The 288,358-nt window shown below is 37.5% G+C and overlaps 8 protein-coding genes and 3 long non-coding RNA genes across 25 annotated transcripts in view; 8 read left to right on the top strand and 3 right to left on the bottom strand.

Moving 5' to 3' along the window:
- Positions 1-9,508, top strand: part of LOC123864125 (ATP-binding cassette sub-family F member 1) — a 12,905-nt gene extending 3,397 nt beyond the window's left edge. The window contains exons 6-17 of the mRNA XM_045904381.1: positions 800-906; positions 1,347-1,521; positions 2,128-2,415; positions 2,930-3,006; positions 3,366-3,514; positions 3,814-3,897; positions 4,730-4,967; positions 5,859-6,039; positions 6,445-6,623; positions 7,367-7,600; positions 8,040-8,198; positions 8,837-9,508. Of these exons, the coding sequence (XP_045760337.1) occupies positions 800-906; positions 1,347-1,521; positions 2,128-2,415; positions 2,930-3,006; positions 3,366-3,514; positions 3,814-3,897; positions 4,730-4,967; positions 5,859-6,039; positions 6,445-6,623; positions 7,367-7,600; positions 8,040-8,198; positions 8,837-8,938 (1,973 nt within the window). The 3' untranslated portion in view covers positions 8,939-9,508. The remainder of the gene's footprint in view (positions 1-799; positions 907-1,346; positions 1,522-2,127; positions 2,416-2,929; positions 3,007-3,365; positions 3,515-3,813; positions 3,898-4,729; positions 4,968-5,858; positions 6,040-6,444; positions 6,624-7,366; positions 7,601-8,039; positions 8,199-8,836) is intronic.
- A 34,955-nt stretch (positions 9,509-44,463) lies between these two features.
- LOC123864171 (dynein axonemal light chain 1-like) lies at positions 44,464-46,622 on the bottom strand. The gene is made up of 4 exons (XM_045904458.1): positions 46,348-46,622; positions 45,918-46,029; positions 45,549-45,695; positions 44,464-44,626 (listed from the first exon to the last, which is right to left on the bottom strand). Exons 1-4 carry the CDS (start codon positions 46,500-46,502, stop codon positions 44,477-44,479), a joined length of 564 nt encoding a protein of 187 aa, XP_045760414.1. The 5' UTR covers positions 46,503-46,622; the 3' UTR covers positions 44,464-44,476.
- A 2,727-nt stretch (positions 46,623-49,349) lies between these two features.
- LOC123864123 (probable ATP-dependent RNA helicase CG8611) lies at positions 49,350-57,512 on the top strand. The gene is made up of 13 exons (XM_045904368.1): positions 49,350-49,475; positions 49,550-50,091; positions 50,637-50,805; positions 50,958-51,115; positions 51,198-51,483; positions 51,795-52,023; positions 52,187-52,719; positions 53,389-53,565; positions 54,560-54,648; positions 55,299-55,400; positions 55,707-55,858; positions 56,361-56,580; positions 57,337-57,512. The coding sequence occupies exons 1-13, from the start codon at positions 49,437-49,439 to the stop codon at positions 57,470-57,472; spliced, it is 2,832 nt and encodes a 943-aa protein (XP_045760324.1). The 5' UTR covers positions 49,350-49,436; the 3' UTR covers positions 57,473-57,512.
- A 2,681-nt stretch (positions 57,513-60,193) lies between these two features.
- On the top strand, positions 60,194-66,741 carry LOC123864194. The gene is made up of 3 exons (XR_006795724.1): positions 60,194-60,206; positions 65,551-65,555; positions 66,623-66,741. It is a non-coding gene; the product is annotated as an uncharacterized LOC123864194 (long non-coding RNA).
- Positions 66,742-115,604: 48,863 nt separating this feature from the next.
- Positions 115,605-117,017, top strand: LOC123864746. Its single transcript, XM_045905372.1, has 2 exons — positions 115,605-116,947; positions 117,012-117,017. The coding sequence occupies exons 1-2, from the start codon at positions 115,676-115,678 to the stop codon at positions 117,015-117,017; spliced, it is 1,278 nt and encodes a 425-aa protein (XP_045761328.1). The 5' UTR covers positions 115,605-115,675.
- A 14,465-nt stretch (positions 117,018-131,482) lies between these two features.
- Positions 131,483-175,753, bottom strand: LOC123864157 (homeobox protein B-H1-like). The gene is made up of 4 exons (XM_045904433.1): positions 175,469-175,753; positions 149,765-149,993; positions 133,833-134,054; positions 131,483-133,358 (listed from the first exon to the last, which is right to left on the bottom strand). Exons 1-4 carry the CDS (start codon positions 175,605-175,607, stop codon positions 133,112-133,114), a joined length of 837 nt encoding a protein of 278 aa, XP_045760389.1. The 5' UTR covers positions 175,608-175,753; the 3' UTR covers positions 131,483-133,111.
- A 41,606-nt stretch (positions 175,754-217,359) lies between these two features.
- LOC123864169 lies at positions 217,360-220,001 on the top strand. 2 transcript variants are annotated; one of them, XM_045904456.1, is made up of 5 exons: positions 217,360-217,457; positions 217,979-218,172; positions 218,880-219,060; positions 219,412-219,687; positions 219,877-220,001. In XM_045904456.1, exons 1-4 carry the CDS (start codon positions 217,418-217,420, stop codon positions 219,597-219,599), a joined length of 603 nt encoding a protein of 200 aa, XP_045760412.1. In that variant the 5' UTR covers positions 217,360-217,417; the 3' UTR covers positions 219,600-219,687; positions 219,877-220,001. The 2 variants fall into 2 exon arrangements, with proteins under 2 accessions (XP_045760412.1, XP_045760411.1); XM_045904455.1 differs by having other exon boundaries at positions 219,412-219,690.
- A 9,763-nt stretch (positions 220,002-229,764) lies between these two features.
- Positions 229,765-230,931, top strand: LOC123864179. Its single transcript, XR_006795710.1, has 2 exons — positions 229,765-230,657; positions 230,726-230,931. It is a non-coding gene; the product is annotated as an uncharacterized LOC123864179 (long non-coding RNA).
- LOC123864124 (dynamin) lies at positions 230,731-268,472 on the bottom strand. 11 transcript variants are annotated; one of them, XM_045904370.1, is made up of 19 exons: positions 268,245-268,472; positions 265,451-265,524; positions 263,479-263,628; positions 256,162-256,365; positions 254,973-255,165; positions 254,317-254,526; positions 253,709-253,916; positions 253,137-253,274; positions 252,442-252,599; positions 251,581-251,652; positions 251,292-251,398; positions 250,387-250,574; positions 249,103-249,222; positions 247,692-247,730; positions 245,402-245,611; positions 245,087-245,321; positions 243,544-243,697; positions 238,156-238,299; positions 230,731-231,002 (listed from the first exon to the last, which is right to left on the bottom strand). In XM_045904370.1, exons 1-19 carry the CDS (start codon positions 268,406-268,408, stop codon positions 230,939-230,941), a joined length of 2,832 nt encoding a protein of 943 aa, XP_045760326.1. In that variant the 5' UTR covers positions 268,409-268,472; the 3' UTR covers positions 230,731-230,938. The 11 variants fall into 11 exon arrangements, with proteins under 11 accessions (XP_045760326.1, XP_045760327.1, XP_045760325.1 ...); XM_045904371.1 differs by lacking the exons at positions 247,692-247,730; positions 268,245-268,472 and adding exons at positions 248,844-248,858; positions 267,217-267,510; XM_045904369.1 differs by lacking the exon at positions 268,245-268,472 and adding an exon at positions 267,217-267,510.
- On the top strand, positions 231,738-241,508 carry LOC123864181. Its single transcript, XR_006795712.1, has 2 exons — positions 231,738-234,913; positions 239,382-241,508. It is a non-coding gene; the product is annotated as an uncharacterized LOC123864181 (long non-coding RNA).
- Positions 268,473-270,523: 2,051 nt separating the features above from the next.
- On the top strand, positions 270,524-287,663 carry LOC123864116 (protein PRRC2C-like). Of its 4 annotated transcripts, none has more exons than XM_045904338.1 (15): positions 270,524-270,706; positions 271,179-271,340; positions 272,549-272,694; positions 275,855-275,915; positions 276,321-276,495; positions 277,345-277,475; positions 277,607-277,869; positions 278,271-278,623; positions 278,837-279,224; positions 279,642-282,915; positions 283,290-283,437; positions 284,055-284,350; positions 284,432-284,746; positions 284,924-285,137; positions 285,905-287,663. In XM_045904338.1, exons 2-15 carry the CDS (start codon positions 271,227-271,229, stop codon positions 286,024-286,026), a joined length of 6,000 nt encoding a protein of 1,999 aa, XP_045760294.1. In that variant the 5' UTR covers positions 270,524-270,706; positions 271,179-271,226; the 3' UTR covers positions 286,027-287,663. The 4 variants fall into 4 exon arrangements, with proteins under 4 accessions (XP_045760294.1, XP_045760293.1, XP_045760291.1 ...); XM_045904337.1 differs by having other exon boundaries at positions 278,271-278,872; positions 278,906-279,224; XM_045904335.1 differs by having other exon boundaries at positions 278,271-279,224.
- Positions 287,664-288,358: the final 695 nt, after the last annotated feature.

The following is a 288,358-nucleotide window of genomic DNA, read 5'->3' as shown; positions in this document are numbered from 1 at the left end:
AACAAATTCCTGAAATGCAGGTGCACATGCAAACTGTAGAATAAACTTACATCGGTCATGTTCCCACGCGCATGCCTGAGAGTTCTCCATAATGTAACCCAAGTTGTGTGAAGTGTGCCAACCTGCCAGTGAGGGAACTCTTGAATATATGATCTGTCAAATATTAGGCTATGGGTAATGTGTAATCAAAGAAAAATAGTCGTTTCATAGCCTACTAGCGTCAAATGTAGGTAACATTTGACGCCCGCCAGTGACGTCGAAGCGACGTTTTGTTGCAAGTTTCCTAACTGTCGTGAACTGTGCCAGCGCAGTGAGATTTAGCCTAAACTTTTCTCATTCTGAGAGGAGATCCGTGCTCAGTAGTGTGTCGGCAATGGGTTGATCATGATGATGATGAACAGATCATAGCTGGGTTCGCGTATTTAATGCTTAGTCTATGACCTGTGCAAAACTTCAGATTTAACTACTTGTTTTGCAGGCTATATAACAATTGGAAATGTAAGACAATTTGTAATATGTAGGTTGCTTACGCGTTGAATTAGAACAAAAGGTGATGCAAAATTATGTAGGTTAAATTAAGAAATATCTTTAAGACAATAACTTATAAGATTTGATTATAATTACTGTTAGTTCGTAAGAGGAGTCGATGATAAGCCTGCACCAAATAAAGATGTCTACTACACCGCCGTCGTCCATCATTAAATACCAACCAACAAGTTTAATATTTCATTTCATATGATTATTGTGTTCTAAGAATGTAATAAGTATTTACTCGAAGTATTATGTGCATTGCTTGCAGTGAAACAGAGAAAGAAAAACAATATAGATAACATTGAAGAAGAATTAAAAAAATTTGAAATAAAGGAAGAAGAACCAGAACCGGAGGAAGAACAAGAAGAAACAAAGGTGAGAAAAATTTAATTATTAAAAAAAATCGGCCAGTGCGAGTCAGACTCGCGCATCAAGGGTTCTGTACTCAGGTATTTTTTCCCCATTTCGCATGATAAATCAAAAACTATTATGCATAAAAATAAATAAAACCTGTTTTAGAATGTACAGGTAAATACCTTTCATTATGATACACACTTGGTGTAGTTATCTTACTATGAAAATTGAAAATACTAATTACACATTTTAATTTTATTTGGTGATGTTACCACAAATTCACGGTTTTCGGATTTTTTCCTTTACTTGTGCTATAAGACCTACCTACCTGCCAAATTTCATGATTCTAGGTAACGGGATGTACCCTATAAGTTTTCTTGACAGACGGACAGACAGACAAACAGAATATAAATGAGTAATTTCCGTAATATACTGTAATCGAGCCCCTGAATATTATTCAGGCATCAGAAGAGAAATCAGAGCCGGCAGAAAAGAAAATGAGCCATAAAGAGAAGAAGAAACTAAAGAAACAGCAAGAGTATGAGAAGCAAGTGGAGCTCCTCACTAAGAAGGGAGGGCAGGGCCACAGTGACCTGGACGCCAACTTCACAGTCAGCCAAGCACAGAAATCTGCAGGTGAGTTCCCAGAGATAAGGCCTTGAGAAAAATTAGGTCACACCATCAGATACGTCTTATTATTTGACTAACTTATACCTGCGACTTCGTCCGCGTGGACCTCAGAAAATATCAACTCCCTATTTGACCCCTTAGGTGTAGAATTTTCAAAAAATCTTTTTAACCCCCGACCCAAAAAGAGGGGTGCTATATGTTTGACGTGTGTATCTGTCAATTATGATTCGCGAACATTTTTTCTTATATTACGCGTCATTTCGTATATCGTATATTTTGACACGACTATCGGCAAAGTCAAAGGGAAGGGTTATGATTGTAGCAGTCTATGTATGTATATTCAACAGTAGCGCCTAGTCTACCGAGCCAATTTTGATGAATGTGGTGTCAATCGAGTCGTTATTGTGGTCCAGGTAACATATTATGCTACGTTAATGAACAAAATCAGATACACAGATACACGCATCAAACTTATAACACCCCTCTTTTGGGTTGGCGGTTAAAAATTATTTTTTCTATATTTCACTATTTATAGGAGTAGTCTGGTTTTAGTTTTGAACTTTATCTTTAGTTGTAAAGGGTACAAATTTAATTTTCTTACTATGTTTTAAGGTCAGATGGCGGCACTCGAGAACGCGGTCGATATAAAAGTGGAAAACTTCTCGATAAGTGCCAAGGGCAAAGATTTGTTCGTCAACGCGAATTTGCTCATTGCGAGCGGTCGTAGATACGGCTTGGTCGGGCCGAACGGCCACGGCAAGACGACGCTGCTGAGGCATTTGGCGCAGCGTGCCTTCCCGCTCCCGTCGCATATAGACATCCTGTTGTGCGAGCAGGAGGTCACTGCCAACGACACGAGCGCTGTGGAAACTATCCTGGAAGCAGATGTTAAGAGGACGGGTAAGTTTCTGTATGCGTAAAACCTGTGTTCGTGTGTACGTATTAGTGTGCGTGCATGTGCTTAAAATCTGTGTTTATGCATACGTATAAGTGTGCGTGGATGTACACGTGCGTACGTGCATACGTACGTAGGCGGGTACAGTAAACGAGTGTGCGTTCGTGCGTACATATGTGTGTTCATGCATGTTAATTTTTAGGTTTCCATACCCGAAGAGTGCCAACAAGACCCTATTACTAAGCCTTCGCCGTCTGTCCGTCTGTCTGTTTGTTGTCTGTCAGCGCCGGCTGTATCTCATGAACCATAATTTCAACTAGAGAGTTGAAATTTTGAGAGTTCTCAAAACTTCAGAGTGTATATTTCTATTGCCGCTATAACAACAAAAAATAAAAAATTCAAAATGGCCCCCCATTCAAATTAAAAATTACATAATCGTGTGTAAGTTTGCACCCTGACTGGTTTTTTATTTTGTTGGAAATGAGGGTGCTTTAAATGCAGAATTCGTTTCTTTTTCAGAGCTACTAAAAGAATGCAAGGAGTTAGAAGCTGAAATCGAAAAGGGGGCACTTAAAAAGCAAGATCGATTAAACGAGGTAAGCAATTTCTTATGCAATCCCTAGTTATTTTTATTTTTCAATAGGTGTCATTAAAAATCATCCTAAGGGCGATTATGCACTGCATCCGATCCGAATCCGAGAAAATACGTTCCGAAGTCAAAGTCAAAATCATTTATTCAAAGTAGGTACAATTGTACTCCTTTTGATGGTCAAAATTGTTAAACTTGTACGATATAGTGGTGATAATTAATTACGTTACTTAAAACTTAAGCTACGAGGGTTCCAAACGCGCCCAAGTCTGAGAAGAGCCCACAACAAACTCAGCCGGAAGGTAGTCATAAAACTATTTTTATGGTAGTAACTTACTATGGTATTACTTAGCAAGTCGTTTTCAGGTGTATTCCGAGCTAAAAGCAATAGGCGCGGACTCTGCGGAACCCCGCGCTCGACGTATTCTCGCCGGTTTAGGGTTCAGCCGTGAAATGCAGAATCGAGCCACTAAGAATTTCTCTGGAGGATGGCGTATGAGAGTTTCTTTAGCCAGGTATCTATTGCAATATTTTACTTTAAATTTTTAGGGTTCCGTACCCGGAGCGTGCCAACGGGACCCTCTTCCTAAGCTTCCGCTGTCCGTCCATGTCTGTATCTCATGAACCGTAATAGATAAAAATTTGAAATTTTCATAGAGTATGTTTCTATTGCTGCTTTATCAACAAATAAAATAAGGACATATTCTCGTACAGTGGTACGGAACCCCTTCGTGTGCGACTCCGACTCGCACTTGACCGGTTTATATCTTGTAATGATTATATGAAACTATTATATTATGTATATTATTTTCAGAGCCCTGTACATAGAACCTACGCTATTACTACTTGATGAGCCTACGAATCATTTAGATCTGAACGCTGTGATTTGGTTAGATAAGTGAGTATTTAATATTTCAATCACTATATTTTAATTTTTCAGTCACTCTGAGTGACTCTGAGTGAGTGAGTGAAGTTTTCATTCGTATGAAAGCTTAGAGTCACACTCCTGTTAGATAGATGTCGAATTTTGTATTATTTAACAGATCTCAACTATGAATAAAAATATCTTTAAAGTTGTATAAAAGTAGGCGTTACTTTGCGGTAGACCATGATATATGCAATATGCATTGCTGTGTGGTAGTGATGCGTATTGCTTGCTTGGTGGCTGACTTTTCCTGCATATTTAGCAGTGGAAGGGCGGGTGGTGCATATCGCATGCTGCATATTGCACCATACAGATTTGTCTAGTTTAGCGGATTATAGCACATTAAGCTTTTGGCTCCTTGTATCTATAGTCTTGTATGTATAGTTGTTGTTTCTATCTTTATAGCATCAATAAATCTATACATATAATAAAATTGTAGAAAAGTGGTGTCTGTACAATGGAAATATATAAAAAAAAAGTAGCAGGGGTTGTTATTATATCGATGCCGAACCCGAAATTGTAATTAATTTTTTTTTTGTCTGTTTGTCTGTGTGTTTGTGCACGCTAATCTCAGAAACGGCTTATTCGATTTAGATACGGTTTTCACTAATATATTGTAGTAAGCTTCACTTAGGATTTAGTGTTTATTTCATGTCAATCGGTTCATAAATAAAAAAGTTATGTCAATTTAAAGAATCACGGCGCCTCGCGCCTGAGCGTCCGTGGCTATATAAAGCGCGAAAAGTCACTATTCCACGCGAACGAAGTCGCGGGCACAGCTAGTTAAAACTTAATTTATTTTCAGCTATTTACAAGGTTGGAAAAAGACTCTACTAGTCGTATCTCACGACCAATCGTTCTTGGACAACGTGTGCAACGAGATCATTCACTTGGACCAGCAGAAGCTGTTCTACTATAAGGGAAATTATTCGATGTTCAAGAAAATGTACGCACAAAAGCGAAAAGAGCAGATAAAGGAGTATGAGAAGCAGGAGAAACGTTTGAAGGAGATGAAGGCGCACGGACAATCTAAGAAGGCTGCAGTGAGTATTACGACTACTAGTGATCCCTTTAAGGAACTTGTAACAAAACTATTGTTTTTAGAATTGAGTAAAAAATATGCACTGGTAACTTTAGGTCATTGATTTACTTAATTAATATTACGATTTACAATCAACTTGATATGCCAACCGAGATCACACCAGAGAGAGACATCTGTCATAGACACAGTACTATGTAAGTAAGTGAGTATGGGTAACATCAGGGGCTTCAAATTTAAATTTTACTTCTAACAAAAACGTTCAAGCTTCGCCTACACTGGCAGGCATCAAATGCTACATATGTGGGAAACGTGCGTCGAGTGGTTTTGGGATTTGTGTGGCGCTCCTTGGTGGCCGGCTTTTCCTGCGTGTTTAGCAGTGGGCGATCGGGCGGTTCATATCGCATGCTGCATTTTTCACCATACAGATTTGACTGGTTTAGTGGATTATAGCAAATTAAGCTTTTGGCTCCTTGTATAGCTTTAAATTATAAAGTATACACCTGTAATTGACAACCATACTGAAGTTATTTTTGTAAATTTTTTTGTCTTATTTGTATGGAAGTTGTTGGTGTAATAATAAAAAAATAAAAAATAAAAAATATTATCATTAGTATGAATATGTCTGCGGTATTTTGGGATTGTGGGTTTGTGATCCCGGATTTTAGTTAAATGCTTGGTTTTTTATGTATTTGTCCATAGCCAAGCCAAGGTAGGTATCTTTAAAATATAGGTAACTCAAAATCACAATATACACACTTAGTGAACCAAACAACAAGAAACCTTGGTGCCACTTTAGAAATGAATATATCCATACTGTCTCTTTCTCATATAGTTCTATTGTTACCTCTTGAACGGAAGCTCAAAAAATTGTTTGTCTTTTTCTTATAAACAGGAAAAGAAACAGAAAGAAGTATTAACCCGCAAGCAAGAGAAGAACCGAAGCAAATCTCAGCGCGAAGAGGCGGAGGACGGCGGTGCGCTGACCACTCTGTTACAGCGACCGAAGGAGTACCTCGTCAAGTTCTCCTTCCCGGACCCGCCGCCTTTACAGCCGCCTATACTGGGCTTGCACAGTAAGTGTATGAGAAAGAGACGGTGATAGGTTAACGAATAAGTAAGTAAAGGATAGAAGCAAATAGCGCGAAGAGGCGGAGGATGGTGGTGCGCTGACCACTCTGCTACAGCGACTGAAGGAGTACCTCGTCAAGTTCTCCTTCCCGGACCCGCCGCCTTTACAGCCGCCCATACTGGGCTTGCACAGTAAGTATATGAGAAAGAGACGGTGATAGGTTAACGAATAAGTAAGTGAAGAATAGAAGCAAATCTCAGCGCGAAGAGGCGGAGGACGGCGGTGCGCTGTCTACTACAACGACCGAAGGAGTACCTCGTCAAGTTCTCCTTCCCGGACCCGCCGCCTCGACAGCCGTCCATATTTATGCGTGCCTTTAGCCCTATTTGACCGTCTAACTTTGTTGTAGATGTGGACTTCAACTTCCCTGGGCAGAAGCCTCTGTTCAAGCAAGTGGACTTCGGCATCGACCTCAACACTCGGATAGCCATCGTCGGCCCCAACGGCGTGGGCAAGTCGACCTTCCTCAAGCTTCTAGTGGGGGAGCTGAGTCCCATTCGTGGGGAGTTGATTAGGAACCATCGGTTGGTGAGTTTAACACGAGGTCTCACAGTTCCACCAATCAGATGACTGTGTCACGTCAATTTACAACGATCTGATTGGTGGAACCTACACTATGCGGTCGAGCGCACTGTGAGACCTCATAGTAATGATTGTGAATACGGCCGTAAGAAAGGGGCTTCTTTAAAGCTAGCCTGCATAGAGAATAAAAGCTGGTCAAGAGGACTCGCATACGAAGGTTTCCGTACCATCGCACAAAGATATTTTTATATGCAACACAGCAAGTTAATGACAACAGCGCCATCTCTATGTGATTTAGTAAATTAATTTTTTCGTGAACACATTTTTGTTGGCGCGAGCCCGTCGCCCACAGTACGGGGGCCCTGGATCCGACACACAACAGAGACTTCGAGGCCCCAAGCCAAGAATGCAGGCCTTAGACGACAACGGCTTAAAGAACACCCCACGCGCCACACCCCGGCAAGGAGGCCATGCCTCAAAGCCCGTACCCCGTCTTGACCAAGGTCAAACGGAGAAGTCCCCGCTGCATTATTTTTGTGGTGTAACCACAAATTCTCTGTGTTCGGATTTATTCCTTTACTTGCGCTATACCTACCTACCAAATTTCGTGATTCAAGGTCAACGCGAAGTACCTTATAGGTTTTCTTGACATACAGACAGACAACGAAGTGATCCTATAAGGGTTCCCTTTTTCCTTTTGAGGTACGGAATCCTAAAAAGTATTTAATCATACAAATGTTTGAAAACAGAGGATCGGTCGCTTCGACCAGCACTCGGGTGAGCACCTGACCGCGGAGGAGTCCCCGGTGGAATACCTCCAGCGCCTCTTCGGCTTGCAATACGAGAAGGCGAGGAAAGCGCTCGGCACGTTCGGCCTCGCGAGTCACGCGCATACCATCAAGATGAAGGATCTGAGCGGAGGGCAAAAGGCGAGAGTGGCGTTGGCTGAACTTACGCTTATGGCTCCCGATGTTGTCATTCTGGTGAGTTTCCGTTTCATTTCTATGAAATTCGAGGATCGGTATATACAAGTTACAAGATAACGGTCAGACTAGGTCGTATATAACAACAGTTCGGACGATCTTTCTATTGTTACAGTTGAACAAAATCGAACATAAGAATCTTCTAACGAAGAAGAAGTATGACCATTTTATTAACCCCCGACCCAAAAAGAGGGGTGTTATAAGTTTGACGTGTATGTCTGTGGCATCGTAGCTCCTAAACTAATGAACCGATTTTAATTGAGTTTTTTTTTTGTTTGAAAGGTGGCTTGATCGAGAGTGTTCTTAGCGTGGATAATAATCCAAGAAAATCGGTTCAGCCATTTTAAAGTTATCAGCTCTTTTCCAGTTACTGTACCTTCACTTGTCGGGGATGTTATAAATTTTTAATTTACACTTGTTTATTTGACTATATGTGCAGGATGAACCGACAAACAACTTGGACATCGAGAGCATCGACGCGCTGGCGGAGGCCATCAACCAGTACAAGGGCGGCGTGGTCATCGTGTCTCACGACGAGCGCCTCATCCGCGAGACGGACTGCGCGCTCTACGTCATTGAAGACCAGACCATTAACGAGGTACGACACGCAATATCTATCAATTTTAGTGTAGAATCAGTACCACTGATTGAACTAAACAGTCTTTTTAGCCGACTTCGAAAAAAGGACGAGTTCTCAATTCGGCGGTTTTTTTTTTTTTAATGTATGTTCCCCGATTACTCTAAGACGCCTGGACCGATTTGGAGATATATTTTTTTTGTTTGAAAGCGTATACTTTGCAGGTGGTCCCATATTTTGGTGAAAATCTGATGAATATCTTTGGAGATGGAGAAATTAAAGAGTAAATTGCTCGCGATCAGTGTAATATCTTAGTAAACAGTAGGGTTTTAACTAGGCATAGCATATTATAGTACAGTGGGGGCCACTGAAAATTGTGAAATAAAAATTTTTCAAAAGAAAAATAAAACCAACTTGAAAAACCACAAACACTAAAAAGTAAAAAATAATTTTGTTTCTACACGGGTAATGTATGTATAAAGTCGGGCGAGCTTCACACTTGGATTTCTAGTTTCTTTAATTATTATGCTCGCTCGCCTTCTTACATACATTACACGTGTAGAAACAAAAAATATTTTATACTTTTTAGTGTTTGTGGTTTTTGGAGTCGGTTTTATTTTTCTTTTGAATTTTTTCTTAACCATTGTTCTTTTTACCAGGTCGATGGAGACTTCGACGATTACCGCAAAGAGCTTCTGGAGAGTCTCGGAGAGACCATCAACTCGCCTTCCATCATCGCCAATGCGGCTGTGCAGCAGTGAATCAATACTTAATGGATGCGCTGGCGCAGAAAACGGTGGAATCACACTTATGATTAAAATGATGTTTCTTTCATCCGAACCTTTTTGGCCCACTGAATACGATTTTTTTTCAATTCCATAACAAGTTAGCCCTTGAATGCCATCCACCTGGTGGTAAGCGATAGTGCAGTCTAAGATAAAAAACGTCATTGTTACCCATTTTCTTCAGAACTTATTGTATTTGTCTTACTGAATAAATTCATTAATTATTATAAAAATCAGTCTTATGGATCGTGGATCTAAATTAAACCAAATTTAGCACAATATCTCACTCTCACTTTGATGAGAGAGATACGTTAGAAATATTATCAAAATTTGTTGACGTCTAACGTTTAAATAACAACTTGCAAATCAACTTTTTAGTATGTATGTACATAGCTACTATACTATTATTGTACTACTAATACATACTTGTAACATGTCTGGACTTGCGATTCCAGACATGTTTTTGAAGGAACGTGATTTTCATAATTTAAAAAAAATGTAAGGGTTGGGTTCCGTTTTTCCTTTTGAGGTACGGAACTGTAAAAACTAAAAAATTATGAAAATCGCGATTACGACTATCACAATTTCGATCGAAACTGGCACAAAAAATATTTTTTGTATAATGCCTAAAAAATGACTTTTCACGCGCTATTTTAACTTTATGTGTCAAATATCATAACAAAAGTACGATTTTAGTCCTTATATTAAAGGTGAAACCATGTGAAACGTACGATTGACATGACAGTCGACCCATAGAGTCAAAATGGCGCGTGAGAAGTCATTTTGTACGGAGTATATGGCACACTTTTTCTAACGTACCAATTTCAGTAAGATACCTATTTAGTTTGATTTAGTTCTTTTGACCGCTAAGAAGTGACCTGCTAGAGCGGGTCTTCGCAGGTACAGTAGGCCCATACAGTGACAGAAAAAATGTCAGTGACCATAAATATGCGACGAGACTTGCGTCTAACTTCTCAGCTGCCAATAAGTTTGAATCCTACTTACTGTACTCGATTTAAAGACTTTAAATACCACTTAATACAAGTGTAAATTAAAAAATAACACCCCCGACAAGTGAAGGTTACAGTAACTAGAAGAGCCGATAACTTTCAAACGGCTGAACCGATTTTCTTGGATTATAGCTAAGAACACTCTCGATCAAGCTACCTTTCAAACAAAAAAAACTAATTTAAAATCGGTCCATTAGTTTAGGCGCTACGGTGCCACAGACAGATACACAGATACACACGTCAAACTTATAACACCCCTCTTTTTCGGTCGGGGGTTAATAAATGCAAAGATGCTCTTCAATTTTTTTCAATTTGTATAAATGTACATAAAAATATGTAAAAAAATATAACATATTTTCTTTTTAAAAGTCTACGAATTTAAAAATAGACGCTCAGATCAATAGGGCGAAAGATCTGTGTTCAGTTTCATTATATATCTTAGTAGTTTTATAGCAATCCAAAACTTTTAACATTAATTCAAGCGTACATTTCGACTGATGCGGACGTTTTTCAAAAAGCTAGTAAGTATAATTTTTGCTTATTTCGTTGGTCAAAAAATACATGGCAACTGGCAACCAAATTCCACTGGCAACCAGATTGTATGTATTCTGTATTGTATTAAATTATCACGATATTTAAATAAATAATATTTTTTACATAAAGCAAACTGTTGTTTTACTTAACTTTAAAAATGTTGGGCACGTTTTCCGAACCTTAAGAGAGGTCACTCCGTCACTCGCTCCATAGAAACGTAGTTCATCTCTCATTGGAATACTAATCAATCATACTCAATGGAATGTTGTAGAAACGTTCCGGGAACTAATATCTATGCCTGAGGTTTACCAGATTTTGGAAGAGAGATAATTGCATATTTTTGGTGTTTAGACCGTAAACTGGATAATTAGATGTTGTGATAGCAAACACGCTCTAATGAAATTATTTATTTTGCCAAGTTTTTAGGGTTCCGTACCTCAAAAGCAAAAACGGAACCCTTATAGGATCACTTTGTTGTCTGTCTGTCTGTATGTACGTCGTGTCTGTCAACAAACCTATAGGGTACTTCCCGTTGACCTAGAATCATGAAAGGTAGGTAGGTAGGTCTTATAGCACAAGGTGAGGAATAAATCTGAAAACCGCGAATTTGTAGTTACATCATTAAAAAAAATTAAATGTGTTTCAATTTTCAAAGTAAGATAACTATACCAAGTGGGGTATCATATGTAAGGGTGTAGTCCCATTGGCCCCATTAGCCGTGTCCTTGTCCTATTAATGGGGCCAGGGGCTTTCTTTACTTGTACATTCTGAAACAGATTTTTATTTATTTTTATACATAATAGTTTCTGATTTATCATGCAAAATGTCGAAAAAATACCCGAGTACGGAACCCTCGGTGCACGAGTCCAACTCGCCCTTGGCCGGTATTTTTAGATTGAACTCTCGGGTAACCTCTACGCGTTGAACCTGTGTTTTCGCGTAAGTTTTGGGAGAACATTCCAATAATTCGATAAATATATTTAAAATAATACCTGCTTTTCTGAGCTTATCTGACCCACTTAGCTTAACTTACCCAAGTTTATCATTGTGACTAATATTCCCCTTTTTTCTCCAATTAAGCTTAAAGCTTGTGCTAGATAGTAAATACCCACCTACATATTTAGATAAATTGCGGAAGGCAAAAAGTGTCCTTAATAATAATTTGTACAAATAGGTAAGTAGGTAGGTAACAATTTTCTTAGCGGAAACCGAGCATTACTTTGAACGTTTTTTTTCCTCAATTTGTTCTCAGCCTTTCGCCCCTCCATTTCAAACTTCTCAGCTTCATTAGAGGATTTAAAACGCAAATTTCCTTTTCGATTGTAACTTTTTTCCACTCCTTGAAAGGAAGCTTCTTTGAGACTTGAAAGAAAATTAGTATCCTCCCCTTTGAAAGCGGAAACATCTTTTTTAAGAAATCCATTTGAATTCTTGTTTAACAAAATCTGCTAGAATAATTAGATTTCCGCCTTTTTACACGGTAATTAAGTTGCTACGTTTTCTAATGGATACAGATTGGTACGAGTTGGTAGGTACCTACTCGAGTACCTAAGTACTTACGGTACTTATCTGTAAAAAACCGGTCAAGTGCGAGTCGGGTCTCGGTCTCTTAGGGTTTCGTACATAATTAACTAAGTATGAACATCAAATTGGTACAAGAAACATTTCTTTTCTGAGCTAGGACATCGCAATTAAATCAAAAGAAAAATCCAAAAATTGTTTGTTTTGTTTTGGTCACAGCTTAGAAATTATTTTAATAATCGTTTTTTTCAGTATTTGTCATTGTTCATATTCCTGACAAGATTCCTGACTAACTAGTTTAGTTTTTGAGATAGCCTCCGTCACAAAAATGGTTTAAAACTGACAACTTTGATAGCCCACCATTTCTGTATTTTATAAGATAAAAAAAATATATATTTTCGTATTTTACCCAATGAGCTCTAAACAATGATACCCCACATGCTAGGATAAAAATAAAATTATTTTTTTGACGGCTCCTTTTTCATGTATGGGAGAGCCTCCTGAAAAATAATTTTATTGAATTTTTAATTCAATATTTGGTTTTGGGTCAACGTTCTACACCGAATACCAAAATTTCAGGTTTGTAAACCATTTCGTCTACGAGCTAGAGACCTGTGACAGACGGATAGACAGCAGAGGCTATTAATAGGGCTCCGTTTTTACCCCTTGGGTACGGAACCCTAAAAGGGGTATCTAAGAATTGAATTGTGGGGTAGTGTACCTATCATACCTAGATTTAAATATTACACCTAAGAACTCTACCTACTAAGGTAGGTACCTACCTCTTATAATAATGATTCTATCTATGTATAGCTTATCTACCAACGGATCTCCAGAACCAGAATTGTCTGGTTTGATCACGTTAGAAACTCTCTGAATGAGATCTATAGACTATAGACTTTGCTTACACTTTTTATTCTAATATTTTTAAGGGGCTTTTTTATAGGTGTCCTATATCAGAGTTAAAAGGAGATGTTACATAACTCTCACATAAATCTGTCTCGTTTTAACTTACTCTTTAGTCAAAGCCCACAGTGACCCTGGGCTTTCTTATATAGGGGCAATCTATTGAGAGAATTCGACGACGAAAATCGAAATGTTATTTTGATATTATTCGTTTTTTCGTTGTGAAGCTGTAATAGCCATGGGCGAGGTAAGTAGGTGCATATTACGAAGAATACGAAGTGACAAGATGCCACCTTACAAAAATTGCAATTATGGTTTTAAATTAAGATTTATTTACTAACCCATGTGTAAACCCATATGTATATCGGTTCAGCGTTCCAAATGAATAGCGTGTTGTTTAGCAGTAGGTAGCGCCATCTGGTTTACGATATTGCAAAGAGTGAAGCTAATGCGTTGCGAAGCCAGGCGTGGGTCCAGAGCCAGAATAAATTAATTTTTTCATGAACATATTTTTAGGGTTCCGTACCTTAAAAGGAAAAACGGAACCCTTATAGGATCACTTTGATGTCTGTCTATCTATCCGTCCGTCCGCCGTCGTGTCTGTCAAGAAAACCTATAGGGTACTTCCCGTTGACCTAGAATGAACATGAAATTTAGCAGGTAAATTTTTTTTCTAATATTTTTAAGGGGCTTTTTTATAGGTGTCCTATATCAGAGTTAAAAGGAGACAGATGTTACACAACTCTCACATAAATCTGTCTCGTTTTAACTTACTCTTTAGTCAAAGCCCACAGTGACTCTGGGCTTTCTTATATAGGGGCAATCTATGTGAGAGAATTTGACGACGAAAATCGAAACGTTATTTTAATTTTCTTTGTTTTTTCGCTGTGAATACATACATATTACGAAGAAAACGTTCAGAAGATAGAGTTAAAACGTGACAGATGTTATATACTCTCACATAAATCTGTCTCGTTTTAACTCAATCTTAACTCAAAGCCTACAGTGGCTCTGGGCTTTCTTATATAGGGGTAATCTATGTGAGAGAATTTGACGACGAAAATCGATCGAAATGTTATTTAGATTTTCTTTGTTTTTTCGTTTTGAAGCTGGCCATGGGACATGGGTGAGGTAAGTACTAAGCAGGCGCATAATACGAAGAAAACGAAGTGGCAAGATGCCACCTTACAAAAATTGCAATTTATGGTTTCAGATTTATTGACTAAACCATGACTAAACCCATATATATATACGGTTCAGCGTTCTAAATGAATAGCGTGTTGTTTAGCGGTAGGTAGCGCCATCTGGTTTACGATATTACAAAGAGTGAAGCTAACGTGAGTTGAGCTCTGACATTGCTGCACGGGATGCGTTGCGAAGCCATCCAGAGCTAGAATAAATTAATTTTTTCATGAACATATTTTTGGGGTTCCGTACCTTAAAAGGAAAAACGGAACCCTTATAGGATCACTTTGTTGTCTGTCTATCTATCCGTCCGTACGCCGTCGTGTCTGTCAAGAAAACCTGTAGGGTACTTCCCGTTGACCTAGAATGTTGAAATTTGGCAGGTAGGTAGTCTTATAGCACAAGTAAAGGAATAAATCCAAAAACTGTGATTTTGTGGTTACACGATAAAAAAATAATTAAAATGGGTTTCAATTTTCAAAGTAAGATGACTATACCAAGTGGGGTATCATATGAAAAGACTTTACCTGTATATTCTAAAACAGATTTTTATTTGTTTTTATGCATAATAGTTTTTGATTTATCGTGCGTAATGTTGGAAAAATTACCTGAGTACGGAACCCTCGGTGTGCTAGGCTGACTCGCACTTGGCCGATTTTTTTATTGTTATGTTCCACAAATTCATGATTTCGGATTTTTTCCTTTACTTATACTTTTAAGCTATTTACCTGCTAAATTTCATGTTCATTCTAGGTCAACGGGAAGTATCCTATAGGTTTTCTTGACCGACACGACAGACAGACAACAATTAGTGATCCTTTAAGGGTTCCTTTTAAGGTACCTGCTTTAAATTTTAATTAAAAAAAAGTAATTATAAGATTAATGATTATATGGATGATAAAAACGCATGGAAAATATTATAGCCCTGCACAAGCTATTCAACGAGCTAGGTTGAAAATTATGTACCTACTTGTGTACTTGTAATATTTGTTTGGTTTACTATTGTTACATGTTGATATTATTATTTAGATCCTATAACATATTTTGTCATTGCATTGTACTGATCTGACTTTCGAAGTCTAAATCGAAGAATAAATAAATAGTTACAAATACAAAGTACTGCGGACCCCTAAAAATCGTACCAAAATCAATAACTTTACTTAAAGATCTTCCCAGTTCTTCCACATTACGTAGCTACTAGCTACATAACAAATTACAAAATACATGCGACATTTCTGATTCTGGCTATCCGTGGAGGTAACCATAACATAGTCAACGGGTGGGCTAGGCAGTAGGCACTAGGCTAAACCAAGACAAATATATAATTTGAAGAGTGCTTTCTAGTTTCTTAAGGTGGCACGAATGCCACCTTCCAAAAATTCAATTAATAGTTTTTGATTTATCAACAGTACCCCTGTAATAAATAGTTATATATATCGATTCGCTATTCTAAACGAATACGTGTCGTAAATCAGTACTAGCGCCATCTGGTTCACGATAATGCAAAAAAATGAAGCTGTGATATTCTGTAATGAACTAGTGGAACTATCTGACGTCTGACTCCTAATCCAAGGTCGGGGGTTCGATCCCGGGCACGCACCTCTAACTTTTTGGAGTTATGTGCTTTTTAAATAATTAAATATCACTTGGTACTAACGGTGTAGGAAAACATCGTGAGGAAACCTGCATGCCTGAGAGTTCTGCATAATGTTCTCTAAGGTGTTTGAAGTCTGCCATTCCGCACTTAGCCAGCGTGGTGACTATGGCCATTTCTCATTCTGAGAGGATACCCGTGCTCTATAGTGAGTCGGCGATGGGTTGAGCATGATAAATGCAATCAAATGCCGATGGGTTCCGTACCATCAAATTCAAATTCAAATTATTTTTATTCAATTAAACTTTTACAAGTGCTTTCGAATTGTCAAAATAATCTACCACTGGTTTGGAATGCCGTTCCTACCGAGAAGAACCAGCAAGAAACTCGGCGGTTGCTCTTTTCAAATGTACAATTTACAATAATATGCCATATTGTATACAAGTAGTAGTCATCGTAGAGGATAATATACAGACCTAGTACTTTTATGTAAGTACAACTAAGTTTATTTGAGGACTACGCCATCTGTATGTGATTCAATAAATTAATTTTTTCATGAACACGTTTTAACTTTTTTTATTGTTATGTTCCACAAATTCATGACATCGATTTTTTCCTTTATACTTGTGCTATAAAACCTACCTACCTGCCAATATGATTCTAGGTCAACAGGAAGTACCATATAGGTTTTCTTGACAGACACGACAGACACACAGACAGACAGACAACAAAGTGATCCTATAAGGGTTCTATTTTTCCTTTTGAGGTACGAAACCCTTATTGTAAATTCCCAAACTACCTTGAAACCAGGACCTCCTACTTATCAGACCACAGTTACCACCGCACAACGGAGGACGTCAAAACTACACTTAAATACATTACACTGAATTATCCACTAACAAGCCAACAATAAGAGGTATGCCTATCACCCCGAGAGCCTATTACCGTCTGAAGAACAACCCCGCCCCTACTTAAGTTATTCCAACCCCAATACAACCTTTCCACAGTCACTACTATCATAAAATAATAGAACGAATCCAACCAACTTCTACTACGACAGAGTTCTAAATCTCAACAGTGCCATAATTTCATACAATGTGTACACAATAGACCCGATTACTCTCCCTCGCGACATGATTTTATTTGTGCTGCTATTACGTTGTCGAGAAGATATTTAAATTTCATTAGGTTTGTTTTACACTTAATTTGTGAGGGGTGCGTGGCATTGCAGGGGTGGGGCGCGTTATTGCTTTGAGCTCCCAACTTATTCCATATTAACCCCCTCGAGCATTGTATTGGTGATTTGAATTTGAGTAGATACACATCAAACAACCACCCGGTCGCCGGTCGTGGTGCTAAGTATCTAATCTACTGATTATCTTGAAATTGATGCTAAAAACGCTTTATGTTGGTAATCGAGATTATATATAGCTTTGTGCTGGCAAATAAGTGAGTAAGGTATTTAATTGGTCTTTATAATTATGTCTTTTGTCTTTATAACTATATATGTATGTATTTCATTGGTCTTAGTGCAATATGAATATGGGGGGTAGACACTAGATAGGTGTAGTTATTTATTTACTGGAAGGTCATATTTTTTTTTGGGAAATATGAGAAATGAGCATAAAACTATTTCAACTAGGGTAAGCAACACCCACCAAAAACATTTCATGTAAAAAGTTAGCCAAGACTCACAAGTTCATAATGTTTTCACTGTTAAAAAGTTATGAGATCTCTAGTAGAGCCAAGCCCCTAGCTGATCTTAGATTTGTGCTGGCCATGGGACCTATCCCAAGTCCAAAGTAATATAGCTCTTAAATGTTCTTGACTATATCACATTTATAACAATAAATAACAAATCACTCTACTTACAAGCTCTGATTCTACAAACCCTATATCTTGGTAAAAAAAGTACGGTTTGGCCGTTTAATAACTTTTAACGTTTAATATGTTATGTCATGTAATAGTTTTACGAACATTAAACGGCCAAGCCGTACTTTTTTTACCAAGATATAGGGTTTGTAGAATCAGAGCTTGTAAGTAGAGTGATTTGTTATTTATTGTTATAAATGTGATATAGTCAAGAACATTTAAGAGCTATATTACTTTGGACTTGGGATAGGTCCCATGGCCAGCACAAATCTAAGATCAGCTAGGGGCTTGGCTCTACTAGAGATCTCATAACTTTTTAACAGTGAAAACATTATGAACTTGTGAGTCTTGGCTAACTTTTTACATGAAATGTTTTTGGTGGGATTTCATTTCTTTTTGGCAGGTGCCCTAAATTTTTTTTGGATCTATTTCTTGTAGGTACATCATTTTCATGGCCCACTCTCTATCGTTACCTCTTTTTTTAAAAGCTTTTATTCAACTTGCAATGTACTCGTATGTAAGTATATTTGTTCGGGTGGAATCTTGCAACTCAATTTTGAAGCAGATATACCAAATTTCAGTCTTTTAGGACTTCAGGAAACACAGATACTTGGTACGTTTGATAAATCTGCCACGGACATCTTATCATGTAAACTTTAGTATTCGAGCAACAGATTTTACAGATATGCATCTCATATACGAGGGGATGAAGGGGGGCCCGATTTCTTAATTTATCTGTTGTTCATAATTCTTGAAATTTATACTTAATGCCAAATTTCAGTCTTCTAGGACTTCGGGAAGTACCCTAGAATTACAGACTAGAAGTTTTGACTGACAATAAATCTGAAACTATAAAAGTTAGAGAATTGATACTCAATGCGTTTAATCAATTTGCCAAGGACATCTTATCCTGAAAATATCAGCATTCTAGCGACAGAATTTACAGATTTGCTTTTCTCATAAGAGGCGTAGAGGGGGGAAAATTCCAATTTCTCAATTTTTCTGTAGTTTGTATGCAATTTCTAGTCTACACACCAAATTTCAGCCTTCTAGGACTTCGGGAATTACCCTAGAATTACAGACTAGAAGTTTTGACTGTCAATAAATCTGAAACTATAAAAGCTAGACAATTGATACTCAATGCGTTTAATCAATCTGCCAAAGACATCTTCTCCTGAAAATATCAGCATTCTAGCGACAGAATTTACAGATTTGCTTTACTCATAAGAGGCGTAGAGGGGGGGCATTGCCAATTTCTTAATTTTCCTGTAGTTTGTATGCAATTTCTAGTCTACACACCAAATTTCAGCCTTCTAGGACTTCGGGAAGTACCCTAGAATTACAGACTAGAAGTTTTGACTGTCAATAAATCTGAAACTATAAAAGCTAGACAATTGATACTCAATGCGTTTAATCAATTTGCCAAGGACATCTTATCCTGAAAATATCAGCATTCTACCGACAGAATTTACAGATTTTCTTTTCCCATAAGAGTCGTAGAGGGGGGGCATTGCCAATTTCTTAATTTTCCTGTAGTTTGTATGCAATTTCTAGTCTACATACCAAATTTCAGCCTTCTAGGACTTCGGGAAGTACCCTAGAATTACAGACTAGAAGTTTTGACTGTCAATAAATCTGAAACTATAAAAGCTAGACAATTGATACTCAATGAGTTTAATCAATTTGCCAAGGACATCTTATCCTGAAAATATCAGCATTCTAGCGACAGAATTTACAGATTTGCTTTACTCATAAGAGTCGTAGAGGGGGGGCATTGCCAATTTCTTAATTTTCCTGTAGTTTGTATGCAATTTCTAGTCTACATACCAACTTTCAGCCTTCTAGGACTTCGGGAAGTACCCTAGAATTACAGACTAGAAGTTTTGACTGTCAATAAATCTGAAACTATAAAAGCTAGACAATTGATACTCAATGAGTTTAATCAATTTGCCAAGGACATCTTATCCTGAAAATATCAGAATTCTAGCGACAGAATTTACAGATTTGCTTTACTCATAAGAGGCGTAGAGGGGGGGCATTGCCAATTTCTTAATTTTCCTGTAGTTTGTATGCAATTTCTAGTCTACATACCAAATTTCAGCCTTCTAGGACTTCTGGAAGTACCCTAGAATTACAGACTATGAATTGTGATGATCATCAGTGAGGGACGAAAACGACGTATTTTAGGTATCAATAAATCTATAACCATAAAAGCTAGATATTTGATACTTAGTATATTTGGTAAATTTGCTGAGGACACCTTATACTGAAAATTTCAGCTTTCTAGCGTCATCCAGACCGAAGTTATGACGGGTCGAAAATACGGCGAAACACTTCGAGAAAAAGGTACTACGTAGCGCCCCGGCCGCCGTTTGGCTCGTCTTGGCGGGGGCACTGCCGTGCCCCCTGATATTTGATGCCTCTATGATCTGCATGCCACTGCTAATAATGAATGAATGAATGAATAAATAAAACTTTTACTGTGCAGGACAAAATTAATACCAAAAACACATACAAAAGAATAATGTAAGTACCTAGGTCAATGATGTTTGACCTAGGTATTATCTACGAGAAAGGGCCTAGCTATTAGTGCCCGATGTGGCCAAAATAGGCATCTTTATTCTTATTGTGTAGTAGATACTGAGGGCTGTTGGGGCAGACGTGTTCTGGAGTGGAGACCGCGTACCGGTAAGCGCAGTGTGAGACGACCTCCTGCCCGCTGGACCGATGACCTGAAGAAGGTAGCGGGGAGCGGGTGGATGAGGAAGGCGGAGGACCGTGTTTGGTGGCGCGCTCTTGGAAAGGCCTATGTCCAGCAGTGGACGCATACAGGCTGATGGAATGGAATGGAAAAAGATACCGAGTAGCTATACCTACCTTCTTATACCCACGCGTATATCCTCATTCAATGTACTATGCACCATGTACCAACACTGAAGGTCTTTTTAGGGATCCGTACCTCAAAAGTAAAAACGGAACCCTTAAAGGTTCACTTCGTTGACTGTCTCTCTGTCTGTCTGTCTGTCAAGAAACCTACAGGGTACTTCCCGTTGACCTAGAATCATGAAATTTGGCAGGTAGGTAGGTCTAATAGTACAAATACAGGAATAAATCTGAAAACCGCGAATTTGTGGTTACATCATTAAAAAAAAATTAAAACGTGTTTCAATTTTCAAAGTAAGATAACTATACCAATTGGGGTATCATATGAAAGGGCTTTACCTGTACATTCTAAAACAGATTTTTATTTATATTTATGTACAATAGTTTTTGATTAAAAGTATGCTCCTGAAAAAAGCTTATTATACAATCGAAGATTATGTAAATGACAAAAAATCTTGGATTTGATTCGCTCCAGCAATACACGGCGCTGCAATTGCTTGTATACAGTATGGCATATTATTGTAAATTGTACATTTGAAAAGAGCATCCGCCGAGTTTCTTGCTGGTTCTTCTCGGTAGGAACAGCATTCCGAACCAGTGGTAGATTATTTTGACGATTCAAATGCACTTGTAAAAGTTTAATTGAATAAAAATAATTTGAATTTGAATTTGATTTATCGTGCAAAATGTGGGAAAAATACCCGAGTACAGAACCCTCAGTGCGCGAGTCTGACTCGCACTTGGCCGTTTTTTTCTCTTTAAATGAGGTCCATTGTAATTGGGCCGGGCTCCGTGTTATAAGTGGCAACATTTCGCAGACGTAGACTCCATTAGCGCAGTTCGCCGGACTGTCACAATCATTTTTCTTTCCCGCCGCCGCTAATTCTCGGCTGCGCTTCAGTGAACGTGTACCGCGGTACAGAGTTTCTGATCCTTATTATTTTTTCATCACACTAATATAATTATAAAGCCGATGTGTGTGTGTATGTTTGTTACTCCTTCACGCAAAAACTACTGGACGGATTTGGCTGTTGGAATGGAAGTAGATAGATAGATACTATCCTGGATTAGTACATAGGCTACTTTTTATCCCGGAAAATCAAAGAGTTCCCGCAGAATTTCGGAAAACCTAAATCCACGCGGCCGAAGTTGCGGGCGTCAGCTAGTACTACAATAAGTCCACTTTTTCTTTCTTTCCTGTCCGCTTCTTTCTTTTTCTCTTTATTGTTACAACTTTCTGGTACAAATAAAATAAACTAATAAATAAACTGATTCCGAGGTAAGCGGTGATAACTTAGGTACCTCTCTTCGGAGTAAGGTATTGTGCATTTGCAATTAAAAATCACTTGCTTTAACAGTCAAAGAAAACTTCCTAAGGAAATCTGCTTGCCTAAAAGTACTTTAAAAAAAAATCAGATACAAGTTAGCCCTAGACTAACTGACTAGGCAATCTAACCTGGTGGTAAGTGATGACACAGTTTAAGATAAGCCGGCTAACCTAGAAGGGGTATGGCAGGTTTTATGAAACCCTTTGGTTTCTACACGGCATCGTACCGGGATGCTGAATCGCTTGGCGGCACAGCTTTGTCGGTAGGGTGGTAACTAGCCACGGCCGAAGCCTCTCACCAGGTCACACCAGAGATTAAGAAATTATGAAATTCCAAATCCCTGTCGGGAATCGAATCTGGGACCTCTCGCTAATAAGACCACAGCACTTACCAATGCGCCAGGGAGGCCGTGTGTTGTCTGTCTGTAACTTTTTGACTTGTACCCTTTTTACCTAATAAATAAATAAAAATATAAAGTATCAAGATGTTTCACGCAGTGGTCAGAGTGCGGAGGTTGATATCGACTTTTATTACTCTGGAGGGGTTGGTCATTAGCGAGATAAAGCGCCTGCCACCTGATAAAGTGCGTTTTGTTGCTCGCTTATTTCTCTATGTTCTAGCATATTGCTACATTTTTACATAGATTTTTGACGTGACAACGTCTTATAATTCGATAGAGCCGACTGCACGCACGAAAAAACATGACTCATGCGGCGTTACCTCGCTCTGAGGCGTTCCATGTAAGGCTTGAAGTGCAAGCGAGAGCGCGGAACGAGCGACAAAGAAGCACAATCGGCCTTTGTTGTCACGTTCAACTATCGTCAGTAAACCGACTTTACAGACAACCAATTTTTTTTTAATAATATGGGTACCTACCTTATACCGGATAAAAGTCCTATGTTACTCTCCAGGTCTTTTATTATTTACCTATATATGGATGCGTAGGATAAATACCTGGTTTTAGGGTTAGGTAAGTAGAAAAAATCATGTCAAGTTGTTGATTTGCATGTTCCTTTCATATTTGTAAATATTATAAGTCGGATATGATATATTATTATTTAAATGACTACCTACCCTCGACCTAGTAACTCCAAAAAAAGCATAATTATTGGTCCTTCGAACCGGGTTTTCATTTACATGTATTTAAAGTCCATACTTACGGGTCGTTATAAGTTAAAATTAAATTAAGTAAGTACTTATTAACGTTCAGTAATATTAGGTAGGTACATAATTCCGATATGTAATATATTTAGGTGACTAAATGGACCTCGTGATTTGACATCTCTGTAAACAAGTGTAAGTTAAAAATTTATAAAACCCCCGACAAGTGAAGGTTACAGTAACTAGAAAAGAGCTGATAACTTTCAAACGGCTGAACCGATTTTCTTGGATTATACCTAAGAACACTCTCGATCAAGCCACCTTTCAACCAAAAAAAAACTAAATTAAAATCGGTTCATTAGTTTAAGAGCTACGATGCCACAGACAGATACACAGATATATAGATACACAGACATACACGTCAAAGTTATAATATCCCTCTTTTTGGGTTGGGGATTGGGGCCGGGGGTTAAAAATCATTGTTTCTTTCCTGGCTATCATAAACAAGTAGTTTATAATACGGATCAAATTCAAACACCGAATACGGCAGCGCGAGGTAATGTGTATAAAGAACAATTAAATAGTGGTGGTAGCGATTAACACTTTACGCGCGCAGTGATGATTGATGAGTTATACGCTCACAATGACTAATAGAGTGCCACGAGCATGTGATATTCGTTACGGGGAACCGTTACACTACCTACCTCTCATCTTGTTTCTGCGAATTACGTCTATTACCGTCTTGGAAATTGAATTTTGTAATTTCCAATTAGAACTACCTATCTATTAGCTTTTTTTGTCTAGCTTAGGTCTGTTAAATGTTAACTATAGGTACTTGATAGGTACTTGGTTTTCGACAGTAATCATAAAATAACCAAATTTTTTGCAAATTAATTCACTGCCTGTTAAATATCACTTGATGCTTTTTTTTGTACCAGAAAGTTCTTTGGTACCTACTTAGCGATCATTTTTAGTTTTGAAGTAGTTTCTTTGTATTTTTTCCTTTGTTTGTGTCTGATAAAGTTTTCTATCTATCTATCTATGTTTGATGAAAATCTGTTCAACCGTTTGAGAAGTAGGTATCAGCTGTTTTATCAGCCGGTTTAGAATCTCATTGTTACATTGACATTAGCTGTGTGTCTTGCATTTATCTTAATAACTCGATCCCGACTACAATGTAATAATTAGGTATCTGTAGGGTATGATTTAAATTTTTGATTTACACGAATTGTACCTATTAGGTCTGTAGAGATGATCATAGTGAAGAAAACAATCCATGTTACGCAAATAAAGTTGATTTCACGTTACAATAATATCAGGAAGAGTAGGTAGGTACATGTGACGTGGAAACGGTTCACCCCCTGTGCTTCGGGGCGAAAAATCCTGGGTCGGGGCAATAAACGCGATTAGACAAACATTTCCTGACGCGAGCCACTTTTTCGAAAACTTGGCGAATAAATCAGATCGGTGGTGCGTCGCAGTTTTCGCGTCGTCTTGCCAAATTTATGTGCCGATCGTCCCTTTCGTATGGAGATGTAGCCTCCTATTTACATATAAATACCTCGATTATTTGAATTATTCAATCGAGAGGGGGCGGCGCTGACAAATCACTTCCTCAGGAGATGGCACAAGTCAGTAGGCTCGAGTTCGTTTGACGTGTGCTGGCTGGTGGCTACATCGCGATAGAGAAGTTTTTACGACCCTTTATCGCACTGGGGGTGGTTATGCTCGTAAAAGCGAATAATAAAAATTAGTTGCTCTATTCTAGTAAAATGTTAATATTTTTTGGATTTCCTAAGTAATAACTTTTAGATAATAATAATATGAGAGTTCTATCTTAATTAGTATGATTACATGATATTTTACAAAAGAGAAAATTATTAAATTTGGAGTAAAGAGAAGAAAAGATAATGAGCCATTGCTAACCAAGTAATTAATGGCCTTCTCAGACCTCAGACACAAGATCAACGAGCTGCTAGGTACCTATATATTATGACGTTGCTTTAGCGCGGACGAGCAACCACATCAATGTAAATACATTAGGTATACATACCTATTTCAGAACTCCTCTAGCGTATTTTAACTCAAAAAAACCATTTTGTGAAATGGAAGCGTAGGTATATTAGACACTTCAAATCCTAGTGAATACACACACACACACGAACTTTCGCCTTTATAATATTAGTGTGATTAAACTCAAGATCTTAGAATAACAGCTATACGTAGAATTCTAGGCACTTAGTAGGGTATTCCGGCTTCGAAAAGAATTTTGTTCATTTGCCTACAAAATGAAAGAAAGCCGAAAGGTTAGCAAAATAACGGCTCGAGTAAAAAGCCGGTCAAGTGGGATATCTGGTCTATACGTATAATTTATGAAGTGGGAGTTGGACTCGCACACGAAGGGTTCCGTACCACCGCACAAGATTATGTGCTTTTTTATATGGCGGCCATTTTGAAAGTTGCTATAGCGGCAACAGAAATACACATTCTGTGGAAATTTCAACTTTCTACATAGGTAGAGAGTTGAAATTAATGAATTGTAATAGTACGGTTCATGAAATACAGCTGACAGACAGACGGACGGACAGGCGGGCAGCAGAGGCTCAGTAATAAGAAACCCTCGTAGCTTTAGTTTTAAGTTTACGTAATTATCACCACTACATCATTGTATTGCAAAGCAGAAAGAGGCGAGCACAAAAGTACTCAATTTGTATAAATGACTAGCCGATGCCCGCGACTTCACCCGCGTGGATTGAGGTTTTTCGAAATCCCGTGGGAACTCTTTGATTTTCCGGGATAAAAGTAGCCTATGTGCTAATGCAGGATATTATCTATCTCCGTTCAAAATTTCAGCTAAATCCGTCTAGTAGTTTTTGCGTGAAGGAGTAACAAACATACAGACACACACACACACACACATACACACAAACTTTCGCCTTTATGATATTAGAGCTCATTTAGATTACCTGCAGACAAAAATCACATCATTGACTGGAGCGTTGCGTAAATCTGCACGCTGTATACCGCATAAAGTCCGAAGAATCATTTATAACTCATTAGCCAAGCCTTTACTGGAATACTTAATAGAGATTTGGGGATGTGCATATAAAACTAATTTAAAGGATCTTCAAATATCTCAAAACAAATTGTTAAAAGTTCTGTTTCATCTAGACTATCGCTTCCCGACTAAAGAATTATATAAGAAAACTGATGAACTATCTATAAGTCAATTATACAAATACAAAATATGTTTACTAGTTAGAAAAATACTTTTGGACTCCGTACATACACAAATCACTTTTAAAACAAAATCTCATAAATATGGTACACGTAACAAGCACAAGCTACAATTAACTAAAGCTAGGACTAATTATGGTACCAAAACTATACAGTTTGAGGGAGCGCTACTATATAATGACTTGCCAAAACACATATTGGAGGAAAAATCTTTTCCAAAATTTAAAGCTGAGTTAAAAAAGTATTGTCAGACATAATAGATAGATAGATAGATATATATTATAGTTTGTTAACTTCGAATGTAGCATGTTTTAAAATATTATTATTGTATAAAGTCACCGTACCTTTAAAAATTTATGTTTTATCTATATTTATATTTATTATTCTCATATAAGTGAACATTGTTCTTCTGAGAAATAAACTCTTTAAACCTAATGTGATTGATGTGATTTGACTTTTGACTTTTGGTCCGATAGCCCTTCGCCGACCCAACCTGCTGGAATGACCTTATGAAGGTAGCGGGAAGGAAATGGGTAGATGAGGAAGGCAGAGGACCGTGTATGATGGCGCGCTCTTGGGAAGGTCTTTTTCCAGCAGTGGATGCAAATAGCTGATCGATTGATTAGAACCCGGATTATTACGGAACCCTAAACTTATCCGGTTTGCATAGGTACTGATTCGATAAAGGGATAACATAAAAGTAAATAGTTGCTGTAACATCCAGTAGCGGAGCTTTGTGTAGTTTTCCCCGCAGTTTTATGTCCTCTCACGTGCCATTTAGTTCGGGAAATAGAAGTTTTTGTATGGAAATCGGATGCACTAAACCTCCGAGCCTCTGGCGCTCTCTCTGCCTATTGTTGCTACGTAACAGCCCCATAAAACTTTATCATTGGCTAGTAGCTTGTCTATTTTTTGTATGTGAGCAAATTTTTAGGAAGCCATTACGGAATATTAAGTCATGTTATGAAATAATGTGCTTATAATAATGTCTATAGGTTTTTTAAATATAAAACCTTGCTGAGTTACGCTTCAATTCTAGATAATTTATACTTCGTTTAAGTTTTTAATGTCAATATTTATAAAATATCCTATCTAAGTGATAGAGGTGGAGTGGAGAAGGTGAAGGAAAACATCGCGAGGAAACCTGCATGCCTAAGAGTTCTCCATAATTTTCTCAAAAGTGTGTGAAGTCTGCCAATCCGCACTTTGCCAGCATGGTGGACTATTGCTTAAACCCTTCTCGTTCTGAGAAAGACCCGTGTTAGTTTTGGCTTGACCCTTACAACCAGATAATTAGAAATTTATATAAGCTATACACACCTACTTAATCTATTTTAATTACTATCATGTATTAATTGGGCGCTCTAAGATGTAATTTTGTGTAAGTACCAACCTAGTTTTTATAACATAGCCTGTAAGTTCCATTTAAGTGGAAATTTCTTTATGGAACAATTTATACATGTCTTTTAAACCAGAATATTGTAGTTAGGTAAGTATCGTGTCAAACTTCGAAACATTAACTCGATGTGGTATCGATACATCGCCGCTGATAAGCATCGATGTTTCGTCAAGCCCCAGGACTCCGGTTACTGAGTTTCGCTAATCGCCTTTACTGCTCATTGTCTGGACTCTCGAGCTTGGCTGGCCGGCTGGGTGTTCGTGGCCGTAAGCCGTTACATCAGATAAGCATCTGATATGGTAATGTTGGTAATGGTGGCAAATGTTCGTGTAATGAGCGTGCTTTATATTGCTTATAGTAAGTAGCTCGTTAGTCTAGTGGTAAGCATGTTCTGTGGATGACGAGGTCCTGGGTTCGATTCCCGGGCCGGGCCAAAAATAGGCATTGGGATATTCTGTTACGAAATTCTCGGCGACTAGTATAAGGTAATAGCCCGGAGTCAGGAACATGCCGTAGGTAAAGCCGCCGATCCTGCGCCTGGTCTTTCTCCGGTCGTGGCGGATTTCCGTCCCTTCGGGCTATGAGAGTGAAGGAATAGAGAGTGCACCTGTGTTTGCGCACACACATGTGCACTATACTACATCCTACTGTATACTAACTACATACTATTGTATCTCCCGCGCGGTTGGCTATAATCTCTTACGGAAAATGGCCGAGATAAGTAAGTAGCTACTTACAACTCAAGAGTATGAACGTGGTATGAACAATTAGCCAAAGAATTTCCGCTGTAGACTTGATTGTGTTTTGTAAAAAGTAGCTCTACAAATTAAATCGTAGATCGCTACGAAGCTCTACGCCCACTGTGTTTTTAACCCCCGACCCAAAAAGAGGCGTGTTATAAGTTTGACGTGTGTATCTGTGTATCTGTGTGTCTGTGTATCTGTGTATCTGTCTGTGGCACCGTAGCGCCTAAACTAATGAACCGATTGTAATTTAGTTTTTTTCGTTTAAAAGGTGGCTTGATCGAGAGTGTTCTTAGCTATAATCCAAGAAAATCGGTTCAGCCGTTTGAAAGTTATCAGCTCTTTTCTAGATACTGTAACCTTTACTTTTCGGGGGTGTTTTAAATTTTAATTTACACTTGTTAGACCTAACATCGTTGTTGAGAGCATATTGTTATTAAAGTTATTATTATCATGTAGGTAAGTATATTGTCGACTTCTACTTGGTAGAATTGGCCGTTTGAACTGGTAGTAGAGTTTCATAGGCATGCCTAATTACTTATATTATAATAAGTTTTTAATAAAGTTCCTAGGCCCTTTTTGTCTGTCTGTAAAAACCTCACTACTCTAGAGACTTTTGTTCAGCATTTTCAACCCCTCATTTTACCCCCTTAGAGATAGAATTTTCAAAAATCCTTTAGCGAATGTCTACGTTATAATGGCTATCTGTATGTCAAATTTCAGCCCGATCCGTCCTAGCTTCCGTTCGTTCCGTCCGTTTTAGATGTGCGTTGATGGATCAATCAGTCAGCTTTCCTTTCTAACCCCCGACCCAAAAAGAGGGGTGTTATAAGTTTGACGTGTGTATCTGTGTATCGGTGTATCTGTGTATCTGTCTGTGGCACCGTAGCTCCTAAACTAATGAACCGATTTTAATTTAGTTTTTTCTGTCTGACAGGTGGCTTGATCGAGAGTGTTCTTAGCTATAATCCAAGAAAATCGGTTCAGCCGTTTGAAAGTTATCAGCTCTTTTCTAGTTACTGTAACCTTCGCTCTTGTCAGGGGTGTTATAAATTTTTAATTTACACTTGTTATTATTTAAGTAGTTTAAGGTTTAGTGTGAATTAACCAAATTATGATGATCGAAAATCTAATTACATCAGAGCTTTTTTACTAGCATAAACTACAACTTTTTACTTTGTAACCGAAAATCAAAACAGTGGATGCTAAAACCCGTGCGAAGCCGTGGCAGATCGCTAGTATGGAATATTTACTTAAAATAAGTTAACACTTGGTGTACAAATCATCCCCCATTACACGAGTCGGATTAGATGTTATCGGCATTGCAACGCGCGTCGCTCGCGCTTTTGATCATTCAGTCCGCTAATGTGTCCTAATACCACCATTGTTCTCGCATTTCCTACACCGCTCGATTGCTAACACTGTTTAGCGATAAGCGTAGAAAAGTATGTTTAATGTTCATTCACTATGGTGCAGTATAGTAGCATTAGTAGCAATTGTACCGGACTTCGTCTGTGTTGGTGTTAGCTGGCGGGCGTGCTCTGCCTTTTTGGAGTGTATTTTTTTTGGTAAAACTGTCTGGAAAGCGCTCTAAGGGGGTGCCGTTCGTATGTCGGCGAGCGCCGGCACAGACGGGGTCCATACTTGTATAGTTTAACTAACTTATTACAAATAACTACAAACTTGACATTGGCTAATCTTTGTAAAGCCAGACGAGAGAAAAAAAAAGCAATTGTGCCTACTACGCAGGGGCAGCTCATAGAGGTATAAAAGTACTGCCTACCCTCGTTTGCTAATCCAGGATAATACTCATATCTACCTCCATTCCAAATTTCAGCCAAATCCGTCCAGTAGTTTTTGCGTGAAGGAGTAACAAACATACACACACACATATACACACAAACTTTGCCTTTATAATAATATTAGTGTGAAGTGTGATTAGTGTGATTTTCCATTAAGTTCCAGAAAATAGGTTCATACCTTAATGCTTACCCTGGCTTTAAATCCTGTACACGCCACTGCTACTATGGTACACCTCCTCCCTGACAGCCTCCCTGGCGTACCTAGTGGTAAGCGCTGTGGTCTTATTAGTGCGAGGTCCCGTTTTCGATTCCCAGCAGGGGTTTGGAATTTTATAATTTCTAATGTGGTCTGGAGGGAGGCTTCGGCCGTGGCTAGTTACCGCCCTACTGGCGAAACCGTGCCGCCCAGCGATTTAGCGTTACGATAAGATGCCGTGTATAAACCAAAGTAGTATGGGTTTAATGAAAACTGCCATATCCCTTCCAGGTTAGCCCGTTTCCGTCTTAAACTGCATCATCACTTACCACCAGGTGAGATAGAAGTCAAGGGCTAAGTTGTATCTAAATAAATAAAAAAGTTAAGTAGGTTAGTGGATTTCATTAAAGATTCTATGTTAGGTCTTTGGTATTATCTTCAAATTCGTTGTTCTTTTAAATTTAGAAATTCAAAAAGATAAATTAATAGCTATATCTATATTGATCTTACCTATTAGGTACAGTTAAAATTTCTTTAAATTTTGTTTCCTCTTCGCTCGTGCAGATAGATACAAGTAAATGTAAGAGGTAAGCGATATCAAAGTGCAGCTTTAAATTCGATTGAACCGCTTCGACTATCCATCGATCGCGACCGAATCTCTCCGGCTACTTTTCCACCCCCTCTGCAAAGTAAATCGCATTTACAACGTTTCAACCTAGCTAACATGTTAAAACAGAACTAATGGACATTCGCTTCAGTCTCAGCCCGCAGGAGACGAATAATACAAGTAAAATGGTCCCATCTCCACGCTTCATTAATTTTATTGCCCCGCGAGGCGCTCCGCTCGACTCCAAGAGTCCATCCGAAATTTTGAGGAGGTGCTTGATAAAAACCGGCCAAGTGCGAGTCAGACTCGCGCATTGAGGGTTCCGTACTCGCGTATTTTCTCCAACATTTTGCACGATAAATCAAAAACTATTATGAATAAAAATAAATAAAAATCTGTTTTAGAATGTACAGGTAAAGCCCTTTCATTTGATACCCCACTTGGTATAGTTATCTTACTTTGAAAATTGAAACATATTTTAATTTTTTTTTAAATGATGTGACCACAAATTCACGGTTTTCAGATTTATTCATGTATTTGTGCTAAGACCTACCTGCCTGCCCATGATTCTAGGTTAACGGGAAGTACCCTATAGGTTTCTTGACAGACACGACAGACAGACAGACAGACAGACAGACAGACAACAAAGTGATCCTATAAGGGTTCCGTTTTTCCTTTTTATCAAGCAACTCCTCAAATTTTCCAATGGGCTCTCAGACCAAAGTCGGAACGCCGCGCCGTCGGCGAAAACACGACATTATTGTGTTGCCAGTGACTTAAATTAAATAAACACAGCTATTATGCGTTCTCCGGAATACTCACGCGTCCTTTGTCTCTTCGACAACTGTCAACATGTGACGCGTAATCCTTTACACCCAGGAAGAGTGGCGGGACACAACAATGCGTGGTACGCTAATGTAATGGATATATTAACGCAGCCGTGGCGAATAATTCTGATATGGTTTCTTTTTGTCTGCGCGTCACACAATGGGATTATTCTCCATTGATCATTGCTTATTATATAAGTAGCTGCGGAGGGTGGGTTACATGAAAACTAAATTTGGTTTATCGGCTATTATGGAAAGTAGGTGTTAATGTTAAAACAGTAGTAATTTATGATAGGAGCGTGACTTCCCCGTTTTCGGTGAACTTTTACGGTTTAACTGGAACAGGGTTGTTTTAGGCTAACGTTGTTAATTTCTTTCTCTATTCTGTATTCAAAATGTACTTACCTAGGTTTATTCAATACTAGCCGATGCCCGCGACTTCGCCCGCGTGGATTTAGGTTTTTTTGAAATCCCGCGGGAACTCTTTGCTTTTCCGGGATAAAAAGTAGCCTATGTGCTAATCCAGGATATTATAATATTATCTATCTCCATTCTCAATTTCATCCAAATCCGTCTAGTAGTTTTTGCGTGAAGGAGTAACAAACATACACACACACACACACACACACACATACAAACTTTCGCCTTTATAATATTAGTGTGATGTAGGTAGGTAGGTTCTAGGTATCGCACTTTTTCATGAATTTCGTTCTTATGATTCAAGATTTTATTCTCCCTTAAGCCTATTCTTATTTCAGTACCTACTTAACGGAATTTAGCGTGGTTATTTTGCGTGTGGACTACACTTTCCAACTCCTATTTTAAATCCTTTCCTAAATATAGCTATCTGTATGCCAAATCAGACCAATCCGTCCAGTAGTTTGAGCTGTGTATTGATAGATCTGTCAGTCAGTCAGTCAGTCAGTCATGGTCACCTTTTCCATATATTTAGACTACTTTATGCCCGCGATTTCGTCCACGTAGACTACACAAGTTTCCAATACCAATTTTTTTCCCGTAAGGGTTAATCCTATCTTAGCGGATGTCTATGTCATCACACTAATATTATAAAGGCGAAAGTTTGTATGTGTGTGTGTGTGTGTGTGTGTATGTTTGTTACTCCTTCACGCAAAAACTACTGGCCGGATTTGGTTGAAATTTGGAATGAAGACAGATAATATCCTGGATTAGCACATAGGCTACTTTTTATCCCGGAAAATCAAAGAGTTCCCAGGGGATTTCGAAAAACCTTAATCCACGCGGGCGAAGTCGCGGGCATCGGCTAGTAATACTTAATTATCTGCATGCCTTTTAGTCCGCTCCGTCCAGTAGTTTGAGCTGTGCATTGATAGATCTATCTGTAAGTCAGTCAGTAAGTCGGCTTTTCCTTTCTAACCCCCGACCCAAAAAGAGGGGTGTTATAAGTTTGACGTGTGTATCTATCTGTGGCATCGTAGCTCCTAAACTAATGAACTGATTTTTATTTAGTTTTTTTGTTTGAAAGCTGGCTTGATCGAGAGAGTTCTTAGCTATAATTCAAGAAAATCGGTTCAGCCGTTTGAAAGTTATCAGCTCTTTTCTAGTTACTGTAACCTTCACTTGTCAGGGGTTTATAAATTTTTAATTTACACTTGTAGGTAGGTATACTTATAGAATATTAAGGCTCAAATCTACTTATAGAGCGCACTCTGACTTTGCTTTGCTTAGACTTTGAAAAGATAGAGATAAATCGAGATAGATGTATATCTCTCACATAAATCTGTCTCGTTTTAACTCAATCTTAAGTCTGAGCAAAGTCAAAGCGCACTCTATAGAATATCTCAGCCTTAGATTAAGCTCTTATTAAGTAAATAAATTTTGTAGAGCAAAGAGTTTCCACAAAGACAAAAATATATCACAACAAACAAAAGGTAAGGGCAAGTGGAAGTTATCTGGCCGTAACCTCTTAAGCCGCGCCCCACAAAGGCCCCAACTACTAATGTTTACCGAAGTCGCGGCGACAAAGGGCCGGAACTATTGTTTGTTGGAAAAGCTTTATTTCGCGACCCTCGCCTCCACAATAGGTTGCCCAACTTAAAAATATATTATCTCACTTGATGTCGGCAAAGTGCGACATTCTACTGTTTTTTTTTTTTTGTATTTTATGGGAATACACAGTACAATAATTAAAAATCAGGCAATATACATATAAAAAACACTCAAACCATAACTGTTTCGAATGAAACATTTACACCCATTGAACAACTTATGTCCAAAACTAAATAATCGGGTGTATAGCACGCGTAGAAACTAGAAAAAAAAAATGATACGAAGGTAAAACAAACCAAAACCAAAACAGACTAGGTGAATAGCTAAGTATACTCTGTTTTTGATAGGATATCCTTAATTGCTAATTTATATTTAACTAGCCGATGCCCGCGACTTCGCCCGCGTGGATTTAGATTTTTCGAAATCCCGTGGGAATCCTTTAATTTTCCGGGATAAAAAGTAGCCTATGTGCTAATCCAGGATACTATCTATCTCCATTCCAAATTTCAGCCAAATCCGTCCAGTAGTTTTTGCATGAAGGAGTAACAAACATACACACACACACACACACACACACACACACACACACACACACACACACACATACAAACTTTCGCCTTTATAATATTAGTGTGAAGTGTGATTAAAATAGTCGACTTTAATGTTGTCAGTTTCAAGTTTGTATGGTGGGAAGCATTCGGTCGTGGCTAGTTACCACCTTACCGGCTAAGCCGTGCAGCCAAGCGACTTATCGTTCCGATACGATGACGAATAGAAACCGATCAGGGATGTGGATTTAACGAAACTGCCATACCCCTTCCAAGTTAGCCCGCTTCCATCTTAGACAGCATCATCACTTGCCACCAGCTTAAACCACATCATCATGGCATGCCTTCTTCGAAACGAAGTTTGGCGATCATCATCCGAACAGTCAAGTTTTTATCCCGATACAAGTTTTTTTTTCAGTAAAACTTACAGCTAGACCACGCTGGATTATTATAGTCAAATGCTAACTTGTACTTATTAGAATAAAAAAAGTGTAAGTACGGTTATTTATTAGGAAAATGAAATAAGTAGTTAAGTATTTTGCTCAAAAAATAAAAAGTATATAACACTACAGCGAATAGATGAAAATATTGTTTGATTTTCATTCGCCGCATCCACGTTATGCCAACATTTGGGCGGGCGGGGGAGCTCGGGAGTTGAAAATTATCCTTTTCACGAACGAGCTTAAGCATAATAGAGAAAGCACTTAAGCCATTTTCTCCGCCTTTAAGTGGCGTAAGCGCGGACGTTCGCTGCGGCTTCGTGAGCTAGAAAATCAGGCATAAAGCTACTGACACACATATGCTTATTAGCATACTTACATAAAACTGGCATGCTCTTCATCATGATCAAGCTATCCCATCGCCGGCTTATTACAGAGCACGGGTCTCCTCTTAGAGTGAAAAGGGCTTTGGCAATAGTCTACCACGCTGGCCAAATGTGGATTGGGAGACTTCAGCATCTCACAGCCACAGACACTCACGTACACACACACACATACACACACACACACACACACACACACACATACACACACACAACATTTGTATTTGTTTATAATTAATTTTAAGTAATTACAACCACTTTGTATGGGAAGGGTGGCCCCTGACCTTGATATACGGGATCTCCCAGTTTAGGGGCCAGGATTCCATGTAAGCTTATGTTATCAACTAGCTGATGAATAATATATCTCCATTCTAAAGTTAGAGGTGCATGCCCGGGATCGAACCCCAACCGACAGACGTTCACTGCTGGACATACAGGTCTCATACAGGGAGTTCCACACGTCACGATCTTGCGCCGCCTGAATCCAGCGGACCCCGGCGACTCATTTGATGTTGTCTATCCACTAGTGGGCGTTCTTCCAACGCTGCACTTTCGGGTCCAAGGTCGCCAATCTAGAACCTTGGGACATCAACGTCTATCGTTTTTTCGAACTATATGTGCCTTCCAATTGCCAGATTCGCAACCTAGCAGTTCAGGGAGCATGCTCGAAAATCAAACGACTGTTGATTTTTGAACATACTTCAATACATGCTCATTACTATACTCTATCCGCGGAATATAGTATAGCGCTCTCCCTTTTTGGCTTTACGCAACAGAGTGAGAGCACTATATACTAACTTATTATAATAACTTATCTGCGCTCTCTCTGCGTTTTTATGGGATTACATAAATAGAGAGTAATAAAGTACCAATTGCTCAAAAATCGAATGCTTCAATGCTACTAATGAGCGGTATATCAGTAGTTTGCGAGTCCAGAAGGCTAATTCAAGAGTTTGGCAGCTTCTGCAAGCGGCGAGGGCGGGCGCGTGGGGTGTATTTCAGGCTAATGTGGCCATTGGGCGGCGCTAACCGCAATTATACTACATGCGAGCAAATGGATTGTGCATTACCGACGACATGGATTGATTTATTGGCCTCAGTGAAACATTCATTTAAATCGGCGATCAGCTGCGATATAGCCATTACAGAAATGGACACCGATAGGGTTTTATTATTTAATGCGTTCCGAGCGACCTGAAGTCTATTACCTGCCGTCATGGCGTACTTTAAAACTGTGCGAAATTATTTATGACCTTTCAAAATGGGTAATATTTTATGAACCTTCCAACATACATATTTTAAAGGAATAGATAAAATACCTTTATCTAATGTCAGTTTTTTATTAGTTAGGTATTTATTCTGTTTCAAACTTAATATGTAACTTAATATGTAGTAGATTAGGTATATTTTTTTAAGAATATTAGCCATGCTAATCATGACTAACACTCTCCTTTCCCCTCCAATTAAGCGTAAAGCTTATACTAGAAGTAGGTACGACAATAGTGCAACGGATAGAGTTTGATCCACCGACCTTTCGGAATTCAGTCCGCTCCTCAACCTTTGAACTAGCGAGGCTCTAAACTCCCGACTAATTACCCGACTAATAACAAAACAGTAGCGTTCTACGACTAGGGTATAAGTAGGTATACCTAAACAAATCAAATCGCTTTTCTTTGCGTACATCGATATGATATTGATAACATCTTTTTATATTCTTCACGTAAAAGATAACATCTGTTAGTGGCCGGGCGTGTATGTCTCTATGAATAATAAATGTGCCGGGCTGGCCGATTGGGGAAATTGAATTTTATAGTTGGTAACACATTCGAGGACAGATGTCACAAAATGGCCGCGCCCGGGGCTATAATATATCTACCCGCGCGCAATACGTAATCCAAATGTCAAATAGAAATCAAAATTAGGTCGATTGTAGTGTTAATAATTAAATAATGAACGGGAATCGGACGTTATGTTATTCCTACGGCAGGGTAAGTGTTAGAGCTTTGTACATATTCCGATCAGATATCGGTGAAGTTGAGTTCACATTCGTAATATCAGTGTATCTGGTAGATAGGTATCGTATGGAGGTACACTAATTTTAGGAATGTGAATGTCGTAGAGACCCGAAATGTGTCTTGCTGATGCATCATTAGATATTCATCATTCCGGCATTGAAAGCCTTATATTATAAATGCGAAAGTGTGTCTGTTCATCTGCCAGGGTTCACGGCCCATCCGTTTAACAGATTTTGACAAACTTTGGTACAGCATTAGCTTGCATCCTAGACAAGGATACAGGGCTTATCTCCAAAAATCGAAGAATTCCCACGGGATTTAAAAAAAACGTAACTCGTGAGGGTGAAGTTGCAATATCATCTAGATTCTAGTTTATGTAGACCTAGTCAAAAAGACAATCTTAGGTGCCTTTCCCATGTAATGCGGAAGAACATTCCATACATTTTTTAGAAAAGTAACCTACATATTGAAGGTACGTTTACGGTATTTGGTATTATTATACTCGTAGCATCCGATACCGTTATCCGATCGTATCGATATCCGATACCGATATCGAATCGGGAATACCGAAACGGCCGAAACCCGTCTCGTGATTAACAGAGTTAGTTCTATTTGGACGGACAATTATCGGTCCATTACGGAGAGCACACAATAACTAACCCACGCTGTACATTAATTATTGAACACCATTCAAATGTCATCGACGAACTAATATTTGTTATTGGTTCTCAGCCACGCGATACGTTTTATCGTTACACTTAAAATCAATTAGTTTTTAATGAAATCGATATTTCAGTGCTTTGCGTTATTGAAACTAAATTAAGTAAACGGAACTTTTTTTGTAATCCATAGTCATCATCATCATCGCAGTCACGCACTACTGAGCGCGGGTCTCCTTTCAGAATGAGAAAGGTTTAGGCTTTTGAGACTTTTCTAGTGTTTTACTGTAGTGTTTAGTAGTGTTTTGTGTAGTGTGTAGTGTGTGTGTGTGTTCGAATGTTCTACCTTTCATTGAATTTCATAGAAAAACAAAACACTAAAGGTGAACGCACACTTATCCGAGCCGAACGCGTCGAAAGAGTCGAACGAAACGAATTTTAGAATTCTCTATATGAAATCTACTTCCAATTCGGACGATTCGACGCGGGGCGCGTTCGACGCGTGCGAGGTTTCATGAGATCACACTTAATATTATAAAGGCGAAAGTTTGTATGTGTGTGTGTGTGTGTGTGTATGTTTGTTACTCCTTCCCGCAAAAACTACTGGACGGATTTGGCTGAAATTTGGAATGAAGATAGATAATATCCTGAATTAGCACATAGGCTACTTTTTATCCCGGAAAATCAAAGAGTTCCCACGGGATTTCGAAAAACCTAAATCCACGCGGGAGAAGTCGCGGGCATCGGCTAGTTTCATAATATACAGGATTCTAAAATTCGTTTCGTTCGGCTCGTTCGACGCGTTCGGCTCGGATAAGTGTGCGTTCACCTTAAGTATCTTCCAACTTATCCAATTGAAATCTTTCAAAGCTGGCGTTCTACAATATCTCGTTACAACAATAATTCAATCTGCGATGGATATATTGTCGCTAATTGATTTCCCCTCAGCGGCCATCTCCCTGGGCGCTACTAAGTTAGATAAATTCACGCTATCCGTTTACATCATTAAATTTTATTAGCAATACAATGATGCCATTGGCGAACTACGGGAGGGACTTTTCCTCTGTTAATATGCGACCCTCAACAATTCCAATTTCCTTTACCCTGATTTAGGGTGCGGTTCCACTGTGGCAGAGACGAATGAAGACGATGCGTGAAAAAAGACAAATCACATTATTTTAAATTCACATCTTGTCTTCGCTCCTTTTCTATACCTACCTAGTACCTACTTTATTGCACACATAAAAAAATATAGATTCGTAAGAGTTCCTTTAGCTTGATTAAGAGTTAGTATACATAAATGGCAAAATGTGAAGGACTAAGGACCTGTCAATATACTTACCATCATTGTTACTCACATTTCGCAAAATAAATAAATCATTTCATTTCATTTCATTTCATTGTAGCGAGCGAAGAGAAATGATGAGACGAAATGCGCAAATAGACAAATAACATTATTTTAAATGCACACTTTGTCTCCGTTCTTTTTTTTTATATGTATTTGAATGAGCATTATATAGGAAGATATAGCTTAAATAAATAATCATTCAAACTTGCGCGACCAAAGCAACTAGCAAGTATGGACGTGGTTCAATTCAAAATATAGCAAGCAAAGGGGTCTTGTTGGTTTAAATAATCTCTCACAGACAACTTTTTGAGAGCTTAAAACAGAAATGGAGAGAGTGCTTGTTAGCGGAGAAGAGAAGAAATGTTTTACGGAATACAACGGTTTATTTCAGTTCTGCTTTCGTCCGCTTAAGTGGAAACCCCAGCTTGCTTCAACAGGCAACTATATCTAGTGAAAATGCACCTTAAGCAGACTACTAAGCCGGCTTTAAGGCGTATGACGAATTATACGCCGGACATGGATACGGATTATATGTAGCGATACAAGTACCCTAAGATTTAGGTGATTAGGGATGAAATATTATTGTATGTGGCTCCTGAGTCCTGACCTCATATTATCGTCTAGTATCTACTGAAATACTTAATCCCACCAAAAACATTTCATGTAAAAAGGTAGCCAAGACTCACAAGTTCATAATGTTTTCACTGTTAAAAAGTTATGAGATCTCTAGTAGAGCCAAGCCCCTAGCTGAGCTTAGATTTGTGCTGGCCATGGGACCTATCCCAAGTCCAAAGTAATATAGCTCTTAAATGTTCTTGACTGTATCAAATTTATAACAATAAATAACAAATCACTCTACTTACAAGCTCTGATTCTACAAACCCTACATCTTGGTAAAAAAAGGACGGCTTGGCCGTTTAATGTTCGTAAAACTATTACATGACATAACATATTTTAAGGCCTTAAGGAATAGTTTGTTCGACAATTACTAATTTGTATTGTACTTCGTGATGGTCGCAGAAGCAATTCCGGGCTTAGATGTCATTTCAGATAAAAAATCCACGAACTGTAAACGGCCAAGCCGTACTTTTTTTACCAAGATATAGGGTTTGTAGAATCAGAGCTTGTAAGTAGAGTGATTTGTTATTTATTGTTATAAATTTGATACAGTCAAGAACATTTAAGAGCTATATTACTTTGGACTTGGGATAGGTCCCATGGCCAGCACAAATCTAAGCTCAGCTAGGGGCTTGGCTCTACTAGAGATCTCATAACTTTTTAACAGTGAAAACATTATGAACTTGTGAGTCTTGGCTACCTTTTTACATGAAATGTTTTTGGTGGGATTTCAGTTCTTTTTGGCAGGTGCCCTAGATTTTTTTGGATCTATTTTTTGTAGGTACATCATTTTCATGGCCCACTCTCTATCGTTACCTCTTTTTTTAAAAGCTTTTATTCAACTTGCAATGTACTCGTATGTAAATATGTTTGTTCGGGTGGAATCTTGCAACTCAATTTTGAAGCAGATATACCAAATTTCAGTCTTTTAGGACTTCAGGAAACACAGATACTTGGTACGTTTGATAAATCTGCCACGGACATCTTATCCTGAAAACTTTAGAATTCGAGCAACAGATTTTACAGATATGCATCTCATATACGAGGGGATGAAGGGGGACCCGATTTCTTAATTTATCTGTTGTTCATAATTGTTGAAATTCCTACTTAATGCCAAATTTCAGTCTTCTAGAACTTCAGAAAGTACCCTAGAATTTGTGACTAGAGGTTTTGAATGTCGATAAATCTTAAACTATAAAAGCTAGACAATTGATACTCAGTGCGTTTAATGAATCTGCCAAAGACATCTTATCCTGAAAATATCAGCATTCTAGCGATATAATTTATAGATTTGCTTTTCTCATAAGAGGCGTAGAGGGGGGGAATTTCCAAAGTCTTAATTTTCCTGTAGTTTGTATGCAATTTCTAGTCTACATACCAAATTTCAGTCTTCTAGGACTTCGGGAAGTGCCCTAGAATTACAGACTAGAAGTTTGACTGTCAATAAATCTGAAACTATAAAAGCTAGACAATTGATACTCAGTGCGTTTAATAAGTCTGCCAACGACATCTTATCCTGAAAATATCAGCATTCTAGCGATAGAATTTACAAATTTGCTTTTCTCATAAGAGGCGTAGAGGGGGGGAAATTCCAAAGTCTTAATTTTCCTGTAGGTTGTAAGCAATTTATAGTCTACATACCAAATTTCAGTCTTCTAGGACTTTGGGAAGTGCCCTAGAATTACAGACTAGAAGTTTGACTGTCAATAAATCTGAAACTATAAAAGCTAGACAATTGATACTCAGTGCGTTTAATAAGTCTGCCAAGGACATCTTATCCTGAAAATATCAGCATTCTAGCGACAGAATTTATAGATTTGCTTTTCTCATAAGAGGCGTAGAGGGGGGGGAATTTCAAAGTCTTAATTTTCCTGTAGTTTGTATGCAATTTCTAGTCTACATACCAAATTTCAGTCTTCTAGGACTTCGGGAAGTGCCCTAGAATTACAGACTAGAAGTTTGACTGTCAATAAATCTGAAACTATAAAAGCTAGACAATTGATACTCAGTGCGTTTAATAAGTCTGCCAACGACATCTTATCCTGAAAATATCAACATTCTAGCAACAGAATTTACAGATTTGCTTTTCTCATAAGAGGCGTAGAGGGGGGGGAAATTCCAATTTCTCAATTTTCCTGTAGTTTGTATGCAATTTCTAGTCTACATACCAAATTTCAGCCTTCTAGGACTTCGGGAAGTACCCTAGAATTACAGACTTTGAATAGTGATGATCATCAGTGAGGGACGAAAACGGCGTATTTTAGGTATCAATAAATCTGTAACCATAAAAGCTAGATATTTGATACTTGGTATATTTGGTAAATTTGCTGAGGACACCTTATACTGAAAATTTCAGCTTTCTAGCGTCATCCAGACCGAAGTAATGACGGGTCGAAAATACGGCGAAACACTTCGAGAAAAAGGTACGTAGCGCCCCGGCCGCCGTTTGGCTCGTCTTGGCGGGGGCACTGCCGTGCCCCCTGATTTATGTAACGAATGGTATATAATGAAATCGATTCCATAATAATTATGAAAAGAATCAATTTCAGAATCTATATTCTCAACAATTACTCGATTAAGTTCAATCTTAACCGTAACACATAAATTGCTCCGCCTAATAGACAAATGGCGTGCGCGACGGTTATTAGTCGTGGAGTTATATAATCTGTCATAAATGTCAAGTAGAGGCGATGCGACGACGCTATTCTATTATTTTAGGCCCAGATACGGTGGCAGGATTTACTGGGGACCAAATTCATACACATTAGATGCTATAACATACAGGTATTTAGTGTCTGACCTCGTCCGACCGATCACCGAACCTTCAGCTTCGGCTTTGGCCACCTTGGAACAAAAATCCATCTTCGATCAAACCTTTGAATTCGGGTCTGAAGGTGCCTCACCTCGTAGTTTTAGTTTTCATCATCATCATCATCACCAGCCTGTGGATGTCCACTGTTGGACATAGGCCTTCCCTAAAGAGCGCCACCACACCCGATCCTCAGCCTTCCTCAACCAGCCACTTCCCGCCAGCCGCTTTATATCGTCGGTCCATCGTGCTGGTGGGCGTCCCACACTACGCTTGCTTATACGCGGTTCCACTCAAGGAGTTTCCGGCTCCAACGGCCATCGCCTCTACGACAGGCATGGCCTGCCCACTGCTACTTCAGCTTGCTAATAGTTTGGGCTGTTAGTGACTTTGGTTTTCGTGCGCTTTAGTTTTAAGTTTACGTAATTAATTATCACCATCATGAGTCGTGACCTAGCTGCATGTCCGTTTTGCACTTTATTTAAAATCCTTAATCGAGTGACACTATCTTCTTACTGAATAATAATTGAAATTCGTTCAGCAGTTTTTGAAATAAGATAGCTTCTTACTTATTTGATACGTAATATAATCATGACTAACATTTCCCTTTCCCCTCCAACTAAGCGTAAAGCTTGTGCTAGAAGGTACTACAATAGTGCAACGGGTGGGGTTTGAACCGCCGACCATTCGGATTTCAGTCCACTCCTATAACCGTTGAGCTATTGAGGCATTTTCAACAGGGGTTTGTGTTTTAGAGCCTCACGAAATCCTTCGACCGTCTCTTGTCCTACCTACTATTGTCATTCCACATTCTATCCTAAATAAGTGCTCAGTATTAGTTGTTGTTGAAGCGGTCACGCAATCACAGCTCTTTTCGTATAATAAATTCCATGAGGCCGCGATGCACAACTGTTCTTTAATTGACTTATTAGACACCTACCAATTAGATATAGCTATATGTAGTAATCTAAACTAGACTTGCAACGAATAGTATATTCGGCAGTATACCGAATACCGAATATTCGGCGAGGCCCCTGACCGAATAGCCGAATATTAGGCAAAAGTATTCGGCTGGTTTTTTTTTATTAAATTGGATTTAATTATGTACCTGTTTTATGTACCAATGACTACTTAATAAATGATTATAAAAGAAATGAGAACCTTACTTACCCTTCTAAATTTTGATAACCACAATAATTCAAATACATAGAATCCTCCATTTTTCCAATTCAGAAGATGATTATGTACCTGTGTTATGCACCAATGACTACTTAAATGATTATAACAGAAATGAAAATATGCATATATACCTAATCAATCGATTTTAATTTTAATTTTTCATTTTACCAATTATTTCTCTATGACAAAATATATTATTTAAGTATTCGGTATTCGGCCGAATAGTATGTAGATATTCGGTATCCGGCCGAATATAATAAAAGCAGCCGGATAGGCCGAATACCGAATAGTAACCGAATATTCGTTGCAAGTCTAATCTAAACTGATGTGAGGTCTAGTAACATCAATAATATTTTAATCGGTCATAGACCACAGCACGACAAAATGATCGAACAACCACCAAGTTGGAAAATTGCGCAAGTAAGGTACCTAGTAAATAAAGTAGGGTTCGATCTGAAAAACTCACCTTGTAAGTCATTAATTAGCTATTGTCGTCATGTACCTAGGTATAGCTTTATATGTATAGGTAAGTAGGTGAGATCTGAAATTGTCTCCATGTTAGAAACATATTCAGATAGAACAAACAAAAAAAAACTAAATTAAAATCGGTTCATTCGTTTATAAGCTATGATGCCACAGACAGATACACAGATACCTACACAGGTTAAACCTATATAACACCACTCTTTTTGGGTCGGGGGTTAAAAAAGTACGTAGTTTTGCCAGATTTGGATGTAAAAATTTATTCAGTGTCTCTAACTATAGGAATGCCATCCAGTTTCGTAATTTGTGACAGCCGGTTCGCCGCCTGATTACGCCATGTTTCGACATCCGGCTGGTTTTCGCAGATTGGATTTCCAATGAAAACTAGATCCCTCAGTGCCGGGCATTCCTAAAAATGCGGTTAACTTTTTACATTCAGGCGAAGGGGGCAAGTGACGCGAGTGTAACTGAAACTCGTTAGACCTCGACCACACGAAATTAACATTGCACGTTTTTTTATGGTTCCGTACCTCAAAAGGAAAAACTGAACCCGATATAGTATCACTTTGTTGTCTGTCTGTCTGTCCGTCGTCGTGTCTGTCAAGAAAACCTATAGGGTACTTCCCGTTGACTTAGAATCATGAAATTTGGCAGGTAGATAGGTCTTATAGCACAAATAATGGAATAAATCCGAAAACTGTGAATTTGTGGTTACATCACAGAAAAAAAATTAAATTTGTTTCAATTTTCAAATGAAGATAACTATGCCAAGTGGTGTATCATATGAAAGGGCTTTACCTGTACATTCTAAGACAGATTTTTATTTATTTTTATGCATAATAGTTTTTGATTTATCGTGCAAAATGTTGGAAAAAATACCCGAGTACGGAACCCTCAGTGCGCGAGTCTGACTCGCACTTGGCCGGTTTTTTTAATTCATATAGTTACAAGTTAGCCCTTGACTGCAATGTCACCTAATGGTAAGCTATAATACAGTCTAAGAATATGGGAGTGGGCTAACCTGGAAGGCATACCCCTTTGGTTTCTACACGGCATTGTACCGGAGCGCTAAATCGCTTGTCAGCACGTCTTTGCCGGTAGGGTGGTAACTAGCCACGACCAAAGCCTCGCACCAGACCAGACCAGAAATTTAGAAATTATAAAATTGTGAACCCCTGCCGGGAATGTGGATCTTCTCCTTTCAAATTTGATCACGTAGAGAAACTCCGAGCATTCTCTTTCTAGCTCTTATTATACTAAGTATACCAAGTATAAACCACCTAGAAATATTATATACCTACCAGCTGAGAAACTGAAAATACAGTACATACTTGAAGTCTGTTAAATTCGACCCATTCCTTGATCAAATTATTGGACATGTAGAGCACACGTAAGTTCTTCATTACTCCTATGCCTTTCATCTTATCAATTTGGTTGTAGCTTATCCACAACTCTTCCAGTGTTTCAGCGACTGTTTCCTACGAAATGTTAGACATACCTACGTAAAATTTAGGTAGATATGTATGAACTTGTAAAGTCAAAATTGGAACTAGAATGAAAATGAAAGTGAAAATGAAAATTAAAATAATACTTAATGAAAATGAAAAGGAGAAGGAAAATTAAAATGAAAATGAAAATGAAATAAAAATGGAATGAACATGATTTCACTATGCAACAATCTTAACAATTCATAAACTTACTAAGCCAGCAAAAGATTTAATGTAATTTCTTCCCAATGACAAAATCTTCAAGTTTCTCATGCCAGCAATACCTACCACTTTGTCGATCATATTTGAAGATAGGCTGAGCTTCCTTAAAACAAATTATAATTTTAGCGAGATTTTAAGAATAAAGGTCGCAACAGACCATCGATGTCAACAGACGTACCTAACGTGTGCCGGACGGGAAAAACAAATATTAAATTAAAAACTAAAATAAATTAAATTAAATATAAAACCTCATCAAGACCACCGCAGCGAGGCATTGTACTCAAGATGCTGGCAGCATTACCCCTTTCGATGGCTGAAACTGCAACTCGACCATCTTAGCATTCGCAGCGGTCTCCCTTTTCTCCTTTACCCACCAAACTATGGCCTCCTTGCACGTTGTTAGTTTAATACTTACACTTACTCGCAACTAACAAGCGTGGAGAGTGCACCGTCCATCTTCTCTATCGGCGGCCATTGGAACTGCAGCTCGACTACCTTAGCATCCGCAGCGGTCTCCCCCTTCTCCTTTTCCCACCGCGCAATGGCCTCCTTGCACGTGGTTGGTTTTAAAGCCATGTTTGATTATAGAGAAACCAGGGACCTAGAAATCTGTATTAGTATTTTAATACAATCCTTTTCTATCCCAATTTATTTATTCACAAAACTAGGAACTTAGCAAAGCAAATTTGACAGAAATTGACGGTTAGTCTGATCTGATGGTTCGTTGACAACATGACAAAGTTACATAATTTATGGTTTACAGAAGGTTACTCTCTGTTACTACAGTTTATCAGTATAATATTTTTTTTATTAGCAATGATTGTACATGGTTGGTACATGGACTGCCGCTGAAAACATAGATATGTAAAAAATATATCTTCTCAATTTATAATTTGACTTTTTTGGGTCCCCTAAATAATTAAGCTAAGCGAAATAATTTGCTCCCATTTTGATCTAATTTTCGTATACCTACCTAATCTATCAAGCCCCTTTTAAAACTAAGTAATTGTGAATTGTGATTATATCCAATCTGATATATTCACTATATTCTATTCACTTATTAATTATCTCAATTCTCAATCGCGCAATCATTTCAGAAAAACTCCCAAACGTGAATAATTGAGTCCCAAATAGAGTAGATATAGGATTTATTATGATATCTATAGAAAGAAGCGCAGAATCCCTGCACTTGAAATTCCTTGTGCAAACATTGGAGGGAGCGGGAGGGCCTGGAGGTGTGAGGGCGCGACGTGATTACCGCCGGCCAACCGGGACGACCCGACCCGCTCCCGATTGTAGGTAAAGCGCCCGAGCGACACGATTTAAAGGGCTATAATGTTCCTTAATAAAGCAAACACTTTATTACGAAAAGGTATGAAACGGAATTTGTAACTTTTACAGAGCTTTCCATGAAATTCTAAAATTTCATGCATTCTTTGAAACAAGAAATTATGTAGGCAAGTAGGTACCTAAGTAGGTAGGTACCTAACTAAATGATAGATAATCGCGATTTCTTCTGCGTGGATTTAGTTTTATTTAAATTCCTTCCTTTCCTGTCCTTGTAGCCTCTCAATATATTTACTCGTACAATAACATAATTTTTGTAAGACAAAATATTCTTAGTCACAAGAAAATTGGCGATCTACAATAACAGGCTAACAGCTAGACACCGTAACAAGCTTGCGACTCCTACGCTCTGTCTCAGGAAGGTCCAAAAGTCATTTGTGGGAATGGGTATAATCTTTTATAACAACATTCCGCAATCAATTTAGAACTTGCCTTTCCACAAATTAAAAAAAAATTGTTAAAACTATGCTCCTGAGAAAAGCATATAATATTATACAATCAAAGATTATTATGTAAATGATAAAGAGCGTGGATATGACTTGCAGCTCGCACCAGCAACGCGCGGGACTTCAATTACTTTTTTACATGGCATAATAATTATTATGCATATCAAATCTTTGAAAAGAGCAACCGCAGAGTTTCTTGCTGGTTCGTCTCGGTAGGAAAGGCATTCCGAACTAGTAGTAGATGCTTCTGACGATTCAAAAGTACTTGTAATAGTTTGGTTGAATAAAAATATTTTGAATTTCGAATGTGCACTACCCCTTATCTGAAGGTCAGCTCTATTTTTTTTACTGAGGATTTGAGACATATTGGAATACTGAGTAGGTACGTACTTTTAATGTTATTTTATAGAAAAACGAATTAAGGGTAGAAGAGAACACTTTACGGATGAGAGTCCACGTGGCGGCACGTGCCCTCAAAGTATTGCTTTATGACTCCTATGGGGTGGAATAAATATTTGTAATCCGAAAAGCTATGTTTATATTATAAGTGCCCCTGTTATGTATGAATAGGATCATTTAAGAACCATAGACGTAATTGATCAACGTAATGGAACCGGAAAATATTAGTAGTTAGGTGCGATCAATTTTCTTTTGAAGTTTTTATGGGATAGTTTTATTTTTGTACCTACTTTAACAGATTTTTGTGATTTCGCTCGCTAGAATGCTATTGAAATCTTTCTTATACTTACATAATATTATGTTAAAAAAACCGGTCAAGTGCGAGTCAGATTCCCACACAAAGGGTTCTGTACCTTCGTACAAGATGTAAACAACACTATGTAATTTTTTCTTAAATTTACAATTTTGAAGTCTATTATATTTTGTTGTTATAGCGGCAATACTGTGTAATAAAACCTAACACACAGAAAATTTCAACTGTATACCTATTACGGTTCATGAATAGACAGCTAGCTGACACACAGACAGAGGAACAGACGGACGGGCGGACGGACAGCGGGAGCTTACGTGGGTCCCGTTGCTACCCTCCGGGTACGGAACCTCAAAAATAATGTTTGTGTGTCTCTCTCTCTCTGTTTCTATGCATTCACGCATCGCTCGTCCGATTGAGTTGTAACTTTGTACAGCAGCTGTTGTTGATACTTTCCAGAGAGTTTCTGACATAGTTTCCTTATTTTTATTTCTATTCTATCAAATTAGGTTATTTTAGGTCTACCATAAAATTTAAAAAGAATCTTGCAGAAAAAGCAGTTATTTTTTTTCAAAAGTTTATGTACCATACCTATTTATAATGTTCTATTAGGTATACAAAGTCATCCAAAATTATATGAAAACATTGTCGTAATATAAAAGCCCGATTTGAATAACATTTACGGCTTTTATCGTTTCTTTCGTATTGTGAACCTAATTTCACAAAATATGTCATTTAAAAATAGATTGATAGCATTAGCACAGCATAATGTTTTTATCATTTTCAATGGCATCCTGAAACTCCTGCTACTATACCAATGTTACCCGTTTCTACTGTATGACGTTCCTGCATTTTAACGGAACAGCTGCATAAATGTCTGTTTTAGAACGCATGTGTGAACTGTCACAACAACATGAAATGTCATAACATGTCAATTCTCATTTCTCAACGTGTGTGATTAAATAAATAACCTCAAAGTTAATGTGTTTGGAATAAAATTAATTTAAAATGGATGATTTACAAATGAATATATCAGTTCTGAAGAAGGTAAATGTTAGTGTTTTAGCGTATTATGGATTAAAAATTCCAAGTTTTGCTTCATGTATTAATTGTTATTTTAGAAACCTAAGAGGAATAACAAACCAGAATCTTTGCCAAACAACGCTTCAGATTACAAGTTTAAGCCTAAACCCGACTTTAGCGGTAAAATAATTGCTAGAAAAAGAGCCCAAAATACAGGTCCAAGGAAATTTCTAGTAAAAAATTCAGACGAACCGCAAAACAAGGTACCCAAACTGTCACAGTCTACTTCCTCAAAGGAACATAATTTAGCATCAACTTTGCGGGATCTCAGTGAAAATACAGGCAAATTTCATGGCAAAAATTATCAGGAGATTAACGATGAAATACAGATTAAACAGAAACCTCGTAGCGGGCCCTGGATATCATCTTTATTCAAAAATAATCCTGAAGTTCCTAAAATGGGACAGAAAGCTGTCAAACCATTAGTTGAAAAAGTTTTTGCTGGCAAGACATTTTCAGATTTAAATATTCACCCTCACAGCATTGCTAATTTGAAACAAAATCTTAATTTGACTGAGTTGATGACAGTACAACAAAATGCTGTTCCCATTATTTTAGAGGGTAGAGATGTTTTAATCAGGTATGCCATTCAAGGACAATTTTTTTCATATTTTATCTCATTTTTGGTTCATCGTGATCAACCCATTGGCGGCTCACTACTGAGCACAGGTCTCCTCCCATAATGTGAAGGGTTTGACCATAGTCTACCACGCTGGCCTAGTGCAGATTGCCAGACTTCACACACCTTTGAGAACATTATGGAGCTCTTAGGCATGCAGGATTCTTCACAGTGTTTTTCCTTCACCATTAAAGCAAGTGATATTTAATTGCTTATAACACAGATAACTGAAGAGTTAGAGTTGGGTGTGGGATAAGGTAGCAGATAGACACACTTTCACATTTATAATATTAGTATAGTATGGTGTTCTGTTAATAATCATAACTTATTAGTATTTGTAATAAAATTGAATAAGGTTGTCTGGCAAGAACGGCTATTTAGCAACAAGAATAATCATACAAATAATTGATATTTTTATGTATTATTCATTTAGTTTAATGAATCCGTTAAATACTCTGTTCACTCCTGTGGTTCAAAGCATATTAAAGAAGATGTTTTATTATCAGATCACAAACAGGATCAGGGAAGACTCTGGCATATGCTTTGCCTCTCGTTGAAGGACTACAGGCAATAAGGCCAAAAATAAACAGGCATGATGGTGTTAGGGTTATTGTTGTGGTGCCTACCAGAGAGCTAGCTGTGCAAACATACGAGTTGTTTGTTAAACTTGTTAAGGTAAATTCTTTAAAAATACATGTAAATAAATAATTTTAGTAAGTAACCTTTCTAGTAAAACTTAGGTATCATAAAAGTAGATATGTTTTATCTAAAGTGAAATAATTCAGTTCCAAACTGTTTATTTATTATATTAATATGGTTTTTCATAGCCCTTTATCTGGATAGTGCCTGGTTTACTGAGCGGTGGTCAAAAGAGAACAGCAGAGAAAGCCAGGTTACGAAAGGGCTTCAGTATATTAGTTGGAACTCCTGGCCGTATTAATGATCACTTAAGGCATACACATTCATTAAATTTTGCTAAAACTGGGTGAGTTAATTATAATGATTATTATTATTTAGTATTTATTTATTAATGATTATTATTTTAAACTATTTTTTTGACATCTTAGGTGTCTTGTACTAGATGAAGCAGATAGATTATTGGACATGGGTTATGAAAAAGATGTAGCTGCTATTGTGAAAGCCATTGAAGACCACAAAAAAGCAGCCACTTATGACCCTCTCGCACTTATAAAACAAACCATTAGTAAGAAAACTGATGATAATGATGATAATCAAGATGAGAAAGTTGAAAATTGTGAAGACAAAATAGAACCAGACATTAAACATCCTTTAACCAAAGTTTTTTTGTCTAAAGAAAGGCAAACTATACTCCTCTCTGCAACACTTACAAAGGTATGTGACATTTTTAAAACTTTCAGTAATTGCCTATTTTAATAATATATCGCCGTTTAAAACATGGTAAACTAGCTCATACCCGCGACTTCGTTGGCGTGGATTTAGGTTATGCAAATTTCCGTAGACACACATTCACACACACATACACATATACACACAAAAACACACACACAAATGCAAACAAACAAACTTTCGTCCAATATTAGTGTGATGTGATATTTTCATAATGTAGATAGTTGGATACACTATAAGATGTGACTTTAGGATTAGATAAAGAAACTGTAATAACATGACTTTGTTATCTTTAGGCTGTCGAAAATTTAGCGGGAATAACAATGCAGGATCCTGTATTTGTAGATACATCTGACGGTAAAACTCTTGTCGCTGATTCGTTGAAACTAACCAAACCAATTACTGAAAATGTAAAATTAGATCACCAATCTCTGGATGATAAAAAACAGAATGTTGTTATTGAAACAGAGAAAACGGTTAGTCCTATAAAAGAAGTGAATGATGACAAAGAAAAAAGTCGATCAGGTAGTTATTATTCCTTATCAAATCGATTTTAATAATATATTTAATATATTTTTTAATATAATTAAAATAATATAAATTTTAATTTCGAATTTAATATAATTAAAATTATAATAATATGATCAATTTAAGTAAATATTTTCTAATGTTTATTTAAATGTTTTAGGTCTAAAAGCTTTCAATGGATCTAAGCACCCTGAATTATTTGGTACCATCAGTAATAATGAAGTTTTAGTTAAAAACACAAAATTAACTGATGTTAAACACGACACGGAAAGTGATAGTGATTCAGATTATGAATATTTTAAAGTTCAAAAAGAGATAGAAAATAAAAAAGAAAGTTCAAAATCAGAAGAAGAAAACGTGGAAGAAAAAGATATTCCCGAAACTAAAAATACCTTTGTGCAAGCCATTAAAACAGCTATTGTCGAAGATGAACTTATATTGCCAGCGTCAGTTAATCAGACATTCCTCGTTATACCAATGAAGCTTAGATTGGTAACATTATGCTCCCTTATAGTTGAACACTGTGTACTAAATAAAAAGGGAGGTAAAATGATAGTTTTTATGGCAACTCTAGAAATGGTTGACTATCACACAGAGTTAATAGAGACAGTTTTAACTGGTAAGGATTTAAAAAAGAAAAATAATACAAAAGCTAAGAAAAGAAAGGCTAACAAAGAACAGGCAAGTGATGAGGTAATTACTAATTAAGTTTCTGTTTTACAATACTTTGATAATATTCAATGACCATCATAGAATTTAAATAAATCTGGGAATTGATAGATAAGTCATTACCATTTGCTTTATGATTCTGATCTGAATATCATAGAACCATTTTGTAAGTTTTATAATTTGATGTTCTCAGTATGAAATTCGACGTAGTAGTAAACGTAAATAAATAATTATAATCCAAACAAATTAGAAGTTAAAGCAGCCTCCTTGCAAAAAGTCTTTTGGCCAACAAATATTAATATCAAGTGCGTAATAATTGTAGCAGAGTGTCTATCAATCAGAAGTGATAGCAATCATCAAAATACAACTATCAAACTTCTGTCCTAGATCCCCTTTTTTTGCTGGAAGGAAGGGTGGAGGGGGGGGGGGGGGGGGGGGGGGGGGGGGGAATCTGAGAGCTTGGATTAGCATCCAAGGGGATGTATTCCCTTTGCCTCATACACCATGCAAATAAGCCCCACAGCTTATGCCACATCAAGCTGCCAGGATCCCAGGTGAAAGCCACACTCCATGACCCTGAAGTCCCAGCGCCTGGGACTATTCCATCAGGGCGTTGATCAGCGCCATCCTAGAGATCCCCTAGAGTTTAAATATCACAGTTTTCTGAAAGAGAATTATTCTAAAATTTCCTAGGACGATTCAGCATCAGACGGATCAGACTTTGAGATAGATTACGAGGCGCCGGGCGAGGGGGGCCTAGTGCCCCTCGATCTGGATGTGTTCAGCTTACACGGCTCAATGCCGCACGAGCGGCGGATAGAAGTATTCAAGCAGTTCCGTGCGGCAAAGAGGGGACTACTTATTTGTACAGTAAGTATCAAACTACTTAGTACTTACGTATATCTAATCGAGAGAAAAAATTGTATATTAATTCTCCTTTAATGGCTTTAAAAATCTGTCGTATGCTCCAAAATAAGATCGTCTTGGCTTTCTTGAAATCCATAAAATTATAAAACCAACTATTTTATGAATGCCAAGAAAGCCTACTTGCGTACATACGGGTAATATTGTGCATATTAAATACATTACCTTCTTTTTCAGACGCCATTTCCTTTTAAACTTTTTAGACTAAGTAATAAAAGGAGCTTTCAGAATAATTAGAGTTATTATTAATAAAGATTTCTAAGTAAATTGAACGTGAATAAGATCCAAGTTCCAGCCCACATAGAGTTAGTTTTAGATATTCAACTTAGGGCCAACTGGCCTAACAAAGACATTTTGATAGATTTCCAATACAAAAACTGTCATAACGTCAAAATGCGCTAGTTAAAGGTAAAGAAACAGGACCTTAAAGCTCAGATGTTAAAGTTCCTAATTCTGTGCAATCGTTTTGGTTGTTTTCGCGTCGATTTATGATTCCTATCATTAAATATCCAATGCTGGTTTATTGACAAGTGTAAATTAAAAATTTTCAACACCCCCGACAAATCATTTTCAAATAAATAATTATGTATATCTAGGCAACGTCCATCTTGACAGCTTGACATTTGTCAATTGACACTTGAATATTATGAACCTAAGGGTTATCTAACCTTATTTTCTACAAGAAAACTGGAAAATAGCTGATAACTTTTAAACGGCTGAACCAATTTTTTTGGATTATAGCTAAGAACACTCTCGATCAAGGCACCTTTCAAACAAAAGAAGTAAATTAAAATCGGTTCATTCGTTTAGGCGCTACGATGCCACAGACAGATACACAGATACACAGACACACAGATACACAGATACACACGTCAAACTTATAACACCCCTCTTTTTGGGTCGGGGGTTAAAAAAGAATGTAGGTTTATTGTGTGTATAGGACGTAGCAGCAAGAGGACTGGATCTACCTAAAGTGGACTTAGTGCTGCAATACTGCGCTCCGGCTTCCGCTACGGACTACGTTCACAGGTATTGTAAAAATCTGTACCATGGCACAAGAAATAACACTTTTGTTTATTTTTATTTTCAAGGCGACCATTTTAATTTTTTTATTATTTGCTGCTATAGCGGCAATAGAAATATGTATTACGTGAAAATTTAAACTCTACCTTGGATGAATTATCCAAGCTCTCTTCCTCTTACCTCATTACGTTCCCCGGGTTACAGCCCGCTGACAGACAGACGGACGGACTTAAATGAGTCCGCGCTAAAGCACACATACCTATTTGTAGAGGATAGACTTTCTTCTTCATCGTAACACTCTTGGTAGAGTGGTCGTGGTCATCACGAAGTGACGTTTTTGGGGGCAGATGTTATACGCTTCACGAGCATTCGCCACTTCTCCCTGCTGGGCGATAGTCTGGTACACTTGTGCATGGCACCGACCACTGCGGACTTAATTTGGTAGCTCCATCGCGTAGGCGACCTTCCTCGCCCTCTGGTTCCCTCCACCTTGCCTTGCACTACAAGACGCTCAATGGAGTCACTCATGCCGGGAGATATGCCCGAAGTTTAGTATGCGACTCTGTACTAACACCGTCAGACGTTGTTTAATGCCGAGTTCTTAGAGTACAGAGACGTTGGTGGGATAAATTTTACTTTATTTTAAACATTCATAGGGTAGGGCGGACGGGACGCGCGGCGCAAGTGGGTGCGGCCGTGTTGTTCCTTCTACCCAGCGAGGCAGAATTCGTGAGGCATCTAGAACAAAAGCGTGTAAGGTGAGTTGACATATTAATTTCTCGTTAAAAAATCATTTGGGATATGAAAAAATAACTATATTTCTTAAATTTTAAACTGAGGGTGACTCCCAATAATAATCGAATCGGCAAGATTCAGTGTCGACTTTTCAGTTTTCAATCGGCTTATAATGAAACCTGAAAATTCCTGAAAGGCCGGTAACGCATCGGCGGTACCTCCGGTGCTGCAAATGTTCATGGACAGCGGTAATCACTTAACATCAGGTGTCCTGCCTGCTCGTTTGCTCGCTATTTTTATATATAAAAAACCAGTAATATTATACGTAGGTTGCGGCAATCGGACGAGTCGCGGGCATTAGACGCGTTGCAGTCCGTAGTACCCTCGGCGCCGACGCGCCAACGCGCGGCCATCGCGGTGCAAACTAAACTCGAGTACACCGCACACAGCTCCAAGGAGTGGCTGGCGAGAGCTAGCAGAGGTATGTATACAGGGTGTAACCAGATTGTACTAAAGATTACTGATAAGATACCATAAAAAAATACCAAAAAAAGTCCTGTCTTTATGTATCAACTGTCATGTCAAGAGTACGATTTTAGCCCTTTTTTTTCTCTCTCGTCTGGCTTTACAAAGATCCAAAGTCAAGTTTGTAGTTATTTACAAGTTAGGGAAACTATATAAGTATGGACTTCGTCTGTGCCAGCGCAGTGTGCCGACACACGCGCGGCACCCCTTTAGAGCGCTTCCCAGTCAGTTCCACCTCCAAAAACACCAGTAAAACACTAAACCCGACCACTTATTAAAAAAAAATACTCCAAAAAGGCAGAGCACGCGCGCCAGCAAACGCCAAGACAGACGAAGTCCGATTTTAGCCCATTAAGAATAAACCGGATGTTGTTTCTTACCTCTACTTTTCCTTACCTAATTCTAATCTTACCTATTCTAATTTACCTTGATACTTACCTCTATTTTTCTGGTCCAAGCGTTCACATCATGGGTGCGTTTCTACTCCGGCTACCCGCGCGAGGTGCGCATGTGGCTGGACGCTCGACTTCTGCACTTAGGCCACGCGGCTAAAGCCTTCGCACTGAGAGAAACTCCCGGGGCACTGGCCAGGCGCGCTCGATCTGACCCGAAGATGGAGAAAGAGAGGCCCACTAACCGATTGACAATACATGATGAGGAAGATAAGAAACGACCTGGGTAAGTCTTTTTCTAAAACCGATGACCTGAAGAAGGTGGCGGGGAGCGGGTGGATGAGGAAGGCGGAGGACCGTGTTTGGTGGCGCGTTCTTGGAAAGGCCTATGTCCAGCAGTGGACGCATACAGGCTGATGGATGGATGGATGGATGGAAGTCTTTTTCTAAATACATATACAACTGACTGATTTATAACGCATAGCTCAAACTACTGGACGGATTGGGTTGAAATTCTTATGGTGATAGCTGTAGTCTTTTAAACGGGAGGTCTTTGGTTTGATTCCTGTTTGGTTTGGAATTTTTTAATTTCTAAATTGCATCATCACTTACCAGCAGGTGAAATCAAAGTCGAGGGTTAATTTATAACAATTGAATTTAAAAAATAAATACAAACAGAGAGTTAACTTCAGCGCTAACCTTGAATGGTATCAGCATTTCTTCGATGCGATCGATTGCTAGACGTCATACGCGTTTTCAGTATAGAATTATCAGTTTTTTAGCCCCCGACTCAAAAAGAGGGGTGTTATAAGTTTGACGTGTGTATCTGTCTGTGGCATCGTAGCTCCTAAACTAATGAAGCAATTTTAATTTAGTTTTTTTGTTTGAAAGGTGGCTTGATCGAGAGTGTCTATAATCCAAGAAAATCGGTTCAGCCGTTTGAAAGTTATCAGCTCTTTTCTAGTTACTGTAACCTTCACTTGTCGGGGGTGTTATAAACTTTTAACTTCTAAAAACTAACTAAAATGTCGTTTTTCTACAGGTTCCCGAAAATGAAAGTGGGTGTGTTCGCACACAAAATGGTCAACAAACAGAGCTCTATGCATACGGCTAGTGAATTTGATAGTGGGTTGCCACCAGTCGACAGTTATACGAAAAAAATCAAAAAGAATATGTAGATATCTAGTTAAATCTTTATGCCATTGTAAATAAAGTTTTACATACAATATTCTGGTTGTTATTAATTCTCTACGTTTTTTATAGACGGCTTTTGGCTGAAACCTATACTTACAGCGTAGATACTTTGCTCATACAGGCGCAGACTTAGTTTCGGTTAAAATGTGACAGATTTATGCCTGCAGGGGTATAATAGAATAGAATAGTAATATTATTCCTCTTAAAATATAGAACAAGCATTTCGTAATTAAATGAAATAATCACCTTGGGTAGCCTTCATATAAAAATATGTTAGAAATTCAATCCAAAGATGCTAATCCAAATAGGGACAGTATGAAAATGAAAATTCAGTGATTTTAACTAACATTAAATTATTTCATGTTGTTGCAAATATCAAAAACAGGAAATCTGTTTCATAATTTTTCAACGTACACTAAATTCATTACTAAAATAAATGTCTAAATACCTATTTATTTATATTGCGCATTGTAAGGACACCTCCAAAACAGCAATGTGCCATTTAAAGTAAAAATGCTCTCGCACTAAAGTTCGATATTCTAACCACAATTTTTTGAGAAGGTATTTTTTTTTAAATCACCTGATGTTTTTAAGCAAATAAAAATCTGAATCTAAAATTCTGTACCCGAGTTCTCGAGTTAATAACGGATACAAACGCGGTTAACTTTATATTCAACAAACAATTTTGTATGGTGGTTTAAGAGCTGTTTTATGAGCAGTAGCCAATGGAACATGGACCTCGTCCAAAAATTCGACCGCAGGCCGACTTGAGATTAATGGCAGGGCGGCCGATGGCTACCGTTTTCATTTCTGACTCACAAGTGACTCGAATGAAAAATGATTTTAAACCATTACCGTGCCTCGTCCGGCCTTTTGATATTTAAATTTTTTTTCAAGCGGCCATCATTATGTCGGGATGAGTTGCGAATTTCGCCCCAGCCCGCGGTTTTTGTTAGTCCCGAGGACTTTTTTATCGTGCTCATTTACGATGTTTTTATTGCTGCATAATGGAAAATTAAAAGAGTATTGTGGGGCGCTTTCATGCTGTAATCATTCTTTTCAAGGTTGAGCTTTTCTCCTTGGTGACAATATTTTAAATGACTTAATCGTGACGATGATAAATTCGTTGATTGTTACTTTCACCATCGAGTCTTGGCTGCATTTTATTTATACCTATAAATATTGCGATGAGTTGTGAAGTTGAAGACCAAGATCAATCTCAGATCTGCGTGATGATTCAGTGATCAACACTGAGTGATAGCCACCGAGCTTATTTGACATTTGTTTTTAATCCACTGAAGTTTTCTTTGAAAAATTATTTGAATACTAGCGACCCGCCCCGGCTTCGCACGGGTGGACATTTATTTTTTCTATTTTCCGGGATAAAACATAGCCTATACGGATTCGGAAGAATCCCTCTAAGTAATGGTAAAAGAAATTTTGAAATCGGTCCAGTAGTTTTTGAGTCTATTCAATACAAACATACAAAAAATACAAAAATACAAAGGTTTCCTCTTTATAATATTAGTATAGATCACTCAGTGAACCAGGAAATTAGAATCAACCAATGTCAAGTTAGTTTGATGGCTATCATGGAGACGAGTTGATCACTGAGTTAGTGTGGAACCCTCATAGTTAGTTATTATTATTATCGGCATTGTACCAGTCTTTCAATAATTCAACAATTAACAATCAATAATAGCGTAGGTGTAATAAATACACCCATAATAAATGCTTTGAGTTTGAGCAGTTTTTATTTGTTGAAGTGGCAATAGGTAGGTAGGTATTAGGTAAGTACTTAACATTATTATTTGGAGAATCGATGGAGTTTGGTGTCCAAACTCATCTAAGTCGCGGGAATTGCCACCTCACTACCAAACCCCTGCCAAGGAAAACTTGGACGATGGGTGTACGTGAGTGAACACAAAACATGCCCAACAGTGGAAGACCTTTGGTTTAGACGGTGACGACTGGGCGCCATCATAGATTAGAAGTACCTAAGTAGTTCCTTGTTTATCCATAATAATATTATAAACGCGAAAGTGTGTCTGTCTGTCTGTCTGCTACCTTTTCACGTCCCAATAGTTTAACCGATTCTGACGAAATTAAGTACAGGATTAGCTTATATCCCGCTGACGGACATAGGCTACTTTTTATCCCGGAAAATCAAAGAGTTTCCACGGGATTCCCAAAAACCCATCCACTTAACCGATTTGTATGTTTGGTACCGAAGTAGTTTGCGTCCCTGTAATCGAAATAGGCAAATTTTTATTCCGAAAATTCAAACAGTTTCCACGGGATCTATAAAAATCTAAACCCACGCGGACAAAGTCGCGGGCATCCTCTAGTTAATAATAATTTCCCTAAGTTATTTAATTGCTACTTCGACGATAAGGAGAAATTCTTTCTCTGTTCTGTTATATTAGTTTATTCATGATATCCAAACAAAAAGTATGTTTTAGCATTTTCACATTTCCATCAGTTCGTCATCCGTGGAAGTATAGTTGTGTGGCCCGGCTTCGCGCATCATTAAACAGCTCATTTGCATGCCGGCCGGCGCCAAAGCTCGTGAAAAGGCCTTTTCATTAGCATCAGCTCTACTGAAAAATTGTTTTGCCAGATATCGCTTATGTAAAACGGGACCTATTTTATTTGATTTAAATTATTACTCGCAACTATGACTCAATTTGCTTTGAGTTTATTTTCGTTTTTACACGCGTGTTTGTGTGTGTGTTTTGATTAATGATATCTAAGTTGTTATATCAACATTCCACATTAGTTCCAATATAATATGATTTCGTTCTGAGTCATAATAATCTAAATTACCTATGTAAAATGAAAAGCTGACTGATTGATCTATCAACGCACAGCTCAAACTACTGGACGGATGGCTGGGCATGCAGTGCAGATACTTAGCTAAGTATTTTACCGTTTAAAGTTTAAACTGTCGTGAGTAATTTCCATTATACTATTATATATAGCTCGATTACCACTCACTGACTGACTCATTGACTTCGAACCCTTCCAGGGTCGTTTTTCAAAGGGACTCAGCTTGCTGCGTCTTCTACGCCACTCTTATTACTGATAATTCCTATGAACATCTACCTATGTTCCTAATACATGCAGTAGCAGAGTAGGGAGAACGACACTGTATAATAATACCTAACAGAAAATTGTGACCTATTAGCTTCATATTGTTATTAACGTTTTTAACAGGCACAATGGTATTACACGAAAAGATTACCATGATCCATACATGTAACTATTCTATTCACGTGCTCGAACAGTTGGTCTGTGCGTTGAGCGGTAGACGCAGGGTTGGATTTCGTAGTATAATTATACCATTTTTACCATTATTTCATAGTGTGTAGCATGTAGTATGGTGATGCCACTATATTACGCGAAAATATCATAATTTTGTCTGCAGGGTCGACCGACTTATATTTTGGCGAGTTTACTTTTTAAAATCCCGATATGGTACGATAAATATATAGTACAATATCGGAAATTTCGACACATACGGCAACACCAAATCAGACAACGACAAGACAGACGGTGATTTCCCACGTGCTGTTTTAAAATCCTGTTCGTCGTTCTGACAGAGAAGGATTATGTATTTCACCAAGAGCAAGATAATACGAAACCGTAGACGCACAATGCCCAAAAACCTGGTTCATAGACAAAAAAAAACATGAAAAACGTCAAAGGTGGTATAATTTTTGGCAAATAGTATAATTTTAAATTTTATGGTCTGAATCCAACCCTGGGTAGACGGTATAGTAGGTATAGTAAGTACAAACGCGCCGCGTCATAGCCTACCGAATGAGCACAAAGCGGCGTTGATACCGAATATTCCATATAAATATTGAGCTAATCGCCCTTTCAATAAAGCGGCCCGCTTTTTATTAATAATTGATCGAAGAGCGGCTAGTCATGCGCCGTATTGTGAGGAACATATTTTTTGCTGTACCTCAACTCATTAATGAGTGCCTAGCTCCGCATATGACGCGGGGGCGTGTTTCAGTGAAACTTGTCCGAAACTAATTTTCGACGAGTATGGGATGCATTTTAAATGCTGTGGAACCAATTTTGTTTACTTTCCCAAACGCTTATTAATATTTTTTTAGCTTGCTACTGTTCGTGTTTTTAGGATTCTCTACCTCAAAAGTAAAAACGGAACCCTTTAGGATCACTTTGTTGTCCGTCCGTCCGTCTGTCGTGTCTGTCAAGAAAACCTATAGGGCTCTTTCCGATTACCTAGGTTCATGAAATTTGGCAGGTAGGTCATATAGCACAAGTAAAGGAAAAAATCCGAAAACCGTGAATTTGTATTTCGGTATCATATGAAAGGGTTTTTTTTTTACCTTTACATTCTAAAACCGATTTTTATTTATTTTTATGCATAATAGTTTTGGATTTACCGTGCGAAATGTCGAAGAAATACGGCTGTAAAGCCGATTCACACCAAGCATGTACACGTGTCACGCGCGTAGTGACGCGCGTGAATCCGTAGACATAACTGCACGCATTACGCCTACGCGAACGTTTACGCTACGCAAGCGGTATGACATGTCTCATACAGTTCCATACATTACAACGCAATGGTACGCGTTACGTTTACGCTTATGTGACTCATACGTGGCCGGCGCTTTAGTACGGAACCCTCGGTGCGCGAGTCAGACTCGCACTTGCCGGTTTTTGTTTAGGTACTTAGCCAATATGTAATCGAAATTGAAGTGTTGATTGCTTATTTAACTGAGTGAATAATGTAGCGTGTTTCCAAACAGTCTGGTAATTAGCGGTATTCGGCTCTTCATCATAGGCATATCGAGTTCAGGCATATTTTAATGAGTTACGCTTACGCCTATTCATGATTTTTTTGCAGGCATATAGACACAAAATATGTGTTTATTAGAACTTAGAAGCCAATTATTTAGTTACTCAACTACTACTACTACTACTAGCTACTCTACGTATAATTAGGCCATGTCCTTTCACATTTTTCAGTTGTTTTCTTCTATCTTCATTTTTATTTAAAGCTATTTGTACACGACTGCCCAAAAAAGTGGTATGTAATGTTTTCAGGGTTCGCGTAGATGTATGTATGTACTCTATGCGAATTTCTTTGTTCCACCATAACTTCCAAAGTAGATAGAGCATCTAAACATTTTGAAGAGCAAAATTATAATAGAGAGTCTATTATAATTTTGCTCTTCAAAATGTTAACCCTAGCCTCAATATTTATAGAATTCGTCATTAATATTAATGTTCCCTTCGTTAGCAAATTATTTTTTTATCTAAGGCGGTCTTAATAAATGCATTATAAAATCAATTGTTACCAACGAGGAGTCCATACTAAGTAGATAAATGTCAATGAATAAATAATAGGGTTAGGTACCTTACTTGATAACAATTCTTGAATTGTAATAAATCTGTACTTATGTAAATTTTTGAGCAATTAAATATCACTCGCTAGTGTCCCGGCCATATTAACAGCCAACAACGCGACGTTAACAGGGCTCTCTCCGTCACTTACTCCATACAATCGTAGTCCCAATTTCATTTGAATATTATGCAACCAAAGTCCATGTTTTGCAGACATATTCTAGAAACTATATCTGTGCCTGTGGTGTTTTAGATTTTTCTAAAAATATGTAGTTTTAAAATTACAGGGGCTCAAAGATTTTTATGTGAAGTTTCAAGACCGCAACCGTAACTCTGAAACCGAATATTTTAACGGAAATCTGGAAAACCACAGGCATAGATATTAGTTCCCGGAACGTTTCCACAAAATTCCATTGAGTATGATTGGTTAGTATTCCAATGAGAGACGAACTACGTTTGTATGGAGCGAGTGACGGAGAGACCCCTCTTAACCGTTCAAGTGTGGCCACTCAGTTTAACGCGTTGATTATCGCGATAATTATGGCGTTGTTTGTAGCAATTATGGCAACATCACGGGGAAATTGTGGCGAACTTGTATAGAGCGCACTTTGCTCAGACTTAAGTCACTGTTAAAACGAGACAGCGTTATACCGCTGGCATAAATCTGTCTCATTTTAACTGAAACTTAAGTCTAAGCAAAGTCAAAGAGCACTCTAAAGATTTCAACCAGAGAGCTCTCCATAATCTTTTCAAAGGTGCGTGGAATGGATGGACTACCTATGACCTAAACCCTTCTATTCTGAGGGGAGTTCCGTGCTCAGTAGTGTGTCGGCGATGGGTTGAGATGATTGATATTGACGATAGGGTACCTAGCTGTTATACCTACCTAAAGTAATTAAAACATTTCTACGCAAATCAAATAAAAGGCTAGTGAGGGCGCGATGTTTTATGTTGATTTATTGGAAGCACGTTCCATCATCAGAAGCATTATCACTGACCTCTACTAATACAAGAACGCTGGACTGGCGATTGCCGATCTATTTATGAAAGAATTTGATTTTTGCCAATTTGGCGCCTACGCCTATAGCACAGTAAGCGTCATACTTCAAACTTATGCTGAAATCTATAGAGCGCACTTTGTGTTTGCTCAGACTAAAGACACTGTTAAAACGAGACAGCGATATATCGCTGGCATAAACTGTCATAAGTCTGAGAAAAGTCAAAGTGGGCTTTTAAAGATTTCAGCCTAAATGTTAGTGATGAAACATAGTGTCGACAAGAAGACTATTTGACAGTGTACGCTTCGAATCGCCACAAAAAATAACTGTCATTTTGTATGGTACATCAGCTTTTCTAGCGTACTTGTATTATGTCAATTTCAGTGGGCATTATTGTCTACAACGATAAGTGAAGTGCAATTATTTTTTCACTCGCCTGTTTATTGTTCCCGTGAAGTTTAATGTTCGTTTGTATGTTAGCTCACCGTTACCTCATGAATAATAACAAGCAGACGTTCAGACCTTAATAGCGAGTGTTTTAGGGTTCCGTATGTACCTCAGGAGAAAAAAGGAACCCTTATGGGATCACTTTCTTGTCCGTCTATCTGTTTGTCACAGGACAAGGGGAATCAAAATCTATAAGTAGACTACTTCCCGTTAACCTAAAATCATGAAACTTAGCAGGTAAACAGGTAGGCAATGTCTTTTAAAGCATAAGTAAAGGAACATATCCGAAAACCGTTAATTTATGGTGACATCACAATAAAAAACGTGTTACGACGAAATAATATGCTCACTAAATCACATCATAGATCATGCTGTCCGTCACTAACATCGTAATTCATATTCTAGATTGGGCTTCTTTACAGAACACTTCAGATGACATGTGTCATCCACAACCTGTATACATTTCAAAAATGTTGGATATGACACATTTTCTTTGAATCGTCCTCTAAAGTCCCCTAACTTGATTACAAATTCCAGTGTTCATGTATTTTATGACTTACGATCCCTGAAGTGCTCGGTGTGGAAACCAATAGGGTTTCTAGTACGATGGTACGGAACCCTTCGTGTGCGAGTCCCACTCGTACTTAACTGGTTTTTTTCCTCAACACTATGATTATTTCTTGCTATAACTTACAGTTTTACAAAGTGAGCGCTCAGTAATAAAGTTTTATCATAGTTAAACATCAAATCGGCTTTCCACATCATTAGGTACCATACCAGTCGGTTTATTAACCCGCTGTGCGGTTGTATTGAAAAAATCGGCCATGTTTGCTTATTCTGAGCTTATATTTACAACGGTCTGGTTGGGTTTCTCATTGGATTCATAATTTTATTGTTATAGGCATATTGACACAGTATTCAATGGAGTCTCTTCTTCTGGTATGCGGGGCAGAGGGCATACCAGGCTGGGGCCGCGTACGTCAGGCGGGAACGGACGTAGGCTCCGTAGACTCTTAGTTTGGTTTTAGTGGTAAGCTTCGAACTGAATAGTGAGTGAAGCATCGACCGGGCCGCCGCTGCCTGGCATACGACGTGATCAACTGTGGGGGCCATGTGCAGTTTTCGGTCGATGTGGCATCCTAAGTAGCGCACTGAGGTCTTCCACTCTATGTCTACGAAAAAAAAAAGTGTTACGAGTTACGAAATAATAAGTTTATTAAATCACACCATAGATGGCGTTGTCCATCATTACATCTATTTTATGATCTGTGGTCGCTGAAGCACGGTTATTTCTTGTAGGATGGTACGGAACCCTTGGTGTGCTAGTCCGACTCAGACTTGACCAGTTTTTTTCCTCAACACTATGATTATTTCTTGCTATAACTTACAGTTTTACAAAGTGAGCGCTCAGTAATAAAGTTTTTTCATAGTTAAACATCAAATCGGCTTTCCACATCATTAGGTACCATACCAGTCGGTTTATTAACCCGCTGTGCGGTTGTATTGAAAAAATCGGCCATGTTTGCTTATTCTGAGCTTATATTTACAACGGTCTGGTTGGGTTTCTCATTGAATTCATAATTTTATTGTTATAGGCATATTGACACAGTATTCAATGTTCATTGATATATGTTTAGGTACCTAGCTACCTACTTAGGTACTTAGAAACATGAAATAGTAGGTAAGTACATTACATGAAGGAGCGGATTTTCCACACTAATATTATAAAGAGTTGACGATTTCCCTGGCGTAGTGGTAAGCGTATGATCTTATTAGTCGGAAGTCTCAGATTCTATTTCCAGCAGGGGTTTGGAATTTTATAATTTCTGGGTCTGGTCTGGTGGGAAGCTTCGGCCGTGGCTGGTTACCGCCCTACCGGCAAAACCGTGCCGCTAAGCGATTTAGCGTTCCGGTACGATGTCGTGTAGAAGTCTAAGCAGTAATAAGTTTAATGGAAACTGCCATACCCCTGGCAAGTTAGCTGGGTAGGGTACGGAACCCTAAAAACTGCAGTAAACTCTTCGGGAACTCTCTCCTCTTCTCTCAGGAAGTCTCTTTAAGAGACTTATGACCAGCAGTTGATGGCCAGTAGAGACGATGACGACTATGTTATTCAACAGTTATTAAAAAAGTGGGTTTCCCTTCAATTACGCAATTAAACCTACGAGTACGCTATATAATAAAATTTATCTCCATTAGGAAGTCATAAAGCTAATTAGTTAGAAAGAATTAACACAATTTCAATGTTTTGCTAAAACTGTACAATGTCCCATCCATGACTCCGTTAGGGTGTGTTTACACGAGCCACCGTACGGCACGATTTGCGGTCAAGATACGTGACACACGACACACTGCACACGACGTGACGTTTGTACGATTTTCCACGAGTGATGATTCCGCAACCACACGGCAGTTGCAGCTTGTCGTCTCCACATTTGCCCATTCATTAAATTGGGTTTCGAATTCAATCGGCGCCAATTTCCTACAATTTTGCATTACTGATGAAGAAAAAGTTGCAAACAAATAGGTATATTTGATTTATCCACTTCTAAGAGAAAGAAATACATTGGTGTCGTGAGTCGTCATTCATTCATTTTTTTTTATTTTAAGTCTAGGATCAATATAAATGGTCGAAATGGATATACTGATTAAGGCGGTTCAGTTCGCCAGGCTCTAAAACCACTAGAAATTTAATCGTCACCGCATTTTATCGTGCCGTGCGGTGGTTCGTGTAAAAACGCCTTTATGATGATTATAATTGATAGCGTTTCTCATTCACTCAATTATATTAAATGGAGTGAACGTTGGCTGTTTCCCGCTTTGGAACAATAACGATAATCAGATGGCAGCGTCTCGTGAACAATGACACCGCGGTTTGCTGGGGTAACCATTAACGCTGGATTAAAAAGATACATTTTATGTAATAACCCATAGCACTTTCGAACAAGGGAGATTTTCAGATAACATCGTCGGAGAGTGACAATTGGGAATTGTGATTGGCAGTGCTGAGCAAGTCATACAGGCATAAAAACACTACTTACCCTAGTTGTAAAGTGTAATAACTCAATGCTCAGTATCCGACTGCACACCATGATCCAAACTTCATAGTCGCTGATCGTGACCTTCCTGTGTTGGAGACAATACGCACAATTTCAGCTTTTATGAAATAACGAAGGTCTGCAAACGCTGGCTCAATCCATAACGTACGTGACCTCCAACGTCATTTTTTTTTTCTTTTTTAGGTTCCATACCTCAAAAGGAAAAACGGAACCCTTATAGGATCACTTAGTTGTTTGTCTGTCTGTCAAGAAACCTATAGGTACTTCCCGATGACCTAGAATCATGAAATTTAGCAGGTAGGTAGGTCTTATAGCACAAGTACAGGAATAAATCTAAAAATCCCGAATTTGTGGTTACATCATTAAAAAAAATGTGTTTTAATTTTCAAAGTAAGATAACTATACCAAGTGAGGTATCATATGAAAGGGCTTTACCTGTACATTCCAAAACAGGTTTTTATTTATTTTTATGCATAATAGTGTTTGATTTATCGTGCAAAATGTTGGAAAAATACCCGAGTACCTACGGAACCCTCAGTGCGCGAGTCTGAGTCGCACTTGGCCGGTTTTTTTTGTGGTATCGACCTTATCAGTAATCACCTGTCTTCGTTTATGCTAGCGTTCGGGTTAACTACACTTTGTACAGTAGGTAATGAAAGTAGAGTCTACGAAATTGTCTCAAAACCATGGTCTACGGCGGCTCTACGTAGGCTTTTAACCGACTTCTCACGAAGCTGTTATACTGTTAACCTAACTACCTGTAAGCGGTGCATGCATAACATTTAAAAATTAAAAGTTATTGTTTCATAAATTACGTGAGAATGTTTAATTAGATAAGTGGGATAAACGGAAATGAGTTTTTTTTTTATGAAAGTGACATTAATATGAAGCACATAATTTTAATCTAATAAATACAGGAGTCTAGGCTCCGAATATGATTTTGTCCCATTCGGTGTCGAGACCCTTGGTCCGGTGGGTCCTAGCGCTATAAGGCTTTTTAGGGAAATTTCAAAAAGGTTAGTCGACATCACAGGAGACCGAAGAGCTGGCAGCTACCTCGGACAAAGAATTTATTAGTCTAGCCATCCAAAGGGGGAACGCTGCCAGTATCTTCGGAACCTTGCCTAAAGGGACTTCTTTTAATAATTTAATTTAGTTAGGTATTATATTATATTTTTTAAGGTTTTTAGTTTTAGGTTCTTTGTTTTAATAATTTAGATTTTAGATGTTTAGAATAAATTAATACCTATGAAGTAAAACGTAATTTTAACTTTTTTGTTAGGTCTGCTTTAGCAATCTAGGTTGCAGCCCCTAACTTCAATTCCAGTTGGAATTTATGCCAAGTATCCTCTAGCAATAAAACTTGCAGAAGTCACCTGTTATTGTCACTTCAATGTCAATTTCTGCAAGCATTAGTATACATACGAGGGAGAAATCTTCTCAAGATACCCAATCTCTTTGAGGAGAGATCGGGTTATGTGGGATTTTCTTTAGATAGATTTTTTTTATAATTAGAACTTTCAGTTTCCTTGTTGTGACTGTTTATACACAGTGCAACTTGCAAGTGACTTGCCAGAGATAATTTCTTCAAGTTTTATTGCTATTGTACACATAGGGCCAATTGCACAAGGAGACTTGAACTGACCGTGCACACAAATTTTACTCTCAAGAGTTGCAACGTCAGTCAGATTACCTAGAAGGTAGTTAGGTGAGTGAATGGAATTCTACTTATTGCTGATTCTTTCACATGGGAACAAAAAAGTAGCAAATGGATACTTTAAACAATTTTTATCGCTGTCACAAGTGATTAAAGAGGACAGTATCGCGTATCGATGTCGAAGTGTGAGGTGAGGTAGCGCGGGCTCGGCTTACGGACACTGATACGTTAACCAATAGTTTAACGAGCACATATCGTTTTACGATTGCCCACTTAATGTAGTTTCATTTTCTGATATTACAAAATATAGATAAATAGGTACCTACGAACATATGAATGCAAGACATTCGCTGTCAGACCACAGCTGGACATAGGTCTCTTGTAGGGATCTCCACACGCCACGGTCTTGCGCCGCTTGATTCCAGCGGCTCTCTGCAACTCATCTGCCCACCTGTGGGCTGTGTGGGGCCTTCGGATGCAAGCTCGCCATTCAAGTGCCTTGGGATCCCAAGGTTTATCGGTTTTTTTAATTATGGACCCTGCCATTGCAGCTTAACAACCCGCTGAGCTACGTCGGTTACTCTGCTTCTCCTACGGACCTCAATTTTGATTTGATCACGTAGAGAAACTCCAAGAATACCTTTCTCCATCGTCCGTCGAGTGACTTTGCTTGTATGAGGACCATGTCTCGGATCCATATACTTATCATCACTGGCAACTCGGATTGAGGAATTACATGACCATTGTATTTGAAAAATTATGAAACTTTACGATATATGACCAAAAATCGGACCTCAATCGTAATAGGCAGTACGACCAGTAGACTAGTCACGCGGTTCACCCGATGAGCAGTGGTTAGTCGAGATTACCGTCGTTTAGCAGCGGGCTGCGTTGATATGATGGTTGAAACTTTACGATGTTTTGACCAAGAGTCGAACCTCAATCATAATAGGCAATATGACCAGTAGACTAGTCGCGCGGTTCACCCGATGAGCAGTAGTTAGTCGAGATTACCGTCGTTTATCAGCAGCCTACGCTGATATCATGGTTGAAACTTTGCGATAGTTTGACCAAGAATCGAAAATCAATCATAATAGCAGTATTTAGTCGAGATTACCGTCATTCACCAACGCTGCGCTGATATCATGGCTGACACTTTACGATGGTTTGACCAAGAATCGAATATCAATCGTAAAAGATATACGACCAGTAGACTAGTCGCGCGGTTCACCCGTTGAGCAGTGGTTAGTCGAGATTACCGTCGTTTACAAGCGGACTGCGCTGACCGCAACACACACATGCAGGCTATGTAAAACCAATAAGTGGAAGTTCACTCGGCATTGTATTACACGCATAGTTCATACTTACGTAGGGACTATAATATAGGATGGTTTAGTGGTTGAAGTCTTACGAAAGAAACGCTGGTTTGAATCTGATAGACAATCCAATTTAGTTAGAAAAAGCGGTGATAGACCATAGTCTGGTGGTTAAGAATTAGGACGTTGGTCACCTATTACAGGGGTCCTGAATTCGATCCCAGACACGCACCTTTAACTTTTCGGTGGGTGCTATATGAGTTTTAGTTTATTTAAATATGTTATTATGTTTTACATAATGTTTTCGAAGGCGTATGAAGTCTGTCAATTAGCATTTGACCGGCGTGGTGGACTATGGCCAATGGTCAAAACCCTACTCATTCTGAAAGGAGATCCGTGCTGATTTTGATGGACAAACCCCTAAAGTACCTACATACTGGTCTCGTCTGAGCAGACCACAGTAAGGTTGATTCCGGAAAACCTGCATCAATCATTATTACAATCGCAATTGTGGTTGGCTGAATTTATGGTATTCTTGTTGCAACGATGCATTGTAGCCAATAGTGAGCGAGCGTCAACCAATCAGAGGTGATTGCGATCGTCACACTGTAGCTGTCATTTTACCGCACTCGAGCACCTGACTTAATTTCTAACGACAAACCTGATCCCGAATGGAAAACAAATGAATTATAATCTGTGGTTGGCATTCCATCTGTATGTTTATCTGTGTCTAATAGGGTATGTGAACACGTCTCCCGATGCAGTAAGCAGGAGTTTTCGACCCATTGAGCTGACGGCGCAGTGGAGATGGGCGGACTTGATGGGAACGCGAAGGGACGTGCAGTCGTTCTGCGGTCGACATCCACTGAAGTAGCTAGTTTCAATTTATTTTAAACTTAATTGGAACTTGATACTTAGGAATTCATTATCATGCTCGTGTCAACTGAGTGGCGTTCACCGCTGGACATTGGTTACTTGCTAGGATTTCCCTTGATGTTCGGCCGTACCTTGATGTTCCTTGAGTCGGCCGTGGCTAGTAACCACCCTACCAGGAAAGCTGTGCCGCCAAGCGATTTAGCGTTCCGGTATGATGCTGTGAGGAACCCAAAGAAGTATATGGGTTTAATGAAAACTGCTAAGTATACCTCTTCCAGGTTAGTCCGCTTCTATCTTAGACTGTATCATCACTTAGCACCGCTCTTGGAAGGGCTTATGTCCAGCAGTGGATGTATACCTACAGGTTGATGGAATGGAATATAAATAAATCTGTTTCAAAACCAGGCGAGGTTATAAAAACATCAAGTGATATTTTTCAGTGTTGCAGGTTTCTAAAAATTCACTGTCAATTTTTGGACAGACTTCATTCAAGACTGGAGCCCTCAATTGACGATCAAATTGTCCGCTCGTTGCTTTACAGTTTATATTACTTGAAATCGAAATCGATCAGCCGCAACGCGACCGCAAAGTTTCTAAATTTTAGCTCGTGATTTTCTCACAACATTGCCTACTATTAGAGATAGTTTGCATAGCCGGTAACCCGATCAGCTGAGAGCGTCGCGCGGCGGCGCGGGCGCAGCCAAGCGGACGACACCGTCTTCCTACTTATCAGTTTACGTGCACTCGATGGATGCTGACCAAATCAGAGAGCTAGATAACTTGAGCACTAGTCACACACCTTTTTTTGTTTACGGGGGAAATCTTCTGAAGATACCCGACATCCTGGGAAAAACATCAGCCACCCGATTGTATAAGAAAAACGTATTCATAGCTGTTATACTTATCGTCAAGAAATTCTGCCCTTTGATTGGCTGTGAAGAAAGGTGAACAGTGAATGAACCAGTCAAAGGGCAGCATTTCTTGACGATAACGATAACCATGAATACGTTTTTCTTATACAATCGGGAGGCAGGTTATGTAGGCTTTCTACCTATTAAGAATCGAACTTGGACCACTTGTTTGCTAAACCAATCACTAAACACCTAAAAAACCATAGGTTAGGCCTACTCCAAAGACTGTGAAAATTGACCTAAGTAGATATGGCATATTAGGACTTTTGGATACTTTTTTAATTGCCTCAAGTAAACCTATTAGTTTTTCTTCAAGTATGAGGTGTAAAAACAAAGTGTGCTAATAGTATGCTATATGAAACACCTATCTAATCTTTATGCATAGCTTAATGCATAGTAATAGCAACGGTTGGTTAATACATAGATACAATTGTGTTTACTGTTTAGTGTTCGTGCAACACCTATTTTGACTTATACCTAAGTGATAGGTATAGGGTTCCCAGAGACTAACTAGTCTAGCCCTAAAGCTAGTCTAGACCCCAGTCAGACGAATGATGGCAATCTGTTCTATCCTATCTGATCCTGACTGTTATAACACAACTTCATCAATGTTTTTGGGTTCTGTGGGTTCCTTCATGGCAGATAATAATATGAGGTACTTATCTGCTGAAACGCAAATTATGGGTTATCTGGAAGAGATCACTTTAGTGGCAAGGTCGCCATTTGATTTTTAAAGGTATTCTGTATTCTTACACTGTTATTTTGTGAACAAAAAAGATGTCTTAATAAATAAAATAAAAGTAAGAATTTACACGCGGCTGAAGCCTTCTCGTAAAAAAACGAATCCTAATAAGTCTTAGGTAAAAGAACTTCAGAGCTCTGAAAAAATGAGGTTTTCATTTAACATACTTTATTTAAATTGATAGCGCAAAAGAAATGGATAATTATAAGTACCTATGTGTCAATAAACAGTTAAAACTGTTAGCTAGGTTGTATGTAGCTCTTACTTAATTATATATTTTAAAAGCCGTAGTAATAAATGGATTCGTTTGAAATGGACGTTCAATTTTAAACATGCCAAAGTCAATAAAGCGAACGCTTTTATTTACATGATTTGTAACAACATAAAAGGGTAAATTTACATTCTGATACTCGCAAGTGCTACGGGGACTAAAGCGGCATTCGCTCCCTAAAATTTTAAAACATCCATTTGCATATGCTTTGAGTAAATAAACGACACTTCTGGAGCACTTTGGACTGGAGGGGGTAAAGTGGGGGGGGGCTATTAAAATCTGTTAAGTTGTTATCTCTTCACACCACTCTACGTATTCCTGTAGCGTTTATGTTTTTGGAGATGTAAGAGTGAGTGCACACAGACAAAATGTAAAGAAGAATGAAACATTACTTGATTGAGGTGTCTTTATGTCTAAGATTCATACCGCTGAAGTTTTTTGAAAGAATTTAAATAAGTATCACTTGCTTTAACGGTGAAGGAGGACTTCATGAGGAAACCTGCATGCCTGAGCGTTCTCCATTATGTTCTCAAAAATGTGTGAAGTCTGTCAATCTGCACGTGGCCAGCTCTCATTCTGAGAGGAGTGACGTGCTCATTAGTGAACCAGCAATGGGTTAGTGATTTCAAAGTTTGAAATTGGAATTAGGGTGATAATACGAATAATTTGAAATAGGTACACAAACATATTTAGTACAAAACTCAGGTTCTATAAGACCCATTTTGACCAAAGTTTGAGAAGTATTTACCTATGTGTGTATTAAAGTATAGTTAATTATACCTTTGAACTGCGAAAGTTTCCTCTCAATCGATCCCGTGATTGTATCTTTGTTGATATTTTTAAAAATTAGACAAACTACTTAAATACAAATTTTTTAATAGTGGATTTATGATTCGGTGACAAATTGTCGTAGGTACACACAGAACGAATAGTATCTGATTCTTACTGAGTTAAACGTGTCAAACCTTTATCTATTCACATTTATTTATTTTATTTTTATTTTTTATGGAGACAAACAGTATTAAAAATAAACAAAAGGTAGCACAAATACAAAGCACACACACCACAACAGTCTCCAACGAAAAGTTATCACAAAATTAAAACACACAATAGCCGGGTATAAGAAGGTACATAGGGAAAAAACAGAAAATAGGTAAATTACATAAATAATAAAGCAAAAAAAAAAACAAAAACGAAACAAAACTGACTAGTGAAGCTAGTCAGTTTTGGATATAATGTCCCTAATTGCAGATTTATATTTATGAGGAGAGAGATGAAAAATATCTTAATTTGAAAATTGCTGATTGAACTGGTTGCAACTTCTTCTAATAAATGTGTTGGTAGCATGCGGTAAAAATATAAGTATGTACCACGACACGTATAGGTAACACGACTTTGCAGTGTAAACGGGCCTTAAATCCCAAAGCTCTCACTACAAAAAAAGCTTAAAGCTATACAAACGTAGGCGGTAATCAGTTCATTGATAAATTTGCTTCACTAAAACTCTAAAAGGCTGATTTGCATACGTTTACGTCTCTTAGTAGGTACGACCCGAGCGAGGGGGTAAGGTTGGGGCGGGAAGGGGGGTAATCAGCGTAATACCAATCATGCAAATGCCGAGATCCGACTGAAAGCCTCAACCGGCTTGTTTCAGGAGTTAAAATGGAGATCCACTTAGCGGGGTACGCAACTCACATACGCAATTGATGGCGGCCTCATAGAATAAAACAACTTTATAGATGCTCATGTATGTCTGCGTTTCGTTTATTTTTATGTTAACTTTTCAAACATGTTTTTATTTATTTCTAATTTAATAAGTGTTTTAGAAACTTTATAGGTAATTTTTTTAAATAAATATCTAAACTTACGGAACTGCCAATTTTCGAAAAGTATGTTTTTTAAATACGTTTTTATAAATTAAAATTTCAACTACAAAAGCGAAATCTTCAGTTCCATGAGACCAAACTGATGGGATACGCAAGCTAGCTTCTGGCCGATTGCGGGAAAGCTGTATCAACCATTGCTGCAATCTCAATAGTTGTGATTGGCTGAATTTATGGTAAGTATGGTTTCTATGATAATGCATTTCAGCCAATGCTTAGAGAGTTTCGACCAATCAGAGTCACGACTGTCACATCAATCGTCAAACGGTAGCTGTCAAACTACGCCGGCATGCCCCCTGCATTTCTTATTCTCGATTGCGAAGTTCTGGGTTTCGACATATTTTAACTACATAATAGGTTAGGTACATTCCAATTTCTCAATCAATCAAACATAAACATGCCTGAACTCTGTACTAAACTACTAACAGCTGTTACGACAGTGAATATGAGTGACTACCCAGAATTTTGGAAAATATATTTGATTTGATGAGACTTCAAGTAAAATCAATTTAAGTCATGTTCTGTAGTTACTAGGTATACATTCATTAAAAGTGTAAATTAAAAATTTATAACACCCCCGACAAAGTATTTGAGTTTTCCAAAACATCATTTTCAAATAAATAATTATGTATCTAGGCAAACGTCCATCTTGATAGCTTGACATTTGTCAATTGACTTAATATTATGAACCTAACGGTTATCTAACCTTCTTTTCTACAAGAAAACTAGAAAAGAGCTGATAACTCTTAAACGGCTGAACCAATATTTTTGGATTATAGCTAAGAACACTCTCGATCAAGCCACCTTTCAAACAAAAAAAGTAAATTAAAATCGGTTCATTCGTTTAGGCGCTACAATGCCACAGACAGATACACAGATACACAGATTCACAGATACACACGTCAAACTTATAACTCCCCTCTTTTTGGGTCGGGGGTTAAAAATTGTAGGTAGTGCCAGAGTACATTTAGCTCTTTTCGCTTCTACATGGCACGTCTGTTCCTAACACATTCATTGCCACAACCGCGAACGAATACAACATTAGTCGCTCCTAACGAATTTAAACGCCGGCATAAACTGAGCTGTATGCTGCTAATTGGGGATTTGTAACACGAACTCGTTGGCTTTGCTTTGAGCGAACTTGTTAGCTACTTTCAAGAAAGCGTAAAGTGTAATAAATATTTTATCACGACGATTTTTAATGATTTTTTCATAGCTTAGCGCATGAGAAGAGCCCCTCCCTATACCTCCTAAAGAATCTAATGTCATAACAAATACATGGGGACTTCGTCTGTGTTGGCGTTTGCTGGCGCGCGTTCTGTGCCTTTTTAGAGTGTTTTTTTTGTTGGAAGTGACCGGTTTTTGTGTTATTGCTGGCGGAACTGACTGGGAGGCGCTCTGGAGGAGCGCTGCGCGTGTGTCGGCGGGCGCCGGCACGGACAAAGTCTATACTAATACATATAGTTTCCCTAACTTGTAAATGACTACAAACTTGACATTGGTTAATCAGTGTAAAGCCAGAAGAGAGAGAGAAAAAAAAACAAACACATGTTTGGTACATTTAATTCCATATACATACATAAGTAAACTGACTTCTATACCACGATGAGATTATAGATACAGAACTATTTTCTAAATCTAATTAGAAAAATATAGGCACTATTATTCCTATTGGAAAATTTTATATTAATTCAGGTATCTCCTATTGATAGATCCTACTTTAAACGATAGGTAGATACTTAGTATTTTTCTGAAAATATTTACTAGTAAGCTCTGTAGGTAAAGGGCATATAGGTAGCTTTTAAAGAAAGGACTTCTAGCATAGTCTGAAATAAGTCGATGTTAAATCTATGGCGTGGCATTAGGCATACCATATTCCACAGTTTGTTTGTTTGTTACATAAGAAGGTAGGTATAGTTTACACGTCTCAAATTGTTAAATTTTCTCGACAAAAGTTGGCTCTGCTAGGTTGCATGATGTACCCGAGACATTCATAGGAAATACTTTTATTCCGGAAAAACAAAAAGATGCCACAAGATTTAAAAAAAAAATCTTCAAAGTCGTGAGCAAAAGCTATTCTAATACCTATAGGGTGTTCTCTTTATAGTCGTAATTCTTCATTGCTGAGAGTCGTGAATCCTTTCCATAAATCACACATTATAGCAGGAGTTCTCTTGGGATAATAATGCGGTGGGTCCCCAGATCCTTCCTCATACAACTCGACTAGAAAATGAAATTTTCTATTCTTAGCTTGTACAATCTATAGTAGTGTTACTTGCTACAAAAAAAAATATGATTTATATACCTAAAGTTTTGTAAAGCCAATTTGCCACTTACATTAATTGATATGGGTAAAAATAATCTCGTAGATCGATAAAGATCAACAAACGTCTACCAAAAGTAATTACTAATTAGATACAAAATGAACAAAAGCTTTCGAAGTTTCAGCTGTTGTTAATTCCACTGCAGGGCAGTGGCTGGGTGGCTGTTTTAATATTAATAAAGGTAAGCATTAGTACAATTTATATTAATGTTAACGCTGCAACCTCTGTTATTTTATAATACTTACTTTCCATTAAAAGGGCGCTAAAAGCAATATGGCTGGCGTTTCGCTTCCCGTTTTGATTTCGTATTCAAAACACGAAAACGGAGAAGAGCTGGCTTGTGTTAATGTTGCCACTTTTAAATATTAAAATTAGATTATTGTATCGCGACAGAAGTGGCATAAATTGCTCTTAACTACAGTGTGAGCGTCACTTTATAAATACATAGTTTCATAGCAATTGTGAGACCAACAGTTTTTAGGGTTCCGTAATCCGTACCCACAGGTTGCCACCGGGATCCTATTACTAAGCATCCGCTGTCTGTCCATCCGTTCGTCCATCTGTTTGTCAGCAGGCCGTATCTCGTAAACCATAACAGGCAGAGTTGAAATTTTCACAGAATGTGTATTTCTCACACTTGGCGGATTTTTTGAACTTGTTGATTTTTTTTCAATTTTTATTTATTCGATGTACCTACTATAAGTTAGCTTTTAACTGCGATCTCACCTGATGGTAAGTGATGATGCAGTCTATGACGCAAGAGGGCTAATTTTGAACGACTATTGGCAATTTCATTAAACCTATCCCCTAATCGGTTTCTACACCGCATAGTACCGGAACGCAAGTGTTTGACGGGATAGTGTTAAAAAGTTTATAACGGATTTGATTCAAGATTTTATCAATAGGTAAAGTGTCTCTCTGTATATTGGTATCTATTTTCTTTCTTCTTTCTTTTTCTGGTTTCATTTTCTCGAAGATGTCTATCCAAGCTCACACCAGAAGCTTACAGGATCCGTAGGTTACCTTTAGTAGATATACCTATTTTATTTTAAAACAAAATCAGTGCATTACCTTCTTATGGCATAGGTTAGAGTTATTAATGTGTGGGTGAAATGCGCACAAAGGAAAGCTTATAGAGGGATTAAAAAGAAATAACGCAAATTAACATATCAAACGCCCCTTCGTTATTTTCCCTTTGCGACATCCACGTCGATGCTGTTATTGTCATCTTATAACTAACCTAACATTATCTAACTACTTTTAAATATATAAAAAGAAAAGAACTGACTAACTGACTGATCTATCAACGCATAACTCTAACAACTCGTGCTTAGTTACTGGACGGATCGGGCTGTTTGACAGGTTATTAATAACGAAGACATCCGCTAAGAAAGGATGATGATAAGAAATTCAACTCCTAAAATAACCGGATAAGCTTAAAATTTGTGTAGTTCATCCGCGCGGATGAAGCTATTTTTAAAAATTATATTAAAGCAGATTATGGACTTCGTCTGTGGTGGCGTTTGCTGGCGCGCGTGTTGTGACTTTTTGGAGTGTTTTTTGTGAGAAGTGGCCGGTTTTTGTGTTCTGCTGGTGTTTATTGGTGGTGGAACTGACTGGGAAGCGCTCTAAAGGGGCGCCGCGCGTATGTCGGCGGGCGCCGGCACAGACGAAGTCCATACTTATACATATAGTTTCCCTAACTTGTAAATAACTATAAACTTGACATTGGCTAATCAGTGTAAAGCCAGACGAGAGAAAAAAAAAGCAGATTATTATTATCTCTAGCTCGGCTGTAGGTAGGTACATAGGTATACCTAAGTTTTCCTTTACAAACTTTAAGATATAAGGAAGGAAGATTTTTTTAAATAACCAAGGAAAATATTATGTGGATTTAAACGCAGTCTTCGCCCTCGTGGGTGTGTCCTTCAAGCCACCTCCAGGCTTTAGTTAAACGGTCGCTAAACGTTTGGGCGGCCCGCCCTAACTACTTTAAGGCGACATAGACGCTTCGAGGCATTTTGTTGAAATAAAATAGTCTCTAATATCATTAATTTAAGGTAGATATTGAGTGATGTGTGCTCTTGATATGGAACTGTTTCATCGTGAATTACTTGTAATGTCTCTACGTATAGTTTAAACGGTTTGATTATATTTAAGGGCGTTACTGTTTTCCTTGTACTCTCTTCTGTTACCTTACTGGTTGTAGGTATACCTACTCTAGAATGAAACTACTTGGACTACGATTACCTACCTCAGAGAGGCAAAGGCTACATAGGTTTCAGTAGGTACCTATAATGTATATACCTAGTCAGTATGGTAATCTGACCGTATTTACATCTACACTTGACTGAAATTGAGCTAAATAGGCGTCTATGTGTGTGTCTGAGAATAATAAATTAATCTGGCAGGAGAAAGTTCGATTTCAAAATTTGAGTCTAAAAGTCTTCCCAAACGAATCTCCTTTCTAAACAGGCGGTAGTCTGACTCCTGAGTTTGACCTGACAATGCTTTAAAAAAGTTTTATTACATTGCATTTTTTTTAACTAGCTTGCGCTTGATTGTAAACATACCAAACAGTAGAAGGTGATAATGAAGTCTTAGGTGGAGCGCGTCTGCCTAGAAGCTTCTTATTAATTCAAATTCAAAATATTTTTATTCAATAAGACTTTTACAAGTACTTTTGATTCGTCAAGAGCATCTACAACTGATTCGGAATGCCTTTCCTGCCGAGATCAACCAGCAAGTAACTCGGCGGTTGCCTTGCATGCTTCTTTTTATGGTACCAATAAGTATTATAGTGAGCGGGGAAAACTGAAGCCAGAAGGGCATTTCATATTCTAGCATGAGTAAGTACGTAGTAGAATCGAGGAAGCGAATCGCTCGTACAACTCCCTGGAAGTTCGACTATGTAGGGGTGACTGCAGGCCTTTGCGTTGCCTCGCAGTTAGAAAATAAAATGGCGAGAGGGAACTATGTCAAATTGTTCCTTAGCACACTCTCCGAAGTATATAATTAACTATATCCTGCAGAATAAAACAAATGAAATAAAAAAATGTTTGAGAAAAAGTTCCACAACTAGACCTTTAAAAGATCGTCAAAGTTAGTGTCAAGTCCTAAGATTATGAAAAGGTCAAGTCAGATAAGTAAGTACTTACGAGTAAATAAGCCAAAAAAGTGGGCACTTAAGGCGATTCCCGGAGAATGACAATCGATTTGACCGGTCCATTCAGACGGGGAGGGGAGTGTCGTCCATTCTCCCCGGGAAGCGGGAGAAAAAGTTCCACAACTAGACCTTTAAAGGACCGTCAAAGTTAGTGTCAAGTCCTAAGATTATGAAAAGGTCAAGTCAGATAAGTAAGTACTTACGAGTAAATAAGCCAAAAAAGTGGGCACTTAAGGCGATTCCCGGAGAATGACAATCGATTTGACCGGTCCATTCAGACGGGGAGGGGAGTGTCGTCCATTCTCCCCGGGAAGCGTTTAATAACCTCTCCGCTGAAGCTGCGTACAGGGTTGGACTCGAAAAGATAGAATAAGTAATAATATTGCTACGTTTTCTATTTACCATAATCTCGTTCGGTTTAGCATGTCTCCGGTTTCTAACCATTTTTGTGAGCTCAACGGTTGAGGAGCGGACTGAATTCCGAAAGGTCGACGGTTCAAACCCCACCCGTTGCACTATTGTCGTACCAACTCCTAGCATAAGCTTTACGCTTCATTGGAGAGGAAAGGGTAGTACTAGTCATGCATGGCTAATATTCTTTTAAAAAAAATCAGGGTTAAATCTGTACCTAAAGTCTGTAGGTACTTACCTAGTGTTTCGAGGGTCGAATTCCTTTAAAATTGGTGATATGTTAAATACTTTACCTTCTACTTACTACTATACTTAATCACACTAGAGTTTATTGGTTCCGGAAGGAGTCCTCAGCTGCAGGCGCCACTGGCTAGGTTGTGCGAAGGTCTGGTAGCCCAGTCACTATAGGCGATGCGTGGATCAGCGTGAGGCTTAATCTGTAACCTCCGGGCGCGAAGGCATTCATGAGGATTTCGCCACAAATAAGGGTGGTTTTTGGCACAGAAAATATATTGGAACGTATGGTCAAATGTCAATCGAATAATGTTAATTTGTGTTACCTACAAAAAGGAGCAAGAACTTTGAATGTAGTATAGAAGTAAGAGGGTTAAATATAATAGCGCTTAAATGACTATCTAATCCATATTTAGTCACTATAAAGTTCTACGTATCTTTTGATGAAAGTTTTCCCGAAAAGATAAACAATTTTTATAAGTAAGAAGTTAACTAAAGTCCGACCCTGGGGTTTTCATCCTGCAGTAGTCTGTGAGTGGAGTAGCTATATGACTTTTTGCATTAGTCAGGAGTGCTACACATTTTCCGTTATCATTCCATATTTACAACACTCTGTCGGCGGGGTGCGGCATCCGAATGCGCGGCAGCAATTCGAATGCTTTTATTTAGCACCTGCGTCATATTATGTACCTAACTATTCTTTATTAGCTTAAACTAATGTTTAGTTTTTTTTTTCAAAGAATATTAGCCATTTAAATCATGACTAACATTCCCCTTTCCCCTCCAACTAAGCGTAAAGCTTGTGCTAGGACGACAATAGTGCAACGGTTGGGGTTTGAACCGCCGACCTTTCGGATTACAGTCCGCTCCTATAACCGTTGAGCTATTCAGGCTATATTTTGTTTTATTTATATTATTTTTTTAAACCTTTCTCATAGTCGTGGAAATTAAATAGCAAGGCGTGTTTTCTTTGAAATGTGATTGATAATTACTAATTAGTATTTTTATTGTTCAGAAAAAGGATTTAAGATTCTTAAAATTTTTGAAGTGCCGTATTTTTATCCGACTGTGTCAAAGCCAATAGGAAGGGTTATGAGTTTAGCAGTCTATGTATTTGATTTTTTTGATTGGGAAGATTATAAATATCCGCCTGGAGTTGTCTGTGCGTATTTAATCGTGCTATTTATGCTTGCAAGACAAGATTTATGTTAACAAATGTTTTTTGATGAGCCAATTAACTTGAGTAGGGATGCCTTTCTATTTTTAGGGTTACGTACCTCAAAGGTGAAAAAGGAACCCTAATAGGATCACTTCGTTGTGTGTCTGTCTGCCTGTCGAGTTGTCAACGCCCGTCAAGGAAATCAAAACTATAGGGCACTTTTCGTTGTCCTAGAATAATGAGAGCAGGTAGCAATGTCTTACAACATTGTCGGAAACCGTGAATTTGTGGTTTCAATTTACATCACAAAAAAGTGAAAAAGTGTTTTTTTCTTTGGCACGGAACCCTTCGTGTGAGAGTTGGATTCGCATTTGACGGGGTTTTTACGTATATTTTATCTCGTACTAGCCGATGCCCGCGACTTCGCCCGCGTGGATTTAGGTTTTTCGAAATCCCGTGGGAACCCTTTGATTTTCCGGGATAAAAGTAGCCTATGTGCTAATCCAGGATAATATCTATCTTCATTCCAAATTTCAGCCAAATCCGTCCAATAGTTTTTGCGTGAAGGAGTAACAAACATACACACACACACACACACACACACACACACACACACACATACAAACTTTCGCCTTTATAATATTAGTGTGATGCCACAGTCGCCAAAGGTTGGCAGAATCTGTCTGTATTTTTTGCACGCCTAGTTAATAAGCGTCTACTGGCTCGTGAAATATTACAAATTGCGTCGCTCTCCTCTCCCGGCCATCCCACTTTTTACATTACCTTTTTTCATGCCACTTCATCAGGGGTACTCGTTCCCCAAAGTGTTAAGTGAACGATACTGTTTATTCATACGAGTACATGCGTTTGATTGAAGTGTTTACCTTGTTATAACATCACATCACACTAATATTATAAAGGCGAAAGTTTGTGTGTATGTGTGTGTTTGTTACTCCTTCACGCAAAAACTACTAGACGGATTGGGCTGAAATATAGAATTGAGATAGATTATACCCTAGCTAGGATTAGCACATAAGCTACTGTTATCCCGGAAAATCAAAGAGTTCCCACGGGATTTTTAAAAAACCTACATCCACGCGAACGAAGTCGCGGGCATCAGCTAGTAATATAATATTTTTCCCGTACTTTAATATATGTAGGTATAGCTAACTTAAATACGACTCGCCTCGGCTTCGCACAGGTTGTCTTAAAGATAGGTACCAGAGAGTAGAGACGACGGACAACCTAGCAAACCCAAGCCGCAAAACCTAGACCGTCGGCTTCTAGCGAATCACTGGCTTCAGTAACGATACTAACTATTATGTAGGTATACAGACCTTTGCCAAGTGACAATCTATTTTCTACTCTTGATTGGTGGCTTTTTCTAGTGCCAGCCAGTCGAGTAACTTGAGGAATCTATCTTTTGGTCACTAGAAGATTAATTACCTTTAGACAAAGACCCGTATTTCGATTGATAGATTTGATTTTTTGAAAGTTTTCGCTGAAAACCTGAAAAAAAATATCTATTTAGGTATTTTCAAGACGACAGACGCGGCTGACTTTACAATAGATATAAGTAGGTATAAGTGGTAATGACGCACATGTAGGTACATAATAGGTGTTACGCACTCATAATATCTGTAGGTAAGTGTTATAAGTTATAACCATTAAAGTAATTAATATAAATTACTTTAATTGATCTCAATTTATTGTTCACGCTTCCTGAACCGTGGCAGTGAAAGTAATTTTATTTCTCAATTACAGAATATTGCAAAACTATACAATGTACTTAAGTATATAATAATTATTTATGTTTTTAATTCAATCGGTTTGTTTACTAATCAAAAACTTACAGCTTAACATTTAACATTTTCTCTCCAGAGAAAAAAAAGAACCCTTATTGTATCACTTGGCTCTGTCTGTATGTCTGTCTGCCAAGACCCGTCAAGGAAATTAAAATCTTTTAGGATAAGTACTTCCCGTTGACCTAGAAGAATCAGGCAGGTAGCAATGTCTTATTACACCAGTAGGTACCTAAGGTTAAAAATCCGAAAACCGTAAATTTGTGGTTACATCACCAAAAATTAAAAAAAGTGTTATTTTTGAACGAGCGATGGTCCGATCCTTTATCTGCGAATTCAACTCGCACTTGGCCGGTTTTGACAATTCGAATATTCATTACGATCAACGAATACGAGAACGAATCGAGTGGACGAAAACTTTTACTCGATAACATAACTGATTCGGGATGTAAGCTCCACTGCAGGATTTGTTAATAGAACCAATGAATTTCCTTAAAGGATAAATGAGTAGCTTTATAAAAGCGCCTGGGCCTTAGAAATTGGGAAAGTGAATTAAGCGCCCCGCAAACTGGTTAAATATCAATCATAAACTTATTCGATTAATTACGTTTTGCGGAGTTAATAGCGACATCTAATATCGGTTTTAGTGATGGGGATGCGGAAGGGTCGATATCGAAATGTTTGATATCATTGATCAATGCAAACTTGCAAAACATATAAAAAGTTCACATGACAAAGATTCACAGAAATGGCAAATTGCATTGATCAAATCATAATATACGTACTAGATGATGCCCGAGACTTATTATATAAATAAAACAGATGCAATCTATCTCTGTACTATTTGGTACAACTTTGGCCCGCAATTTTGTCCAGGTGGAACCAAATTTTTTTTGAATCCCGTGGAAACTCTGATTTTTCGGGGCAAAATGTAGCTTATGTCCGTCATCGGGATACTATCTCTGTATCAAACATTTAAATCTGTTAAATAGGCCGTGAACAGCTAACAAACAGATAGACACACATTTTCACATCTATATGTATACTATCAATATGGATATTACTTATACTTGCCTACCAATGTTTTATTTTTGTTACATTCGGTGCCACAAAAACCACAGCTGGTTTTACTGTGCACTGTGTTAATTAATAATATTTAACCTAATTTTTATAAGGATGTTACAAAAGTGTAATGAAGTAATTTATATTAAGTATAAACAATTTTAATAGCAGGTAAAAGTATTGCGTTAACGTCAACTACTTACTCGAAACTATCGAATTCCAACGGATATTGAAATGTCGGCACGTATCGTATTATAAGTTTGGCATTCAACGTTTTATTATGGTTCCGTACCTCAAAAGGAAAAACGGAACCCTTATAGGATCACTTTGCTGTCTGTCTGTCTGTCTGTCCGTCTGTCAGTCTGTCCGTCTGTCCGTCTGTCCGTCTGTCCGTCTGTCCGTCCGTCGTGTCTGTCAAGAAAACCTATAGCGTAGTTCTCGTTGAGCTAAAATCATGAAATGTGGCAGGTAGATAAGTATAATAGCACAAGTACAGGAATAAATCTGAAAACCGCTAATTTGTGGTTACATCATTTAAAAAATATAAATGTTCAATTTTCAAAGATAACTATACCAAGTGGGGTATCATAAAATGAAAGGGCTAGATTCTAGAAAACAGATTTTTATGCATAATAGTTTTTGATTTATCGTGCAAAATGTTGGAAAAAAATACCCGAGTACGGAACCCTCAGTGCGCGAGTCTGACTCGCACTTGGCCGGTTTTTTTTATTTTGTCCGACACTTTAACTCTCTTAAGAGCGATAGACGCCTCGAAAACGGTAGCCAATTACCTACCTCTCACCTGTTATAGGCCGTAGGTGTCAAATAACATAGCGGCGATTACAATGAAATCATTCTAGAGATGGTCGTCATTTTCCTACTGATTTAATACAAGTTCCGAATGAAACACTTTATTGAATTGGTATATTGAAATTGAATTAGATGTTAAAGGCAACATTGTTGTGGAAGAATACTTTGGCTAAAGTTTTCTTCATCTACAAGTAAGTATTACAAGCTTTGATGAAGATAATGTAGCTAGGTAGGCATCATAGATATGTATTTATTTGGATTTCTGTGGTAGGCATCTATCAGGGAAAGAGTTTTCAATATCCGATCTAATTCCGATCGATAATTACAATCTTTAGTTCTTTATAATATTGCATATGATTTTTCGGGATAAAATGCCTATGTCAATTACAAGGATGCAAGCTACCTCGGTACCAAATTTCATACAAACCGGTTAAGCGGATGGGTTTTTAGGAATCAAGGAACTCTTTGATTTTCCGGGATAAAAATAGCCTATGTCCGTCCCCGGGATATAAGCTAACTCTGTACCTTTCGTCAGAATCGGTTAAACTGTTGGGCCGTGGAAAGGTAGCAGACAGACAGACAGACAGACACACTTTCGCATTTTTAATATTAGTATGGATAATTACGTTAATTAATACGGTAAAAATACAAATTTTCACTAACTATATCATGTTAAATATGTTAACTAACAATACTGACAATTTTAAGACCTAAGGTATAGGCGATGTACCTATCTATTGTATTCACTGGTCATCTAATAGCTGTCTTGTTCTAGAACCATCGATAATAATGGTTGCATCACTATTCCCATTTCGGCGGTGTCATTAGGCAGGCTGCGTTAATGATTAATGCGGCGCCGCGCCACGGCTCACACGTCCCAGTGTCCCCCCCCCCTCCCCCCTCCCCCTCCTCACCCCGCGGCAAATAAAACTCAACCGACACTTAATCGAGCTACCCCTTTTGATGGAGCGGCCTGCCCTCGGATTACTTTTATTTGCCAGTGTAGCCATCGCTGTGCGAATGGAGACTATTTCAAAAGCAAGATTGTTGCAGTAGCTTCATTTTTAGGGTTCTGTATGGCAAAATAATTAATTATCAAAGTGATGCTCGGCCAATTTCTTGCGGAGTTCCTCAGGGCTCTATACTAGGGCCTCTTTTATTTTTAATATATGTCAATGATATTAGTAATTTATTGTTACATGGAGAAGTCAGTTTATATGCCGACGATACATGTATATTCTATTATGGACGCTCAATCGATGACTTAATAAAATTAGCACAAGAAGATCTCAACACTTTGCATGAATGGTTTCAATATAATTTACTTACTGTCAATACATCCAAAACAAGCTATGTTATTTTTAAAGCAAAAAACAAAAAAGTGCCGGTACACAATCCACTTACAATAAACAATTTAAGAATTAAACAATCTACTGAAGAAAAATACTTAGGTTTAACGATTGACAGCCAGTTAACGTGGAAACCGCACATAAGTAAAGTAAAATCAACATTGTCATCTCTTCTAGGATCGCTATATGGTGTAGTTCGATGTCTCCCACGAAAGGTTCGGATAAACATTTATAACTCACTCGTTAAACCTCATCTTGATTATTTGATAGAAATATGGGGCAGTGCGGCTAAAACTAATTTAAATTGTTTACAAGTAATCCAAAACAAAATAATAAAAATTCTTTATAATTACGACTTTCTTACCCCCAGTAGAATTATTTATACGGAAACTAAATTAATGAATATCCTACAAATGTATTACTATAATACATGCATATTAATTAAAAAAATTCTATCAAAGAAAATTCATTCAGAATTATCATTTAAAACTAAAAGGGAACTGGGATGCCGACCTTTGCGTAACGCTGATAATATCTCTTTAAAAGGAGGTTCACGCACTAACTACGGTACAAAGAATATAACTTTTGAAGGAGCACAAATGTTTAATAAATTACCTACAGAAATAAAAAATATTACTAAGATAAACATTTTCAAAAAGAAACTTAAAGATTTTGTGATTAAAAATATCTGAATCGGCTCGTGCAATGTGTAAGAGCATTGTCGGGTACATTATAGATATTTAGATATTAGACTACCTTACCCGCTACTATTTTACGATTGTGTTGTTTCTTACCGCTGTGCCGAAAGATAAAATTTGCTTATATTAAGTTTATTACTGTAATTTCTCATTAAGTGAAATTTGTATAATTTCTTTTGAGAATAAAATTCTTTAACCACAAAGCAAAGAAAAAAGGAACCCTTATAAGGTCACTTCGTTCGGAGCATCCGGTCAAGGGAATCAAAAACAATAAGGAACTTCCCGTTGACCTAGAATCATGAAATTTGGCAGGCAATGTTTTATAGCACAAGTAACAAGTGTAAATTAAAAATTTATAACACCCCCGACAAGTGAAGGTTACAGTAATTAGAAAAGAGCTGATAACTTTCAAACGGCTGAACTGATTTTCTTGGATTATAGCTAAGAAGAACACTCTCGATCAAGCCACCTTTCAAACAAAAAAAACTAAATTAAAATCGGTTCATTAGTTTAGGAGCTACGATGCCACAGATACACACGTCAAACTTATAACACCCCTCTTTTTGGGTCATGGGTTAAAAAGAAAAATCCATGAATTTGTAATTACATCACAAAAACTTATTTCTTCTTATTTACGATAGTATGGAACCCTTCGCGTGCGAGTCGGACTCTCTCTTGACCGGTTATCTACAATGTCGGATAATCTCTAGTTCTGTAACTCATGTCGTTAAATTTTGATATCGGATCGATGTTTTTCAGATCACAACTAATTTTAGATTTTGTGAAATTCTTAAAAGACCAAAAAGTAATTTCAACTAAATATTGTACCTAGTTAATTTTATTAAAATGACTTTTATTTAAGTGGGAGGTAGGTAAGTACCTAAATTCATACTAACAGTCATTCAACCATGCTTGCTCAAATTGATTATCTAATTTACTACAATATGTAGTTTTTCAAGCTTGCAGCTACCTATGTTTAGCTATAGCTCTCCTTTGTTGGCGAAACTTCAAAGTCTGGATCACCGCCGTAAGGTCGCCGGCTTATCCGTGTTTTATAGGATATATTTCAGAGAGTGTGCACAGGAACTTTTCGATCTTGTCCCCCCTTCACCATTTTACCACCGAACCGCAAGACGTCGGGCGAGTTTCCATCCTTATGTCGTTGACATTCCATCTACACGCACGAAACGTTTTGCGTCTTCATTCCTCATACGCATGGCTAAGGTTTGGAATACTCTTCCGCGATCTGTGTTTCCTACCAATTACAATCCGGGTATCTTTAAAACAAGAGTGAATAGGCACCTTCTAGGTAAACGCGTCCCATCTTAGACCACATCATCACTTTCCATCAGGTGTGATTGTGGTCAAGCGCTTACCTATAGTGAATAAAAAAAAAAAAACCTACTTTACAAAATCACACTAGGAAATCTCCATAGTCCATATAAGCGTCATCTTATAACAACCTACTTCCCTCTGTTAGTTATACTTCTTAACAATTAACCCTAATTAACCCTCGACCCAAAAAGAGGGGTGTTATAAGTTTGACGTGTGTATCTGTGTATCTGTCTGTAGCATCATAGCTCCTAAACTAACGAACTGATTTTAATTTAGTTTTTTTTTTTCTTTGAAAGGTTGCTTGATCGAGAGTGTTCTTAGCTATAATCCAAGAAAATCGGTTCAGCCGTTTGAAAGTTATCAGCTCTTTTCTAGTTACTGTAACCTTTACTTGTCGGGGGTGTTATAACTTTTTAACTTACACTTGTTTTAATATAAGTACTACTATCTACCTAATTTGCATAAGTACCCAATTACAAGTGTAAAGTGTAAATTAAAAATTTATAACACCCCCGACAAGTGAAGGTTACAGTAAGAACTAGAAAAGAGCCGATAACTTTCAAACGGCTGAACCGATTTTCTTGTATTATAGCTAAGAACACTCTCGATCAAGCCACATTTCAAACAAAAAAATAAATTAAAATCAGTTCATTAGTTTCGGAGCTACGATGCCACAGACAGATACACAGATACACACGTCAAACTTATAACACCCCTCTTTTTGGGTCGGGGTTAAAAATAAACTTGTGCAATCTAGTTTCTTGAATATTAAATTATTTATTCAAAACGAAGACATTTCTCAGTTTTTAGAGGACAATATTACACCTTTAAAAACAATATAATATTTGCTGAATATGAGTTACGTAAGCACATAGGATGTTCAAAATAATATTATAATTAAGTACAAGCGTAGGTATAGCATGCAAATATTCAATACTCATCAAGAATAATCTAGGTATACAAATTAATCCTTAATCACTACTTAATTATTATAAAGTGCTCGCCATAATTATAATATAGACAAGAAAATAAAACGTCCAATTGGCAATCAACGGCAACACTCGCAAGCAATTACACATCGCGTCAGAGGTCGTGGAGGACGAATGAAATGGATACAAGAGGCGCAGGCGAAGCAAGGTAGCAGGCAATCAGTCGCTCGGATGATGGATGACGCCTTCGATATGTGACGGACACAAAACGACCAGCGCAGCTACTATGCTCATTATACGCCGTTGATAACGCGGTATGAAGTTGTAGTTAGATACGGGCTTCTTGATTGCCGCGAGCTTTTGAGGTTACTACGTTTTTAATACGAATTTTTCCTTTTAAACATTACTAGTTGACGCCCGCGACTTCGTCCGCGTGGATTTAGGTTGCTCGAAATCCCGTGGGAACTCTTTGATTTTCCGGGATAAAAGTAGCCTTTGTGCTAATCCAGGATATTATCTATCTCCATTCCGAACTTCAGCCAAATCCGTCTAGTCGTTTTTGCGTGAAGGAGTAACAAACATACACACACACATATACACATACACACAATCTTTCGCCTTTATAATATTAAGTGTGATTATGTTGGGGGTTTTGACGAGTCTTCAGAATTCGTGGTGTGCATAATTTAGATACCAATTCTTATTCCCGCGACTTCATCCCCGTAGATAACATTTTCTAACCCCTATTTTACTCCGTTAGGGGTTCAATTTCAAAAATCCTTTCTTAGCGGATGTCTACGTTATCTATCTGCATGCCGAATTTCAGCTCGATCCGTCCTAATAGTTAGAGGTGGGCGTTGATAGATCAGTTATCTTTTCCTTTTACATATTTTGCACGCTGCTGATTACCTATATGATTTTTTTTAATTCAGATGCAAGTTAGCCCTTGAACACAATCTCACCTGGTGTAAGTAATGATGCAGTCTAAAATGGAAGCGGGCTAACCTGAAACACAGTGGATCAGCCTGGCTGTCCAACGCGGAAATGCAGCCAGTATTTTTGGCAGCATTTCACGCGGGCATGTTTCGTACAGTAATTAGATAAGGCTAGTTTTTAAATTTTACTATAGCATTTTTAAGCAGAAATAGAAAAAAAACCGGCCAAGTACGAGTCAGACTCGCGCACTGAGGGTTCCGTACTCGGGTATTTTTTCCAACATTTTGCACGAACACGATAAATCAAAAAATACTATGCATAAAAATAAATAGAAATCTGTTTTAGAATGTACTTACTACTTACAGGTAAAGCCCTTTCATAATATGATACCCTACTTGGTATAGTTATCTTACTTTGAAAATTGAAACATATTTTAATTTTTTTTTTAAATTATGTGACCACAACAACAACAAACAAATTCGCGGTTTCCAGATTTATTCCTGTATTTGTGCTATAAGACCTACCTACCTGCCAAACATGATTCAAGATCAACGGGAAGTACCCCATAGGTTTCTTGACAGAGACGACGGACGGACGGACGGACGGACAGACAGACAGTCAGACAGACAGACAACAAAGTGATCCTATAAGGGTTCCGTTTTTTCTTTTGAGGTACGGAACCCTAATAAAAAGCAGGAAGGTACTTATATAGAAAACAAGAAAGCGTAAGGGCGCCAATGATCTGAATCAGTCACGGCATTAGAGTAAGACAGTGGACATTAGAGGGCATTAAGGCGCTGGACGCAGGTGTCGTGTTGGACACGCTACTGGCTGGTAGGCGGTTAGCCGGCCTTTGATGGCTGCTTAATGTTGCTGAAGAAATGAGGCTTGTATAGGTGTTATGTAAAACACTGCTATATTTGTAATGTAACTAGCCCTGAAAAACTCCGAAGCAAAGGCCTACTTCGTAGGTCTGTTTTGTATAGATGACAATAATTAGTAAATATTTTTAAAATAATTACTTGTTAACGTCACGCTGTACGGAAGGCGATCAATGACGAGGCCCAACATATGATAAAATTGTTTTTTTAATTTTTTGTATAAAAAATACAGTAGGTAATTTCTGCGGGAACACACAGCCAAACACACTTTCGCATTTATAATAGGTATTAGTATGGATGGAGTATGGATATGGATGGAAGTATGGACTGTTCAGTATTTTATTTACATTTTGAACGTATTTTGATTGTACCTACCTACCTGGTGTACCAAATAGTTCGTTACGCTTCCTGGCCGGTAGTCAAGACTCAAGAGTAGCAGTTAAGAGAAGGACACACGTTAACATTACTTACGTGGAAATGATGCATGGAGAACTGATTTGCCGCGGCCCACGACTCAACGCCGGTTATGCGCTCGGAAAGACTATTTATGGGGCCCCTGCACATTACAACAATTTTCGTAGACCAATCTATAACAACACTACTATATCCATACTATAAATTATGCGAAAATGTGTCTGCCTGTCTGCTAGCTATTCACGGCTCAACAGATTAACCGATTTTGATAAAGTTTGGTACTGAGTTAGCTTACATCCCGGAGACGGACGTATCTACTTAGTAACAACGCTACTATATCCATACTATAAATTATGCGAAAATGTGTCTGTCCGTATGTCTGTCTGCTAGCTATTCACGGCCGAACGGCTTAACCGATTTTGATATTTGGTACAGAGTTAGCTTACACTCCAGAGACGGACATATTATCTACTTTTCATCCCGAAAAATCAACGAGTTCCCACGGGATTCTTATAGAACCATCCGTTTAACCGATCTTTAGGTATATGAAATTTGGTACAGAGGTACCTGTGCTACCTACTTAGCTTGTGTCCCTGAAACTGACAGGCAACTTTTTATCCGGGTAGATCAAAGAATTCCCACGTGATTAGCTACATATTTACAAAATTTTTGTTTGTCGTCAAATTATTTTATCGAACTTTTTGTTATTTAATTAAAAGTTAACCTAGCCTCCTGCCCGCTGGACCGATGACCTGAAGAAGGTAGATGGGGAGCGGGTGGATGAGGAAGGCGGAGGACCGTGTTTGGTGGCGCGCTCTTGGAAAGGCCTATGTCCAGCAGTGGACGCATACAGGCGTATTGGATAACTTAGGCGTATAGGCAAGATTGGATAACTTAGCCAGCGTTTATTCAAGATTTGTTTGAACTAAGATGATCCCAGAGTGTCTATTACAGCAAGTGCAACACATTTAATTTTATGTAACTAAATTTCGATAAGCTCATACCTTCTCAATTTTCACCTAATAAATTTACCGTTCAGTTCAAAGTTAACCTAATGAATCCAGTGCCATGCAAATTACAACGGTTCACAATTTGTCTTATTATAGCCGGCACTACACAGGCGCAAGATGGAAGCCATTTGTCATGTGTGCGCCTATTTGCGTCACACTTTCACCCAATTTGCGGTGGTTTGCAAGGCGACATTTTGATTGTGATTGCTACCTCTTCAAAATTGCCTGCAACATTTCATTATTTAGTATTTTCTACATTAATCAAAAGAACTAACACGACAAGTGTAAATCAAAAATTTATAACACCCCCGACAAGTGAATGTTACAGTAACTAGAAAAGAGCTGATAACTTTCAAACGGCTGAACTGATTTTCTAGGATATAATCCTAAGAACACTCTCAATCAAGCCACCTTTCAAACAAAAAAAAAATTAAGTAAAATCGGTTCATTCGTTTAGGAGCTACGATGCCACAGACAGATACACACGTCAAACTTATAACACCCCTCTTTTTGGGTTGGGGGTTAAAAACAGAACGCAACAGGCATCAATTTATTCTCTGGAAACAAGCTTTTATTACGTACGATATACGTAGGTATACATAGTCAGTATTATCTTCTTCGAAGGTAAAAAGTAAGATAAATTTCAAAAGATAACCGAACACGTAGATCGTGAAAGTGGTAAGTACACGGGCCCGATAAGGATCTTAGCCTTTAAACGCTCCAAAGAAAATGGCGAGCGATTTGAATTTAATCAGTACCAAACGCTGCAGATGTGAAGTAAATTGATAAAAGAGAAAAACTGTCTGGATTTAACATTATTCACACGTGTTATCTGAGTGCACACGGTTCGGCCGCGGGCGATAGGCTTGCACGCCGCACGGACTGCACGTATACTGGCATACTCGTATAGCTGTTACCGGCAATGCTTATAATTCAGTCGTTGTATAGAATGCCTAGTCATTCCATGAAATACCGGGTTGGCTTCGGCAATGTAGCGATTTGAATTTAATCAGAACTAAATAGCATCAGTAGCAGTTGTGAAGTATATTGATAAAAGAGAAAAACTGTCTGGATTTAACATTATTCACACGTGTTATTTGAGTGCACACGGTTCGGCCGCGGGCGATAGGCTTGCACGCCGCCCGGACTGCACGTATACTGGCATACTCGTATAGCTGTTACCGGCAATGCTTATAATTCAGTCATTGTATAGAATGCCTAGTCATTCCATAAAAAACCGGGGTTGCTTTGGCAATGCGGCGATTTGAACTTAATCGGAACTAAATAGTATCAGTAGCAGTTGTGAAGTAAATTGATAAAAGAGAAAAACTGCCTGGATTTAGCATTATTCACACGTGTTATCTGAGTGCACACGGTTCGGCCGCGGGCGATAGGCTTGCACGCCGCCCGGACTGCACGTATACTGGCATACTTGTATAGCTGTTACTAGCAATGCTTAAAAATCAGTCATTGTATAGAATGCCTAGAAATTCGGCATTCCATGAAATACCGGGTTTACTTTGGTAATGTAGGATGGTTCCCGAATTCATTATCCGAACACGTCGGTCGTAAAAGTGATCAGTAGGTAGCCGAGAAAAATCGCAGCTTTTAAACGCTCCAAAGAAAATGAAAATGGCGAGCGTTGTGTTCTGCGATAAAGCGATAATTCCGCTCAATCTAAGTACCTTTTGTCGTGAGCGCTCACGCTTTGTTTTATTGCGCTTCTGTGCGCCTCTATTTAGAAAATTGATGAGAAATGGTTTCCATTACGTACCGCCTTATAATAAAAGGTATAGACCTATCTCTACCAATATTATCACTTCCCATATGATAGATGCGAAAGTATGCTTGTTCGTTTGGATATTGATTTGTTAGTTTGTCGTTCAATCTCGTCGCAACGGAGCAACATGATTTTAGCGTGGGTATAGTTAAAGACCTCGAAAGTTCTCTCGGGTTTTTTGAAAATCTAAAGGTGCCCACGCACTTGAACTGAACTGCAGGTGAACTGCGCGTTGCGGCAGGCGCCCCGCACGATATTCTCTCCAGCCGCGACGCGCGTACGTCACTGCCGCGCGTCGCGGCTGGAGTTCAGTTCGAGTGCGTGGCACCTTTAATCTGCGCGGACGAATAGAATGTCTAGGTATTCTACACAATACCCGATTATACAAATTGGCGGTGCCATAGCCATACCTATCTTACAGATTGTGTTCTGCGGTAAAGCGATAATTCAGCTCAATCTATGTCGTGAGCGCTCACGCTTTGTTTTATCCGTTGGCTTCTGTGCGCCTTTATTTAGAAAATTGATGAGAAATGGTTTCCATTACGTACCGCCTTATAAAAGATATTACTCGGATCCGCTGTAAGTACCTTCGAGAGAAAGGAAATGAACGCAAATTTGTTTTCGTGATTGCGAGCTTTGGAACGTATATTGACTCGAATAAAATTGATATTGATATCGATTTGCCCAACAGTACCTTCCATTATCTACGTATGTGACCCCGTGAGAGCCTTTGGCTCTATGTCCTCTATTATTAACTACAATATAGTATTTTATCTTTACTCAGTTTTGATACATTGTAGCGTAATCACAGTTCCCAAGTATTTTAACACGTTTTAAGGGTTCTGTACCTGAAGGGGTGCCTACGGGACCCTATTACTAAGCGTCCTCTGTCCGTCTGTCTGTCAGAGAGCTGTATCTCGTGAATCGTAATAAATAGAGTTGAAATTTCACAAAATGTGTACCTATAAAAACCAATAATAGAAATTTCTGAATGGCCACCACGAAAATTAAAAAATATAATTAAAAATTTAAGATGGTACGGAACCCTTCGTGCGCGAATCCGACTCGCACTTCCTATTTTTCTTTGATTTCATGCCATATCCATAGCCTAATATTTGATCAAACCGAGAATTCCCTCACACTAGTTCACTCTTATAATATTACTAAATAATGCCCGCGACTTCGTCCGCGTGGATTTTGTTTTTTTTTAAATCTCGTGGTAACTCTTTGATTTTCCGGGATAAAAGTTGATTATGCCAATTTCGGGACGCAAGCTACCTCTTTGCCATCGGATCAACGGATAGGACTTTAAGAATCCCGTGGGAACTTTTTAATTTTTCGTGATAAAAAGTAGCCTATCTCCTTTTCTGGTATATAAGCTATGAACCAAACGACAAAATCAGTTTAATTGTTGGGCCGTGAAAAGGTAGCAGACAGACAGACACACTTTCGCATTTATTATTGTTAATAATAATGTATGGATAGAATTGTAGGTATAGGTAACAGTGTAAATTCATGCGGTACCGAATGGGCACTGAGCTAGAATATCGATAAACGTCCGTGGGCAATCAGAGGCCGGCCAATTTGCGGGCGATTGTCCGTGGCGAGACGCGAGCACGCAAATTGGACGGGAACTATTTACTATTCGCCTTCAACCTATTTGGAGCTTGTACTGACTGACCAGTTCCTGGTTAAACTTACGGTCAAAATATTGTACACTCAGCGATCGTATTGAATGCTCTCAGTATACGTGAGATTTTGGTGCAAGGGAGTGCAATGGTACCATATTTTGAAAAAGAACTTGGAAAATAACTTAGAAAGTTCTTTTTTCCGAAAATAATAATAATCAGCAAGATAAACCTAAATTTAATCTAGGTACATAGTTGAGAGAATTACCTGACCAACTGAATTTACCTTCTTTTTACACAATTTTCTAAAAAGGAGAGTAATGTGTTAAGGGTTCATGTATGTGTTTCTTTATTCCACCATAACTTCTCGAATACCTGAACAGATTTTAATGTATGGGGTACCTAGATAAGTATCGTTAGAATCCTTACATAATTATTGTACTGTATGTTTCCATAAAAACATAAAAAATACCATAAGTATAGATGAAAGTTTGATGTGCGGTAGCTTTGAGTTTTTAGCTGCAACTAATTCCTGTAATAAGCTAACGAAATTACTTATCTATCATCGAACACCACTCCAAAATGGTATTAAACCGTGACCATTATAATCAATAATTACGAAACGATATCACACATACGCGTAACGAATCGAGTTCCTATTTTCGAGTAACGTGTTGCGACGGGAGTCAATGGTGCCCAGCAGGCCGCCATTCTGACAATGCCGGGGTCATCCCACACAATACCGTCACGTTTACTGGCGCGTTCAAATCGAGCATTCATACTCGATACCGAAAAAAATATCGATTTCCGTAAATAAGTGAGTGTGGCACATTTATAATAATGATGAATGGATGTATCGGGTGTTGTACGCATCGATATTGCGTATCGAATCGACGAACCGCTCGAACGCAACAACTAAGATATTCATTGAGCGCTAATTGAAAAGGAATTATTATTAGTCCTGCCATAAATCTAATGTAAACTGGGGCGTATTCGATACAATCTATTTCAGGTTGTTTTTCGTTTTTGTCCGTAAGAAGTGTTCTCTCGTAAATCTTGCATGGTGTTATTGAAAATTATATGTATCGATATGAAAAGATTAAACATGATTTATTTTCTATCTATAGTAAACTTATATTATTCCTTGTTAGTTTTTCGTGCGCTTGACTCTATTGAGTACACGAATAAAATATAACGAAATTCGAGTAACTTGGTTGTATCTATCACTATTTATATGTAGATCTGTACCAAATTTTGTCTAAATCGGTAAAATTATTATGGATGGGTGTTTAAAAATCTTGTGGGAACTGTGATTTTCCGGTATGAAAAGTAATCTAAGTCGGGCTTCGGTTTGCAAGCTATCTAATGTACCTAACCTACCTACCAAATTGTAAGTATCAAAATCAGTAAAGTGCATTCACTTTACTGATTTTTTTTTTTTTGATTTGAGGCCGTGAAACAGACATTGCACAGTGCACACTTTCGCATACTTTGGCCAAATTAAATTAAAATTAAAATTTAGTTTTTGAGATAATCACTAAAAATAATACGACCCTTTCGACAAAGCTGGCTGATGCTCTGTGTGCCCTCCGTAGCAATGTAGCCTCTCGGTTAACCCTCAAAACCATCCATCCCCTAAGTAACAAATAATAACGGGATAATTTGGATAGTAAGTAATCAATTAGGTTTGAACATAGCGGGACAAACTTGCGTGTGACCGCAGGCCAACCTCGCAACGCCAAATGTCGATAGTTTACTAACCCTTTCACTAAAGCGTGGCGAATAGGCTAGGCTGGAGCAGTTAAGCCTGGTTTATACAGGGTCAGTAAAATGGCAGTACATCGAGCACCCAAGTAAGGTGGGTTTCTAACGAGTCACACCCAATCGTGTAATACTTAGCACATTTTGACATATTTTTTTTCTCGACTATTTAGTAAATTTTGTACAGTTTACATTTAATGTTAGGTTATGGATGGCAAATGTAGTGATACTGAAAAGAATTGTAATTTCTATGCTAACTTGCATTTGAGTAAATAAATAAATGATTGATTGATTGACTATGCCTCGTTGGAAATCTATGGGAAAAAACCCATCGAGTCACACCCACAGTAAGTGTGACTCGTTGGGAATTCTAATAGATAAAAAGTTGCAAACAGTAACAGTGTGACTCAATGGGAAATAAAATACGATGAGTTCCCACATCCCAACAAGTCACAGTGTGACACGATTGTATGATGATGACAGACTAATCCAGTCCAGCGCTGACTTGCTACTGGGCTTGTGTAGCCGCTAGTTTCAAGTCAGTCCAGTGCTGAGTTCGCGACCTCAATTCTATACAGTTGGGTAACCGGACTGTCTACTTTCAGACCCAGTAGCTTAGCCAGTAGCAAGCAAGTCCCCTTGTGACTGGCTTGACGCGTTTGGGTAGTCGTTATTCCTATAGTAACGAGCGCCAGTGTCAATAATCCACAGCAAACTGACTTCTATCTACCTAGTGACTGGGTCCGAAATTCGAGTCACTGGGTCCAGTCACTGCTATTGTATAAACTAGGTATTATGTAGACTCGCTTTTAGGTAGGTAACTAATTTTTCTGAAAAATAATAATGGAATATTATTATGTACCTATAAATAGCTGATGCCCGAGACTTCCTTCACGTGGATGAATTAATGTTTTGTAAAGTCCTTGGGACCTCTTTAATTTTTCGGGATCTCCAGTTGACTGGCTCGCACTAGACTTGTTTTTTCGTATATTAGCATGGAAGTTTTGCATTATTTATTTATTTTGTACGGGCATAGTCTGGGGGATCTGTCTGTCCTACTCATATGATTATATCCCAAAGACAATCCAAAAGATAAATAACAGATAAGTTTAGTTATTGTGTTTAATGTCATACAAACTCGTTTTTCTTTACATTTTTCATAAAATGCCCACAATTTTTAAGTACATATCTATATACTTACTTCAAAAGCTTAAAAGCTCTACCTATATCAATAAAATTGCACAAGACTAATTCATAATTAACGACACGAAAAAAGAAAGTCTTACGCACGTCAAAAATTGCAAAAATTAACCCGAGAACAGCTGTTGTGAACAAAACAAGAAACCGGCCAAGTGCGAGTCGGATTTGCACACTAAGGGTTCTGACTATGGTACAAGCTACAAGATATAACAACTAGTATTGAATTTTGATCGCAACTGAATTTTAGAGTACCTATACGCATCTTTTTTTTAACCTTCGACCCAAAAAGAGGGGCGTTATAAGTTTGACGTGTGTATCTGTGTATCTATGTATAGCTCCTAAACTAATGAACCGATTTTAATATAGTTTTTTTTTGTTTGAAAGGTGGCTTAATCGAGAGTGTTCTTAGCTATAATCCATGAAAATCGGTTCAGCCGTTTGAAAGTTAGCAGCTCTTTTCTAGTTATTACTGTAACCTTTACTTGCCGGGGGTGATATAATTTTTTAATTTACTTACACTTGTTATCAATATATTTTTATTTTTATTTAATTTATTTATTTTAATAATTTATCACCAATACATCATTTCTTGGCAATCAGAAAGTGTACAAGTACCCAATTTGAATAAATGACTTTGACTATGAGTTGGACTTTGACTTTGGTCCCGTTGTTGGCACCCTTCAGACACGGAACCCTAAAATGCGGCGCGGGCGCAAGCCGAGCGCGGACAAAAAGACCCACAACACAAAATGCACCTCAATACATCGGCACTAATTACGTAATTATGGGGGGAAATGAAATGGCGCGCATTCCCCGCGCCCAGTCACTCCACACATTAGTTCATGACATTTCTTGATCGTTACTTTATGCTGAAAATTGAAAGTCATGGCTTTCCTACATTTACCGAGCGATTAAATCTTGTAAAAAATTGGTAGGCAGGTATGTATTACAGTAAGTATGCGAAGTGACAGGTTCTTCTTTCTTTCTTTCTTCTCTCTGGGCTGGTTTCCGCACTTAAACGTAGGTCGAGGGGTTAGCCTCGATTGCCATCGCAACCTGTCGCGTATTAATGCTTAGACCGTTTGACCACAGGCATGACCATTAATTTCCTTTGCAGCGTAAAATTCATCCACTCATCGCCGAGTCACTACTACAAAGTGGAAAACTACAAACTAAAGAAAACGTACCTACTCTACCCCTAGACTTAATTTGACTAGCTTTTGCCTTTTATATACAGGGTGGTCAAAAAGTCGTGGATCAAACGCAATAGGGAGATAGAGGAGGTCATTTTCAGCAAAAAAGTTTTCTACAGCATGGCCATATTTAAATTGCCCTAAGAGTTATCAATATTTTTGGGTTTTTTAACAAAATACCAGATTTTCTTACAATTAGACTAATTAAAAAAAAATGAGATAAATAACAATAAAACAAACGATGTTGTGTCATTACTAGATAATGTATCAGTACTACAAACCTTCTACTGAGGCTCTGGCTATCAAATTACAAGAGCAATTAATTTTTTTCCAAAACTTTTAAAGCGTTACCAAAAATTAAGTGTCACTTTAAAAGTGCACTGTGAAAAAAAAATGTACTACGGAAAAGTGACCCTGTATCAGAAAAACTTGCTGATTTAATGCCAATTTAAATGAGGTATAAAACATTACTCTTTGTTTCGTAATTCTGGTATTATAATAGTTTTTTCATATCAAGGTGCAAATTTCAGTAGATTAGTTTAATTCAAAATAATTTTGAAGATTATCATGCTGCTAGTTAAACTGCTAGTTTTTTGTACGTTGGAATGCTAGAAACATCACTGTGCTTGTCACACTTAAAATTTGTGAAAAGAACAGAAACTCTTCACTACCACCACGTGCCAGAACTACCCAGAACGACCGTCTTGCAAGTAGTTCATCTTTTCTAGGAAACAAAAGGATAAAGAAACTATGCCTCTCGTTCACAGTAATCATCCTTTCTATTTGCATTGTTGGAATAAGGAAGGATGTGAAAGAGAGGCATAGTTTTTTTTATCCTTTTGTTTCCTAGAAAAGATGAACTACTTGCAAGACGGTCGTTCTGGGTAGTTCTGGCACGTGGTGGTAGTGAAGAGTTTCTGTTCTTTTCACAAATTTTAAGTGTGACAAGCACAGTGATGTTTCTAACATTCCAACGTACAAAAAACTAGCAGTTTAACTAGCAGCATGATAATCTTCAAAATTATTTTGAAGTAAACTAATCTACTAAAATTTGCACCTTGATATGAAAAAACTATTATAATACCAGAATTACGAAACAAAGAGTAATGTGTTATACCTCATTTAAATTGGCATTAAATCAGCAAGTTTTTCTGATACAGGGTCACTTTTCCGTAGTACATTTTTTTTTTCACAGTGCGCTTTTAAAGTGACACTTAATTTTTGGTAACGCTTTAAAAGTTTTGGAAAAAAATTAATTGCTCTTGTAATTTGATAGCCAGAGCCTCAATAGAAGGTTTGTAGTGCTGATACATTATCTAGTAATGACACAACATCGTTTGTTTTATTGTTTTTTATCTCATTTTTTTTTAATTAGTCTAATTGTAAGAGAATCTGGTATTTTGTTAAAAAACCCAAAAATATTCATAACTCTTAGGGCAATTTAAATATGGCCATGCTGTAGAAAACTTTTTTGCTGGAAATGACCTCCTCTATCTCCCTATTTCGTTTGATCCACGACTTTTTGACCACCCTGTATATAAGAAGATATAGGTAACAGTACAAGGTACCTTCCTAGGCCCTAGATACTACAAGTGTAAATTAAAAATTTATAGCACCACCAAGTGAAGGTTACAGTAACTAGAAAAGAACTGATAACTTTCAAACGGCTGAACCGATTTTCTTGGATTATAGCTAAGAACACTCTCGATCAAGCCACCTTTCAAACAAAACAAACTAAATTAAAATCGGTTCATTCGTTTAGGAGCTACGATGCCACAGACAGATACACAGATACACGCGTTAAACTTATAACAACCCTCTTTTTGGGTCAGGGGTTAAAAACATTGAACCTAGTGGGTATTTAAACAGTTATCAAAAGACCTGCCATCAGATTTATTAAATTCAAATCACACTAATATTATAAAGGAGAAAGTTTGTATGTGTGTGTGTGTGTGTGTGTGTGTGTGTGTGTGTGTGTATGTTTGTTACTCCTTCACGCAAAAACTACTGGACGGATTGGGCTGAAATTTAGAATGGAGATAGATTATACCCTGGATTAGCACATAGGCTACTTTTTATCCCGGAAAATCAAAGAGTTCCCACGGGAATTTTAAAAAACCTACATCCACGCGAACTAAGTCGCGGGCATCAGCTAGTAGGTACATATACTTACCTATTACCTATACATAAGTACCTATTGTACCTAAGTACCTAAGTTACAAACACGATCCGACCTAAGCTGAACTTAGTAACGCTAAAACCAATATTTGTAATGTAATTCTTCGTAATTTTGTTTTGTCTTTGATTAGTCTGTGAGAAACCTATGTTTGCGGTCAAGTGTTATTTACTACAATTATTACGACTACATTGTTATGTAGGTACTTACTATATCTACTCACATGATATCTATAATAAACAAGTGCATCTAAGTAGATATGTTACATGCAAAGTAAAAAGTAAAATATTTTTTACGTAAGTACTTTACATAAAAATATAATTATGACAAAATATGTAGATGTTTGTACAATACTTATCCTTATCATATTAGAGCCTTATCGCTAAAATAGCGATCTCTTCCTGGCATGTTTAGGCACGCTAGCGTAATAATAAAAATTTAAGAAAGCGGAAGGATTAGATTTTAAGAAAAATAAGAAGAGAATTTAAGAGAATTACTTTATTTATTTGTACTAATTAAATAAAGTAATTCCTTTCTTATTTCTCTTAAAATCTTTTTATTTCTTTATTCAAAGCGCGCTCAATACTATTGTGTTGATTGAATTTCACTTTAGTCCGGCAAATTTTCACTTTGCACGGCCATCTGTTATTGCCTACAGCATATTGATCATTGAATCTGATATGCTCGTTCTTGTGTGTTAATGATTGTACAATATGCAGTGCCACAAGGTTCGAAATCATACCATTAGGGAAATAATGTTGGTTATTTTAATGATAGGTTAGGTGTCTATTTAAATTGTTAGAGATCTAAATAAGTATCTATAAAACCGGCCAAGTGAAAGTCAGATTCGCGCACCGAGGGTTCCGTACTCGGGTATTTTTTCCGACATTTTGCACGATACATCAAAAACTATTTTGCATACAAATAAATAAAAATCTGTTTTAGAATGTAACTGTAACGTTCTCCCACTAGGTATAGTTATCTTACTTTGAAAATTGAAACACATTTTTTTGTGATGTAAACTCAAATTCACAGTTTTCGGATTTTTCCGTTACTTGTGCTACAAGACCTACCTACCTGCCAAATTTCGTAATTCTAGGTCAACGAGAAGTACTCTTATAGGTTTTCTTGAGAGACACGACAGACGGACAGACATACAGACTGACACGAAGTGATCTTATAAGGGTTCCGTTTTTCCTTTTGAAGTACGGAACCCTAATAAAGGAAAATAAAATAAAAACACTCTGATCTCGTCACTAATGTAAGCTGCGATGATCACTCACTTTAATTTAAGAAAGCTCACTAATTAACATGAACACATGCCCAGTTCTCATGTCGGACGCACACACGCACAGGTGGGCCCCGACACCTGACGCCTCGGAACCGGCCACTTCCGCCGGACGCGCCAATTAGTGACGCACACACACACACACACGCGCACGCCAGTGACAATTACAAAGTTAATACGCTATTGTTCGTTATTTGAAATGCCGATTGTGTCTGACACAACGAAAATTGTATGTCTATGGTCTGACATAATCTGTAACATAAGTTAAATAATAGACAGAAATAATATTTATTATCTAAGTATGTTTTATTCAATTAAAACTTTTTCAAGTAAAGTTTCGTCAAATGCATCTACCACTGGTTCGGAAATCTGATTGCCTTTCCTACCAAGACCCAGCAAGACACTTGGCGGTTGCACTTTTTTTTGCAAATATTTCATTATACAATAATATTATGCCGTGTCTATAAGTGATGCATCTGGAGCGAGCTACAGATCAAATCCACACTCTTTTACCATTTACAATAAATAAAGAATAAAGAATCACTGATCTCCATATTTTGGCAGACCTAACTCGGTTAGTGTTTTAGGGTTCAGTACCCGAAAGGCGTCAACGGAACCCTAGTACTAAGCCTCCGAGTTCGTCCATCCGTCTGTCTGTCAACGGGCTGTAACTCGCGAACCATAATAGGTAGAGAGTATTTTTCACATAATGTATAATACCTATTTCCGACCGCTATACAAAACATCGCATCATTTAATTACTACTTATAATCAAAGACCCTAATACGGAAACAGGACCAGAAAAGAATGAAGTGTTGTTGTACGTGTATTTTTATCAAAATAATAATATTATCTAGGCATTAGAAATCAACCTAAATAAAATGGCCATCCCACGCCCGACTCCGCGCTATTGTTAATTAGCTATTCAAAGAACTCCGTAATTATTATCAGTTTATACAAACGTTTTTTTATACTAAAGCTCACTTAACTGACAACATGTAACGAAGCTTAAAATTCAGCCTCATTATTCATAAGAATTTTGATGTGTTCCGACTTAAAACAGAACCAGTTTATATGATAATTAAGCATGCCGTTAAAATTAGTGGGGAGGCGATATTTTTTAATATTAATTATGTTTCTAGTGACAATGTTCGAAATGAGAGCCGTGAATACTGTATAGAGACAGGCGTTATCCATGATATACAAGGAAACAAAAGCCTAATTTGCTATAATCCGCTGAAAAAGGCAAATCCGATCGGTACAACCATAGACTATATAAATATTATTGGAGAGAGGCTCAAAAGGGATAGAACCCAGAGCCGTAAAACCAGTTAAAAAAATATTTGGACGGGAATTCTACTCATGATAGACATGGCTAATATTTTTTTTTTGGCCGTGCGTGTGTCGGCGAGCGCCGGCACATACGGGGTCCATACTTGTATAGTTTCCCTAATTTGTTACAAATAACTACAAACTTGACATTGGCTAATCTTTGTAAAGCCAGAAGAGAGAGAAAAAAAAATTTCTTTTTTAAATTTCTTATAAAATGAAATCTCTAGGTATAGAGACCAGACTTTGTTGCGTGTAAGTACCACATTTTATAATAATTAATTAAATATAATTGCTAATTTGTAAAATGAATAATATTAGGTACGTACCTACTTTTTAAATTCATCTACCAAAAAGTCTGCTTCAGTTAGTGTTTACATGACAACAGTAATTAAAAAATTATAATGGGAGTTCGTTAACTTTTAGGGTCCCGTAGGTTACCACCGAGAGGTAACAGATCCATAAAAATATATATTTTATTAGAAACCGACCTACCCCTAACTTTTTAGTTATGCGATTAATCTGAAAGTAAAGCATATTTTTCCAAAAAGAAAATTAGGTTTGATTGTCTTTTGCAAACTTGTGATTTGCCACATAGCAAAATTTTCATGCGCAGCGACGACTGCCTACCCATATTATTATGCGAAAATTTGTTTGTTGGTTTGTCCTTCAATCACGCTCCAATGAAGCGTTGACGTGATTTTTTGCATAGATATAAGTAGTAAAAGACCTGGGAAGTGACATAATAATTTTATGTGTATATATTATGTAACATAATATATGCTACTTTATATCCCAGTAAAGAAAAGCATTTCTACGGGATTCTCAAAAATTTAGCTCCGCTAGTTTGGGATATTTCTAGAAATATCCCATATTATAAATGCAAAAGTGTGTTTGGTCGTTGGTTTGGTAGTTTGTTGGTTTGTCCTTCAATCACGTTGCAACGGAACAACGGATCGACGAGATTTTTTGCTGGGTCCTATAATTAAAAACCTACAGAGTGACATTGGCTCCTTTATTTCCCGGACAATCTAAGAGTTCCTACGAGATTTTTGAAAACCTATCTATCCACGTGGACGAAGTCGCGGGCATTAGCGCTAGCTGATGAAAAAGTTAACGAATAGAACCTCGCTCTACGCGTAATCTACTCACACTTGACCTTTTTTTACTATGTACACAATTCATAGTTTAGAGAATCGGTGCGAAAGTCCGGTGGACACGGTCCGGTGGCGAGGGGGAGCGGGCGGCGGGGTGGGGGCAGGGAGGGGGTGATAAGATCGCGATTATGCGCTACAAAACGACCGATACCGCGTACTCATTACAGACTTACCCGCATAATGGATGTTTATGAACTCGCCCAGCTCGTGTAAGCTGTGCGGTGGTAAAGTGATTTTAATCTATGGCGCCTTGGTACCAATATTACAAAATCAAAGGGTCAACTCTAAGGAAACTTGTAACAACACGTCGATGGTTCATCTAAACTAGCAGGCGTCAAATGTTACCTTTATTTGACGCTAGGTATAGGTATAGGCTATGAAAACGACAAGGTGTCTTTGATTTCACCTAAGATTATGGAACCTATGATATCACGTCACCCCTATCCTTTAACAGATGTCAATTCTGGATCTAAACCGAGAGTTTCCCAAGTTTCCTTACTTTAGTTCACTCTATCAAAGATTTGTTTTATTAAAAGAAAGTTTGATACAGAATAGAATAGAATATATTTTTATTCAAATAAACTTTTACAAGTGCTTTTGATTCGTCAAAATAATTTACCACTGGTTCGGAATGCCGTTCCTACCGAGAAGAACCAGCAATAAACTCGGCGGTTGCTCTTTTCAAGTGTTCGATTTACAACAGCCCCACGCATTGTTGGATCGAGTCAAATCCATACTTTTTTATCATTTACATAATCATCGTGCTTTTTCCAGGAGCATACTTTTAATAGATTTTCTATACTTATGTAATGATGTTGGCAAACCTAATACTTAAATGAAAAAAAATGTAGACGAGGAAGGCCGGCTTTTTCAAAATTCGAGGAGAGCGAAGCCACGGGCGGTCACTAGTGTCTATGTGTGTGAACCAGGGACCATAAATACCAGGGAAATGTTAGCTTTTACCTGTTATAGTGCGTTTCATCGGATAGTAGGTACCTATGGCGTTATGTTGGCTCCCCTGCCTGTTGGATGGTCATTGGCACCATATTGGCATGAGAAGACGCAGATTTTGTTTATTTTCATTTGATTTTCATTTCATTCATTCAGGAAAATGAAATGAAAATAAACAAAATCTGCGTCTTCTTATCCAAATATGATGCCAATGACTTGGACAGACAGGGGAGCCAACATAACGCCATAGGTACTATCCGATGAAACGCACTATAGCTAGTTGTAAGTTGTAATTCAGAAATACCAATTGCCTCTAATTGGCTTCATTGCATCGTACCGGAACGCTATCGTTCGGCGGTTAGATATGTAAAGTTAATTGTAACAAAGGTATATATTGCCAATTTATTCAAAATTATGGTAAAATCACAATTATGTTGCTTAACTAGTCATATGAAAATAATAATAGGTGTATCACTTAGGACTGTATCCGTCACTCCCTCCATACAAACGTAATTTGATTCTCGTTTGAATATTATACAGCCATAGTCAATAAAGTAATTGTAGATACTTTAAAAAAATTAATATCTGGGTGTGTGGTTTGCGAAATTTCCCTAAAAATAATCTAGTTTTAAAGATATACGAGGTTAAAGATTTGTCCGTAAATCCTTAAGCCCTTATGTACCTTTTAAAGAAAATATTCCAACGGAAATCTGTAAAACCAGCAGCAGAAGACTAACTGCTGAATTTCTTCACGGCTCTTCTCAGTAGAAGCTGCATTCTGAACCGTTGGTAAAGTCACATAACAGACACTAAGCAGTTGTTAAATTATGATTTAAATTATTAATTAATATTATTAGATTAATACCTCTCTTACCTCTTACGGCCTCTGGCGAAGTGGTAAGCGCTGTGGTATTTTAGTGGGAGGTCCCGGGTTCAACTTCTGGCAGGGGTTTGGAATTTAATATTTTTTTTAATTATTATAATTTCATTTCATTCACGTGATATAAATGATTTCTGATTTTGATTTTAGTTCCTAGAGTCTAGGCCGTATCTGCCATATACATATCTATACATATCTGTCATATTCACTACTTCGGCGGGGAGGGGCAACGCACGCACAACAGACGGAAACGTTTAAGTGCGGAAACCAGCCCAGAGAGAGAAGACGATACCTATTCAAATAGGAGCCAAAATACGTTAGTCAGGAGTGCACTACGAATGAAACCTCTCTTAATTTTGGAACAATGAAACTACAAAATGGCGTCACGCACTCGGAGGTAGCTAACCGCGAAACGTCCATTACATATCCATAATTCCACAAATGGTGGATTAAAATTGAAAAGAGCTGACAAACGGGCGACTCTGGCAGAACAATGTGCACCGTTTCCCGCATTATTCAATTTGCGTGTCAAAAGTGATGCGCGTGCGCACGACGGCACTGCTAACCTCATTGCAGGTAATAATAAAATGATATGGAAACTTTAGAGAGTTGAAATAAATAATAACATATTTCTATAATATGTCCTAATTCCAGAAAGAGCCAAGCCTTAAAATAACTAAAGTGTGACGATCGCAATCGCCTCTGATTGGTGAAAATGCATAGCTACAAAAATATAATATAATTTTTGAAAAATTAGGTAGAACAATCTTGTTACATTACCTAGTGATTCTATAAATAATGTAGGTATATTAATACCCTATTGATAAATGGACGGATATCACACATATCAATAGCAAACCGAGTAAACCTTAGTGGTTTTTTAACCCCCGACCCAAAAAGAGGGGTGTTATAAGTTTGGCGTGTGTCTGTGTATCTGTCTGTGGCATCGTAACTCCTAAACGAATGAACCGACTTTAATTTAGTTGTTTTGTTTGAAAGGTGGCTTGATCGAGAGTGTTCTTACCTATAATCCAAGAAATTCGTTTCAGCCGTTTGTAAGTTATCAGCTCTTTTCTAGTTGTTACTGTAACCTTCACTTGTCGGGGGTGTTATAAATTTTTAATATAAGTACACTTGTTGTTGTGTCAAAAACAGACTTCTTAAGCATATATTAGATAATTAAAAAAAAATATGCTGTAGGGATGGTGCTTCTAGGTCAAACAGCAACTTTTTATCAAAGGTCAAATCGCTCACTTAGTATGGGAACTTGTCTACCAATGATGGCCTAAGCCCTTTTCATTCTGAGAGGAGACCCGCGCTCAGTAGTGGGCCGGCAATGGGTTGATCATGATGATGTAGGTATAACATAAAGTCAAAGTCTAAGTCAAAATCATTTATCCAAAGTAGGTACAATTGTACTCCTTTTGATGGTCGAAATTGTTAAATTTGTGTATAGTGGTGATAATTAATTACGTTACTTAAAATTAAAGCTACGAGAGTTCCCAAGTCTGAGAAGAGCCCACAACAAACTCAGCCGGGTATTCTTTTTTTTATCACCACTTTACAAAATAACTTTAATACATAAATACAGCTTTAAGCAAACTTAAGTAAGTACGTGTCTGTATATGGAAAAAAGTAATAAAACGCTTAAAGCGCACGCAAGCGAGGTGAGCATTAAAACGAATCAATCGATACAAAGGAATTAATTATAAAAAAGTGCATACAAAGCGTGCAACGTTATCGCGGCGAGTAAAATGAAACGACTAATTACCAGGCCGCGGACGATACGATCTCCCGTGTAGGTCGAGAGCCGGGAACCAGTTATTGTCCATCGTAGAGCGCTATTTAACCCCCGACCCAAAAAGAGGGGTGTTATAAGTTTGACGTGTACTATTTCTGTATCTGACTGTGGCATCGTTTGATCGAGAGTGTTTTTAGCTATAATCCAAGAAAATCGGTTCAGCCATTTGAAAGTTATCAGCTCTTTTCTAGTTACTGTATGTAACCTTCACTTGTCGGGGGTGTTATAAATTATTAATTTACATAAGTTATTAATCGGAATTTCATCAAATTGAAGAAATAGAATAATATAAGTAGTAAATTTGTACATTTTTAATAAATCGAGATCTAATTTAATTAAAGATAAAGATTTCAATTTGCGTTTTAGGATTTGTTAATGGTTTTCTTAGAAAAAAAATGTTATTTTTAAAAAGGCATACCAAGCTGTGTAGCGTAATATGCCTTTTAGGAAACTCTGATTTGTTTTACTCCTCCAAGTAAAAATACAGTTTTGGTCCCACCAGTTGGCTTAGAATCACTAGCTCTTATACCAGTAGTCAGTACGTCGAAAACGGTGTTTGTTACTACTATTCCGGTACCAATAGTTTTGATTGAAATAATAGAATCCATTTGTATATGTTTCATTTTAATAAGAACGTTTGACATACTTACCTTTTTACTTTACAGATATGATAAATTGCGAGTCTCACGATCTCAAAATACAAAACTTAACGGAAGTGTAAGGAAACTAATACCCACCTAGGTAGGTAGTTAGAGAAATACAAGTTCATGTAATGTGGCATGCAAATGATTACTTGGAATAAGCTGCGCTTAGCATTAGGTCAGATAAACTCGCTCGTTCCCATTAATTATTCAACTGATTAGTTTAACCGTTGAGTAAACTCATTCATTGATTCACTCTAATAACTCAAAATTTAAAAAACCCCCGACACAAAAACCTCTATAAGAAAACTAGAAAAGAGCTTATAACTTTCAAACGGCTGAATCGATTTTCTTCGATTGTAGCTAAGAACACTCTCGATCAAGTCACCTTTCAACCAAAAAAAAACTACATTAAAATCGGTTCATTCGTTTAGGAGTTGCGATGCCACAGACAGATACACAGATACACACGTCACACTTATAACACCCCACTTTTTGGGTCGGGGGTTAAAAAGTATTAAATATTCATCTGTTAATTAGCATAATATCTAAAAATTTTACACAAAACGAGGGGTGTTGCAAGTTTGACGTGTGTCTGTGTGTCTGTCCGTGGTATCGTAGCTCCCACGCGGATGATTTTGATTTACCTAAGTAGTTTTTTAATGATGTAGGAACGCGTTAGGGACAAATAAACAAATGCACCTACTTTCATTTTCGTTCTAAAACAAAAAAAAACTAAATTAAAATCGGTTCATTCGTTTAGGCGCTACGAGGCCACAGACAGATACACAGATACACAGATACACACGTCAAACTTATAACACCCCTCTTTTTGGGTCGGGACTCGGGGGTTAAAAAGATGATATGAAATCAATGAAACATAAATACGAAATTCCAGACTAATTAAACTGTGTTTAGTATGTAATTAAGCATATCAGTGATGTTTGTTCGTTTTTTTTTCTATGTCAAATTATTTATAATTAGGTAACTACTTTCGATCCTTCTGCGATAATAGGCTTCCTTGACGCGTGAGCCTAATGTAGTTTTCTGGCCTAATTAATTGATGGCATGTAACTAGGTAATATTATCTACCTAACATCTTTTTCCTAGCTTTGACCTACTTTTATACAAATAGAATAGACGCGCCCTTTGACACCTTGGATTTTGAATATTCTTCAAAAAATGGCGACCCTTAAAATACTTCACACTTAATATTACAAAGGCGAAAGTTTGTGTGTGTGTGTGTGTGTGTGTGTGTGTGTGTGTGTGTGTGTGTGTGTGTGTGTGTGTGTGTGTGTGTGTGTGTGTGTGTGTGTGTGTGTGTATGTTTGTTACTCCTTCACGCAAAAACTACTGGACGGATTGGGCTGAAATTTAGAATGGAGATAGATTATAGTCTGGATTAGCACATAGGCTACTTTTATCCCGGAAAATCAAAGAGTTCCCACGGGATTTTTAAAAACTACATCCACGCGAACGAAGTCGCGGGCATCAGCTAGTTTCTCTATAAAATTGTAACAATTAATTTTATCTACGTAAAATTTGTCTTGTTAAAAGATTTAAAAGATATAGCTGTACAAAATATTATGTAGGTAGCCCACAATTAATGAACAAAACAGTTAAAAGAAATAAAGTACAAGCTAAGCATCTAATAATTTCAGTACCTAATAATTTCAGGAAAAAAAATATATATGGTACCTAAGTAGCTAATAATTTTCAAGTTTTCATTCTACGAAACAACGGCGCAAAACAATTTGTAGTTAGCAATTTTTTACCGTTGTTCGTAACCTTTTATGTTTTGTAACATAAAGTTTGCTCAGTAAATATATGCTTTCAAATGAATGTACCGATGGCAGGCGATGGAAAAAGTAAATCAACACTAGTGCCTACATGAACGCGCAAATAGAGGATATCTCCATTATATCTACACATAATTGCTCACTTTAATGCACTGCCCCGATAGTAATCTAGTGCTCCCATTTCATGGGCCTACAATGTCAATTGCAAGCGGTGAACTTTGCTAATACCTGTGATATGAGTATGTATGTATCTGTTTATTAAATTGTAGGTATATGGTGTAGGTAGGTAGGTATGGGAGGTGGTGTAGGCATAATATAAACCTAAATACTACTAGCTTAATAAACTAAACCATATACCTAATACTAATAAGGGTGTACTAATATTTTATTAGTACACCCCTTCCATTTTCTTTAATTTTTATTATCTCCTCACCCTAAGGTTGCCTGGAAGAGATCGCTATTTTAGCGATAAGGCCGCCTTTTGTACAGGAATCCATTTTGTTATAATTTTATATATTTATAATTTTATCTTGGTGTACAATAAAGAATATTCTACTTTTACTTTACTTTATATTAACATATTAATACACTAATAATATGTACTATATACACAACTGTAAATTAAAAATTTATAATACCCCCGACAAGTAAAGGTTACAGTAACAAGAAAAGAGCTGACTCTCAAACGGCTGAACCGATTTTCTTGGATTATAGCTAAGAACACTCTCGATTTAGCCACCTTTCAAACATAAAAAACTAAATTAAAATCGGTTTATTAGTTTAGGAGCTACGATGCCACAGACATATACGCAGATACACTTGTCAAACTTATAACACCCCTCTTTTTGGGTCGGGGGTTAAAAATGTCGTTAAACCACGAAATGAGCTTGAAATCATTAGACTGAATTATTTAAGTAAATTAGTTTGCTAATTAACAATTTACGAGTTATATTTATGCAGTGCTGGATTTGTTTTTAATTAGGCATTATATTATGTAGTTGTGAAATTAATTGGACGTTGGATGCGTTAACTAGTGAAACAGTGAAACTCTTACCATTATGTGATGAATTGACAAGAATTGACGACCTTCAGTAATCTTCTTAAAATACTCGGAGTATTATGATAAAACACAAAAATATTTCTACTTATGTACCTAAGTACATAAGTATTGACTTAGAAACTATCCAACTAATGTGCTCCAAACTGGTTTGACTAGAGAGGCAATAATGCGAAGATGTTTTCTTACGTAGTAGCACACCTGGGTATACGCTAGTGAGAAAAATTATCTAACGAGTGTAAATTAAAAATGTTTAACACCCCCGACAAGTGAAGGTTCAAACTTCAAACGGCTGAACCGATTTTCTTGGATTATAGCTAAGAACACTCTCGATCAAGCCACCTTTCGAACAAAAAAAAAATTAAAATCGGTTCATTAGTGTAGGAGCTACGACGCCACAGACAGATACACAGATACACACGTCAAACTTATAACATCCCTCTTTTTGGGTCGGGGGTTAAAAAGGAACGTTTTTTGGGGACATTCAAAAGCAGTTCAAAAGGATTGGGACATAAAAAAGCACTGAAATCGTTTACGGCGTCAACTAAACGGTACTGTTAATTACGCGATAGCATCGGTTTCGTGTAAAATAAAAATTGCTCCGCTTTGCTATTCAAATCGGTCGGTTTAATTACAATCATGGCGAGACTAACGGCCTAAACAATTGCGATTTATATGTACCAGTGTATGTGTGTGGGGTATCACAATATTATTGTGGTGTGCCGCAACACCCAGACACAATAATGTGAACCTAGCTTTATTATCGCACTAATATTATAACGTGTGTGTGTGTGTGTGTGTGTGGGTGGGTGGGTGGGTGGGGGTTGTGTGTGTGTGTGAATAGAATTCAAGATCAAAGCATTTCAATAAAAAAGTAGAAATCCCTACTTTTTTTATTAAGCACACCAATAGATAAATTACACACATCAGGTATATGGTATTCAGCATCACCTGGAGACTATGTTGTGCCGCATAATTATATTAATTATTGCGTTATTATAATTATTGCGTTATTATATTCTTTTAAAATTTATAACTTAGGTATTTTTTCATAGTCCTTAGGTTAGCTATTACATTATATTTTATATTTTACTGTACGACTTATGTTTATGTTAATGTATGCTGTGACTGCCCGTAAGTGGAGTTGCATAAGAGCCCTAGAATTTAAGGAACAACATACATAAATAAATAAAATAAAGGAAAAGAAAAAGTATTATAGGTAGGTAAGTAAGTATATATTTTAATCAAAAATATATGTATTTCTACCATGTTTCTACCAAGGTACTTTAGACCTATGAGACCTACTTAGTGCAAAGAATATTTTTAAATTTTTTTTCGTAAATTGAAAAATATTTGGATTGTGACTGTCACTGATCGTCACTTCTTAAATCTATCAAAACTGTGGTAATCAAGCATGGATGTAAGAAGTCCTACGAATTATTATTTTGATTCATAGTATAACTTGGACAAAAACAACCGCAATGAATTTAATAAATTTACCACCTGAAATATGGATAACAGTGATAAATTATTTAGATACGAAATCAAAACTAAATTTATACAATACTAGTTTAAAAGTAAGGGGTTTCTTTGTACCTATTAATTTTAAAAATATTAGTTTATCCCGAAGCACCCTAGCGACTATTCGTAGTCTAAAGCTAGATCTATTTTTAGATGTAGCTAAACATGTTCATGAGTTGAATTTGAGTGGTGTTCCTGATATTACACCAGCGGCTCTTGAGCCCTGTATGAAAAATTTCAAAAATCTTATCACATTGGATGTTACATTCACAAGCATTTGCCTATCTGACCTTGGGAAAATATGTCCGAAAACATTAAGAAATATACATATAAATTTTTTCAAGAGGCCAAAGACTTGTTATGTCGAGTTTCGTGAAAAGTGGGACTGCGCTAAGCAAGTATTTACTGAACAACAATTTATAAATGTGCATTTCATAGTTTTTCATTTTATGAGCTCGTTTTTTCCACTGCTGTTTCTGAATGAACTTCCCCGTATAGAATATTTAAAAGTAGACGTTATGGATGCACATAAATATTATTTGGAAGGAGAATATTACCCAGAAAAATTAACGAACATTAACTTTTCGAGACTCCGATACTCATTTTACAATTGTCATGCCGCTCTTAAACAACAGTTACAAATAGATTTTGAGAAAGTAGAGTATATTTGTATGACATACTCCAAGAAGATTGTGATATATGTTTCCCCTATATTCAAACATCTTTTCCCTAATAATTCGATTTTAACAGTGAAAGTGAAAAATATTCTGCCAAGTAGCGTAATACAAGAAAATGCGATTTTTCATGCTTGGAATAAAAGCACCACTACATTTGATGAGAAATTATTTAAAAGCATTCTAGAAGACTATAAAGACTGCTTCCCGATGTACATCTGCATGCATAATATATTACGAAGAGATAAAATAAATGTATCTACAAACTGGTATTGCTTAGATGAATCTAATAGTTTTGAGAAGATTGTGAAATATAATGCAAAAAAAGTTACTTGTACTGATAAAATGACAATTCCAACTCTCATTAAATTCGATGAGTGGGATAGAATAAGAAATATAACTTTTCTAAGAATAAGCAATTTATATTTCGGAGAAGATTCCATTTTACTCCTATTTAGCAATTGCAAAAGAATTGTTACATTAGATATTTATAATTATTATAATCCAACAAACAGTTCCCTTGATTATATGACACCTTTATCAAAGGCTATGGAACACGCCAGTGGTTTAAAAAACCTAAAATTAACTATAAATTGTGCGGATTATAATGCTTTATTTGAAGCTTTAACGCGGCGGTCTCCGTTTTCGTCGATACTAAAGTTTACTAAAATGGAATTAAGTTAGGAACGCATGGATCGAAAAATTTGAAATTAATATATAATATTTTTCATTATATCCCCTTGGATTTGGTCCGATTAAAACATGATTGGACAAACTTTCCTCGATAGAAAAAAAATCAGAAGTTTGGTCTAAAACCTTAGACTTTTGGGTTTTTCTCTTTAATGACAAAGCTCTTAAAGACGTAACTTTCACCATAGGTGTAAAACAATCAAATAAATAATTCGGTCCGATCATTTCACAGTAAGTGCTATATTTCAAATTATATTCTAAATTATTTGATTTCACGCTTCCTCGCTTATTCTGTTCAAATCGCGTACAGAGCGAGTACAAAGAATTTTCGACCCTATTGTTGAGTCTTATGGGCCGTAATTACGTTATCTTGTCAGTCATACCCGTCGCCTCAGCGCGGCAGGACCTGTTTCGGGTTTCATAAGCATTTTGTCATACTGTAATTGTACAGAATGCCATAGAGTAGTAAATTCAGTACTATGTTATAAAGTATTTTTATTTAGGATTTTTCTAGATTTTAAGATAAGTTTATATTGTGCATTTATTACATTAAAAAAGTAATTATTTTAAAAAGAATGCAGTAAACAGTACATTGCAGTGTAGTGAAGCTAATATTAGGTCATTATAGACCAGGACTTACAATTTGAAAATAAAAATTAATTAATCTGAGTGCTCTATCCCGGTAGCTCAAAGATCAAAAACCAAACTTGTAAAATGCATAAGTATTAGAAGATAAGATGGAAAAAAAACTTTATTGATATCAATTTAAAGGTTTTTAGGGGAAAGTACTAATTATTATGAAAATAGGATGAGAGGAGACCGCGTATAAGCAAGCGTAGTGTAGGACGTCCTCCAGCACGATGGACTGATGATATAAAGCGGCTGGCGCTCTTTAGGGAAGGCCCATGTCCAACAGTGGACATCCACGGGCTCATAATGATGATGATGATGATCATGATTATTATGAAAATGACATCCACTTTCAAGTCCGAGATGTTTATCTAAGGTGTTATAATTTTTAGTTTCTTCACTTGCTATGCAATGATATCATTTATTAGGGTTCCGTACCTCAAAAAGAAAAGCGGAACGCTTATAGGATCAATTTGCTGTCTGTTTGTCCGTCTATCTAACTGCATGTCTGTCTATCTGTCCGCCTGTCAGTCTGTTTTGTCCGTGTGTGTTGTGTCTGTCAGGAAAACCTATAGGGTACTTCCCGTTGACCTAGAATCATGAAATTTGGCGAAAACCATGAATTTATGGGTTCATTAAAAAACAATGTGTTTCAATTTTCAAACTATACCAAGTGGGGTATCATATAAAAGGGTTTTACCTGAACATTCTAAAACTGATTTTAATTTATTTTTAAGCATAATAGTTTTTGATTTATCTTGCAAAATGTCGGAAAAATACCTGAGTACGGATACGGAAACTTGGTGCGCGAGTCTGACTCGCACTTGGCTGGTTTTTTTATGTATATACGTCACTAAGTAGTCAATAATAAGTTTGACTAAAAATTGCAGTGTCATAAATGTTTTATAGATCAAAAAAATAATCATACTATTAAATATTCCTTCAACTTAGACCTTATTGTCACAGCTTAAAAGTTGAAAATGTGCAAAACAAAATTTCATACGTACTTAATACTTTTTCTCATAAAACTAGTTCAATTTACAAGAAATGAAAGATCCTATTGTGTTTGCCTTTGTCAATACAAAGGATCTTTGTGGCTTTTGTGTTCTCACTCACGTATACTAACATTAAAATATCGATGTTAAAATATTCGTTGTAAAACTTACCTTATGCAGTTATTCTTAAAGTATACATTAAATTGTTATTAGGACGAGAGTTGCTTCGTTTTGGAATGCCAAATCAGTGTATCAATTTTTCTTGTTTTGAATCGAAAGGTAAGAACAGTAATAAAATGTAACTACTGAAATCGTTTGTTCGTAGCTTTTATAGGTTCGTGAGAAGTAGTATTGTTGTATGATAATTTGGTCAATTTACAGATCAAATTTCTCAAAATCCTGTCTTAGTGCGGGTCTACGTTATATAGAGAACCAACTGCACCTTTTCAAACTTCAAAATGCCATCAGGACCAGTCCTGGCACAATTGTTAGTTAGTGGTAGTACCTTTTCACCCCCACTTTTTTCATATTACATCCGTTAGGTCAATTTTTTTCGTATAAAATGTAGCCTATGTTACCCGGATTTACACCTCATTCATCAAAATCAGCCCAGTAGTTTCGGCGCTACGGTGGAACACACAGAATCTGGATACAAACACACACACATACATATACAGACTGCTAAAATCATAACTCTTCCTTTAGGCTTTGCCGCAATGGGGTAAAAAAACAGGCTGAATTGAGAACCACCTTCTTTTTGGAAGTTGGTTAAAAATTAAAAAGGGAGCAAGCAACAGACTATTTAGACTATTTACTTTTCCAGACGTTTTAGATACTATCTCATTCAGCGTTTATGTCATCCAACTATGTAATTTGACGTCTGGCTAATGAGGTGTTCTAATCATACAAACTATTCACAATTCCAGACGTTTTGCTACTTGTGCATTCTGTTTTTATGGCGTACAGCTAAGTTGACTCTCTGCTGACTGGGTAATCTGCTTTGATGTCATCTAGCTGAATTGTCTATTGGCTTACTAGGCACTTTGCTTTCATGTCAGTCAACGTAAAATTGTCTTTTAGCGAAAAGGTAATGACCTCTTTTTCTGGATGCCTAATGATAGGCATCCAGAAAAAGAGCTCAGCTTCTGAATTAGAGAAAATAATTACTACAAATTTAAAATTTGAATCAATGGCCCGAATCTGAATATAACAAAAAAGCTATAAAATATTTTAATCTCTGTCTTGACTTTGTTCAGTATCATATAAAAACATTTCTCCAGCGCTTTGACTTTGAACCTTAACGTAAACAGTTAAGTTAGCGTATTGAATGTGTACATACCTACTTATGCTTTTTTGGAATATTTCACCTAATTAGTTAACTTTTATGGCTATTAGCTCCGAGCGGGCCGGTTTGACTGTAACCATATTGAATAAACAAAAACAAGGATTATAAACAAAACAGCTTTTTATACAACACGAAATATATTTTAATGTTATCCTGTTATGGCTGCAGGTGCATATAATCTCTTTCAGGTGTTTTTGCACGCCTAGCGCGTGTGATATTTTTTTACTGTAAACGTTTTGATAATATGAAAAAAATAGGATTTTACGATCTCGGTAATTAGTGAAATGCAATAAATAGTTACTTGTGTAATGTCCGTGCTAACTATATTTTCATTGAATTTCAGTTGAGTGTAATTTCTATAATCTCAGCATCTATAATAGCAATAAGATATAGAAAATATAAGATTTACCTATAAATGTAAGTAATTAGGAATGACAGTATTATCATTATCAATAAGTGAAAATTTCAGAAACTTGGACTTGTCCATGCTATAATCTTTTATCCATGTGAAGTATCTTCTTTCAAGGCCAAATGTAATGGTCACCACAGTAATGACCAAAACTGGCAGGTAGGGGTTTATAATGAGAACGTTAACGTAAAATAGACCTTAACCGCCTTGTTTTATAGCTCAAATTAATCCATTCATGTATAGCCAGTCAGACAGAACCAGAAATTAAAATCGGTGTAATTGAATTTAGGACCTTAAGTCAAGGTTGTTTAGGCCCATTTTAATTTAATGTTACTGTGTGTGTGTGATCTCATTCTATGAAAGTTGGTGAAATGTTAAATCTCCTACTATAATAAGCATACAGGTTGAAAAAGACACCTATTAGCATGATTGTAAATAGATCTCATTCATTATTTCTCGTTGTTGACAAAACAATAAAAGTACATTATAATATTGTTGTTTTTTTTTATCAGTGACTGTTTACTAACTAATGATAGTAACTTGGCAACAGTGTGCATTAAAATCCATACTAATATTATAAATGCGAAAGTGTGTCTGTCTGTCTGCTACGTTTTCACGGCCCAACCACTGAACCGATTTTAATGAAATTTGGTACAGACTTGGGATACATCCCGGAGAAGGACATAGGCTACTTTTTATCCCGGAAAAATGAAGAGTTCCTACGGGATTCAAAAAAACCGAAATCAACGCAGGCGAAGCCGCAGGGATCCTCTAGTAGTATATAAAACAATATTTAACTTGTACACATATTTTTTATAGATACGCAATGTTATATATTACAATAAAGTAACCCAGCGAAGTCGAATGTAATCGATTCTGATGATACCTACAGATTAATTTTTTTAAATAAATTTTTAATTATTTCATAATAAATATTTTTTATCACTATAACTTTGAATTTTAAACTTATACATAACTTGACTTTTTACTCCATCGTAAACACTGAAGTGGGGTGACGTAATGATTAAATGCAGGAGCGATGTGAAAATAATAATCTACACTGTGGCGATGCGCAACCGGTTCAGGGGCGTCTAAGAGAGATGCCGATACAATGTGTATCGCCATCTCTAGATTTGAAATTATACCTGGAATATACCGTCCCCTTAAGCAAATGTCAAAGTTTGGAAAATATTTACATTTGTGATTTTGTGAGAGCACTCGATTACATTGATATCAAAGCTTCAAATGTATTATCATTATTGAAAAACTGTACGAATCTGTACAGTTTATTCATAGAGACAGATACTTCACTACCTATATCAAGCATTCTGTACTCGCGAATTCGCTATGTGGCACGAGTACTTAAACTTTTTCACCTTTATATGGATGTCAATAATTCGTACGATGCTATTTATCCGTTCGACGATATTTTTCATCCTAGTCCTTTGCGGATAAGAGATTAAATATATTTGGAGATTCTCCCTAAAAGCTTGTTGGTAGCATAAAATGATGAAGAAAGAAGGCCAATACTTTATTTTTGAATTTATCGATAATTTTGTTGTTAAATATGTTATCTTGACTTTTTATGATAATTAACATTTATATCATGTGATATCATAGCATTGGGAGTTGTTTTAGGTGCCTTATGTATAAAGCCGCAATGTACTACAAGAATAAGCGTTGTGAATCGTAATCGACGAAAATTATTTTTTAGCTACTAGTATCATCGTTTATCATCTAGAATCTAGATACTAGACACTAGGTAATATTATTTGTAAGATTAAAAAATTAAAATGTAAGCATACGTTGTAGTTTAAAATATATTAATAAAAAATTTAAAAAAAACGGTTTGTTGTATTTTGTTACTTTGTAATGTAGTTACCTAGTTACCTACTGTCAGGAAAATATTTATCTCAATTTATCTCAATTGATATCTTGATCTACATAACATGTAGATTCTAAATAGCGAAGAATTCTCAAGCTTTCGTAAGAATTGTAGTTTTTTGCGGTTCATTTACTTTCCTGATTCGCTCAAAATTAACAGGGCCCTCTCCGTCACTCGTTTCATACAATCGTAGTTCCAATTTCATTTGAATATCAAGCAACCAAAGTCCATGAAATTTTGCAGACATATTCTAGAAACTAATATCTGTGTCTGTGGTGTTTTAGATTTTTCTAAAAATATGTAGTTTTAAAATTACAGGGGCTCAAAGATTTGTATGAAAATTCTTAAGACCGCGTAACTTTGAAACCGAATATTTTAACAGAAATCTGGAAAACCACAGACATAGATATTAGTTTGTAGAATATGTCTGCAAAATTTCATGGACTTTGGTTGCTTAATATTCAAATGAAATTGGAACTACGATTGTATGAACCGAGTGACGGAGAGAGCCCTCTTAACAATATCCATTAAAGTCAAAGTCAAATAATTTATTCAAAATAGGTAAAATTGTACACTTTTTGATATCCAATTGTTGGATTTGTAAGACGATAATGTAATGCTGATAATAATTAATTATGTAAACTTAAAACTAAAGCTATAAGGGTTCCAAACGCGCCCATAATAATTAGTAGATACTAGATAAGTCATTACCCATTTTTATAAAATATACGAGAGTGTGTTTGTTTGTTGGCTTGTACTTCAATCACATCGCAACGGAGCAACGGATCCACGTGATTTTTTGCATGGGTACCATAGGTAAAGGCCTAGAAAATCAAAAAGGAATCTCACGCGGACGAAGTCGCGGGCATCAGCTACTCACTACTTAATAATATGTATTATAAATGTTAAAGTGTGTTTGTTTGTTGGTTAGTTCTTCAATCATGTCGCAATAGAGTAATGGACCGACCTGTTTTTTTAACTTTGGGACTTGGAGAGTCCCAAAGTTAAAAAAACAGGCTACTTTTTATCCAGGAAAATCAAAGAGTTTCTACGGGGTTTTTAAAAACCTAAATCAACGCGGTATCAGCTTATACTTCCATACTAATATTACTTATCAATACCTACTAATATTATAAATGCGAAAGTGTGTCTGTCTGTGTATCTGTCTGTCTGCCAGCTTTTCACGGCACAAAAGTCGAACCGTTTTTGATGAAATTTGGTATAGAATTAGCTTATATTCCGAGGAAGGACATAGCCTAGGTACTTCTTTCCCGGAAAATCAAAGAGTTCCCACGGGATTCTTAAAGGCCCATCCGTTTAACCGATTCGTATGAAATTTGTTACAGAGGTAACTTGCGTCCCGGAAATTGACAGAGGCAACTTTTTATCCCAGAAAAGCAAGAGTTCCCACGGGACTTTTCAAAAACCTAAGCCCACGCGGACGAAGTTACGGGCATCATCTAGGTACTATATAAAGAGAAGTCATGACATAAAGAAATTCATAAAGTTTTATTAGTTGGTAGTAAGTACCTAAGTCCTAGTATACTTCGCTGCGGTACTCACTCGGTAGCCGGTTGACAAAAAGGCTAAAATGGCTGGTAATGAGTAATTACAAGCAGCGCGGCGGCGCACCGGAAGCTGATACGCATCTACACCGGCGAGGGGGGGCGACCATTGATTTAGTGCTAAACACCCGTTAAATAACTTTGTATTATACTTTACTAGCTGACGCCCGCGACTTCGTCCGCGTGGATTTAGGTTTTTCGAAATCCCGTGGGAACTCTTTGGTTTTCCGGGATAAAAAGTGGCCTATGTGCTAATCCAGGATATTGTCTATCTCCATTCCGAATTTCAGCCAAATCCGTCCAGTGGTTTTTGCGTGAAGGAGTAACAAACATACACACACACACACACACACACATACAAACTTTCGCCTTTATAATATTAGTGTGATTTATAATATATTTTAATAAGAATACGCTGCGTTTTTATCTATTAAGAGTCTCCATGGTCGCTTCAAGTACAGCGTGAGAGCATAGCATACTTCATCATCATCATCATCAGCCTGTGGACGCCCACTGTTGGACATAGACCTTCCCTAAAGAGCGCCACCACACCCCACACTACGCAATTATCAACATTTTACGGGCGGAACAAGAACGAAATGCGCGATGTTTCAATTTAAAATTCAAAATATTTTTATTCAATTAGACTTATACAGGTACTTTTGAATCGTCAAGAGCATCTACCAGTTTACCATTAGTATACCGTCTACTAGTTTGATTTATTTAGCACAAAGTAACCTCGCCAACCGTAGAAGAACCAAAGTGGCCGGCATAGCTCAACGAATTAGTCAGCTGAAGTGGCAGTGGGCAGGTCATGTCTGTCGCAGAACCGATGGCCGCTGGGCCAGACGCGACGTGTTCTGGAGTGTAGCCCGCGCATCAGCAAGCGCAGTGTGGGACGACCTCCAAGCCGCTGGACCCATGACCTTAAGAAGGTAGTGAGAAGTGGATGGATGAGAAAGGCGAAGGATCGTGTATGGTGGCGCGCTCTCGGAAAGGCCTATGTCCTAATGTACTTAGGGTCAAATGTAGGTACTAACTATTGAAGCCTGTCAGTCAAAGTCAAAGTCTCGATGATTTGATAGAAGTTCCCTAACTGTCGTGAATTGTGCTATTAGTATCAATAGTACCTAGGTACTTAAGTAACTGTATTCACCCAATTTTGGCTTACCTAATACCAAAGTAAAGTCGTTTAAGATTTGTGTTGATAGATAAGTCAGGGAAGCCTCTAATAAAATGTATAGAAAACGTGCTAATTAAGGAAACCAGTTGTTATAAACGGCTCATAACAGTCATGAATGTGCTTGAGCGGCATTAATTGTTTCGATAAAGAGTCTACTTACATAAAATCCCGGAAGCCGCACTTAACGCATGCAGTACTATTTATTGATTACGAAACTGAAAACAATACCAATAGCTCTGTTGAAAAAACCGGTCAAGTGCGAGTCGGACTTTTTTATTTTTAGGGTTCCGTACCTCAAAAGGAAACCGGAACTCTTCTAGGCTCACTTCGTTGTCTGTCTCTCTGTCATAGGTGGCGCAATGCGTCATTAACTTGCAGTGTTGGAGTGATAATTTTTTACTATAATGGTTTGAGATTTCTTGTACAATGGTACGGCACCCTTCTTGTGCTAGTCCAGCTCGCACTTGACCGGTTTTATTGTGATGTATAGTCACAGTTTTTGGATTTTTCCATCAGGTAGGTACTTGTGCTGATTTCATGATTCTAGGTCAGTGAGAAGTAACTTATAGATTTTGATTGCCTTGAGGGGTATTGACAGACACGATAGACAGACACCGAAGTGATCCTACAAGGGTTCCTTTTCTTCTCTGGAGATGCAGAACCCTAAAAACCGCAGTTATATGTTATACATAATATTATTACCACGAATTGCAATTATATTTTAGTATTGTTGTACAATTGCCAAATTAAAAGCGATAAGTTTAGCATTCAGCTCTCCCAACTTAGGCCCTTCTTATTTCAGTCCAGATAAATTACTAACGAATTAATTTTGACATTATGACAGTTTTTGTTGTGGGAATCTGTCAAAATGTCAAATTTATCCGATAGATTAAGTTATCTGGCGGTTGTGAAACAGAGAAGGGCCGATTTTTCTATCGTCAAATAACTTTTATCTGAGGAATTTTGAGGTTTTGACAGTTTTAGTATAGGAAATCTGTGATTTTAGACCATATCCACGATGCTTTCATCAAATTCCTCTGTCACTCATCATCATCATCAGCCCGTCGACGTCCACTGTGGGGCATAGGCCTTCCCAAAAAAACGCCACCACACCCGGTTCTCAGCCTTTCTCTCTGTTTTTCAAGGCTCTTTGATAGTAATGTGGTGCAATCGATACTTACCGATAAATATTAACTGATACTGATAATACATTATGTAAGGAGGAGACAAACAAAATGTGTTGAAAATAATTCAGATTCAAATAAAATAAGTATGGGCTTATTCTCAATTTATGAGTTTTACATACTGTTCAAAAATGCCTTAGGTGAATTATTTTCGTATTTTTTGTTACTTCCTATAATATTGTTCAAGTCTTTCAAATAATTTGTGATTAGTGCTACTTTTTTATCTCATAATTACAAATTTTGTAGGTTAATTTTTTTCATTATGAGGAACCATGAGGACAACACTAATTTTAGTAAGCTGGTATCATTATTTTTAAGTATGTTCATTCTGGTCTATAGGATTAAAAAATGGACTAGATTTTAATTAAAGAATACCTAATAGATATATTAAACGGCTATTGCTTACAGACACGAATTCTTCGTTAATAAAGGCACTGAGGCTCGTGATTAAAGAACGTTTAAACCGTATAAATATTAATGCGACGCGAGTATCTAGCGTGTTTACTTCTTGTTCAACTTTTTATGCCATATCTTACTCTAGAATAAAGACGGGTATAATTTTGTAGTTTTTTAACGGAAGTATAATCACTTTTTATAAACGATTTATGAAAGTAGTTATACCATCTATAGCTACATATATAAAAGAAAAATAAACTGATATAATATCTGACTGATATATGAACAAGATTTTGCACCAAGCTTTTTTCTATTAAATTCCCAACAAGAAAGGATTTTTAGAAATTACACCTGAATGAAGTTAGTTAGCTAGTCTTAATAAAGCATACCTAGTAATAATATTATTAAGTATAACACTTACTTGGTAAGCAAATAAAACCATTTTCTAATCTAATTTATTTTAGCAGTTTTGGGCAGACAGCTGATTTTCTTGTTCCAAACAAAAACCAAGAGAGAATTTAATCAGGGTTTGAACTGGACGAGGCTTTTTTACCATTAGGTGCAATTTTTCTTACTGTACCTAACAGACGCGTACTTAGTTACTCCTACGCTCAAATTATCATCGCGTAGGTGTACCTCGTCGGCCGCGCGTAGGTACCTATTACCTACCTTTTGCGGTTTGCCTACCCTACTACCACGGTAATGGTATTACTACCCTACTCGTTTTATTACAACCCTGTCAGCTTGTGTAGCCTTCAAGACAACTGTGGAAATGCGAATCCTACAATAGGTATCTATATGCAATATGTTTGTCTGTATACGACGCATAAAAGGCTAAGGTGTAAACACGGAATACTTGAATAAATATCGTTTAAAAAAACCGGTAAAGTGCGAGTCGGACTCGCCCGCGAAGGGTTCCGCACCATTATACAAGACAGGTAAATATAGACAAGACAGGTTAATGTAGAACACTGCAAGTTATAACGCACTGCGCCATCTAAATGTGTTTTACTTAATAAATTATTTTTTTCGTGAATACATTTTAATTTTATTATTGCGATGTAACCACAAATCCACGGTTTTCAGATTTATTCCTGTAGGTATATGTGCTATAAGACCTACCTATCTGCTAAATTTCATGATTCTAGGACAACGGGAAGTACTCTATAGGTTTCTTGACAGACACGACGAACGGACGGACAGACAGACAGACAGACAACAAAGTGATCCTATAAGGGTTCCGTTTTATTTTATAAGGGGTCCTTTTGAGGTACGGAACTCTAAAAAGAGCCTTCAGTAGTCTAAACATTATTCCTTCTTGTCGGCAAAGCCTGACCACGCCGCCCCCGCGATAAAACACGCAATAGTTTGTAGAGGCGATTCCAGAAAACGGTCGTTTTATGATTAGATCAGCACGGCAGCAAGAGGGGTACGGCAAGGGGTTGTTAATTGCTCCGTTTTGTGAACACGGGCAGTGGCGTGCCACGCGGGTAATCAGCGACCACTGACTGATTGCTTTTTAAATAGGTTTTATGCCCACTAAAAATGTTACCAGTGAAGCCAAAGAAAAGCTCCGCTTCAGGGTCGCGCGATAAGTGGCAGCCGGCAAAACTCATTCCATAAAATAATGTTGACGACCGTGGCATATTTGGAAATGGGTGCTCAATGCTCATGAAATCAAATGAGTAAAGGTTCAAGTAGGCACATGTATAGGTAAATCACACTTAATAAAGGCGAATGTTATGTGTGTGTGTGTGTGTGTGTTACTCTTTTACACAAAAACTCGTGCCGGGAATCGAATCTGGGAGCTCCCACTAATAAGACCACAGCGCTAACCACTGTGCCAGAGATGTCATCATTATATTAGACAACTAGCTGATGCGGGCGTTTCGTTCGCATGAAGGTTTTCAAAAATCCCGTGGGAACTCTTTGATTTTCCGGGATAAAAAGTAGCCTTTATGTTTATCCATGGTATAATTTAGCTCCATTCTAAATTTCAGCCAAATCCGTGCAGTAGTTTTACGTGAAAGAGTAACAAACATACACACACAAACTTTCGCCTTTATAATATCAGTGTCAAGTGTGATGTGATTTGTATTCACAAGATATTTACAATAAATCACAATTATATATACTGTATAATTACATCAAAGGTTCGACCAGACGAGGTATATCGCCTCGTTCTAAGACCTCGTAATAAGACCTCTGGAGCACGTCGCTCGACAGTGTTTGATGATGGTCTCGGTGACAAAGAGGCTCGCGGAGGTCCACAAAAGCTACTGGATTTTCGAATCGTTCCGAATTTGATTTGTTAGTTCCAACTGGCCACTAAAATGACCACAACGCTTACCAGGGAAGTAGAGTTTTGTAGGTTTTATGTCTTCCTAAAGTAATCTCAATGAGTATCTAAAGGCAGTATAATTACGCTAGCTTTATAAGTATCGCTCATCGCTGCTGTGTTGCCAACCTCGTTTGCTAATGCTCCTCATAATTATTCACTCGTTCCCGTTTACTTTTCAACAATTAAAACCATGCAATCGTTTCAATGTAATAACATGATTACTAAAACGGCCGCCTATTAGACTCTATTATTTTATGTGGCGTAAGAAAGACGCTATAATAGCGTTTTCTATAAGTATTGAAACATGATTGAAACTAATCATTTGAGACTATTATGGCAATTATCCATATATTCTGAACGATATCTATGAACTACTTATTTAAAATTCAAAATTCAAAGGTACTTTTGAATCGTCATATGCATTACCTCTGGTTCGGGATGCCTTTCCTACCTAGAAGAACCAGCAAGAAACTCGGCGGTTGCTCTTTACAAAAATTTGACCTATACAATATTATCATTGCTGGAGCGAGCTGTACATAATCTTCGATAGTATAATGCGCTTTTTTTAGGACCATAATTTTAATAGATTTCTTGAACTGTTGTAAAGGCAAGTCCAACATTGCGCACCTTGGTGTTCGTGGTGCGCCTCAGACGGTGTGTAGGGACTAAATTGGGTTTTAACGTAACCTCCGTGCCTTCCCAGGCGCGGTGGTATCCACGACAAAAAAAAGGTTCATTTGGCAAAATAAACTATTTCAAATAACTTAGGTTAACAGTAACTCAAAGAGTTTGTAGCCTTCTTTTGGGAGTAGAACAACTACTCCTGTGTCAGAAGGCTCCGCTACTCCATAGAAATTTCAGCGTGAGCGTGAATACGTGTTCTGTGTGTGTGTGTGTGTGTGTGTGTGTGTGTATTGAACCTATTTGAATAGGCAACCCTAGGCGAGCGCTACTTTATCACTCGATACTTAGATGATAGCTATCTATTTTGATAAAATCATGGGTTACCTCACTTTAGCTCGATATCCCCAGTATGATTGCATTAATAAACACACAAAAACAGTCAAAGGGCTCGAGGCTAATATAAACAATAATTACAGACATTTTTGCAAGTTGCAACTAAGTTGCTTACATGGTTGATTGATTCCCAGACGCCAACGGCTTCCATGGCGGCAGAGGTAAACCGAGAATGGACAGTGTATAAAGACATATACATATACATACATACCAACAAGTCTGCTGCTGACACGTTCCAACTATTAAAATAACAAACATAATACCTGTTTGGTTTTGTTGGCCATCCGTCTGACTTACAAGCGCCGATCTAAACTGGATTTGGAAGTTAGGGTGAACCTAGTTCTAGTAGCCAATCACAACATCTGCCAATCAGCTGACAGCGTGGCCAACCCCCTTCTCACTCTGAGAGGAGACCCGTGCTCTGTAGTGAGCCGGCGATGGGTTGATCATGATGAAGATGATGATGTATGTAGTTGCTCTTCAACGTTATACAAGTAACAATTTTTACCCATAATATCCAATCGGTGGGTGCCCAACGAGTCAACTCAATCGTGTCACAGACTCGTTGGGATTCATCGAAATTTTTCTCCCATTCACACCCAGACTAACATTGTGACTTACAAGAAAATATGCTAAAGAATCACATTTATTTGTTTGAGTGGGTGATGATGGTATAACCATTAAATTTATTAATTCTTACCCTATCTTCGATCGCGAATGCCTACTTTGCCCTTGCAGAGTTGGATGGTATCCCTACAGCATCAGGATTGAAGAGTTTGAACCCGCTGACTTCTACCGGTTACACTGGTACTCCCATGGATCTCTCCATTTCTGATTTGATCACTTAGAGAAACTAAGCATAGCTCTCTCCATCGCCCGATGAGTGACTTTTAGCTTTCTTATGAAGCCCATAGTCGACCATCTCTTGCGTACGTGCATACATCACTGGTAAGTGGTAATGTGCACTAATCAAAGACATTACCTAGACTTTACCTAGACATTACCTTAGACTCTTCAGGCACTAAGGATTTTGAAAAAAAAAAGAACAAAATTCCTCAGAAGTAATCCGTCACGTCGTAAAGATTTGAATCAAAACGAAAGTAAAGCTAAATAAAACCGTTTAAAATCACTAGCCTATTCATTCGATGGCGTGACCTGTGTGAGTTAAATATACCTACTAAGTACCTCTACGGGTTTTGTTTCGAATGCTAACTGCCAAATTGGTGTAGGTAACGTTTTTAAATAATTCCACCAGTAATTTGTTTATTTTCGTTCAGTAATTTTCGCTCTATTTCTATAATCTTCAATAATTAATATTCTTGTAATTATAATCTATGATGATAGATTATTATTATGATATTGAAGTTTTTACCCATCCAAAAATCGCTTCGCCTACAGTTTTCACTTCAAACACCCATTATCTCGAAATAGTTAAAAAAAAACTACAACCGAACTTAATTGACAACATTTTAATTACAAAACACCACAAATCTATCTGGACATAAAATGCCACATTTCAGATTGCTTAAGTACATTGCCATATAACTATTATAGCTTTAGGTATCTTACATACCTAGATCTAGGTTTATTTACTTGTGTATTTTATACTAACAATACATACAATAAAATAATTATACACTTTTATTTATACACAATCTTTTGCACATTGTATCAATTGGTTGAAATAATATTATTATGAAATATATTTTTTTGTCACCAGGTTTTAGGTTAATACTGTTCTCCTATGCTATTTACAATATCTTTTATACTATGATTGTATTAGTATGGAAAAATGTATAAAAAAATTATATTTCGGTTTTCATAAAGAAGAATACACACCATGCGATTTTACTTATTGTGGGATTGAAGTCAATCAACTACACAGAAAAACTTTCATGGTTATAAGAATTAAAATATTCATAAATAAGGAAACATGAAACTACTTGGTTGGTAGCCTTAAACTAACTTTATAACAGATTTCATCACATATCAACAGATTAACACAAAAAAAATAACTATTAGGTATGTTGCTCTGCTGAACTAATTAGGTATTTCGACTTAACGGATTTTGCTTTCATCCATTTTATTCAATTTACAAAGAAAGATTTTAATAGGTACTGTTGTACTTACTACCTTTGCAATGAATAAAAAAAATACTGTTATAACAAAAAACTTTAAGTAGGTAGGTAGGTATAGCATATCCTTAGCATTTTTACCTACTTTATCACAAATAATAATATACTAGTTATATAATTTTCGTTTTAGAATTAAAAATGAAATACTTATAAAGGTGAAATTATCAAGTCAGTTGGACAATCTGTTTTTTCAATGTAGTACCTAAATACATACCAGAAAGCTCTTTTATGAAGGATCTACCAAACGTTAGGTATTTAATAATTGCATGTTAATTATGTACCTATTGGTCATTTTATATGGAAATTAGGTAGTCGGAAAAAAACATTAAAGAACCTGCGGCTGGTGTGCACTGACCTTTATGAAATTCAAGATTATTTCAATTCAGTTTAGAAAAATACATTAAAAAGGTTGAAAGTTCAAGGTGAAAGAAATCGAGAAATAATTGAAATAGTATAGACACTGTAATAATCAAGACCAGCTTGTTGTTATTTTGGAGTCTTCAAAGCGTTATGTTTTCTAATCATTATTATAGTTTATTAGTTGTACGACATCAAATTCATTTATATTATTACTATACATAGTTGCTACTACTATAATTTAATCCGAACTTATAATATCACATAATTATTACGGACTTAAGCGTTGTCCACTCATAGAAACAATTCTCTTAACAGCACGTACCTAAATCTTTGCGCAATGGTCTTTACAAATACTTTATGCAACGAAATAAATAAGTACTGTCCTCAGAACCAACGAAAGGTGATCGAACCTCATTTGCCTGCTTTTCACTTCACAGTAAAGTACCTATAACTTTTAGTTACGCACTACTACGTCTTCGCGTACGTGATTCACTTGTAAGTCTTGCAACCACAGAGGTTTTTTTGGTCCAAACGTGCCAAATTTTTTAGTCTTTTTTTAAAAATTACAAATCACTGGGTTTACAGCCCTACACGTGTATGGGTTCATCGTCATCTTCGTCATCGCTGCGTCGTTCTATGGAGGGTTCTCTAGGGGATCGATGGGGCGGCGCGGGGCTACCCGGGTCTAGGTCCGGTGAAGGCGTACGTCTCGCCTGTGCATAGTATCCTAGGGCCCCTAAAGCTGGGGCCCCAAGGGAACCGAGGTGTGCTGATGGCCCGGGCAGCCCCAGGCCTAAAGGTGGAACGCCCGCTAGTGGGGCGCCTGGATATAACCTGTAAATATTAAAGAATTTGAAGATCTAAAAAATGGAGGCTGAACAAAATAACCATCTGCACGTATAGAAATAGTGGATTAAGACGTAAAAAGAATGACCAAGACTTTAGGATAAAGACAGTTGTATCTAACAAATGTGATGGCCAAAAACAAGACATATAGGTACTTATTAGGTATATAAATTGAATAGCGTAAAGTTTTAACTAGGGATACCATTTGATTTAAAAGTTCTCTACTTAAATCCATACTAAAATTATAGTAAATGCTCTACAAAATCTGTATTCTATTTGCCTGTCTGTTGTCTTTCCATGGCTCATTATTGAACCGATTTTGACGAAACATGACAGAAAAAGATTTTTTCGAAATCAAAAAAATACCCACGGGATTTTTGAACCCTTAAAACCACTCAAACGAAGTCTGCATGAAGAGCATGAGCTGGTACCTACCTACTTAGATCTGATAACTGCACTCACCGATAGGGCAAAGGTTTCTGTAAGGTATTAGCAGAGGCGGACGCAGCCGCGGCAGCGGTAGCGGCAGCCTGCCGGTAGTACAGGTCAGCTGTGGGCGCAGGCTGCGCGGGGTACGCGGGGACTCCCGCCCAGTACCCGCCGTACAACCGCTGCAATGCTGCGTAGTTGCCCGCCTCAGCGAGCAGCTCCAGGCCTACCGCTGTCTGACGTTTCCATTTCGTCCTGAATCAAAAAATCACTCTTGAAGACTTCAAACAATGTTTGTTACCTGTGATGACATATGGATCCGAGACATGGTCGCTAACTATGGGCCTCATAAGAAAGCTTATAGCCACTCAGCAGGCGATGGAAATAGCTAAGCTTGGAATCTATCTACGTAATCAAATCAGAAATGAGGATATCCGTAGAACCAGATTCGAGTAACCAACATAGCCCATCAATGTATTGCGAAGCTGAAGGGGCATTGGCAGGGCACATAGTTCAAAAATAGACCTTAGGATCTCAAGGTGCTGGAATTGTGACCTCGCACTGGAAGTAGTTGGTAGACCCCCCCCCCTCCTCCCCACTAGGTGGGCAGACGACATCAAACGAGTCGTAGGGAGCCACTGGATCCAGGCAGTGCAAGACAGTGGAGTGTGAAAATAGGAGACCTATGTCCAGCAGAGTAGACGTCTATTAATAGGAGCAGACAAGTCAACCGGTGCCCATGGTTGCCGGTTTTAAGAAAACTATTGGTCTTTTGGTTGATCTCAGGTGATACTTTTCTGTGGCAGCAATAGGTAATTATCTGAGTACTTTAGAATCAAGTCCAAAAATATTGAGACATTCAGGTTGAGGTCCATAAACCGTACTTTGACTTTGTTCAAACTTAAGTTTCAGTTAAACCGACAGATACCAGCTACCAGTTAGGTACCAGCGATATGTCTTGTTTCATGAGTTTCTTCAGCTTTAGCAAAGTCAAAGTGCGCTCTGTAGATCTCAAAAACACGCTTGCGCACTTTGACTTTGCTCAGACTTAAGTTTCAATTAAAACGGGACAGATTTATCTCAGCGATATAGGTATAGCTGTCTCGTTTTAACAGTGCCCTAAGCTAAGACAAAGCTCGCTCTGTAAATCTCAGCCTCAGACCAGACCCGTTGCGATAGACACGGCAATCTTAAACACTGTTAGAGCTTTATAAGAGGTTTGTCAATGATTTATACTGTTTATTTTATTTTACTTAAGTACTTATAATAGGTATGTTATTTCATTAACGCGCATATTGATATCAATTACAATTTGTAATAGAAATTCAATGCCTGAACGGTATTTTAATGCGTAACCAGCTAGCAGAATAAGAATTCATAATTCACCAGCGGTAACCCATAATAGCTCTTATCAGTGACTATTATCCCTTATTACTTCAATCAAGCAGAAAATTATTACACTAGTTTCATACCAAGAAATTCTGCGTTTCCAACATAACACAATTTTTTTTTTTAAATTTGACGTTTACAAAGACTCATAATTGCGGAGCATATCAAAGATTTCTTCAACTGTTAATGGATCATTGAATCGTCTAATAGATGGCTTGCAATCATGCGAACACCACATGAAACCATCTGTACCAGAACCATTTATGCTATATTAAAAAACTTAAATCGAGTCTAAAATGTTGGAAACTGTCGTTTATGGACCCCAAAGCCATAGATCACTAACCCTAATACGCATTGTGACCCCGATCGTCATCAAATTTGTCACAGACCACTTGAAAGTACAAAGAGGATACGATAATAGAGTAAGTAATAAAAAAATATAAATAAAATAATAAATTTGACAAAACGTCTTGGGCACTCGTGTGTTCACCAGAGCGTGATCCAGTGCTTTAATTTGATTTATTTGATTCTCTCGGAAAGGGTGAGCTGGTATAAATTACAAGATATTGCAATGGGGATCTGACAGATTTTTAAAACGCTCTATTTCGTATTTCCCAGTAACGACTTAGGAAGAGTTAAGGGATTGACAAATTATACCTAATAACGGTCCATAATCGAGTTTATAGCTTTTTATTTATTTATGTCCAGAACTTGTATACCAATGATGCGGTTATTTCGAAGAAATGCTTACTAGGTACTTAATAAAAGTAATATCAAAAGTTTTTTAAATTGTAAGTTGGTAAGCATCATAATTTCGAACTTTTTAAGTATCATTTTATACTTATATTGGCCTACATGTTTAGTTGTACCCTATGGTTGTACCTTTTTAGTTTTTAACTTAGTGAGGACACTGCACCACAAATTACAAATCTATAAGTAAGATACTTTACATTCTTTCGTATCCATACTAATATTATAAATACGAAAATGTCTCTGTTAGTCCGTCTGTCTGAGTGCTTTTCACGACCCATCCGATTTTGATGGGTAGGTACAGATTTACCTTATAGTTATATCCTTATAAGCTACTTTTATCCCGGAATATCAAAGAGTTCCCACGGGATTTTTAAAGGCCCGAGCGTTAAACCGATTTTGCCACGGGATTTTTAAAGTCCCGACCGTTAAACCGATTTTTATGAAAAGTGACCTGCATCCTAGAAACTGACATAGACAGCTTTTTATCCCGGAAAATCAAAGAGTTGATCCTCGGGATTTTTGTCTAAAAATCTAAACCTTGAAAGAGAAAACAAAACAAATAAAACCCCCTCAAATAAAATGAATATTGCAAATAAAATATGCTAAATTTCAAGCGAAAGAATAATAATCCAAATAAACCGAATACAAATTCCCCTGATAGTGAAATTTAATTTCGCTCGTTCTCGATTAGTTCAAGAGCGGTTATTGTCATTGAGTGAGGTTTTTATTAATTCGAAGGGAGCTATTGCAATGCATTATCATTGTTGTTATTAATTCAGTTTATTTTCGTGGGGAAGACGCCATTGTGTGCGGTCGGGCTGCGGTTGTTAGACGCCGATTCACTGGCTAGGTTGTTAATTAATTTCTCTAAATGGATCATTTAATTTTATTAAATGTAAATGAGGGGGAGTTCGTGATGTTTTGTTGCTCGTCTTCAAAATTATTTATGATATGTCATTAATTATGTTATAAAAAAAATACTTGGGCGGTACTTACAGTGTATAATTTGAGAATTTAATGTGAATTCGAGTTTAAAGTCGTAGATCTTGTAGCCTAGGTAAGGTAGGTACCTATGTACTATAATAACTACAGTAAATAAGTACTTACCTACATTACAAATTACAACTGTGTAGATAATAAATAATTGATTGATGATTGATTGAAATAAATAAAAAATCATATCTAATATAGGTAGGTATAGATAACTCTTGGTTAGGTTTCGATCTAAGTAGGTACCTATTGGGCAAACAGCCAACATTCTCAGCCGACTTCTAAAATTCTGAAGGTTCACAATTTAACCCGTATTTAACTAAATAGGTAACTACATAATATTACGTCATCCCCTACGTCTACAGTAGGTACCTAAGTAGGTATGTACCTTCCTACCTATGTCAGTGATTATTATCTCACTTTTGATTTGACTGATTTGAATGCGCTTTTTTTTATAAAGTAATTTAATGAACACTAAAAAGCATCTATGGAAAAAATCATTGCTGCCTTAATAACGTCTATAAACGTAGTTAATATGGTATCTGGACCTACTTACATACATAAAGTACCTACCTACGATATAAATAAAAATAAAAATACATAGAGGTATCTAAATCACCTCTACAAAATACCAACTAATTGGCACCGCAGATACCTAATACAAGCTGAGGTAAGCGTTGTTTTGCTTTAAATACCACTCCGTAATTATCAGTAGCCGACATTTGATCGATAGAAACCGTCTCACTACACATTAATCATGCTTTATGACGGGTTATTCTCAAGAGTGAACATTCAAGAGCACTTATTTAATTGTCAAGTGCTGAATGAGGCAATCTGCCCAGTGAGTAGTGACACTATTCTTTTTATTATTGCCGCGGGCGAGGAACAAAAAGCTCCGAGAGCGCACTTAAATTCGGCCCGCCATCTCGAGACCTCACAACAGACGATACTTTTTCTCTTTCCCACATCTACGACCCGTCGTAAGAACGAGTTTTCTTTATCTCTGTCCCCCGCATCTCCGGCGGAGTCTGACTACGCTCCGCCCAGTGGTTTAGTGATTTGATGCTGCGTGAACTGATTCAATTGTTGCCCGTGAACGTTCGTTCCGAAATGGTCTCTAAGTGTTTCGGTTAAAGACGAAAATCGTCCGGTAAAACGGTCCCGCTTACGACCTCTCCGCGGAGGACTTTGTTTATCTCGATTTAAGTTTTTGGAAGACGTGATGCGAATTCCGCTTGTATAGTCGACAAACAAGGAATACATTCATCGATCTGAAATGTTTGCGTTTACACTTGGTGCTTAAGCTTCTTAGGATATGGGGCGTTGGGCTCAATTCGAGTGTTGGTACTTATATAGATACGTTTAGGAACTTTGAAACGTTTGAAGTGTATTCTTATGGGAATTTGAGAGACTTTGTCGAGATGAAGGGTAAGTAAGTATAGGAAGTTGGATTCAAACAATGAAGCTTAGTTTATAATAGCAGATACAGATACCTGGGTACGTGATTCCTACGTGTAATGTCTTCAACGCTGACTAAAATACTAAGATAGGTAGGTAGAGACGGTAAGACTTCCGGCTTTTAATTATTCAGATGACGAAGTTCTAAAAGCAAGAATTGATACCTACTTGTGATGACCAGAAGGACAATTTATAGAAAAGAAAGTCTCCCTTTCAAGTCAAGCAAAGACATATTTAGGAAGATGGTACATAGATAATATGTACCAATACTTTGTGTGCACTCAGAACACAAAATCTAGGTAATTAAGTAGGTAACCTATAGTAAATATTGAGTAAAATTTTGCTCAACGCACAGAAGAATAAAATTGTTAAGTTGATGACTAAGAATCAACTTGTTACTAAGGTTGATGCCAAAACTGAAAACACACAGATTTTTCACGCTGATTATGAAAAGAAGTAAAATAGGCACAATATTATAATAAGTATACCTACCTAATACAAAAGGTAGATAAAACAGTAGGTACCCTCGTTAAAACCAGTAAGAAAAACGCTAGGTCAGAGATGACTTTGTTAGACTTCGCAAAAAATGACATTTTGACCGTCTATTTAAATAATAAATATACCTAAGGACCTTTAAATCCGACGGCACAAATCATTCAAATAAATACTCAAATTACTGCTAATTCATGGCTTCATGGACAGACAGACCGTATTCGGTCACAAATGTCTAATACTAAATTAACGTTTTGGCCCCATACCAAAATTGCAACTATAAAATTACATACTGTCAGTCCCTAGCCGTAAGTATATTGTATTTTAGATGATTTAGATAATTTAGCTTAGTTTAACTTAACTTTACTTTAATTTAATTTCCATCTTATTATATTCTTTTAAAATTTATAACTTAGGTATTTTTTCATATTCCTTAGGTTAGCAATTATATTATATTTTATATTTTACTGTACGACTTATGTTTATGTTAATGTATGCTGTGACTGCCCGTAAGTGGAGTTGCATAAGAGCCCTAGAATTTAAGGAGCAACATGTATTTAATCTAAATGTGTAACTCTGTGGGCGGTACATAAATAAATAAATAAATAAATAAATAAATACTGCGAATTAAGAGGACGCAAAATCTTCTATTAAAAACCGAAGTTGAAATGGCATCTGCAGCATAGTGATTAGTTTCTAAATGATAAAGCAGGCGACCTGCGCGTCCTTGGTCGGATTCCCGTGTCTCTGGACGTGTAATTTGGTGGTTCGCTATAAGCGATTAGCCTTCTTGGTAGCTCTCGCGGAACCCTGGCATTATGTCATTAGGGACGCGCAGTCACACGTTCGGCATTTTCGCTCGAAAAACTATTGTTGTTTGAGAGGAAAAATGTTAACTTAATTTTTTTTTAAACTTCTTCTTGAAGTGCCGTCCCACTGGAGGTTGGCAAGTTGGCAACCATTAGGGCTATCTGCACCTTGGACCCTGCTGCGCGAAAAAGAGAGCCGTTTGGCTCGTCTTGACGGGGGCACTGCCGTGCCCCCTGATCGGCTACCTCTTCCAGTACCATTGGCGTAAATTCTTGAGACACGATTTTCTGCTTCGGCCAGGTGGTCTTCTGCCGGTTTAAAAAAACGTGTACCAAAATTTTGCCTGGATGGCGTTTTGGATGTTAAATCAGGATAGACCCTGATGTATGCAAGCTGGATAAAGAACAATTTCGTTACATAAAACAGCTATTATTCTTTCATCGTCTACTACAAACATTTTCTCTATTTTTTTTAGAAAATTATAGTTTTCTGTAATCCTATTGCTTAAAATCTCTCGTTCTTCTTTTTTACCCTATCAACTATAAGTAGGTACTTACGTATTTATTTCTATTCTGGATTGAAATTATACCAGATAAGTAGGCAAGCTTGAATAAGGCACCAATTTTATACAATGAAATTACTTACACCGACTGGGTAAGTATATTTTTCACCTTGTGTGTTTACGTTTCTACAGTCACATTTTAAAGGTAGGAGGAAATTAGTGTATTGCCTAATTGACTTATATGTCTGTTCTGAACTTCTGTCGCGGTGGGCTGACTTTTTAACTTCAAGTAGTAAGGTAAGTATATAATAATTACAATTTTTTTCTAAATATGCCTAAATATCTATTATCTAATAGTTGTAAATGTACATACTTAAAACCTATTAGTTACATATAATATTATGTTGTCAACAAAGCGGATGAATATCGTTAAACCAATTTCAATACGAAAAAGCCACGGAAACCTTACAAAAGACATAATGCTCGTAGAATGAGGTGTTTTGTTTGCGATTGTACACTGATCCGTGTGTCATTACAGAATGCTTCATTAGGTAATCAGCGCGGATTACACATCGCCGACACTAAACGGCACTAAACGATATTCGTCGACAGCCAGCCATTATAAACCCTGAGACCGCCAAGAGAACCAACAAACATAATAATATGTAAATATCGGGTAAAAAGATGGCTTTAAGCTAGAGAGATGTAGAATCCAGTGGTAGAATTGGGATTGGGCCTATCCCAAAAAAATATTTTTTATTAATTACCTATTAAATAAAGGCAAATAACCTACCTATTAAAGTAAGTAAGTTAACGAATATAGGGTCTTCCAAAATTCGTAAAATCCACATCAGTTTGTTTTAAGTTTGCTAGCCATTTTTCCTGTGCCGAAGCCGAAGTGGCAGTGGGCAGGCCATGCCTGTCGTAGAGGCGATGCTGAAAGTCCTTCAGTGGAGACTGCGTTTAAGCAAGCGTAGTGTGGAGTTAGACGGACGATATAAAGTGGCTGGCGGGAAGTGCCCAAACTATTAGCATTAGCAGGCTGAAGTGGCAGTGGGCAGGCCATGCCTGTCGTAGAGGCGATGCCGAAAGTCCTTCCCTGAAGTCTGAACCCTAAAAATGATGGTGAATATCATGAACTATGGTGAATAGCCATGGGATGAAAAGTGTTTCTCACAAATCTCAAACCATAAATCATAGGTGGCAAGTAGGTACCTTATCACTCTCCGGTATTCTTCATGGGTTATTGAAGTTATATCTAGCTAATTCTCAGTACTACTGCTCAGTACTCCTTAGCCTGCGATTATATAGGGATCGGATCATTACACAATGGGTCATTAGATAATCGACGTGGATTACACATCGCCCGTACTAAACGGCGATAAACGATGTTCGCAGATAGCCCCCGGGCTTATTATGCATTTACTACTCGACTATCGTACAACCATTTCGAATTTAATGTGTCTGTTACGTTTCCCATTGATTGCTGGTTAGTTGTTAGTTCCAACGCCTCGACTTCTGCGTAAATGAAATTTAAATTCTAACAGAAACAAAAACCGGCCAAGTGCGAGTCGGACTCGCGCACCGGGTATTTTTTTTTCGACATTTTGCTCGATAAATCAAAAACTATTATGGATAAAAATAAATAAAAATCTGTTTTAGAATGTACAAGTAAAGCCCTTTCTTATGATACCCCACTTGCTATAGTTATCTTAAACAAATTTTAAAAGTTTTTTTAATGATGTTACCACAAAATGTTTACTTGTGCTATAAGACCTACCTACCTGCGTTTCATGATTCTAGGCCAACGGGAAGTACCCTATAGGTAGGACAGACAACAAAGTGATCCTATAAGGGTTCCGTTTTTCCTTTTGAGGTACGGAACCGTAAAAATGATGTGGTAGATTTAGACTAAGAAAGAAAGGAAGATAAAGTGTATATTTGAAGTCACAGATAGTAGGGTAGGGATCAAAATAATATCATAAACTCGTGTTTATTTTATCCTTCAATCCCGCCGCAATTGAGCAACGGATCGGCGTAATTTTTTGCATGGTTTTTGCAAAAATGTGCATAATGAATAAACTTACTTAGTAGTTGGCGACTCCTTGTCGCCAGTGGCTCATGTATTGAACCGTCCAGTCATATCCAGTCAGTCATGAGTTTCTATAATTATTTCCACATATTCCATGCATCAGCAATTTTATTAGTGTGGTGGTCGGTTAATGAACGTAGAGTCGATGTAGTATCGACGAATGTAACATGAAATTGCAAAGTGAATCGCCATTTTTCTCTAGGCAATGGTAAAAATGTCTATAGCAGACAGCTGTCAAACTTCAAGTTCAACTAGAGATCTGGAGCTAGTCTTTCTTCCACATACCTATAGGTAACCTAAATTCTCTCTTGCCTATTCTCTCTTGTCTTGAAGGTTTCAAGACAAGAGAGAATAGGCATCTTCTAGGCAAGCACGCTCCAACTTAGAAACCCAGACCTCATCATTGCTTTTTATTAAGCACTAAATATAGCTGATGCCCGTGACTTCATCCACGTGGATTTGGGTTTTTAAAAATCCTGTAGGAACTCTTTGATTTTCCGGAATAAAAAGTAGCCTTGTCACTGTCCAGTTCTTTAAGAAAGAAAAAGAAAGAAAGAAGAAAGACAAACTGTTTATTTGGTGCCACAAAAAGATAACTAAAAACAAGTGTAAATTAAAAATTTATAACACCCCCGACAAGTGAAGGTTACAGTAACTAGAAAAAAGCTGATAACTTTCAAACGGCTGAACCGATTTTCTTGGATGATAGCTAAGAACACTCTCGATCAACCCACCTTTCAAACAAAAAAAAAACTAAATTAAAATCGGTTCATTCGTTTAGGCGCTACGATGCCACAGACAGATACACAGATACACACGTCAAACTTATAACACCCCTCTTTTTGGGTCGGGGGTTAATAAATAAAATATAAAATGAGATGCGTGGTGTTTGGTGTGGTAGGTAGGTACATGTTCAAATTCCATGCAAAAAGAAACACGCCAATCCGATGCTCTTTTGCGGCGTGATTGAAGGACAAACTAGCAACAAACATACTTTCGAATTTTTAATATGAATTATGGATAGCACGATAGGTAATGTTGTCGTCATCGTCAAGCGTAATACCACGTCGCAAAAAAAAGAGTCGGGTCTACGTTCAAAAACTACTCATTAGAAACCTCAATAGCATTCGTTTAACAAAAGTAGCGGATGAATTATCACTTCAATATCATCCCACAATGAATCATTTTAAAACAATTAAGTAAATAAACTATTGAATGATGTAAAAAAGTATCAATTTGGTCGGCGGTAGCTTTATAATATACGGCGGCGCCGGCGCGGCCATGACTTGCAGACGCTTTGGTCAAGTGCCGACGTTGATTCACACGTAACAACAATCTGTTATCCAAATCCGTTAAAGGCTTTGTTCCGAGCATCATTCGGCGTTGTAATTTGTAAATTGTGACATGCAACATGGAAGTTCTTGACTGTAGGAGATTTGACAGTAGGAGCAATGTATTATCCATACTAATATTGCAGTGCCCTATCCCAACCTCTATCGGATTATGCTAGGGCTCTGTTACGGCTGTACAAGAAGGCCTTACGCAAGTGGTTGTATAATGTGGCCTTACGGAGTGACATATTAAAAACGGAAAAAAACTCCTTAAAATAAAGAGTATAAAAAAAGTGTATCCGTCTGTCTGCATGTCTGTCCGTCCATCTATTTGTCTGATTACTGTTTATCTGTCCGTACCTTTTCACGGCCCATCCCTTTAACCGATTTTGATGATTTTTATGATTTGCATTGTGATATTCGTGGCATAGCATTATGCATAAATGCCAGAATCACTATACTACCCGTAACATATTCTAACATGACTCGATATAACTAATTAGCGATTCGAATTTTGAAAAACAAAAACTTACTCAGATATAGTCGCGGGCACTATCTAGTACTTACTAGCTAATGCCAGCGACTTCGTCCACGTAGATTTAGGTTTTCGAAAATCCCATGGGAACTGTGATTTTCCGGTATAAAAAGTATCCTATGTCACTCTCCAGATCTTTCAAAAAATTACGTCGATCCGTTGCTCCGTTGCGACGAGATTGAAGAACAAACCAACAGACAAACACATTATCGCATTTATAATAATATTATGGCTAGCGATTAAGTTAATTACAAATACTTAGGTACATAGTTAAGTATGTCGTATCTACGTATTTATATAACTCCGAGAAACCTTATCGCGATGTTAGTTTTTGTGGGATAATTACGCCAAATTAATTTTGGTTAGTTTCGGAATAATTACATAAAGGCTTGTTGAATTTAAGAAAATTAATTAAAACTAACAGTAATTATAACTTTACATAATTTGGCAAAAAAATTAAGATAAATACAATGATAAAATCTTGGTCTAAAATTAGAAAGAATGCGGAGTCAAATTGACCTCATAATAATATAATAATTACTTATCTAATTGTTCTTGGTTATAATTTGCTACTGGAATAGATACCACGTAGGTACCTACCGGTAAAGAAACGTTGGAAGACAACTAGACTAAAAGCCCGGGAGAGCCAGACGTAAAGACGTGTGTATCTGTCTGTGGTGTCGTAGCTCCTAAACTAATCAACCGATTTTAATTTAGTTTTTTTTTTGTTTGAAAGGTGGCTTGATCGAGAGTGTTCTTAGCTATAATCCAAAAAATCGGTTCAGCCGTTTGAAAGTTATCAGCTCTTTTCTAGTTACTGTAACCTTCACTTATCGGGGGTGTTATAAATTTTTAATTTATAACACCCCCGATAAGTGAAGGCTGAATGTTGTTCTGAAAAACTTGTAAAAGCTGAATGTTGCTCTGCGCATTGTCCCCGACACAATATTACTTATACCTATAGGAACGATCAGTGACTATGAAGTTTAGATTATGGAGACTTTGGCAGATAACAGGTCACAAAGACGTATAAAATCTTTCGTCAAATTATAAAGTCTAATTTTTGTTTCGGAATAGAACCTATTAGAAATCACGTCATGCATTGCGAGATACTTAGTATCGTGGCAACCCTCTGCCAGACACGTTTAAAGTTTAATAAACTGTTAAAGTAAGTAGATCGTTGTAGATCGATCGATGTGTTGGGGACAATGCGCAGAGAAACTTTCAGCTTTTATAAAATAACGATGTTCTGCCCTTCCGGGCTCTTTCTCTAAACCATCTCGTTTGTCAGACGACATCAAATTACACACGACATAATTACAAAAGCCATTCAAGTATTTTCAAGTAGTCAATAAGGAAAAATCTTAAATATTCAATACAAGTACAGTTAGCAAACAAACTACTTCAGCTCAACACAGAGGAAAACTACCGCACACAAAACATTACAAAAGCTATTAAAGCCCCAATTAACTCCAATTTCACACTCTTTCACGAACCGAAAAATCGAAGACCAAACATTAGTTTAACCGAAATTATAGAAAACCAACAAAAACGGTCCCAAAAAAATGGTGGTAGGTAATAGAAAAAGTCCCAGACAGGGCGGGCGACACCTTGAGCGGCGCCAAGCTACTACTATAATTTCTTTGACGCATGTTCCCGCTATTTAATCAAGGTTTATTGAGCTTATTCAGACGATAGTTTTCTAAGTGTGGTTGCCACTGTTTTACGATGCCACGGACAGATACACACGTCAAACTTATATCACCCCTCTTTTTGGGTCGAGAAAGGTAGCACGCTGTCGCATCCAATTTACACCATCCTAGACTTTGTTACAACTACCTATTATCTGAATTTCTTGTTATTTTTGCACGACTTTCACTGATATTGTTAATGGACAATGAGAGACAAAATAGATGGTACACAGACAATACGACATTTAATAGATTTTTTGTATTCGTTTATACGACGACAGTAGCAAAAACGGTATTGAATGGATTTTGATATTATGTAAGAATTTTCATTGTCACGTAACTTACCTATTAAGAGCTATTTAGATTTAATAGAAATAGAAAGACGTTTCATTCAAATAAACTTCGACAAGGTAGGTACTTTTGAATCGTCAAATCTAATCCAGGATATAATCTATGTCCATTCTCAGCCAAATCTGACCAGTAGTGTTTGCGTGAAAGAGTAACAAACATACACACAAACTTTCACCTTTATAATATTAGTATTAGGTGTCATTTAGTCTAAATATAACCATTTATAACCACACGTTATCAATCCAATTTCCCATTTTTTAAATTGTCTGTCCGCATATCCGGAACGGTTGGAGCCGCGGGCAAAAGCTATAGTTTCAAGGCAATAGATATTTATATACTGAGGTAGTCGGAATTTTTTAGCCAGTCAGTTTTTATGGAGCATTTAGATGGTGGCTTGGTCGGCGGCGGCAGAGGCCTAATTATTGACGTTTGTTTTTGAAATAACCGCTTTGGGTATAGCCCATGACGAAACTTAATAATTGTTAAGTGATTTATAATGAGAAACCTATAAGGGTAGATAGGGGACACGTCCTTCCTTACATCATCCTTACATAATCCTTAAGACTCTAGCTGTAAAATTGAAAAAAATCAATATCGCGGGGTAATCGTGTTTTTAGGGTTCCGTACCTCCAAAGGAAAAAGGAGACCTTATAGGATCACTTCGTTATCTGTCTGACTGTGTCGTGTCTGTCAAGAAAACCTATAGGCTTTTCCGGTTGACCTAGAATTATGAAATTTGGCAGATATGTCTTATAAAAATAATCCGAAAACCGATGAATTTGTGGTTACATTAAACAAAAAAATATTAAAATATGTTCATGAACAAAAGTATGTATTTTCAATTTTCAGAGTAAGATGACTATACCAAAAGGGGTATTTGTATGAAAAGGTTAACATGTACATCCTAAAACAGATTTTTATTTATTTACAAGCATGATATATCGTGCAAAATGTCGGACAAAATATCCGCGTACGGAACCCTTGGTGCGCAAGTCTGACTCGCACTTGGCCGGTTCTTTTTAAATAATTATGACACAGGAGTGGATTAAGATTATCTAGCAGCGAAAGGTAAGGCTATATTGTGAGGTACTAGGTAGGTACAATTACTTAGTGCAAATTAAAAATTTATAACACCCCCGACAAGTGAAGGTTACAGTAACTAGAAAAGAGCTGATAACTTCCAAACGGCTGAACCGATTTTCTTGGATTATAGCTAAGAACACTCTCGATCAAGCCACCTTTCAAACAAAAAAACTAAATTAAAATCGGTTCATTAGTTTATGAGCTCCGATGCCACAGACACATACATAGATTCACACGTCAAACTTATAACACCCCTCTTTTTGGGTCGGGGGTTAATAAACGACGACGACTAAGACTTTTTATTAATTCAGTCACTGTCTATTGAATGAATCCAGCAAACATAGACACTATAACACGGCCAACCGAGACGCAGTAGCTGTATTACCAGAGATGCTGACTCAGCGCGCCTGTGAGGCTGCCGACTTCTCACGAAACTACGTCATGAATGCTCGCCACCGTAATCCATAGACTTTCACGTCTGTGCAGGTAAATGTTTGTTATAAACTAGTTACACCGCTTTGCTTGGATAGAATTTTTAGAAATGCTTTCTAAATGGGGGTCTGCGTTGAAAAGGAAATCCAGATGCACTCTAGACCCTGTACTTGTTTGAGCTGTAACTATGTATATGTATAAGTATGACGATTCAAAAGTACATACTTGTAAAAGTTTAACTGAATAAAAATATATTTTTATTCATTTATTTATGTCAACTTGCTCTTTTCGCACAAATAGAAAGATAAATAACTGTCTAAAAATTTATAAATATCAGCCTGAGTGTTCTTACAGACAAGCAGCAAGTCCTAACTGAGTGAATCAGGTTTTACGGCCTCCCTGTCACTTTGGTTGGTTGGCTGTGGGTTTGTTAGTAGGAGGTCCCGGGTTCGATTCCCGACAGGGGTTTGGAATTTTATAATTTCTAAATTTTTGGTCTAGTCTGGTGAGAGGCTTCGGTCGTGGCTAGTTAACACTCTACCCGCTACCGGCAAAGTTGTGCCGACAAGCGATAAAGCGTTCCGGTACGATGCCGTATAGAAACCAAGGGACTATGGGTTTAATGCATCGATGGTTTAATGAAAACTGCCATACCACTTCCAGGTTAGCCCGCTTCCATCTTAGACTGCATCATCACTTACCACCAGGTGAGATTGCAGTCTAGTGTAAAACTTGTATATGTGAATAAAACAAAGGTGGTCAGTCAGTCAGGATCCTAAGTCTGAGGGGTCAGGTGGTCTTCTAAATAGGGGTATTTTCTTTACAACGCGGAACGCTTGTGTCTTAGGACGCGGTAGAAGTAGCATTCGATAATTGCTTTCTTCATTCGAACCGTCTTATAAACCCATTACAGTGTGGGAGGTAGAATACTTAAGAGGGGTCTCTCCGTCACTCGCTTCATACAAACGTAGTTCCAATTTCATTTGAATATTAAGCAACCAAAGTCCATGATGTAGACATATTCTAGAAACTAATATCTATGTCTGTGGTTTTCCAGATTTCTGTTAAAATATTCGGTTTCAAAGTTACGCGGTCTTAAAAATTTACATACAAATCTTTGAGCCCCTGTAATTTTAAAACTACATATTTTTAGAAAAATCTAAAACTCCACAGACACAGATATTAGTTTCTAGAATATGTCAGCAAAATTTCATGGACTTGGGTTGCTTAATATTCAAATGAAATTGGAACTACGATTGTATCTAGCGAGTGTCGGAGAGAGCCCTGTTAATAGCATTTCTACACAATTTTTATGTAAGGGAATTTAATATCATTCAGAGTTCTCCGAGAATCGCACTTATGGATTTTAAATAGTAGGTAGGTATAAGGATGGCATCGTAGATAATAATTTTAATGCATACTAATATTATAAATGCGAAAGTGTGTCTGTCTGTCTGTCTGCTAGCTTTTCACGGTCAGACAGTTTAATCGATTTTGCTGAAAGTACAGAGTTAGCTTACATCACGGGGACGGATATAGGCTACATTTTATCCCGGAAAATCAAAGAGTTCCCACAGGATTCTTACAGGCCCATCCGTTTAACTGATTAATATGAAATTTGGTACAGAAACTTGCGTCCCGGAAACTGACTTAGGCAACTTTTTATCCCGGAAAATCATAAAGTTCCTACTAGATTTTTTTAGTCGCGGGTATCATCTAGTTTGAAATAAGAAATAAGTATTATTAAAATCTTACCCAATTGATTTTCCAGGATAAAAAGTAGCCTTTATCCTTCCCCGGGATGTAAGCTAACTCTGTACCAAATTTCATCAAAATTTGAGAAACTGTTGGGCTGTAAAAAGCTAGCAGACAGACAGACAGAGAGACACACTTTCGCATTTACAATATTATAATACCTAAGTAAAATAATTAATAAGTAAATATAAGTAAGTACTTAAAGTATATAGGTACCTAAGTATGGATTAAATCAATAGCACCATGTTATGGGTACCTAATGACCATAAAGGGGTACCTAAAGTAACAAAAAGTGTCTCACCGTCTGTTTTGATACCAGGTCTTGACTTGTGTGTCCGTAAGGCCTAGTTTCGCGGCGAGTTCCATGCGGTCCTGCACGCTGAGGTACTTCTGTCTCTCGAAGGACTTCTCCAGGGTCTGCAGCTGGTGGTCCGTGAAGGCTGTTCTCGCCTTCCTCTGCTTTTTGGAGAGGGCTGAGGCGTCGCCGCCGCAGGACTTGTTGGAAACGTCGTCCGAATCATCTTTTACACCTGCGAGAAAAAAAAACTATTATTTTTATTTGAGAAAATTTCGTTAATAGAATCTAATGAGTAGGTTTTGTTAATTACGTCATGCCCATCATCATCATCATCATGATCAACCCATACCGGCTCACTACAGATCACGGGTCTCCTCTCAGAATGAGAAGGGTTTAGGCCATAGTCTACCACGCTGGCCAAGTGAGGATTGGCAGACTTCACACACCTATAAGAACATTATGAAGAACTCTCGTGTGGTGCCAGTGTGGTTATTAGGTGTGTTATATTCAAAATAATAAGACAACATTTTCGATGAAAGCTCTCATTCGGCTTGATTTCTTCCAACGACGCGGTCTTGAACGATTATTGTCACGTTTCAACACCAAAATAATAATATTAAACAATACATATAAACCTTTCTCTTGAATCACTCTATTTTTTGATGAAAACCGCATTAAAATCTGTTGCCTAATTTAAATTATCTATGTGTACAGATTACAGAGGGGCAGATAGTGGAAAGCGATTTCGTTTTACAAGTACCATGTGTCTCATAATACATACCTACATATAGGTATGTATTATGAGAAATATATGTTTTTATGTGTCATAGTAGGTATTTTTATAATCTGTATAGATTTACGATAAATCTCACATTTAACACTATGATAAAATCCATGCCAAGAATGTAATCAAGTGCGTAGTGTAGGTAAGGAAGTGCCGACCGCAGGAAGCCCTTCAACAAGGCTTCGCTCCGCGCCGGCCGCCGCGCGACAACTTGCTTCAGACTTGAATTACAAAAGCTCTTTTAAACCGCGTACAACGCTTATGTAGCGAGAATTACCACCTTATATTAATGATCTAGGTAGGTTTTTAATTTTTTTATTCAGATACAACTTAGCCCTTGACTGCAATCTCACCTGGTGATAAGTGATGATGCAGTCTAAGATAGAAGCGGGCTAACCTGGGCATGGCAGTTTTTATTAAGCCCCTTTTGTTACTACACGGCATCGTACCGGAGTGAGGATCAATGCGAGGAAAAGTTAAAAGAATAAAAAGCGCGACCTCTGTCAATGTGGATCAGAGTCGTATTTGAATACATACTGTTAATTTCGATTGAGTCCGCCACCGCGGTTATGGTTTCCATAAAAAAGTGCCCATTTACCTTTCAGCCCGATCTGTCTAGTACCTAAGTTGTTTGAGCTGTGAGTCAGTCAGTCAGTCCCGCACATCGCCCGCTGAGTGTCTCTGAGCTTTCTTATGAGCTGTGCTTATGAGGCCCATACTCGTGGTTACAACTATAACTTAATCATGGTTATAGGTATACAAATTGTAAGTACAATGTACAATCCTGTATGACAGTTGTAAAAAATCGCAAATCTACCTTATATTAACCGGTAGATACTACAAAATTAATATTAACTAAATGAAACCATAATAAATAGTATCTATGTATTTAAATAGAGTAGGTAATATGAGGAATGTATTGAAAAAATCCTAGGTATCAAGTCAAAAGAATTAACATGTTTATCGGAATATGAGTTCATTAAAGTGCTTTTTATATCCGACCAGATAATTTAGCAAGAGTTAAAAGCAAAATTTACGTACGCGATAAAGTACAAAAAATATCAATACTTATCGCCGGGACTGTCATATGTTAACCCCTAATTATATTAATGACTAGCTTTTATCTTTGGCTTCGAAATGAAATCAGTAAATATGAATCTTATGACGGCATTCTTGCAATAAAAAATGGAATAAAAAGGTTGGCTAAAAACGATTCACACTCCCTACATTATTCATATTATCACAGGTTAGACATGTGATGTCTGATAATGCGTTGGCAATATCTCAAGCACAATAGGTGCTACTGTATTGAGAAATTAATTCTTGAACAAGAATAGTTAGGTAGGTACCTATGTAGCGTTTGTCCCAAAATATCCATCGTAGCAAAGCTGCGTAGATAGGTACGTAGTAGGTACCCACGTACTGGCATCAAGCATATCTATACATTATAATAAAATAGTAGAAAAGTGGTGTTTGTACAATGGAAATATATAAAAAAAAAGTAGCAGGGGTTGTTATTATATCGATGCCGAACCCGAAATTGTAATTAATTTTTTTTTTGTCTGTTTGTCTGTGTGTTTGTGCACGCTAATATCAGAAACGGCTTATTCGATTTAGATATGGTTTTCACTAATATATTGTAGTAAGCTTCACTTAACATTTAGTGTTTATTTTATGTCAATCGGTTCATAAATAAAAAAGTTATGTCAATTTAAAGAATCACGGCGAACATTTTTAACGTACATGCTGCCCTAAAAGTCACTATTCCACGCGAACGAAGTCGCGAGCACAGCTAGTTTCTATAATAAACATACTAGCATGAGAACCTCATTGAAAATAAGAACCGCTAACAGACCGGTAGGTCATAAGTATAACAAAGGTAACGATCTCGGACTCTCTGAATAACAAATAAATATCTCTGAAATAATGCAAATATTTTGTACTAATAATACTATAACTAGATACCATCACCAGCCATATCTTTATTAGCCACGATAACTAGTTTTTCAGACGCCATAAATCTGCCCAAATAAATTTTCAGGATAATTTTCATTAGAAATATGTTTTTTGCTAAGGATTTTGGCAGTACTTGCACAAAAATTTTAGCTGTGCTAAGGAAAAGTGCAGTTTCACCGAACCGTAAGTAAGTAGGTATTATCCCCAATTAATTAATTAAATATTACGATAATGTTTTGTGTACCTATTCGAGAGGGGCTACCTACATTGTGTCAGTATAATTGAAGTATGAAGAAAACATAATATTGTGTCCGATGTCACAACATAAACGCGCCTAAGGCAATTATAGCGCGTTTAAAAAGTTAGCAACTATGTCGTTCACATAAGTAGGTAAACACTACACGGGATTATAGGTATAATGCGGAGGGAATTAGCGCAGCCGACTGGACGCGTTGCGGTTTGCCACCCACGCGCTGAGCTCACTGCGGACTCCACGAGTGCCGTGCAGTCCTCTAGCCTATGTCTAAACCACACTATGACAAAATTAATGCGAGATGCCTTGATTTAGTAGTCACACTATAATATTATAAAGGCGAAAGTTTGTGTGTATGTGTGTGTGTGTATGTTTGTTACTCCTTCACGCAAAAACCACTGGACGGATTTGGCTGAAATTCAGAATGGAGATAGTATCCTGGATTAGCACATAGGCCCCCCGGAAAATCAAAGAGTTTCCACGGGATTTCGAAAAACCTAAATCCACGCGGACGAAGTCGCGGGTGTCAGCTAGTCATTTATCACACTATCACACTAATATTATAAAGGCGAAAGTTCGTATGTGTGTGTGTGTGTGTGTGTGTGTGTGTGTGTATGTTTGTTACTCCTTCACGCAAAAACTACTGGACGGATTTGGCTGAAATTTAAAATGAAGATAGATTATACCCTGGATTAGCACATAGGCTACTTTTTATCCCGGAAAATCAAAGAGCTCCCACGGGATTTTCAAAAAACCTTCATCCACGCGAACGAAGTCGCGGGCATCAGCTAGTAATATTATAAAGGAGAAAGTTTGTATGTGTGTGTGTGTGTGTGTGTGTATGTTTGTTACTCTTTCACGCAAAAACTACTGGACGGATTTGGCTGAAAACTGGAATGGAGATAGATAATATCCAGGATTAGCACATAGGCTACTTTTATCCCGGAAAATCAAAGAGTTCCCACGGGATTTCGAAAAACCTAAATCCACGCGGACGAAGTCGCGGGTGTCAGCTAGTCATTTATAAATTAGGTAGGTACTAGATGATGCCCGCGACTTCGTCCGCGTGGATTTCGTTTTTTAGGGTTCCGTACTTCAAAAGGAAAAACGGAACCCTTATAGAATCACTTAGTTGTCTGTCTGTCTATTTGTCCGTTCGTCCGTCCGTCCGTCGTGTCTGTCAAGAAAACGTATAGGATATTTCCCTTTGACCTAGAATCATGAAAGGCAGGTAGGTAGGTCTTATAGCAAAAGTAAAGGAATAAATCCGGAAACCGTAAATTTGTGGTTATATCATTAAAAAATATTAAAATACTAGCCGATGCCCGCGACTTCGCCCGCGTGGATTTAGGTTTTTCGAAATCCCGTGGGAACTCTTTGATTTTCCGGGATAAAAAGTAGCCTATATGCTAATCCAGGATATTATCTATCTCCATTTCAAATTTCAGCCAAATCCGTCCAGTGGTTTTTGCGTGAAGGAGTAACAAACATACACACACACACACACACACACACATACAAACTTTCGCCTTTATAATATTAGTGTGATTATGTTTCAATTTTCAATGTAAAATACCCCACTATACCAAGTGGGGTATCATATGAAAGGGATTTACTGACGCCTTACTTGTACATTCTAAAACAGATTTTTATTTATTTGTATGCATAATAGTTTATGATTTATCGGAGAAAATGTCGGAAAATATACCCGAGTACGGAACCCTCGGTGAGCGAGTCTGACTCACACTTGAGCATTTTTCCACTCATAATGCTTTTAGTTTCCACCCAAAATGCGAAACTTCGAGTAACAACACTGGCAGACCACTCCACTTTCATCATCATCATCATCGTCGGCCTGTGGACGTCCACAGCTGGACATAGGCCTTCCCTAAAGAGCGCCACCACACCCAGTCCTCAGCCTTCCTCATCCAGCCACTAAACTCCACTCCACTTTATTCGAGTTGAAACAAACTATTTCATAGTTAGCAGTTTAGATCAAAAAGCGGTATTGATAAGGTTAATGGCAATTTGACGTTTTACAGTAACATTATTGCCCACTAATGATAATAATTTTCACGGTCGAACAAATGCAGTTGGCAGTTGGACCTTATTATAATAAATTAATGGCGGCGGGCCCTAATGTGCCCGGCCGGTCATAATTACACTCGATATTACCAACTGGAGGGGTGTTGAAAAAATCGCCACCTTTGTAGCGTTCCAACAATTTGTTGTCAAGGTTGTGTTTGTGAGTGAAAATTTAGAATACTTATCTACATGTTACCTAAGCTTTTTGATATAGATCAAACAATTTTTAGGGTTCCGTACCTCAAAAGGAAAAACGAACCGTTATAGGACGTGCCTATCAAGAAAACCTATAGGGACCTAGAATCGTGAAATTTGGCAGATAGATAGATCTTATTGCACAAATAAAGGAAAGTCAGACTCGCACTTGACCGATTTTTTTATTTCACTCAAAAAAATTGGGATAAAATGGAGAAAAACGTTATCTAAGGGTAAAGATTCTACCAAGCGCTCTACACTGAACCAGAATACCAGAATTTGTTTGAATCAGTCACCGTAATTAATAACAGTGTTACTCGATGGGAGAAAAATTTCGATGAATTTCCAACGAGTCACACTGTGACACGATTGAGATTTGAGTGTGACTCATTGGGCACCCACCTGTTTTAAGCACAAAACAATTAAATGTCTATGAAAACGACTTGATATAATTTACGTCCGTAGATAATAAATAATATCAGTGCCACTGTTCTAAGCGAGCTATTATAATAGGTTTAACGACCCACAAATTGGCTCTTAAAAGTTTTTTCATGCTGGCCAAGGATTAAAAAACTGGTCGAGTGTGTGTCAGAACACGCATAAGGTTCCGTAGTCATGTTAGTTGCTAAAAATTCTGACAATCATAAGCGTCGATCATTCTGAACTAAAAAAAAATTCTAAACTAAATTTAGAGTGCCTATAGTTATAGTTAAAATTCATTTTTCGTCCTTTTTTAGCAATATCAAAAAGACAAAGATGCAAACACCTACTCTAAACCTTCTTGCGATCAGTAAGATTATTTTGTAAACGGTAATTTTTTCCAATAAATATTTTAAAATATTTATTCATAGAGGTATCTATCACTCGAGGAAGTAAAGTTATTTTTTTCGGCTCTTGCTTTTCATGATAAGAAGGTTAACCTACTTTTTAAAACGTGCCTCTATTTCTGTTTAACGGTAATAGATTTATGGTACATAAATTATTAAATTTGGTTTATTAAACCTAATATTCTAAACAGTTTTACAGACCTTAGGGTTTATTTTAAACTGGGTGTGACACACAGACAAGCAGATGGACAGACGGGCAGACTGACTGAGAGGAACTACAAGGGCTACTTTTTTACTAGGGAACCCTAACAACGATAAAATGAATGTCTACAGTACGTGTTAGATTGTCTAATGTATTTATAATCAGATGAGTTAAGGGAGCTGATGGCAGTTTCAGTATACGAAAGTTCCTACTTACGTATTTTGGCGCGTTAGGTGTAAAGCATTTTCATAGTTTTGAAGCTTTTAAATAGCGAGGGCAAGGAGGCAATTTTTTGTTATATTTACAAAAAAAAACAGTAAATTCAAGAATTAATGTATACATCTATACTAATCTATACTAATATTATAAAGTTTAATACTAATCTATACTAAGGAAACCTTTGTATTTTTGTATTTTTGTATGTTTGTATTGAATAGGCTCAAAAACTACTGGACCGATTTCAAAATTTCTTTTACCATTACTTAGAGGGATTCTTCCGAATCCGTATAGGCTATATTTTATCCCAGAAAATAGAAAAAATAAATGTCCACCCGTGCGAAGCCGGGGCGGGTCGCTAGTTTTAAAATATTTTCGTTTTATGTCTGGGATTTGGGAGGGGGATTTGGGGGCATGTATAGTAGGTATATGCGCTTTTTAACGCAAACGAACACCGAATAAAACTATAACTACAAACTAAATTTGCCGATGCGAGTTCTAATAGTGGTAGTAGGTACTGTGCAGAGACGTATTTCTGTCACCAGCTCCCAGTTCCTAGACCAGGCGTGAGTGGCCTCGTTCGCCGGCCACCGCAATAGGTACCTCGGAAAGGACATCCCACGTATCTATTAGATATGTTAAGCCGTTAATTGAATATTAAGTTACTTATGAGCGGTTGATTGATTCAGAGAATATTTAATTGATTAATAAACACTCGAATCGGTACAAGAATAAATCTGTACGATTAAGGTCACCGCCTGAGCATGTACCTACATTTTAAATACTTAGCTCAATAATAATTTTATTATGTTCGTACATAATATTGTACCTACCTAGGTTTATGGAATAAAAATGATATTAATTAGGTATGGGTTTGTTTACCCGGTACTTGGTTAAAATATTTTGGTGAACCTTTTGTCTGTTTGAAAATGAAATTGAAATATGCTTTCTTGTGTAACACCATCATAAAAAACAAAAATAAAACATTTAGGTTATGTTTTTTGATTACTTAGCTGATTTAGAAGCTTGATTTATTTACAGCTCCAAAAGACCATAGACCGTACCTCCGCGCATTCCTGAGAAAAATGATATTGACAGATTAACAAATAGACGGACAACGAAGTGATCCTACAAGGGTTCCCTCTTACCTTTTCAAAGACAAAGGCGAATAATTTATTCAAAGTATTGTACACTTTTGGATCTCAATTTTTGTTGGTCGGTAGGTATTTTATTTATTTATTCAGATACAAGTTAGTCCTTGAAATCTTACCTGGTGGTAAGTGATGATGCAGCTTAAGATGGAAGCGGGATAATCTGATAGGGTTACGGCAGTTTTCATTAAAACCATACTCCTTTATTCTTTTTATTATGAGGTATGGAACCCTAAAAAGAAATCACTTTATAAACAACCCAAAAATAATTAAATATAACAAGGAACCGGTAGCGAGGTGAACTAAATGGTACAAAATTGCGTGTTGTTTTAAGGTTTCACAGTGTGGTAACATTTTTTGTAACTGACACGTTGAAGTTGAGCTGTGACGCGGACAATATTTAAACATGGTAAGTAAGTACCTACTGATTCTGATCGCAATTAAATTTTAAAGTATTCGCATCTTTTTCTAACCAATGTATCTAATTAAGAAAAGAACAGCTCTAGATGAAGGTACCTACTTAATCGGGCATTTTGGACCCGCCTTTGTAAAAAGCTGCAGACATGAACCAAAATTGTTTTAAATCAAAGAGAATATTGTAACATTTCTGTATACTCATATTAATATTTGATTCAAAATTGATGGAGGAAATAAGTTATTACAAGTTATATTGAAAACAATCGAAAAAAAAAAATGCCTGAGTACGGAACCCTCGGTGCACAAGTCTGACTCGCACTTAGACATAGCTCAACGGGTTACGGAGCTGAAGTGGTACTGCCGTATATGGCAGAGCACATACTTAGTTCGAAAAACCGACAGACGTTGGGGTTCCAAGGTGCTAGAGTGGCAACATACTCACCGAAAAACGCAGCGTTGGAAGACCCCCCAGTAGATGCACGGACGACATTAAACGATTTACCTACTTACCTACTTTGCAATTGGGCATTGTAAGGTCTACATCTGAGGATGCTCCGGTGTCGGGGCGAAACGTGCGTCGAGTGGTGTTGGGATTTGTGTGGAGCTGCGTGGTAGTGGTGCGCACCTAAGTATATTCCTTGCATGGTGGCTGGCTTTTCATACATGTTTAGCAGGGTAGGCGGGCGGTGCATATCGCATTCTGCATGTTGCACCATTCAGATTTCTCTGGTTTAGCGGATTATAGCAAATTAAGCTTTTGGTTCCTTGTATATCATGGACTTCCGCAAAATAACGCCTGCTTTTATGAAACAGACATTAAACGTGGACGTCTATCGGTTGATAACGATGATGATGATTACGAGTATCAAAGCAATTTTTTTTTTTTAAAGAATATTAACCATGTTAAATGACTAATATTCCCCTTTCCTCTCCAACTAAGCGTCAGGCTTGTGCTAGGAGTAGATACGACAATAGTGCAACGGGGGGGTGTTTTGAAACAAAAATGAAATGCCAAGAAATTTTGAATTTGAAATTGCCAAACTTTTGTAACGGTCCAATAGCTATTGTAATTAGACGCATGAACGACCTTCGCATAGGTGCCGAACTGATTTAATAGAGCTGCTCACAAGGCGACCTCATGAATAGATATCAATTTATCGAATTTAAATCCATTCATAGTTTCGTTGTCTCAAAGCCGTGAAGGTTATTTATTAATTATCATAAACAGTATCAGGTATCAATTTAATAAATCGTATTTAACACACCACGCCACAAAAACTTTTATACCTAGGTACCTACCTATATTTTTTCTCATTTATTCTAACGTAGTCTTTTAACTAGGAGAAAACTTGGATGTTGTTAAAAGATTATACAAAAAACGGATCAAGTTCGAGTCGGACTCGCATACAAAGGGTTCCGTACCATCCTACGAGATAAACCTACGTAGTCTAACGGCCGTATTTACAAACGTTACTATGAGGTCTCACAGTAAGCTCGGACGCATAGTGTAGGTTCCACCAATCAGATCATTGTAAATTAACGTGATACAGTCATCTGATTGGTGGAACCTACACTGTGCGTTCGAGCGCACTATGAGACCTCATAGTAACGTTTGTGAATACGGGTGTAACACTTTTATGTAGAACACTGCAAATCAATGTGATTTAGTAAATTAATTTTTTCGTGAACACATTTTATTTTTTTTGGGATATACATACTTAACTCAAATTTACGTTTTTTTTAGGTAGTACCTACCTAGCTAACTACCTATCCTTTGGTATACCGACTGCCTCGAATAAGAAAAGAATATCATATTAGTTCCATCAAAGGTCTACTTACTTAATTAATAAAAACCATAGTGTTATTAATGGGCGAAACGTTTGGAAAGGTATGGAAGCTGCGATGTCACAGACACAGTTAGCGTGAATGAACTAAATGTTAAGAGTATTTAAATGTATTGATGTACCGTTCTTTTTAAGCAATATTAAAAAGAATAAGATTTAGATACTCTAAATTTAGTTTAGAGAAAGACAACAGCATCGATGCCACTGTCACTAGTAGGTAGGTACTGTCATGAATACTTTTTTTGCTCTCTCTCGTCTGGCTTTACACAGATTAGCCAATGTCAAGTTTGTAGTTATTTACAAGTTAGGGAAACTATATACCTTAGTAGGGATTTCATCTGCGCCGGAAAAAAAAACACTCCAAAAAGGCACAGCATGCGCGCCAGCAAACGCCAACACAGACGAAGTCCATCATGAATGCTAGCTTTTTACGTCAGCTGCTAGGTGTCGAATGGTTGTCGATGCAAAATCGACGAGATAAAGTAGGTATACCTACCTAAATAGGTAGTATTGGTTTTTTATGCTTGGGCCGCTGTTTAAAATGTAAGTAATTGCAAGTTTTTCTCTTATTATGAGATTATAATATTATTACATATTATGAGATTTTAATTACACTTACAAGAACATCATACAACAGTCTTACCAAAATCTTCATAAATAATTTTAAGTGCTACATAATTAAAATAAACGTATTTAAAGTATTGTTATTCTTTTTGTTATATTCGTTTTGCTAAAAGTTGATTAAGAGCACCGGACGTGCGTCATAATAATATCTAATTATAATGGTTTGTCGAATTCATAGATGCTAATTACCTACTAGATTTGATGCGGGGATAATGACACGATAAAAACTTATCAACTGATCTCAAAAAAGGAGGTACTATATTCGACCTATACCTACCTATTTAAGTAATTAAGTAGCTAAGTATGTATGCATATTTAATATATGTATCAAAGTCAAAGTCAAAACATTTATTCAAAATAGGTAACATACTGTACACTTTTTGTTTGTCAATAATAGTTGGATTTGCAAGATGATGAAGACCGATTTTGATGATATTTTTACTAACGTAAGCCACTTATTACTTTTGGGAAGGTTTTACTGTAGGTATACCTGACACTTTCATATTCATCTACTATGGAATAGGTAAGCTTATCTTGATGAAGCCGGAGCGGGTGAATGGAGGTAGTTATAAATATTTTTTTACTAAAAAAACACGTTAAAATGATGTACCTACCTACCTAAATATATTTAATAGCAACTTTTAAGTTTCATAATATTTTCATGTATAGGTCGTACCTACCATCTTTATAAATATAAGTAGTAGAGTAGGTACCTAGTACCTACCTATCAGAATTTTTCCCGCAATTAGTGATTGCATCCACTTAATAATTGTTAAACAATACTAGAACACGGTGCACGATTTTTACCACGATAGCAATTAGAAAATCTACGTAATTAAGTGTTTACGTAAACAGATTACAATACGATTTCTTTAATTCTTTTAATGACTCTCACTTAGGGTAACTCTAAACGAAGACGCTGATCCAAAATGTGTTTGTTTCACAATCGTCAAATAAAAATCAAACAGACTTTTTGCCAGTTTTTGTATGAATATCAAATAAAATATATTCAAGAAACCAAAAGCTTAATTTGCTTAAATCTAGTATATGGTGCAACATGCAGCATGCGATATGCACCGCCCGCCCGCCCACTGCTAAACATGCAGGAAAACCCAGCCACCTAGCAAGGAATACGCACCACCACCACGCGGCATCACACAAATCCCAGAACCACTCGACGCACGTTTCGCCCCGACACCGGAGCATCCTCAGGAGATGTAGACCTTACAATGAAAATTGAAAATTTCAGGCTTCACACAGACCTCACCTGATAGTAAGATTATTTTGTTGATATCTACCTATCTGATAAAGATGGAACTTAACACCACACCATGCTTAGTGCCATCACACCATAAGCCATGGCATACTTAGTGCTTAATAACCATACAAGGAACTTACAAGGAAACCATATTTACCTAATGTATCGTATAATACAGGACACTCCAACTTGGTTTCCGACTTTTGGAATTCCTATTGAGATGAAATAGCACGGAAAATTATGAATTTTCCGTTACTTTTAGAGGACCCGTTCAAGTGGATATTTAGATTTGAGAGATATTACACGGTATCTTCACTCCCATTTACATTTACTTACATAATTTCCCATCCTTCTAGACGGACATACTCGTAGTTACTGAATCAAATAAGTATATTTAGGTAAAAATCTAGTATCTACAATACCTATTATACCTACCTATGGTTTCAGAAACCATGCTGCTGAGATCCAAGGCAAAAGCTGAACTCAATTTAAATAAACAAAAAAAAGCAAACTCAAAACATGAACTTTTGACAGCAAAAAGGAAAGTAAAGATTCGATTCTAAAAGGTAAGATTTAAACTAACGAAATGTAAGGTTATTTTTAAAAATTGATTTGAATTGTCAAAAATAATATAAAATTATTAATTTATCTAATGCAGGTAGTTTGATAAAATCGATATTTGGCTCATTCGATGTCATACAATCTGTTGCTAGGAGGCCAACAAGATTGAACTTGCATAAATACGGGTGTTTCGAAGGTTTTAGTTTAGTCTCCTTCCGAGATTCGGAGCGATATCGCATATTTTCGGTATTTGGGTTGTGAACTGGATAATTAGATGTTGTGATAGCAATCACGCTCTAATTAAATTATTTATTTTGGCATTAGTTTGTTTAGATTAAAACTCTCGGATAACCTGGCACATTAAACTTGTGTTTTTTTTGTGTTGGTTTTGGAGAGGACATTCCAATAATTCGATAAAAATATTTAAATAATACCTGCTTTTCTGAGTGACGCCAATAATTCAGAAGCGGGACGTGTCTCACGTTGCCTTAATTTCGCTTTGGTATCTTTTTGTAAACAACCCACATTTGATTAAATTTTTTTATTGAGTTTGATTTGGTGATTAAAATTTTTAGTTTTTTTTTAAGAATTTAGTCTTTTGTGTAGTGGAAAGTAATTTGCAATAAGTGGTTCAGATTTCGTATACATCGAATGAGAAGTTAGTCGTTTGGATTTATTGTTGATTTGATATTAAAACTGAGAGTTCGGCAGTTCAAGGGTAAGTTTTGATGATTTGACGGAGGGCAGGATAGCCCATGATTTGGATTTGACTTAGGGCAAGGAAGCCCGTGACTGACATGACAAGATTGATTAGAAACACGAGGACGTGTTAAATTCAGGACGGCCGAACTGTAAGGTTATTTTTAAAAATTGATTTGAATTGTCAAAAATAATATAAAATTATTAATTTATCTAATGCAGGTAGTTTGATAAAATCGATATTTGGCTCATTCGATGTCATACAATCTGTTGCTAGGAGGCCAACAAGATTGAACTTGCATAAATACGGGTGTTTCGAAGGTTTTAGTTTAGTCTCCTTCCGAGATTCGGAGCGATATCGCATATTTTCGGTATTTGGGTTGTGAACTGGATAATTAGATGTTGTGATAGCAATCACGCTCTAATTAAATTATTTATTTTGGCATTAGTTTGTTTAGATTAAAACTCTCGGATAACCTGGCACATTAAACTTGTGTTTTTTTTGTGTTGGTTTTGGAGAGGACATTCCAATAATTCGATAAAAATATTTAAATAATACCTGCTTTTCTGAGTGACGCCAATAGAAAGCTATTTGATATTTTTATTATTATTTTATAGGTATACATCTTTCGTCCAGTAATCAAACCAGTGCAGTGGCTCGACAATTCCAACATGAGTAAAACAAAATCAAACTGTAAATAATCCCCATCGAAAAAAAAACTCTAATCATAAAGGTCTTAAGACGAACCTTTATATTTTTAATCGAACTCAATTTCACAGCTCACAACGCCTGTCAAAAACGACACAAAGCCGTGCATAGGAGCCGTATTATGGGAGACTCAAACTGTGCCTATTTATTTCATTAATCTATTTATTGTCATAACTAAAAAGTTTTGATTTTATCACTCGCTGCGATGAAAGAATTGTCACCTCTCGCTTATCGAGATGCCAAAAGTCACGACGTCGCCTATAAACCCAAATGATTCCTTAATGCTTAAGATATAAAGTTTATTTTGGGTTGAATCGAATTGATGGTAAACAAGGTATGCTAAGCAGCTTAGCGATGGTGCTCGCTTGAGGTTGCGTTTGACGTTTCAAGTAACGAACCAGTGGCTCCGTAACAGTACAGTTCAGGGCAAAAATGTTTTGAATTGCAAAATATGCAAAAAATATTCGAGAAATGAGTACTTAATTAATAATTTCTAGCATTTCATAAAAAAAAACCATGCCTAGGAGTCAGAATTGTATCAGAAGCACTAGTTCAAAAGAATATCCCGTCCGCTCGACTCTCTAGAAAGGAGGAAAAAAGGTTTGTGCGTGTTGGAGACCTATTCATCAATTAAATTTTTTTTTTTCTGTAAATATTTTAATAAATAGGTACCATAAACAATTGTCAAGGAAAATGACGTTATTATATAGCGGTAAAATCAAAGTAATTGTTTGTTTGAAATAGGTGTTTACTAAGTACCTAATCGATTTAATTGTGCGACCGCGACTCCATTATTAACCATAGATTAATTACTTTTATAAAATGTCAGTAGGGTTTTATATTATGAACACTAATTGCTATAAATGCTGTATTTTTCACATTCTCGGTAAATGGGGTTTTTTTTTAATTACAACGCGAGATGCTTTGTTGTATTTACAGTTTTAATTGCAGTGAGCGGAGGTTGAGTACAGTAATTGACAGGTTAAAATCATTAGTCAAGGCATATAGTCGGAAAGATTATCCAAATATAGTTAATAGTTACTTACTACAGTCTTTATCGTTTTTCAAGAAGCCGTTTTTCAATACGACTCAGGGTTTTTCTAATTTTTGGTTGTTTCGTATGCATAGGTAATTAGGTATAATTGTTTAAGTTAATTTATTTTGAAAATAGAACCTAACAATTGCTTATTAGCGGTAAACTAATATAATTAACTCAATAAGTTTAAGTCTTGGTCTTAGCAGCATTCTAAACTGTACATAGACTTTGCCTTTGTTTATAATTGAAAATTCCTAAGTATCTACCTATTTACTGTATTTTAGGGTGAATATTTCCAACCACGGGTATTAAAACTTACACCAACCTTATAATAATAATAATAATAGAAAGTTTATTTCAGACAATTATGCATAGTCCATATATGTGTTAGTTACATTATTTACTTAATCCTATACCTATTAGTAGCTAAAACCTAGTTCAAAGTGTTATAGCTGCATAAGTTAAATTTTATATCCCTGTTTTTATCTTGGTAACCCTTGAATACCTAGACATGACAAAAAGTGGCATCATTACAAAAAAATCTAAACCATATGTTGCAAGTGGGCCTTAAATTGTAAAACTTTAGTACGCAACGATACTTACTGCGAACTGCCGCGTTAAACATTCACGAATTAGGTGAGCTATTTAAACTTTAAAAAGCGAACTTAACTTGACATTTGACAAAAAGCTGATTACGACGTCATTTTTTCCCTCCCAAAGCAGAGCCCTTTCAGGCAGGATTAATATGGCCCGTTTTATAAGAGCTTACTTATCTCGGGACCGAGTGTACGAACGGGTTTATTTATCGTGGCCATTATAAGTTTTATTATTTAATTTATTTAACGCTTCGAGTTTATCGGCTTGTCTATTAAATCGTCGGCGGGATAATGCGATTGAAACTTAAACATTCACTCAAGATATTTTGAGAGTTACTTATAAATTACTATGGCTTTTACGCGTGGATTGTGGCCGGGATAGTAATTAATTGTCTCCTTCAGATAAATTCTGTTAATAATGATACGAACAAAAAGTAGAAGTAACAATACTAATTAATCTTTTCAGTGTTGTTGTGTAATGGTGTCTGTCTGTGCATCTGTCACAATGTGTTTAAATTCAGACTAGCATCCTGAGATGGTTCCGTAATATGGCATTACTTTTTACCCGACTACGGCAAAGCCGAAAGGAAGGGTTATGATTTTACATAGATAAGTATCTCACTTATTTAGGTAACATCGAAATTGAAATTAATGAATTTTGGATTTTTTCCTTCACTTGTGCAAGGCGTACCTAGTACCTTCGTGCCTTCAAGTTTGAAAGGCATCGAAAAGTACGCAATAAGTTGAAGTTTTGAACTATCTAGGTACCTACCCAGTAAGTGGAATTTTAATAAATAGATACACCAGGCAGGGTCGAAAGATATATTATGTATATGGTTTTATAGCGTTAAACTAGAAACTTGATATTTTTACAGCATTATTAAGCTAAGATACCTACTTAATACTTATATTAGTAAAATATATTAATTTAGTAAGTAACTACCTACCTACTCGATGTTACCTCAAGCCGTTTCCCAAAGAAAATCCGAACACAAAAACAGAAAAGCCGCTTTTTCCGTGAATAGTTAATTGCAAAACGTATAATTATTTACTACCTATACAAAAATTTTTAAGAGATGCTAAACATGAGGCTTGTAAATTAATTTGAGATAAGGATCTTTTCTAAGTGTAGATACTATAATTAGTGCCCAGCTCGGGAAATTAAAAATTAATGAGATAGTTCCGTCAAGATTACGCGGAGTTTTTTTAATTAATGAAGATCGTATGCTTTGTTCGTATTAAATAGAACCATAATTGTATGTAAAAGGCGATAAATATTATTTCTTTTCGTTTAAAATAAACCATACATTCTAGACATAAGATAAAACATAAGATTAGATGAGTCTAACTTTTTGGACTCGCATACGAAGGTATCCGTACCATCGAACAAGAAATACCACTTTTTATTTTTTTAAATTTTCATGGCGGCTATTTTAAAGTTTGTATCATTTTTACGGTTCCGTAGCCAAATGGCAAAAAACGGAACCCTTATAGATTTTGTTATCAAAGCGGCAATAGAAATACACATTTTGTGAAAATTTTAACTCTATACCTTTTACGGTTCACGAGATACAACGCGCTGACAGACAGATGGACGGACGGACGGATAGCGGAGTCTTAGTACCTAACAGATAGGGTCCCGTTGGAACACTTCAGGCACGGAACCCTCACAATGAATAAAATATTTCTTATAGATCATCAGGTTACAGCAAAAAAAAAACGCTATTGTAATAACTATTTAAATTGTATCTAATTAAATTACAAGATCGCAAATATACCTAATTACCTATAAATAATGTTTTGTTAATCCGAGGTTATAATACAATTAATAAATACATATCTAATATCTTAATGACTTTGCATGGATACAATCGACATTGCTTTCAGCTGCCTATACCTAGATTAAAAATAATGATAATGTTATATTTTTAACCCCCGAAAAAAAAGAGGGGTGTTATAAGTTTGACGTGTGTATGTGTGTATCTGTGTATCTGTCTGTGGTATCGTAGCTCCTAAACTAATAAATCGATTTTAATTTAGTTTTTTTTTGTTTGAAAGGTGGCTTGATCGAGAGTATTCTTAGCCATAATTCAAGAAAATCGGTTCAGCCGTTTGAAAGTTATCAGTTCTTTTCTAGTTATTACTGTAACCTTCACTTGTCGGGGGTGTTATAAATTTTTAATTTACACTTGTTAATTTTTAATACTTATTTATATTGTCAAAGCAAATGTGACATGTTGCCTTCTGAAAACGGCTCTTCTCATTAGAATTTGCTTTCAGAATCGGTGATATTATAATATATTAGAGTCACCTGTCACACTGATGACTTTTCATAAGCCCAAGTAAAATAATAGCCCTTTAATTGGTTTAAAGATAATTACTAGCTAATGCCCGCGACTTCGTCCGCGTTGATTCAGGTTTTTAAAAATCCCGTGGGGACTCTTCAGATCTTTGACCAACTAAGTACATACTTATACCCATGCAAAAAATCCTGTCAATCCGCTACTCCTTTGCAACGTGATTGAAGGACAAACCAACCAACCAATACACTAGAAAAAAACACATTCGCATTTTTTATATAGGTATAGTCATGGGTTCTGGTGATAATGTATAATTTGGGTAGTGATACCTACTAGCCACTAGGAAACTAAACTAAAGTCATTATGATGCCACAGACCCATAATGCCAGATATGGTCTGAAATAAAATATTATTTATTTATTTATTATTTTTATAAAGAGGAAAGGGTTGTTAGCTAGTCCTATTATTGGAAAAAAATGTTGCCAGAATTATTTTTTGAATTAAGTACTATATAATATTTTGAATATTTTCCGACCTTCGGAAGGTCAAGCGACACCGGGTGCGGACGTAACATGATCCGAAACGTTTTTGTTACAACGGTCAGAGAATCAGGCGGGTGTAACAAATTTTGTGTGACTTTTATTCACGGGTATTAGTTCTAATACGATTGGTACCTACGTAGTTCGGTGATCGATTGCATGATGTTTTTTGTTTTGTGAGTTTACCGTGCGGTACGTTAAGTCAACGGAATTTTAAACGATTGTAACAGAAATGGTAGGCTATCTTAAAAAAGCTGCGTGTATCCAGGGTATATGCTTTGGGTTTTAGAAGTTTAAAAAAAAATTTAGATACACGCCAACCCTTGACTGCAATGTCACCTGGTGGTAAGTGATGATGCAGTCTAAGATGGAAGCGAGCTAACCCAGAAGGGGTATCTATGGTAGTTTTCGTTAAAACCATACCAATACTCTTTTGGTTACTACACAGCATCGTACCGGAACGCTAAATTGCTTGGCGGCACGGCTTTGCCAGTAGGATGGTAACTGTACCTACAGGTAAGTTCGTTTGGTTATAAAAAAATCCGCCGAAGCCTCCGTGCGTTTTGATTGTGATAGAAGTGAGCGCAAATCAAGTACAAAGTTGAACCTGAATATAAAATGTATGACTGTGTACCTACTTATTGTACAAAAAAATTTTCAAAAGAAAAATAAAACCGACTTCAAAAACGACAAACACTAAAAAGTAAAAAATAACTTTTGTTTAGCTACACGTGTAATGCACCTAGGTATGAAGTCGAGCGAGCATATTAAAACAAAATTAGAAATCCAAGAGTGAAGCTCGCCCGACTTCATACCTAGGTGCATTACACGTGTAGCTAAACAAAAGTTATTTTTTACTTTTTAGTGTTTGTCGTTTTTGAAGTCGGTTTTATTTTTCTTTTGAAAATTTTTTATTTCACAATTTTTAGTGGCCCCACTGTACTATAATATGCTGTGCCCAGTTAAAACCCTACTGTTTACTAAGCTATTACACTGATCGCGAGCAATTTGCTCCTATCCATTGAGGAGTTCTGTTCTCCATCTCCGAAGATATTCATCAGATCTTCACCAAATTTATATGGGATCACCTGCACAGTATACCCTTTCAAACAAAAAAAAAATTTTCCAAATCGGTCCAGGGGTCTTTGAGTAATCGGGGAACATACATCCCGACGAATTGAGAACCTCCTCCTTTTTTTGAAGTCGGTTAAAAATCAGATATCAGCCAGGCACAACTGAGCAAGAAGAAATGTTACAACTTCACATTGAACTTAGACTCGAATTTTCTGTCTGTGGCATCGTAGCTCCTAAAATAAGTTTGTTTGTAAGGTCGCTTGATCGAGAGTGTCCTTAGCTATAATCCAAGAAAATTAGTTCAGCCGTTTGAAAGTTATCAGCTCTTTTCTATAAAGGAGATCATTCTAGCTCCATACATTTTTGGGCCTTTTCTGAAAGTGCCGGCCAACGAAAAAAAATGGTACGGATCGTTAGAACTAGCCATTTGGAGTAATAGTTAATATGGCAGCAAAGTTTTAGGATTGCTCTGAACCAAGTTATACAAGGTCGAAGATTCGTCATTTTCATACATTTTATTGATTTCTAAAAGTGCTGGGAAACATAAAATAATGTTAGATATTGCTAGAACTAATGATTTGAAGCAATTGTCATTATGACCCGAAAGCTGTGGGGCCATTATATGTCGTGTTATACAAGTTATACAAAAAATGAATATACTTTGTATAATTAATTGTAACCGATTTTATGATTTTGTTACTGTTCTGATTGTTTTATACGAATTTGAATACACGTACAATTATTTTGACTCCCACGAAGTGCTGGATCAGCTGCAATGTGGACAAAATTCGTTTATACATACCTGGATTGTATGCGGCCTTGTAATACTAGGTGATCTCATCCAGCCATCTCCCAAACTTCTGCCACTGGGATATCTCCGGCGAGCTCTGTGATGAATGCATTTTTGTTTACTCAGGGTTATTCAGGATTTGTAACCGGACATTAAGTAACATGATCGATTATTTCAGGATTTTGTTAGCATTGCTGAACGGCTATCATGTTCTGATAGACAATAACGTGTACTACAGACGTGATTTCCTTGACAAAATCCATGAACTGGTCAATGCGCAAAACAGTTTAGCAGAACTTGTTATCACACACAATAATTATAATAGAAGAAGAGCTCATTTCTAGGCTATGGAAGCCGACATCCTCCGTTCAATGACTTTCCTAGATTCACAGAAGAATCGACGCAGGTTGCTTTGGGCAGCTATCGACTGAAGCAAGCCCGTAGTTACTATGGTGAACAGTACTTATAACCAAATGGTGCATTCATCACAGAGCTCGCCGGAGATATCCCAGTGGCAGAAGTTTGAGAGATGGCTGGATGAGATCACCTAGTATTACAAGGCCGCTTACAATCCAGGTATGTATAAACGAATTTTGTCCACATTGCAGCTGATCCAGCACTTCGTGGGAGTCAAAATAATTGTACGTGTATTCAAATTCATATAAAACAATCAGAACAGTAACAAAATCATAAAATCGGTTACAATTAATTATACAAAGTATATTCATTTTTCGTATAACTTGTATAACACGACATATAATGGCCCCACAGCCTTCGGGTCATAATGACAATTGCTTCAAATCATTAGTTCTAGCAATATCTAACATTATTTTATGTTTCCCAGCACTTTTAGAAATCAATAAAATGTATGAAAATGACGAATCTTCGACCTTGTATAACTTGGTTCAGAGCAATCCTACAACTTTGCTGCCATATTAACTATTACTCCAAATGGCTAGTTCTAACGATCCGTACCATTTTTTTTCGTTGGCCGGCACTTTCAGAAAAGGCCCAAAAATAATGATCTCCTTTCTATTCTTATAGTTACTGTAACCTTCACTTGTCGGGGGTGTTATAAATTTTTAATTTACACTTGTTTATCATTGCAAGCATGAATCTGGCATATCACTCTTACCGACGGTACCTACCTACCTACCTACCTACCTGTCATAAGAAGTGTCGCTTAGTTCAAATAGCATCGGGCGACATGCAGTATGTAAGTACTCTTCATATTATTGTCATTTGAGTCCCATATGTTTTTTAGTTTTCTTGTTCTAATTTATACTACTACTACCTGAAGGCCAGCGACTTCGTCCGCGTGGATTTAGTTTTTAAAAATCCCGTGGGGACTCTTTGATTTTCCGGGATAAAAATTAACCTATGTCACTCTCCAGGTCTTTAAGCAACAACTATGTAGGTATAGGTACCTACCCATGAAAAAATCACGTCGATCCGTTGCTCCATTGCGACATGATTGAAGGACAAACCACTAAACCAACTAACCAATAAACAAACACACATTTTAGCATTTAGTAATCGCTCAAATAATTCTCCTTTCCCTACCGCTTCTATACCTAAGTTACCTACTTCAAGGAATGAATCAATTTTAATTCCAAGATTTTTTTATTTTTATGGCTTAACGACTCTCAGTTATTTATAATTTATAATATAATAGTCCTATTAAAATATAAAATCTATTTAGAGGCTGTTCTACTTAGGCATTACGCGATAGATATCGTTCAATACTTTAATAGTAGCTCGGAAAAGTGCTATTGTTCTACTAATTAGTGAAACAATGGGCACTTTTCTGTCACCCAGTAAGGACTGAAACAAACAACGCGCGACGGCGGTGCGATGCGACGGTAGCTGTACGACACGACACTGAATATGACATAAAATGTCGTCATGGAAGGAATAGTTTAAATCAAGGCAAGAGTGAACAGAATCTTCTAGCCAAGCACGCTACAACTTAGACCTCATCTGCTTTCCGACTACCTTTTTCCTACCGGTGCAGGTGGTAGTCTTCATACCTAATCATAAGTAGCATACGTTAATAAATTCATTTAATTTATCATTATTTTTCATGTAACGCACGATTCTCATCAAGTGCAAAAACATATTTTTACTCACCAGTCATCTATAAACGTAAACCTATATTAAAATCAAAATTACTTTAACTAAAAAAACGGTGAAAACCAATATTTTATTAAGTCAAAAGTTTGTTTGTTTATATTCTTTATTGTAAACCATTAAAAAAAAAGACAAAAGTAACACAGAATACTTAGAAGTGGTTGAGGAGGATTCCTTCGACAATGCTGGATTTGCAGTGTAAGCGACTACCTATAGACGGGTGCAAACCTAGCTTTATCACTGACTCTACTATTTAATAATTTTAGTCAAACCTCTTTTTATCTAATTCCGCTCGTCAAAACTAGTTTTAACCGTTTTTTTTTAGTTAAAATTAGTTTTGGCCAGAAAAACTACCACACTACCCGCGGTAGGCACGCTTTCATCGCGCACTGTATGTGTCAAGCTTTAATTATTAATCTGAGATCGCGTGTCCGATCAGTGACGCCGTTCCCAGTATTATCAGCAATCATACTAAGTAGTTTTGAATATCAAATAATTAGAATATTCAACCATTAGCACTGTATGAATAGCTAATAAATGTGTCTAGGCCGTTATCTTATTAGAAGGCAAGGCAAATACAAGGTGTAACCAGAACGCTGATGTATAGTACTGATGATTACTGATAAGGTTCGCAGTATTATATTGCAAATAAAACATCTGACTGAAGAGGTCAACGAACGAGGTAAATCGGTCGCTCGGAATCAATGCAGCGTCGCCGTCGTAAATACAGAACGCTAGTAAAAATGAAGACAGGTGACAGTACTGATGATTACTGATAAGGTTCACAATATTATATTGCAAATAAAACATCTGACTGAACAGGTCAACGAATGTAATGTAAATAGGTCGCTCGGAATCAATGCCGCGTCGTAGGTGGGGCATTGACCCGAGTTTTGCACGTTATACATTGCGGGTTTAAAAATCACTAAAACTATAAGATAAGGCAAATGGTTATTAGTATTGGATTGTGTGTGTGGCAGTAGGTATAATAGGTAACAACCCTAACTTTTTGCTAGCGTTCTGGTTAAGTACACCTTGTATTATTATGGCCCTTCGTTAATTAGGTAGTTAGGTAGGTAAATGACTAACATTCCCCTTTCTCCCCCAACTAAGCGTAAAGCTTGTGCTAGGAGTAGGTACAACACTAATGCAACGGGTGTGGTTTGAACCACCGACCCTTCGGATCAGTCCGCTCTTTCAACCGTTGAGCTATAGAGACTATTATACCTAAATTTCCATCCATAAAAATCCATACTAATAATAAAAATAATATGTCTGTCTGATCTATCAACGCACAGCTCAAACTACTGGACTGATCGGGCTGAAATTTGGCATGCAGTATGACGTATTTATTATATGACGTAAGTAAAAGACTTTTGAAAATTCAGTCTCTAAAGAGGTAAAACAGGCGGGGTTTTCAAAGTGCAGTCGACACGGACGAAGACGCGGGAATAAGCTAGTAAAATATTAAGATATTAGTTTAGATATCCTATATTGGTTTTTTTTTTGCCTAATAAATACGAAGAATGCGTGAATTAAAAAAAAGAAATTACAGAATATTAAAATAATTTTAATAGCGACGTGAGTCTCGTTGATGTCTTTTCTTAGACAGTACAGACCTACTCAATTAGATAAATAGTCATGAACTGTTGCATGACAAGTGTAAATTAAAAATTTATAACACCCCCGACAAGTGAAGGTTACAGTAACTAGAAAAGAGCTGATAACTTTCAAACGGCTGAACCGATTTTCTTGAATTACAGCTAAGAACACTCTCGATTAAGCCACCTTTCAAACCAAAAAAACTAAATTAAAATCAGCTAATTATCATCATCAGACAGATACACAGATACACACGTCAAACTTATAACACCCCTCTTTTTGGGTCGGGGGTTAAAAAGTATCTCAGCCTATTATTTACATAACTAAAATGCTGCTAAAAATATCGCAGAAATGTCTCTATTGTTATGTTAAAAAACTGAAAAATATTTGTTGTTTATGGCGTTGCGATGTCACTGATCGCCTTCCGTGAGCTTGGACACGTCCTTATAACTTGGCGGACACACTGGCGTGTGTCTTGATTAATTAAGTTAAAAATAAAAATAAATCATGATTTTTTTTTAATTATTCTCTCCAACAATGAATTCTAGCCCTATATACCTACGTACTAACGCTATACAAAACATCACATCATTTTACTACAGTCCAAGACCGTATTGTAGGACATTGTAGGTAATCCTAACATCAAAAAATGTAAAGTAAAACTTTTTCCATAAGTAAACATTTTTTTATTAATTTCTGTGATTTTATATTTAAAAACTTACAAAATAAGCATAACAAGATATGTAAAGGTTTATTTTTTCAACTGTATCTAGGTTTTCCTTTAGGTACTCAACTTTAACTTCATATTCGTTCAGATTTTCGTAGCATCCATGTCAAGAAAGCTCACTCAGTGACCTTTATACAAGCACCACTACAAAATGGCAGTCCTACCTACCTATATTATTTTGTAAAACAATTAAAATCGCAGCAAATGTTTTTAATCTATTAGTCTACAATAATGATGTGAAATGAATAAAATGAAATGAAATGAATTTATTCATTTAATGTTGGACAGCCTGTGCCATTTAAGTAGTACCTAGGTAGAGGTATGAAATGTCAAGACTACCACCAAGAGCCGACAACAAACTTAGCAATTGTTCTTTTTATATATTATCTATTGTAACTATTAGGTATGTGTGAATAATATAATATGTACGCTGTATGTATAATATGTATAATATGTACGATGTAATAAGTACTTATATGTAGGTACGTAGGTACCTACATATAAGTACTTATTTATTTTGTAGATAGGTAGGTAGGTATATTAAACCAATGTGATTTTTACGCGAGGTAGGTACCTAGGTACCTGTGGGGTGCTGAATTACCTACCCAGGTAGCTACTTACTTTATTTATATCGCCTTCCCTATACCTAAGTAGTACACTAATATTATGTAGGTATATTATTAGCTGATGCTCGCGACTTTGCCCGCGTAGATTTAGGTTAGGAAAGTCTTTGATTTTCCGGAATAAAAAGTAGCCTATACCACTCCCCAGGTCTTTAACTCCCTGGATACCCATGTAAAAATCACATACACTTTTGCATTATACCTGACTAAGTAGGTACTTAGCTGATGCACGACACGACTCCGTTCCCGTGGATAAAGTTTTAAAAATCCCGTGGGAACACATTGATTTTCCGGGATAAAAAGTAGCCTATGTGTTAATCCAGGGCATAATCTATCTCCATTCCAAATTTCAGCCAAATCCGTCCAGTAAGTAGTTTTTACGAGAAAGAGCAACAAACATCTATCCATACCTACAAAAGTACGTCCTATTTATTTACAAACTTTCGCGTTTATAATATTAGTTGGAGCCAGGAGGATATAGGTGTTAAGTAGGTATTTGGTTGGCAAACCTGGCGAGTCCGTAGCAGATCTGTCAGAGTCGGAATCCCGATGCGCGCTGAGGTCCCGCGGCGCCGCGTCGAGGATGTCCGTGATCATGAAGCGCGTGCGCGGCGCGCGCGCGTCGCGCTCGTCGCGCTGCACCGTCATCGCCACGGCGCCGGGGGCCGCGCCCGCCGCCGTCGCTCCTGCCGCATCCAGCGCCCGCGCGCGCCAGCCGCCCAGCGCCACCTGCACCTCGCTCGCCCCCAGCGCGCCGACCGTCAGCACCACGCCCGCACGCCCGTCACCGCAACTGACACATCACACTAACTACTCTCGCCGCGCTCTACGAGTAGCTTCGCCCGACTGCACAGTCTCTCATCGCTCGCACCCTGATCACAGACAGTAAGTGCCACCACAGCAGAATGTTCAAATGTTTCAGGGCCTGAACACTTATAAATGGTAAGCTGTTTATATCACAACTCAATCGGTTAATTGTTCACTTTTTATCGAATTATCTATCACACAGAACTCGAATCCATTTGTATTCTCGTAGTTGGGGAAGTTCACAGATGTTTTCCGGCGCGATTGAGCGAGCGCGTGGTTCGAGCAGCTTGGAGCAAGGAGAGCGATCGCGCAAGCGTTCAGGCCGAGGCGTCGGCAGCGACTGAGGCGGCGGGCGGCGCGGCGGCGCGAGGGCGGGCCGCGATGGGCGCGCCCGGGCGGCCAACGGCGCGGCGCCGCTCGCGGGGCGTGCCGGAGCCATGTTGCTGAGAGCGAGCCTGCCTGTAATGCTCTTTTTGCCGCGGGAGAAAGCTCCGCGCGGATTTAAGCTTTTATACGTGGATGAAACGCTTTTATAGCGAAATAAAGCGTTCTCGCTGCGGGATATCGCGCTTTACGACGCGTTTTACTGAAAGTTGGCGACGCTATACACTCGTAATTGGTCGCTTCGGCCAAATTGAGGCCAGCGTGTCGCGGACGGCTATTAGTAACTGAAATACGGATGGAGTTTTACTCATTTAAGTGATGTATGGGTATGTTAACATTTAGTGAATTTTATAAGATAATTTTGAAAACGTTAAAAAGCTAGTCTGTACCTACTGTTGGTTTTTCCTCTTTGATATTTTCCAATAGGTACAAAATATGCATTGACTGCAGTTTGTGCTAAGTACCTACCTATTAGATCTTTGATTTTTATCTACCTATTAGGTACGTACAGGTTGCTATGATATGCTTTGAGAGATAAAATGACACCACTCTATAATATATTCTAATTAACTTTATTATTCACAAACGTATTTAAAAAAGAACTCGCGACAATAGGTAAGTAGGTACTTAAATCAATAAAACTATGTCTTTGGCAGTTGCCTTCTTTTGTCCATCGTCGTCGTCTTGATTAAACCTCTAGGTTGCCGTCAACTATGCTGTAAGTAGGAAGGTAAGAGTAATGTATTCTGAGCCATCAATGGACTTCAACCACAGAACTCAGATTCCTAAATCTGTGATTCAACTAAGTACCTACCTAATTTGTGGGTAAGTAAGTAGGTAAGTAGGTCTAATAGTAGTCCAATAGAGGCAACCCATGGTAAACTATTATTACACACTATAACACTGGTTTAATTCGGTGCGTATTTTTTGTTCACAAGATGGTGCCATAAAAATTTCTGATTCAGTTGAAACCAGTTTCATTTTTTTATTCCTGATGCTGCAAGGATATTGTACCTACTCCTAAGCCATGAGAATTCATAAATTGTAGACGGTAAGTACCTAAGTAAATTGAAGTTTGATACTCAAACCTGATGTTGCAGGATTCTCCACTCTTGCACCATGGGGATTCACGAACTATACCTACCTACTTATTTATTGTGAATTGATATTGAACGTAAGTATTTACCTACCAAGTGGGTACTTACAGGCTTCATAATTAAGCTCCCAGTTCCAATTAACTGAAACAACAAAGAATCTTAAATGAAAACTTACTTTGAAAATCGCCACGATTGGACCGGTTCGAAGATGGGAACTTATACATATTAGGGCTTTGCATCTTTTGCACATGGTGGCATAAAAGCAGCCAACTCGCGCCTGCGCGCTGAGCCGCAAATATCCCTAATGCGCCTCGGGGCAGCCCTATTAGCACCCCGAAAATCCAGTGCTACAAGAAAATTAGACTAAGTAAGTAGGTAAGTATAGTTTGTCCAGAGAGACGAGCTAGTACCTATAACGTGTTCTCTCTTGCACAATTGTATAGAAGTGAAAAAGATGAACTATCGCTGTGATCGGGGGTGATCCTAAAATTGCCTACTTATTCCTCGCTACAAAATTTTATCGAATAGATAAATCCGCAGAAGTTTTGATAACAAAATTAAATTTTAATTCACTCGAGTGTGACTTTGAAGCATCCTCAAATTTGTTAATAAATCCCTCTGCCATATTTTCGGCATGCCTATCCTTGGCATCCATAGGAGGCTAGGCTAGTGAGGGAACGCACAACGACAAAACTTCCGTACTTAGGTACTTACCGCACAAGCAGGGTGAACGAATGAGGGAACTCTCGGTTTGATCCTGAATCGACGATGTAGTCCATGTACCTAATATGTCAAATATAGGCTACTAGCTGATACCCGCGACTTCGTTCGCGTGGATGTAGGTTTTTTAAAATTCCCGTGGGAACTCTTTGATTTTCCGGGATAAAAAGTAGCCTATGTGCTAATCCAGGGTATATATAATCTATCTCCATTCTAAATTTCAGCCCAATCCATCCAGTAGTTTTTGCGTGAAGGAGTAACAAACATACACACACACACACATACAAACTTTCTCCTTTATAATATTAGTGTGAAAGTGTGAAGTGTGATGGTGCCGCAAGTCATAGAAAAATTAGGCTACTTTTGGGCTACCTATTATGTGGTAGGTAAGTAGGTAGGATTAAGGCAACCAGGCGCCTAAGTCGTATTTTTTAAAGTGTTTAAATATCTATCTTGATAAAAAATTTTTTTAGGGTTCCGTACCTCAAAAGGAAAAACGGAACCCTTATAGGATCACTTTGTTGTCTGTCTGTCCGTCCGTCAGTCCGTCCGTAAAAAATACCCGAGCACGGAACCCTCAGTGCGCGAGTCTGACTGACGTCCACTTGGCCGGTTTTTTTTGTTTATTAGGTAGAACTCTGTACATATTATCTTAATAAATAAAGATTGATTAGGCGTAAAAGATTTGTTTTCTTTGAAATAATTTGTTACCCTAAAAATTACAGGAATTTTCCCGAAGGGGGTCTACCAACCGTAAGTAACTACGTTAAGTAAGTAACTGACGTGGACGTACGGTTCCTTACTTCCCTATTAACTCGATTCCATGAACAAGGTAGATATGAATACCTAAGTAGGTACTTATGTAGAATTATCGTCATAATTTTTTGTATCTCAAAATTGAAGAAAATAAAAATTCATTGCTGTTCTTATATGGGGATAATGAGAATTTTTCATTTCACGCTCGCGTAGGCCTTTAATCGTAGGTATATTATTTAATTGCGAAACCATATTTCTTGCTCTACAATACACCTAAGTTTAGTATATTATAGTTACGTAAAAGGACTATAATTATACGCAGAATAAATAGTTGTTAATAAAAAGGCGAACACTTAGGTAAGTCTATACTCCTGCATCGGCGGTAATTTCACGGTCACCGACGACGCTGATCGCTGAAAAACTCTAATCATGGCCGTTTAATGGCGACTCTTTGCAATTTATATTACAAATATGATAATTTTGAATCATAATAAAATAATTATCGGCCGCGACTCGGCAAACTGGACGTTTATCGTGCGTTTCCGTTGCCGCTATCGGTGTAATATTTTTTCCTATCAATTTCTAGGGAATGTTGTACTTAATTAGTGATGCCTAACGTCTCTGTACTTTCCGGCGGTGTCGGTCTTTTATTTTAGCGATTGTGAAACAAATTCTTAGAAGCTTTAGATATGTGGGTCGGTATTTTTGTAATACGAGTAAGTATCGTAACATATTTAGTTCCGTTCCGTTACGTTGGTTAGTACGGAACCCTATTACCTACTAATATTCTTCGCTCTCCGTCCGTCCATTCATCAGACCGTCCGTCTGCCAGCGGGCTGTATCTCGTGAACCGTAGGTAGAGATTTGTTAAATGTTCACAGAATGTTTATTTCTAGTAACAAATAAATAAATATATGTACTTTTAAAATAAAAATAATAATAAGTATAATAATAATTTAAAATAATAAAAAAAATCAAAATAGCCGCCATAAAAATTAAAATAAAATAAATAGTGTTAAATTTTTCTTGTGCCATGGTACGGAACCCTTCGTGTACGAGTCCGACTCGCACTGAGGGTTCCGTACTCGGGTATTTTTTCCAACATTTTGCACGATAAATCAAAAACAACTACACATAAAAATCTGTTTTAGGATGTACAGGTAAAGCCCTTTCATATGATACCCCACTTGGTATAGCTATCTTATTTTGAAAATTGAAACACATTTTAATTTTTGATGAAACCACAAATTCGCGGTTTTCAGATTTATTCCTGTACTTATGCTATAAGACCTATCTATCTACCAAATTTCGTGATTCTGGGTCAACGGAAATTACCCTATAGGTAGACAGGCAGACAGACAACAGTGATCCTATAAGGGTTCCGTTTTTCCTTCATACCTCTATAATAATAATAATATGTAGGTACTCTCTTCTGGGTATAAAAACTATCCCTACTAAGAGAATATCTAATCACACTTCACACTAATATTATAAAGGAGAAAGTTGTGTGTGTGTGTGTGTGTGTGTGTGTGTGTGTGTGTGTGTGTGTGTGTGTGTGTGTGTGTGTGTGTGTGTGTGTGTGTGTGTGTGTGTATGTTTGTTACTCCTTCACGCAAAAACTACTGGACGGATTTGGCTGAAATTTGGAACGGAGGTAGATAATATCCTGGATTAGCACATAGGCTACTTTTCATCCCGGAAAATCAAAAAGTGCCCACGGGATTTCGAAAAACCTAAATCCACGCGGGCGAAGTCGCGGGTATCGGCTAGTAAATAATAATCATTATCAACAGTTTTCTTAAGTGGCACATACCTACAATCGATATCATTCCCATGATGAATAAATGTAATCATTTGGATGACATAATTCGCCCCCTCCAGCTCTCCTCTTAGGTAGGTACAGTTGTTTGGTACAGATAGCATGTTAATTATTACTTACCAACCTACTTACCTAATCTATATATAGTTTTATTTTTGTTATGTATTGTTAGGATACTATAAAGATATATATCTCTACTTTAAAGATATATCTATTTGAGATTTTGTTATTTTTAGGAAACGTCGAACATTCGTACCAAGTAGGTATACAAATAAAAAAAAACCTTCCTATATAATAAGTAAGTACCTACTAGATGATGCCCGTTAGGTACTTCCTAGGTAGGTGCGCGTGGATTCAATTTTTTAAAATACCATGGAAATTCTTTGATTTTCCGTTACATCCAAAAGAAAAATTTAAATGTGTTCAAGAACAAACAGTAATTAGTATTTTCAATTCTTAAGTAAGATAAACTATACCTACCAAGTAGAGTAGGTATCATACGGAAGATCTTTACCTGTATACATTATCTGAAACAGATTTTAATCTATTTTATGGATAATCGTTTTTGATTTACTTATCGTGCAAAATGTCTGAAAAAAAATCCGAGTACTGAACCCTCGATGCGCCAATCTGACTCGCACTTGCCTGTTTTTATCCATCAAACAAACGCAAACAAACGTTATCACTGTTTCGTTACACAACGTTACATAAAGCTAAGATTAATAAAACGTAATTATAAAGTGGGTAATTATTTAGTAAAATTAATAGTTAAAATGAGCTTATTAATAGAATATTACTACCTAATGCGGACCGTACTCTAATTGCAATAATTACTCATTATCAGGAAGCATGGCGTACATTAATTTCGTGCCGTTTTTACTCGCGCTTAACAAATACTTATTTAATTGCTCCGCTCTTTGTTCCAGCTAGATTGTTATGTGGATGATGCAACCGTGGGTACAGACATAGATCAAACAGTTTTGATCGTTGCGCAAGCGCATCTAGGGTTACCCGCTACGAATATTTGTCAGATGAGTGCCTACTTTCCTACACTAATGATGACACAGTATTAGCAAAGAGTGAGGATAGTATTTTTACCTACAAGAGGTCCGACGAAGCTATCTAGACAGAGCATTCGTGCGGTAAGGGAACGACCAGAGATGGCCCCAGTAATTCCGGTCTGAGTTATAACAGAGTCGTTGTGGTCGTCATTTACCACGCGATGAAAAGCTTTGGAGTGCTTACTGCAGTGTCTCCCCTTAATTACTGTGGTAGGTACTTACTAGGTATCATCTTCTACTGTGTACGCCTCTTACAGGTATAAGTGCTGCTTTTACACTCGGCAAAGATTAAGGAAATAGTTGAAACCTCAACCATGATTTTAAGTATTTAAATATTTATTTTTTGAAAGCAAGTGAAAATGTTTCTCATTGAAGAAAAGTTACCTACATATTTTTCGAATCGTAGCTTCCGAAATAATTTTGTTATACTTGTATTAAAACAATCTCGAGGTACAGTCAGAAACGAAGCTAAGTTTCCACCCATCCATATTATAGTCGCTTCGGCGGATGCAAACCTAACTTTGTTGCTGACTGTACCTTATAAGTAATTAGACTTACCTACCTACTCACTATCTTAATCGTAGTACCTAATTAATAAAAAATCTACAATAATACAATACAATTCTTTATTTGCATAATGTAATTTCTATATTAATTCTACGACATATAGAGTCCAGTCACAGAATTATAGTCCAGCACATTAGCCATGTCGGCGTAGGTACAAATTTATTAGACTTATTGAGATTACTAGATATAAAAAAATATGTAAAATACAGGAAATCATTAAATTACCACATCATTAAAAGGAAAAGATGCATAATGCATTTCATTTTAGTAAAATCTAGGATTTAGACTAATATACCTAGCCTAACAAACGACAGCCCTAATCATATCTCAAGTGAATAAAAAGTAAAGTCTTTATAACTGGTACGAGTTGGCGTGCTTAACGTTTAATCAGATTTTTCTCGTGATTAGAGCAACTACGCTATCAGTGTTGCGGCGTAGGAACATTGTTCATGTTACCGAACCGGCAATTTGTGTAACTAGTTGTATTTCTGTTGCACTTTTCTGCTGATCGCACACTACTACAGGTCAGCACCTGCAAAGGCCCGGTTCAGGGTCCAGCTGAAAATCAGCACTGTATATTCGCCTGTGATTCTTGTGTACCGCTAGACTGAAAGGTCCAGTTTAAGAAATTAGCTCCAGTATCGACTAATTTGTGAGAATGGTCGATACTAGAGTTAATTTCTTAAACTGGACCCTTCCAAGTAAAGATTTTTATATAAACCTGTGAGGATGATACTGCCATTGTCGCAATTAAAATACAATAAGCCTACGCTGTCGTATTAGTTTACAAATTGCGAAAAACCAAATTAAATTTCAATTTCGCGGGCAGGCCCGTCGCTTCCACCTTAAGAAGGTAGCTGGAAGTGGGTGGATGAGGAAGGCGGAAGATCGTATGTCGTGGGTGCTCATTCTTGGGAAGGCATATGTCCAGCAGTGGACGCAAACAGGCTGATTGATTGATTGATTGGTTCTTGTGTATCAAGGCATATAGTATTATGCTGAGCTGGAACCTTTTTTCGGGTTATACACAAGTACATGACACAGTTTATTCCAGCGCTTCTTCTGCTTGAGGCTTTATGAAATTGGTTCTTGAAAAAAAATGTTTTTTTTTTAAATAACAGAATCAAACGCCATGCATATTTGCCGACTTCGACAAAGATCGATGTAGGAAAGTATGGATCAACTGTTAGACCTATCACAAGCGCACATAGCAGCTTCAAAGTGCAGTATGATAACGCATTCTGATACTGACCATACCGCAGTGCGTCGAGTAATTAGGTACTTAAGTATATATTTTGCTGACATAGGGAGTTAGGTGCTAGTATGATGTATGAACATATTTCTGTCATGGATTATGTATATACACGATTAACTAATGAAACCATTTTAATAGAACCAAATAGCGGTAAATATGACAAGCTATACCTACAACTATACAACTCACAAATGAATATAGACAACTAAGAATCACAATATGTTTCTTAATAGACTTTTTCGTCCAGATAAATTGATATTTGTTCACGTCAGTGGTTTTACTGCATGCAATTTTAATTCGAAGCGGTAAAAAGTTAATGATAAGTCATTTCTCCGCTTGGCCAATTTGTTAATAAAACGCGCTCAAGAACTGATAAATTCGTTTCATTAAAAGTAACGTTGTTTGGTTGGTATATTATCATTCAGTACTTAGGTATATTCTCCGTGAAGAATAACAGAATAGGCATTAGACACCATAAAAATTGCGGAAGATTGATACCTGTCTAGTGTCTATATTTTAGATCAATAAACGCAATAATTACATTCACTTACATGCTTTAAAGCGGAATTTACATTACGAAATTAGTGGCACGAAATTCGGATAGTTGGCAGGAGTAAAGCGTTTACATAAATGCGATAATGAAATTAATGTCGTGAAACTAATTTCGTACCACAAATTTCGTAATGTAGATTCCGCTTAAGGTGCGGCAGGCATGTAGTAGGTATGTACATACCTACCTACCTAGTTACCTATCTATTAGTTTTGTACGTATAGTTTTTTTGCTGCCTGGGGTTCTCACCTCTGACTTGTCGGCGTTTTTCTAAGTAATTAATTAATACTTATCACTTGCTACGGTAAAGGAAAACATTGTGAGGAACCCTAAATGCCTAAGAGGTTTATAATTAAGAATGTTGTCAAAGGTAAGAGAAGACCCGCGGACTTATTTAGGTAGATGCTTAAGGTATCAGTTTTTATCATCAACCTACAATTATTAAACTTAGATCGATAGTTTTTTTGTTCCGTAGAGGCCTGCATACCTGTACCTAGATATCTTATGAAACGTAATTATAATAGGTGAGTTAAAATTTTCATAGAGTGTCAAGGTACCTATGTGTGTTGCCACTAGAACTACAAATACTTAATAAAAATTTCAAAGTATTAAAAATAATAATCAATCAAAGTTGAAAACTAAACTCCGACTGCGATCGTCTTTATAAACGCTGAAATGTTAGAGGAAATTTGTGTTTCTGTCGCTTGGTATATTGTAATGTTGTGGTACAATATATTCATTAGCTCAGAATTTTCTCCTCTTTCATTTCACATCCCACTCGATACTATGGCCAAAAAAAATTTCGGAGAACTCCACTTTTTTGATATAACATTGATTAGGTAAACTTTTTTCGTATACAATATAGCCTATGTCACCTGGACCTTTACAACGAAGCAATTACACCTCATTCATCAAAATCGGCTCAGTAGTTTAGGCACTACGGTGGAACACACAGAATCTGGATACAAACATACATATATAGACTGCTAAAATCATAACCCTTGCTTGTGGCTTTGCCGCAGTCAGGTAAAAAGTGTTATTTGTTGCGTGATACTCGTAGTACGGAATCCTTCGTGTGCCAGTCCGCTCGCACTAGACCAGTGTTTGGTCTCGAGAACTAATAACTCACTCTTCACTCTTCTTCAGTCACTTGAATCTTGAAGTTACTTAGTACAAAATATTACACAACAATAGAGATTTATCACCACAAACATGAATTGGAATGGCGTTGGGCAATCGGACGTCTTCGAGCGTGAAAATATAATGGTAGCAGAGCGCTGTGCATACCGGTTCCGTAGACCGTAGACGGTTAATTGCTTTCATTTAGTCTACTTACCTTGTAGACTAGTGCTTATAGGTACTAGGTAGCTTATTTACAAGCTAAATAATCAGCCTAGATGGTTCGTACCAAAGGGACCTTATCCCTAAGGCTCGTCAGTACGTCTGTCTGTCAGCGGGCTGTATCTTATGAACTGTATACCTAAAAGGTAAAGAGCTGAAAACTAGGTACTTGAGGAAAATCTACAATTACCGTGTCGTAGACTAGTGCTTAGGTAAGAACCTAGCCCATTTAGATATTAAGGTATCACTTCTTGGGGTTCCGTACTTCAAAAGGAACCCTTATGGAATCACTTGTCTATCTATCTGTCTATCGTTTGTTCGTCTGCCGTGTCTGTCAACTACTATATACCTACTATCACTACTAGGTATATAATATAATGTGTATTTATAGGCTACTTTCCGTTGACCTAGAATCATGAAATTTGGCAGGTAGGTAGATCTTATAGCAGAAATAAAGGGAAAAATCCGAAAACCATCAATTTGTGGTTTAATCGCAAAAACACAGTAAGATAACTATACCAAGTGGGGTATCATATTATGAAAGGGCTTTATCTGTGCATTCTCAAACAGATTTTATTTATTTTTATGCATAATGATTTTTGATTTATCGTTCAAAATATTCAAAAAAATACCCGAGTACGGAACCCTCGGTGCGCGAGACTGACTCGCACTTGGCCGGTTTTTTTCTAACTGTACACAATAAATAATAACTGTTTAGTAGAAATAGGCCTACTCATGTTAATGAGATAGAGTGCTAAGCAAACCGTTAAATTATTCATACGTCAGTTTTAATTCACATCATAGAGGGGTATCGCTCAAATCAGAGTAAGTAAACTCGTTACGTTAATATTACCCATTACATTGCGTAAAGAATGAGACTGGGTACCTACCATTGTATTATTTACATTTTTAATAGAACAATAGAGCTTGCATAACAATTTCTAGTAAGTAAGTATCATAGTAAAAATTAAAAACAGAAGAAAAGCGTAGGCTCAAAAAACTAGAATCTAGAGCTGTAAAATCTAATTTAAACCCCAAACAAAAGTGTGTGTCTGTCTGTCTCTTACTTTTTAGGCTACGGCCTGGTAATAGGACCGCGTTGAAATTGAACATGGAAATTGAAACTGAAATATACTTTATTGTACACCATCATAAAAAAGCACAAAAATAAAACATCTCACAGCAAAATTAGTAAGTAGTACAATTTGGCGGCCTTATTGGTTTGAAGCGATCTCTGCCAGGTAATCACGTTATACCTATAAGTACCTACTTAGAGGATGGCACCGTTGGCACCCTTCGCTAAGAAACCCTAACAAGGTGAAAAATAACGATATGTCATTCCATTTAACATTGAATAGGTGTATCAAGTATAATAAATCCAAAGTTAAATTTCAAAAAGCGCTCACGTCAGTTGAAACAATCGCACGACCATAAAATAACTGTTTGAACCCAGCGAGACCGGAAACTTAACAGACACGGAGTCGCAACAAAATAATGAAGCAAAGTCATTATAAGCGAGATGGGCACGATAAGTCGGCTGTTAGAGTAAACGCGCTTTTTTACGTTAATTAAACTTACTTTTGTAAACGATGATGGTCTCATTATCTGCATTAGGCAGCGCCGCCGCTCGCGTACTGCTGTTTACGCAACGCTGCGCGCGTCGGACGACCTGGACGTACGGAAAACCGTCATAGATTACATGTTGATAGAGACGCCATTTCTTTCGCCATTCGTGATTTTTATTTTATTTATTATATATTTATTCAGGCCCAAACAGTTAACACAACACTTAAAGTTAAACATAGGTAAATATGTAAAAAATAGAAACACCAGTAAAAGTGAATGAATAAACTAAAAACTATATAAACTAAAAAAATCTCAACAATCGTCACGAATACTTTACAAATTATTGATATTATATTATATGAAAAACCGGCCAAGTGCGAGTTGATTGAACGCACTGAGGGTTCCACAAAAAACTTGTATATTGTATGTAAATAGTTCGTCATCACGAGAATCGCAAAACCTCTAAAAATATTTATATAAGAATAAAATAACTAAATGCGCTATTTCACATTAATTAATCTTACTTTTGTAAACAATAATAGTCTTATTATCCGCATTAGGCAGCGCCATCACTCGGCGTAGTGCTATTTACGCAACGCTGCACGTGACGGGCGACGAACAGAAAACCATCATAGATTAGTTGCTGTACCTACACGATATTTTTCTAGAGACGTCGTTTCGTTTAAAATTTGATATTACGTATACGTAAAAAGCCGGTTAATTGCGACGACTTGACACAAAGCAACAATTTTAATTCCCGGTAGGTATGCGCGGTGGGCCACTTTAAATCGGCACTAAAAATAATTGTCATTTGTAGAAAAGAAAATGTTTACTGCAATTAATTGGCTAAGATACAGATAACTAAGACAATAACGACTGATACTGAAACAAGTAATGAGTACTTTAAACTCTATTTTGACATTTGACGTATGGGCAAAGTGGGAAGAATTATTTTTTCCTAAATCTATGGCATTACAATTCGCAATTTCCGTAAGATAACACATCTCTATCTCATATTTAATCTATGGCGTTGCCGTGATCAGAGGTAATAAATTTTGTATAAATTAAACAAAGTATAACTTATCGGCAATTAATAGATGCATATTTATCGTTACATGAAATAGTATAAAAAATGTTCCTGCAAGATTGTTTCAACTAACAGCCCGTTCCCACTTGTCGACTGTCGGGCTCGGATTTTAATCGAATGTTCGGTGGTAGAACATTTTGACACAAAATCGGTTTCAGACAAGTGGAAATAGCCTCATATACAATGTTTTACAGGAACATTGTAATATATATGAGGCTACTGTAACGTTATAACAAAATTAATAATGCACAAAAAATCTGTTAAAATATGATATATATTATATGTGATTTGTATTTACTTTATACCTTACTTAATTATACCTGCCTATGTCCTCGTTTAAAATATGCCTTAATTTAAAAAACACCGGTTCTGAGTACAGAATAATTTATATTGAACGTCTTGAACGAAAAAGAAGGAAATCTTTTTACCCAACCAAATCCAGATATGTCATTAAATTCACACATCACCTTTCTCACACAAAACTTTCAGGCATGCAGGTTTCCTTAGGATGTTTTCCGTCACCATTAAACCAAGTGATATTTAATTGCTTAAAACGTACATAACTCCGAGAAGTTACAGGTGCTCGGCCGGGATCGAACCCCTGACCTACCGAATCGAGGAGGTGGACGTCTTAACCACTGGGCTATCACGGCTTCCAGTACGTATCCTGCAAAACTGTTCAGACATTTAGAAGTTATGAAATAAAGAAATTCTGAAAAGAAGTTATGAAAGAAAGAAAAATAAATATAGATAGGCTACCTATAGTACTTTCTATCCCAGAAAGCCAAGGAGTTCCCATCGGATCTTAAAAACCTGAATCCACGTAGACAACGTCGCGGGAATTACTAGTAAGCTAAATTAAAGTAAATTAAAGATCATTTTGGTGTGTTCCATTAAGATTTATATTAGAGATAAGTTTTTGTGTTGTATTTTTGGAGATTCGAGATAATTCATGGAATTTAAATATCAAACATAGTTAAATTAAAGAGGTAACGCGTCTTTAAGAGACGACTAGGTATAGATAAATCAATAAATAAATCTTTATTAACTTAACAAAACGTAGTGTTTAGCGCACTGGGTTAGCGCAGGGGCCGTGCGGGTATGCGGGGTGTCCGCAACTCGGTTGCCATCTCGACCTGTCGCGTACTATAGGTATAGAGCTTCAAGGCTGATTCACACCAATTGCGTATGCAGCACGTACACGTGACACGTGCGTAGTGAAGTGCGTGAATCCGTAGACATAACTGCACGCATTACGTCATACGTGAACGTTCACGCCACGCAAGCGGTATGCCATCTCTCATACAGTTCCATACATTACAATTTACAACGCAATGGTTCGCGCTACGTCTACGCTTACGCGACGCATACGCGGCCTGTGTGAACGAGTTGTTAAGGTTTTAAACCTTGCATGCAGTTGCCGTCGTAAAAACAAAGTAAAATTATTCTAATTCCATATTCGATTGGCAACTTTCAACACAAGTTTTATTTGTACGTAGGAACGGTAACGTAGCCGCGTTCTGTTTTATTTGAACTGAAATTATGCATAATTCTAGCGCATAAAGGAAAATCAGTCACTTTACAATTCCAAATATGATTCAAATCGAGATTGCATTCTGGATTCGCAATTTGTAAGCCGAAGCGTCGTTTATGTATAGCTCCATAGCTCATAATGCAGAGCCCTCGGTGTCCCAGCCCATGCATACTAACGCGCCCCGTAATACCACTGATGCTATGTTTATCCCTACTTGCACACGAATGAGGTATAGAGCTGTTGATTATAACTGTATCGTGTAATTTACTTTTTTAACTTCCGTGCTGAAAATACCTATTAACTAGGTATACCTCAGAGAGGTAGTACCTATACATATATTTTTTTAGTAGCTCTTGTCTGCTAGTAGTAAATAATGCAAGCTTTGATGGAAGAAAGTCAACCTAAACGGGATAATGGGTATGACAGTTTTACTCAACCTTGAAGGTTTAGAAGCAAGAGTATCTACCTATCTAGGTATGCCTAATTTGTTTGCACGCGGCATCCCGGTTCAAAACGGAACGCTTTAGACTCGAACGGCAGACCAGTCCTGAACAAAGAAATTATAAATTCCTAAATTTCCACCTGGAATCAAAACGGGGAAAAATTTGTTCACTAAAATAAGACCAAAATGCTCACGCGAAAGCTCATCGCCAAAAAAGTCTACTATTTTTTTTTACGTATTAATAACGTAATAAAAATGTAAAGAATAGAAAATTCGATGCAATCTACAAAATTGTTAAATAACCGTAATTGCTTTTCTGACATCACAAAAACGTTCACAAAACTACCAAACGAGACATTTTTTCCTCAGAAAAAAAAAAACTATAAGGAATAGAATGACATTCCAACGTTTTCTCAGGGACATTTCCCCAAATTAGCCTATTATTAGTTGCCGATCACGTCGTAGGATGCTTTTAATATTGAATTAGGGAACCCTGTGGTTAGTGCGCCCTTAATCGACCCTGCGGCCGTGGATCATGTATTAACATCATATCCACGGACGTGTAATGGCATAAGTAATATTAAAGTTCCAAATGACACAAAATATTGTCAAATTATAGGCTCTGAAAGCATGAGTAACCACTTACAGGGTCTGCTGTTGATCCCTGGCGGTACCGTCCGCATAAACATAAAACTCTACTGAATTTGATTATTTCAAATTTCAATTTCTTTCTTCAAATACAAAGTATATCAAATCTTTACAAAGAGCAACCGCCGAGTTTCTTACTGGTTCTTCTCGGTAGAAAAGGCATTCCGAACCAGTGGTAAATTCTTTTGACAATTCAAAAGTACCTAGTTACTTATTTACTGGCATTGGATTGTGTTTAAGTAGTATAATAATAACCCTAAGGTTTTGCTAGCGTTCTGGTTACACTGGTTATATTATGTCTTCCTCGGATGTCTTATACGGAAACGTTTACGTGCGGAAACCAGCCCAGAGAGAAGAAGAAGAAGATGTCTTCCTCGTCACCGAGTATGATCGAAATATAAAGTATATGATGATAAGTATAAAGTTATTCATCATCATCATCATCAGCCAGTAGACGTCCACTGTTGGACATAGGCCTGTAAAGATATTGATGGCAAAAAAATATATTTTTCAAGTGATTTTCATGTGAGTCAATATTTCGCTGCGAACCTTACAAGATAATTATGACTATATCAACAGTACCCTCGCAGGCTTTGAAAACGGCTGTGTCATATTATTTTAGTGGATGACGCCGATCGCATATCTAACAGCTGCAACAAGTCCTCGATTGTAGTGTTTATCCTCGATTCGAATCGATTACGTACGATTTATTCCGAATGATCCAATCGTAAGCTAATAGGAGCGATCTCGATATCTTTTCGGCTGACCACTGATTTAGACGCTACGTGATGTGCTTACGTGGAAAATTAATCGTTTGATTCGCATTATGCCCATTCGAGTTATTAAATGCCCGATTGCTCGATACTGTGAGAATTTCTGATGAACCGAACGTGATGGAATGTAAAATTTGGAATAATGGATTCGGATTTGTGAGCTATAATTTCTAGTTTTGGCTTGATAGTTCAATACAACATTTTCTTTGTGTAGTGATCATGGCCGATAAGAACTCTTGGGTTAAGGGTAAGTATGTGTGTATTACTATTACTTGTACTTACTACTTGTAGGTAGGTACCTACTACCTACCTACTTATTGAGTACTGACTTACTGTCCAAATTAACAGGGCTCTCTCCGTCACTCGTTTGATACAATCGTAGTTTCAATTTCATTTGAATATTAAGCAACCAAAGTCCATAAAATTTTGCAGACATATTCGAGAAACTAATATCTGTGTCTGTAGTGTTTTAGATTTTTCTAAAAATATGTAGTTTTAAAATTACAGGGGCTCAAAGATTTGTATGAAAATTTTTAAGACCGCGTAACTTTGAAACCGAATATTTTAACAGAAATCTGGAAAACCACAGACATTGCTTAATATTCAAATGAAATTGGAACTACGATTGTATGAAACGAGTGACGGAGAGAGCCCTCTTAATAATGTTAATTAATACCAATCTATCTTTGATTTGTCAATAAGTTTCGTTCTGCAGTGCTCTAGGCTACACTTAGGTAAGCATTACTAAACTTTCTATTGATTTAATGAATGTAAATTAACACACAATATAAAATGTATGTACTTATAACAAATATATCTAATATAAGTACTTACACAAGACATACCTAGATACTGAATATATTTCAATATATATTCTACACAGGGGGTTTTATTTATTATATTTTATTACATTAACATAACTCTTATGACTATATACATTATATTCTCAGCGCCCTTAAGTCTTGACGACTTGTCTGGAAGCTTACCTACTTACCTAATTCGAGTCGAGTTCAAATTGAAAAATTAAATAAAAATATCTAAGTAACTTAAAGCGATATTTTCGTCAATTAGAAGAATTTCTCAAGGCCTAGCTGAGACAATATTTGCCACCCCATTAAAAGTATCAAAATGAGCAGTTTGCCTCAACATTTTACAAACGGGTGCCAACTATCAAGAAATAGGAACGAAATATGTAACTAAATACCTTTGAAAGGTTTACATAAGAAATTAGATAATAAAATTAAACCTTGCCTATTCATCGTCAGCAAGGTAGATACTAACCTACCTACGTATAATAGGTAGGATATTTATTGATATCCTATGTCAATAGAGCCGTAAAAATCGGCTTATATCTACAACCGGTACGACCGCCTTCTATACGGAAGATCTGGTCGAATTCGATCGAAATTCTAACTCTAACTTTTCGGTGCTTATGGACTAAGCCAGCGCGTGCCAGACCTTCGTTATTTTATAAAAGCTGAAAGTTTATCTGCTTATTGTACAGGTAAAGCCATTTCACATGATACCCCACTTGGCATAGTTATACTTACTTGGAAAGTTAAAAATACACACAATTACACAAGCTCACGGTTTTCGGATCTTTTCCTTCACTTGTGATATAAGACTTGCCTATCTGCCTTTTATGATTCTAGGTCAACGGGAAGTATCCTACAGGTTTTCTTGACACAACAGACAGACAGACAACGAAGTAATCCTACAAGGGTTCCTTTTTCCTTTTGAGGTACGGAACCCCAAAAAAATAACTGAATGACCGTCTTTAACACCGGAAATGATTCGCTAAATAAATCAAAATTGCACTATTAGACGAACGCCCATCAAAACTGCAAAGGGACCGACACTGCTTTGCTATTCATTAGGATAACGAATTGATGGGCCAAAGACAAACCATAATTTGTGACCAATTTCCCGTCCTACTCTGGAATCTTTCTACGATATAATTTGCGGAAGCGCCCGAGGATATAATATTGCTGCTTCATTCATAAAATATCTAGTAGGTAAGTACCTGGTACAGTCAACGCCAGATATTTTACTTTAGGTATATATATCTACGCGACCTACAAGCTTTTTTTTCTTATTATGAATGCCAATGAACCTAATTTATGACTAACTAGCTGATGCCCGCAGCTTCGCCCGCGTGGATTGGCCAGATCCCCTGCAGCATCAGGATTGAGGAGTTGGAATCCAATTTTTTTATGAAACAATGTCACAAAGTTCCTCTATCGATTAAAAAAAAAATTACGCAAATCGGTTCAGAAATCTCGGAGATTTCGGTGTACATAGGTAGAAAAACACAACTCCCTTTTCGAAAGTCGGTTAAAAAAGTAGCCTATTTTACGCCCTGGTCAATCCTCTACTTGTCTGTGAAAATCCCGTCAAAATCGGTTCAGCCGTTCCAAAGATTAGCCTTTTCAAACAGACAGACAGACAGACAGACAGACAGACAGACAGACAGGCAAAAATTTTAAAAACGTGTGATTCAGTGTTGGTATCGTTCAAATAACCATATGAGCTTAATATGAGGTAGTTATTTCGAAATTACAGACAGACACTCCAATTTTATTTATTAGTATAGATAAGTAGTTTAACTACTTTATAGCGATCTACATCAAGCATCGAATTCGTAGAATTTCATTTGGGTAATATCGAACAAAGCCTTACAACTTTGCGACATGATATCAACCACGAAACATTCAATTACGTCAACGTTTACCTAACATTTAACTTTTTTATATTTTCTTCGGAATAGTATTAGATACCACGTCATGCATTGCCAGAAACTTACGAGTATAAGTATCTGGTAACCCCTTGGCAGACACCCTTAAAGTTTAAGGGTGTCTGGCAGGGGGTTGCCATGATCCTAAGTATCTGGCAATACATGACGTCATTTCTGATATTCCGAAGAAAATATAAAAAATTAGACTTTGTGCTTTGACGTTAGATTTTTTATGCCTCTATTACCTACCTGTTATCTCCCTATTACCTACCTGTTATCTACCAAAGCCACCACGATCCAAACTTCATAGTCGCTGATCGTTTCTCCTGGGGACATATCAAGATCAAACCGCGAGTTCCCTCTCTCAAGTTCACTCTGGTGCCTGATACTAAACCGTACTTTTGACAAGACAGTTGACAAATACAGCAAATATGGCGAGACCCTTTTCAAATTATGCATTATACCAAAACTTATTCACAACTAATTACGTCAATAAATATGACGCTGACTGTACCCTACAAAGTACCTGATGGCACCATTGAGCTCAGGTCAACAGCCCAAAAGAAATATTTAGTCGAAAAGAAATCGACACAAGTGTACCTTTTATCAGAATTCGTTTACCGACGTTTAAACACGACTTAGCATTTTATAAACACGAAAGTAATAAATATGAAAGCGTCCGCAAATGTTCATTCCATTTTACGAACCGGTGATATTGCTCCTCACTGTCAACTCCGACATTTGGTGACAGAACTTTCAAATACCTATTCGTTTTATGATATTCATAAAATGCTAATGTGCCTTGTTCCGGATTTGTTTCTGCTAAATTTATGGCTCGCGGCGATGAACTGAGAGTCGGCAATGGCGCATGTAATTAACACTAATTAGCACCTGACTAAAAAATTACACACAACCAGAATTTACATACACGAGACAGAGAAACGAAAAACATATAATTGGGACAACGGTATTTGTCTATTGTATACGTATAAACGAAGAGATTTTATCAGATTAGGTGCTAATGGAGGCAAACCATCTTCTATCTTTAAAGGCTCATCAATCTACCGAGCCTACGAGACTTTGGAAAGTTGCGCAATGAAAACGGATATTTAAAATTGGTACAATAAAACGCTTAGGCCCAATAGGTTTATCGGGCTCACTTCCTATGGGCGCGCTAATAACCAAAACAAACAATCACGATGGACACAAAGCGGGGCAAATAAGCCTAAAAAGCGCTAATATAAAAAAGTGTGCCCGTTTTTATAACGCCACGAGCAAGTGTGAGGTCGAGACGAGGAATGTTGGCGCCTGTCTGAGTACGTATACCTGTCCGTTTATCAATGGGCCGTGGACAATAAGACGAAATAGGAACGAGAAAAAATATCCAAAAAGCGCTTCATCAATCCATTGCGTCCGGCAAGGGTTGTCGCCTTCACTTACTCCGCCGATAGCCTATCTCACTTCGTTTGCACATTACAGTCTTATCACACCTTTCCATTTACAAATTATGCTTTAAATGCTTTATGTTCGTGGTTAGCGAACGTTTATCTACGACAATAAACCTCGCTCTATACCAGCCGATCACTATTCACCTCACCTGCGATATTTCCTTTGCCCCGAACACTTTCTTATCCCGTATTAAAACAGCATTGAAGGAGGCAGTCCGAGTCCGCTAGCGCGTATAGGCAATAAGTTTCCGACATTGTCACATGTAGGCTCGCCACCCCGGCGCGGGGCGACGTAAATATCCCGAGTAAAGCCTAACAACTCAAGATGAACACGACAAAACTGATAAGAACCGCCGCGCCTCGCCCGAGACATCCCAATTTAGTGCCGGCCCACAGATAACGCTATTATACAGCTTTTAACTATACTGGCGATACGCTAAATGTGTTTAAAATCACCTTATTGTGGGGTTTTTACGATAAAAGAATGTGTTAGTGGGTTGGGATATCAGTCGATTACTCATTTAATTCGAGAAACGGAAAGATGCATTGCATTTGGCTGTACCAAACAATATGGATGTAAGTAGGTTTGCCCGATTACGTAGGCGTGTGTTTTTTGATAGTAGAAGCTGTTGCATTGAAGAAAATTATTTTGCCTGTGCTGTCAATACAATCCGTTCGCCTACACGCTGCAGCTTACAACGTCTGAAACAACGTCCGTAGGGCACATAGTTATGATATTTATGTGAATATAATGTAAAATCTGTGCGAAGTTGCTTTTCACAGAACTTACTTATACAATCGTGATGGAATACAATTTTGTCTTTTATTGAAATATTCTGAACCAACTTTGAATGCAATAAATTTTTTATTGATAAAGATCGTCATCATTATTACTTACCTATTACTTATTGAGAGTAGGTATTGTTGTCGCACCAACATCACACTAATATTATAAAGGCGAAAGTTTGTATGTGTGTGTGTGTGTGTGTGTGTGTGTGTATGTGTGTGTGTATGTTTGTTATTCCTTCACGCAAAAACTACTGGTTGGATTGGGTTGAAATTTAGAATGGAGATAGATTATACTCTGGATTAGCACATAGGCTACTTTTTATCCTGGAAAATCTAAGAGTTCCCACGGGATTTTTAAAAAACCTACATCCACACGAACGAAGTCGCGGGCATCAGCTAGTAATTTCATAATTTAACCAAGACAATTCACTAACGATAAATTTTGCTCTTTATTCGAATATTCCTAACTCTAATTATATTATAGAAATATTTTTTGGTCTTTGTTTTCTGATGCTTCGTTTGGGTAATCGCGTTCTTTGTGTATTTAGGCTTTTAACCATCATCTTCGATGACGACGTCGATGATCATTGTTAAAAACTTAAATTACCATAGCTTAGATAACTTAGATTATGATGGCTTAGAAATTAGAATGAGGAGATCAGGCTTGTCCAAGTTTTCACAAAAATTTGCTTCAATGATAAACTCGTTTAGATGAAAAAAACATCAAGCAACTTGCAAATGTATCGAAAGAAATTATTATACTTTGATGGGTGCTATCCACACTCCAAACTAGAATAGGTAGGTACCATATGGGTAGGTGTTATGTTAATATCATCCCCCGACCCAAAAAGAGGGGTGTTATAAGTTTGACGTGTGTATGTGTATCTGTTTGTGGATGTGTGCTGGAAATGATGTACAGTGTACTTGGGTACATTTCAGTCGTGTTTGGTTTCCTTGTTTCTATATCGCAATTTTAGCGGTAGCATTCTGGGAGCACTCCACCATAATTGACCATGGATTCACATTTTGTTCGATTCATGCACACTAAATTTATATTAGGTGAACGTCCTCTAGGTCTTTTGCCTTTTAACCTGGCCATGTGCCACCAAACGCTCTATTGGACCTTTATTTCTGAAAATGTGTTCAAAGAACTTCAGAATTATTTATTATTTACTTAGTGTTAAGTTTTTAACAAGTGTAAATTAAAAATTTATAACACCCTCGACAAGTGAAGGTTATAGTAACTAGAAAAGACCTGATAACTTTCAAACGGCTGAACCGATTTTCTTGGATTATAGCTAAATAACACTCCAAGCCACCTTTCAAACAGAAAAAACTAAATTAAAATCGGTTCATTAGTTTAGGAGCTACGATGCCACAGACACACACGTCAAACTTATAACACCCCTCTTTTTGGATCGGGGGTTAAAAAGAGCAACATGGTCTACACAGTTTTGATGCTACAAAGGCTTAGACGCCGTGTGCGTCCGGCGTGGTCCGTTTTCCGTTTAACTAATTGAGCGAAAACGACACAACACACCATTCAGCGTCGAACTAATGAATGACCCTCGAAAAAGCCAATTTGTAGTTTTTTTAACGCTTCAATTTGTGCCCGTAAACCCAAAAAGTCCGGCCCGAAACCACAATCGAATTAGTGTCCCTTGTTCCGGAGATTACAGGACTGTCCGTCTGTTATCTCGGTCGTTCGTTATTTTATTGGCTTGTAGCGAGTAAGACGATAAACACGGCGCATAATGGCCCATAATGAATCGTCCCCGCTAGAGATTTGACTAATCATAAAGGTTTTATGGGTGACGCGGACGTTTCCGAATACTCGACCTGTGACGATATTAACTGCTTTTTAATATCTGAGCTTAGATGCGTAGGTATACTTAACAGTTTTATAATAGGCATAAAAATAGTACCTGTAAAAATAGTACTTGAAGAGGCTTAAAGGTCATTTGTAATTTTGGAAAAATATAGACCAAGAACCGGTGAAGTCCTTCGTTATTTTATAAAAGCTGAAAGTTTCTCTGCGTATTGTCCCCAACACAGGGTGGAACGATCAGCGACTATGAAGTTTGGATCGTGGTGGCTTTGGCAGTTAACAGGTAACAAAGGTGTACAAAATCTACGTCAAAGTTTAAATTTTTTTTTTCTGAGTAGTATTAGAAAGCACGTGTTGATTCGCCAGACACTAATATACTGGCAACCCCTGCCTAACACCCTTAAACTTTAACAAATTATTCAAGTTTTATTTTCATTTAAGTACCTACTCTACAATTAGATTCAATTAAAGGAAAATTGTTAGAACGAGTTATTCCAATGGAGCTGTTCCAAATAAGTACCTAAACATAACGAGATCCGCTCCAAAAAATGTTTATTCCAAATTGCTTCTAACTTGTGTCTGTTCAAAATTTCATTATAACAACAACGAAATAGCAGTAGGTACTTAACGGCTTTTCCATTCTACCCACATAATATAACGAGCCATAAAATTTTTATATTAATGAACAAAATGATACAAACAGCATAAAAGTCCATTCACGAGGCGAATTAAAAGTAAATTAAAATGTCTAAAATGTCAAATTGCGAGGACAAATGGCTTATTAGCGGCAGCTATTTGTGGCTGCCCATTACATCGTGTTGTAACAGATTCACACAACACATTGGGCAAATCTTGCAACGGATATTAGACCAGTTTTCCCCAAGCATTTGAGCTGAAAGGAACATAATAAGTATGTAACTTCGAAGACAATGGCATGAATATGGCACAATGTGGTCTCATGATGGGGGCGGTAGGTGGCTATGGAACTCACCGACTTCTTCACATAACTTCGTCGTGTTTGGATTCATTGGATTTGTCTTGCCAAGTACTACAGAACGAGAATAGAAAACAATATAATATATTTATTATTCAAGTAAACTTTTATAAGTGCTTTTGAATCCTGATGAAGAGAACAGAGATGATGTCTAGAGCCTCATAATAGAGCTAGGAAGTGATTATAGGAACCTCCAATCATAACTCATTTGTGTTTGGACTCATTGGATTAGTCTTGACATATTCGCTCATAGCTTAGATGTTGTGATAGCAATCACGCTCTAGTTAAATTACTTATTTATTTTGCGGTTAGTATTTTTTTAGATTAAAACTCTCGGATAACCCCTACGCGTTGGACCTGTGTTCTTCGCGTAGGTCTTGGGGGGACATTCCAATAATTCGATAAAAATATTCAAATACTACCTGCTTTTCTGAGTGACGCTTATATACTTGTGTGATAACGGACGATCTTGCCCTACGGTGTGAGAGACGGTCGCAGCCATGAAACATCCCACTGTTGTGAAATAGATACTGGTCGCTTTGCCACTAATGACTTCCCGTGTTTTTCTATACGCCAATTATTCCCCGTGGGTGAACATATAAGACATAGATAAGTACGAAAAAAAACCGGTCAAGTGCGAGCCGGACTTGCACACAAAGGGTTCCGTATCCGTATCATCGCACAAGATAGGTATATCTAACACTTTTATATAGAACACTGCAAGTTAATGACGGACTACGGCCATCGATGACTACGGCCATCTACAACTGATTTAGTAATATTTTTTTTTTTGTGAACACATTTTAATTTTTTTTTATGTAACCAGTCACGGTTTTCCTTGACTTGTGCTGTAAAACCTACCTATCTGCCAAATTTCATGATTCTAGATGAACGGTAAGTAGTAAGTAGATTTTCTTGACAGATACGACGGAAAAATGGGCAGATTATTTCATCTGTTTCCATCCTATGTACTGTGTTTGCGCCTAGCTTATAGTCCCAAATAAAAGTATATTTATTTTATTTATTTATTTATCCTACTATTATTTTTTCCTTTAGAGGCACGGAATCCCAAAAATCATATTTTTAAGTTAGTTTAAATTACTTAAATAATACGACTTTATTTTGAAGACAACTGTCAGAGATTGCCTAGGTATTTGGAAATGTAATCTTGTTTCACCTTTTTAATCAGATAGGTTTGCGCTTGACTGCGGTTTCAATTGATAGTAATTGGTAACTATCTCTGTACAAAACACTTAAAATATGAGCACTTGGTAAAGTTAGGTGGTTTCAGGTATTTGAAAATGCCATCGAAACTCTTTGATTTTCCGGGATAAAAGTACTTAGCCTATAATATGTCCGCTTCGGGGTGTAACTTATCTCTCTCTATACCTACCCTTCGAAATCATTTGAACGGATTATTGAATTACGGATGAGCTTTAAAACTTCCGTGGAAACTCGTTGATTTTTCGCAACAAAAGTAGCGGTTAAACGGATAGGCTGTGAAAAGTTAGCAGTCAGACAAACAGACTAACAGACAGACACACTTTCGCATTTATAATATTACTAGCTGATGCCCGCGACTTCGTTCGCGTGGATGTAGGTTTCTAAAAATCCCGTGGAACTCTTTAATTTTCCGGGATAAAAAGTAGCCTATGTGTTATTTGCCTAGGGTATCATCCATTCTAGATTTAAGCCAATCCGTCCAGTAGTTTTTGCGTGAAAAAGTAACAAACAAACACACATACTTTCGCCTTTATTATTAAGTGTGAAGTGTGATTGTGGAGTATGGATATGGGTTTCATAGTGGATAGGTACCTACTTGGGTACTCTTTTATCTTTGGGCATCGTACTTTAACTTATAGAGTGAGCGCGCGTCGTGGCAGCGTGGGCGGCGACACGTCCAGCCCATTTGTTCCGATGACGTCTCGCGTTTTATTATAATTCATTTACCATGTCCACGGGAGGTTGTTGCATAAACTCATAAATAGTAAGGTGTAAAATCAGTACCCGTGTTGCATAGCGATTAATTCACTCGGGCCGGGTGGCATTTACTTACCTACTGTCTTTCAGAACACTCTCATCTGGTATCGATAACTTTGTTGTCTGTCTGTCGGTCTGTCCGTCTGTCGTGTCTGTCAAGAAAACCTATAGAGAACTTCCCATTGACCTATAAATCAATTTGGCAGGTAGGTAGATAATAATTATAGGTCTTATAGCACAAGTGAAGGAAAATCCAAGAACCGTGAATCTGTGGTTACAATGCATAGTTTTTTTGACATTAGCAATGAATCTCTACAAACAAAGTTAGTTTTGCGGTTCATTAACAAAAGTGATTCTTACCGTTTTACTTCTTCTGAAGTACGGAACCGCACTCGGCCGGCTTTATTAAACCCGTATCCCTTATCAGTTTCTACACGGTATCGTACCGGAACGCTAAATTGCTTGGCGGCACGTCTTTGCCGTTAGGGTATCCTCTGGCACCCATCAGACCAGACCAGGGACAATTAAGAAATTCCAAATCCCCACCGGGAATCGACCCTGGGACCTCCGACTATTAAGACCACATCGCTCACCACTGCGCTATGAAGTTCGTCAAATAATGATGATGTTGCAAACTGCTCAAAATAAATACTTACTCAGAGGTACCTACCTGTTAAGAGGGCTCTCTCCGTCACTCGTTTCCACTCGTTTCATACAATCGTAGTTCCAATTTCATTTGAATATTAAGCAACCTAAGTCCATGAAATTTTGCAGACATATTCTAGAAACTAATATCTATGTCTGTGGTTTTCCAGATTTCTGTTAAAATATTCGGTTTCAAAGTTACGCGGTCTTAAAATTTTCATACAAATCTTGGAGCCCCTGTAATTTTAAAACTACATATTTTTAGAAAAATCTAAAACACCACAGACACAGATATTAGTTTCTAGAATATGTCTGCAAAATTTCATGGACTTTGGTTGCTTGATATTCAAATGAAATTGGAACTACGATTGTATGAAACGAGTGGAAACGAGTGACGGAGAGAGCCCTGTTAAAATGTTTAAATTACAAATTGAATGAAGCAAGCGCAGGTAGTAATCAATGTAGCTTCATAAATGGATTTTCCCATTTTATTAACAAATCACACGAACACAGCGATACAAATGAGCCACTAGATGTGGCGATGTTTATAGTAGCAACATATTCCAAAGAACATCGGCCCCTGTCAATCATAATTCCGCTTTAGACTCGGACCGTTTGTAAAAATTAAACTTGCGTGATAACTTTAAGGAACTTTAGTCCTACCGACCTAATTTCAGCCACAGCGGCCATCTCTACAGAGATTAGCCAACTGCGCATGCGCGTTATTATAGTGCACAGATTGTGCACGGTTGTGTGTGTGTGTGTGTGTGTGTGTGTGTGTGTGTGTGTGTGTGTGTGTGTGTGTGTGTGTGTGTGTGTGTGTGTGTGTGTGTGTGTGTGTGGTGTGTGTGTGTGTGGGTGTGTGTGTGGGTGTGGGTGTGTGTGTGTGTGTGTGGGTGTGTGTGTGTGTGTGTGTGTGTGAATGAATATAGGTGCAGGCGGCATGGGGGGCAACACCGCCAACTTCTTAACTCCGGGCTTTAGTACCTTGATAGTCTGTTCAAAGTTCTAACTTATCTATGTTCGTAGAAAGTTGATTAGTGCCTGCACCAAAAATATAGCCTCGATAGCTCAACGGTTGAGGAGCGGTCTGAATTCCGAAAGGTCGGCGGTTCAAATCCCACCCGTTGCACTATTGTCGTACCCACTCCTTGCACAAGCTTTACGCTTAATTGGATGGGAAAGGGGAGTATTAGTCATGATTAGCATGGCCAATATTCTTTAAGGAAAAAAAATGTTCATTGGAACATGTTGTTACTGTGAAGTGCCACATCTAACGAAACATTTATATCGCTGTACGAACAATACTTATTACAGCCGAGTATAAACACAGCTGAGGCAATTACTATGAAAATTAACCAATTACTTACTTACCTTTGTCCGAAACGGCCCCGAGCCGCGGAAGACATACGATTCAAGGAAACAAAATTATGAAATGACACATAACCTGTATAATAATTAACTACACTTATTTATGTAAAGAGTAAACGATCATGACTGTTATATCCGTTTCAAATACAAAAAAACGGTCGATTGCGAGTCGGGCCTCGCTCTTTAAGGATTCCGTACATTATTATAAGCTAGCCGATGCCCGCCACTTCGCCTGCGTGGATTTAGGTTTTACAAAATCCCGTGGGAACTCGTTGATTTTCCGGGATAAAAAGTAGTCTATGTGCTAATCCAGGATATTATCTATCTCCATTCCAAATTTCAGCCAAATCCGTCTAGTAGTTTTTAAGTGAAAGAGTAACAAACATACACACACACACATACACACAAACTTTCGCCAATGTGATATCATATTTTAGGTGTATGAAAGATTTATTTTCCGAGCTGGAATTTTAACGGGGATTTCTTTATTTTTTAAGATGAAAAATATATTCGTATCTACTCTACTCAATAAGCTCTAAGCAATGATACCCCACATAAAAATTATTATTTTTCGGCTCCTTTTTCATGTATGGGAGCCCACCTGAAAATAATTTAATTATTCAATTAAATTATTTTCAGGTGGGCTTTTAATTCAATATTTGGTATTGGGTTAACGTTCTACACCGAATACCAAAATTTCAGGTGTGTAACTCATTTCGTCTACGAGCTAGAGAACTGTGACATGCGGGTAAACAGACGGATAGACAGATAGACAGACAGACAGACAGACAAACAAACAGATAGACAGACAGATAGACAGACAGACAGACAGACAGACAGATAGACAGACAGACAGACTTCACCCTTTGGGTACGGCACCCTAATCTATACTAATAAATAAAATTGTCAATAATAATAGCAGGTCTGATTGCAGCCAAGCGCTAGCCTATAAATTAAAAAAAGCACAATTTTTTTATTTGCAATGGTGAATTCGCAGGTATCTTCTAGTTTTTGACAGATAATTGGGTCCTTTCTAAAATTATTTCCGAAGCGCAGTGCCCAAATAGCTGTGCGCCTTGTGCTTCCCTCTCGAGGGCGGAGAAAACCACAAACAATTACGTTTTATTGTTGAATAATACGAAAATAATCGGTGTGGTTAATTAATTTGAAAGAAATGCTATGCCAAATGGTCGGAAACAAATTCTAATATGAACATCCGACTTTACAATAAGTTTGTATGGCTTACCAAAATTCTCCAAGCATTCCTTTGCGGACGAAACTTCAATGAAAATCTCCGAGCGCAAAATTCCGCACTCGAGTTTTCATTCTCATTCTCATTCTCATCTCATTAAATTAAAAAAAAACTGTCAGTAGGCTAATCTAACCTAAGTCTCAAGCGCCTTTTTGAGGCATTAATATTTATCTTACATACATTGTGGGCATATTGTGGGCATAACAGACATCTGCAAGCATAACAATTTTTTAATTATTTTCAAAACGCAATATAGCCGCCAGCTATAGGTATGCACGTATGTTTTGCCCGTGTGTCTGTGCATGTGACATTTGGCACAACAGTTCCGGACCACATCCATACAATTTGGACTCAACCGCAATAATGCACTTCCAATTATTTATTTACTTACGAGCAGATATCCTATATTGACTTTCTAGTAGACTTTTTTAACAAGGATCTGTTCTTGACAGAAATATTTTTTCTTGCTTTCTTTCTTTATCTAAGGGACTCGGTCTATGTCGCCGCGCCGGGGGTTTATAAGTACATAGAATCAAATTATAGAATCTATAATTTTTATGATAGTTTTTTTTACCTACTTACACATTTATCAAGGATCTGAATATTTTCATGGTTCCATACTTAATGGCAAACATTAATTTTTATATATTAGTATCATAGGTCTACGACTTCGTCCCCCCAATTTCAAGCCCCTATTTTAACTCCTTATGTGTTGAATTTTCAAAAATCCTTTCTTAGTGCAGGTCTACACCATAATAGATATTTGCATGCCTCTCAGCCCGATCCGTCCAGTAGTTTAAGCTATCCGTTGATAGATCAGTCAGTCAGTTGAATTTTTCTTTTATATATTACTAGGTGATGCCTACGACTTCATCCGCGTGGATTTAGGCTTTTTAAAAATGCCATGGGAACTCTTTATTTTCCGCGATAAAAAGTAGCCTAGGTCCGTCCCCGGGATGTAAACTAACTCTGAGCCTAGCTAAGCATACAGGCTGACGGATAGACAGACAGACAGACGGACACGCACTCTTTCGCATTTATAATATTAGTATGGATAGATAAGATTACAATATAATAAGGAAAATTATATGTAAGAAATTCAATTATTGTGTTCAAGTCGTCTTAACCTCAAGCAACAATTTACACGAATAGGTACATAGCTATTATGTACATTGAAATAATAATCAGCGTTCATACACATGGCGCGTTGAATGCGCACCAAGTACCGGCTCTGAAGGATACATGGAGGCACGTACGAGTAAATGAATAAAATCGAGCCATACTGACGATTGGTCGTACGTGACCGCGAACCCATAATCTAGGGATAATAGTCCAGCACTAGCTTCAACGCGGATGCTCGAGTGACACATTGGTTGCAATTTAAATGAGAGTTCCGTACCATTGTACAAGGAATAACATTTTTTTCATGGCGGCCATTTTGAAATTTTTAACAAATGTGGTTATAACTTATAGCGGCAATAGAAACACATTTGCTGTGAAAATTTGAACTCTCTACCTATTACGGTTCACGAGATATAAGCGCGCTGACAGACAGACGGACGGACATCAAATCGAGCCATACTGACGATTGGTCGTACGTGACCGCGAACCCATAATCTAGGGATAATAGTCCAGCACTAGCTTCAACGCGGATGCTCGAGTGACACATTGGATGCAATTTGTATGTAAAAAAAATGATTCCGACGAATTGAGAACCTCCTTCTTTTTTGAAGTAGGTCAAAAATAGGCCAAATGCGAGTCGTATCCTACAAGAAATAACACTTTTTAATTTTTATTTGTTGTTATAGCGTTAGATATATGTAGGTATAGTTTCATGGTTACCATCTTTAGTAGAAATCAAAGAAATTTACCAAAAAAAACGTTACCTACCCACGGTCATTTCTTTGAAATATCACCTGTATTTTTGAATTAAAACCCTAATTTTATGTCCATATCACGTTCCCTCGGTGGTCGGTTGAACAATTACTACGTATAATCTATCATAAGTTTTTTCGATTGAGGAATAGCCACGCCTTCCGAATCGAGGCATAATAACAACCGTGAACTTTTCGAATGGGTAACGGTTTAAGCGACTTTCAAAGTTTAACATCTGAAAAATAGAGGATTACAGACGAATAGCAATCAACGGTTGCCGTTGAAACTTGAAGTATTATTAGCTTATCGTCCGCGGATCGCCTAACGACGGGCATCGTGCGCGCGCGCATTGGTGATCGCTGCGCCAATCGCCGTGCGCCGATCAACAATCGTTAGACCATCGATTCTTTTTGGTTATTACAATAATTCCGACACGATTGCGTCTAATTGCGCTGGTTTCCGACGATCGTGGAAGACAAAGCAGCTCTGATACGTCTATAATCTATATATCTAAATACAATCTAACATGAATAGGTACATACCCGATTGAAGTTTATAATGCTTCGCAATTATTGAGAAATCGATCCTTGTTGTGGAGATTATATCACGTCTGTTATAATCTTAATGTTTAAGTGTGTTGTTAGATATTATTTTGCCGAACGTGTTTTCCGTGCATCATTTGTTATATAGGTGTTTAAATGAGTAGCTACTATGATCGCATGAGAAGCTGGTACGGCGAAGTCGGTAATTGCTATTGATGTAAAGCTCCGAGATTATCCAGCGTCAAAGGAGCCAAGGCGTCCTCGCTAATTAAGTATGTGCCGGGAGTCCGCAAACTGCCAAAGTGCCATCAGGCTGCAACTCAAGTAAACCGCTTGCATGACAAACTTATGAATTATGATGCTGTTATTAAACTACCTAGCATGATGAAAATTTTACACACTATCGATGCATTATTAACATAACTCCTTATCGTTTCAAAAAAAAACATTAACCCATGGTCGGTTCAGTACTGAGCACGGTCTCGTCTCAGAATGAGAAGGGCTTGGCTATGGCTTACCTCAACAAGTGCGGAATGGCAGACTTCACACACCTTTGAGAAGCTTATGGAGAACTCTCAGGCAGATTTTCTTCAACGTCAAAGCAAGATAACTTCGAAAAGTCAAGAGGTGCGTGCCCGAGATTGATCTCGAAAAAAAGCGCATCTTAATCTGTAGTTTGCATCAAAAGTACCGACTCGTGTAACCAGCTACCTAAAGAGTAACAAAGGCTCTTAATATCAACGTCAATTTAGCAACGGAAGCTCAAAAACGACCATCTACAAAGGTTATAGTAATGTTTTTACCGGCGTGTTATAGCCTCACCGCTAGATGGAATGGACGCGGTACATAATCAAACCACATGCAGGGCAGTAATTGCCTCCACATTCAAAGACCCGCTCACATCACGCCGTATAATGACAAAAATAGTCCAAAAAATGCCTCCGCATATGAGATATTTTTTTCATGAGTTCGCGCGCTCGCACGGAGCTAAATTACGAAATAAAAGATTAACTTAAAAGATCAATAAACTTAATAAATGATCTCAATAATTGTTGCATTACGGACACAATGGAGCGGCGTCGTGAAACGTCATTAAGGCGCGAACATCATTAATTTTATTCGCGGCCCTCTGACGTAAAGGCAATGGCGTCTGTCAGATTTGAAAAGCGGCATCGCTGCCACCTGTTGGTAGCGCGGTGAATTAGACGTCGGACCCCGCTGAGTTCCACTTGATACTGCCACTGGAATGACTCGCCTAAAAATACCTTTTGAATTGCACTAATAAACGCGCCTTCTAAATATCTCACTAATTAAAGAACCCGATTCAATAATCCCTAATGTGTTTATCAATTTTGCGCCTGAATCACAATAACGACTAACCTAAAAGCTTTTATTAAATAGAGCATCTTTACAACCTAGACTGACAAGAAGCGATAAAATAGCTGAAAAACTCGCAGATCAGTGATAATTCGTCAATGTTCTGTCTATCACATGACGAAGGCTTTATATAATCTTTGTTTCAAATTTCCATCATATGAGCCGTCAAAGTGGAACGTATCCCAAAAAATGGAGCTGCCAAAAAAATTTAGCCGCCTCTTGAGATTAGATTTCTTTTTGGTAGCTAATTGCGTTTTATCAAATTAAAGCAAGTCCGCCCGCGGCGCGGCGCGAGTGATTGATAATGTTTGACGTGGAAGAGTTCCCACTAGTTTTACAGAATAAACTGTTTCAATTTATACTAATATTCCTCATTTGTCCCGACATATGATAAACTTCTTTATTTGGGTTAAACAAACTTGGAAATATGGAGACACGAATTAATTAATGATGATAATGGATAAAGAAATCATAAGTATAAGAGCAAAAACTTCAATAAATCATAATTAAAATCTTACAGAAATTCCAAGTTTTATCGCTTTTGTTTTTCTTTTTCTTTTAATTTTTAAGTAATTTTCCTATTTTCTGTACTAGTTTTCATACCCGGCTATTGTGTAAGTATTTTAATATGTGTAAACTTTCGTTGGAGACTGTTGTGGTGTATGTGCTTTGTGTTTGTGTTACCTATTGTTTAGTTTTTATACTGTGTGTGTCCATTAAAAATAAAAATAAAATAAAATAAAAAATAATCACTTTTTAGCGCTGAGCGTCGTCTAAATAGGCTCTATTGCCTATATTGCTAGAACTCTACCATCACTCCCTCCGTCAAGTGTCTCTTCTCAAGCCGTCCGCATCAAGCCTTAGTAACTCAGAATGGATTGCTTAGTGGTAGCACATGACAGCTGGAAACTTGTGACAAGGCTCAAGGTTTCATCTACACTCCATCCATCCATCAGCCTGTAAGCGTCCACTGCTGGACATAGGCCTTTCCAAGAGCGCGCCACCAAACACGGTCCTCCGCCTTCCTCATCCACCCGCTCCCCGCCACCTTCAGGTCATCGGTTCAGCGGGCAGGAGGTCTTCTCACACTGGCAGGCGTCAAATGTAGGTTGACAGTAGCCTCTGGAAGACACATTTGTTGTCGCCCATCGAGACCCCAGGACGGGAGGCGCATACGCCTCAGACGCGCAGTGAACTGACAAATACGTCCCCGGTGAAGGGTCGTCGCTGGCTGGGTCGAGGTAGAATGCTTCGGGGTTCCCATGACCCATTCGCCAGTCGTCGCGCAGTAAGTAGTGCCGTTGGGTTTTAGTGGATATTCCGGTCGCCTCTCAGCCGGTGTGTCATTTTCCAACGCATTTCCCAACGCAAAAAAAACCGGCCTAAGGCCGCACGGAGGGCGAGAGGGCGGGCTTTCGGCCGGACAGATAGACAGACAACGAAGTGATCCCATAAGGGTTCCGTTTTTCCTTTTGAGGTACGGAATCCTAAAACCGGTAGGCTATGAAACAACTACGATCTTTGATTTTACGTCACGTAGCATAAGAATTATTACTTTCTTCATCCATGCCATCAGTGTCTTTAGCCTAATATTTGACAGATGTTGATTCAGGTTCTAACCGAGAGCTTCCTCACTCTACTTCACTCTGTGTTCAATAAGATGTGTCAGTGGTAACATTTAGGTGCATTAAAGGGGTTAAAGTGTTCTCGCGCCTGGTAGTCCTTGGCGCATGCAGCTATCTGTGGAGCCGTCATTTCAATCATTAAGAATCCGGCGGCGGGCTCAAAGCGGTGATTGATGCGGCGTTTACCGGTCGCAGTGGCACCGAATAAAAAAGGAACGCTTAATTAACTCGTTTGGCACCGCCGCTCATTAGAATTATTAATCAAACCGAGGCGGGGCGATAGCGAGTATGATGTATTGAGCTTTGATTACATTAATGTATTCGGTGGAGTAATTAAAAGCACGCCGGGACGTCTGCGCCCGAACAGAACAAAAGCTAGGTTCGTCTAACGCGCTGTGAGCATCACTAATGATACATAATGAAATATTGTTTCGCTAATTCCTGCGCAGGTGTAGTCGAGGCAAAAAATTAAATTGATAAAATTAAGCTCGCCTTCAATACAATTACCTAGTAAATACGTGGAAATAAAGAAATGTTGTTGCACTCATCATGATCATTACCAACCGCGTTCACAGCTGAACATCCATATTCTATACTATCCATACTCCATATTAATATTATAAATGCGAAAGTGTGTCTGTCTGTCTGCTAGCTTTTCCCGGCCCAATAGCTTAACAAGCAACAACAGGCTACTTTTTATCTTCCAAAATCAAAGCATTTCCACGCGATTCTCGAAGATCTATCAGTTTAACCGGCTTACATGGGTGAAGAGGTAGCTTGAAGAATAGCAAAAAGCTCACACAGGATTTATAAAAACCTAAATCCACGCGAACGAAGTCGCGGGCATCATCTATTAATACATATAGGTCTCTTGTAGGGACTTTCACATGCCACGGTCTTACGTTTCCTGAATCCAGCGGCTCCCTACGACCTATATGATGTCGTCTTTCTATTTAGTGGGGGGCCTTTGAGGTCCAACGCTGTGCTTTCCGGTGCGGGGTCACCACCTGCAATATCTGAATTAAGTAAATAACAAGAGTAAATTAATTTATAACACCCCCGACAAGTGAAGGTTATAGTAACTAGAAAAGAGCTGACAACTTTCAAACGGCTGGACCGATTTTCTTGGATTATAGCTAAAAACACTCTCGATCAAACCATCTTTCGAAGAAAAAAAAGTTAAATTTAAATCGTTTCATTAGTTTAGGAGCTACGATGCCACAGACAGATACACAGATACACACGTCCAACTTATAGCACCCCTCTTTTTGGGTCGGGGGTTAAAAAGACATAATATTACAAGTTTACGTAGGCACTACGATCTACAAACATGCCTGCAAGAACAAGAAGAAAATCTTGAAGTATCTACGTCACAAAAAGAAAACCTGTACATATATCCGCCCGCCCAGTACATCGACGATCCCGTGCAAAGGCGGATTCGACATAAGTAACATCAAACCTACTTACCGTTCAAACTATATTAATTATTGCGCGACAGGTCGAGATGGCAATCGGGGTGGGGACGCTGAAGGATGATAAATTATACTTAGTGGTGATAATTAATTACGTAAACTTAAAACTAATGCTCTAAATGCGCCCAAGTTTTAGTTATTTATTAAGTACAAGTTTCTAATAAAATCTACGAATGTGCTAGTTTTCAACTATCCTTAATCCTAGAGATCAGCAACACCATAAATAGGTATCCATTCCATACTAGATCACTCACTACCCATAATAGGTATTTATTATTATTGGAAAATGCGAAAGTGTGTTTGTTTGTCTTTCAAACACGTCGCAACGGATCGACGTGATTTTGGCGTGGGTATTGGATAAAGTTAAAGACCTGGATATAAGGCTACTTATTTAATCGATTTTTAAAACTCTAAATCCACGCAGACGAAGTCACGGGCATCAAGTAAACATATAAAGCTTAAATCGAAATGAATAGGGTAGATAATAAGGTGAATCTATGGAGTAAAATAAAACCCATTTTCTTTTTCAACCATCCATTGTTAAATATTTTAAAAAATGTTCAGCGAGCGTTGCACTCTGGTTTATGCGAGTGGGTTATCTGTGGAGATTAGGCCGTGCCATATCTCAACAGCCTGGACGCCCACCGCTGGTGAACATGCTCCGAGCCTATAATATAAACGTCGTCTGTTTGTTTATTGTACATGTTAGCAACTGTAGTGCAGTTTGGCGTAGAGCTTTATAAACTACGAATAACAATATCTGAGGGAATGTAACTCTCATACAATGACGGCTTTTTTGGAACCACAAGGCATACCAACATACAGCAACAGCAACAATTCAACACACACTCTTTCAACGTCTTCAAAGTTGTTGGTATATTTTTAACCCCCGACCCAAAAAGAGGTGTGTTATAAGTTTGACGTGTGTATCTGTGTATCTGTCTGTGGCATCGTAGCTCCTAAACTAATGAACCGATTTTAATTTAGTTCTTTTTGTTTGGAAGGTGGCTTGATCGAGAGTGTTCTATAATCCAAGATAATAATCGGTTCAGCCGTTTGAAAGTTATCAGCTCTTTTCTAGTTACTGCAACCTTCACTTGTCGGGGGTGTTATAAATTTTTAATTTACACTTGTTGAGCTTAACTTACATTTCCTTAGATATAGTTATTCGTAGTTCATAAACCTAATTTAGCATATTATTCTAACTTCGTTCGCAAAATACTAGGATTTAAAATCTTCTTGTAAGTAGGTAGGTAGGTACTTACCTATACCTACCTACTTGGTATATTTTCAAAAAAATATATCACAATACAAATTCAAGAATAGGACTCTCTCAAACTTAAAACATCCCAGATAATCCCAGAAAGCTTATAATGATTGATACAATATACTTACTCCATTCTAGTTTTTATTTGTTTTTATTTAAGTATTTTCCACCTGCAGATATCCTGGAACTATTATTGTTTAATTATTACCTATCTACCAGGTGCTTGAGTTGTCTTTTACAACTGAACAAAAAAAATGATCATCATTTACATATATTTACAAGAAATCACAAAAAGGAACAAATAATTACCCTACCCTTTTCCATTGTCTTTGCAAGTAAGCTTCAACGTAATTGTTTATTGAGGAAAGGAGTTTTAAATCAAAGGGGCGACAGGTGCCACCAAATTGAACCCTGTAATAAAAGGTCTCGAGCAATCAATACGAGAAGCGCGTGCGTTGCAAAACCACAAGTCTTGGTTTAGGATTTTTCATACGAACGCCTGCATCATCAAATTCTATCATACTAAAATTTTGCACCTAAATCCTAAGTACATTTTTATACCAAACTAGACGATTCCGATATATACCTACCAAATAGGCGACTTCGAAACTTTCATATAAATTGGTTAAACAGATGGACCTTTAAGAATCCCTTTGGAATGGAACACTTTGATTTTCCGGGATAAAAAGTAGACTATATCCGTCCCCGGGATGTAAGCTAACTCTGTACCAAATTTTATCAAAATCGGTTAAACTCTTGGGGTATGAAAAGCTAGCAGACAGACAGACAGACAGATATGGGTTCCGTTTTTATTTTTGAGTTACGGAACCCTAAAAAATGCATAGCTAGCTGGTGTTTAGTAATGCTTACAAAAATACTGTGCTGTGTTAATTTTCATAAGCTTGCGAATTTCATCTTAATAAAATCACCCTAAATAAATCTAAGTGCTTTTTCAGATAAAAAGGTATAAAAATTTGAACTGTTTAACTTAAAATTATTTGTTTGAAATGTTCTACAATATTCATTAGGTCCAATGTAAAATGTACACTTATTTCACAATGTAATTAAAAATGTAGTTTTTGCTAAAGAAAAACGTGCAATTAGTTTTTACTTTATCAATTAAAATTTATGTCTGTTCCTAGCGATAAAGAAGTTTTTAATAATATTGGTGCAAGAGATACGCAATTAACGCACGATTAAAATTCGCTCAAGCAGAAAACTAAACAAGTGCGTGTAAGGCGTATGGCTGTAAAAAGCTGCAATATAATTGAATGTATTTTTTATATGACAAAAAGTTTAATTTCCAGGCTTGCATGCGAAGAGCTAAGATACCTATTCGATCAAACTCAACACTTATTCAATTAAAATGCAGTCTCTGATTCTGTTAAATGTGCACTATTTAGTGTCTTCATGTCCCGTTATTATTTAATAATGTTAAAAAGAAAGAGATGCAAATACTCTTTAAAGAAAAACTAAGAAACGACACCATAATTTACTAAGAAGCTCTTAAGTATTAAGAAGACTATGATTATAAATTAAATATACCTAATCACACTAAAATTATACCTAAAGGCGAAAGTATGTGTATATGTGTGTATGTTTGTTACTCCTTCATGCCAAAACTACTGCTACTAACTAATTAAACTAACTACTAGATTTCGCTGAAAGGAATGGAGATAGATTATACCCTGGATTAGCACATAGGCTACTTTTTATCTCATAAAAATCCATGGTTCCCGTGCTATTATGAAAAAACGCAATTCACGTTTTTACTCTTTCACGCCACAGCTAATGAACCGATTTATATCTACTAATGTGCCGATTTGGCTGAAGTTTGGATTAGAGATAGATATACTTACCCAGTATTAGCACATAGGCTACTTTTTATACCGTAAAATTGCATAGTTTCCGCGGGATTTGCACACTTATTCATCGCGGGTAACGCCGCGGGGTGCAGCTATTAAACCATAATATAGGTAACATACTTATATTACTACCTTTACCTGGTTGTGCCTATACAGCTCATTCTGCGCATGGTTCTGACTCACCAACATCGAAAAACGCTAGTTTGTTAAAGCCTAAATGGAGATAATATAGGGTAAAAAATGAGCTCGTCCTTTAACTTAAGACACAGTTTCGTTCAAAATTTGTTAGTAATAAAAATTAAAAACATTTAGTTCTTAAGACGACAAAGACAAAGGGGTTCGGTTCGATGGGTTAACCGCACAGGATGTTAAAAATGTGTTGCGGTTCGACATGTAGGTGGGTAGGTACCTACCTAAATATATTATGTTATGTAATATGAGACACTGATCATGTAGGTACTACCTACCTATGGTGTCTCACAACTTTCATATTTTGTAAACACTAATATTATAAAGAGGTAAAGTTGGTAAGTTTGGATGTAGAGGGTAAACTCCGGAACTAATGATGCGATTTTGAAAATATTTTTTTAACTGATAGATACAGGATATCTATACCACAGTTTTACGATGTATAAAACTGTGGCTATACCTGTGTATTTAGGCAGTTTCGCTGGTTCTTCTCGGTGTAAAAGGCATTCCGAACCAGTGGTAGGTAGGTACATGCGATATTGATGATTCAAAAGTAGGAGAGTAGTATTTGTAACAAGAGGATGCCCGCAACTTCGTCCGCTTGGATTTAGGTTTTTAAAGATCCCGTGGGAACTGTTTGATTTTCCGGGATAAACCCCTATGTCAATTACAGGGACGCAAGCTACCTCGGTATCAAATTTCATACAAATCGATTGAACGATGGGTTTTTGGAAATCCCGTGGGAACTCTTTGATTTTCCGGGATAAAAATAGCCTATGTCCGTCCTCGGGATATAAGATAACCATGTACAAAATTTCGTCAGAATCGGTTAAACAGTTGGGCCGTGAAAAGATAGCAGACAGACACACTTTCGCATTTATAATATTAAGTATGGATTTTGGCTTTAAAGCTCAAGTGGAGGAATCGCAGAGATAACCAAGTCTTAGGTATAACAATACGCAATAAACGCTTTTCTTTCTTTCTTTAAAGGTTTATTTGAATAATTTAATCTTTCTATTCCTATAAATTAAGTAGGTATATCACACAAAAGAAGAAGTCGCAGGCAAAAGCTATTAGGTAGGTACCTACTTATATTTTAACAATTCCGTTATATATTTTTAGTGTCCTAGACAAAGTTGCGATCAGAACCCAGTTTAATGGCAGCACGAACCCCATTCAATTTTAAAAATGGCTCTAGAAATTAAACCTCGTGATAAAAAGTACCTACGGCAGTAAATGTTCGTAATGATGTCTTTCGTCGCCAACGCATGATAATTTTTTTGCAATGAAATTCTTTTATAAAACTTTAATAGATGATGCCGCTTGGATTCTTATCAGAAACTTTTTTGCGAAACGGTTTTGTACTTTTCCAAGAAGAGATAATTTAAAAATTAATTTTAATAAGAGTACACATACATACACACATGTATAGAGTAGTTATAAATGGAGTGATAATAATTATGTCGGGAAATAAGTGCTACGAGCAACCAGTTAGTAAGTTAGTTTTTTACCATTTTACCCATCATCTTTCAGCAACATCTTAGCTAATATGTAGTGAGTGATACGTAACCGCCAGCAAAGCAGCCATCCATTGCTGACTTGGATGAAAAATTAGTACCTACTACATGCTATATCGATGATTGCTAATAAAATATACCTAATAGGTATAGGTACTATAATTTTTCAGATCTAGCCTATAGATCTTTCTATCAGTAAGTATCTAGAATCTAGATACTATTATTGATAGAAAGATCTATTATAGGCTCTAGATTCTAGATGGTGAACTACGCATCAATATAAATAAATCCTTTGTAAACATTTCGGTACCTAATTGTTTCATTAAAATTTGTTATTTTGCCAATTGCAAAGGACATTGGGCAGGATGTAGCAGATTATTCAGTTTACCGTGCTCTCGGTCTGCTCCGACGCACTACAACGATTGACGAAAACTTGGAGAAGACCGAAATAAGAGATGTAATAATTAAATATTATAAATGCGAAAGTGTGGTTGTCTGTCCGTCCATCTGTCGGTCTGTCCGTCCGTCTGTCTACCCGTCTGTCTGTCTGTCTGCCTGCTAACTTTCCACGGCCGAGTTTAACCGATTTTGATGCAACTTGATACAGAGCAAGCTTACATCCCGGGGACGGACATTTTATCCTTTCCAATTTTATGCCAAAGTCGCGGACATCCATCTAGTATTTTATATACAAAACGATAATTTTTATTTATTCTGGTATTCGTATTACTTAATACTTAATCTATACATATAATAAAATTGTAGAAAAGTGGTGTCTGTACAATGAAAATATATAAAAAAAAGTAGCAGGGGTTGTTATTATATCGATGCCGAACCCGAAATTGTAATTAATTTTTTTTTGTCTGTTTGTCTGTGTGTTTGTGCACGCTAATATCAGAAACAGCTTATTCGATTTAGATACGGTTTTCACTAATATATTGTAGTAAGCTTCACTTAACATTTAGTGTTTATTTCATGTCAATCGGTTCATAAATAAAAAAGTTATGTCAATTTAAAGAATCAGCGCGAACATTTTTAACGTACAGAGTATATGCTGCCCGAAAAGTCACTATTCCACGCGAACGAAGTCGCGGGCACAGCTAGTTAACAATAAATTTTGTCAGCCGCGGACGAATGGACGGACGGACGGACAGCGGGTTTAGTTACCACCTCCAAGCAAAAGCACAGCTCCTACAGGGTTCGTTAATGCTGTTATCCTTTCGACACAGCTAATCAAGTCATTCAGTTCATTACATCTCATATTGTCTCTCAAGTCTCAACATGGTTAACGTGTCGCCGGTTTCACTTCTCCTGGCACTTGGTTAGAACTTTTCTTTCATATACTTTTACCATACTTTTACCTACTGTCCAAATGGAATGCGAGTTCTCTTAATTTTAGTTTTCTTTTTAACCCCCGACCCAAAAAGAGGGGTGTTATAAGTTTGACGTGTGTATCTGTGTACCTGTCTGTGGCATCGTAGCTCCTAAACTAATGCACCGATTTTAATTTAGTTTTTTTTTGTTTGAAAGGTAGCTTTATCGAGAGTGTTCTTAGCTATAATTCAAGAAAATCGGTTCAGCTGCTTGAAAGTTATCAGCTCTTTTCTAGTTACTGTAACCTTCACTTATCGGGGGTGTTATAAATTTTTAACAGGCAAATTTTTGACAATTTTTAGGCAGTTGGTTCCACTGTTTATATGTGCGTGGAAAAATAGAACTGGCACAACGTGTGGTCCAAGTACTTAGGTATACACCAGGCACCCCGGTGGCGAGGGACATGCAAAAAATGTGTAACAATTTCTTTTTTATTATTATTATAATATATTTTATTATACCTTACAGCATTACTGCACACAGCAGTAATAGCCAAATCGCACGACAAGCCGAGTGGTCCAAACTGCCAGACCTTCTCCCAAGGAGTCCAGTTCAATGACACTGAAGCGATAGGTTCCTGGCATCTCCTTCATTTCAGGACAGAGAAAACAAAAGGCTCCGGCGACCCTCAATGTGTGGAGTTCTTTGCTGTCAGCGAAGAGGTAAATAATCACATACACACAGTGGCGTGCAAGTCGTAGAGGCATACAAGCACTACTTACCTTTTTTGAAATGTACATTAATTAATATAATATAATAATGTATATTAATTAACCAATGCCCACCTTTGCCTTAAACCCTATGCACGCCACTGCATGCACACAATATACCTATCAGAGTCTATAGATAGAGAGCTACATCTAAGATGCCTGGAAAACACAATCCAGCCATAAGTAGTTCCAATTTCGAGAAAGAAGTTACCGGAGCAGTCGGGTGTGCAGACACTCATGTTGTGAATCACATGCTGCTACTACTTTACTAAACATCTACTGTTATCACACTATAATATTATAAAGGCGAAAGTTTGTGTGAATGTGTGTATGTGTGTGTGTATATTTGTTACTCTTTCACGCAAAAACTACCGGATGGATTTGGTTGAAATTTGGAATGGAGGTAGATATTATCCTGGATTAGCACATAGGCTACTTTTTATCCCGGAAAATCAAAGAGTTCCCACGGGATTTCGTGGGAAAAACCTAAATCCACACAAGCGAAGTTGCGAACATCGGTAATTACTTCTAAAAGTAAACTGTAATCCTGTATTATAATCCTATTTGGCGTTTGAAATGTAAAATTATAAGCCGTAAATTAATTATTTTGCTCGTTTTCGATGAGATATTACACACTATGGGTAGTTACCTATTTTCAGGAAAGGAAGAACATAGAACAACTCATTGGCAAATACATAGAGAACCTCAATTGGGACACGCTTTCTCTGAAAATGAAGATCCCCTGTAAAACTAGCGATCCTAATAAAACGAGGGACTATTACTTGGAGAAGCTGGAAGGAAATGGCTCTTACAGGACTCTGCAAATGCCTCCACCCACAGGTAATTCATAGCTTTTGTCCTTTTTAGGGTTCAGTACCGTACTGAAGGGTGGACCGGGACAACGGGACCCGTATTTATCTACCTACTAACCCTCCGCTGCCCGTCCATCTATCTTGGCCGCATTCATGCTAGTATGTTTTCTTTTTTCTCATAGATAGTGTGTAAGAGTAGAAAAATAGTGTGTTGATACTCTTCCAAAATATTTTGTTTTCGGGCGGCGTTATTGAATTCCTCGCTACGCTCAGGATTCATCTTTAGAATCCTTGGCTTCCCTCTGAATTAAAAAACGCCCTCGAACAACAAAATATCACTTTGGCCCCTTGTGACACAAATAACTATTGTCCTTCACAGCAAAACTTGACATAACGGGATTCAACCGCTACCCAATGCGCCTGAAAATCATCGAGGGTCAATACCTGGCCATGATGGACTGTCACGAGAAGTTCGTGTTCATCCTGGGCAAGCAGCCGCCTGAAGGGAAACAAGCGGACAACCGATTCCAAAAGATGATCGAAATGTACTGGCCTGAGGAAGATTAAATCTGTACCTATTGTTCGCGACAGGTCGAGATAGTAATCGGGGTATGAGGTAAGCAGGGGGGAGGCCTGGCACACCCGCGCTGTCATAGTTTTACACCCGTATTTACAAACGTTACTATGAGGTCTCTTAGTGCGCTCGAACGCACAGTGTAGGACCTGTACGTTCCACCAATTAGATTACTGTATCACGTCAATTTACAATGATCTGATTGGTGGAAACTCACTATGTGTTCGAGCGCACTGTGAGACCTCATAGTAATGATTGTGAATACAGCAGTTAGTGTTGCACGAGTTCGTATCGACCGCGTTTATCGATTTCGTCGTTGTTGTATTCCTACTTCAGTTGCCTGTTCGTCACGTGTAAAAATAAAATAACCAATAATCCATTCTCAAACACGTGAACTGAAAAGCATTAGAATATTGTAACATTGAACTTAAAAATATTTTTTAGAAATACACTGGATAGGGCTGTGTTTCACACGGCCATATCAAAAAAGTATATGTCCAGAACAAAATCCGATTCAAAATCAGTAGGACAACAACAATTAAAAATCACGTTCACGATTTAAATCAAGTGTTTGTAACGATGTTGTAGTCAGTATTAAGTTTATTTGATTTTGATTGTGATGAATAAAATATTACTTTTATAAAAAGGGGGTACAGTACTCGACAGGAAATATTGTACATTGACCTTTAGAAAGAGATAGCGGTTTAGTAGAGCGTTGTCTCTGTCATAGAGACCGACAAAACGTCACTTAGGTTTGAGACAACAATCTACGAAGCCGAAATCTTCTTCTAAAGATCAATGCAACAATATTTCCTGCCGACTACTGTAATAATTTTATTCTCATTTTGTTACGTACCAAAAAAATATCGATATCCATTACCCGATAAGTGATGTCACCTCACTAGAAAATTGCCATCTCGACCTGTCGCGGAACATACTAATCTCAGTATTGAGTTAAAGAGACGCCAGCTCGGTTAAACGTCTACACAAATCTCTGACAGGTCTAAATGGTCGGAAAAATTTCGTAAAATACGAGTAGGTGCTTAATATGGCAGAATTTTAGACCCGTCAATAGTTTGCTAAGCTGCATTAGCACTAGGTAGGTGCCTACTATTTTATTTTAATTAATTAAACTTAATTATTAAATCATTAGACTTTATACCTACATAGGTACATTGTTTTCTTTCGTTTTTGTTTTTTTTTTCTCTTTCTTCTGGATGCAAGATACGAGCTCTTGAAATCAAAAAGTACCAAGAGTAGTAGGTACCTCGTGGACCCAACTCTTCAATCCTGATGCTGTAGGAATTGCATTCCTAAATCCTGGTGAATCCACGAGATTTTTAAAGGATCATCCGTTTAAATGTTACGACAGAAATATCTTGCATTCCGAGGACTGGCTATTACGGAGAGGCTACTTTTGTCCTGCAAAATCGAAAGTTCCCAAGGGATTTTTAAAACCCTAAATCCACGCGGGCGAAGCTGCAGGCATCAGCTTGTATTTTAATAAAAATACTATATCTAAATGATTAGGTATATTTATACCTTTAGGTAAACAAGCAGTAAGCACCTATAGAGAAATGTTGAAAATGAGAAATGTAGAGAATATGTTGAAAAACAGGTATTTAAACTTCAACTTTGATTTAAACATTAGATTTGAGTGTAACTGGTGTAACTTAGCAACGGACTTGAAACAAACAAAAAAGCATTCAAAAGTCGTCATTATTTGGATTGTTACATATTCCACAAAGTTAAATGACGCAAATGAGCAATTAAAGTGTAATTTTCCCTCTATACAATAAAGCTGAGGGTGCGAGCCGCGTAAGGGCGTACAGCTGTAATTTGTGTTAGAGAACATCGAAAGATACTTAATGTATTTTCGAAGCTAACCGACAATCGACTTAAAAATGTGCAATCTCTCATATAAAAAGAAATATTTAATATTTAGGGGTATGAAATTCTTTAATTTGGTTTTTCGCAATTTGTAAACTAATACGACAGTCGACAACGTAGGCTTATGGCATTTTAATTGCGCCAATGGCAGTATCATCCTCACAGGTTTATATAAAAATCTTTACTTGAAAGGGTGCAGCTTAAGAAATTAGCTCTAGTATCGACTAATTTGTGAGTTATAGTCGATACTAGAGCTAATTTATTAAACTGGACCCTTTTGAATTTCCCGGGCAGACCCGTGGCATCCACCTTAAGAGGATCGTTTATGTTGTTCATACAAAAAGCGATAACGCTTTTCTCCCCGTAAAAATGCTGTCGAATTTTCATAATTTTTAGAAATGTTGTAGATATAATAAAGAACTATGCTTTTAGAGAAATATTTATTTATTTTATTTTATTTTTATTTTCATGTACAAAAATTGTAGTAACTAAGTTACAATATTGCTTATGTTACAAGTTACAAGCATCTAAATATCCATATTCTCGATCTAAAAACTTTCGTGAGTATTTTTTTTTAATTTAACTAAACTAAAATATTAAATAAATAAAACGTACGAACTTAGATTAAGGTGTATTCGATCTAATGAGACCAAAATTGTCTAATTTTGTAAAGGTTATCACCTGAAACAATATTTCAAGTAAAAATTGTAGGCAAATGCCTACTGGACTTGCAACTCTCTCTATCGCGCTAACTTTAACCACCTGATGTGCAACTGATCCTTAACACCGATTAATGCCCATTCTGTTGATTTTTTTCTACAAAATTAAAAATTGACAATTCTAAATCTAGTGCTATCCCTTTCCGCAGTTAACATTATGAAAGGGATAGCAATACATTTAGATTTGTCATTTTGGTTTAGTTTACAGATTAAATAGGTACACCAGAATTATCTACAAAACATAGGTATTCGCTGCTACTTAAACAAAAAATCAACACTAATTATAGAAATGTTGGTGCAATTACATCACTTCCGGTACAAGATACGTACAAATATCAAATAATCGTAAAATCAAGTGAACCATTACTTTCCACCCCATCGCAACCCCTAACCACTCAAATTAAGTGTGGCTCGATCAACAGTCATTTTCGGTTACAATTAACCACACATTTGAGTGAAAAGTCAACCACCCACTCCAATTGATTTATTGTGTTCTGTGAGTTCCGCTATTGTACGGAACTTTTATTGTGTTTTACACGAACATAGCGTAGGTACTTCCCTGGAAGAGCTTTCAAAAAGAAAAGTGTTTTCTTTCTTTCTTTCTGTACATTTTAGCCAAACCGGTCAAGTGCAGGCCGGGCCTCACTCTTTTAGAGTCCCGTACATAATTATAAACATCATATTTTGGGTGTATGAAATATTTTCCGACCATCGCAATAAACCGTGAAAGAAAACCCCAAAAAATGTTCGTTTGTTTTGGTCACAGCTTTCAAACTATTTTAAAAATCGTTGTTTTCAGCATCTGCTGTTTAAATACAGTAGGTATATTTGGTACTTACGTAGATATTATACCGAAATTTCGTATTCCCAACTAGTTTACTTTTTAAGATAGCCGCCCTAGCAAAAAGGTCTAAAACTGACAACTTTGACGGCCCCCCATTTCATTATTTTTTAAGATAAAAATAATAAAAAAAACTTAATATATTCGTACTCTACCTACTCAATGAACTCAATGAACTCAATGATACCCCACATGCTAGGGTAAGAAAAAAAAATTTTTTGACATATTTTTCATGTTTGCCCCCTGAAAAACAATTTAAATAATTGAATTTCTAATTCAGTATTTGGTTTCGGGTCAATGTTCTACACGAAATACCAAAATTTGTTTGTAAATCATTTAGTCTACGAGTTAGAGACCTGTGACTCGCGGACAGACAGACGGACGCACTTGATTTCTATTATTTATCAATTTGTCTTGAGTTCCTATTTTTTTTTTAAATTTAGCTCGAAATTGCGAGATCTCAATCAATTAATTGATGACTGCACGAAAGTTTCTACCCAGTAGCGTCCATTCCAGTAATTCTCCCTTTCCACACGCACCATAGATCAATGTACCTAGGATGGCGTGTGCCACCAAGGGTGCAACGCTGTTCATTTGTCTAAACGCAGTAGCGTTTTGAGGGGTCCTCCATCGCTCTCCACACAGACCGCACCCCTCACCGCGGACTGGGAAAGTGTTGCACTTTACAAAAGTTAAAACGTTTCAAGTATCCAACTCTTCAGTAGTCATTTCGTTAACCGCCGCGCTTGCCCTTCCTTTGTTTTAAGGCTATAATTGATGACTTCACGAACCAAAGTAAGTACCTAGATTAGATACTTATCTACATTTATTAATTGTGTAGATAATTACCTATTATGATTTTTATAATCACACTAATATTATAAAGGAGAAAGTTTGTATGTGTGTGTGTGTGTATGTTTGTTACTCCTTCACGCAAAAACTACTGGACGGATTTGGCTGAAATTTGGAATGGAGATAGATAATACCCTGGATTAGCACATAGGCTACTTTTTATCCCGGAAAATCAAAGAGTTCCCACGGGAATTTTAAAAAACCTACATCCACGCGAACGAAGTCGCGGGCATCAGCTAGTATTATATAAAAGGAAAAGATGACTGTCTGATGATTGATCTATAAACGCACAGCTTTTAAACTACTGGATGGATCAGGCTGAAATTTGGCATGCAGGTAGTTATTATAACGTATAGTTGCGACAAGATCCAAACTTATATAACTAGTCGCTGATCGTTCCTCCCTGTGTTGTAGACAATACGCAGAAAAACTTTCAATTTTTATAAAATAACTGCTGGCATTTAGTCCAATAGTTTATAGTAGTATAATAATATACTTACGTTAAATCGCAATATACCTACTTACTTACATCAAGTTACCTACAATGTAACTTTTCAAATTATGGTTTCGAATTCTATACAATTACAGAAACTTCATGGCCGACTGAGTATTAAAAGTTCGAATTATACTTAACTGCTTAAAGTGATATGAATCTGGCCGGAGAAATCACAAAAACTGGGTAAGGTAGGTACGTTTAGGCACTACGCTTGACGATAAAAAGTTTTCCAATTAGATTCATATTAGAGTCATGTCAGAAAGAAATTATGAGCGTTCAGCTTTATTAAAGTTTTACTTGAAGGACATTGTGACATTTTCTGTTGATAATGCTGGCACGAATAGATTCGCTTACTTGTACCCGGGTTATCCTTTTAGCTAGCCTAAATCCACGAACTAGGTAGGTAGTAGGTACCTACCTATATAGGTGCCTATCTCTTAAAGGTTTATTAAAAATACAACCTTCGAGCTTCATTAGCTTCGATTTGAAGAAATTTCCGTTAACATGCGAAGATTTGTAGGAATAGGTAAGTATACATAATATATGCCTATGTGCTCACCGTATAATCACTAAGCATTGTGGTAAGGTAGAAAGGTAAGATAAGATTGTCAATAGGATAGATAGAATAGAATAGAATAGAAAGATAAGTGCTTTTGAATCGTCAAAATAATCTACGGCTGCCTGGTTCGGAATGCCATTTCTAAAGACACGAACCAGCAAGAAACTCGGCGGTTGCTCTTTTCAAGTGTTTATGTACGTATAATGTATGATACCTATATCTAATATCTAATTTGGTATCAATTACGCACCAACTGAAATGTGATCAATCATCAAAATTCAAAACCCAAGAACAAAATCTACAAGGCAAAAAACAACAGAGAAAACAACAAAAACAGCAGTCCACAGCGGACGTGATTGGAGTGGTAAACCGACGTTTAATGTTATACACCTGTAATTATTACGTGTATGTAACCTCGCGTTAATTGTTGGGAGAATTCGGACGAAACGGCAACATGCGAGGGTGACTTTTTGACTTGTGGGAACTCGCCTATTGCTAATTAAGAGGGCTCTCTCCGTCACTCGTTTCATACAATCGTAGTTCCCATTTCATTTGAATATTAAGCAACCAAAGTCCATGAAATTTTGCAGACATATTCTAGAAACTAATATCTATGTCTGTGGTTTTCCAGATTTCTGTTAAAATATTCGGTTTCAAAGTTACGCGGTCTTAAAAATTTTCATACAAATCTTTGAGCCCCTGTAATTTTAAAACTACATATTTTTAGAAAAATCTAAAACACCACAGACACAGATATTAGTTTCTAGAATATGTCTGCAAAATTTCATGGACTTTGGTTGCTTAATATTCAAATGAAATTGGAACTACGATTGTATGAAACGAGTGGAAACGAGTGACGGAGAGAGCCCTGTTAAATTGGACAACTGTTTAATTGTTATATCGATATTGTTTTGTAAGTAGCAGCTTAAGACCCAATTTCACCAAACTAATCATAATAAACCTTTAAAAAAAGTTTTTAAAATTATTCTAGTAAAGAAATAAATCTAAAAAATTATTAAGTAACTAAGTACTTATGTAGTAATTAACATTAAACTAATATTTTTTAGATATACTCACTGAGTATAATGTACCTTTATATCATACAGAGGTTAGATGAAGGCGTCTGGACAAAAGATAGTAATCGTGGTAACTAGTAACCCGAACTGGCACACGTAGTTAGGGCCCTAAGTTAGGGTCGTCGTATTCGTCACTTACCACGAGATCAAAGGCGTCGGACTACTATGGTACTGTTATATTCAGTGATAGGTATATAGTAGTCTTAAAACTTTAAGTAATGTGTAGCAAAATAAGTGCCTAACATTAATAAGTACATTAATAAGTACATTATATTGATTCAATCAGAGCTAAAACCTACTAACTTCTAATGTCCCGCGATTAATTGCGCGAGTAGAGCAGTGTGTGGACGCACAGTTAAACGTAGATGTAGCCACGATCAACGCACAACGGCATTCACAATGCCGTTTGGCGCTAGACGATTTTAACCCCAATTCAACTAGCATTAGATTAGTTAACCGACACAGTTTAGACAAGTGCGTTATCGCAATAATTATGGCGTTGTTGGGCATTGACGTTTACTTTAATGTAGTCGCAACATAAGAGCCAAATTAACACGATTCTGTCGCGCGTTATGTACCTGTTTTTTCAGATACAAGTTACTGCGCTTGACTGCGATCTCACCTGGTGGTAAGTGATGATGCAGTTTAAAATTGAAGCTGACCTAGAAGGGGGTATGGCAGTTTTCATTAAACCCATAACCCTTTGGTTTCTACACGGCATCGTATCGGAACGCTAAATCGCTTTGAGGTACGGCTTTGCTGGTAGGGTGGTAACTAGCCACGGCCGAAGCCTCCAACAAGATCAAACATGTTCTTTGGTTTCAGCGTTCAGGCATAGAATCGTTACTATGGATATCTATCGCACGATCCGGCTTGTAATATTATTTTATGAGTAGGTCTTAAGGTATTTGCCTGAAATCATTTCAATTTGCATACGAAAGTAATCAGTGCAGTTATAGTTACGATACACCACGATAAGGGAAATGTGCTACCACTTTCAATGATTTATAAACATTGAATTACCCCTATTATCTTTATTAGCCCTACTAAGGCAGGAAGTGTATCATTTGTTAGGAGCTACGCTGCTTAGCCAACTTTATTAAATACCTACTGAATATATTTAGGTACGATTTGTACCTAATACTTACCTACATGTAATAGGTAAACTACATCCTTGCACATGCATTGAGACCACGACGCTTTGATTTGCTTGGATTAAATCATCATCATCATTAACATATTAAGCCTGTGGACGTCCACTACTGAAGACAGACCTTCAGTCTTCAGCCGTACTTATCCAGCTGTAACCAACCATCCTCTTTGTATCGTCAATCCATCGTCGCGTCGCATCGTTCCAGCCAAGATTCACAAAGCTTTGAGGACTCGTTCTTAACTTTCATTCCTACCTCCTTCCACATAAATTACGATTATTACGATCTACAGAATAGGTAACTAACCGAAACTAAGTGCATAGGAATAGATTCCTCTGGTTGTCTGCGGCCATTAGGGAGAGATACGGAGGCGATAGAATTACGGGCCACTGAATAATTTAATACGAGAAATGATTGATACAACAATCACATGTATTCAGGGATACCATGCGCCGTTATTTACTCGGACCTGTAAGAAAATGATATTGCAAGATTATTCTACCTAATTAATAATGCCACGATGAAAAGTAGGTAAGTTAAAAGTCACGGCTAATTTTCTAGCCAAAATAATTTGGAAGCAGTGAACCAGAGGAAATTAGTACATACGTTTACAAGCTAGCGTTAGTTAAGCTAGAGTTAGCTTACATTCCGGGGACGGACATAGGCTACATTTATCCCGGAAAATCGAAGAATTCCCACGGAATTTTCAAAGACCCATCTATTTAACCGATTTATAAGAATTTTGGTACAGAGGTAGCAGTTGCGTCCCGGAAATTGACATAGGCAACTTTTTATTCCGAAAAGCAGAGTTCCCACGGGCTTTTAAAATACCTAAATCCACGTATACGAAGTTTTGGTTACCATCTTGTATTGTATATGCGCAGTTTGTACGGTAAAAATCGAAGACAACAAAAAAACTGTGTCAGGTTGAGATCGCAACCGGGGTGGGGACACCCCGCACAACCCACTACGGTTGAGCGCAGGTGACATGCGGTTGTGCGGGGCTTCCCCCCGTCTTATAACCCGATTGCCATCTCAACCTGTCGCGTACTATACAGTATCAATATGCCCAGAAACATTTGCCGTCATAGCCTGGCTATGATAGCCACATGGTTACCCTACTGGTAATCAGAATCGTGCTAGTGCGATTAAGCCCTGTGAGACAGCCGCCACAGGACCCAACAATTGCTCATCGAGCGACGATTTAATCAAGACTTCCTAATAGCCTTTCTTCATTAAATCGTAATAATGGATAATGGACACTTTTTGTCGGCCGGGGCGTGTCGGTATATGAATGTTGTAATTCCTGTACTTACCTACCTCGGAGCTTTAAGTTTCACAATTTATATTAAACTTTAACGTTTCCTCAGTTTTTGGGGTTCCGTACCTCAAAAGGAAAAAAGGTTTTTTTTAGTCCATAATCCAATTTAGTAATAATGGTACATAGTAGTGATTATTTTCTTAATGGTTTGTCTTCGCGCCAAATAATGAGAAATCCTTTAGTAAATTCTTCGGACCTGGATATCTGAGAAATAATTTCATTTTACGTAGGTAGGTACATAATAGGTATGTAACTGTTGGCAACCTGCACTCTGAAGCTGTATACCATCTTTATAAGGTATGCTATGAAACTAGAGGTACATACCTACTCGTAAGAATTGTACTATCTCATTAGGACACCACTAGTTGCGCAACCAGTCGAGCTACCAATAACATGTAAAAGTGTGCCTGCCTGTGGGTACAAATCCGTTGTGCAACCAAGCGGTTGCACAACGGATTTATTGGCAGTGGTTGGGATCACCCGCTGGTGACGCAACCACTAACATGTATAAAGCTATTTAGCATCTCACTCGACCACACGTTGCTCTACCAGGGACGCTGTACGGCTTACCTACATAAAGCAAACAGTGTTAACTTTTCGACGTCCCTTTTGAAACTGATGACCCTGGTGTCGGTTCTGGTATTTCTCGTTTGATAGCTTAAGACACCACGGTGGCGCGACCAGTGGCGCCGCCATGGTGTCTAGTGGGATATTGTCCTAACAGAAAAAATATAGGGTCTTGAATGAAATGAAAGTCAAATATAATTTTTATATACAGATTTATTACAATTCGCATACACAAGTACACAACATATAAACAGTATTTTTACATTTATATACAAATATTGTTAAGGTACGTAAATCCGCCGCGCAAACTTTAGCTAAAGGAATGTGTGGGTACAAATAAAAAAAACTTTTCTAACGTTCGGGTCAAATTGTGAAGTAATACAAAGTATTTGCCGGGAGGTAACTTAAATTACTTTGATAGCAAATATTAACATAGGTAAATTAAAACAATGAAAATTAATTACCTATTTTGTCACAAGGAACGAAAATTTTATCTTCACAATCCATAGACTAATATCATAAATACGAAAGAGTGTTTGTCTGACTGCAAGTTTTTCACGGCCCATCTGTTTAACCCATTTTGATGAAAGGTACAGACTTAGCTCACATCCCGGGAACGCACATAGGCTACTTTTTATCCCGGAAATCGAAGAATTCCCACGGGATTCTCAAAGATCCATCCGTTTAACCGATTTATATGTTTGGTACAGAGATAGCTTGCATCCCGGAAACATGGGCTACTTTTTGTCCCGGAAAATAAGAGTTCCCATGGGATTTGTAAAAACCCCTAATAAATACACTACACAGTCGCGGGCATCATCTTTTTAGTATACAGAGACGGCTTGCATCCCGGGAGACTACTAGCCTGTATACTTTTATCCCGAAAAATTAAATAGTTCCCTCAGGATTTTTAAAAACCAAAATGCACGCGGAAAGTCTCGGACATCGTCTAGTTTCTCATATTTTGCTTAGGTGGCCTTATATAGGCACTTTTAGGTGGGTATAGATGCGTAGTATCAGTTAAATGCCATATTACAACAAGTATAATCCATTATACAATCTCAAGAAGGCGCATCGTTAATAACTATAAAAGCACCTTCTATTATATATAACATTACTATCACAATCATCTAATTTCAAATCAAGAGTACCCATTAGGATTTTTGGCTACCAAATAATATCTTTACAATATTTTGTATTAAATACTTATTACACTAAACGACTGATTAATATAAACATCATAATTCCAATAAGCTTCATCTATTACCTATTTTATTTGCTTTTATTACAATTTTACATTATTATTGTATTATATACATTTTAAGTATACTATTGTCACGTTAATAAAACGATATTGTCAATTAAATCTATCATATTTTTACATCTTTAATGCAAATCAAATGCAAATTAAGTTACTACGATAAAATTAAGTATAAATATTTATTTTATTTCATAAGGTTTCGTAAGTCCATTCAAGTATATTTTAACTTTATATTATTTTAAGATACGTTGACGTAACGATGGGCGATTGTTGCAAAAAAAAAAACAATCGAATGAATCGAACAATTGAACAATCGATGTATATTTAGTTGTTTTCAATCAAGATCAAGATTTTGACCAATCAAAAACAGTAGATTTTTTTCAAAGGTCAACGGTTATTCGATTGTTATCGAATAATAACAACAATCGAATACTTCGATTGTTATTCGAATGAATCACCCACCGCTAACTTGACATCGCAAGAAACAACACTGACTATATAATGTTGTACACTTTGCACAAATACCAAAGTAACGCGTACCTATGAGTAGAACTAGTATATACAGAGCAGCTTATCACAAAATGGCGGCGAAGGCTCGTTCAAAATGGCCGTCCGTTCTGCGGTCGTTCAGGCAGCTTTGGCGGCATATTAGGCATCGGGCGGCTATTAACACATTAAAATAATATATTAATAGACATAACAACAAAATAAAATTCTTTTTAACTAAACTATTTATTATAATAAAAATGTTCAAATTATAATAATATATTAAAGTGCAATAAATAATAAGCCCCGCAACGAATGTGAATAAGAGCTAACTACTAGTATAGATACCTATATAGCGTGCGCTTCAAGCCATAGAGGTGTATCCTTATCTTACTTATCAGGAGAAAAACAACTAAAAACCTTTGAATTATATTTTGTAATTTTGAACTAGTACGTCTTACAAAGTAGTTTGATAATGATATTTCACTATAATACTGTAATCGAATAGCAGTCAAACAGAACATTTCTATTTGTTTCTACGCCCCTATGATTTGAAGCCTGCGATGTAACTTTGGAGGGCACAACAAGCAAAAAGCAAAAAAAGGGTACAATATAAAGTTGCATACCAAAATATGATATATGAGGAAAATATAAGAACCGACAAAAAAGCATTATAGGGCATACATTTTGAGATCTAAATCGCAATTTTAACTCTATGTGTGAACTGTTTTACTCTTTAATTTAAAAATAAACCGTAGCTCGAATCCGTAAAACCTGCATCAATCATTATTACAATCGCAATTGTTGTTATTGGCTAAATTAATGCTATTCTTGTTGCAGCAATGCATTGTAGCCAATAGTAAGCGAGCATCAACCAATCAGAGGTGATTGCGATCGTGACATTGTAACTGTCATTCTACCGCAATCGAGCAGTCACTTTTGACATGACAGTTGACAGATAGAGCTAAAACGTCGAGTGAGGTCTCATGCATTAAATATTTTCAGAAAAACCAGAATATTTTGAAAACTCCTGGACATATACATTTTCCTGCTCGAAATAGCAATGAACTTACAACCAAAATCATGCATATAGTTATCAATTGTTTTAGGCATGCTATTATAATTAAATTAGTTATAATTAGATATGTACAATCTGCATATTTCAATAAGATTACATAAAAAAACATATTTTTGTGTAATATACTACTAGTTGACTGATTAAGTATTGAAATACTTAAAAAACATACATAGGTTACCCATTTAATAAAACATGTTTAATTTTATCATTTGTAATCTGCGTTATAGTCTGTAATGAAATTTTTTTTATCAGGTACGTAACTCATATTAACCTAAAAAAACAATGTGGCTAATCCGGTTGTACAAAATCTCTAAAATTGCATGTCTAATAGTATTCCTATATCTTTCAAAATACTTCCTGTTGAAAAAGACTAGATTTAAGCCTATCACTTTAGTTTAGTTTACAGATTGTGTCCAACAGAATTAACCACATTATACGTCTAAGGGCTGATTTTTCAATTCTTAAATAACTTTTATCTGAGGAATAAATTTGAGATTTGACAGTTTATGTATAGAAAATCTGTCAAAACGTCTTTACTCTTCAGATGAAAGTTATTTAACGAAAAATCGGGCTTAAATCAGAAGAGGGTAGTTCCTCCTAGAGTTGTAATATGCAAACATTCTAGTTAACCGATTATATGATAACACACCTGACAAAAGAAATGATAAAATATCAGTTTTATAATCTTATTGAAATATATCGTTGTATTCAAATTTCGCTTACCTAATCTTCTGCGGAGTACTTTGTTATATCTTATTGTTAATTACGCAAAACCTTTTGGATCAAATCAAAAATCTTTGGTACACATATAGCCTTTAATTATTCTATTTATACAGCATAAGATTAACAATATTCATAAACTATATCAAATCCAACAATCTCTGCCTATACATTTTTTTTCGATGACACTAAACTCTATTAACAAGAGAGCAAAACTATGGTGTGATTTCATTATTTCCATAAGTATAATACCAAAATAAGAGAAATGAGATGGCTAGAGCGTTAATTTTGCCTAGGAACTGTATACAATGACGTCATAATACTACTTTAACAGACAGTCAGTATTTTTTAGAAAAATATCACTTAAAAATTGAACCTACGTTAGGTTTAACTATAATAAATTAAAAAAATATATCTTTTCACGATTCATAAACGAAGACACTGCGTAGTTAATGAACGATTAAACGTTTGGTCGTAAAAATGTATGACATAAAATGTAAGAAAGCGTGAATTCTGTGCGATGACGATAATTGTCAAGATTTAAACTATTATTTATTTTTAAGTAATACGTATTTTTAATAACGATTTCATAATGTATCACCACCAATGAAACATTCTAATAATTGACCAAAGATATTGCCAACAGCAACAACACAAGAACTGCTTTGGTCTAAGCCATTTTATAAGTACATTTAATTTTACATACAAATTTTGTAAAGTCAACCGTTGTGATTAATACACCTGTAATACATGTATGGTGTATTCGCTATAATTATATTGATCCAAAAATTTTAATATACAATAACAGACAAGCTTGAATAATTTATAGTGATCGAGTAAATGCATTAATTTCATATTTTGTTAGGTCGCTACGAGAGACGGAAAGACGAAGTTTGAGAGTGTTATTCCCTAAGCTACTGAAACACCTAGACACCGAGGTGAAAACATGTTGAATTCCGCTACGCAGCTAATACTACGAAAAAATCGTCAGGTGCAGTAACTTCAACAAACATATTGGTCCAAGACCACAGGGTCGCCAGACGTTACTATTTTCTGAGAAGCGAAATATGTGTGATAAGAGTAGTGTTCGTATGTAGTTTAACATACGCTAGGGGCAATTTAAATATATCAATTGTTCAAATAACGTAAGCAAATTACTTAGTTATTTCATTTAGTTAGTTATTTAATTAGGTAACGTTGTGTAAACCTGTTAGGGGGTTTAACTTGGATTCTGATAAACAATAGAACAGGGTTATATTTAGTATTTTTAGTTACAACCTGTTTTGTGTGCCTTTTCAATAAAATAAAATATAATTATGAGTCAGACTTTAAGTAAGATTGTATTTTTCGCAAGCTTTAAAGCGTCTGGTGGAAATTACCACCTACAGAAAGCGTCTGGCAGTATTAATTATTGTTTATTAATTTATTAACAATCTTCTGTAAAACATACATAAAAATCAACACTCAGACTAAGAAAAGTAATTTTTTTATATAGTAGCATTTAGCAGCTGATACCTATAAATTGGCCCACGGCACAATTTAGCAGATATGCACACATTAGAATAGTAGGTATACGCTAACACTACTCTATCCCTCTCATTTTGTTACTCAGAAAATAAGTAAGGTCTGGCGGTTCCGGAATCTTGATCTATATTGAGTCTTAAGAATACAACCCTAGCAAATTTACAAAACAATACTATGATATGCATAGTAATAAGATCATCTGATGCAATCCGGAATGCCGTGACGTCATACGAACAACTATATTGTATTATCATCCATACACTTTAAGGTGAATCTTCATAAATGTAATCCATATATCGATGGTTTAGTTCACAATGCACTAACTACACAATTGTCGGTTTTACAGGGGAGCTGTTTAAAGTTCAAATATGACTAGCACAAAAGTAGTAGATTATTTCTAAACTGTTAAGAAATTATCTACTATTTTTGCGCTAGTCATATCTGAACTTTAACCAGCTCTCCTGTAAAATCGACAAATGTATAGTAAGTGCAAATGTGAACTAAGCTATCGATATCTAATCTATACTCTATCCACGGAGAAAAGTTAATATATATCTCTCTGTTGCGTAATCCCGCACCAATGACAAAGACAAAATAGTCAGTGGGCGTTAACCATTTTGAGTGACCAACCAATCACAAACGAGCTTAGGTATGTTTTCCACATTACTCTATAAACGTTAACGCCCACTGACTTTTTTATCTTTGTCATTTGTCCCGTACAAATCATTCAAAATTCAATTAGAAAACATAGTTTCGTTTGTGATTGGTCGGTGCTTCAAAATGGTTGACGCCCACTGAGATTTTTGTCTCTATCGTTTGTATGGGATTACGTAACAGAGAGAGCCCTATATACACTTCGTTCCGTGGATAGGGTATAGCTGTTATACCGCCAATCTGATCCATACATTTCATGTTAAACAAATAGATATAGAAATTTTTACAATAAAAACATGCCGTCCGTCCCCAGGAGCACCCATATAATATAGCCGTTGTATGGAACAGTAATTATGAAAATTCATCTTAATAAGCTTAAGCCTCAGAACCTGTACAATTAACCTCACAAAATAAACTTTACAAATCCCGATATAAAATGGGAATCTTCTTAAATACAATCCAGTAAAGTATCAACATCGTATATTTCGTAATAATATCCTAAAGCACTGCATAGAAGTCATTTGCAATTATTATTTTAATACTGAAATTTTTACAGTCATAATATTATATTTTTTTTATAACAGAATCCAATAGTTTTGGAATTAGACACTAGTTTTACATTTAAACATTTAATTGATAGAAAAAATTCATTGATGCCAAATCCAATTTAAAACTATACTCTGTGCAATTTAATTTTTTATACAGCTATAAAAAGCTATAGGCTAGAGATCCTGTTGTGTAAAACCGGAAATATATACAAGCGTGTCGTGTTGTGTTGTGTCGTGTGAGCAGTAAATCGGTTTCACACGTTTAGTATGTGTTAGAGAAAGACACAACACAAGGCGTCACCACACGCCACTCAATTAATGTATCTAGGATTGCCAGATGCCCCGTATTTTACGGGTTACCCCGCTATGATAATACAGAAACCCGTAATTGCGAAAATAAAACAGGGATAAATAAAGCTCCCGTGTTTTTACAAAATCAGCCGCAGCTGGCTGGCGAAACCAAACGCTGACATTTTGCCTGGCTGGCTGGCGGGTGTTGTTTATGGGTTTTGGATCTGTGGTTTGAGTTCGTCATTCTTCGTTTGACGCGCGACGAGCAGAAAGCTGTTTCGTCAAACAATAAGTATTAAAAAATCATTGTTTCTCTAAGTATCAACATTTTTGATGCTCTTAAATCGAGGTGGCAACGCTAAATGTATCTCTTACACATTATATGTATGAAACCGTATGCTTCAGACGCGTTACGACACAATACGAAACACTAGTATATTTTCGTCTTCATTTTAAAATTACCTTTCTAATAACGTTATTGACCAATATTATATCATAAAATCTAATATTGTGTTTGTTTACTATTGAATAAATACAATTTGACACTTTAGTCGCATCTCTAGCCTTGTAACTAATTGTTTTTAAATCATATGTGATCTTCAAAGGTTCTAAGCCATTCGCGTAGATGGGACGCTCGAATCCAAATATATTTTCTTTAGAACGAATAGTAATAAGTAGATATACTCTATCCACGGAAAGAAGTTAGTATATCGCTCTCTCTCTATTACGTAATCCCATACAAATGATAGAAGCAAAAATCTCAATGGCCCCTTACCATTTTGAACCACCAACCAATCACATTTTCGAATTGAATTTCGAATGTTTTTGAAAACGTTTTCGTATTGACTTTTGATATTGTTTTGAAAACACGTTTGTGATTGGTTGGTGATTCAAAATGGTTAACACCCAATGAGATTTCGTCTCTATCATTTGTATGGGATTATATAACAGAGAGCGCTATACTAACTTCTTTCCGCGGATAAGGTATAGACTTTGCTAAGTCTTGTTTACACCCAACCAACATACTGTCCATACAAATATTGTATGAAAGTGCATCCCATCCTTGTTTGCCCTAAACTTAATATCCCCAATGCATTACGAGAAATTATATTTTATCATTAACACTATGGTAACATTGTGATATGGACATCACACAAGCTTCGTGCTACCTAATCAAAAATAAGTTTATTCTATCTAATAAACTGATGTTAGTCAGTAATATCCCCTAAATAAAATACATTCGTATGTAAAGTGCAATTAAAATAACATTAATAACTATAAATTAAAACCGCTAAACGAGAGCGAAGTAAAATTAGACGTTTTTTGTGATTAATGTCCACTTGCACACACACACAATTTCTTTTAATGCTATCACTTTTTGGCAAGCGCATTATGTTCTTGCCAAGAAGTGACAGCATTACATAATTTAACTTTATAAGTTTAACTGTCGTTATGCAAGTAGGCCTAATAGTTTAGAAGCACAATATTAAGTTGACAAACATAAGCGTAAACTTGGAGTTATAATGTACATTAAGAATATTAGGTATTAATTAATTAATTAACACACCTGTTACGTTTAAAAACAAAGTTAGACAGTACATATTTCAGGACATTAGGCGAAAGCACACTCTCCAAAAGTATTGATCCTTTTCGGTTTGTTTCTTGATACATTTGCTTAAATTCGATTATTTGGCAACATTATTTTATCATTGTATTTTGAAAGCAATAATTCCTATTAGTTGTGTCTATAATAATCTGTTTTCAATAATTAAGTTTACGAGACATAGTCGCAAACTATAGGCCTTATAATAATGCTCAGTCACTCAGCGGGCAATGGAGAGAGCTATTCTTGGAGTTTCTCTACGAATCAAGTCTGAAATAGGATCCGTGGGAGAACCAGAGTAACCGACATAGCCAACGGGTTTTTTTTTTTTAAATTTTAATTTAATTTATTTCTATCTATTATTCTTTTGGCTTTTTTTTCGTCTATGGGTAGACGATGACGATAATGAATTAAGTTTACATTGCATATTTTAATTCATACTTTAAACAGCTAGGTTATATACATGTCTGCAAAGTGTAGATGATGTCATTAAATAAGTATCAGAAGTCTACTCTACAATTTTAAAGATATTCTTATGACTCGTTAAATCCAATTGTTTCATCGAACAGATCAAAACAGACACATTAAGAGGGGTTCTCTGCGTCACTAGCTCCATACAAAAGCATAAGTTTGGCTCTTAGTTATTTTAACGGAAATCTGGCAAACCACACATTAGTTTCTAGAACGTGTTTACAAAACTACATCGAGTTTGGAAAACCAAACTACGCTTGGATGGAGCGAGTGACGGAGAATCCTCTGTTAAAGTTAAAATTTATTTAAAAAAACTTGTAACCATTCGTTCAAAATCGTTGTGTGGTTACTGCAAAGCACCTTACTCTCTATTGTATTGCCAATGGAGCAAGAAACAACCCTCAGGTCAAAGTGCACAGGTCCAGAGCATTGTATTTTTACTTGAACTTGGCGAAGGCGGAGCTGAGTTCGCTGATGGCGGCGTTGGTGACCGCCTGCCCCACCGCCTGGTTAATCTGCTGCCTCATGTGTGGGGGCAACTGGTTCATGGCTCCGACCGCGGCGCCCGCAGCTGAGCCCGGTCGCCTAGTATGTATTGTTTTAAATTACATTAAATTCCTTATGTCGTCGACATTCCATCTACACGTACGAAACGTTCCTCATACGCATGGCTAAGGTCTGGAATAATTTTCCGCGATCAGTGTTTCCTATCAGTTATAATGCGGGTATGTTTAAAAAAAGAGTGAATGGACAACTTCTAGGTAAACGCATCCCATCTTAGGCCACATATCACTTTCCATCAGGTGTGATTGTGTGTGTTTTATGCCTAAAAAATAAAAACAACGTAGGACTAGCAAATGCTTTGGAAAAAGCATTTTATTATTGCTAGCCTTTGACTGTTATCTCATTTGATTGTAAGTGATGATGCAGTCTAAGCGGGCTTACTTGGGACTTGGTATTAAGCCTATACCCCGTATTGGTTTCTACACAGAAACGTACCGGAAAGTTAAATCAAATTTCAAGCTGCGCTTTGAAAAACACTGGTCAAACATATAAAACGGGATGTGCTTTTAAATATTCTCATTTACCTATATTAAATTGTACATAGGCGGACTTATTAAATTATGGGGAGTTTCTATCAGAAATGCGAAATGTTAGTGATATAATCAGTTAATGAACCGAAACTCATCAACGCGTAAAAGAAAATTTCTCACAGCTTCTCTGTAAGACTTTTCAGAGTAATGTAACTGCCATAAATACACAATAATCATAATTTAAAAAACCATTGCAAAATGTATTCTTACAGGGTAACTGTGAATCAAGTAATAACAAATTTCTTAGTGTAACTTGTATTAAGGCGGTAAGTAAATTCCATCAAAGAAGCGATATTATATACCGACTTCCATGTAATATGTTGGGCCATACATTGATGCCGTCACACAAAATGGAGTGTTCGCATCAGTCTATACTCTGTCCACGGAAATAAATTAGTATAGGGCTCTCTCTCTCTCTCTGTAACGTAATCCCATACAAATGACAACGACGAAAATCTTAGTGGGCGTTAACCATTTTGAGTCGCCAACCAATCACAAACATGCTTTCAAAAACATTCGAAATCTGAAAATGTTTTCATAAAACATTCGAAAGCATGGTTTCGTTTGTGATAGGTTGGTGACTCAAAATGGTTGACGCCCACTGATATTTAAGTCTCTGTCGTTTGTATGGGATTACGTAACAGAGAGTGCCCTATATACTAACTTCTTTCCTAGATAAGAGTCTAGTATTGAAATTCATTACACAATGGTATAAGTAGATACTTTTATAGACAAACTGGTGCTAATTCACTTGTATACTAAAACAGGTCTGAAAGCATTGCTATCCTTTTCCGTAAGGTGTTTTATTAAAAGGATAGGATTTTCTATGGTATTTTCCATTTATTAGATTCGTTCTAATAAAAATAGCACCATTGTGACCCGTAAAGTGTGACGTCATTAACGTATGGTCCACCACATAGATAATTATAATTGAAGACCACATACAAATTAACAAATTAGAGACAACAAACATGCAGTGCTTCTACGCTTACATTATAAGTTATAACTCAATAAATACGTAAATTATTACATTACCAATATACAGATATTGAATATTTAAGTTACAAAACAATGTACATAATAAAATATCTCATTTACTTTGTAATAGTAATAAGCTAATTTACAATAATTATTATTATTTTTCAAACGTGTTTAGTGCTTTCAATTGTACACCTACAATAAATACTGTTTATATTAAGATTGTTGTTATTCAACAGGCAGCCTTCGATGGGTGCACAACCTTAATCCAAAAATAAAGAAATCTAAGAATTCGTGAAATAGAAACTTACGAAATATATGAAACGAAAACCTCAACACAAAAAAGAGACAAAAATATACCTCTTTCGGATGTACCTTGCGAGAGAATGAGATAGAATACATTATAAAGTGTTTTATATATATCATTTTCATCATCGTATTGTTTCATACTATAATTACCATAAGCCTCTCGAGTCATTTGTTGAAATAGAAAACTTGGAGTCTGTATATGTAATGAAATATGTGGAATAAAATTTAAAATAGTCTTTTTAAATTTCATAGCATATTATAAAAAATAACCCTACAATTATTTATCCTACTCCTAATACACTGCATTCTTAGTTTTTCTCTGAAAGTTTCACTTCGACCGCACACATGTTTTTTCTTTTCTATGAATTCTGAGCATTCTCCTTTGTTATTATGGTCAATACGGCTTAAATAAACTTTTCGTTTTAACGTGGCTGCCCGTGGGATAACTATGCAATCGATTAATATAACTACGGACTACATTAAATAACTATTTTAAAATTTTGGAAGCAACGTTCTTTCAGACGTATCATAAGTATTTCATGGATTAAATGACTAATATTGTATATAACATTTTGTATAAATATTTTCAAATTTGAAGTACGATTTGTTAACTTATTACAATCCTTATCGATGGGTAAAGGAGCAACTTGACCGCTTTCTTTAAACCATATCACATAAATAATAAATGATTAGTAAACGACACTAACTAACGATAAAAAATGTTACTGTGTAAATACAGGATGTAATTAGAATGATAGCAAAAACGAAGACAGGTGATAGCCCTGATGATTACTAAAACCTGATGATTAAAAAAACGCAAAAAAAATTAAAACCTGTATTTTTTTAAGTTTTTAATGTATTGCAAATAAAACATCCGACTGACGCTAGAGGTCAACGAACGTTGCGTAAATAGATGCCGCGGGGTCAATGCCACGTCGTACGCGAGGGATTGATCTCGAGTTTGCACTTTATACATTGCGGGTTAGAATAATACTGAATCACTAAAACTACAAATATAAGGCAAATGGGTATTGGACTGTGTTTAGGTAGTATAATCATAGCGCTAAATTTTTGCTAGCATTCTAATTACAACCTGTATAGAACATAAGTGACCTAGCCCAATAGCAACATGTCAACTTAGAAATTTAACTTTCATTTAGGCAAAATAAAATGATATCAACATACTCGACGCTGAGTTAGACACAGTGAAGGATAGAATTTTGTTTTTTTGGTTAGGTCAGTCATGTTTCGTACGATATTTCTTAAGGAACATCACAGCTGAACTAATGTGACTGGAGCGCAGATTAGACGGGCCCCATACTACAACTGCAATAACCCATAAACTACTTGTTTTTGGTAGCCCCAAAATTAGTATAACAGACTTGAAATAACCTATTTTGATAGAACAGAAATGAAAATAAAGGAATTCTAAAGTCAGGTTATTCCAGATCTGTTACACTAATTTTGGGACTGCCATACTGATATTTTTTGCATAATATGTCGCGCTTTTCCAGTCTCTACTTTCGTTTGCCAGACTCCAGTGCCTACTAATTGATTGATATTTGACATTTTGTTCATACAGCTAATGTCAAAAAATTGAGTGTTTGGAATGGTCTGCACTGTGTTGTTCCTCAACTAATATCTGGTAATGTTAAGTATGAGAAGTAATCGGATAACATCGCAAACTGCACTAAGTTAACATGCTCGTCAGTTAGTACCTCGCGTTTGTAAGTAACTTAAGTTAGTACGCGCCGACCCCGCTTAACGCCGTCTGCGAACAACCATACACAACTATTGCTAAACCTTTGCTAATATTATTTACTAAAAAAAAAGTAGTGTGTTTTATTTATCTTCGAAAGTATGGGGAAAATTAACCTATTAAGGCCCAGTTTCCACCTAATTGAAGCGGAGAGGAGATGTGTTCAGTCAACCAATTAGATTTTTAAACGATAAATTTTTTCTTTAAACAATTTGATTGGTCGACTGAACACAAGTCGTCTCCGCTCCGCTTAGGTGGAAACCGGACCTAAACCACATGAGGCCGCATGCCGAAACGTCTCTCAATGCAGAGTATCTTCAAGTAACTCGATACAGCACTGAGCGCTCACGGGCCACTGTGATTCAAGAATCAAGATTTTTTATTTGATTCATGAGGACAAAATGTATGACGTTCTATGGAACGACATAAAACAAGCGTCCACAACGTAGTCATTTCGATCCATAGAGCGCCAAAAATCTCTGTATCTCTATTGCTTTAAGAGTTCCCCATTCAATCCCATATAAATAATACACTCTATTCGTCGTCGAAATTTTGCAATATATAAATACCTATTAAATATAGTATTATAAACGTTAAACAAAAACAACGTATACAAAAGAAAATATAAAATCTTTTAGCATATAAATAGCTTGATACGGTACGATATTAGCAAAGGGGATACGTTAATCGGTAAATTCCCTTATCATTATTATTTGTAGAGAGAAATTTGTTACTTTTATACTTTGAAAATGAGCAAAATATTACGCTATAAAGTATAGACATACACAAAGTATACCAGGCCCACACTCAAATATGCAGTTATGGCTGTTACATCACCCAGTTTTTTTTAATATAAATAAGCAAAGCTATTATTCAGACAAACACGTGTAATGGAAACAAAACAAACGTATAAATGTTCATATAAAACATCAAATATATAGCTTTAAAATTGTTCCATATAAAGTAAGTGCGCAATCGTGGGTGAGTACTAATTTTCGGCAAACACTTTTTTGACCACTGCCATATCTTGTACTTTATTGATCGAAGTATGACAGCATTAAATCAAGTTGTTAATAGTGTTATAATAATATTCGGCAAGAAACTAAAGGCACGACCTTATTTGCGTAGAACTCGTATATTGAGTCCCGCATTGGTTACCAGACATCTTCTTAGTCTGCCGCGCACACACCAAAATATCATAAATGCGAAAGTGTGTGTCTGCACCGATTTTGACGAAAATTGCTTCATAGACAGCTTGCACTTCAAGGATGGACATAGGTTACCTTTTATCCTGGTAAATCCAGAGTTTCTATGGGCTTTCAAACCTAGATCCAAGTGAACGAGGTTGCGGAAATCATCTATTTGGTAAAGAGATAGCTTGCATCCCGAAGATGAGCATAGGCCAATTTTTATCCCGGAAAATCAGAGTTCACACGGGATTTTTTAAAATCTAAATTCAGGCGGATGAAGTCGCGAGCATAAGCAGACAGACAGACATACAACACTTCCGCATTTATGTTAGTATGAAGGATATGGAAGTATGGATACCTAATTTTAAGTTCAGGTTGTAACTAATTTATTGACTCATAAAAACATAATTATTAATTTAGTATCCAAGCTCACGCCTTGAGATCCGTGCCGTTTACGCCGTTTACTATAATGCTAGTGGTGGTAGTGTCCAGTACTCACGTGGGTATGAGCGGCGCGGGCAGGCCCTGCGAGGGCGCGGGCCGGCCGGCGGGCGGTGCGGGTCCGCCGCCGCCGGGCCGCGACGGTAGCGGGGGCGCCGGCCGCCCCGCGCCGCCGCCGGGCACGGGCGGCGCTCCTCGCTGCCCCATGGAACCTGTTGTGCACACCGACATGCTATGTTTAGTTCACATGATAAAACGTTGTCATAATAAATGAATTTTTAACATTTTCACAAAACAAAATCGAAATTATTGATGAACTGAGCATCATTCAAATATGTTATACAACCTTGCGATGGTCGATACCGGTTCTATTATTCCGGTACAAGTTAGCTGCGATCTCACCTAATGCTAAATTGCAATGCAGTTTAAGATGGAAGCGGGCTAACTTGGAAGGGGTATGGTAGTTTTATTAAACTTGTGGCGGTTGCCAAGATACAAACCTAAGACTGACTACTCACGACGATCTAACTAGATGGCACCACAAGTATATTCAATGTCTCACAATGAAGCCTGAATCACACTAGAAAATTTAATCCCAGAAGACTATAATTATACGCAAGTCCCAAGATACAAAGGTCGGAAAAGCCCCAAGGATGGCACATGCTCGGATGAAGATCTTTGTATACCTAATTTCGTATTAATGGGCAAAAGGGGCATACTTAAGAGTATGATCCGCAATGTTTTGACAACGTTCAATTCAATTTTATTTTATGGCGCGGAGCTGCACCAGGTGGGCGCGATTTACTTCGCCAATATCGTGTGGGATTGAAGAGACACGAGAACGGTTGGTGATAGCTGAGAATTTCGAGCAGCTTTTAAATTTGGGTAATTTTATAAGTGGCAGGTTTTTTCAGAATATGTTAATTTATAGGGTTAGTTTCTAGCCTGGAACAACACAATATATAAAATACACACTATATTACATGGAATTATAATTACAACTTAATATTATTATATTTAACATATTTACATAAAAATTTACAATATGGACTAAACACAGACATTAACAAACACTCAACATTTACTGGACGCGGGAATTTTGATGGAAGAACATCATAGAGAGGATGAAGGAGTTTAGGACAAGAAAAGAATATGTGAGAAACAGTACCTTCGTCTAAGCCACATTCACACAGGGAGTGATCTCTAACTCTGATCTTGCACAGATGGACAGGTGTGCAGGAATGACCAAGGCGTAAGCGGCAAATCGTAGAGGTAACCCACCTATCTGCATGTCTATGAGAGAAAAACCATGGGCGTCTTGGAATATCTGGTTGCACTGAGGCATAGAATTTTCCTTTAACCGCTTTTGATTCAATCCAGTTTGAGTTCCAGGACTTGTCCATTTTTGACAATGCAATAATTAGCTTTTGGTGTTTCGCGGTGACACGGGCGTTCTGACGGTGGTCATGGACACGTCGCCGATTTTTTTTTAAACTAATTTCACGGCTTTGGGTTCTAATCCTTTTGAGCCTACACATCGCCGGTATTCCGCAGCGCCTCTGCACGCGTGGCACACTGCAGGCAACGTGACTAAGACGCACCTTGTTGCGCAGGCGCAGCTCGTCGCGGGCCGCCGGGTGAGGGCGGCGAGAGGCGCGGGTTGGAGTCGAGGCGGCTCTCGAGCCAGTCGTTCTTGACGGGCGGCGGCACGGGTGTACTAACGGTGGCCATGGACACGTCGCCGATGATCCGCAGCGCCTCTTTGCACGCGTGGTACATACGCAGCATCTCCTCGCGCTTGAGAGCCTCTTCCGGCGACTCCTCCATCATTTGCGACTGTTGAACGAGAAAGAAAACATTGTGTGACCTTTCACCCGACTATTGCGGTTAGGCAGTGTCTTCATTGTATCAATTACCTGATCGCCGGACGCGTACAGATGCGCGAGGAGTTCCCCGTTGATAAAGTCTTTGGCATTGTTGATGATCATCATCATGATGGTCTTCGGCACGAGGTCGCGAGTGGTCTTCGTCACGATTCGCATGTACGAATCGACGAGGTTGCGGATGGTTTCCACTTGCCGCTCCAACTGGGGGTCCATACTGCTCGTACCTGACGTATCTGAGCTCTGGAATCAAAATAGTTCGCCATAAGTTTTAGACCCTCACAAATTAACCATTAGCGTTTGGCAGGCATGCGGGTTCCTGTATAAAGCTTTAATACTGCGCTGAGTTTTGTATGAAGGTGACAGATCGCGACCTAGTTGCTAAATGTCAAAGGACTAAACCCCTTATACATGACTACTAAACTGCTGTAAATGTTGCAGAGTCAGGCTGTCTGCCATGACCCTAATACGCAGTGCGTATACTCTTTCCAAGCATTAAAGGAACGCGCATGACAAATAAACGCCAGTATTACCTAGGCCTTATATCGAGATATATTCCTATGATATTTTAGCCTGCACTAAATCATGCTATGATTAAATTCATTAACCATGTTATGAAACCCATAACCAACTTTAAGTTAGGCACTTAATGGAATCACGTATTTGCTGTGGAACTGCTAAAGGTACTTGTGAAATCATTATTTTGACTAACTTCTTACAGTAGTTAGAAGCTTTTAGGTTACATTGCGCTTTAAAAGTATGACTAAAGGTCTTTTCTCATTACACAAACTCGACGCTGACTCGACTCACAGTAAAACATGGAATTGTGAGCTTTAATGCCGTGTTCTTTGCGTTCAATTTTCAACATTACAGTGTGTACATTACTATGACTTTTATGAGTCACACCGACGATGTACCTGCGCAGAATATTTTTGAATGGCGCGAAAATATCTCGTTCAATCATAACGCACGTCCGTACGCTATTGGTTGTTGGCTACGCCCCATTTTACGTACGCTCGAATGATGAGCGAGATAACACAAGTGTCTGTTGTTCTTGTGTTTAAAATCTTAAAATCAAGCAATAATAATGTCTGTCCTGAATTTCACAGGTTTTTGAGGTCGACGTTAGGTTGCGCTTTTCTACACAAACGAATTTATCCTAATTAAGTCATACACTTCTTTTAATCAAATATTGAAGAAAATTCTACCGTAAAGAACATTTCTAATACTCACATTTCCATGCTTTACTATGAGTCGAGTCGGAGTAGAGTCGGCGTCGAGTCTGTGCAATGTGTGAAGACCTTAAGGTTTTCACAAGTTCCTTTCACAATTTATTTGTTGTACTTGTTATGCTTATGTATAGTCAATTAGTAGTTACATTTTACTTAATTCTGTATGTTTGCTAGTTGCAAAATATATATTTATTCTGTTTAATTAATTTGAAATATTGTTTGTTTTATTATATTTTAGATATTTGTATAGTCTGTGAATTAAAATGTGTAAAGCATCTAGCGTAAAATAGCTCTAGAAGAATTCTATCACACAATAGCCGATGAAACTAAAACCAATCAGCCGAAACTTTAAAACAGCATGATACATTTATCTATAGCTATGATTACAAACTATACATGATTTAAAAAGCTAGTTTTCTTCAGTCCACATAAAATAGACATGCAAATTGGACTGCTTAACACCCGCGATTTGTCCGGGTGGATTTAAATTGTCCTTAAAACCCGTGGGAGCTTGTTGATTTTCCGGGATAAAAAGCCTATTACTATCCGTATCCAGGATGCAAGCTATCTATGTGGCAAGCGATAAAATTGGTTCAGCGGTTGAGCCGTGAAAAGGTAACAGACAGATAGATAGACAGATACGCTTTCGCATTTATATTTAGTATGGATTAGAAGCAGCCTAAAATAGCAAAAACGTACTAATCACTTATATTTAGTACAAACATACTAATCACCTATTTTTAGTTAAAACATATTAATGACCTATTTTTAGTAAGAATATACTAATCACCTATTTTTGTTAGCTAAATCGTACTCACCATCTCAAACCTTATGCCATTCAATTAATTAACTTTCACAAACACAGCTTTGCTAAATGTTTGTGCAAATGAACCAAAACCCAATAATGGCGACGTTACAGAAAACTCTCATTGCCTTGAAGCCAATATAATAGAAACTTCCCATGCAATTGTCGTGAACAACCCAACCCTTCAATTATAGGTCATACCTACAAATATATTCAAAGGCATTTGCTTTTTCTATATACAGTACCAAAATCCAGCACACAAGCTTGATAACGCTATTAAACTTACACTCTTATTTCCACCCAACCCCGGAAAAGGCGGAAATAACTAAAAATAAAGAAACATAATACTTAAAACACAAAACGCAAATTAGACGTAAAAAAACTATAAGCTGGGTTGGATATAAAGGAAAATAATACACATTTCTTTACACACCACAATATTCTATCTACGAAAGCCGTCTAACAATGAATGTTTTATAACTCTGTATACCCTGTTCATCGAAACGAGCTAATAGAGTAAACGAGTTTCTGTTATATTGTTGACCTAGCTACATCACTAGACATATTTAATTTATTTATTTAGAAAACTTTATAATACACTATACAATACATGCGGAAAACAATACAAGATATAGAAGAAACTATAAAAGGGTGCAAAAGCTGCCTTATTGCTGAAGCAGGTTCTTACAGGCAACCTTTGGTGAATGTAGATTTTTTCCTGTTTCCTAACTTCAATGTTTTATTTATTATTACTTACAATAATTAATTTTACAAATAAAATATCTCATTATTAATCTAGTTTTTTATTTACCGTATGGGCGATGGCAAGGGCAAAAGCTAGCAATATAAACGCACCCTTACATTTTTAGGGAATAGTCACATCAACTGACCAATCACGATTATAGTGCATCCTTTTCACTTCTATACAATTGTGCAAGAGAGAGCGCCCTATGTTAACTCGACTCCTTGAACAAGGTATATATTAACTTGTGTTTACAAGCATAATAGACGTGAAAATAAATTAATTTCTGGCTATACTTATATTTCTTTCAAGATTTAGAAATTAATAGGCTTTTTTAATAAAATTTCACTTGTCTAGTACGGAGCAGTATGTTATTTGCGTGTAGACTGATGTTAGTGAGTAGAGATATTGTGAACACACAGAGTTTAGCGTGGTACTACAGGATTTCAAACATTTATTTTATTAGTAATAATAATTAGTAAACTACATGCCTCATGCTACATTTTAAAACGTAAATGTATTTCAAGAAAAACAAGACTATATTATATAACAATTTCTTATCTTTTGATTTCGAATGGAAACTTATATTCTTGAAATTCACTCTTGGAATAATCGCTTATGAAATCAACATTATTAGATTAATATGGGATTGTGACTTATGAACATGTAGAGCCAAAAAAGCCTTTTTTGACAAACCTCGGTTCCCTCGCTCTGTATCGCATGACAAAACAACAAATCATACTGAATATACTGTACTTACATAATACACTGTATAAAAACGTATTCGTAAATATACCAATAAAAAAATATAAACTCCATACTATTTCCAATATTATAAAGCAATATACTGCTTAAACAGGCTAAAGTTTTTACAGGACGAAACTAAAACGAAGAATATAAAGGAAAGAAAGAACAGGCAAAGGGAAAAGAGTGCAAGAGTAAATAATATACCGACCTCGTCACCGTTCGCTGCTTCAGAAGTCTTTTCGGGATAGACTCCGGCCCTGAGGAAGGAAGCTTTCCAAGAGTCTACGTCGTCTTGGTTTTCGCAAGACAGCTCCAGCTGCTTGTAATCCTAGAACAAAGTTGTGTCTTTTAGTATGCAAATACGACTTTTGTATTCATATCTCTGTCTTCTTTTTATTGTGTGAAACTAAAAACTTGTTTTTTAGTGTAGGGTAGACTTTTTAGAGTAGTGTTGCTAGTGTAGACTTTAGTATTCGATACAAAAGCTTGCTAACTTAAGGCTTTGACGCACTACAACTAGACAGGCGGATAACAAAGTGATTCTGATGATGAAAGTAATTCCACATGAATTGAGTAAACATTGGCAGAGAATCATTGCATCGATGCAGCAATCAGCATGAAACCCTGTTCTTAATGCCGTTGAGAGGCAGCAAGTATTTCAACTGTACCTTATACACATTTCGTCCCTGTGTTGAAGAGCGCGAATATGTGTCACCGCGACATCAGCCCATCTAAAAGTCGCGCATTTGAGGCAGTTGAGAGGCAGCAGGTGTTTCAACTGTACCTTATACACGTTTCGTCCCTGTGTTGAACAGCGCGAACATGTGTCGCCGCGACATGAAACCCTGTTCAAGGTGAGCAAAGTAAATTCAGTCGAGGGGCAGCAAGTATTTCAACTATACCTTATACACGTTTCGTCCCTGTGTTGAATAGCGCGAACATGTGTCGCCGCGACATGAAACCCTGTTCAAGGTCGCAAATCTTAATGCAGTCGAGGGGCAGCAAGTATTTCAACTATACCTTATACACGTTTCGTCCCTGTGTTGAATAGCGCGAACATGTGTCGCCGCGACATGAAACCCTGTTCAAGGTCGCAAAGCTTAATGCAGTCGAGGGGCAGCAGGTATTTCAACTGTACCTTATACACGTTTCGTCCCTGTGTTGAATAGCGCGAACATGTGTCGCCGCGACATGAAACCCTGTTCAAGGTCGCAAAGCTTAATGCAGTCGAGGGGCAGCAGGTATTTCAACTGTACCTTATACACGTTTCGTCCCTGTGTTGAATAGCGCGAACATGTGTCGCCGCGACATGAAACCCTGTTCAAGGTCGCAAATCTTAATGCAGTCGAGGGGCAGCAGGTATTTCAACTGTACCTTATACACGTTTCGTCCCTGTGTTGAATAGCGCGAACATGTGTCGCCGCGACATGAAACCCTGTTCAAGGTCGCAAATCTTAATGCAGTCGAGGGGCAGCAGGTATTTCAACTGTACCTTGTACACGTTCCGTCCCTCCGGGTTGAACAGCGCGAACATGTGTCGCCGCGACATGAAGCCCTGTTCGAGATCACGCAGCTTGAGGCCGTCGAGAGGCAGCATGTATTTCTTCTCGCGCTCTTCCTCGTCTTTGAACCACGAGATGCTCTCTGACGTCAGCACGAACCAGTAGTCCCGGGAACCACCTACCAATCACAAAGCAAATCTAGATTAGGGCATGTTTGCCCAGAAACCCCTTTTCAATCTTATTCTAAGATATTCAAGCAAGGGCGCCATCAAATTTGCCGCAAAGTGCGACATATTGAAGGCGGCCTTATTAAGGCAGAAAATTGGATTGGAATTCCACACCTTAGAGGATCTTATCTCAAACATAACGCAAAAACGTTTCGTGCAACTTTTAGTTTGACACATAACAATACCAACACTCACAGATTCTCGCTGTTATGTCGTAGGGCGGTGGCGCACCAAGAATTTAATTATTATTTATTCGAATTACCAAAATAGTTAGCTCGTATTTTTTTTTACGCAGAAATAATAACCATATATTCCTCAAAGTATAAACTTTCCTATATTTCGGGTGGTAAATAACCCCTAGATTGACTAGAAATTTAAACAAGTGTACCTAAATTAAAAATTAGTAACACCCCCGACAAGTGAAGGTTACAGTAACTAGAAAAGAGCTGATAATTTCCAAACGGCTGAACCGATTTTCTTGGATTATAGCCAAGAACACTCTCGATCAAGTCGCCTTTCAAACAAAAAAAAAAATCTAAATTAAAATCGGTTCATTAGTTAAGGAACTACGATGCCATAGACAGATACACACGTTAAACTTATAACACCCCTCTTTTTGGGTCGGGGGTTAAAAAAAATTCATCCTAATATTTGTGATATAAAATTACCTTTCATTATCCCTAAATTGTGTATGCACATGTACCCTTTCCTGATGACCTGGTTGCCGAGTGAGCGTTGGCCTGATTTAGCTGCATTTTCTGATTGGTTCTGGGCACTGTAAAACAAAAACATGCTTTAAACCTTTGTTTAAATTCTTCGACGCAGCGGGGTAATTACTCGCTTTGCAAGCAGAATAAACATCCCAGGTTCGACTCCTAGGTTTTCCCTGACTACAAATTTTTCCCTGATTTTACGAGATTCATGGACTGATTTCCCATATTGTGTGTGCGCATGTACCCTTTCCTGATGGCCTGGTTGCCGAGAGAGCGTAGGCCTGCTTTAGCTGCAAATTCCAATTGGTTCTGGGCACTGCTAAAACAAAAACAAACTTTAACATTTTTTTTGAAATCTTTGTAACAGTGGGGTAGTTTACTCACTTTGCAAGCAAGCTAAGCATTTTCTTCTAAACGTTTGCTTTGCAAGCAAACTAAACTTTTTCTTCTAGACATTTGCTTTGCAAGCTTCTTCTAGACTTTTGCTTTGCAAGCAAACAAAACTTTTACTTCTAGACTTTTGCTTTAGAAGCAAACTAAACTTTTTCTTTGAGATGTTTTCTATAGTATTCCAAAAGACACACATTTTCAATACTTTTGGAAGTCAATCGTTTGAAAACTTATTAAATAATAAATACAATCACTTTGATAATTGTATAGTTTGTATAAGTTTTTGGTCTTTGATTCAAGTTTCAATTAAATACAATTTCTTTGATAGGAAAAAAAACAAATATGATCTTCTTCTAATATCTGCTCCAAAAAATTTTTTAAGCTGTTATTAATTTTTCTGTATAATTTTCTATTATGTGCATATAAACACAATTTCTAAAAATGTCATAATTTTTTTTTTGTTTATTGACATAGTTTATTTTTAAAACGATTTTTGATTTTTCTCTCGTCGGGGTTAACATATTTAAGTGACAATAAAGGAGAAATACTGACTTGGCTTGATGTCGTCTGTCCACATAGGGGTGTTCCAACGCTGCGTTTTCCGTTCGCAGGAAGCCGCTGGATTCAGGCGGCGGCGCAAGAGCGTGGCGTGTGCAATACAAGAGACCTATGTCCAGCAGTGGACGTGTATCGGTTAACGAAGGTAATGACTCACTTGGCGAAACCGATGAAGTCCTCGTGGTTGGTGTTCATGTAGGCGAGCTCGCAGTCGATGAGCAGGATGAGCTGGTCCTTGCACTGCTGCTCGCGCGAGCGCACGTGCGACATGATGATGCGCTCCGTCTCCTCGCGCAGCCGCGGGTAGCGCGACATCTGATCAATGATAAAGTTAAAGTTAACTTAGTTTTGTAGTGGAAACACGATCAAAGTAAAATAGACCTAAACGACCTTGTTTTAAGGTCCAAATTCATATACAGTTTGTAATAAGAAAGCTAGCAAAAAATAAGCGCTATTACCATTCTAACTTTTTTTTTTATTCATTATTGGCAAGCCTGATAGAAACCTGATAGAAAGCTGAAGAGCCTGATATCACACCTGATAGAAAGTGATGATGTGGCCTAAGACGGTACGCGTTTACCTAAGAGATGGCTATTCATATTGATTCGCGGAAGAGTATTTGAAACCTTAGGCTCAGGAAAGATTACGCAAAACGTTTGGTGCATGTAAATGGAATGTAGACGGCATAAAGATGGAAACTCGCCCGACGTCTTGAGGTTCGGCGGTAAAATAGTGAAGGGGGGACAAGATCGAGAAACACAATCCGATAGCAATACCCATTTGTCAATGTACAGCGTGCAAAATTCAAAGGCAAATTTTATAGCCTAAAAAAATGCCTACAATCGAACTTACCCTTTCTGTGCAAACACGGACAACGTTAGATAATTCTTGTACAACAAGATCGACGCACTTGAGACTGGGTTCTTTTAGTCGCGCGATTTGTTTCTTTACTATCGCCTCGAAAGCCATGTCCGGTGTGAACAGACCCACCTGTAACAAAACAAAAGTCAATAGTGTATAACACGTTAAACTTATTCTTCGGTATTGATTCTGAGCGCAACTAAATTTTAGAGTATTCGCATCTTTTTCTTAACAATGTAATAAGAAAAATACACAAACCCACGCAATTTAATTTAAAACTGTGAAACTTCGTGACTTTAGCAGACTTTAGCCATTTGTAAACTAAAATTTAGTTTTAAAAAAATTATTTTCCATCCTTTTTTAGAAATATCAAAAAGAAAAAGATGCAGTTACTCTAAATTTAGTTTAGAGGAAAACATCAGAATCAGAAATTGAGGGGTAAAAAGGGAGAGAGTACTTCAAGGATCCTAAGATAACTTTTTAGTTTTTATCAAAGTTTGAGAATGAAGATATTTCTTCAATTCTTACGTTTTTTGTGACTTTTGTGTGAAAATTTTACTCACTCTGATACCATGGATATTCCGAATGGCGAACGCGATTTCCCTGCGCAGTTCCTTCTCATCGAACTCCATCTTGACGATTTCGAAGGGGAACCTCTCGTGGAACAGCCTGTTGATTTTGGCACCTCCCGACAGCTCGTTGGTGTTGATCTGTGCTGATCCCGAACCTTCGATCGTCCTTTCGAAGTCTGTCTGTAGTGTCTGGATCATCCTATCGGAAATATTCAATGGTTAAACATAAAAAAGTATCAGATATAAGAACTTGTAAAACTAAGTCAATTAAGTTTAAAACGAGTAAATTCAAAAAAACAATTTAAGACCAATGTACTCGTATATTATACCATATTCTAGCAAATAAACACTTCTTATTCTTATTCTTATTCTTAACATAACTGTACACATATAGCCAGGTGACGCCCTTGAAATTTACGAACAAACTCGCTACATAACCAAATAATAGAGCATCTACATAACCAAATGACTGACGTTCCACTAATCAACATGTCGACTTCTGTATCACTATAAGTATCACTTTAGGCTCTGACATCCATCATCTCGTATATGCGATCCACTCAAAAGTCAAACGCACTTAAAGAGGTAAGAAGACTCACTGTAGCATAGCCTTGGTCTTAATAGAGGGGTCGTCGGGCCTGAAGTGCTTGTACTGGTCCACATCCTTCTCGAGCGTGAGCAGCTGCTTCTGCAGCTTGTCCCGCAAGCCGGGCAGCGTGTCGCGGATGTGGTTGGTGAGCTGCTGGTTCAGCACGCGCTGCAAGTACGGCGTGCCGAGCCGGTCCGCGAGGTGCCGGTAGGAGGGGTGGCTGGAATCGGATTGGTTAATTACTACACAAATATAAAAATCTAGACAGGCAAAGCTATATTCGTATTTTGCAAAGAGAATTGAATATTTTTTAGCGAACATCAGCAAAAATACAATTTCATCTCTTGCATCTTACTGTGTCCATAAGAAAGTAGATACCATTTTCATGCAAAATAAAATAAGGTTGGACAAATCTAAAGCCAATATCACTTTATTACCAAGACTGAAGATCTATTTCAACCAAGTCTGAAGAGTTTATTAAGCATGCCGCCGAGTTTCTTGCTAGTTCTTCTCGGAAGGAATGACATTCCGAATCAGTGGTAGATTATTTTGACGATTCAAAAGCATTTGTAAAAGTTTATTTGTGGGATGTATCTGCGTCGCAAGGGCATAACTAGTTCTCGAGGACATCACGAAATCGATCGTGAAAAAAATAACAAAACTTACCTTAGAAAGAACTTCCTTTCAGCAGCAAGCGCGGCCTGGATATCCTTTCGTCCTTCGATGTCCTTCTGTGAGCGGTTCACGACGCCGATGTATCCGCGCCGCAAGGGCAGCAACTTGTTCTCGAGCACATCTCGAGCGTCAGTCCCTTCGTCCATGAGATCCAGTTTTGTGATAACACCGATGGTACGCAGACCTACAAACCAATGAGACTTATAAAAGGTCAATAAGCATACATTGTACACGACGGATTTTGACGGACGCGCGCTACGACTGGCCGAGATACTTTCACGTCATACAAAAAAAGATTTCTGCGCAGGTACATGGGCTTAAATTATAAAAGTGATAGTACTGTACATCATGTGAAATAATTGCGATCACAACATGAGATAAAAGAAAAGACACACGTGTATGAATGGGAAACCATATAAGAGATGAATTAATGCATTTGCAAGTTCATTGCTAACCAACCCTAGAACTAATAATATGACGTATCTCATGACAAGATAATCTAAAATGGCCCCCGCCACCCGTTTAACTTAAAAAAATGTTTGCTCATTTTATTATTAACCGACTTCCAAAAAAGGAGGAGGTTCTCAATTCGTCGGGATCTTTTTATTTATTTATTTTTTTTATTTTTTATGTATGTTCCCCGATTACTCAAAGACCCCTGGACCGATTTGGAAAATTTTTTTTTTGTTTGAAAGGGTATACTGTGCAGGTGGTCCCATATAAATTTGGTGAAGATCTGATGAATATCTTCGGAGATGGAGAACAGAACTCCTCAATGGATAAGAGCAAATTGCTTGCGATCACTGTAATAGCTTAGTAAACAGTAGGGTTTTAACTGGGCATAGCATATGTACACTACATACACACAGTACACACACACAGTACAGTGGGGCCACTAAAAATTGTGAAATAAAAAAAATTCAAAAGAAAAATAAAACCGACTTCAAAAACCAAAAACACTAAAAAGTAGAAAATAATTTTTGTTTAGCTACACATGTAATGTACCTAGGTATGAAGTCGGGCGAGCTTCACTCTTGGATTTCTAATTTTGTTTTAATATGCTCGCTCGACTTCATACCTAGGTACATTACATGTGTAGCTAAACAAAAATTATTTTCTACTTTTTAGTGTTTTTGGTTTTTGAAGTCGGTTTTATTTTTTTTACATATAGGGTGCATACCTTGCGGGTCCACTTCTTTGGCAAGTTTGAGGGCATCGCTGTTCGCCAAGTCGGTGTTGGCCGGCGTCACAGCGAGGATCAGGCACGACTCTCGCTTTATGAACTGGAAGATCATGCCTTTGATCTGCTGCTCGATGTCAATGGGCTGGTCTCCGATGGGCACCTTGGTCAGACCCGGCAAGTCGATGAGCGTCAGGTTCAGTACTGCAAATGATGAGCCCGGTCAGAACATCTCTACATAGTATATACTCTTATAAAATGAACAAAAAGGGCAATTTGGAATAATATAATCGTAGGAAGATATCGAAATTGTAGAGCTTGAGATATCAACAATTAATTAATGATTGTTTGACGTGATGTATCCATGACAATCGAAAGATGACAGCTATCTTCATAAGTCTCGTCAGCACTTCTAAGGAGGTTCTTCATAACAATACATATAATAAAATTGTAGAAAAGTGGTGTCTGTACAATGGAAATATATAAAAAAAAAGTAGCAGGGGTTGTTATTATATCGATGCCGAACCCGAAATTGTAATTTTTTTTTGTCTGTTTGTCTGTGTGTTTGTGCACGCTAATATCAGAAACGGCTTATTCGATTTAGATACGGTTTTCACTAATATATTGTAGTAAGCTTCACTTAGGATTTAGTGTTTATTTCATGTCAATCGGTTCATAAATAAAAAGGTTATGTCAATTTAAAGAATCACGGCGAACATTTTTAACGTACATGCTGCCCGAAAAGTCACTATTCCACGCGAACGAAGTCGCGGGCACAGCTAGTATATAATAAAGTCGCTTTCCGCCGTCATCTGTCCCTATTGGTTGGTGCCTCAAAATGGTTCACCCCCCACTGAGATTTTTGTCTCTATCATCTGTATGGGATTTAACCGAGAAAGCGCTATACTAACTTATTTCCGCGAATATAAGCGGATATAAAGTATAGCGCCGTCAGACGAGTTGTATGGAAGGTCACGTGGAGTATGGAAACGCCTACAAAATCCTTTGTCTAGAAGTCAACGTGTATCGATTGACGACGAGAGGCCTAATATTACCTTAATTATTTGCCACTAAATGTTGACCTTAGTGCTCTGCCAATTAAGCCAAAGGTACACAAGGCCGTGGAAGCCGATGTCTAATTAATATCCCTACGAAATAGGATAAAATTACGCTCCAAAGGAAAACGAAAGAATTGTCCTCTCTTGACAGCAATATCAGTAGGTAGTACTCATACTCATATTATAAATGCGAAAGCGTGTTCGTTTGTTGGTTTGTTCTTTAATCACGTCACAACTGAGTAACGGATCGACGTGATTTTTTACGTGGTTATAGTTATAAAAAACCTGGAGAAGTATCAGGCTAAACTTTGTAACAGAAATCAAAAAGTTCGAACGAGATTTTTAAAACCTAAATCCACGCGAACGAAGTCGCGCGAATGCAGTTAGTTTTGTATCAGTGCTCCAGACTGGCATCTAAAGTCACGAGGTTTGACAGTTTCAAATTAAAATAAGTTTGTCTTTCCTTTTCCTGCGTGCGGGTGATCCACGTCTCACCTCAACCTCATACCCCGATTGCCATGTCGACCTGTCGCGAACTATACAATAATTTAGGCAACTACCGCGGGTCTTTGTAATATGAAGATTGTTTCACAACAAATTATGCTATAATTGATGGCTAAGTTCTGAAAATGTTTTGTATTTATCTTCCGAGTAATGAGTACAGTGAGTAGACACAAATGATTGTCCGGGCTGAGTCATGGGGAAACGACCGTATTGTTTCCAAAACTTTAGCAGATGACTGTAACCTTGACAGCACTGAAAATGAATTGCGATTTGCGGTCGATGAAAAATCGATCAAGAGTGAGTCGGACTCACATACGAAGGGTTCCTTACCATCGTACAAGGTATACCAACACTTTTATGTAGAACACTGCTAGTTAAGGTGCATTAGACGAGTCTGCCCGCGAAAACTATTACGACAAAGCATGGTTGCATGCAAAGATCCAGTTTAAGAAATTAGCTATAGTATCGACTAATTTCTGAGTAACTTACGTCAAACTCATTATTTTGACTAATTTCTTAAACTGAACACTTTCAAGTAAAGATTTTTGTATAAACCTGTGGAGATGATACTGCCATTGGCGCTATAAGAATGTCATAAGCCTACTTTGTCGTATTAGTTTACAAATTGCGAAAAGCCAAATTAAATTAGAAGTTCGCGGGCAGACCCTTGTAGTGCACCTTAATGTCACGCCATCTACAAATGGTCCACAGAGACCTAAAGTCCCGAAAATAGGCTATCACTTCAAATAGATTTCCAAAACCTATTTTGAGAAAGCACCCGAACCCTCTAATTCAGGTGCCCTCATACACCCCCGATTGTCACGCCTACAGTATTTATGAAAATAGAAGCACTAAGCATTAATTCTATTCTTGAATACATAGGCATAGGTCCTCAAACTTCAAGCCTTGATAGGGACTTTGATGTGAATAGTTAGTGACCTCTTGACTTCTAAATCTACAACTTTTTGGGGGCTTTGTGTTTCCACGAAATGTATATGGAAATTGTTTCCAAAATACAAAAACACAACGCATTCTCCCTATTACGCGTTAAACTTACATAATATGCAACAATTAAAATAAATTACCATATATCTGCATTGATTTTTAATAAATATTTTATCAGACTGTCACACATTTGTACAGTAGGTAGCTACAAACTTTTATGGCATGATAAAGTGTATAACCATAACATACTCCTTTATCATCATTAAATTAAGTAGAACATTGAGTGCATCCTTTTGGGGTACGTTGCCTACAGTCAATATTGAATATAAGAAGAATCGGCCAAGTGCGAATCGGACTCGCACACGAAAGGTTCCGTAGTCCGTACCATTGTCTAAGAAATAACACTTTTTAAATTTTTTTCTGATGTAACCACAAATTCATTTTTAAGCGACTTCAAAAAAAAGGAGGAGGTTCTCAATTCGTCGGGATCTTTTTTTTTTACTATGTGTGTTTGTTTGTGAATTCTTATCGACCATAGATAATAATTGAGATATAAATCAATATCTGGCTTAGTTTCAGATCTAGGACAGTAAAAAATAGAATAATCAGCGTAATATGTTTGTAAGGTGAAGCGAATTGCGAGTCTAAAATATGGATTTTGTAGAACATCGTTATATCATGTAGATTATGTACCGATGTTCTCATTGATAAGTATATCTAATAGCATTTATTACTGTTACAACTTGAATAGCGCACAAATGGTACTATTTTTGTTGATAATGCTGATAACATGAGTATTGGTAATGTGTATAGTTAGAGCTCGAGAAAAATGTCAATGAAGAGAGCACTCTTTAACCAGGCCATAATGGTCAAGATTGTGCTCGATTAAATCTTAGATAAGGCTCAGATAGTTAATCAACACTGACTCACTGTATATCATCACCATTCCGTCATTATGATAAATCATTCCTATAGCTTATAGTGATTCTATAAGGTATAGGTGTGATTTATAAGGTATATTTTATTTATAAGATTTGAGTTGGAACACGGTTTCAGCTAATATTAAATAGGCAATGAAAAATGATGCAGTCAAGGCAAGGATATCTAAATATGTAAAAGGAAAAACTGACTGTCTGATCTATCAACGCACAGCTCAAACTACTGGACAGATCGGGCTGGAATTTGGCATGCAGATAGCTATAATAACTTAGACAAACGCTAAGAAAGGATTTTTGAAAATTCTACCCCTAAGGCGGTAAAAATGCCCGCGATTCATCCACGTGGATGTAGGTTTTTGAAAATCCCGTGAGCACTCTTTGATTTTCCGGGATAAAAAGTAGCCTACGTCCTTCTCCGGGATGTATCTCTGTACCAAAGGTCAAAATCGGTTAACCGGTTGGTCCGTGAAAAGCTAGCAGACAGACAGACAGACACACTTTTGCATTTATAAATAATTTTATAAGTAAAGTATGGATTAACCATTTCGAATTACAAAGAAACCAACTATCGACTTCCAGCATTTAAAATTACAGAGAAACATTTAAGATAACAAGTATAGTTAAGCTGATTAAGTACATAAAACACGCGCTTGCGCATCAGCAGTACAGTACACAATGATTCGGGTTCCGTATCCGAAGGGTGCCAACGGGACCCTATGACTAAGACTCCGCTGTCTGTCCCTCCATCCGCCCGTCTGGCTGTCAGTGGGCTGTATCTCATGAACCATAGATAGATAGAGTCCTGTCACAGAATCTGTATTTCTATTGCTGCTAAGTATAACAAACAAATACAAAAAAATTTAAACTTGCCGCTATGAAAATAATAAAAAATTAAAAACTGTTACTTCTTGTACGATGGTACGAAACCCTTCCTGTGCCAGTTAAACTCGCACTTGACCGAATTTACAATTTATTATCCGGTAATTAAAACACCTACCTATTTACTGTTGTGATTTCTCAACATCCTTCCAGGAAATATTAAAGACGCCTTCTCGTGTTAACAAGTAACTAATTGTATTTAAATTACTATTATTATTATAGGTGAATTATAGGTAGATGATGACCGCGATTTAGTATGCGTTTTTACTTATAGGTTTTTACAAATCCCGCGGGAACAAATTTTCCAAAATAAAAAGTAGCCTACATGTTAATTTATGGTATAGGTCGTATCGCGGGGTATCGCCATTCCAGCCACGTTGGTTCTGTTATTGTGCAGCATCCAAACTTTCACATCAATATTATAAATGCGAAAGTGTGTCTGTCTGTCTGTCTGCTTACCTTTTCACGGTCCAACAGTTTAACCGATTCTGACAAAATTTGGTACAGGGTAGGTACATAGGCTACTTTGTATCGCGGAAAACCAACGAGTTCCCACGGGATTTTTAAAAAACCTATATCCACGCGAACGACGTCGCTCCACTGAGATTAGCTATTTGCGCGGCAGATACATATTATTATTGTTTGCACAAATACTGTGCATTTTCTATTCGCTCAGTCTCATAGCCCGATGGGACGGCAATCCAACACGACCGGAGAGAGAGAGAGAGGACCCACTGCTGTACGAGCTCTCAGAGGTACGGGTGTGAAACACCGCCAACTTAATAACTCTAGACTGGTATTGAGAATGTCTTGACATAATGTTTAAGCCCGTCCCGGGAATCGAACCCAGGATCTCGTCATCTAGAGTCCGAACATGCTAACCACGAGTTCAATGACGCAATAGGTGAGGTGACGTATTATGTATACATGACTATGAGATTATTGTCTTACTAGAAGGAACTCTAATCCGACAAACAGTGAGAACATTGCTTACTATGGTACTTACTTTGATAGCTATAGGAAATACATAATACCTAGTATGTTAAAAATGTGACCATATTATACCATATAAGAATTAAAATAAATGAGTCATTGGTAGGTTTATAAAAGAACCCTATAAAATCTACGTGGGAAAAATGTAGACCGTTTAAGTACGAGTATGTATTTCTATTTATGTATCTACTTGAAGAATTGAACAACCAAAGATAAATTGCGAAGGCAAGGTTGAATAAAAGTACTCAATAATTAGGTATCATCATTTTACAGATATCTATTTTCTATGTATGAATAACCATAAAAATAACTAGACGATGTTCGCGAATTCTTCTACGTAGAGTTAAGTTTTAAAAAATTCGTGGGAACTCTTTGATTTTCCGGGATAAAAAGTAGCCTATATCCAAGTCCGGGATGTATTCTCTGTACCGGATAGATGACACCCGCGACTTCGTCCAAGTGGATTTGGGTTCTTTAAAAGCCCTTGGAAAGTTTAAGATTTTCCGGGATAAACAGTATGTTCTGTTCTTCAACAAAATTGTTTGAAAGGATGAGCCCAGAGGCTTGATTACGGTAAAGTGACAGCAACAGTGTGACGATCGCAATCATCTTTGATTGGCCGAAACTCACTCACTATTGGCTACAATCTTGGATGAATTAATTCATCCGAGGCTACAATGCATTGTTGCAACAAGAATATCATAAATTCAGCCAATCGCAACAATTGCGATTGTAATAACGATTGATGCAGGTTTTCCGGAATTGACCTACTGAAAAGCTAGCAGACAGAAATACACACACTCGCATTAGTATGGATTATTTTTATTATAGATTCAGCATGTAGGTACTTTTATCCTCAATATTCTCAACTAACATTTCGATAGCAAGATCGATCTAAAAACATCGAACGATCTTATTTACAATAATAAATCATTGTAGAGCTTTATAAAACATTCTACTCACGACTCTACAGCAGGGCCGATTTAGGGCGAAAAAATTGGCCAAGTGCGAGTCAGACTCGCGCACCGAGGGTTCCGTACTCGGGTATTTTTTATAATAATAGCTAATATAATAACAGAACATTCCTGTGCAAATGGCGATCCCATTTTCTCTAGAAATTCATACAAAAGAACTGTATAATTATTATGTACTTTGTATTGTCAGTTGTCACGTATTGAGCTCGGAAGCACTTTACCTGCACCTACAAGGACAACCTTAGATATCGGAAACCGTTATCATCATTTCCTACTTTAAGGAAGTTAGTTGCGTGCTTGACTTTGATCTTGAATATCTTTACATTTACGATCACGTTATGAGCTTAGTTTCGAGAGGTAAGCACTGTATTAGTAATATGTTCATCTTGTCTGTTCGTTAATCATTATGTAATAATTTTGTACACATTGTGCACGTCATCATCAACAGTCAACATCATAATTTATTAAAAAAAAAAAAAAACTAGAAAACTGTCAGTAAAAATTCAAAAAGTTGAAAAAAAGACCAATGGTAAGGGAAGCTTAAGAAGAAGTCAGCTCTAATAACTCCTTTTCAATACCTAACTTTCCCCTGAACCACTAGGGGTTGTGTCTAAAAACCAGTGCCGCATCAAGCTAAGGCAGCGCGCTGTTCAGTCAAAACAGATACTAAGCTAGATTTAAGAAGTGAATCTCGGTCTGGGTTTCGGGAAACCAAGAAGCATAAACTTTGGTTGGCTCCTTGGTTTCCCGGTTACTATGATAATCTATCTGTTTGAATTTTTTTGTTTTCCGGCTGAATAAAATATATTTATTTATTTTAATACCGCATACTGGTAAGCGGTGTGGGACGACCTCCAGCCCGCTGGATGGATGACCAGAAGAAGGTGGCGGGGAGCGGGTGGATGAGGAAGACGGAGGACCGTGTTTGGTGGCGCGTTCTTGGAAAGGCCTATGTCCAGCAGTGGACGCATACAGGCTGATGGAATGGAATGGAATTTATTTTTATGTGCCAGTAAAAAAGCTTACCATTAGGCGAGTAAACACGCAAGTTGATAGGCACCGGGGAGATGCCCTTGTTGGAGCCAGTGATGCGATCCGTCTCCGCCTCGATTTCGACGCGCACTTCGTTGAAGTCTGTGAACTTCTTGCCCTTGCAGTGGAGGAATTCCGCGTATTCTGTGGGATAAGAACACGATATTACTATGACTAGGACGGATTTTGTTTCTCTCAACATTTCTGATACGAAAAAGGTTTGGAACGCCCTCCCGGCGTCGTCCGTGTTTCCTGCAACGTTTAACCTGAAGAGGCAAGAGACAATAAGAGATCTTCTAGGCAAGCGCACTCTAACTTAGACCTCATCATTGCTTTCCTTAAAGTGTGGATTTCGTCAAGCGCAATCAAATAAAAAAAAAAAAACCAAAAGATACGAAATTCTGGACTAAACGACTGTTTGAACACTTTCAAGTAAAGATTTTTATCTAATCCTGTGAAGATGATACTGCCATTGTCGGAATTAGAATGCCATAAGCCTATTTTGTCGTATTAGTTTATAAATTGCGAAAAACCAAATTAATTTTGAATTTCGCGGGCAGGCCCATCGCTTGCCCCTTAAAGAGCATGCGCAGCTGAGCATGTAGTTCGAGTGCTCTAAACTTGCGCTCACGCATGACGCAAATGAATGAGTCATGCGTGGATCGCTTATCTTTCTCTTTTAGTTTTTCTCAAGAGGTAGTTAAGCTTACTCATAAAATTGACTTAAAATTAAGCTTAGTCATAGAATATGGTAGTTGATGTCAAAAATATATTGATTATTGAAAAGAAGGCCTTCCAAAATAGGTGAAATCCACATCCTTTTTAGTTTTAAGCGCGTGTTTTGACATTTGATAAAAAGATACTGATTGGACTAGTTGTCAAACATCGATTTTTTATTTCGTTTCGGTTTTTTATTCCGTTACAAGTTAGCCCTTGACTGCGATCTCAGCTGGTAATTTCTGAAGCAGTCTAAGATGGAAGCGGGCTAGCTTTGAAGGGGGTATGGATGACAATTTTATTAAACCCACACAATGGTTATAGATACCCATACCGATACCGCATAGATAGATCTATGCGACATAATACCGGAACGCTATATCCGCTAAAGGATTTTCATAAATTCAACCCCTAAGGGGGTAAAATAGGGTTTTGAAATTTGTGTAATCCATGCATAGGAAGCTGGCATAAGCTAGTGGTTAATATTTTAAAAAACTTCCACATGAGTCAAATAGCATTTATCCCTCTTGTAACAGATATGTGTATAACAAATTGTTATCAAACAACTACAACAAAGGATGGGAGTAATTAAGTTAATCCCAAACTGCAATTAGATGTTTTAACATTCAAATTGTTAATGAAGGTTAGCAGTGAATTTGGTCATGGACATACTGATCATACACTTTAAAACATTTTTTGCCAATTTTTTAGTGTAGTTTGAAATCTTTGGTCTTTAGGCTAAGTTACAAATTATGAAATTTTAATTTTTGATACAATTAATTTGAGAATCCAAAAAAAACTAGTTATTTTATAGTTTTAAGTTTTTACATCTGTCAGCATTCCCCACTGATTGCCTGACTGACTAATTTTTTATAGAATTCATGTTATGGCCACTTATTGAAATAAAAAGAAGAATACAGTTTGTTAATAAAAATCCATGCACTACCTCGCTCACACACAAACACGCGCACAGGCGCACACACACAGTTTTAATATAATATTTTTTTACTATACAATATTTTCTATCTATTCCTTAAAATATATATATTTCTATAATGTAAATTTTAAGTAATCTTTTATGGCTTTATCTTAAACCTAGATTAAGATAAGAAAATGCGTGTATGCAGTTGATTACTAATAAATAAATAAAACAAAAATAAATCAAATAATCAAAATATTATTACTCTATTTTTGTAAAGCACAGTCAGGAGCTAAACTTTATATCTAGAGAAATAAGTCTCTACTCTACCTGCATTTCCATTGATAAGTTGCAGAATTAGGGGGCGCCGAGTGACTATACCAGAACCACGGGGCAAAAAATCCCTGTAACAAAAAATAGCATCAAGTGAAAATTCTGAAAATCAATATAAGTACTTAGTATAGCAATGGTACTGTTTCTGAGCACAACTAAATTTTAGAGTATTTGCATCCTCTTCTTACTAACTTACCTAATATGAAAAGGACAGACACAGTTTGACAGTTTTAAATTTAATTTAGAGCTTGGCAGCTAAAGTCATGAGGTTTAACACCTTATGACTCTAGCTACCAGTCGTGAGCGAGTTTAAATTTGTAATGTGCACTAAAATTTTGTCTTTAAATGTAATATTCATGTTCCATCCTTCTTTAGCAATATTAAAAGAAAAAGAAGCAAATACTCTAAATTTACTTTAGAGAAAAACAACAGAATGGGTGCCATTGTATAAAAAAATATCCAATTAATAGCTAGCCTAAGATTTCTAAACCATCTGCATCACAGATTATTACAACAATAATTTCAAAAGAGAGGAAGCCAATAAAGAACAAAGATATTACTTATTAGAAAGTAAATATTAATGTTAATAAATTATTACTATAAATCGCATTACATTTTCCATTCATCAAGTCATTCACAAACTATGACTCATTCAACATTATAACATTTAATATCCTAGGATGTAAAATGAACCTGTATACTTGAGGTAAACTAGTTTTTAGAAAAAAAAAAACTTCATCCTTATTGAGTTTGACATCCCACAGCAACTAATGTTATTTTATTTGGAACAGTACTTATACAAAATATCTTTCAACCATCCTCATAATTAGTGAAGAGATAGGTTAAGATTTATAGAGAGCGCCTTGACTCAGCTCTAACAAGACGAGACTGATTGTACAGTATTGTATGATATGATGCAGAGAGCCTCAACTTGAAAATTTTCATTTTTGGCAAACAAAAACTTGCAGGTATTTTTATACAGATTTTCCTATACTTAGAGCTGTTGGCCCTATTAATATCTCAATAATTAAAAGGGAGAAAAACATAAATTATACCATCATGAAGGGTAGATTTATGAGCCCTTTTACGCTGCAACTTAAATTGTAGAGCTTTGCCTTTGCACATTAGTGTTGTCAAGTCTGAGCAAAATCAAAATGTTCTCCATTAGATCTGCCTGAAAGACTGCTCACCAAGTAAATGGTTTAGCCAGTTAAGCATAAGGCTGATGGAAACATGTGATCTATTTGACTCTGGGATTTATCCAGTGTTGAAAGAAATAACTTATAGTCCCTAACAACAGATATCATCATAGGTATCATCTTCTCCCATTATCTTTAAAGGTTGAATAGATTCAGGTTGTGAAACTAAACCTATCTAAATAAAGGTTTTTCTGAATATGAATTAATATATATTATTTCAACTCACGTTTAGTGTAGATGCTTTTGCACTAATACTAGTTATACCACTGAATACAAGAGTATTAGAATTTACAAAGCAATTTAGGAAATCAAAGTATTAATTTTGTCGTGGGAAGTTATTTCAGAATAAGTACTCTTGGTCATGTCAACTGGATACCTTTACAAGCACCACATAGAAGGACAAAGGCCCTAAGCAATTTGCAGAAAATTGTAAAATAATAAAATTTTAGCAAGCAGTGATGTTCAGTTGTAAACAATGGATTACAACTTGAGCGTTTCTTGAATGTACGACTGATAGCGTTACTACTGACGAATTTTCATACTTTTTTTGGTCATAACGCTCACCTGCCGACAAAATTCTCTAGCACGGAACTTTTTCCAGCGGATTGACCACCCACAACAGCAATTTGTGGAAGATCTAAGGACATGTGCACGCCCATATGAACAAATGCATCTTGCAATTTGTTCACTATGGGTATTAATTGTTGCATCCCGAAATTTCCAGACATTTTTACTAATATACATCAATTTTCACACCAAAAAATCACTATTACTTGCTCATACTTCACATCATCGATAAACTAATTTATTTTTCAATATGGTGGTTGGTGGGTGGTTACGGGTTTATGGTTTATGGTAAGGCTACGTTCCGTTTTTCGTACGTCAGAGTTGCTAATGCGCCCAGCGGCGTGCGGATGACAGTCGAAAGATCTTTGAGGCGAGCTCGCTCTTCGGATCAAAATATTGTATGCAATAAGCCTAATAATGCCTCTTCACACGTTCGTAGTTTTGTAAAGATAATTTTAATTCATATAGATCCTCATTAATAAAATTAATGATTATTCGTATACTCAAGATGCGAAGTGCTGTATAAAATGTATAAATAAAAACATTTCCTATATAAAGATTTACAAGATCAATACTGCGTGACATGCGCACGAAATATAGGGCACTTATACGTTACTATTATGACACAAGATACAAATTACTTACTTACAATACAATTGCTTTAATTGAGGAGATTTATAGCCAATTAGGTGTATTTAAGAAATGTTTTATTATTTTAATGTTATTACGTAATTTTCTATTTGATCATTAAGTCTCTTCTTTCCTTTTCCTTTTGTCATTTTCAATAGTAAGCTTTAGGATTAATTGTTTAGTAAAAATATATTTTCTAGATCTGAGTCTGAAATTATTAATAGAACAAATTATATAGGTACCTACTTGACACTTGTAAATTATATATTTAACTCTGTTTGACTGGAATGCAACTTATTGAAACCCCTAAGTAAACTATTAAAGAAAAAACTATCTTTCAAGCGCAGATTCTTACATTATGTAGGTATAGATACTTCATCAATATCAAAACTCACCTGCCTACGAAGTTTTCTAACACAGAACTCTTTCCGGCTGATTGACCACCCACGACCGCTATTTGAGGTAGGTCTAGCTGCATATGCACTCCCAGTTGTGTGAAAGCATCTTGCAGCTTATTCACAATTGGTATCAATTGCTCCATTCCCATATTCCCGGCCATGGCTGCCGGTTTCTTCTGGTACTCCTGGTTTTATGAACTCCGTCTTCGCTGTTCGTCGCCTACTGATTTTCTTTCATCAATATGATACGGATTTGAAATGCGCATGCCTAGAGTAACGAGCTCTGATATATATACATCTGTCTCAACTCTCGAGTTAAGATAATAATATTGAATATATTTTTAATGTACTTTTTCAGTGTTAAAATATAATGAGCTACCCTTTTTTGCTTGATTACATAATTTACCTAACAAGTAAAACTTTGATGGTTTATGTTGCGCGGTAGATTTAGTACTATAGGATACGAGCGTTATAAAAGACTACATTCAGATGGGTATAACCAGAGGTTGTTTCGGCATCAATGGGTAAAACGCATGATAAAACCACCCGATAATGATGTTTGTGGCCATCTGAAACGCTTACGGTCATTATCAATTTTACTACAATTTATTTATTGCTTAATGAAGTCCACGACTTCATCCGTGTGGATTAAGGTTTTTGATTCCCGTAGGAACTCTTTAAGTTTCTATGTTAAATGAAGCCTAAGCCTATACTAAGGCAGGTTATAAGCTATCCATTCCAAACATCCAAATCTAAAAAATATCAATAAGTACCTAAGTATCAATAATTTTATCAACCATCATGATTGATCATCATCGTCAACCGATAGATTGACGATGAACCATTGCTGGAAATAGGTTTCTTGTAGGGACTTAGTAGGTATACCAGACTAGGACACGCCACAATCTTGCACCGTCTGAATTCAGAGGCTCCCTGAGATTCATTTGATTTCATCTGTAAGAGGTCTGCCACCGCTACACATTAGAATGCGAGGTCGCCATTCTAGCACTTTGGGACCCCAATGACTATTCGTTTTTCAAACTATTTGCCCTAGGTACCCATTGCTTCTTCAGCTTCGCAACCCGTAGAGCTATGTCGGTTACTTGGGTTCTCCAACGGATCTCCAATGGATTCCTGATATGATTTTGGCATCAACATCAACGGCGATTCTCACTTTCATTTGCCGATTACAGTCATTATTGCAAAAGCTCTAAGAGATCTTAATGCTATTTTTTATCAAAATGTTCGCAAAATATACCTAATCATTAATGTAACTAATTTCGTTCGAAATCCTATATGTATAAGTGATCTTCAATAGCGGAAAACAGGATTAACGCATAGAATTACGGTAATCAACCGCATGTTTATACGTAATTTCAGTCAAAATATATTTAAAATAAAGTATCCCGTTGTACGTTGATCGTGGCTACAGCTACGATTAGTGGGACACGTCGTTGAACATCGTGATAATGACCGTTAATCTGGCCAGGACATAAGAGGAGACTGTGCTTAGTAGCGGGGCAGCGATGGGTATGATGTCTGATCACATCACTGACATTTGATTCCGAGTACGCTCACATAACGCGCTGCTATTAATGTGGAGAACTTGGTGGCGAATGACCATAATCAAGTTGTTTCTTCAACTCTTCGTCAATCGCATATCTAGCCTAACTACTATGTAATAAATGAATATCTATTGTTGTAGCACGTTTACCGATAAGAGAAATTTTGAACGCATCCATTGAATTTTCAAAATTTTCCTACAGAGCGCGCTGCTGTACAGTGTATCCACCTTGAGGTATCTTCCCTTATATTTAGGGAGTAGGTATTTCATGTTTAGGGAGAATCTTCACATAAGGTATTATAAGAGGAACTATCATGTAGTTATTGGAAATACTTGATGTGCTAACGAAAATATACCATGGACCAGGACAAAATATTTCGTCTGGTACCGCTACCGTACCATTTTTGATCATTAGCAACTTAATGTAACTAACTAATATCTAATTTATAATTTTCTCTGTCGCATTTATAGGTTAATGAATGCGCATGGAAGATGTCAATAATTCTTTTTGCAGAAATTGTCACGAACATCGGCCATTTTGTGTTTTGACACTAGGTGAACTAGTTTATGTTCAATAAATAATAATGAACGTCAATTTGTGTTCTATTTTTAAATTGAACACTTCTAGGGGAAAAAAATCAAGTAGGGTATTTTCTGAAGGAGCTAGGGGAAAACCAAAAATAGATATTGGTAACACAGGGCATGTCGCGTCTTTGTGACGTCACGCTATTGATTGTAAAAAGGAGATCGTCTTTTGGAGACGCCATCTTAAAATAAAGTGATATAAGTTTTGGTAGTGTAGAATAGAGATAAAATCTAAAGTAATCCTCCTTATTGTATTAGCATTTGAGCTTAAATAATTTTTATATATTAATTCCTAGTGTAACGGACCAAGGTACTAGTCTATTTTGCTTTTGTTATTTCTCTAAGCGAAGAAATTTACTTTGTTATTTACCGTTTCTTAGCTTGTATTTTATTAGTACCGTTATTTCGGAGTGCATATATCGCATCTAATGTGAAGAGTTAACAGTTAGGAGTGCAATCATTTCTAAGAGTAAAATTGGGAGTCATCGATCCAGCGTCCGTTCAACCTACGGATGTAACACGTCAATATACTGAGGGCTGGGCTACAATTTGTTCCAATATCCAGTGTCCATTGATGTGAAAGTGTATTACCGCAGTGTTCCGTGAGATCAAGTATAAAGTGTAGTACGCTGATCTAAATTACGCTGTAGATGTTGAAATAGTGTAGTGAAACTAAATAGTTTGCGACAAGTCATTAGTTTGAAGGACGGTTCTTTGTGATGATCAATTTTGTTTTTATTGAGTGGAATAAGCGTGTATAGTGTCAGTTGTACTGGTTGCAGTTTTTGGTCGGTGAGAGGGTGACCTCCTGATGGTGTGTACATCGCAGCATGTCTGCACTCTCGACGCCGGGCGGCGGAGGCACTACGGCGCAGAGCAAGCCGACGTCCGGCAAGCAAAAGTTTCAGAAATTGGACATCAATAGTCTGTACTGCGCCAACAGGGTAAGTGCAATCAACTAAATAGTTAATGAATGCATAGAACTAGTTGTTGCTCAAGTTTTGAATGATTAGATGAACTCTTAAGTTAACTTGTACTTATGTATTATAAAGAAAAACTATTGACCTATTTTAATTTTCCTTTCATATTGTTACCTATTGTCCATATATCATTTATAAAAAAAATGAACTTTGAACTGTGTCCAATATTCCAAAAACAGTAGTTTTCGTACAAAAGTAATAATAATCGTGCATACTTTTGTAACTCATACCTGCACTAACACCTGACCTTCACTACTTTATAAAGGCCTGTAGTTAATAAGAGTCGAGTTTATCAATGGCATTGCTCACTTCCTTGTTAGAAAAACTAATATCATTAAATGCAAGCCATTTCTTGTTTTAACTGAACAGAATATAATACACTTTTTGTCAAAGAAAGAGTCAAAGACCTCATAAACTTTTATGTATTCCGTTTTCTAAACTTATTTATTTCAAGAGTGAAAATAATAAAAGTCTATAATATCAACAATAACTTAATATTGTATTTTTACTAATTAATTTACAATTTGAGGTAATGAATTGCATTTTTAGTATAGAGGCAGTTTCAGTATTAATTAGGTAAATAAATCAAACCATTTATTTATTTATTCATAACTAGTGACCCACACCAGCTTCGCACAGGACATTTTGAACAATGAAATCTAAATAGTTATTACATTGAGTGACAGTGGTGCTGAGGCTGTTGTCTTTCTCTTAACTAAATTTAGAGTATCTGTATCTTTTTCTGTTTAATGTTGCTAAAAAAGACAGAACATGAATTTTACATTTAAAGACTAAATTTTAGTGCATAATACAAATTTAAATAAGACTGGCAGCTAAATTTGTAAGGTTTGACAGCTCTAAATTAAATTTAAAACTGTCAAGCTGTGTCTGTCCTTTTCATAGTATGTTTTTTATTAGTAAGAAGAGGATGTGAATAATCTAAAATTTAGTTGTGCTCAGAATCAGTACCAATAATTGGCATGCATAAAAAATTACATTTTATAATCTGAGCAAGAACTGTTTACTGTACTTAAACTGTACAGTTGACAAAACAAATAATATGTATTTGTTTTGTCAACTGTACAGTTTAAGTACAGTAAACCGAAGTTTCCCTTCGTTCAGAGTTGACATGTGTGATGTGACCCTAAAAATCATCATTTTGTAAATTTCAGAACGAAAGCTCCGAACCATCCTTGGCAAAATCTCAACTCAGCCGTAAACATGGAATGCAAAGTCTTGGAAAAGTACCTTCAGCTAGACGCCCACCAGCCAATCTTCCTTCTTTGAGAACTGAAACTGGTCAAGATCCTAACGCTAAGTAAGAGCTTAAATATTCAAATGGTCATTATAATTTTGTAGGTCACAATACAATCATGAACATCTGAATTCAAATTTTTTTGTATAAAAAGAACATAATGGAAAAGTAGGTCAAGAAGACTTGTGTCCCCTGGCTTTTTAGGGTACCTGAAGGTGCTAACAAAACACTATTACTAAGACTCCGCTGTCCGCTTGTCCGTATTGTCTGTCAGTGGAGTGTACCTCGTGAACCATAATACATAGAGAGTTGAATTTTTCACAGAATGTGTATTTCCATTGCCGCTCTAACAAAAAATACTAATCATTTCAAAATTATCTATGAAAATTAAAAAGAGTTATATCTTATGCTATGGTATGGAACCCTTCATGTGAGTCAGATTTGCACTTGCACTGATTTTCAAAAAATTTAGTAATGTATCATGATGTGTCATCTCCTTGGATGAAGGATTATATGGATAGGCACTAAGTTCAAAATGCGTGTCAATTATTTATGTGTGCGCACGTCATTTTGTCACTGTGTGCACCATCTAGAGTTGGGACGGCGAATTTGGGTATATCGATATTACATCAAAATTAATTTTCTATGTTACTACGACTGACCACGTGCAATATATACTCCATACTAATATTATAAAAATTAATTTAATTAAATTTAATTTCTACAATATTATAATTTAATTAATTAAATTAATTAAATTATAATATTGTAGAAAACTGACTGAGGAAAATGCTCAAAACCTTCGTTTTTGTTTCATTATTAGCCAGCTCTCGAAGTTTGTTTCGTTCGTCCTTTATAACCTGAAATTAAATGAAATAATGTATGTCTTGCTGTTACCTAGTCAAAAATGCATAATTCTTTATGACGATAATAAAATTTAAAAAATATCAGTAAAACAATTAGGTAATTTTTAATTTTAGAAATTATTTAAACTCACTCGTACCTCAAACCTTTATATTAAGTATATATTATAACATAATATCTACTAAGTTTTTTTTTTCCATAATAATTACTGTCTCTCTTTGCTGTACCTATTCTACTCCCTTTACAACCTCTCGCACTGCCAAGGGTCACTGGTAGAGATCTCATAGAGATAAGTGCTTCCCTGTCCACTTTATACAAATATACTTGTACAAATGAAAAAATTAATAAATAAATTAATTGTTGGTGTCTTTTTTGTTTAACTATTGTCAATTAAAGAAAAGTGTAACATTACTACATATTTATTTGTAGATAAGTACCTACATACAATTTGAAAGAGCTTAGTGCTTACTGGTTGATGGTATTGACTATTGAGGATATCTTTCAAATATAGTTGGTATTGCATCTGATTTCAATTTATTTATTTTAAACCAGAAACATAACAAGACTCTTCCAAATGTTTGGAGCATAGTCGAGAATATACCTTCCACTTCCAGATTTTCGTTTTATTGTCCTAATCCGCGCAGTTCTAATTTCAGGACATTTTGGAAATCTACAAAAGTAAGCAAATGTTATTTATACGATAAAAGAAAATTTGATTTTATCGATAAAGTGTGTACACATCACTACAAATGATGCCTAAAATAATTCATAAATTAAAATTAAATTGCGCTGTAAAACGTGATTTTTGTCAGTATTACACGAGATAATTACACCTATAACATGTAAATCTTTAATTTTTAGCGATTTTCGGAATAAAAGTCGCGGTTGGTATCGATGAAATAGTTATTAAGTTATTAAAGACTTACCTATGAAAAGGCAATTCAGGAACTTGGACGCCTTCTTTCTTATATCTGGAGGCACAAAACACAGCGTCACACATTTGGTTTTTAGTTTTTATCTTAATTTTAACCCAGACTTTTGTGATTTTTAAAATTTTATAAAAACGCTGCATCAAATCCCAATGTTTTGTCTCCAAATGCTGACAACTACTGTCACCAGTTACACATACAGTGCGTTGTTGCCAGACTTATATGAGCTATCGCTTTCACCCGAACGGAGGTTCCCTGAAATAGACCGAGATAACAATATCTAGTTGACAAATGGATGTACAAGAGCGGCAACAACCTATGACCCCCTCTAGTCTTATAATAGCTTTATGGTCATCTCTGTATGAAACTTATGATTAATTCTTTTTCTTCTTTTCTTCTCTATTGCTCTTTGTACTGCAGTTATGGTTAATTGACAACTGTAGGTAAAGTACTGCAGTTTGACAACCATGTTGACTGCAGCAACCACCTCTGATTGACTGACATTTACCATTGACTATGGTCTCATCTACAATGGCCCCATGATTGGTAGTCATCAAACTTTAGGTCTCAGTATTGATGATATTGACAAAGTTCTACTAATTAATAAATAAATAAATAAAATAAAAAAGCCTTATATTTTATCCTTAATAAATTTCTAAACAAAGAATTGGTTGACAAAAAAAATAATTTTCATTTTAATATTAAGGACCTCTCATTGAGTAAAGGCCTCCTCCAGATTTCTCCAGGTCTTCCTGTCTAGGGCCTTTTTTTCCAATTTATGCCTCCCGTTTCTTTGATTTCGTTTTCCCAGCTTTCGACAGGTCTACCTCTCTTTCGTTTCCCAACTGGGCCACGCCATTCAGTCACAGTCTTTGTACTAATTAATATGGAAATAAATATGGGTTTGCCCACGTTTATGTTGTGGGTAAGCCCACTGCAATTTTTCCTGCAGAAATCTGTGAATTTAGAAGATAAAACAAAGTGTTTTGCATATTTCTTTCGCGAGTGTGTGCAACGTCATATAATTGCTGTATTATGTCATAAAATTCGGTGAGAAAATTTGTTATGGACTTAATCTAAAGCCTGAGAAAGCCACTTCTTTTTGTATTTATATTTATGTATGTGCATTAATTTTCTTTTAAGCTCCAATAGTGGTATAGTTGTTCTATTTTATGATGACCACTCAGCCTTGGTTGTAGGTGAGTGTTTGGATAAGCGTTAACGTGTTTGTGTGTGTGGGTGTCACACACTATAACAATGTGTATGTGTGCACACAAACAAACAGCCAAACGGTCTTCATGAAACAGAACAAACTATACAGTAAGTTAAACTGTCAGTTGATTGGAATAATTGTGTTTCAACCTCAACTTTTATTTTGCTCTTGCTAGTTGTATTTTTTTATTTACCATGCAAAATATTTTTGTTTTCAGTACTGTCTCTACTGTTACTACAACTGTATCTACTCCAGCAACATGCACCTCTCAGACTATTGTAAGTTTAACAAATAAAATACTTGGTGGTCCCTTTAAAGTTTAATGTGTGGAAAATGGAAATATTATACGAATAAATCTATATTTGGTGTCCATGTTTCCTTCCAAGTATAACTTCAAGGCAACAGTGATAAGGCATCTTGTAGGCAACCGCGCTCAAACCTAGACCTTATCATTGCTTTTTATGAGGCCACGATTACACCTGTAAGTATTACTCTAAGTAGCTTATGGTATTAACTTACGATTTTACTAATGTAAACACTATCAAATATTCTTACAACTTACATAAGTTGAAAAATTTACTTACGTGAGTAAAACTTACTAGTGTAATCGCGGCCTTAGGCGTGATTGTCGTCAAGCGCATGCCTATCTCAGTACATATTAAAAAAAATGGTTTCTCCCCCAGACGACAGTATCAAACAGCGGTGTGGTTGCGGGCACAGGCTCAGCGGGATGGGTCCCCCTCCCTCCACCTTCTTCGCCACATTTCCGCACAGAGTTTCCATCGCTGGAGGCTGCAGCTCAACCCTCACACCGTTCTTCAGATCATTCTGTACCCCAACCACAGCTCAGACCACAAAGTGAGTGTTTATTTGTTTTACTACTTTAAGACAAAACACACTTAGGCACAAGAGTGACTATTCAGTCTCGTGCCTAAGTGTGTTGTGGCGTTTACCTAGAAGGTGCCTATGCACCTTCTAGGTAAACATGTCCCATCTGAGACCACATCACCACTTTCCATCAGGTGTGATTGTGGTCAAGCGCTTGCCTATAGTGAATAAAAAAAGGCACCATCTTGAAATTGACTAAAAAAATTCTAGTCAATTTCATTGATTTTTATGGACAACTCACGCTTGACCTAGAAAATAAAAGTTGTTTCCACAAAAAAGACTTGAAGTTTCTTAAGACAGTTTCCCTGTATCTCCTATGGTTTTGGATTTCCCCATACTGTCCCAGTTAAAAAAACACTGTGTTCATGTGTGTCACACTATAAGTTGTGTTGTACCTTAACTAACTGTTACACAACCTAAAGACTTTGAATTACTAATGACAAATATAACACAATAGTGTGTGTGAGCCCACCCAGAAAGAAAAAAGAATGTCAAATATACAAAGAGCCATAGAGAAGAAAAGAAATAATTATTTTTCTTTAACCCCCGTCCCAAAAAGAGGAGTGTTATAAGTTTGACGTGTGTATCTGTGTGTCTGTGTATCTGTCTGTGGCACCGTAGCGCCTAAACTAATGAACCGATTTTAATTTAGTTTTTTTTTTTGTTTGAAAGGTGGCTTGATCAAGAGTGTTCTTAGCTATAATCCAAGAAAATCGGTTCAGCCGTTTGAAAGTTATCTGTTCTTTTCTAGTTACTGTGACCTTCACTTGTTGGGGGTGTTATAAATTTTCAATTTACACTTGTTAATTATTATTTTAGCGGAAGGCAGCTGGACGTGCGGTGGCACGGTCGGCGCGCGGCCCGAAACTACATCGTCACCCGTCGCCGCGCCCGCCTCCACGCCTGCCGCACAGCCAACACCCGCTTACCGCGCTATTCTGCCGTCCTTCGTAAGTATACCATTTTTTTTTATAAAGAATAGCGAGCAAACAATTGACGATCAAAGTCAAAAAGACAAACTGGCATTTATTTTGAAAAAATGATTTAACTCAACTAGACTAATGAAATGTTTGTTGTGCAGCTGATGAAAGGTAGCAACGGTACCGGGCTCGGTTTGGGAACATTAAGCTCACTTCGGGATAATAGAAGCAGTGCCGGCAGCGCGAGCGGCAACTCTAACAATAACAACGCGCCGGGCCCGCGACAGGCGCCGCGAGCGTCCGCCGCGCCTCGAGCCGTCGAGGTGCTCACGGCGCGGCCTATACTCCGCGAGGAAGAGATATCCTCGCTCGACGACATCTCTCGTGATGCCGGATGGGCACAACACGATGATATCGATTATGAGTGAGTATTTTATAACCCTTCGAAGCTGTGATAGCTTAGTGGTTAAGATGTCCGCTTCTTAATCGGTAGTCGGCGGTCCGATCCCGGGCTTGCGCCGCACTTTTCAGAGTTATGTGCGTTTTGAGTATGTAATTCAATGTCACTTGCTTTATCGGTGAAGGAAAACGTGAGGAAATCGGCATGCCTAAGAGTTCTTTATAATGTTCTCAAAGGTGTGTGAAGTCTGCCAACCCGCACTTGATCAGCATGGTAGATTACTGCCGAAAACTCTTCTCAATCTGAGAGGAGACCCGTGCTAGTAAGTCGGCGATGAGGTGATTAGTATGATAATGATTTTAAAGTTTCTAAAGGAAATATCTGGATAACTTAGAAAAAGTTGATTTACCTATGTCTATTTACAGCCAAAAACTTGACTTCTCCGATGGTGAATCGTCAACTCCGACAATGAAAGGCGGCAACAAAAACAACCGGACGAGTATTGACAACGAACGTATGGATCCTAAAATTCAGGTTCCCGACGAGGAGCAGCTATGGGCGGAGCGCCGACAGAAGCAGAGCAACGAAGTGGCCCAAGCGGTCGCGCGCGCGCGCCAGCGCAAGGAGGAGGAGCAGAGGAGGCAGTTGCGGGACTCGCGCGACTCGCCGGCCGCGCAGCCGCCCAAGGGAGACAGGAACGACCGCGAGCGCAATGACAATCGCGAAAGAGATTTCGATGCGAGAGAAAAAGATAGAAGCGACAATAGAGACAAAGATAGGTCAGAAAGTAAAGACAAAGATCGCAATGATTTTCGTGAAAGGGACTCGAGAGATAAGGATCGGTTGGATAATAGGGATCGCGATCGAGACCGCTTCGATAACAGAGACAGAGATCGCGAACGTGAAAAAGAGAGACTGATAGATAACAAAGACAGGACACGGTCAGACAATAGAGATCGCTCGGACAGCGAGAAAGATAGGGACGTGCGAGACAGGGAGCGTAACGATAACAGAGACCGGAACGATAGAGATCGTCAAGATCGGGATAGATATGACAGAGATAGAGAGCGGAACGACAGGGATGGGCGCGATCGAGCTGAACGAGACAGAGGTGATCGTGGCCGCGATTTTAGAGACAGGGACCGTGAAAGAGATTACGCGCGCGATCGCGATCAACCCAACTCGACTCCTTTTTCTAAAACGTTTCAACAAACCTTGCCTCCGCGCTTTTTGAAGCAACAGCAAAATCGACAACAAGACGATCAACACAAAGCATGGACGTTTCCCAGCAAACCGGCTCCGCGAACTCAAGAACCGCACCAATACAATGCTCCTAGGCACAATGCGAACCACAACAATAATCGCCGCTCTTATTCCAGGTAAAGTTTTATTTTGTAACTAGAAAATGCCCGCGACTTCGTCCGCGTGGATTTAGGTTTTTAAAGATCCCGTCGAAACCATTTGATTTTCCGGGATAAAAAGTTGCCTATGTCAATTACATGGACGCAAGCTACCTCGGTACCAACTTTCATACAAATCAATTAAGCGGACGGGTTTTTGGGAATCCCATGGGAACTTTGATTTTCCAGGATAAAAAGTTGCCTATGTCCATCCCCGGTATATAAGCTAACCATGTACCAAACGTCGGTTAAACTGTTGGGCCGTAAAAAGGTAGCAGACACAGACACACTTTCGCATTTATAATATTATAGTATAGATATCATTGTTTACTTGAAAACATTTCTTTCTATTTCCTATTTCAAATTATATATTATATGAAACATTTTCAATTACAGAGATTATTCAGATCGGGAAGATGATGTTAGAAGAGATAGAGATGGACCAGGTCCTCAATGGAGATCAGAAATGCAAGATTATGATAGATCCGGCCGAGACTTGGATAGGTCGAATTCTAAAGAGTCATACAAAGAATTCAATGAGTACAAGGATAGAAGAAATGATCCAGAGAAAAAATCAATCGATACAACTATTGAGCATAGCAGTAGAACTGCTGCAGATAAATTAACTGAAGTTTTTGAGCGAAAAAGTATAGGTCTGACTGAGCCGTTTGCTTCTGTGGATTCATCTACCCAACCTCAAGTATCGGAAAGGCGAACATCGCCGCCGTCGCACGCTGTGCAATCGCAACGGGAATCGTTAGAAAAAGATTTTAGTAAAGCATCATGGGCTGAAGTTACACAAGAGGAACAAAGCAACACAATTGCAGTAAAACTGTCTACGGAGAAAGATGATCCTCTAAAACCAACGGAACACAATGAGCCCATAATCAAAGAAAAACCTGATATACTACCTTTACAGCAAAATCCATCTACTAACATAAATCTTAAAACGCAGAACCAATCAAACAATTATCATAATAACCACACCATATCTAATATTCAACCTGTTTCTCATTCTGGCCAGACTCAACAAGCTAATGTAACTAATTCTCAAATTAATATTCAACTTCCAATCTCTTCTGCTAATCAATCTCAATCCTCAATATTTACTGATTCTCACTCTATTCCTAAGTCTATTCTCAACCAACCTCCTCCTAAATCTATTAACTCAAGTGAACTACTTTCCAATCCTCAAATACATAAGCCCCCAGTTCAAGAACAGACTTCACTAGCCCCAGTAAAACCAACTATTCTTGTGCAGAAATCAGAAAAAGAATTGTCAGAATCTGAATCCCTTGCATCAAAATCAAGCACAGACCCATCTGCAATAACAGGAAATAACCAAGTTGATTCACATTCTGTTGAAAATATCCAAGACTCTTATAAAAGACCTTTAGATGATAAAAAGAATGAAAGGTTTAATCTTGAACAGTTAAATAAAATTCCAGTAAAAGAACCAGTTGAAAGGAAATCTAGTGGCTCTGGGTCGGAAAAGAAAGGCAGAGGGTTTGGTAGTGGAGGTTACAACGTTTATGGTAGAGGTTGGGGATCTAGAGAATCTCGTGGACGACGATCGCATAGAAGCTCACGTTCAAATAATAGAGCAAGTGAATCTGACGGCTCTACAGATGGAACTAATGTTGAACGCAAGGAACGACGCAAAGCCCCGCGTAGTCCGCGTGGTCTGAAGAAACAGGACAGGCAGGATGACAATCAGGCAGCTACTGAGCAAGGACAGCCAATCACAGATGGTTTAGAAAATAGAGAACCGTTTGCGCCGCGGGGACAGCCTTCTCGACGTGGAAGAGGCGGATTTCAAGGTACCAATAGACCCCCGGCGCCTGCAAAGCGTTTGGCTGGATATGGGCCACCCAATACAAAAAGTCCTTTTAGCCAAGCTAACAGGGCCGTAAAAGATCACGAAGAAAGTAAAGACAACCTTCAAGATGATAAAGACGGTAAAGGCAATAAGTCGCGTACTGGGTCGTCATCTAGGAAAGGACGCGATCGGCGCACAAAAGGCTTTGGTGGCCCCAATAGTGGTGAGGACGAAAATTGGGAAACCACATCAGAACATTCCGAAAGTGGTGGTGTACACCATCGCTCCGCTGGCGGGAGGCAGTCAGCACAGTCTTTCAAGGGACAAAGTAGTGGTCGTAATCAGAACGCCAACAACCGACAAAATAATAATCGTAGCCAACAGGCAGCTAAGAAGGAAGGAGACAGAAACAAAAATACTGATATTACAGAGGCTATTAGTGATCTTAAGATATCCACTGCAAAGAAAGATGAAGAAGTTGTTGATGATGGATTCCAAGAAGTTCGTAATAAAAAGAATTCTAAAGAAACCAGAGGGCCTACTAATACTGTGAAAGATGAAAAGCTACCTAGATCTCGTTCAAACCAAGGTAGTGGTAGAAATGGTTCTTCTACAAGAAATTCCAATGATAAATCAATTACTCGTGGATCAGCCCCTGTTACTGGAAAGCCGACTTCACAATATGATCGTCCGCGACAAGCTAATTTGGCACCAAGATTCGTTAAACAAAGGCAGAAACAGCAAATGGGATTAATATCCAGTTTCAGTCCTGATACAAGCGCCGCTCCGCCGCCGCCTCCAGTGAATGCGTGGGACAAGCCTATTGCTCAGACTTTGCGCGGTAGTGTTGAAGAGCCCCCAGAAGTTGTCGATACTAAATCCAGTCAGTCAAGCCAGCGCAGTACTCCGGGCGACACATCCGTTGAAATGAAGCCTATTGCAACACCATGTGCTCTGGTATCTGATAAAACCGGCGTTCTTGATGGAACAACTCCTCCTGTAGAAACAATTATATTTGAGAACACTAATTATAAAACTGCACCCCCTGCTGAGGCCTTAAAACAAAAATACCAACCAAGCGCAGCCACGGCCAAGCCTCAGGGAGAAGAGGTTCCGCCCGAAATGGAAGCGAGACCGTTGGCATTTAATGGAGATATGAGAGATGTCAGACCACGTCCTAGGTCAATTCAGGAACTCATGGGTGAACCTGGCAGACCGGTATCGGAAGCAGAAGGGTCACTCGGTCTGCAGATGGCCTTTGATGCCTCTCAAAAAGCGGAAGAGTCTGATATGAAACTCGATTTTGCCTTCGATTCTGATCTCGGACAACTCACTGAAGACAAATCGGCGAAAACACTGGGACTGCCGCGCGGCACACACATGAGCACTTCGAACACTATTTCGGCGGCCGATCTCAATTTCAAAATCGCCAGTGTTAAGAAGGTGTGGGAAATGCCTGCAGTGGTGGAAGGTGGTGAGGAATTACAGTTTGCTGGACTCGAAGAAACCAACACTGAGACTGGTGCTCCTCCCAATGTTTGCAAAGTGAAGCCTACTCAGCAGTTACAGTCGCCGCCACCGTCTCACTACAACCATGTTAGCTACCAGGGAGGTTACGGCGGCCTGTCTGTCCCATCACCTCCAGCCGTATTGTTCAACTCGACCCAACCGATGATTAATTCTTCCCAACAACTGCAGCAGCAAGGTGGCTTATATGGTGCCTTTTTAGATCAAACGCGCACACAGTTCGGGGGATTCCCTGGAACGCCGTACGGCGCTGGCTCAGCTACGCCCTACAATTACCAGCCTCCACCAGACATGTTTCAGAGTCTTCCAAGTCAATACCGCATGGTGAGTCCTACAAGATATTCTATTGTTTTTTAGCCTTGTCTATTAAATCTATGATACCCTTTTTTCAACATTCAGTACCTGAAGGTTGCCAATAGGCCCCTTACTAAGCCTCTGAAGTCCATCCATCCATTCATTTGTCTGTCAGTGGGCTATATCTTGTAAACTGCAGTAGGTGCAGTTAAAATTTTCACAGAATGTGTATTTTACAATCTTGCTAATTTCTACGTATTTTTACCTTCTATAAAACAAATAATATAAATTTCTAAATGGCTGCCATGAAAATTAATCAACGAATCGCACTTGATCGTTTTTTTGTTATAATATTGAAAATTATTGTTTTACATTAGGCTAAAAATTGGCATAATCTTTAATAGAATTATTTCCAGGGCCCAGCAGGCAGTGGTGCAGCATTTGGACAATCAGCACAATTGGGAAACAGCCCGAGCACTGTCCTCATATCAAGTACTACCAACACGCATATGTCTACTGTTAAACCTTCGACTCAACAGATTGGTGCTATTGGTTAGTATCATATCTTTTATATTTATTAGAATGATTAATGAGGTATTGATTTAGTAGTTTGTAATCGATCCTAGAATATTTTTAAATTAGTCCTGTCTGTTAAATAGTAGATTGTATAACAAGGGCATAAAGCGAGCCATTTTATCTCAGATGTTTATCTACCCGAGGTTAAGCCGAGGGCAGATATTTAAGTCTATGGTAAAATGGAGCTTGTAACCTAGTTACACTCTGCTTATCACTGCGAAGAAATGAAACAGTGATACGCGACCGTTACTTGTGGGTGAGCTCACTCTCATACTTCATTTCTTCTGGTCATTACCTATGCACTAGTCATACATCGATAAATCGCCCACTGCGCAGGTACAAGGTCAAGAGCCTTTTAATGAAACATCAAATGTTATATAGGGTGATATATCACTCATTGCGTAAGTTGAAGGTCGGATACCTTTTGCGTGACACCAACTGAAGCTTACATAGAGTACCATGGAAGCATAGGAGGCTAGTATAGAAATTTTCATACAACATTTTTATGCACGAGAGCATAAAAAGTGGTTTTAGTCTGTTACACCCAGCATAAAGAGGTACTTTAAGATCATAAGTGAAATATTTTGTAATAGGAAGCAAAGGCGGCGGCGTAGGCGGCGTGGGAGGCGTGGGCGGCGTGAACACGTTCCAGCAGCAGTACCTGGGCTACTCGGGCCCCGAGGCGCAGTACTCGCTGACGGGGCTGCTGCCACGGGCGGCGCCGCCCGCCACGTCCTACTACTCGCCGTACCAGCCGCCCGCGGCGCCGGCGCCCACCTACCCGCTGCAGTTCACGCAGCCCGCGGTGCAGCAGTCCAACGCGTTCAGCTCGCAGTTCATCTCCACGCAGCTGCACGCCGCAGCGGCCGCGGCCGTCCAGCAGATGCAGGTTAGTTGCACTCACGTGAAGACAGCGTGAACACGTTCCAACATCTGTACCTGAGCTAATTATTGTTATTTTTTGCTATAGCAACAGTACCGGGCGCCTCCACTGCAGACCCAGTACGCGCCGCCGCAGCCGCGGCCGCCGCCACAGCAACAGCTGAAGAGCCCACTCCACGAGCACGCCAACGGCTTCGCGCCGCTGTGCGACTCGGCCTCGCCCACGCCCAAGGGCGCGCCCAAGCCGCAGAAGCCGCCGCACTCGCCGCCGCACAAGTACCACGCGCCGCCGCCGCACCAGCAGCACGTGCAGCACCCGCCACCCTCGCACACGCCGCACCAGCACCACCCGCATCAGCAGCATCCGCACCAGCAACACCAACAGCACCAGCAGCACCAACAGGTACACTCCGTTGTCAATTTGCATCTTTAATTGCTTTAAAGTCTCAGCAAAAGAGATGTACTTGGTATATCAGTGTTCTCATAATTTCTAATTTTATAATTTTAGTGAATTCATTGTGTTTAAGTTTTTAAAAATCTTGTATAACAAAACGTGATTAACAAAAAAAAAAATTACCAGCAACTAGTGGGTGGCGGAAACAACGGTCGCGGTAACGGAGCGGGTGGCAACGGCAACGCGATGAACCGCGGCGGCATGGTGGCGCCGCGCTACCCCGCGCCCATCCAGCGCCCGCACGCGCCCGCGCTGCCGCTGTACCGCGCGCCGCCCGTGCAGGCGCCGCGCACGCACCACGCGCCGCGCCCGCACCTCTACTACCACCACCATCAGCGCAGTGAGTCACACTTCTGAACTTGGCCCTATGTGAGTCCGCAAGCCAGGGTCGCGGACTAGTGACGTAAATGAGCTAACGAGCTGAGAGTTCATTTTGGACTGATTATTAGGATTTGTATGTACGGTCGACGTCGAAAGTCCATACATAGCTTAAAGGCTTTTGAAGTCGACTGTACTTATAAGCTAAATACAAGGCTAGGCACACACTGTACTTCCAGTCCGAAAGGGCGTGTGGGTTCGTATCCCGCCGCTGTCACCAGCTCAATAAAACGACCAGCAGCTCGATAGTGACTGCTTTATGTGAATTTCTACTTATAAGATACAATATTTTATTACAAGATCAAATAAATAAAATATTAAGTAGGTAATTACAGTAATTAACATCAGGTAGATATATTAGGTAGGTAGGTATTTTATGTTAAGTAGATAATTATGTATACAACAGCACACACTACTTCTACACTAGGTCCCCCTCACACATGATAGTGGCATGTCGCCTACCCACGCTGTCGTTCCCTGTTCTCTTTTTACTGTCCAGAATTTGAATTCAAAAAAGTAACTCCCGAAAGGAAGCTCCGGTTTAAAATCGATACTTTGCCCTTCCTGCTAACAAAATTATCCCGTCTACTTTTAATCAAGTTTCTTTTACGTAGCTATAAATATACTCAAAATAGATCGTTGCACGATTTAACAGTTCGGTATACGTTAATATTAAGATTATCTAGGGTAACGTTTAGAAATGTACTAACAGTGACGGCATTTTCCCAGATGGTGGAGGTGGCCCAGAACGAGTAACGGAAGGAGTGGAGGTGGTGGCCAGCGTGGAGGAGGCGGGCGACAGCGCGCCCGCGGGCGAGGCGCCCGTCCCCGCCGAGGTGAAGGCCGAGTGAGCGGCCGCCGCTCCACCGCGCCCGCCACTAGGGCGATGTATTGCACCAGTACGCGTACACTGGAACCGGATCATCGACCGATTTCGGACCAGCAGGTCGATCATGAAAAAGCTGCATCGATTATTGTTGGTCTATTTCACGAAGACCGTTTGACTATGTGTACACGTACACAATGTTAAAGTGCGTGGCACTTCGGCCGCAATGTGATTTACGTTACGCACACAAATGCGTTAACGCTTATCGGTACACTCACTACAAGCAAGGCTGAGCGGTCATCGTGAAATAGAACATCTATACAATTGTTGTGGATTGGCTGATGTTAAGGTATTCGTTTTGCGACAATGCATTTGAGCCAATTGTGACAAAGTGTTTACCAAATCAGAGGTGATTGTGATGTAGCTGTCAAACAATGGCGGCCCCCAGAACTATTCGGACTTCTCGGACTTTCATCTGCATATACTGCTGCCGCACTCGGACGATGCTGATCTTGACTGTGTAGTGCCACTGTGAAGCGTACAAAGTGAAGATGTGTTATCAAAATCGAATATTTTGAAGAAATGTACCTTCTAGTAAATTCGTACATCCATTCAATACGTCGACGTTGATGACGTCGCTGTTTTAAAAACAACTGGGCTGACTGGACTTTTGATTTTTAGAATGTTTGTCCCAGAGTGCTGCCCTATTATACACACTAATTAATTTTTCAATATTCATTGTTTAGATTGAAATACACGTGCACTATAATTACCCGGCAAACTGGCAAGAGATCCAGATAAGTTCGGACTCTTCGGTTGATCGGTAATTATCGGGCGTCATCGGACGATACCGGTTGTAGAAATGTACGCGTTCTCTTTTATTTACATACGACGACCGTACGACGCCCGAGCGTCCTCCGCCCGATGACGGAGTAAGCTAGAACCGCACTACAGAGGTGCGGCCCTTCCTAAACGCACTGTACTGCAGCGGTGCGACAGCATGCGGCTGAATTATTCAGTTCTTGGTTATCTGATCAACAAAATGGACGAATTATTGATTGAAGAAGTGATCATGGTGGCTTTCTTGTGTGGAAGAAGCAGAAAAATAAAAAGTTGCGGGTTATTCGTGAACCCCCGCCGCGCGACATAACATTTTTATGTCATGCCGCGCCCCTTTAGTGCGTTTCCACCTTTAGGTGTACGCAAGTTAGACTTAGGTTTGCGGTATTTTAAGACGTAAATTATGGAAGTGTTTTGAAGATTCGTAGGAAGTGATCGCCCCCGCCGCGAAGCTGACCGGCGCCGTAACATTCCGCGGGTGGCGTTTCGTTGTATGTAAATAAATCGGACTGACATCCGGCTGTCTAATTGACTGTTATGTTTTAAGGATATGTATAAAAAGCGGTTCGCCTCGCTGCGTACGTCCGATGCATCGCGGGGACGCACATCGTACGGCGGACGACCCGTGCACCCACCGGCTTCTCCCACCAGTGGGTGCACGGGGAATTCGAATTTACCCCGTACACCCACTGTGTTAGGGTAGGAATTAAATCTACAAATATGTTGATACATCGTATCGATAAAAATACACTAGCTTTATACTATTGTTCCTTGCTTGCTGCATTTTATCCGAAGGACCAACATTAACGGTCGGTAATCGAAAAATTAACCCACTAAAACTACCCACTAGTTCTTTCACATAAAGCATTACGGATCAAAATTTTTATTTTGTATCTATTTATCGATGCGAGTATCAACATATTTTTAAATCTAATGTCAACCCTGACGCAGTGGGTGTGCGGGTAAATACGAATTCCCCTTGCACCCACTGGTGGGGGAAGCCGGTGGGTGCACGGGTCGTCCAGCCATCGAACTGACCGATGCTGCCTCGAGACCTCTCACTAGTGAATATGTAGCCACTGTTTTGCATAACGATTGTCGATGCAATATAAATAAATAAATAATAATGTAATTTGACCGAGTGGCGCTCGGCGTCCATGACGGCTGCGCGTTGGCGCTCTATGTATCATAATCAATTATTATATCGAATAAAATTATTATGACCGATAACATTTATATTATTTACTCCTTCCTCCTTATTTACCCTGATTCCTTCTAGATCTGAAACTAATGTTGAAATCTACAGATCGCAATTTGACTTTGCTGACTTAGGGCCGGGGCACATATGGCGAAACGCAGCGCAGAGCATTTTTCAGTCAAAATATTATCGACACTATCCTCATTGAAATTCAATTCACAATCTAAAATCAATTGTGCATCCGTGCGGATACTCGCGCATCCGCACGCAGTCCCGCGCGTGCTCGCGCATTATCTGGTACAAATTCACGTGATTAGAA

Source organism: Maniola jurtina, chromosome 4, assembly GCF_905333055.1.
Source record: "Maniola jurtina chromosome 4, ilManJurt1.1, whole genome shotgun sequence".
Classification (NCBI taxonomy): domain Eukaryota; kingdom Metazoa; phylum Arthropoda; class Insecta; order Lepidoptera; family Nymphalidae; genus Maniola; species Maniola jurtina.
Note: the sequence above shows the minus strand (reverse complement) of the source record. Positions and strands in the feature narration are given on the sequence as shown.

What these genes read in the sequence shown, in the direction of transcription:
- LOC123864171 (XM_045904458.1), bottom strand. Translation starts at nt 46,502, where the DNA reads ATGGCTTTAAAACCAACCACGTGCAAGGAGGCCATTGCGCGGTGGGAA. An exon ending in TCCACGCTTGTTAGTTGCGA is followed by an intron (nt 46,030 to 46,347) that starts GTAAGTGTAAGT and finishes ATTTGTTTTAAG; the next exon opens with GAAGCTCAGCCTATCTTCAA. An exon ending in TTAAATCTTTTGCTGGCTTA is followed by an intron (nt 45,696 to 45,917) that starts GTAAGTTTATGA and finishes AACATTTCGTAG; the next exon opens with GAAACAGTCGCTGAAACACT.
- LOC123864123 (XM_045904368.1), top strand. Translation starts at nt 49,437, where the DNA reads ATGGATGATTTACAAATGAATATATCAGTTCTGAAGAAG. An exon ending in AAGAACAGGCAAGTGATGAG is followed by an intron (nt 52,720 to 53,388) that starts GTAATTACTAAT and finishes AAAATTTCCTAG; the next exon opens with GACGATTCAGCATCAGACGG. An exon ending in GCTACGGACTACGTTCACAG is followed by an intron (nt 54,649 to 55,298) that starts GTATTGTAAAAA and finishes AAACATTCATAG; the next exon opens with GGTAGGGCGGACGGGACGCG.
- LOC123864169 (XM_045904456.1), top strand. Translation starts at nt 217,418, where the DNA reads ATGGTTAACGTGTCGCCGGTTTCACTTCTCCTGGCACTTG. An exon ending in TCTTTGCTGTCAGCGAAGAG is followed by an intron (nt 218,173 to 218,879) that starts GTAAATAATCAC and finishes ACCTATTTTCAG; the next exon opens with GAAAGGAAGAACATAGAACA. An exon ending in GCAAATGCCTCCACCCACAG is followed by an intron (nt 219,061 to 219,411) that starts GTAATTCATAGC and finishes TGTCCTTCACAG; the next exon opens with CAAAACTTGACATAACGGGA.
- LOC123864124 (XM_045904370.1), bottom strand. Translation starts at nt 268,408, where the DNA reads ATGGCCGGGAATATGGGAATGGAGCAATTGATACCAATTGTGAATAAG. An exon ending in GACTTCATCGGTTTCGCCAA is followed by an intron (nt 251,653 to 252,441) that starts GTGAGTCATTAC and finishes TTGTTTTAGCAG; the next exon opens with TGCCCAGAACCAATTGGAAT. An exon ending in AAGCAGCGAACGGTGACGAG is followed by an intron (nt 247,731 to 249,102) that starts GTCGGTATATTA and finishes CTTTATTTTTAG; the next exon opens with TTATTTCCGCCTTTTCCGGG.
- LOC123864746 (XM_045905372.1), top strand. Translation starts at nt 115,676, where the DNA reads ATGAATTTAATAAATTTACCACCTGAAATATGGATAACAGTGATAAAT.
- LOC123864157 (XM_045904433.1), bottom strand. Translation starts at nt 175,607, where the DNA reads ATGACGGTGCAGCGCGACGAGCGCGACGCGCGCGCGCCGCGCACGCGC. An exon ending in ATCTGCTACGGACTCGCCAG is followed by an intron (nt 149,994 to 175,468) that starts GTTTGCCAACCA and finishes TTTTTCTCGCAG; the next exon opens with GTGTAAAAGATGATTCGGAC. An exon ending in CAGAAACCTTTGCCCTATCG is followed by an intron (nt 133,359 to 133,832) that starts GTGAGTGCAGTT and finishes TAATATTTACAG; the next exon opens with GTTATATCCAGGCGCCCCAC.
- LOC123864116 (XM_045904335.1), top strand. Translation starts at nt 271,227, where the DNA reads ATGTCTGCACTCTCGACGCCGGGCGGCGGAGGCACTACGGCGCAGAGC. An exon ending in TTCCAAGTCAATACCGCATG is followed by an intron (nt 282,916 to 283,289) that starts GTGAGTCCTACA and finishes AATCTTTAATAG; the next exon opens with AATTATTTCCAGGGCCCAGC. An exon ending in CGGCCGTCCAGCAGATGCAG is followed by an intron (nt 284,351 to 284,431) that starts GTTAGTTGCACT and finishes TTTTTGCTATAG; the next exon opens with CAACAGTACCGGGCGCCTCC.